The 202,374-nt window shown below is 32.4% G+C and overlaps 17 protein-coding genes, 3 non-coding genes and 1 pseudogene across 26 annotated transcripts; 10 read left to right on the forward strand and 11 right to left on the reverse strand.

The window, feature by feature from the left end:
• Positions 1-4,833: 4,833 nt before the first annotated feature.
• LOC116777180 (U2 spliceosomal RNA) lies at positions 4,834-5,026 on the reverse strand. The gene has a single exon (XR_004354020.1). It is a non-coding gene; the product is annotated as a U2 spliceosomal RNA (small nuclear RNA).
• An 887-nt stretch (positions 5,027-5,913) lies between these two features.
• Positions 5,914-6,187, reverse strand: LOC133319611 (small nucleolar RNA U3; annotated as a pseudogene).
• A 503-nt stretch (positions 6,188-6,690) lies between these two features.
• Positions 6,691-6,809, forward strand: LOC116777077 (5S ribosomal RNA). Its single transcript, XR_004353993.1, has one exon. It is a non-coding gene; the product is annotated as a 5S ribosomal RNA (ribosomal RNA).
• Positions 6,810-7,544: 735 nt separating this feature from the next.
• LOC116775111 (phosphoenolpyruvate carboxykinase [GTP]-like) lies at positions 7,545-21,544 on the forward strand. Of its 3 annotated transcripts, none has more exons than XM_061524762.1 (15): positions 7,545-7,696; positions 8,614-8,712; positions 12,581-12,649; positions 16,239-16,338; positions 16,762-16,907; positions 17,471-17,655; positions 17,969-18,091; positions 18,164-18,325; positions 18,679-18,782; positions 18,940-19,153; positions 19,611-19,803; positions 20,151-20,349; positions 20,437-20,586; positions 20,828-21,025; positions 21,203-21,544. In XM_061524762.1, the coding sequence occupies exons 3-15, from the start codon at positions 12,618-12,620 to the stop codon at positions 21,305-21,307; spliced, it is 1,911 nt and encodes a 636-aa protein (XP_061380746.1). In that variant the 5' UTR covers positions 7,545-7,696; positions 8,614-8,712; positions 12,581-12,617; the 3' UTR covers positions 21,308-21,544. The 3 variants fall into 3 exon arrangements, with proteins under 3 accessions (XP_061380746.1, XP_061380745.1, XP_032523819.2); XM_061524761.1 differs by having other exon boundaries at positions 7,559-7,696; positions 8,609-8,712; XM_032667928.2 differs by lacking the exons at positions 7,545-7,696; positions 8,614-8,712; positions 12,581-12,649 and adding an exon at positions 14,470-14,672.
• LOC116775083 (sister chromatid cohesion protein DCC1) lies at positions 21,531-28,695 on the reverse strand. The gene is made up of 5 exons (XM_032667893.2): positions 28,554-28,695; positions 23,055-23,245; positions 22,176-22,984; positions 21,939-22,102; positions 21,531-21,692 (listed from the first exon to the last, which is right to left on the reverse strand). The coding sequence occupies exons 1-5, from the start codon at positions 28,562-28,564 to the stop codon at positions 21,587-21,589; spliced, it is 1,281 nt and encodes a 426-aa protein (XP_032523784.1). The 5' UTR covers positions 28,565-28,695; the 3' UTR covers positions 21,531-21,586.
• LOC116775084 (mitochondrial import inner membrane translocase subunit Tim23) lies at positions 23,360-25,329 on the forward strand. Its single transcript, XM_032667894.2, has 3 exons — positions 23,360-23,696; positions 23,962-24,069; positions 24,858-25,329. The coding sequence occupies exons 1-3, from the start codon at positions 23,480-23,482 to the stop codon at positions 25,115-25,117; spliced, it is 585 nt and encodes a 194-aa protein (XP_032523785.1). The 5' UTR covers positions 23,360-23,479; the 3' UTR covers positions 25,118-25,329.
• On the reverse strand, positions 25,318-28,500 carry LOC116775082 (protein DENND6A). The gene has a single exon (XM_032667892.2). The coding sequence runs from the start codon at positions 28,305-28,307 to the stop codon at positions 26,619-26,621; it is 1,689 nt and encodes a 562-aa protein (XP_032523783.2). The 5' UTR covers positions 28,308-28,500; the 3' UTR covers positions 25,318-26,618.
• Positions 28,696-29,363: 668 nt separating the features above from the next.
• On the reverse strand, positions 29,364-35,764 carry LOC116775144 (stromal membrane-associated protein 1). Its single transcript, XM_032667966.2, has 5 exons — positions 35,543-35,764; positions 32,123-32,253; positions 31,835-32,013; positions 31,556-31,661; positions 29,364-31,439 (listed from the first exon to the last, which is right to left on the reverse strand). Exons 1-5 carry the CDS (start codon positions 35,658-35,660, stop codon positions 30,588-30,590), a joined length of 1,386 nt encoding a protein of 461 aa, XP_032523857.2. The 5' UTR covers positions 35,661-35,764; the 3' UTR covers positions 29,364-30,587.
• Positions 35,765-36,017: 253 nt separating this feature from the next.
• Positions 36,018-49,083, forward strand: LOC116775087 (phosphoinositide 3-kinase regulatory subunit 4). Of its 2 annotated transcripts, none has more exons than XM_061524771.1 (28): positions 36,018-36,334; positions 36,539-36,719; positions 36,917-37,087; positions 37,294-37,482; positions 37,653-37,741; positions 38,178-38,387; positions 38,786-39,242; positions 39,469-39,661; positions 40,009-40,118; positions 40,334-40,442; positions 40,677-40,825; positions 41,176-41,319; positions 41,705-41,821; positions 42,284-42,418; positions 42,885-42,963; positions 43,324-43,400; positions 43,623-43,720; positions 44,251-44,345; positions 44,550-44,654; positions 44,930-45,005; positions 45,214-45,309; positions 45,634-45,756; positions 46,029-46,139; positions 46,445-46,608; positions 46,820-46,978; positions 47,461-47,615; positions 47,848-48,014; positions 48,481-49,083. In XM_061524771.1, the coding sequence occupies exons 1-28, from the start codon at positions 36,243-36,245 to the stop codon at positions 48,686-48,688; spliced, it is 4,059 nt and encodes a 1,352-aa protein (XP_061380755.1). In that variant the 5' UTR covers positions 36,018-36,242; the 3' UTR covers positions 48,689-49,083. The 2 variants fall into 2 exon arrangements, with proteins under 2 accessions (XP_061380755.1, XP_032523789.1); XM_032667898.2 differs by having other exon boundaries at positions 36,019-36,334; positions 43,623-43,732.
• Positions 49,084-49,159: 76 nt separating this feature from the next.
• LOC116775260 (CCAAT/enhancer-binding protein gamma-like) lies at positions 49,160-51,517 on the reverse strand. The gene is made up of 2 exons (XM_032668118.2): positions 51,039-51,517; positions 49,160-50,405 (listed from the first exon to the last, which is right to left on the reverse strand). The coding sequence occupies exons 1-2, from the start codon at positions 51,150-51,152 to the stop codon at positions 50,157-50,159; spliced, it is 363 nt and encodes a 120-aa protein (XP_032524009.1). The 5' UTR covers positions 51,153-51,517; the 3' UTR covers positions 49,160-50,156.
• Positions 51,518-53,177: 1,660 nt separating this feature from the next.
• On the reverse strand, positions 53,178-93,005 carry LOC116775414 (uncharacterized). The gene is made up of 18 exons (XM_061524764.1): positions 92,465-93,005; positions 64,795-64,927; positions 64,239-64,520; positions 63,947-64,130; positions 63,675-63,765; positions 62,966-63,088; positions 62,265-62,513; positions 62,088-62,184; positions 61,594-61,701; positions 61,263-61,364; positions 60,955-61,038; positions 60,496-60,591; positions 59,841-60,048; positions 57,937-58,076; positions 57,336-57,444; positions 56,537-56,655; positions 55,833-56,058; positions 53,178-55,413 (listed from the first exon to the last, which is right to left on the reverse strand). Exons 2-18 carry the CDS (start codon positions 64,848-64,850, stop codon positions 55,285-55,287), a joined length of 2,403 nt encoding a protein of 800 aa, XP_061380748.1. The 5' UTR covers positions 64,851-64,927; positions 92,465-93,005; the 3' UTR covers positions 53,178-55,284.
• Positions 93,006-93,216: 211 nt separating this feature from the next.
• LOC116775029 (uncharacterized) lies at positions 93,217-97,054 on the forward strand. Its single transcript, XM_032667814.2, has 7 exons — positions 93,217-93,558; positions 93,625-93,709; positions 93,773-93,887; positions 94,015-94,117; positions 94,349-94,443; positions 94,847-95,039; positions 95,395-97,054. The coding sequence occupies exons 1-7, from the start codon at positions 93,451-93,453 to the stop codon at positions 96,667-96,669; spliced, it is 1,974 nt and encodes a 657-aa protein (XP_032523705.2). The 5' UTR covers positions 93,217-93,450; the 3' UTR covers positions 96,670-97,054.
• LOC116775030 (dysbindin) lies at positions 96,933-98,333 on the reverse strand. The gene is made up of 3 exons (XM_032667815.2): positions 97,709-98,333; positions 97,461-97,625; positions 96,933-97,344 (listed from the first exon to the last, which is right to left on the reverse strand). Exons 1-3 carry the CDS (start codon positions 98,220-98,222, stop codon positions 97,259-97,261), a joined length of 765 nt encoding a protein of 254 aa, XP_032523706.2. The 5' UTR covers positions 98,223-98,333; the 3' UTR covers positions 96,933-97,258.
• A 335-nt stretch (positions 98,334-98,668) lies between these two features.
• LOC116775413 (uncharacterized) lies at positions 98,669-105,729 on the forward strand. Its single transcript, XM_061524765.1, has 13 exons — positions 98,669-98,877; positions 98,958-99,096; positions 99,206-99,350; positions 100,224-100,387; positions 100,921-101,029; positions 101,440-101,572; positions 101,940-102,069; positions 102,459-102,650; positions 103,398-103,536; positions 104,394-104,528; positions 104,866-104,950; positions 105,023-105,231; positions 105,471-105,729. The coding sequence occupies exons 1-13, from the start codon at positions 98,771-98,773 to the stop codon at positions 105,707-105,709; spliced, it is 1,926 nt and encodes a 641-aa protein (XP_061380749.1). The 5' UTR covers positions 98,669-98,770; the 3' UTR covers positions 105,710-105,729.
• On the reverse strand, positions 100,879-115,456 carry LOC116775412 (uncharacterized). Of its 4 annotated transcripts, XM_061524768.1 has the most exons (6): positions 114,992-115,299; positions 113,462-113,644; positions 108,557-108,870; positions 107,559-108,041; positions 106,030-106,368; positions 100,879-101,020 (listed from the first exon to the last, which is right to left on the reverse strand). In XM_061524768.1, the coding sequence occupies exons 1-6, from the start codon at positions 115,035-115,037 to the stop codon at positions 100,973-100,975; spliced, it is 1,413 nt and encodes a 470-aa protein (XP_061380752.1). In that variant the 5' UTR covers positions 115,038-115,299; the 3' UTR covers positions 100,879-100,972. The 4 variants fall into 4 exon arrangements, with proteins under 4 accessions (XP_061380752.1, XP_061380753.1, XP_061380751.1 ...); XM_061524769.1 differs by lacking the exons at positions 100,879-101,020; positions 114,992-115,299 and adding an exon at positions 115,326-115,456 and having other exon boundaries at positions 105,397-106,368; XM_061524767.1 differs by lacking the exons at positions 100,879-101,020; positions 114,992-115,299 and adding an exon at positions 115,346-115,433 and having other exon boundaries at positions 105,397-106,368.
• Positions 101,114-101,232, forward strand: LOC116775464 (5S ribosomal RNA). Its single transcript, XR_004353830.1, has one exon. It is a non-coding gene; the product is annotated as a 5S ribosomal RNA (ribosomal RNA).
• A 6,097-nt stretch (positions 115,457-121,553) lies between the features above and the next one.
• On the forward strand, positions 121,554-128,817 carry LOC116775041 (uncharacterized). The gene is made up of 3 exons (XM_032667833.2): positions 121,554-122,120; positions 122,457-122,518; positions 123,599-128,817. Exons 2-3 carry the CDS (start codon positions 122,464-122,466, stop codon positions 127,237-127,239), a joined length of 3,696 nt encoding a protein of 1,231 aa, XP_032523724.2. The 5' UTR covers positions 121,554-122,120; positions 122,457-122,463; the 3' UTR covers positions 127,240-128,817.
• A 914-nt stretch (positions 128,818-129,731) lies between these two features.
• LOC116775269 (peptidyl-prolyl cis-trans isomerase FKBP1A-like) lies at positions 129,732-130,864 on the reverse strand. Its single transcript, XM_032668138.2, has 3 exons — positions 130,681-130,864; positions 130,373-130,533; positions 129,732-130,219 (listed from the first exon to the last, which is right to left on the reverse strand). The coding sequence occupies exons 1-3, from the start codon at positions 130,715-130,717 to the stop codon at positions 130,091-130,093; spliced, it is 327 nt and encodes a 108-aa protein (XP_032524029.1). The 5' UTR covers positions 130,718-130,864; the 3' UTR covers positions 129,732-130,090.
• A 2,653-nt stretch (positions 130,865-133,517) lies between these two features.
• On the reverse strand, positions 133,518-198,163 carry LOC116775079 (calbindin-32). Its single transcript, XM_032667888.2, has 12 exons — positions 198,039-198,163; positions 173,287-173,580; positions 163,279-163,364; positions 141,681-141,770; positions 139,269-139,355; positions 138,117-138,173; positions 137,953-138,036; positions 137,796-137,851; positions 137,262-137,307; positions 136,093-136,149; positions 135,328-135,399; positions 133,518-135,117 (listed from the first exon to the last, which is right to left on the reverse strand). Exons 2-12 carry the CDS (start codon positions 173,435-173,437, stop codon positions 134,968-134,970), a joined length of 936 nt encoding a protein of 311 aa, XP_032523779.2. The 5' UTR covers positions 173,438-173,580; positions 198,039-198,163; the 3' UTR covers positions 133,518-134,967.
• LOC116775081 (uncharacterized) lies at positions 145,456-146,733 on the forward strand. Its single transcript, XM_032667890.2, has 3 exons — positions 145,456-145,565; positions 145,712-145,833; positions 146,379-146,733. Exons 2-3 carry the CDS (start codon positions 145,712-145,714, stop codon positions 146,608-146,610), a joined length of 354 nt encoding a protein of 117 aa, XP_032523781.2. The 5' UTR covers positions 145,456-145,565; the 3' UTR covers positions 146,611-146,733.
• LOC116775080 (uncharacterized) lies at positions 150,611-151,388 on the forward strand. Its single transcript, XM_032667889.2, has 2 exons — positions 150,611-150,821; positions 151,031-151,388. The coding sequence occupies exons 1-2, from the start codon at positions 150,697-150,699 to the stop codon at positions 151,260-151,262; spliced, it is 357 nt and encodes a 118-aa protein (XP_032523780.2). The 5' UTR covers positions 150,611-150,696; the 3' UTR covers positions 151,263-151,388.
• Positions 198,164-202,374: the final 4,211 nt, after the last annotated feature.

Here is a 202,374-nt window from a genome sequence, read left to right on the forward strand (position 1 = left end):
TTCTGAATGATACTTTACATGGGTAGTTAGCTATTTTTTTTTATATTGCAAGTAAACAAAACAAAAATTTTGATTCTGATTTTATTACGTTATTACGTTAACTACAGTCGGAAGGTCGAAGAAGAAACCAAAGGCAGGTTTAAAACTAATTTTAATTAACTAGTAATTAAATTACATATACAATACTGCACGACCGACTCGATGTAAGTGTGTACAGGAAGTGAATAACGTTATAAAATAAAATATAATTCTAAACTATATGACGTCACTTCCGGTAAACGCAGCTTATGGTTCACTTCAAGGGAATTTTACATCAGCATATCATCATGGGGTATGTGCGTAACTCCCATGTCAAACATTATGAACATGAAAAATCGCATTGTTTATATGTTTCTTATAGAATAGTTATGTGTTTAAATATACTTATTAGAGAGCGTTTCTCCTTTCGTTTTTGTTTAAAACTTATTACTTTAAACACTTCATGTTACTGTGACTGACTGACTGCACAGGCGTGAATTCCATAATTCAGTTCACTCCCAAAAGCAATTTCCTTGAGCTTGTTGTTTTGTTAGCCAAATGTGATGGAAATATGGCGTCACATTCACAGTCGACATTGACTAGTTCGTTCACGCGGTTATCAAATAGAACTCAAAATGATTTAATTTCTAGAGACGCGTCTGTACTCTGTAATGTACGTCGAGATTGAAAAAGATATAAGCGAAACCGATTTTGTGGCTGTTATGGTCGAAGAAACTCCCGATGTTAGTGCTCATGAACAGCTCGTAATCGGTTTGAGGTACTGTCGTCGCTCAGAGGTAGTTGATAGATTCATAAAATATATAGATGTTAGTTCTGATCGGACTGCTGTGACTTTATGCGCGAATATTATCAGTGTTTTAGAGGAATTTAATTGTTTAAATAAATTAGTTGCTCAAACTTATGAAGGGGCAACGGTTTTATCTTCCGTGATTAATGGAGTTCAGAGCTTATTTAAAAAAAAATGCCCACCCGCGCGTTATGTTTGGTGTTCAGCACATGTATCAAATCTTTTTCTTTCAAAATCTCTTGAACGAGTTTCTGAGACCAAACGTTTTTTTAGCATAGTTCGGGCAGTAGCAGATTTTTTTCATAATAGTACGGAAAGAACCGCGCAATATAACGCGTAAACTACCCCGTGCTTCCGAAACACGTTGGGCTTGTCACTCTCGAACGGTTAATGTCATAGCAACGCAACTCAATAACTTGATAGGTTTGTTTGAGCTTATGCAGGAAAATGATAATAAGTGGGATGGTGAGACATGAACACAAGTTTATCTTCTTTTAAACCATTTTAAAGGTTTTGAATTAAATTTTTTACTGCATACATTTTCGGAAATATTTTCCTAAACAGACATCCTTTATGAAATATTCCAGAAAAAATGTTGTGATGTGGTTTACTGTGCCAGAGAAATTATTGAATTTGAGAGTTTCATGGAACAGTATAGAGATAAATCTAACATAAAATATAACTTTATATTAAAATCAAATTGTGACCACCGAAAAGAACGACGATTGAAGATCTTCAACAGTATTACAGACGAGTGTTTTACGAAATTATAGAAAATGTTTTAAACGAGTGTCCTAGTCGTTATAAAAATTTTAAAGACCTGAAGTTTTTCAAATTACTTGCTAAAGAAAATAATGCATCGTATTGTCGTAAATTTCCAGACGAATCGGTCGCCGATCTCCTCAATACTCATGAACATACGCTCAACGCGGATCGGCTCAGGGACGAGCTCCGATGTTTATAAATCGGATCAATTACAAACATTAGGAATATTTGATGTTATTCAAAAGTTACATACAAATAATTTAACGGCCATATTTCCTGAAGTTTACAAATTAGCAAAATAAATTTTAACGATTCCAGTGAGTGATCATTTTCACGTCTAAAAAGAATTCATACATATCTACGAAACACAGGGCCAAAGTAGACTCGCAGACCTGTCTCTAATCGCAATTGAAAAAGAACTTATCACTGTTTTGAAACGATCTTGTCATAACGAAGACGTTGTACAAAATTATTTACTAAGAGATAGGCGCGTTGATTTAGTTTATAAACAGTAAGGGATTATTTGTTCACGTACGCAAAACAAGCAATCTTAACACCCCACGGCCTTCACAGAGGCCGCTTTGTATATCATTTAAATGACTTGTTTCACCGTCAATCGTTTGTTTTGATGTTCATGCTGGCCCCAAACAAACATCCAAGGATCATCATCCTGGCCGTGCAGTTGAACTCATTTATCAATAAAAGGTACTGAAATTATGCTGAAAATTGGTATGTTTTTTTCCAATCATATATTCTGCTTACCCTACCCCCAGTCTCTGTGCACGCCACATCTCTGTCGTTAGGTACTTGTTCCGAAAACGCTATACTTTTTCTGTTATATAAATTAAACAACTAGTTATAGATCGAGAATGAGCATACTAAAATGAATTCTAATACCACCAGTGTTAAACAGTATAAAAAATCTATTCAATGACTTGAGAATTATTGAGGAAATATTAAAAAACTTTTAAATATTTCAGCCACAGTCTCGTGTACCGGACCGAGCAGTAACGGTCTTGACATCACGAGGTTCTGGATACACCGATATATAAATAAAACACGCGACACTTAACAATATTAATGTTGTGTTTATATTTCCAAGTCCTCCGACTTATGCCGCTGAGGCACATATCACATCATAAAATCAACAATTAACCATCCAGTCAGTAATGATAATTACGTGTAGGTATCTATTTTAAAACTGATTTAATCGATAAAGATATATTAGGGCACGGTTTTAAAACGTTAAAAGGAACTAAGTAAATAAATGGGAAAAATAAAATAATCTTTTTTTATTTTCTCACATACACACAGAAGATAATTGGTCCTTTCTTCTTCCTTTTTTAACACACTCTTAAGTTTAGAACACTTTTAAATATTTCCGTTTAGACGTTTGCGGCTTGTCTTCATATTGTTTTGTATTTCCTTCTGGGACAGGAACTTTTTGCTTGTTAGCGCGTTGTTCACGTTTCTGTTTTACCCGCTGATCTCTTTGAATTTTTCTATCTGCTTCATTTAATTCCGAGATATTTTTTCGCCTCCTTTTAGTCGTTCTTCTTACGATACTCTTCATATTTTGAGGATAATTTTTTATACGTTCCCTGTACCGTTTCATTTTTTCTGCAGCGGTAAGTGCCTAGCCTCTACAAGCCTCTTTAAACTTCAAACAAGGTTAGTCTTGGTGTATAGTGCAAACCAAACTTGGTTAACTTGGCTAACCTAACACTTTCAAAAACACTAGTAGTAACAATTCTCTCAGTGTATTCTCGTATTAAGGCTGTCCTGACCGTTACCTTTTAGTCCGGATCATACGTTACCGGTAATTAGGTAATGGTCTGGACGTAACGGTGTGGCCACAGCCACGAGCGACGTGGATTGTAGCACGGTTTGCGACGCGGTAAGCGGTGAGCGGCAAAAACAAATGGTAGACAACATATGAAGTACGCCCCAGCTACCGGCGACGCGGACCGCGGCGCGACCTGCGGCACGGGAGACACGAACCGCACGCGGCGGCGACGGGCTGCGCGGTGTGCGAGTGATACAAATGTTCTAGCGAGTATCGAGGCGGCCACAGCTCAGAGCGGCGCGCGGCGGCATCGGTGGATATGTTCAGGCATCGCGCGACCAAAACAAATAATTTTGTTTCTGCCGCGCGTTGTAGCTGGGACATACCACCGCAAATCACCGCGCGCGCCGCGACTCTAGTCTCACCGCGCCCCGCGCCGCTCTTGGCTGTGGCCACACGGTAACAGTTTCACACCTTGTCTTAGTTTTTTTACCATAACCTAATAATGATCTTCGATAACTAAATTAGCTCTTATTTACAGCAAATTACAACAAATGTAGACATGTGAAATTATTGTTACTTTAAAAAAACCTAGGGACTGAATATAAACTTGTATGTTTCAATATTTTTCTATTGTAATATGTATACGCATAATAATGCTTGAAAACTAAAATATGTTGCAGAAGTATTAAGAAACAAATTGCATAGAGCTTAACAAAGAGCACATTACGAAAAGGGGACAGTACTGCGAGACATAAGATGCCACTTTTGTTAATTAAATGTTATTTACTACTTGCTGTTACCCGCGACTTCGTCTGCGTAAAAAAGTAATAAGAAACTGCCTCCCACTCGAGCGATATAATTTCGGGATAGGGATTCGTAATCTTGATAAAAAGTGCCCTAAGTTACTCCTTAATATTAAATTACTAAAATGGCTTTAAAAAATTAGGGGTTGGTGAAAAAAATTTTGGTTTGTATGTATTTTTAAAGTGACATTATAAATGAATAAAAACAAAAAATTTCGTCCAAAAATTAAGGGTGAACAACCCTTATCACTTAGGGGTATTGAAAATAGATGTTGGCCGATTCTCAGACCTACTCAATATGCTCACAAAATTTCATGAGAATCGGTCAAGCCGTTTCGGAGCACGGGAACGAACATTGTGACACGAGAATTCTATATATAAGATTATATTTTTTTTTTATTTTATTAACAAGTTAAGTGAAAATAGAAAGCGTCAAGCATTTGGCATTACTTCATAATAACTTAAAATTTGTATGTCATAAAAAAGGTAGTTATTTGCAACTTGTGTGCAGGGAACATCCCAAACGTGCGATGGTAGACATTTTGGCGAATATGCCCAGATGACTTTAAATCAAACCTCATATATCAATTCTCAACATATGGGACTGTATACATCACAGGATTCATTATAAAGTAATCGCGATAGTCTAGTTATTGTGGGCCGATCCCGGCGGCACTGCAATGCCGGGCCGACCCGTGACGGGAGTGGAGCGAGCCCCGAACATCCCGTCGGTTTACAAAAATCAGTTTAATATACTGGTCCCGACATGCGGGAACTTTCAGATATTAAGCTGAAAAGAACAGATACTACACTTTGATCTTAGCCAAAAGGCCGAGAAGCGATACCGCAGGACACTCGAACAGAGAGGGTCATTGCGAACGAGGAAATCTCACTAGCGCGATGTAGACTCCGGCTAGGAGGACGGCGCGGCGACATCTGTTGACGGAGCGCGGCACTGACGGACCCGGGCACGTTTGATATGACGTCACAGTGTCTCTCCACATTCCATTCACTTCATTCCGTGTTATATCTGACAATTAATTCTGAGTGAAGTATATCGGCGCAAGCAGCTTCAATGACGGATGCAATATGGAAATAACTGGCATCAATTACTATAACAACTTATTGGTCGTCGTTACTATTGTTAAAAGTAAAACGAAATCAAAGAGAATAGAACTATGTTTGAATTCTGGTTTAAATATGACGTCTGGACGCACGACCGGGGACTGCAGAGTTCAGCGAGGGCGGAGCATAAAGAACCTTCGAGAAATACAAGAACATTTAGAAGAATTGAAGTTTCATTTTAAAATATCTGGAACTTACTGAAACAAGTGACATTAGTGACGTCAGCGAGGCTGGCGTCCTGTCTTTAAAACAATGAATTTATAATAAAATCCGATAAATATAAAGTCTTGAAACTGTCAACAATCAGATGCAAGTACATCTGAAACAGACACAAGATATTTATTGTCATCTTGTGTCTGAAACCCTATATTAAGAAATTTATGTTCTCTCCTCTTGCATAGCATTATATTTTGTTAGGTATCTTGGGTACATATTAGAAAAATGAGTAATATTTGTACTTTGTAGACCTAGGTTTTACTGAAGGACTTTTACTTAGAAGGACAGTTTGTTTTTTGATATAAAAGCGATTAACACGGTTTATTACGCGTGGCTTGTATACATAAGTAAATATTTATAATATAAAAATGTGTATAATAGTTGTAAAGACCGCTCAGACAGCGACAGCGTCCCACGCCTCTCCCACTGGTGGGAGAGGTGAACGATCATCGAGGACTGGCGGCCGGAAGCCGTCGTCCGCCTCACGCTCAGGACGCCGCGCCACGTCTCATCAACAATCGAGGACTGGCGGCCGGAAGCCGTCGTCCGCCTCACGCTCAGGACGCCGCGCCACGTCTCATCAACACGGCTGGTACGATCTCACGTAGTGTGTAGATCTCGTGAAGAGCTTACTATAGAAATGATCCTATGAAGTAAGGTCTTAGTTCGACGATCGTCTCCGTTTCGTCGTCATGGTATTGACGGAAATCTCGTTACCGCGATGTAGGAGACTAAGCGACGGTTGTAGAGCGCCATCTATTGACGCGTCGGTGAAACATGCTATATAAATGTGTGACACATTATTTTGGTCATACTATTATTTTGGTCAAGATTTTAGGATCTGACGGGAAGAGTAGTACTCTTCGATCCGTCCATCAGTGTAGGTGTGATGTTTTTTCTACTAGATTATAGTAAATCGTATACCACCTGTCTTAGCAGATTTGGTTTATTAGCTACGTATCAACCGTTGCCTTACAAAGACTGTAGTCACAGTTTTTTTCTTTTTTTTTTTTTTTCTTTAAATTTTAATTTGATTTAATAAAAAGTCCGTCCGTCTCGCACCGCTACGTGCAATCGTATCACATGAAATAGAAAAATTGAAATACCAAAATATAAGATTAAGAATATTAGGACACATTGAGTTGACAGTTTACTGACGTTCTGTCGCCAACGTCCATACCACGTTGAATACACCGGTTCTCGTCCGATCACCGAAGTTAAGCAACGTCGGGCGCGGTCAGTACTTGGATGGGTGACCGCCTGGGAACACCGCGTGATGTTGGCTTTTTTGCTCCCTAACATTTTTGCATAATTTCGTTTAACTTATTGAAAAGATACGAAATACGTTAATTATTGAATTGTCATTAATCTGAATGCTGAATAAATGCGATTGAGACATTTTTTTTCAATAAAAGCTAAATCTACAATACGGATAAAAATATATATATATAAGTATGTATAAACATAATAGCTTTAATCTTAGATAATATAAAATATATTGCACTGTTAAAAATATTACTGAAAATTATAATAAAACATTTTCACGTCATTATTTCGTCATTCAGGGATAGGAATGCATGTGTGTCATGTATGTATTACTATTTTGTCTTAACAACTAATATTACAAAAGAGACAATTATATGTTTACGAGAAGGTACGAATGAGTATTTGTTGAGCTGAACAGTAAGCGGACATCTGTAGTGCCTTACGAAACTTGCCACAGGTGTATTGACTAATGTTTTGTAAAATTAATTTCGTTTTTCACATATATATTTCCTTTATATATAGATTTTAGAAAATGTCGTATATTAAATAACAAATCCTCATCAATATTTTACGACATTACTCCGACTTCAAAGAAAAGAATCATTTTATCCAAAAATCCTATGAATAATACCCAGTTATACAAATCCTACCAAAAATACGTATTTCGAAATGGTAGAATTTTAAAATTATTATAGATGTGTAATAATGTCACTGGCTGTGATATCTCACTCATTAGATGTAAGTGCGGGAAGTGGGTCACAATATTAGAGTTGTTATAAATTAATTTAAACATTAACATATTACTCATTCGTCAATACTGTATCGTTGTTGACTGTTGTCCAACAAAAAAAAACATTGACAGTGTGAAACGATTATATCCGAATCCATACAGCCAAACAGGAAAAGGTATTAAAAACTCTTTTATGTTTTCACTTTATTTTTTTTCATTAAAAATAATTTCTATTTCTCTAATATATTTTTAATTATGTAGTTATGATCGTTGAACATTCAGCCATAGTTATAAATGAATATTTTATTATTAATATTTAACATACATTATATTAAATAAATAATTTTTCCATTGTCTATATTTAATAAACTTTTGATATTGATATTATGTTTTCTTACAATAATACTACTATCATATAAACAAGTCTGTTTATCTTGTGATCCTCCGAGTGATGACGTTATATCTAATCGTACGAAACACAGCGTCAACAGTTAAGTGCAAAATAATATTGTGAAAAAATTTTTGACGTCTGTAACACTTTTAATATATTGCTGTAGCTCAGACTCCGGCTTTGTCTTTGGATATTAAATATAAATGCTAGTTTAACATTTAGTAAATAATTCCCAGCCCACGTGACTTGAAAAATATGAAACATGAATTATAAAACAAATTATATTAATAAATTCCGTTTATCCTTTTGATAGCAAACAATATGGACGTATAATTTTTTTTATATTATTAAAGTTTTTTAGTGTTTTTTCTGAAAAATGTATTGTTTAAGAATCATCAACTTCTTTTTATATTCCATCACGTAGGTATATGTTTACATAGTTAATAATTTTATATAAAATACACATTAATAAATCATTTAATTAATATTCCCTTGTTACTTAATATTTAATATTTTGAATGAGTGTAAAAAAAAAAAATTATATATAATTAAAATTTCCAAGAACATACATTTATATTCATTAAATTAAAAGCTAATTAAGTTAATGACGTAGAAACGTTTTAATAATAAAAATTAACACTTCTGATAGGAACTGATATAATAATCAAAAGCTTTATATCTGATGTTTTCTTTGTAGCCCAGCCAGTGACACGGCGGCGTCATACAAAACAGCACGTGTCTTAATTTAATAAACAGAGCGAGACCAGTTTCACCGACTAGTGCAACCGCATTTCCTGACAGGTGAGTTGATTTTATCTGTAATTGTCTAGATTATAAAGTCCATTTTCGTCTGATGTGATACAAAAATTATATATATCGTGATGCCATTTCTCATCGCGACCCATTTTGTGTATTGCAAACTGATTCTAAGTACGCTCTACGTCCGGTTTTGTTTAGATAAATCCAATTATTATTTACAATCAGAAAATAAACGTCACTTCGGCGTTTCATTCAAGTTCAAAACGTCAAGTGACATCCGTGTTGCTGCGTTCTGTTTATAAAAACTAATCGGGAACGAATGAATGGTTTGACATTTCGCAATGTTCCATTCGCGGAATTGCGTGAATGATTACAATAGCGAATGAATGGTTCTGTCGAAATATATTGGGTGAAGGGTAATAAGTAATAACTAATAGGCGCGGTTATCTGGAAAGTTGTAAAACCGGTTACGAAATACCTTAACGTTAATTACATTATAATTTTAATGGGAAGTAAATAGTTAAAAAAAAATTATTTAATATTTATTACTTCTTACACTTCACGTTAAAAAAACTTCATTTTGGATCGACCATTCGTATTTGAAGTTATGTAGTATTTTTTTTTTCCATACTACAAATAAATAAAATAAATAAAAGAGATTTGATTTGATTTCGGACATACACCGAGTAGGTATCTGTTCAACAAGAATTCTAAGTTACACACACATATATATATATTTACAAATTTCAAACTACCCGAATACTTTGTTTTATATTGAAACTTTTAATTATTGAGTAATATATACTACTTAATATTTAACTCAAAGTATTCCATGAAACAAGCGAGTTGTCTGTATTCTATAGTAATACGACGCCAGTCCTTTCTAGTCCTGGGTTAAGTTAACCCGTTACATAACTGGTTTAACTACATTTCATAGTTACAAGTAGTTAGTAGTTACAGGACATTACTATGGCAGAAACATACTAGATACAACTCCGGTAAAATTTACTCCATAATAGTTTAAATTTAACAAAATAAGGATATCTACAAATTCTTAATACAATTATTAGTATAGAATATTTTTATTTCTGATAATAAATTGTTATAAAACAAAAAAAAATCTGTACAAAACTGAGTTGAAATTTACATAATATGTCGGAATATAAAAAATTAAAGAGGTCGTGAAATAGATGAGAGATAAGCGTTACAATAACCTATATTTTATTTAAACAAATTAGTTTAAAGTATAAGAAATTGTTCATTAGGATTTTATTTATTTTTATCAAACACATTTCTTATTTAATTAATATCCTTGTAAGTAATATCAATGAAGTACACACGGTAAGTAACTTATACGATATCATTGTTCGTGTGTCGGCATACGAAGTAAAATTACCACAAGTTCCCACCGTCGAACCTGGAAATTGTCTACATTTATGAAAACACTGTAAAACTCATTGTAAAATTACTGTACGTTTACCACAAGTCTGAATAGTTAAACTATATAAAGAGATTTTCTATGTCATTCATACTTACTTAGGTAATTAAATGTGAAACCGAAACGTTTCGTATGTACTATATAATGTGACTGGAAACTTATAGTACGGTTATTAAGAGGGAAGGTAATGTAGTAATTGCTTGTGTTATACTTGGTTTTTGTCACGAATTTGAAACTGAAGGGTAGAGAAATGAATAACTATTTAAAATTCCATTCCCATGTTTTGTATTTAAAAAAATCTTAAAAATCAAAATTATTAAATAACAAACATAATCAAACTAAATTAAAAAATGATCGCAACAGACGATACAACGTTACAAGTCGAGGTAAAGCATCTCATTGAAGATATTTTTTATATAAAAATTACTATTACGTGTTTTTCAGTGTTCAACAATTTAGAGTTCAAAAAAAAAATCTACACTCTTGCTCGTTTACACTAGTATGTGTCTTTTAATTTTACCCTTAATACGGGTTCGATTCTTCAGATAAGACACTGAAAGTCACCAGTTTTACATTCAGAAATACCTATTACCGTTTCATAGTTTAAATTTTATTTAGCAATATAACGATTCATATCCGTGGTATGGTTACTCTTTGCTTATTAACGGTAGTGTCTAAAACAGTAAAGGCAGTAAATAGGAATGTCATAAAAAATAGCTGTTCACCAAGTAATAACTCTTTTCCTCACTCACTCGTTCACTGGCCATATTACGTTCCTGACATCTTTTATTTAAAAAAAAAAAAAAAAAACATTAAGTAAAATGATTTTGTTTTCGCCTTAAATTTTTAATGATAATGTGCTATTTATATCTGACCTAACTTTCGATGGTGGCGATATCGTTGAATGATAAATTCCCTGCGACATAGATAATATTTATCGCAAATATAAAACAAATTCTTAAAACACATTAAATCCTTTTTGGTTATTCCCGCCTAAAATCTCGGATATTAAAAAAATGTATATTTAATTTTTTGTTATTTACACTATGTAGCTGTTGCTGTAGTAGTATATTATAATTGCCCCTCAATGTATATTAAAGAGTATTTAAAGTTTAACAATTTTTAAGTGGAATCAAATCACGAGCTATCAGACGTGAAGGTCATATAATCTGTCTGTGAAATAGATTTGTATTCCCAATTTAGTGATAACATTCGGACGGAAAATCACAATGAGGACTTTAGATCAAACGTCAATAGGGTTCATTTTCGTGTGCATGTTGTTATTTAATATATTTATACGCCATTGAATTCGTCTGTGGCCTTTTTATTATAGACTGACTCTATTCCTTAGCTCTGTTCGCATATCCCGTATGAACAGGAATTTTACTTTATTTTTAACGTTAACGCTCTTTATATAGCGACGTTAGACTATGTAAACTGGATACGGTCATTTTGAACGTCCTTCACTCATATCTTGACCGTTAAGCCCTGTTTGTTTCTATTATTAAGGTTGTTTGTTTACAGACGAATCTTAAGTTATAGTATGTTATGACGTATTACAAACAGTTAACACTCTCTCTGTTTGTACGCAATCAGATTTTATTATTCGTATTGATTTGTTTTTGTTGTGATGGCAGCGCGTCACCCGAGCAAATATGTCTTAATCGACGATTAAAATCATGTGACTCTGATTTATTGACCGACAAAAAAAATATGCTGTATTCAATTGCAATGTCAATTTTGCTCGTTACATTTTACATTTGTATTTTTGTATTCGATACGTGTAGATTTGATGTCGAGAAATAATTCAGGGTTTATAAAAAATAAATTAAACGATTTTTGTTTTGTAATTTTTATTCTTTGACAAACATGACATTAATACGAATTGTATAATTCTGATAGCCTATGTTTTTTAAAACTGATTGTTTTAGCGAACTTTTGATTTCGGATTTTTGTAATGACAATTATCTATGGTCTTAATTCCTAAACGATTCTGTAAATAAAATTTATTAATAATTTAACATAATAATATGAAACAGTCCAAGATTTTATTTGTACTATAGTGATTTAAAACTACCGCACCGTCAGTACTCTACCTGATGGATAGAGGGCGCTGTTAAGAAAACAATACTTCGTTGAAATATTTAATTGATTACCCAATATTTATTCCTTTACCTTAGCCTAAGTCATTTATTGATATATCGAAAACAGGAATCTGGGTAGCAATATATAATTCAGGATGTCATTATGTATATTAGGTATTATAAAGTCAACCAAAGACGTTTATTTAAAACACCAAATGTATGGAAAAATATCAACACGTCTTGAAGGTCTTTTGTCCAACTAGTTTCGTACCAGATAATACTGAATATTAAGGCATATCACAGACGAAGTGTTTATATATATGTCAATGTAAATATAGAATAAGGGTACGTAGTATTTAATAATATCTTCTTAAATTTTTATTCACAGATTTTTTTAACGTCTCACTTGAAAAAGAAACGTTAAAATGGTGCTGTTGTTGCGGAGGTTGTCGAAAAAGTGAGTATATTTTTCCATTTCTTACGTAATATGTTATCTAAAAATTTATATATATATATAAATATAATCTATAAACAGATCGATATCTATGACACTTATAATGCGTGGTTGGTAACTGTAGATATGCTGTGGAAAAATTAAAAAAACAATGATGAAATTATCAATCTGTGACTGACTTAATCGTTATCAAAGTTCAAGGTTCACTGCAAACTGGAGGCGCGGCTTCACGCCCCTTGTTTCATCATATTATAACTATATATAAACATGAATGAATTGCTATTTCGAGGAAATTGTTATTTTTCTAAATCCTACCTCTTATTTCACGGTACATAAAAAAATTGTCCACTTCAATTTTATAGTAGTTTGAAAATTTATGTTCATATTGGACATTAGAATATTATTATTTGTAAAATAATTAATAAAACGAAACAAAACAAAATAATATTCTTATAATATTATTTAACTACCTACTACTACTTAATTTTTTTTAATTAAAATGTTATAGTAATTAATGAGTTTCTAATAGGATCCGCAGTTCAATTAATCTTCGATAGATGGCGCGATATAAAATACCTATAATAATATTTTTCTGGACAATTTTGTTTATAGGTCATGTGATATACTTAACCTTCCAGTGTCAGCACGTCTTGTCGATATTAAGGTTAAATTGTAAAATAACAAAAAACATTGTTAAATAAATCTGAAATCCGTTTTAAGCCACATATAAACTTTTTTTAGCAGATTCAAAACAGATAATAAAAGTCATTAATAAATCCACAGATAATTGAAACGGAAAAAGGAGGATTTATTGTACTCACTTAAACGACGATCTTTGATCAGTAATATCTGTAATTCTTGCAATTTCGTTTATCGCTGACCTCTGTCTAGTACCACTTATATCTTCGGAAAATTTCCCCAGAACATACAATTTGATAAGTATTAATTATGTTTACTTTTAATACTTAGAAAACAATGGGACAATTGGGCTGTTAGCGGATACAACTCGTAATACAATGTAATTTAGTTTATTAATAGGAAGAATACATTTCAAATGATATTCGTTAGTTGTTATCAATATTTTTGTTTTTATATATTTTCCGTATAATTGTTTTTCTAGCAAAATAAATCACATATATTCCGTTCCGTTTGATCCCACAATTACTTAGCAACAAGCAACACGATTTATTCAAAATAATAATTTGCCTTATTATCATACAAATACGGATGCTTTTCGTTTGAGAAATTGCTAACGTCCAAATAAGAGCCTCTTGTATCTAATCTAACACGACACGAAGGCCACTATACTCCTATGTACAGCGAGCCCTTCGCTCTAAACACAAAGTCCATTCGCAAACAAAGACATTATATCCTACTTGATATAATTGTGATTAATAAAATACACAAAGATATTGTCTAGTACATGAAAGCTTGTGCTTCCTGGTCTATAAACAAAGACAACACCAGTCGGCCTTCGAAGCAGGTGTTGCTGGAATGGTTTTTAAAGCCTGTCGTTATTTATGTCTCCTTTATTAAAAAATATTATCTATACCTATATAAACCTACTATCTATTTTAACCTTTAGGTTCGAGATGATGCAATCATACCTTGGTCATATGAATCTGACGAAATAACGCTCAATATTTCAAACTCAGCAACACACACGTTAATAACAAGTCTGTATCTACGTAGAACATTGCGAGACTTGTTTGTAAACGTCACGACGCGCCCGCCATTTTGGCCAATCGGAAGCCGCCATTTTCACACTCCCCCGATATATAAACAGTTCGGACGGTTTAGGCGCCATTCGCTGTTTAGAATTTGTTACGTCATTAAATGGGAGACAAAATCAAATTCTACAAGTGGCTGATATTTTTGTTCAGTTTCAGTAATTTGGATAAAATTAAGAATATTCTATAGAATATAATCGAGTATTAATTTTATTTTATATTAATTACATATATTTTTCAATTTTAAAAATGTTGCATTTCAATGTGCCCGAAGAATACGTGAATAAAACTGCAAAGTGAGTATCGACATTAGTTTTTTTTATATATATAATATTTAATATGTACGTATTTCTAAATATTTGTATGATTATTTAATAATGAAAAATTCTTGAAACAGGAAAATAAAAATTATACGACAATTTTATTTTTTAAATTCCGAATTAAATTTTTCTTTTAAGTATGATTTCAATCTCCCTAATAGTTAAACATTAAACAACATATTTATTAATCATCCAAGGACATTAAAAAGTGAAAGTGTACAAGTGTGTTTAATAGAAGTATTTTGCGAATAAAAAAGATCATATCTTAAAGACACGATAATATTTAAATTATTAGCATATATGTATAACATGTACTACTAGCATTTTTTTAGTATTAAACCATTTACCTACTTCACAAATATTGATAAAATATTTTTATCAGTATGTGTTTAAAGGGAAAAAAAAAATTTCTACTGTAACTATAGAAGTAACCTTGAAGATATTTTATTTTGACAAAAAAAAGTAAAATTTAAGAAATGTACGAAAGAATTCGAGCCGGGTAAAAAGATATTGAGTTTTTTGTAATGTTTTAAAAAACTTTGAAAATTTTTCTTTGTGAATGTCGTTCAGTAAACCGTATAATAATATTCTTTCAAAATAATATTCTGACACAACGCTTTTTTTTATTCTAATTTTGATACAAAGATTAGTATTATTAGATTAATATCGCTTTTTAGATATATAATTTTATAAATTATAATATTAAACATTACGACGGTATATACACTAATGTATACAAATGAGACACTTAATGAGTATAGAATTATTAAAATGCTATAAAAATATTATATATCCTTTATTATTTTACTAAAATTTAGTAAATTCTTTCGTTTAAAGTGATTCGCTAATGTTGGTTGGTTGTTTTAAATGTGGCCCTCATCCGTGCAAAGACTTGCACAGTATATCCTGCCAGTGTCGTGTAGAATGGAGGGGATTAATTTTTGAATGAATTAAAATTTAACAGCCTTAACTGAAGTCACAATAAGTAGCTTTGTTAGTAGATATAAAACAACACAAATTCAATTAGATGCAAACATAGGAGGTATAAAATGTATAAAAAATGTAAAATGTGTTAAAATGCTTATTTTACATGTGTTAAAGCAAAAATTAACACACTGTCAAAAACATAGAGATGTCAGTAATGAAAGTATCTATTAAGAGTTGTCAAAGTTGATAAAAAAATTAATAATATATCAATTAGGTACCGGTAAAAATATAACTAGAGTGTTCTTTATAAAACAGTGATATTTAAATATACGCCTTCATTCCTTTCATCAAACTGCATTGTGTTTCGTCCAAACAGTACTTGAGATTCGTCCATCAAATAGAAACGTTGTCATTTGCATAATATTCCGGGATTCCAGTGCGAATGAAGCCATTGCATTATAAAATATATATATCACGAGTGAAACCAGGTTGTATTATAGTCGTATCTACATATCGAGTTACGAGTAACATTAAGTGTGTAACCTCCAAGCTTCTAGCGAATTCGCATTCGTTTGTATTTTGAGGTATATTTATTGAGAACTATTTGTTATACAGATGTGCTCAGGTCGCGTTATCCTGCAGCAGAGCGTCTCACCAGGCCGCCTTACGAGGCGCCCTCAAGCTAAATCCGCAATTAGCGAATTTGACCCCCAAGGTAAGGATCTAAAAACAACGACCTAGCTTCGTGTGTACGCGTTCGTTACTTGAGTATTTCTTATTGATGTTATTAAAATATCTTTTATTGGAGGCTAATTACATATTATATTATGTTTTAAGAACATCTTATTTAACCCTGATACACTTCAAATTATACTCATAAGCATAGTTTGAGATGACTTATTTTTGATGACGTCCAATGTAGTCTCATATTAAAATTGTTCTCGATAGTTACATTGAGCTTATTAAAATTTCAATCGTCGTCATGAAAACCTATCCGGGTGTTTTATAGCTGTAGTTAAAGTCAATTTAGAGACAGACAAACATAGTGATCGAGCACACAACCTCCTGTTTTTATGTCGGTTATGTATTTGCTGAACGGAAATGCCAAAAAAATTTCAAATATCGAAAATTCGTCTAGGTCCGTGCGTTTGTGGAACGAAGTGCGGCGTTGTGTGAACCGGATCACGTCCACGTGTGTGACGGTTCCGACGCCGAGGGTAAGGCGCTCCTTCAGATGATGCAGCAGCAGGGGACTGTGAAACCCCTGCCTAAATACGACAACTGGTAGGTTTGATATCCACATCAGTTTTTGCTAAACATTTTTTATAAGGATATAACATTGTTACCGTCACTCGAGACGTAGGTGTACTCTTGGAGTTAGGGAGTTTGATATCAACGTTGCCGTGCCTCGTTTTATGAGACTTGTTGTTTTTGATGCCTTAGATTGATTGCCAATAATTTTGAACTGAACGTACTGTGATCACAATCGATTGGAATCTATATTAGTACGTTTTTATTGCGCTATTTTCTTGGGCTGTTTTGAATGGATATATTTTATAAGGTTCTGTTTGTATTTTCGTAACTATGAGGTTGCAAGTGGCGCCATCCGTGCCGTACTAACTATAATACACTATAATCCTCAGAATTATTTTTATGACTGATTATAATTAATTATAATACTGAACCATTTTAATTTTGTAATGGCAACATTTGAGCATCATCTGTATTTGAATTTTGAATAGTATAAAAACTGGCTTCAGCCATATTGTAAGAGTACTTAACTTACTTAAGTAACGCTGGACATTGAAAATCAAGTCGGAAACTGTATCTCGAACACATTGTACCAGCTGGTTGTCACGAACGGATCCCGCGGACGTGGCGCGCGTCGAGTCTCGCACTTTCATTTGCTCTGAACGAGAAAGAGACGTGGTCCCTGTAGCGAGGGCGGGGCAGAAGTCCGCGCTGGGGAACTACATCAGCCCCGAGGGTTACGACAAGGCTGTGACTGAACGGTTCCCGGGCTGTATGCGAGGTGGGTAGTTTGCTGTTTTTAAATTTCCTGATTAATTCGAGACATTTTTATATGAGTACATTTGAATTGATTGAGAGTTTTTCGAGAGAATATTCAAATGGAGCTGCTAACGGATATACTAGGCGAGTTATTATTATTACATTTTACATGAACCCGTCTGGCCCTGATCACGGAACGTCGGGAAAATAAAGAATAATATAACAAATCATAAATACATTGAATATCAGTTTTATGAAAGACTTGGAAAGTTTTGCCAAAATATTAAATTAGCCAAATAATCTTGATACATTGCTATAAAATATGTTTCTTGTAGGCAGGACCATGTATGTGATACCGTTCTCTATGGGGCCCGTCGGATCTCCTTTGTCCAAGATCGGTGTGGAAGTCACCGATTCCCCTTATGTCGTGTACTCTATGAGGGTCATGACCAGAATGGGTGAGCATTTAAAACTCGGTTAAACAAAATACGATTCAGGACGAGGTTTTAAAACTAGACCTTATTCCCCAGGTAATAAAGTCTTAGAGGCTCTGCGTAAGGACGAGCAGTTCGTCCGTTGTTTGCACGCGGTAGGTCGTCGTGATGATGGACAGGAGACGCCGGGCTGGCCCTGCGACCCTCAGAGGACGATCATACTGCATCGACCGGCGGATAATGAGATCATCAGTTACGGTGAGTTGATTTGGACCAACGAAGTACGATATGAGGGTAGTTTAAAAACTTTAACGACTTGTTTGAAAATTTGGTAGAAAAAAAATTATGTATTGGAAAGCTAATGTTTTATTGAACACATACACAGTCGACCTCGTTACTAGATATTTACTTGACATAAAAAATATCAAAGTAAACAACCATAGCTGGTGTCAGCTTCATTTGTACGAAACATTTTTAAAACCTCTTTGTTTAACTTGTTTCATCCAGCTCTCATGACATCGTATAGACTATAGAATATCTTTCTTTAAATATTTTTATTATACAGATGTATATATTTTATGTAAGAATTTTTTTTTTTTTTTAATAAACAGGCAGCGGCTACGGCGGGAACAGTCTTCTGGGAAAGAAATGTTTCGCCTTAAGACTCGGCTCGGTGCTGGCGCGGCGTGAGGGGTGGCTGGCGGAACACATGCTGGTAGGTGTCTCAGACAGCACATGGTTTTAGTATATATGCGAAAAAATCAACGAATAACAATGCTCCCCTCATACACGGCACATTCTATACCATCATTGTCCACAAAAATAATATTAGGCATTACTTACAAATGACAGTAATCGTCACTTCTCAACAGATCGTGGGTATAACGGACCCCAAGGGCCGTAAGCGCTACATCGCCGCGGCCTTCCCGTCGGCGTGCGGCAAGACTAACCTGGCTATGATGACCCCGACCCTGCCAGGGTACAAGGTGGAGTGTGTGGGAGACGACATCGCCTGGATGAAGTTTGACAGCAGCGGCGTGCTGAGAGCCATCAACCCTGAGAACGGGTTCTTTGGCGTCGCTCCAGGTGAGGCAGCAGACGAATTTACTTAGGAAACTTGAATCCCAAATGAATTGAATTCTGCCGGCATCCAGAGCGGTACGCCAGAAAATTAAGAAATCGATGGCGGTAGATGATAAATAACAAGGACCAACTGACAGACATTCACACCTCGTCTGCCCGTGATCACGGTTGCTGCAAAGTAACCGAAACGTCGGGATTATGTAGTTTTTTAAATAATAAAAATCCGCGTAGTTTATCCGAAAAATATTAGTTTCATTAGAATTGAAGTATTTGTACCGCTTTCCATTTTACAGCAGAATTCTTTATTGTATGACACAGGCTATGACATAAAACACGAGGATAAACAGCTGTGGGGAACAAAACAAGTGGGTCCGTTAGGAAGGTCCAACCATTCATCAATAGCTACACCTCTCATACATGCCGTAGTATCTGCTTTGTATAACGAATCCTCGTTTCTCAGGAACCTCTTCATCGACCAACCCCATAGCCATGGAGTCTATCTTCCGCGACACGGTGTTCACGAACGTGGCTGAGACAGCCGATGGTGGGGTTTGGTGGGAGGGCATGGGAGAGGCCCCGGAAGCTCTGATCGACTGGAAAGGCCAGCCGTGGGATCCCAGCAAGGACACGCCAGCAGCACATCCCAACTCCAGGTATGATACCGTTACAGCAAGGTCCAGTGACACGACTAAAATCTTTAAATATTAAGGACTCAGTGAATTTGATAATATATTGGACTGTTGTAAAAAATAATCATTTCATACTTCCTCGTCTGAAACTTACATTTGTTTTCGATTGCTTCAATGAGGTTCTAAACTGTAGAACACTATCGACAACTCTGTGACATCTCTTGACAGCAACAAAAATCAACTTCATAAATACAGCGGGGTTTGAATCTGGGACTCCAATAATAAGTTCCCAGCATCTTATTTATGAACATGCTAGGACCCCCACTTCGCTCCTCTCCTATGTTCCTTGTTATCTAACGAGTCGTGTCCAGGTTCTGCACGCCGGCGTCTCAGTGTCCCATCATGGACGGATGTTGGGAGAGTGCGGCGGGGGTGCCGATATCCGCGATCCTCCTCGGGGGTCGGCGGCCGGCCGGCGTCCCGCTGGTGGTGGAGGCCAGGGACTGGCGACACGGAGTATTCATGGGAGCCAGCATGCGCTCCCAAGCGACCGCTGCAGCCGAGCACGCGGTTAGTAATCTTAAATTTCTCTTTATCTGACTCTTTTCGATGTCTATTGGCTGTTTTTTGTGTAAACCTTCTATTTTATCGTCTCAGGGCAAAGTCGTGATGCACGATCCGTTCGCGATGCGGCCCTTCTTCGGCTACAACTTCGGAGACTACCTCCGTCACTGGTTGTCCATGCCACAGCCAGGACGCCGCATGCCCAAGATATTCCACGTCAACTGGTTCAGGAAAGATGATCAGGTAGAGGGTCGAGTACTTCTACATTTATTTCCTGGGGACTCATTGAACGTGTCTAAGTTATGAACATATCCCTAAGGTACTGTAAAGTATCGAATTATAGACATTTTTGTTGGTTGCCATAACAAAAAAAAATAATTTGAAGGAAACCTCGGCTCGTGTGACAACATAATGATTACAACCAATATTCACTCCTAATATTCTGGTTCCATTGGACAAAATAACTATTTTTAATCTACACCAGGGTAAATTCCTTTGGCCTGGCTTCGGTGAGAACTCGCGCGTGTTGGACTGGGTGCTGCGCCGTTGTGATGACGAGCCCTGCGCCATAGAGACTCCACTCGGTTACATCCCCACCGAGGACGGGTTGCAAACCAATGGACTCGCATCCGTGGACATGAAACAACTGTTCAGCATTCCTAAGGATTTCTGGATGCAGGAGGTGAGGAGCTCTGATATTATTCGCACTCGATAGTAGTCAATTTTTAACCGCACCAAAAAAAAATATTCGAGTCTTCTTATTAAAATAATTTACAAGGATTGGTGTGCAACAATTATACGCTTTTACTAGAGGAGAAGTGTTAAACAATTTTTCTATAATTTAAGTTTTTTTTTGCAGGCTGATGCCATCGAGAAGTATTTCAAGGAGGAAGTCGGAGAAGATCTTCCCAACGAAATGTGGGAGGAATTAAATAAACTGAGGATCAATGTACAGAAATCCTAAAACACCAAAGATGTATTCAAACACTATTCGATTAAGCATAAATGAGATAACACTGTAACGATCGGTCCTGAGATATGTTACTATATGAAAAAAATTCTTCATTAGATTTATTTTACGAGATCTTGTTCTGGCAACACTGTGGTGTATTGAAATTAAAAGGCTGTGCTCTTTAGATTATATATAGAAATAAGTTATGTATGTGCTGTCCTGTAAATAATAAATGTATAATTTATAAAACTTTTTTTTTATTTAAATATCCTTACGAAATACTAATAATATTTATTTCATATGTTTAGCAGAAAAAACTCTGACGCCATCTTGAGCTGAGGCGCGTGCGTACTTGGTTAATAGGGCGTTTACATTTAATTTCTCCGTGGCATATAACCTGAAACAAAATGAAATAAGGCTTTGATGATGACGTCATACACCTGTGTAGCACATACTTCAATGTAATTCCTATTTCCCTACCACTGATATCATTTAGAGATTAACAAAAATATGAATGACTATTTATATTTTTTTTCTACGCTACACATTAAATGCTTTCTACCTACATTATCACGCTTCTTTAATTTAATTTACAAAATCGTCAAAAATTTTCGCTTCCAAAGTGAACAAAAACAAACATTACTCGATATACGGCGATATTTCGGAAAGGGTCCATTTGGGTTTCGCTTGGAACAGAATCTTAAAGCGCTGATTCAAGTCCTCGGGTAAATCACTCGCAGAGAAACCCCATATAACTGGTGGTTGTGAGGATTCGTCCGTTATCGCTATCCCGGCCAGCATGGATTTCTGTGAAAAATATCAATCATATGTATAGAAAATATGGCACAGACGCACAGACTACAGAGACAATTCAACTTACATGTGTTATCATTCCTTCGGGTACGGAATCCCGCCACGCTTGCATGAATTCAACTAAATTAAATTTCCCCGCGCTTTTCAAAAGGACTCGTGCCAGAAATCGGCAAACTTTGTCTTCTTTGTACTGATAGTATTGCGTCCCTCCTTCTTCTACTGATTCCATCGTATAAAATCCAAACATGGCTTCCAAAATACAAGCAGGAACTAAGTCTTTCAAGCTATCTAAAGTGACCTCTCTCGATATTTTATTTAATGGCCATGAATTCTCTTCTATCAGGTCCAGCATGTATGATAAAATTCTAAACTCGTAATCGAAATCTAGTAATCGATAGTGCTCTCCTATTTTCAAAGCTTGCAGCCTCACCAACTCCTCATCTAACTCGGCTCGAGAAGCTTGGATGACATCAAATATACCTTCATAGGTCAGTAACTTGGTTTTGTCCACCTCATACTCTAGTTCCAAGCCGCGATATGAAGTTTCCTCTAGTAGTTTCTGTAGCTTAAGCAGCCGCGGCTTGCACGGCTTTACTTCGTAATACGTAAAAAATGTATTCAGTATATCCTTGTGCACGATACTCCTTGGAGGCCTCCCGTCGTCTGAATCTGTTGATTTATTCAAACTTGCATTCGACGTGTCGAAGGACGAGTCTGAATCTCCCTCCATGGAGTTGTTAGCTGTAGTGTCGTCCAAACCGGTTGAAGCCGCAAACAGCAGGTCAGGAACGAGATGGAGGGAGTTAGATGTTTCAGCTTCCTTAATATCGTAAGTTCGGCTTTGTGTACACAAAACAGCATTTTCATCAACATCACCTTCAAAGAATGTCTGGAGTTATAATTTCTATCGTCAAGTAGTAAACACTAAACAAACTTATTACTTTACCTTTAAATATTAACTGGTTTCCAGCTTCTATTTCTTGGAGTAAATTATCATCTAGAAGCATCAGTTTTAAATTTAAATTATGAACATTTTGTTCCGCAAATCTCAATACTTGAGTGATGTCAGTTAATTCAGACTCGTGAAGTTTTGCCGTTTTTATAACTTTCCTTACTTCATCAGGAGTTCTCTCTGCTCTGTAACAAATAATATATAAAGATTAGTTATTAATACATCTAGACTTTTGATATAATACAGTTTTAAAATAAGAAAAACTTTAATAATCTGTGACACCAAGGAAAAATCGAATGACAGCAGACAGATCGATTCACGAATGACGTTTCGAATTCAACCCTTGTAAATTCCATGCGTGATTACTAAATCACAAATAGTTTTATAATTACTTAATATAGTGTACAAAAAAATCGAAAATGTCGTTACTTAGTGATATATTACCGATAAACAAGAATGAAGACAAAAACAAACAAGCTAGCGCAAGTCTCTCCCCATATTTAAACTTTGACCCTAACTATATACCAAAAATGCAACCAGAATTCCTTTATCCTGATGAGAGTCATATGGCTTCGACTGCGAGACGTTCAAATGTAGCTCTTCCTATTATCGGCATGTCCTTCATGACAGGATCAGGTAATAACCTCATCTATTTTACGTAACTTATCAATCAATATTTATATAGTATATAGTCACACGTTACATACTAATTGAGAGGTAATAAGTTTAAATTAATCAATTAGGTAAAGGTAAATATTTGTTGTCATTGTATGTAAGTAATATTTAAAATTATTAGGAAATGATGTAATAATAAACACAACAATGTTTATCATAAGAGAATAATCAATGCTAATTTGTTTCCAATGAGCTACAAACTGTGATTATTATATATTTCTTTTAGGTATGGGAGGAATGGCAGGTCTCTACAAAGGATTACGAGCGACTACACTCGCTGGACAGACTGGCAAAGTCCGCCGAACACAATTAATTAATTATATAATGAAACAGGGTGAGTGAGACGTACCAAACGCATTTAAATTTAGATAATACTTAGATTTGAAAGAAGTGGATCCATAATGAGCACAATTTTTTGTCCTTGTTTCCTAACTGTTATTGACACTTAATAAGTCATTCTCCTATTAATCTTGATAATGTGAAGAGGTAAGAAATAGTAAATTAATAATTTTTATATATTAACTTTGAAAAAATTCTGTATGTTTTGACTTTTTTCTTGTTCTCCACATTTTTGGCCTTAAAATACAGAGTATAAGTTTTTAACTCGAGAAACTAAATTCTTACCAAAAATATCATTGAACCTATTTAAATATCATCACCCCTTAATTATTAGAATAAACTTAATTAGAAATTAATTAGAATAAATATCAAATGAAAGTAAAAAAAAATACTTAAATTCAAGTAATAGTTGAAGTTGTGGTGGCGTGGAAGTTAAATGCCCGCCTCTCACACGTGAGGACGCGGGTTCGAAACCTGGCAAGTACCAATGTGATCCTTTCCGAGTCATATCTACTTTCTAAGAGTATTTAGACACCACTAACAGACGGTGAAGGAAAACATCGTGAGGAAACCTGGTCTTAGAATTTCAAATTATAAGATTGAAATCGCCAACCCGTCTTGAGCAAGCGTGGTGATTAATGCTCTAACCTTCTCCATGTGAGAAGAGGCCTTTGCTCAGCAGCAGGCTTCAATAGGCTGATGATGATGATGAATAGTCGAAACAATTCCATAACATCAAATATTTATTCTATGTAATAATACAAAAATCTGTTTCTATTGCAGGTACTACGACTGGGTGTACCCTTGGTATTCTCGCGTCCTTCTACTCAACCCTGGCCCTAGGAGTAACCTGGTTACGAGACCAGGAGGACACAGCCAACACATTTATAGCGGCAACCGCTACCGGCATGTTGTACAAGAGTACCTCTGGACTCCGTTCTATGGGCCTGGGCGCTGTTGCTGGCCTCACCTTAGCAGGGATATACACATTGGTCACCGATAATGATAATATTTGGAGTAAGGCGAGATATATAAGAATGTGAAGTCAGATTTTACCTAATTGTAAATATTAGTTATTTTAATTCGTTACGAAATTTCCACCGATGGATCTACCGAGCGCTTGGGGCTTATTTCCCATGTCCCAACACTAGTTAAAGGTGTGTATCGCATTGGTTCCTGGCGCAAACCCATGCCCCTCGTTGAAGTCAGGCGTAGCACAAACATCTAACAATAAATAAAACTATTTGTTCTCAAATGTTATTTTATTTCATACTACAGTAGTTTAATCTAATAATATTTACATTTATAAGTACTACAATATTATTCAGTGTTACCAAAAAAAATCTCTAATACAATTTGTTGCCAGGCAATAGGCATTTGTGGTCACAGTTCATGATGGTTTTAGTTACATTAAAGCATTTATAGATTGAGCAATGAGAAAAAGAAACTATGATGTATAAATACTTTTGGCTACGTAATGTATTATGTGGTCCAACATATAAAATGCATGTTAAATTAAGTTTTTAACCTGTCCTGAAGTTATGTCGGTAATTTATTACAGCCCTATCTATATATGATAAGTTGGAGGGACTCAATAAATGACATATTTTAATAGGAGATTCGTTACATTAATGGTACGTACAGATTATATCAACTTTTACATTTATTTATTTATTTATTACTTATAATATTTCTAGACAAAATTTTTATAACTATTATTCTGAACGCACCCAAAAAAATAATCAAATATAATATATCAGCTGTATTTTAAATTCTAGACAATATTTTTCTTACAATTTCAGTAAGTTTTATATAGGAGAAAATTTTATTCTTTTATATTTTATTTTTATTTTATTTACTAGGTAAGAAACAACAATGTATATGTTTATAACAACAGACGAAAGTATTTCTTACTAACAGAAATACACATTTCTATAGCTAATGTATGGGAAGAGTCAATTATAAGACTATAACATAAAATATATTATAAAACAAAGTTCAAAAAATATATTACAATTACTATTTAATTGTTAAAATTGAAGAAAACATTATTAATGAAGTAATCAAATAAGAGATATTTCAGTTTGAAATCATTGAAAACATATGATTGTTACTAACTCACCCTTAGGGCTAGTTCACACACATACAGTTTCCAGTATTTTACAAATCTTCACATGACAGTACATATAAATGTAAAACTGACAACTCTTAGTATTTAGTTTAACAATGCAAACTTATGGTAAATGAACAAGTGCTGTATCAGAATTAATTTGGTTAAATCTCTTATAAAACAAAATTTTAAAGCGAAGACAGTCGGGGAAAATGCTTAGCATGATACATCTTTAGAACCCACATTCAAATATATACATAAAAATATTTATGTGTATTTACATTTAACAGCATTGCAATTATGCATAATTTGTCACATAACTTGCATTTCAAAATGAATATTCATATACAATCGATAGCTGTGTTGTAGTTTTTCAATTGAAACCTGCAGTCTACGCTGCAACCTCTCGACCCCGAGGTGCAGCATACCGTTTGTCACGAGGCTGCATTTAGTAATGACTTCATATCCTCAGCGAGTACACCATTCAGGTCCTCCAGTTGTCTTGACAACAGTGTACGTGTATTACCAGCCACAGGAACATCATTTTTCAAAACTTCCTTCAGTTTTAACACCATATCTACGATTTCAACCTCCTTCTTACCCACCGACCATACCTTCAAGTCACTTCCAGCCAATGCCTCCAACTGTAATGCCTGTAGTTTATTTGTCAGATCCTTATGCCTTTCATGAAACCATGCGCTAAAGTTTGGTGTTCTAAAAAAGTTTCTATATAAGCCTATCCAATCTCCTTTAATCCCAGTAGTCAAATGGGGTCCGGCTTGCTGTAGGGTAGAGAAAAAGTCTTCAGGATTGAAGGGATTTGGAATTGGCGCTGCTCGGAATGGTGATATATTTTTCTGAAGTGGCATTAATGATGCCATGTATCTTTCCAATGGTATCATAAAGCTCTGAGTAAGTTCTAGAAGGTGTCTCTTTACCATTGCTGTTTGAACCTCAGACGGGCGATCAGATCGTATGCCATTATGAAGTTTCTTAATTATGGCTTTGTCTTTTTCTAAAAATGGTTTGTACTGGGTATAAACACCAGGTGCAGTATCTAACTGCTTCATATTACCAACTTTTCTTAATTTCGTTTTAACTGAACTTGAGTCACTCAGTTTAATAGTGTGCGGCCAATGTTGCAAGGTCTTCGTAAAGAATGGATTTGTTACACCTAGTATTACACACGGTGGATTGAATTGTTTTCTAGTGAACTCCTTGAATTCGCTATCATGGATAGTAAAGTACGGCCTGTATTCCGCTGAATATGACAGAGGCTGAATTAAGTATGTAAGTGCTTGGACTAGGGATGAACATTCCGTAGGAGAGCTTGCCATTACAACGATGGGCTCTGCTGTCAAAACTAGCTCCCACAATAAATGTAAATGAGAAATAACACTGGACAAAGCATCAAATACATTAACGTCTTGAATAGAAGCCACTATATGAGGAATATTTGGTGAATGGACTTGTTTTATTATATCTGACCTCGTAACTTTACCAGTTTGTTGATTAGGGATGTAAGATTGGAAAACAGTTCCTAGGACAGGTAAAAGAAAATTATGACCCGCATCAAGGGGCGGCCACCGATTAATATCGTGACAAGCAGCTTCTAAACTTCTTTCACCATCTTCGAAATGTCTTGGTGCTATTAACTGTATTACTTTGTAAAACAAATTGATGTAAGGCAATCGTGTCAATAGAATAATGCTTTTCTGAAAATATCCCCGCGGTATCGAGGTATCTTTGACTTGACGAAAATAAACGAAGCCCCAGTAATGCGTGGAGTCCGCACGAAGGGTAGAAACGCTGTCTTCGTTATAATTTAACTGCTGTGGCGTTAGTCGAGCACGAGTCCGCAGTCTCACGTGAAACTGTGTGTCACCCATGCAACCTGAATTTGAATCCGGGAACGCTAAGTAACAAATATTACATTTTTCTTGATCCGTTAATTTTACTCCTGGCGGATAAACGCATTCCATTGCCTGACCCAATTCCAGGTCGAAGGTTACCACACATATACAATGCAGCCATTCAGAGAATCTGCTCCATTTCACATTAAACTCTCTTTCTTCCAAAGATAAAATGTCACAATCGTCGTAATTCTCAGAGCCACAAGCCATGGTTGTTAAATATCTATTCCTAATACATTATCACGAGCTAGCTTATTTTAAATGTATATCGATTCCATCTTATGAAACATTGTTTACACTATTTAAACATTTTCCACTTCACACTAAAAAAACTAAGAATATTATGTTTGTACGCTTCAACAGCTGTTCCGTCAACATGGCCTCGCGCGCCAAAACTAAGTGAGATTTTATTTATATGTCAATTTTAATGAAATTAATCAAATAATTTTGTCTTACCTGTTTGCCATTTTAATTTCAATGTCACGTTCAACAAAACAAGGTTACATTAACATTAAAATTTAGTGTAGTTAGTTTAATAGTTTTATTAAAATACGAAAAGAAGCAACAAATCCAAAGAAACCAACAATTACGTTCCGTTATAACAAAGTCAAGTCACAACTCTTAACTATGGAATTTGAACAGAATTTATCGTAGTTCGCTTATTTCTTTTGAAATTTATAGGTATTTAATTTGATATGAAGTGATAGTCAAATAATTTAATATATCAGAAACTAATTTTGTGTTATTGAGCAGGACACTTAAGCATGTGAGTAAAGTAAATATATAGAAATTTGCTAGATATTAAGAAAAATAATAATTACCTTTTATGTTTAAAAATAAACAATTTATATTAATAATTTAAAATTTTTAGTTGATTAATGGGGGTTGGAAAACGCCTTAAAATTATACAAAACTTATACATCAATCAAAACTATAGAAATTTTAAACACTGCATTCTCGAGTTAAAACCGACATTGACTAAAAGGTTTTTTTATACAGAAATAAAATTCCTTTCAACCACCACTCGCGAATTCTGTTAAGTTTAATACAGTTTTTATCACAATTGCTATAGTTTAAGACTAAATAACTTTTAAAATATAAAGAATGGGCAGAGCTTCACCGACATTTGCCAAGTACGTACAGAAACGGAGGAGAGAGTGCAAGTTTCATAAATTGATGGTTGTATTTAGATAAAAACATTTTATTTGAAAATTACTGATTTATTTATTTTATCCTTTGTGGGTATGAAATAATATACATTAACACTTCAATAGAAAGGTGATTTATTTAAAAAATAAACATATTTAATACTCAAAATAATTACAATAACTTATAACAAAATGGCGACGGACATAAATGAATAAAGATCTAACGCAATTTACATACGATATTATTTAAAAAAAAATTAAGTAAATGTTACTCCAATGCACCACACGCACTCCAGCAATAAACATACACGTATAGTATATAAGAAATATTTTGAGTTTTAAAAGTAATTAAATATTGTATTGCGATGTTTATATCAAGATAAATATTTAAACCGAACTAACACATTTATTATTCAACAGGTCAGACTGCTGTCAGAGAAATGTTCTTCATCTAGGAAAAATCCGATAATTCATATTGTAACAGGATGTTTTAGGAAATATCTAAATTCTAATTTCATTCATTAAACACGAATATTTTGTTATATACATCATTTATATTTTCTTCTATTGCTTTGGTCCTCAGAAATAATGGGACATAACCTAAAATTATTTTCAGTTAGAAACGGGAATCAATATAATACTATCATTATATACATACACACAACACTAAGAACTTATTTAAAACGTGCATGATATTAAGTAAAATAATGTGTAAAGTAGTTATTAAAAAATATAATTTCTATAATAATAGGTGTATACGGAAAAATAATTTAATTGCACAAGAAAATACGAATATAATTTGATTTTTTTTTCAATCGCCACACCGAGACTGCGAGTGAAATTGGCAGGTGATATTTAATAAACGACAATCAATTTGAATATAGATGACAACATTATTATTTTTTGGAATACGTAAAAATAAATAAATCTAATATTAATTTAAGTATCGATAAAATGTATACGCAACACTGTCCACGCATAAATTAGACATTAAAACATTACATAAAATTGCAACATCCTAAATTATGATTTTTAAGAAAGTATAGGTCTTTATATTAAAAAAAAAAACTTTAAATTGTCTCGGTGATGAAACGCCTGAACGACCGCAGAATCGCATACAATTTCTAAATAGACGTCTGTAAATAACTAGAACAAAAAAGATGTCTCCATTATTGAGAGCGACAATTATTGTCTATAGTAACCATGAACTTGTCACTTGACGTCTAAACGTCAATATTATAAAAAAAATATAAGGCTATTGGGGACTCGATTGGGCGCTACCTAATACAGGTATGCCCTAATATTTTGCGATATCTACAATGCTCGTAGAAATTATATGTCATTATTGCCATGTATTGCTTGCAACGTTAGGATTCTGTGGGAATGCATTGAAACCTTGGCCTAAATTGAGTCCGCTGAACTGTTGAGATAACGGTGCTTGTTGTGCATTGAAGAATTGCTGGTTTTGTGGAAAGGCCTGTTGAGGTAAGGGCTGGGATATTTGATTCTGGAACGGCTGGAATTGATTTGCCATTGGTGGAAATTGGTTGAAAGTCTGCATGCCATTAGGCATACTCATGTTATTGAATGCTGCTGGCGGTGGTGGTTGGTAGACTTGACCGAACCCAAACGCCCCACTCTGGGATTGGACTGGGTTGAATTGATTTCCTAGATTACCGGTTTGTGGCTGAACAGGATTGAATTGGTTGGTCAGAGTATTAGATTGTTGTGGTGGGACAGTGAACTGATTGGCCATTGCCAGGCCGGGCTGAGACGGGACAGGGTTAAATTGGTTGGCTAGAGTATTACCAGGCTGGGGTTGGACTTGGTTGAACTGATTTGCTAATGTATTTGCTGGTGTTTGGCTATACAAAGCAAGTATGCTGTCTTTTGTAAGTTTTGATTTTTCTTTTTCCGTAGGAGCCGGTTGTTTGAAGAAATTTTCCTCCTCAGTCTTAAGATCTGGTTTGACTTCCGCCGGTTTTTCAGCTGGTTTTTCCTGAGGTGCTGAGAAGAAACTAGAGAATATGTCATCATTATTTGGAGGTTTTGTTTCTTGTTTTGTATCTAAGCCCAGAAGATCAGCAGATATATCAGATGTCTTGGTCTCTACTTGATTGGTAGGCGTATTTCTACCCAATTTGGGACTGACTGACGATTTTGGTTTTGGTAAACTCGGAATCACATCAGATTTCTGAAATCCAACAGCAAATACGTGTTATCAAAATTGAACATGTAAAAAATAAAAAAATATATTATTATTCTTTACTTTCGAGCGACGTAGAATAATATTTATAAAAAAATATTTACATTATACTTCTTATCAGCTGACGGAGCCGGTAATGGCCCCAGACCGGATGTTGTGGCTCTTTTCTTGCGTTTCTGTTTTTCTAATTCCTCATCTATTTCTTTATCCCTGTAATTAAAATTTAGCGATCGCTTGTAGACCAAAATGTAATGGTCAGTTAAACTTAATTCACCCAATATAAAACGTTACAGGGACTCAGGAATCGTGTTAATTAACATTCATAGAATAGACAAAACAAAAGAGAAAAACGTGTGAACAAATAATAAAAACAAAATATTAACCAGTTCACTTTCGGCATAGGGGGAGGAACCCATTCCTTCGCTATGTATTTCTTCTGCTCGTATTTGGCGCGAATGAAGGCTTCTAACGAAGTGTCATTTTGAGGTCTCCGGAAGGAGTCCGGCAGATTGGCCTCATAGACAGCACGAGCTCTAGAGTTGCCCATCTGTTGAAGGTATACCTGGAAAATGCAAATTTTGATAATGCGCATGAATTTAATTGCGACATTTTTTTGTAACAAATAATAAAACTTTGTTTAAAATGTCCAAAATTTTGCAAAAAAATCTCACCACTTGTTCAGTTGTCCACGAGTCCAAATTCACACTCTTCACCTTGGAGATGTGGACCCCGAGGTTTCTGTGTATACCGGCGCAACGAATGCAGAGGAATATGCCCAGGTTCCATGACGCCCAGCGGGGACCTGATGATCGAATTGATTTGAGAAGACCTATTATTATATATTTCACTGGGTCTACCTAAAGACACTACGAGACTGCATTAAATCTATTTCTAGGGTTTCATTAGTAATTAGTGATGTGATTATCATTGAAATATCGATAATATACTCTGAAACGGTATGATTAACTTGAATATTGAAATATACAAAAATATATTCATGCCACTGAAATTTCTCTCATGGCTTATTTCTGGATACCTACATCAAAATAACTATTAACATAGAACTAAGTTATATCTTTAATACACATAATTGGTGTATTTTTTTACCAGCAAACAAATAAAAGAAATATTATTTCATTAAATAAAACTCGTGTGACTAAAGGCAATTTAAACGCCAAGTACTGATTTCTATTGAAAACCTTAAAGTTTATGTAAATAACATTGAATTTTGATGTAATTCTAGGTGATGGCACAGTTATATTAAAAAAATTAGCAAAAGCAGTACGTAAGTATAAAATAATAAAATGCGTAGTTCATGTTTAGAAAAATTCAGTCTATTTAATTATTTCACAGAAAATATTTTTAGAGATCTTTTGACATGATTCAAAGACGTTTTAAGTCTTCCATAAAATGGAAAAGACTATTACGTATTTTTGTAGTCACACAGGCAAATAATTGTGTTCATATTAAAGAGTCTCGACTTTGACTTCCTGCCGAAAAAACTCAAGTATGAAAAAGAGAGAACGTAAACATCTCGACAGCGTCATGTGTAGAACCTCTTCAACTTTTGACGACATTCATAGGCGCGGTCATAAACGCGCCAGACAGAAATATATATCAAGCAACGCTTTGGAAATTGCTCAAGTGTATACAATAAAAAATAACAACTAAGAAGACTTAATAAACGTACTTACGAAAATATTGCATTCATTTTGGAATAGGTTTTAAAAAGTTTTGAACATTAATTTCTTGAAATCGACTTACCAAGAGAAGGTTTGTAAATGTATATCTTTGAGGAAATAATAGAAACTAATATGGTGTGGTAATGCTGATTCAATCGAAATAGAAAGATAGCCATTTTGATAAATTTATGCTCAATACATAATAAATCTAGTGTCAGACACATATCTATTCGGTTTTGTGATCTCAGAGACTAGACATCAGTATTTAGTGGGGCCATATTAAAGCGTGAATAGTATACAAACAGTTGAGTATGGGAATTTAGTCAGTTAGAGGTTTAATAGAAATCATGTAAGTCACATGGCATAAAAACCGTCATGAGGCGGCTCTGACAGAATATGACAGAATGGTTGGGATATCAGATAGTCATTAACTATCTGCTTACTGTATATTGCTAATGTTATGACACTGGTCATGTCACCTCATAGAATAATGACAATGTGGAATCCAGATTTTTTAATCCATTTGAAAAAAACTTCTTATTTTAAGGAATTGTTTTGACAGTTTGTATAATGTATATTGATTTTTCAAAATTTTTTAATGACAAAAGTAAGGAAGTCATATAAAAGTCATGATCTGGGCTCATCGGGAGGTAAAATTGTCTAGATCTTTCAAAGATCTGCATCTTTACTGGAGAAGCAGAGCAGATTAAATTCCTATCAGCTATTGTTTTTTTTTTGTGTCTTATATCCTTGCAGCTAACGGCTCACCAAGTAGTTTAGTGATAAAGAGTATATATTTAAGTTATTTTTTTTTTTTGTAATAAAAGGCAAGGAGTTACTAGTAAATATCCTAGACATTTCACCTATTTTCTTAATATAAACTATTATTGTAATGGCAAATATCTAAATTTACAATAAATTTTGTATGTTTCACAAACTATGATTAGCTGTTAGAAAATTTTATAACATGTTCTTATAAGTACCATCAGGCCATTGATTGATTGATTGATTGAGCAAAATAAAGTATAGGGCTCATCTTAAGGTCTGAGAAAAACATTAAGAACCAGAGAACAAAAAAATCCCTTTACATTCCCTATCACTTATGTGTTAAAATCATCATTATTTCTCTTGATCTAAAAATAAGTGCACTTACGAGTCTACTTAATACATAAGTAAGACTGTGTGAAATAAAACGTTTTTAAAAGCTATAAATGACTATCACCTTGGCATATTATTAATATTTAATGCTTCGACCAATTATCTGTTATAACAGTTGTTTATTTGGCTACTATATGAAATTTACACAGCTATACTTACACTATATGGCTATATGTTCATGACTCACATGACAGTTATTCAACATTTTTAAATACTTTCTAACTATTCAGAGAATTCGAATACCTATTACACTGTAATGTCTTAACCTGGTTTTTAAATAATGAGCTGCTCATTTTGATTGTATTTATATATCTTATTACGTAATAAATATAATTCTTTAGAAAGTTTTATTTGAAGATTAGTTTAAAAATATATTTTTATTATAACTAAACATGTTTTTCTTTTAATGAGTCTAGATTAGTGTCAAATTTAATATATATATGGTATGTGTGTAAAGTTTGATAAGTATTTTATTATGTGATTTTCATTAATAGATGTAATAAAAACAGTCAGCATTAACTATAGTGAGTCACTAACACTTATATAATCTGTATACATTATAAAAATTATGATAACATGTCATAATTTTAATATATTTGTATATAAAAAGTTTTTGTTTAAAATTTTTAACATATGAATAGTCAATTACATAAAAAAGGTAATTAAAAATAAATAAAACTTCAAGTGGAACAAATTCATTATTCTTTTTCTAAAGGCAGAGTAACAGAACCCACTTTTAGCCTATAGGTATATTGATTTCTTATATTTGCTGTCATCTCAGAACACAGAAAGTTAGTTAAGTAACTCAGTAAGTTATTAGTTAAAACCTTAATTAAATATTTTAAAACAACTCTTAAGATTTCTTTTATTAAAGTTACAAATGTATTAAATTTATTATAACAGTAGGTTAATCATATCTTAAACCATCACAATTTGTTGGGTTTCCTCCCCAATAAATTTATCATAATGATTTAAATAAACGCTGTTAGACGCGATAATTATTGAAGAATCGAAACCTGACCATAAATTAGATTAATAGATAACGGAAACGTATTGTTTTACGAGATAGTGAGTCAATCAAACCCGAATGAAGAATCAAAACGGAAGGTTCAAAAACCTCAGTAGATGGAATTAAAAATATAAGACAAATTTTTTTCAACCTTGAACATTATAAAAAGGTACGATATAAATGATAATGCCAAAATGAATTTAAAATAAAAAAAAAATAAAATAAAACAAGAAATAGCTTACCCTTAGCGTCACAATCAACACAGTATTTATTGTCCTCGTCTTTAAGTAATTGAATCAAAATATTCTGACATCGATCTTGAATTTGTTTAGCACGTTCTTTTTCACTTTTAGAAGCCATTTCTGTGATTAAGCAGCTGATAATAGAAAAATAAGGGTGGATGTGAAATACTGCTTATTTGTAGAAGACAGATCATAAAGCAAAAGTGACAATCGAACAAAGTGAAGTTGTTATTTGATGACTGTGAGATATGAGTTGTTAGCTGTTTGACAACTCTATGGTTTACAAACTATGAAAAAATTATATAAAAATCAAATTAGTGATTAAATTCACACAATTAATAAAATTGCATTATTAATTTTCAGTTATTAGATAACTGTGTCTTAAAACATAAAATTTATATTTGTTTTATTTTTAACACGTTACCTTAAAATGTCAGAGTCATCTGTTTCATATTTTTAAAATTGTCAATATCAAAGTATAGCAAATGTCAAAACAAGCTGAAACTCAATGATTTCATTGTTTTGTATAATTTTAAAATATTTGAATAAATTTTTGCTAACAGGGTAGAAAATATTTTAAAACAACAATAATAAAGTAAACTTCGTGAATTCATCTTTAAAATGTGATTGTCACTAATTTAATTAAACAAAGATATATAACACGTCAGTTTCTTCATAACTTATTTAAGTATATACAAATATGGGAAACCAGCTCGTGGGTGTCGCTCCTTCTCAAATATTCCCCGTGGAACACTACCTGAGCGACCATGTAGACTTGACTTTTGATCAGAGGTATGTATGTTACTCAAGACAATAATGTTCTTACCTTTCTAGAATGCAAATTCATTTGATTTGTGTATTTTCTGTTATACATTTGACAATACAATATCTTCTCTAAATAATTTATCGTTTTAATTAAAAAAAATAATTGTATATTGAGCTACAGAAATCTAAAATTGACAGTATAGAAGTTATTTATATTATAATTTTTTTTAGCCTTGGCTCAACGAGGTTCTTCAAAGTAGCCCGAGCTCGTACCCGTGAAGGTCTGGTTGTGGTGAAGGTATTTGCTGTGCATGATCCGTCCCTACCTCTTGCAGAACACAAAGAACGAATTCTGAAAATCAAAGAGCAACTGGCTTCGGCATTCAATTGTCTGCCATTTCAGAGAGTTATAGTATGTTACTTATTAATATACATATTTAATTTTCTTTTTATATAGTGAAATAAATAATATTATTTTCTATTTATGCTTTATGTATGATAAAAATTATTAAGAAATAAATATTTTCATACAATCGATACTTTCAAATTCACATAAATTTCTTCATGATAATTATGTTATCTAGGCTTTAATTACGAGATGTATTTCAGCTTACCGATAAGGCTGGACTACTTATTAGGGAGTACCTTAAGTGTAGCGTCTACGACCGGATGTCAACGCGTCCTTTTCTCACGGTGTTGGAAAAGAAGTGGATAACATTCCAAGTACTATATGCTTTGCACAGGATGCACAAGCTCGGAATATGTCATGGTGACATTAAGGTACATTAAATTATAAATTATATACTGTATTATAATATACAATTTATAATCTGTGGTGTTATTATGTTGAACTCGAAAATTTTATCTGTATAAAAATAGCTTAGCTCAGTGTTTTTAAGGATGAAATTACTTATGTTAAAATTATTTTAAGTGGATTACTTTTATGTGGAGTAAAATATATAATTGTGGGACTTCAATCTTTGCAGCTAGAGAATATAATGGTTACATCATGGCTTTGGGTCCTTCTGACGGATATAGCTTCCTTCAAACCAACCTTTCTACCAGATGACAACCCAGCTGATTTTAGCTACTTCTTTGACACTTCCAGAAGAAGATTATGTTATGTCGCCCCGGAGAGATTTGTTGGGGCCCCAGACCCTAACGCCAGGCCCCCAGTGAGTTTTTTGTATTTCGAAATAGGCCTGTGTGAAAAAAATTTGTATTTTGCATAATGTTACATCTCACACAAATTGCGATTTGTTTCAAAGGATGTAATTATAGTCAATGAGTTTGTTTTAAAGTTATTAAATTAATTGTTTACATAACCGCATATTAATATTTTCAGAGCGATGATAGGAATGCTGGTCTGTTGCTAAGCGAGTCTCCTTGTAAAATTGGCGAACTAGTTCCCAGTATGGACATATTCTCGGCGGGGTAATGCTAATTATAAACAACATATATTATATGCAGATACAAAAAATATATATTAGTATACTAGTATCTGTCCTCGACTTTCCCCTCCATCGGAATAGATCCCAGTTAGAGAGGAACGTTTTATGGTAGTCAACAAGCTAGCGTATTTTCCTATGTCGTGTGATTTTTACCATATTTCAATATAATAAAAATGTGCCTCGTTACGAGGAGCTGCACTCGTAATCACACGGAATTAGACAAAACACAGCAGCTACTATAGAATACAGTACATTAATACAGCTACTTGAAGTGGTGTGATTTTTAAAATTTTTTTTTTTTTATTTCAATTATTTCATCCTGGCAACACCAACCGTTTAGTTATTATTGTAATCAACGTATAAGTAAAGGCCACTAGTGACAAGGACAGAGGATCTTGTAACAGTATACAAAATTATAGATGCGCTCTACTAGAACTATGGAACGATGGCACCCCAGCGTTGGACCTGCCGGGGTTGTTGTCCTACCGTAACGGCGAGCCGAGACCCCCTACTATGACGCTGCCGGACACGTGCGAGCCCCAACTACGAGATCTGCTGCACTCCATGACTGAAAGAAACCCCAAAGATAGACGCAGCGCCGAGATTTATCTGGACGAGGCGAGGGGCACGTGAGTACTGGTTGTGAGCTATGTACGTTAGAGTATTCTGTTTTCGACCATCCAAAGTAGAACTTCAGAACTTTGTAGGTTTAATAGTGTAAGTCTAAAACTGGGTGTCATGTGGGTGCCAAGGAAAGTCTGTCGAACAAATCTATATTCATCTTAAATATATATTGATATCATTACTTAAATCAAAAACAATCATAAGTTTTTAATACAAACCCGATCGATACGAAAACATATTACAATTGAGCCAGATATAATGTAGTTTCTTATTTATTATCTATATTATTTTAATTGTTATATTATGTCATAGTGACTACAGCTAGAAATACTTTTCCTCACAAACGCAACACATATTTTCTTTCCCGTGTTTACTTCTCATACATATTTATATACGTTTACAGTTTGTTCCCCGAATACTTCTACTCGTTCCTACAATCCTACATGCTGATATTCTCCGCCCAGCCGATACTGCCCGCCGACGAGAAGATAACCCGCATCCATCAGGACATAAAGAACATCATCAGGATCTTCACACAGACTTCCAACACCAAGAACTACCAGGACCTGGTCGATGAGACCACCGACAACCAGAAGGTCGAGATTGACGCTCTGATTAAGGAAGGGTTCAGGGTTATGAAGGTCAATGTGACGGACTGCGAGGAGGAAGGGGAGAAGACTCAGGAGGACCGGCAGCTGGGGCCCGACAGCGAAGGGCTGATATTGATTACGTCATTGGTGACGTCATGCATTCGGGGCCTGCATCATTGCACGTCGAAGCTCTACTGCCTGGAGATCCTGCAACTGCTCTGCGAGAACTCCACCTCGGAAGTCATATTGGACAGGATATTGCCTTTCATTGTAAGATTATTATATATTAGATTTACTATCACAGTTGAAACGATGTTATCTATATGGAAAAAACTATGTTCTATCATAATCATATGAAAAGCGGTATAATATATTAAATTTAGCCAACGTTAAGTTTTTTTTGAGGGAATGTGTATTGTGGGCGACACAGCTATGCTCGCGACGACAGTTTTTAATGTTTCTGATAATCTTCCCAATAACACGTCCGTATCCCCAGATATACTTGTCCCACGCGCCCGAGGCCCGCGTCCGGGCGGCGTCCATCTGGTGCGTGTCTCGCTGCGTGTCGTGTGTCCGCGTGCTGCCGTCTTCTGACTGCAACGTGTTCCCGGAGTACATCCTGCCGGAGCTGGCCCCCCGAGCTTCAGACCCCGCGCTGCCGGTCCGCATCGCCTACGCCAATAATATTGGTGGGTTACTACATTCTCGAATGTTCCACGGCAATTTCTTTCTATTATAGAACTTTCTAGAAGCTTATACCTAGTAATGTCGTCACCTAGAACCCTATGAGTCATTTAATCTTCTGAATCGCTGTATTTTTCTATAGTAGCATAAAAGTTAATAATTATATATAATCAGTTAAACGCCTGAATTAAATATAAAAGTATTATTAGAATGTTATAAGTTTTTCGGCAATACTTACAAAAAAAAAATCACGACATAAAAAGTAGATCTTACTATTTACTTGGTGTATAAACTTAGTACAAAAACAAGAGCTAAATGTATAATGTTTATACTAATTTAAATTCGGTTGCAGCTAAACTAGCTGAGACCGCTGTGAGGTTTCTGGACCAAACTCAGAACATGGCGGACAAGGAGGCCGCCAACATCAACTATGAGACGGAACTGTCGGCTCTGCACGAGATGGTGCGCGTTGTAGCAAATTTTAATTCCTACCTTTCCTTCATAGACAGAAACTGACATTTAAATGACACTGACATTCAATCGACACTGACGTTAGTTGGCACTTTTTTTTTTTTTTTCAAAGTCCACCACAAAGTCCACCACAACACAACCTTCGCCAATGTTCTTCGATTCTTCGTTGAAGAACATTAATATTTTGTTAATTATTCCTGCAACAGGTGCGGTCGACTGTGTCGTACTTACTGACTGACTCCCAAGCGGTGGTCAAACGGGCGCTCGTCGAGAACGGCATCACGAAATTATGCGTTTTCTTTGGAAAACAAAAAGGTACTTAAAATATTAAAAGGTTTTCGATACAAAGAGTCTTTGGGACAGATTAGAAAATACATGGTCTGCGATTAGTTTTGTTTCGAAAATTATTATTTTTTATGCTCTATTTGGTCGGTACAAGTAAATTTAAAGTTGTGCTATCATGACGTCACACAAATTAAAAAACAGGCGTATTAAAATATTTGCAAGAAAGTAGATCATTTAATATGTCCAGTAACTGTTTATCTCCAGCTAATGACGTCATCCTGTCTCACATGGTGACATTCCTTAACGATAAGGAGGAGGTGTCACTGCGGGGCTGTTTCTTTGAGCGCGTGGTCGGCGTGGCCGCGTACGTCGGGCACCATGCTGCCAATATACTACTGCCGCTGCTGCAACAGGTAATAGACGGTATTTTCGTCTACTAGACCATATTTTCACAGTCTAGTATTAAGAAGAGCTACGACACCGTTCTTGTATTAATATTTTTAATCTGTGATCTCCTTTTTTAACCTGTCAACGATTTTCTTAAATCTAAAACGAGTTTAAATATAAATGGAACGAATATTTTTCGGATTATACTACTCGTATTTTATTATTTTCAAAAACCCACATACTCCCGCTGTCTCGGTTACTTTGCAGCGACCGTGATTCATTTCGTCTACTCATGTAGAAATACTAGTTTCATATAACACACGGGAAAGTCTTAGATCTCATTAAGAAGAAATGTATATTTTATTGAATGTTCCAGGGTCTCACGGATCAGTCTGAATGGATAATAGCGAAGGCGCTCCGCGCGACCACGAGTCTGGCGGAACTGTGGCTCCTGCCGAAGCAGTCTCTGTGTGATTTAGTAGCAGAAAGCTCCGTCTACCTCGCGCACCCTAACCTGTGGGTCAGTCTATGAAATCTGACTATTGTAATAATTTCTCTGGACCTTATATTTTAAATTATATATTTTGTCCGCGTGGTCCTCAGAATTAGTTGAAATTACCATAAATGGGAAAAATTGGATGTAAGTTACAGCAAGACTGTGACATGTGGAAAGTCTAGTTTGTGATCACGTTTTCGTTACTATGTACTAACAATTTAGAAGTCTGCGAGAAATAAGTCTATGGACATTTGATGTGACTAATAATGCGCTGATCTTACTACCCTACAGCGCCATCTATCGTCTGTGTCACGTGACTTCATACATATGATCTGCTATGTTCACAGTCATAGTATTGGTGTTAAAAGTTACAAGTTACAATAATATTGATATTGGCATTATGTTTCAGATCCGTCACGAGGTATGCGGCTTGGTGTCGTGTGTTGCCAGTCTCCTGAACCCGATAGATGTCAATTGTAAGATATTGCCGTTGGTGTGGCCACATCTCAAACATAAGTTGATGCAGGTAGTGCTCATATATATATAACTATATAATCTGTATGTTTTTAATATTAAATATATAATTTATATTACTTATATAAAAAAAGTCTCGATAAGGTGAAAAATGAAAATTTTTAAGCTTTTGCAAAGAGATGTATATTTTACAAATTCAAGAATATGTATATATAATTTAATTTTTTTAGGATACATTTATTTGATGTTTTATGATCTTGCATTTTTTTTTTTGTTTTTGTATATAAAGAAATAAATTAAAACGTCATGGATAAAATATATATTCTTCTGATGCTTATTAAGACGATACCAAAAAAAATAATCCTAGTCTTTGCGAAATTTGATTACAAATTAAACATTGGCTTTACGGGTTATAACAAAATATCTTAAATTATGTACATTCAATGAAATAGTCGTAAAAAATCTCTTAATATGATCAAGGTCTAGTGAAATGCAAATGCTGGAGAATTCGCAGGTGGATAAAGCCGAGCTGCTGCTAGAGAGTGTGGCTGAGCCCATACCGCGGAAGGTACTGGACGCGGTGCTGAGGCACGGAGACGTGGACCGGCTGGTGGTCACCCTGAGGGAGAGGCGGGCCACCAGGATGAAGGTAGGCGGAATATACTGGGATATATAGGAATATATAGGAATATACAGGAATATATAGGAATATACAGGAATATATAGGAATATACAGGAATATATAGGAATATACAGGCAGAGCCGTGGTAGAATTGTATGTGTATGGAAATTTCAATATGACGAAGGTTGATCAAGTCGAATGACATCAAAGGAAAAAAATAATGGGAAATACATTCATTGCATATGTTATTAATTAATCTCTTATGCAAAATCTGTATCCGATTCGTGTTAATTTGCCTGTTTATATAGTTTATCTTGTTTCGTTGGCCTAGCCATGTCACGATAGGCTAACTAAATTTATTGCGAGACAGATGTAAATATTAATAATAAAGGCCATTTCTATATTTTTATCTTAAAAATTGTATTTATCATTCATCATTTCATACTATTCTTTTATACAAGGCAATGTCTGTTATAATCGTTTGAATGCACAGGTGAAGCAGGGCGTGATGCCGCAGTACTCGGAGATGGGACAGCAGCTGAAGAACTTGTTTAGACGACTGGCGTCGGACGGTAATGTGTTTTATGTATTATATGTATATAGTTATCTACATAAAACGTTCATATAAATGAAGCAAAAAAAAAGTCACTAGTAGCAACTTACAATTTTTTACCTGAATCAATAAAGATTAAGTTAAAAAAATGAAAACAAATAATAACATGAAAAATTTAATGTTTATAATATATCTAAGAAAGATTTATTCACTGAAAACAAAATAAATAACCTCAGCATATCTCTCTACCCCGCCGGGGACTGAACCTAGGACTTGTCGTGTACACACAGCCATTGTAACCACCGCGCCATATAGTCTCCGTACTAATACATGTATAAGTAACTATTAATTATATAAATTCCTCTAACTAACATTCCAGGAATGACGGAACACGTTGAGAACCAGCTGCTGGCGATGAGCACGCACCTCATCAAGATACAGTGTTCCTCCACACAGGTGAGGAACGGTCCGTGGAATACACACAAGGAAACGACCAGTGAATTATACTTGTAGCAACATGATAGCTCTGTATTAATTTACTTTGTATCCTTAGTAGAAGTCTCCTCAAACTAAATACAGTCGGTTATGAGTTTTTCGTTAATGAAACTCACTCAATGTGTTCATACATTATATATTGTTGTAATATTGAGTTATTATCATTTTGTTAACATATTTCAGCACATAACCGACGCGCCGGGGAAGCTGGTGTTGGCTGGGAAGGATATATCGAAATCAGTGCAGTTGGAGGTGGGAGGACAGGACGTGGTCGAGAAAATGTATGTACAGAGGTAAGTAATATATATATAGATTGTTGGAGGTACAGTTTCAGACTTGAGTTTCAATGTTCAGCGTTACTTAAGTAAGTTAAGTACTCTTACAATATGGCTGAAGCCAGTTTTTATACTATTCAAAATTCAAATACAGATGATGCTCAAATGTTGCCATAACAAAATTAAAATGGTTCAGTATTATAATTAATTATAATCAGTCAAAATAATTCTGAGGATTATAGTGTACTATAGTTAGTACGGCACAGATGGCGCCACTTGTAACAAAATATATACAGTAGGCGATGGGTCTCAATACCAGATACAAATTATTTAGTATAACTCGTTTCAAGATAATTAAATATTATATACAATGTTTTATTTCAATATAAATAAACGTATCTCATTTTAATTTTTTTTTAATTTTTTACCCTAAAAATTTATTGTATAGGTGACTGTAGTTAGAACAACATTAATATTGTCAATGAGTTGTTCATATCACAGTCTTAATATATAAAGCGAGGTATTTGTATACACAGACGGACACACAAGACGTCTCTCAACCACGAGACACACATGAATACGGAGTGGCAACACATGTTCGGACAGACGACGGAACAGAGCACTGTGAAAGGTATACATACATAATATAGTATAGTAGTAAAAAAAATATAATTATATTAAAATAATAAATTTATATGATACTTGTGATTAAATATTAATAGAAAAATACCAGATACGTGTTCCTTATTACAGGTTATAAATACACTTATTCTTATATTTTATTTAACAAAACGTGTTTTTTTATAGTATAGTGATAATAGAGATGTTTTTTTAGTGTCCGAGAGCCAGGCGGTGTCGAGCGTGTCGGGGGCGGTGTCGACGAGTGTCCCGCCCTCACACACACACTCGCAGCTCGCACACAGCGCCACGTATGTGCAATGTAAGTACACACACACACACGCATACACTCACACACTCTTACATGTGCATGTTTAATAAAGTAAAATGTATTTATCTCATCAACTCACTTATACAATTAAATGTAGAATATTCTGAAAGATGATGGCATATGTTATATATATATATATATATATATATATATATAGAGAGAGAGAGAGAGAGAGAGAGAGAGAAGATAAAAAATTGTTGTTTTTTTTAAAATACGTGTGATATTATTATATTTAATTTATGATATGTGTGCGTGTGTGTGTTCAGATAGCATGGCCCCCTGCCGGATAGAGCTGAGAAACCTTATAACCAGGATGCAGCAGAAGTACAACAAGTCTCTGAGGTACGGAAATATACCTTATAACTCATGGAATATAACATCTATCGGAATATTCAAAAAAAAAAACGACAAAATTTACAAAAAAATTTTTAATATAAAATATATGTTATGAGTCCGCTACACCGAAAAGGATGCTGTTTCAACTGTATTATAAATGGTGATCATGATTAACTACATATTACATCTCACGTGTTTGAAATGTATGTATCAGAAGCCACGAGGATCCAGTAGAGTCGGGCGAAGACCTGGCGCCTCCCTCCACCTGGAGACCTGGCAACACACTGCTGGCGTACCTTCATGAACACAGGTGTACATCACTTTAAATATCCTTACTCGTACTACGAGTCCGCTTAATAGAACGCAGTACAGACAGTTTGACGTTTTTAAAATCTTTACACACGATAGTATCAACATAGGTAATAGGTATATGAATCATACACAGGATACTGTCCGTGTGTGTGTCCCCGAGAACTTGTCCCGAGACCGTGGTCTTTGTTTCATTTAAATAATCATCGTTTACTCAATACGACAAGAACTTAGAGGAAACTTAGAGGTGCTTAACAATAATAATAACTATTGTATGAGAAACAAGAAAAACGCTGAGTTAAAGCCACGCATCGCTTGTATGTAGATCCCGTGTGAACCAGCTGGTGCGTCTGCCGGCTCACCGGTCGATGTTCGCCTCGTGCTCAGACGACGGCACCGTGAGGCTGTGGGACGCCACCCGCCTGCAGGGACACGCATACGTTAACAAGTATGTACACACACACACACACACACACAGACAGTTAGATGAGACACACATACACACATTCAGAGGGAGGCGAGACACACATACACACATTCAGAGGGAGGCGAGACACACACACACACACAGACAAGACACGCACACTCACATTAGACATTAAGCAAAATAGCTATTATAGCTATTAGTACTGAGTCCTCCTTGTTAATGACGTGTGTGAGACTGACGGTTTATATGTTTGTGTAACACATACCAACCTGCCGTCTGTGTGTTCTGTCCAGGTCCAAGTGCGTGTACAACCGCGGTGCTGGAGCCGTGGTGTCCCTGACGGCCTGCGAGGCCGGACACTCCCTGGCCGCCGCCACCACGGACGGATCGGTGTTCGTGTTGCGGTGTGTACACACACACACACACACACACACACACACACACACACACACGCACACACACACGCACACATATATATAATACTCGCTTTAATTCTTTCCGTTTCAGTATATTTATATACAAGAGTGATAATACTCTTTGTTTTCAACTGTCCGAGCTGGTATCTGTATGTACCGTCCTGTACTATGCTAGTCATATACAATGAAAATTAACGAAAATTCTTTTAAAGTCATCACTAGCGTACTTTATTAAAGAATAATGTTCTGTTCTTAGTTCTCAATACTTTGTTACGCTATCCTTGTGTGTCCAGCCTGGACGCGGGCTCCCGTCTCTGCCTGTCTCAGTGCCGTCAGCTGGAGGGCGGGTCGGAGGGCGCGTGCGTGGCGGTGTCGGCCGCGGGCGGGGTCCTAGCGGGGGTCATCTCGTACGCCACTCTGGGGGCTTGTGTCGTCGGCTGGGACCTCAGAGCCCCCGGTCGGTTACATTACAATCGTATTTATTCTCTATAAAAATAAATCCAGAAAATGAATGTGACTTAGATCCCGAGACTTGAGTAAACCTTCCATGACTCGGTCTGTATATGTGTACATACATAAGTAAGAGCGTACTTCGAGGTCGAAGAAGTTTTGCATCAAATACTAAATGTCATGTTTCAAGGACTGTAACAGCTGGTAATCCCGAGCAGGTAACGCGTGGAAGCTGCAGGGAGATCTCAAGCAGGGCGTGTACACATGCCTGTACGCTAACAGCTCCGGTTACATCGCCGTGGGCACCTCCAGCGGGGCGGTGTGTGTCTGGGACCTGAGGTTCAGTCTACCGATCACGTCCGTCAAGCATCCGAACTGTGAGTGTTGTAGTTATAACGAATCGGAAACTGGTCTGGGCAAACATTGACAACCGAGATTTAATATACATATATATATTACACACACACACACACTATTTATATATATATATATATATATATATATATATATATGTAATACTATAGAATGTATGGATTTTCATCAATTTTCACTTCTCAAATATTATCTTTTTTTTACTAGTTAACCTTAACATCAAACTTAATATTTTACACTTCACGGTATCCACAAGCCTCTGTAGATGTATGAACGGGAAACGAAAGACTGACTGTATCGAGTTTTCTTTCAAACTGTAGTATAGCTAACATATAAAACAGTCCTAAGGGTCGTTATAATTTACTATCTATTTGACATTCAAGTTTTTACTGAATATTATGAATGTAGTAAATCATAATAAGTTTGTAAGGTATTATTCATTATCAATAATCCATTTTTATCTCGTTTCGTGTCTGTTTGTCTGTAGCTGAGCGTATCCGTCGTATCGTGGGCAGCGGTGGTCGCCGCGTGTGGGCGGTGGGCGGGCGGGACGCGGCCTCGTGGTGCCTGGAGTCCACTCAGAGGACCCACGCGCTGTGGCCCTTCACCGCCTCCCAGCAACCGTTGAACTACGAACATGCGGTGTGTACGACACGGAACGCGCCATACATTAACCTGTCCTACTCGTTGCTACCTCCTCCCTGGTCAAATTTAACTCCCCCATTAACTGAGGTTTAGGCTCCAACTGATGAAGTATATTCCATGGCTTTTATATTTTGAGCTCTGACTGCCTCAGGTTTGGTATCTGATCTGATCTCAAGTCGCCCGTCCCATGTGCTGTAGCGGTCGAGGTATACTAGTTATCTGTTCGCAGTCGTCCCACTACATATCGAGCGCGTACTGCGGCACCCGCGACGGGAGCCGGTTCGTGGTGACCGGCGGCTCCGACCAGAGGCTGAGGCTGTGGGACCTGCAGCACGCCGAGGACTCGCACGTGCTGCTGCACGCTCACAACGAGCACATGGACGCCGTCAAGTACAGGTCGGCTGGTACACATGAGCACTGCTTATAGACGATCTGGACGGTTAGGGACGTTGGGGATTTGAATTTGGAATGGAATCAATACTAATTTGAATTAATCAATACAGAATTTTTACATTTTTTTATATTACGAATTAATTGACTTGGTAGTTTTTTTTTATGTTCTTTCATATATATTATGATGTCAAAGCTGTGAAGGTAATTCTACAGTAACGTGGCTCAGAAAACAGAATAAAATATAGACTATAGTTTATCCCGTATTTAAGTGTAGTCCCCGCGCGATCAACCCGCGCCAGTTGAGTTGTTTAAGAAATCACCTGACAAAGACCATAGATGTCGCCGCCGGTGTGATCCGGTGTGATGATATTACAGAATAATAATAGACACTTAATATTGTTTGATGTCCTTAATATTTCTATTATTTTAATTTTCTGTGATGACAATAAAAATAAAACTACCTTCCCAGGAGTCGTATCATAGACGGGACGACCGTCATACAAGAAATTTGGAAACCGAATCCGACCTCGACGACCCACGAAGACAATGTGTACCGAACAGTCGAGTCACGGAGCTTCTATCACACCGCACCGATAACGGACATCACGCTCGTGGAGGGGAGCAGATGCTACCTCGTCAGTTCGTCCGCCGACGGTGTCATCAACGTCTGGAAGTGATTGATATGATTGGCTCATTGCATTCGTTCCATATTCAAACATGTTTTTTTATTTCTGGTCCCGCTGTCTTGCCAGCGCTCCTTCAGCACCATGGAGTACTCATTCTGTGACTCAGTGTAGTTCATTACATATATTTGTATATATTTTATATTGAACCGTGGACTCGGCTAGTTGTAGTATTTATTAGATAATAATTAATGTATTACAAAATACTCTATTTACTTATTGTTAGGTATTGAATTTTTATTTTATCTGCCACGATTTTATTTCCTGTTTCTCGTTGTCATGTCAACGAATTTTTTTTTATTATAATGAAGAAATTGCTCATTGTAAATGTTTGATGTTTATCAGAACAACTGTAAATATGTTGTTTAATAAAAAAAAATTTTTCTTTCCATTGCTTTTTTTTACTTAAAAAAAAATTGTCTGTATGGGTATAGTTTCGAGGACTTAAAAATAATGAAATCCGAGTGTTTAAAATCATTTTATTGTAAAAATATCTTAATCACAACTATGCAATGCAAAAATATAAACAATATAATTTCTTTATTTACCCTATACAGTAAAATTTCTATAGATTATGTTGTATTAACGTTGATAAAAAAAAAAAAACATCTAAAAAAATTAATTCATACCAGAATATTTTGATCACAGATAATAAATGTCTGACAATTACAACCTATACCTATACCTAACCTCTTTACACCACCAAAAGAATTTATTAACTAATTTGTTTGGTAGAACAGAAAATTGTATTGAATTTACATAGAAGATTTTCTTTGAAATGTTCTTGTCCTTAGTAATCATCATCTTGATGTTAATTTATTTCTCACTCAAAAACCATCTAACGATGAAGACTCAACTTCCAGGAGTTATGTATATGTTGAAAGTTGTCCCAAAATAAGGTTTCATTATATGTAGTTATAAAAAATATTATTTTTTTGCTTTAAGAGAACACAATGATTTTGAAATGAGCACTGATAATGATTCTGACCGAAGGTTTCAAAATGTATGGCAATTGGCAACACACCCAAGGATAATGGTAGTGTCAAGATCATTAAAATCAGTTACTTGTGTTTACATTTTGTGGTAGTCACGATATAAAACCAAGCACATTCACACATTTGTACCTTGAGCCAAATTGGGGACTTAGTCCACAAAATAGTCTTACTTATTGTACCTTATTAAAACATGCTCGGACAAAAAATTTAAAAGTTATTGTGACTTATGAAGAAAAATATTCCAAAACAATCCATTCTAATCCTGTTATATTGGATAGTAAATGCATATCGTTTTGGTTCAAGTATAGTTGCTGTAATTACTCTACAAATCGATTATCAACAATTGATTTAATTTCTACAATAATAATAGAAGTAGTGAAAAACTATTTCTACTAAAATTTTTCATGAGATTTAACATTTAATTATTTCTATTATAAATTATATTATATGATGATGATGATGTAGAATTATTTGCTATCTTTATCTTTCTTTTCCTCTTGAACATCTTCCAGCAGCTTGTCAAGGTCGATGCCCTCAAATTTTGGGTTCTGTGAATTAGAAGCGTATTCCATGAATAGATCCTTAAGGAACTTGAGATCTTTAGTCAGCGTTTTCACTTTCTCTTCTAACATTTGATTTTCAGCCTTTAATTTATTCACTCTCACAACGGTCTCTTGAGTTCTCTGTTTTGATTTGTATCTGCTTTTTTTCACTGCCTGCAATTAATGTCATTAATAATATGCAATCGTTAATATAAAAAAATACAAAAGATTTAAAATCAAAATTTTAAGTAATTCGTCGGGAACGAGACAGACTAGTCTAGACTGGAAGACTGGGAAAGTATAAGTTCAAATGAAATAGCCTATACAGACTTACGAAAGAAAATATATGTTAAATGTTTAGTAAATCATAAATTTTGTGTGATAGCTAATTAAATATTATTAATAAAGTAATGTGCCTACTCTGATTTTCTGTCTTTATGTGAAACATTGACAGTACATACAGTTTATGGGCATGTCGCCTAAGTATTGCACAATTTATAGACATAATTTTGTAATATAACTTATTGTCAGATTACACAATAATTTTTTTTATATTACTTACGAAAATGTTTATATTTCATAGTAAGTACTGCTTTTGAAAATAATTCTCATGTAATATATAATAAACATTTAAGTAAATTACCTTTACTCGTTTCATTTATAATCATGCTGTGTATACTCTAAATATATTTACATATTACTTTTATTTAGCTATTCATAGCCTATTCAAATTTAGGCGTAATTTTTATTGTGTTTGCAAATAAGATACCTTATATGGGATGTTAATTATAATATTCGAAAACAAACCTCATTATTTCGATCTCGCTTCTTTCTGTAATCATCGTCCTCATCATCAGCGTCGCTGACTCCCCGTCTCCCGCGTTTAACAGGAGGCATATCCCAAAAATCGTCTAATATCATCAAAATTATTTACAACACTATTTTTAAATTTATCAGACACACAGTTACAGAAATTCACACTTCTAGTAGAGTTAGGTTTCAAAGTCAATAAATAATAAACACTATTTTTATATGACGCAACTTATTGTTTGATTGAGTACGTAACTTCGCACTAATACTTAAGAAAAGTTACAATTTTAACAATATCTCGATAACCCAAGTGTCTTCTTGAAATTATATAAGAAATTAAAAGTACAACTAATTATTTACACATATTTACTTTTGAATTAGTTAACACTGATGGATATTTACAAGCGACCACTAATTTTACAATGAATGTGTACCTACAATGTAGTAGTAAGTAGTAAGTACGTACATAATACGAATCACACTACGCAACTACGGTGGGTGACAGCTAACGTCAGAACTTTGATAGTTGCCATATAAAATTTGTATAGGTAAAATCCTGTTTACTGAAAATCAATATTACATTTAATATTTACAACTTACAAAATATACTGTAAAAATTAAAATATTATTTGTAAATAGTATTATATTTTAAAATACAATCATTCATGTAAACTACAAAAAGTTAATAATAATTAAACGTATTCTAGGAGATCACTTATATTATACTGTAGGAATATGAGAGGGTAGGAGAGAATCAATGTAGGAATATGAGAGGGTAGGAGAGACTCAAACGACATATAAGCAGTTGTCAGAGGACATCAGGGCTCTTTTTCGTTCGTAACGCGCGTTGGTGTGATAGTTTAGTCGTTAGTAGATTTTAGAAGTGTGTTTAAATCTTTCGATTGTGTTATATTCGGATTTCATTTAACGATTAGTTTAATTCAAGATAGTTGAAAGTTATTCATTTAGAATTGTTTTTATTTTTGTGTAAATTTAATAAATTAGCGGTGGAATTGTATCGAATGTTATTTTTTAAAAAGTCAATTCTTACCTTGTTTCCAAGAATACATATTTACATAATTTATATATATATATATATATATATATATATATATATATCAATAAAAATATTAGAGCAGTTAACTGTAATTCATCATCTTTGAAATCTTTCCTTCAGAACAAAATTATTTTCTTGATTAGTGCAGTTCTCTTCTTATCCTTTTCATTCAAATTTGTATGTAAAGATACAATTTGTGTTCTATAGATTTTTGTCTTGATTATTAATAGAAAAGATTGGCAATTTATCATCTTACTTCTGATGCGATACAATCTTTTGATTCAAATGACAAAAGGGATCTTAACAGTTAAGTCTTCGTTCAGATAAAGAGCTTTAAAAATATTAATCGTTATTGTAAAACCGGGAAAAATTGAGGAATAAAATTTTAAAGTTGACCAAATCTATACTACGGTATAGCTAACACCGCAAACAAATTGCAAATCTTTTTGATGTAATAACTCTATTATGACAAGAAAGTATAAGAAATATATTATTATAAAAAATATGCAGTCGCATTTAAATCAGTTGTTATAACTAGACCATCTTAAAAATTAGAAAAAAACGGTTATTTGACTTATTCCATCTGGCGAGCATAGTCTGAGCTATTTTCAAACGTTTATTCTTTTTTCGTTCCATACCATTATTGCATATAATTAAGCTCTTATATTGAAAAGTTCTCTTGATTTTGGCAATTCAATTGGTTAAGTCATACAGTCAGTTGGATCTCTAGAATATCTAATTAGAAATATTTCTGTTCTTTTTTTTGTAATTATTATTTATTTAATAATTATAATTTAATTTAATTTAATAATTTAATTTAAAAACACAAAAAAAGAGTGCAATTTTGTTAACTATTAAAAATAAACAAAAAAACAACGAAATCGGTATATTTTTACTCCCTTTATCCGGAGGCCATATTTCAAATTAAGTAGGTTTACATGGAAGGATCTATATTTAATGGCTTAGGACACGGAAATTCTTTGTAAGAACGATATCACTAGTTCTTAGAACTATGTTATTATCCACTAATTAATTTCCTATCGTGTTACCTAATACAGGATTTTAAAAATAAAACCACATTATAATAGTCATCAGACCGCAATATAATTCTTTCATTACATTAAAATTCTAACAAAGTAAATTTTATTTACAAAAACATAATAATTTTGGGAGCATGCAACACTAAATATAATACTTCAACACTAATCAATAATCATTGTACGGTATAAGGAAAGTGAACTACGAGTCTACAAATTTAAATCATTCATACTTGGAAATATCTTAGTCTAGAATTACAAGAAGTTTAAAATGCAAACAAAAACGTCGCGGTCATTTATCATAGCGACATTTTACACTAACTCACCTTAACCACATCCGTAATACAACAGAGAATGTGTACCAACATGCGTTATATCACAGAAAATTGAAAATTAAAATGGCAGTCTTTTAGAAAATTTAAATGCCTTCAACATAAAGGAACATCTTATACGTAATTACGACCAATTCATCGGTGAGGCCATTTATATTTCAAACATTACAATCAACGGAACGATTTGCATCAAATTTAACAGTTTATTCTAAGGTTATTGTAGTTATACCAATGTATTTACATGTTATATAAAATTAATTAACACTATTGGTTACATTATGCTTTATATTATTCGTTATTTTTTTTATATTGTCATTTACTCCAGAGCGTATTCGCTCCGAGGTTGTGTTATGAAAACTTATTACTAAAAAATGACTAAATATTGAAATAACTACAGTTTTTTTTTTTTGTAATTAAATTAAAGACTTAAATATTATCAGAACAGTATGCAGGTTTTATCAAATCATTACTTATTTATATATGTGAGATTTTTAATTATCTGTGAGAATTATACACAGATAATGCCAGTATAATTCTGAAGTAGATTCATAGTTATATGTTGTTGTTGTAAAGTAATCAGTTTTGTGCTTAACAACTGTAGCTTACACTTAAAATTCTATTCTAACAAATATAAATACAAATCTAAAGGAAATTTCTATAAATTATGACAAATCCTTAACAGGAACGTGTTTATATAATACAAATTTTTTAATATTTTTTTTTTCATTATCTTTTAAATGAAAATTTATTATCAGATTTTTAGAAATTTAGCAACTTTGAAAATTCTATTTCCCTAATTATCATATAGCAACCAAAACAATTATTACCTAAAATGTTCAAATGTCAAGTAAATATATATATATATTTTTTTCATCAATTTAATTTTTGATTTATACATAACATGGTAAAACGGAAAACAATCATAGTGTATAAAATAAGAAAAACTGTTGTCAAACTGAATTTTATACCCTATGGGCTTTAAATTTTCTTATAATTTACATTTTTTAAATAACATTTCCACTACATCTAAGCTCGTGACTTGTACACAGTTAATTTTAATTTTATTTTTCAAGTAACATTTTAAATCATATTAAACAATGTTATAACAGTTATAGTTTTGCAGTCGCCACGTTTTTTTCTCCTGGCGGATGTTTTGAATTTTATATACGGCCAATGAAAACTAAGTTTTTTAATTGACTAGAAAATGTTTATCGTTTAAACGTTTTGGCACTTATATTTTATTAAAATGTTATTAGAATTATTTAAACGAGGAAAATAGGATTAGGTTTTATGCTGCAATTTTTTTTAACAACTCATAAAAGTTTTGAGTCAATTTAATTGTTATATAACAATAGCCGATCAATAGCACGTGATCTAAGATTTAATTTAATTACGTTTTATTAATTTTTTTTCGTAAATAAATAGTTCTCTTTATTTAAAATACATTTATATTTATTTCTTAGAGTTGGTCGCATGTTATGTTATCATTTTTAATTCGTATACAGATAAAAATATATATTTATGCATATAATTCATTATATAAGAACACATTTTACGGTTTAAACGGAAATCACGATATATACGAAAACAATCATGTTACTACGGAGCGTTTAAAATATTGCACATCCAAGTTTGTCCGAGTGTTTTATACGGGTCTGTTGTGGCATTCAAAATAAAATTTCATTAATCGCAACGCGCGCCGGACTGGTTTGTGTAAGTGTGAATGTTTATCATTATATGATTCTCATTTGGCAGCTTGGTCTGTGGGGTCCGTTCTTTTAGATGTCACTGTCACCTGTCACCTGTCACCTGTCAATCTATTGCGGCGGCGGTATCTGCGCCTTCCGACACTGACACAGCCACTTAATGATCCTAGCGTTCCTCTCCACCACGCTGGGCGGCTCCGTGTTGCGGTATATTTGCTTCTGCACCCCCGGACCTTGTACCTAAAAATAAAGATATGCATACACTGTAAATTTTTTTGACGTTTAATTTTTTTTATAAGTCTAAGTTAAAAATTTGTTTGCGAATCTGTGAAGGTCTTCTTCAAAACGATTCCTTTTTTTTAAGTGACGCGAGAGCAATACACTGTGCACTCTACTGTATATGTGAGGCTCTCAATTAAAGAACTTATTGAATTAATTTTTCAATCCAATGGACTTATATAGAGACTCCATGGATTTATTAGATGATATGCAAATAAATTCTAATTGATAATTTTTCAAATTCTTGGAAGGTATCTCAAGTACTTTAGGAAATCAAATCTTACAGAAATAACACAACATGATAAGACTCATGAAGAACCAAAATTAACAAAGACATCAAATACTACATTTAAATATATATTTTTAAGTAATGCGCTCACAGTATAGTCAGCGGCCGCGGCGACCTGGTTGGAGTCGACGGTGGAGGCGGACGAGAAAAACACGGGGCTGTCTTCATCGGCGTCGTTGAACAGCGCCTCGTACTGGCGCGACTCCAGGCCGAGGTAGTCGAAGAAGCGGTGCAGGCGACCGGAGCCCTCGGACGGACTGCTGGGGGACACCTCGCACGGCGCCGACGACGGACTGCGGCCGTCCGAACGCCTGTATCTGATGACGCCAATCAATCATATATACAGGGTGTGACACACAGATGCCGTTAAAATGAGATGAAACTAAAATTAATTTTGAATTACTCCGCGTTCATTTATTATATTTTTATTTTTAAAACTACATACTCCAAACGTTCCGATACTTTGTAGCAGCCGTGACCACGGGCAGACGAGATGTGAAATTCACATCCTCAGTGCTCATTATGTTACTTTTGAGATTATTTTATAGCTTCTCAATCATATAGCATAATAATCATCTCAATAATACACTCATATGAGAGTGCCATATCATTTCTGAACAAACAAGATTTTTCTTGCAAAATCCCCGGTGGGAAAGGTCCTGTTGTAATTACAAAGGAACATTCCGCTCAAAGTCTTTATTAGTCTTTATTGGGTTAACAATTAAGGGAATGTGATTAATCTCACTGTAATATAAGTGTTATTGTCTATCACTTAAGGCATGTTATCGTCCGTACCTGTCTGATATATCTGACTTGGACCTCAGTATGGGTCTAGGTCGTCTTTGTTTGTATCTGAGACACCGCTGTCGTTTGAAAGTCCCGAGGGGCGAAGTCGCCTCTTCCGGGGTACACATCTGAAATAGCATTACATTAGATTGGAGGCTTTCCTGCAGATAACCTCCTTGGCCACACTTAGTACATATGAAAACAAGCGTTTATATAGCCATAGTTTATAAGTAAGGTATTACAAGATATTGTGTTAATTAAAAACTATCATCATCATCATCATCATCATCAGCCTATACTGGTCCACTGCTGGACATAGGCGTCTCCAATTGCACGCCACTGAGATCTATTTTCGGATACTCGCATCCAGCTCCTGCCAGCCATCTAACTATAGTATTTTTCAATTGTACTATTATAATAAAATCTATAGTCATATATATATGACTATATATATATATATATATATATATATATATATATATATATATATATATATATATATATATATATATATATATTGTCTAAGAACCGCAATACCGCAAAACCGCAATTTAATTGATATAACGATGTACGTATATTATATTCACTTATTAAGTGAAATAGACAGGTGTTTGAAGATGGTTATCTCACCCAGCGAAGATGTGGGGAGTCAGATATAAAAAGTCTCATACATATGACTAAACATTCAAAGTCTTTTTTGAGTAACTTGACTTGGTCAAATCCCTATATCTTTATAAATAATCTACAATGTTTACATAATTTATCTTGTCTGGTTGTCCCTGCATGTATGTATTATATTATATATAACCTTTCTCGCGTCAATGTTGACGTACTGCTGCTGTTCGTCCAGACGTCTCAGCCTCGACTCCTGGTACTGAGGCTGCTTGCTGATCAGCTCCGTGCTCGGCTCGTGATATCTGATGTATCAATATATATTGGTAGATAATATCTAGGAACATTATAAATTATTACGAACAAAAACAGAATAGCTTCGATCTAGAAAGAGTTACTTTATCAATTTTTGTAACTAATATGAAGCGGGTTCTTTTTATATCTTCGTTTTTCCAACGCAGTCAAGCGATAGTTAATTTAATGAGAATAATTAAACATATCGTCGTTCATGGCGGATCCAAAGATTTATATAACACTAATGATTATAGGCATTAATTATTTATTGTAAAACTATTCAAGCCTCTTGACAAAGAAATTGATTTGCAGACTGAATTTTTTTGATTGTCTCTGGTCGTTATATTAGAAAAAAACCCATCAGTTCACAAGTAAATATGAAAAAAAAAATAAACACAGACTTGCACATTTTGATAACGTCATGTGCAGGGATTAATGAATCAAAACTTTCATACTGTCCGTATGTAGTTTGGCGCTGTGAACGAGCGGAAATGTCACTATACCTGGAGTATTCCCTCGTATAGTCCTTCCTCGGCGGAGTCCCCGTGAGACATTTCAGCGGCGTCTTGTAGGTGCAGTCGTAGTCGTAGCCGTTGTAGTCGTACAGCGGCTCGTCCTGGAACTGGGGAGGGGGGGCGCTGGCCTGGAAATTGTATATTCATTATTTTACTAATATTATTCAACAATACTTGTATATAGTCTTAATCAAATGAAATTGGTGTATAGTTGTTATAAGAGAAAGTCCCTTTAAAGTTATTAATTATTAATAATATTTAGGTAACACTTGAAATGTTTAGAAAATGAAAAACGGCTTAACGTAGAAAGTTAAAATACTTCTATTGTTTTTCGAGGCGTTCTCCGTTATTCTCTATAGATCGTTCCATTCGATGGAACCACTGAGAAAAGCAGTGGGCTCATTCTCCCTTAAGGATCTCTTATATAGCGTTTTCATAAGCTTTCACAACATCTTCAGGGCTCGTAAAGCGAATACCTCGAAGTTTATCTTTAGTTCTTGGCGATAAATAAAAGTCGTTGGGCGCCAGGTCAGGACTGTATGGCGGGTCACTCATTATCTCGACACCTGCCATAGTCAAATATTCAATAGTCCATTTTGATGCGTGCACTGAAGCATTGTCGTGGTGAAGGAGGATCCTGCTTCGAGGGCGCTGCTGTCGAGTTTCTTCCAAGACAACAGACAATCAGCGTTAGTCATACCAGTTTACACTTTACAGTAACTGTCCTTCCATCTTCCAGCACACGTCGCGAACTGACCTCTTTTACCATAGAATGAGGCAATCATCTTTTTGCCTTGACTTCTTCCTTCCTTTAACCTAGTTGACCGTTCTAGCATCTTCTAGCACACGTGTCGCGAACCGACCTCTTTTACCATAGAATGAGGCAATCATCTTTTTGCCTTGACTTCTTCCTTCCTTTAACCTAGTTGACCGCTCCTCGTAAGGAAACACCCACTGAGCTGATAGTCTTTTGGTTTCGGGTTCATCACCTGTGTCGATGTCAAATACAGCATTTGAGTCACCGCCGTTCAACTTATCTACAATTTGGCAACACCAGTCCATGCGAAGGTGTTTTTGGTCGTCCGTTAAAGTATCGGGAATCCATCTGGTACAGAGCTTGCTGACGTCTAAATGTTCGTGTAATATTTTTTGACCTCGACTCATACCAATGCCCACGAGGCTTGCTCATATGTGCTGATAGGTTACTCTTATCTTTCTCTATCATGCGTCACAGCACTGATGTTATCTTCTGTAGTCGCTGTTAATGGACGTCCCTCATGCGGATCATCACTGAGATTGCTGCCCCCACGCTCAAACTCATTAAACCAATTGTAAATAGTATCACGAGATGGGGCTTCATGAAGAAATGCAAGTCGCAGCCTATCAGAAGCTTTGTTGTTGATTAAGCCCACAACGAAAGTCATAATTGATCATTGACTGAAAATTCCCTCGCGTTAGGTACATTTTCACGTGTAATAAGAGTGTTAGATTTGCCGCCAATTCACAAAAACAAATGATAAACGAATGCAATATACTACATTAGGTTTCCACTGAGTTCTAAAATTAAAATTAAAAAAAAAAAACACATATTTCCTTAACAAAGTTTCTAACTGGCCTGTTCTAAACATTTTCAGTGCGACCCTGTATATACCTATTAACTACCTAATCCAACTTAAAACGATTATACAATATGTACACACTATAAATTCAGATCCGTACAAAACTAGTGAGTTTGTGTAAAGGAAAATAACAAAACTAGTTAGAGGACATGGCTGCCGTATTTTAAACACAACACAAGCTTAATAAAAAAAAAAACAGTAAATATAGAAGGCAGTTAAGTGACAAATGTCATATTACGAGAATTATAAAGAAGCACTAAGCCGATGTCTCACCTGGAAATGTATCCCGACCCGGGGGTGAGCCCCGTGTGTGCCCGCGGCGGGCGCTGCGGGCGTGTAGTGCGGGGCGGAGGGGGGCGGGGGAGGTGGAGGGGGTGACGGACTCGCGCCCGGCGACGGAGCGCCGTCCTGGAACTGAGGGGGGGCGGACACGTAGCACTGCTCCAGCGTACTGCCGCTGTTAGTGTGGTAGCCGTAACCCCTGGAACATATAGGTTTTATAAGAACCTTTTTTGAATGACGTCCTACAATTTGAAAATATTCGAAAGCGAGGCGTGCTTCTTCACACATCTGTTGACGTAAGGACAGATGTCATTATGATCTTAATTTAAGTTTGAGATCTGACTCAATATATAATTTGTTTGACAACAACAGCTCTACTCTATTTACTTTATTAACCGTCTGTAACCATCACGAAGACTGTATAATTTGATTGTAAGAAATTTATATTGATCAATGTTGCTAAGTGTTTGTTTATGTGATGTTGTTTATGTGATGTTGCTAAGTGTTTGTTTATGTGATGTTGTTTATGTGATGTTGCTAAGTGTTTGTTTATGTGATGTTTGTGTATGTGACTGTATGTGTATACAACAGGTATGTGCGTAAATCAGTTTTGCACGCTTGTGTGCACATGCGTGTGTACACATGCCTGTTTCTGTCGTGGTGTGCGTGAGGCGGGGCGCTCCTCTGCGTGTAGTGTCCGCTAGAGCCGCCCGAGTCTCGCGCGAACGAAGATCCGCAGCGGCTGGAGTGTATCAACAAACAAACATATTATATTACACGATATACACGAGCTGGAGTCGAACCCGGGACTAAGAGGATGTATTGGCTTATTTGAGGCTAAAATTGCATTATAATTAATATCTGTAGAGTGATATCGTCAATATTATTCTTCATAACATACATTTGAATGGTATTGTCGCTAAAAATACCCAGTTTTGCTGAACGTCATACAAATTCTCAATAATATACATATATACTGTAGACAACTGGACTTTGTTCAACATACAAGACTACTTGTGGGTAGTCGTATTTTTTTTTTTATATATTATTTGGCACAAATCCCTGCTATGGTAATTAATGGGAGGGACGCGTTATTTAATTCCACCTGTTATATGACTGATAGTTCTCCTCTGGTGACGGATGTTCGGAGAAGGCGTCGCAGGATGACATCAGTGAAGAATGATTCGATCTGCGACAGGACAAACGTACACTGACATGTAACCTCCGACAACATTAATATAATAATATCGAAACATTTAAAAGCTTTGTACATATATTTTTTATACCTTCGTTTATAAAAATAACCTATGTATATATCTATTATTTAATAACGTTGCAATATCTTTAGATTCTGTCTCCTGATATATATATGTATATCTGTGTATGTGTGTGTGTGTGTGTGTTCGTCAATACCTGGTTCCTTTAGAGGAGCATGATGCTGTACGGTGATGTGCCGAGTGTCGTCTTCGCCGGGGAGAGCGGCTCGCGGACTCCGCGCTCACCACCACGTTCACTCTGGTCATAAAATATATATATATATATATAATAAAACTGGCTTTTTACACTAAAAATAAAAGTGAGTAAGCGTTTGTAACAGTTCCAAGGACCAAAAATTATTTGTATTATTTCTGATATATATATTTTTATGTAATTGTAACCACTGTAAATTCTTTAAATAGCTTATCTTATCATATTTATTGACATGTGATGTTAATTATCAAATAAGATGTATCAAGATATTAACTGTTCCGGATAGATGTGCGCCTGCGCATGCAGGTCCGGGAGCGATTTGTGACTGTTTATATTGGTGGCCTCGTCCTCGCGGCCGCTCGGCTGAGAGTGAGAGTTGGATCTGGAATATATAACAATTATACATTTATATATATATAATATACAACTAATATCTTTGTAATATTATCTAGTTGCGAATTTGTTGATCATTGGTCTCTGTTCGCCAGGACTTATACATATTGATCTAAAAAATCTTTTTTTATATTAAACGGAGGGCAGATCTTACGCTTAATAGTATATATATATATATTACTATACCGTCAATACGTAACATTACTAGATATTTAGATGCATAATTAGATAATAATAGCCACAATTTGGCAGACTTTGATATTATGAAAGAAAATTAAAATTTAATGTCTTCATTCTAGTACCATGAATAGTTGCTATAAATATACATCCAGGTCAAACGGAAGTTCCAGGAGTCCGAGGTGTTCCAGGTCTCACCTGATATATCTCGGCGTGGAGTGTGCATATTCGGCCGGTGGAGAGATGGCTGCTAGGTCAGCTCGCTCGTTGGTGTGAGGACTCGATTGAGGGCTTGCTGGGGTAATGTATTACACAATCATTATAACATATACAAATAAAAATTATTTATTACATATAAAAATCGGATATACTCACGTATAGAATATGTGTTCTTAATGACAACCTCCGCGGGTCTCTGGCGCGGGATGACGAAGGAGTCGGGGAAGAAGACCCTCGCGTCCCCGAAGCTCAAGGGTCTGGTCTTGTCGTCGGACCTCTGCTTGGAGCCGGAAGTTCCCGACGAGGAGGTCCCAGAGAAAGTACCGGATGTGTGCTGCGAACGAGACGTCTCACGCTCTGGATACGGATCCTTTATCCTTCTGGTGTCCGCGAACATTTTTTGAGCTGGAATGACGATAAATAAATACATAGTATGAATATCGTTGATAACGTTAAAAACACATGTTAATGAAGTTATTGAGATAGTTTAATTTACAGTTGTAATAATAAAATATAAATGAAAATTTAGTTTCAAATAATCCATGGATATTATAAAATTTTAAGTCTCTGAGGTCTCCCCGTGTGCGTGTCTGTCTGTGTTTATTATGTTTCTGTTTTGGTATTTAAGTCTACCCACAATCTGTTGAACTAAAGTCTTGTGACTCACCTTCGTTATTATTGAACACACTGTTCAATTTTATTATAAAGATCATTGCCATGTTTGTGTGTGTGAAGTATGTTCACAAAACTCCTCAGATATATCATATTAGTATGTGTGTGTGTGTGTGTATATCAGTGATTCACAAAATTGTTATACTGGTTTCCTGTTTAAGTGTGGGTGTGTATTATACACTCACACATGTATGCGGGTGTGTACACGTTCTCTCTGCTGTCTGTTTGTTCCAGTAATCTCCGCAATGTGTTCTGCAGCCCCCCTCCCCCGGACACCGGGCGGCGATCGCCCACACGAGTTGTGGCATCTGAACAATATAGACGATATATATATATATATATACGGTGTCCCAAATTTAACGCAAGATTTTTCAATTTAACGCAATTCAAATCTTGCGTTAATTTTGGGATACCCTATATATATATATATATGATACGAATTTTGAATGCTATTGCATATAGTCTGTTGTTATTGTCTAAAGTCTTTTGATGCACCAGTAATTGTATTTTGGCAACTAAGATAGAACATTTTATTATTTGGTTTTTGGTTGTCGTTATTCAGAGTGGGTGTTTTGCTAAATAGTGTATCTTTGTAGGGAAGCTAACCTTAACCAACCAAAACTTAGGGAGATTTTATACTTCAAGTGGCCTTACATGGAATATGTTACAAGTACCCTCATTATTACACTATATATATTGAGGGTAGTCGACAGACAGTAGTAGACCTACAAAACTGTAGTAAACTTGATCAAACTCATTACTGTTACAATATTTTAATATGATATGAGCAGGAGATACAATTCTATACCTTATCATAAGCGTAATTAAAAACATTTTTTCAAAAGAGACGAATCAATTTGCTAACTGTAATTTAAAAAAGCGTTTATATCTCACAAGGGTTGCAGCAGGCCTCATTGCCGAGGGTCCCCGAGCTGACTAGATGACAACCCCCAGCCGCTATCGCCTGGCTCAGGCCGCTGCTTACCTGGATATGAAATATGAAAACCATTATTATTTACGTAAATGATAGATTTGTAAAAAAAACAAACATTGCAATTTGCTAATAAATATTTCTCTATCATATATTATATCAAGTTAATATCTCCATCAGGTAAATCTGCTTGTACCTCCCACTTCTCCTACCCTCCACTATTTCCTCTACTCACCCTCAGAGGCAGTTCTTGTTTCCTGTCCAGAACAGTCTCAGACTTGACGTAGAAGGCCTTAGTCTCCGCCAGTAGCTCGACAGCCGACTTCCTCTTCTGCTGCGGAACTATCGACCTGGGAGCAGCCATCTCCTTCTTCCTTGGAAGCTTGAAGCTTGCGAACAGAGAGTCGGCCAGACGACGTCTGCGATTTGACAAATAATATGACTTTTGACATAGTCCATACATTTTGGGTCATGTTGATGATGAGTATAAACTTATATTGGTTTGTATGAGTTTATAGTGTAGGTACCTCGGCGGTGACTCAAATGACCGGGAGTAGGAAGTGGTCGCGGCACCCTCAAACTTCTTGCGGACCTCCTCGACCTTCGACCAGCCAGACTCCACGTTCAGCCTCCTCGCGAGCTGCGCGTTCTGCGCCGCATGCTTCGCTAACTCCTCCCTCGTCTTCTTGACGGACACCTCAGGTATGAGATCCCTGTTCCGCCCCGTCCTCGTGTCGTGACATCTTTCTATCAACTGCCGCCGACGTATCGTTAGCGATGATAGCTCGTATTCGTCTTCGTCGAGACACCTGATGTAAAGAAGAATTATAATATAAGAATTTGGTTTTAGAAAAAATGGATACAACACAAAGGAATTGCATTTCATCATTATCATAAGCATCGAAAAGAGAACTAACATCTTAAATTCAATAAACAAATTCGCGAGTTAAAACCATATGCTAAACAAAGCAACGCCATCTATGATCAGTTATCGTCATCAAAATTTTAATGTCATAATATAGCAATAGTCCAGTAAAGCGCCATCTATTGTCAGTGAACTTAAACCAATGTAAATGTAAGTACCTAGCAGGCTGAGCTAGATGCGACCGACACGGTTGGTAGCATGACAGGGCGGCCATATTGCCGAGCGCGGCGTGCTGTTTGATCCGCGATCATCCTTCGCCCTCCGACACTCCCCTCACGCCCTCTCAATTATCTGAAATAAATATCAAACTTTGAATTATATATCAAAAGAATTTTTTTTATTAAGGCTTTATAAGAAAAATCTTTATTTGTTTTCGAATCGGTAAGAAATCTGAAACGTCAAAATATAACGTTATAATAACAAGAATTCTAATTTTTTTTATTTGTGACAATCTATATTCAGTCAACGTGCATACCATATTCAGCCACAGATGCTTTTATACACTATGATATTCTAATTAAGCGATCTTACTCATCTTTCGATTTCTATTCTTGCTCGTTAGAAAGAAAAAAACGTTACAGTCCGTTTCTGAAAGAGCACACAGCATGCAACTAGTACGGATGATGCATCGCCTGTACAAGAAACTGAGCTTTATGATTCGTAAATCATTGTATATTTCAGTTTAAGTTTAACAATTCACTTTAACTTATCCACAGACCGCACATAATTTTCAGCTCTTACGAAAAAAACGATGATCTTAATCTAGCTAAAATACTATAGTTATTATATATATATAATTCCATGTAAACAAATTCGGCAGTTTCTGTGCTATTAAGTGACAATCAAACAGACACGTACACTAGAAGAATATTTCTCCTATAGTCCAGGCAATATAAATGAATACTTTGTTAATATAAATTTTTAGTTTGACAGTTGACATTGAAATGGTGCTAGACGCATTTTAAAACTATTTTCTTTCACGAAGACGTTCAAAATTGAATAGTAATTATAACGAGAAGTAATAATTAATCATACATAGTTTATACATTATCTGTTTAGTCAATTTATGAATTTATTTTTAAATTTATTATATGAAAAACTGTAAGCTACATATAATGTCATACTCGTAGCTAGCTTACATGTGTACCTACTAAATGTAAAGAATCGCTAATAATATACACAATAAAGATGAGAACACACCATCAAACGAATTAGACGGAACTTAGTCATTGACGAATGCTGAAGCACTGTTGTCATCATATACATACCTTAAAAATTTAATACAATTACAGATCGAACTATAATATAGCGATAAAGAAAACTTAATATTTAATCAATCATTGTTAATTGATATTCTAATGTGATCTAATAATAATAACGGGTGATACATAAGTTCGAAATTACGCGTCAGAATGCAGAATAAAAATATAAAAATTGATCATCTGTTTTTATGTTTTGATAATCGATAACAAATTATGATTGGATAATCGATAACAAAAAAAAAATGGAAGACACGGAATGCTCGACTGCCAATTAGCCAGACGTCCAATGAATCGCAGTTCCGTACAGAAAAAACCACTTATGACATTTAATATAGAACGCTGATATTGATTATTTATGTAAGCGAGGTAATTTATGAAATCTGTCAAGATTTTAAACAAATATTACTTATATCGTTCGTCAGACTTTAAATCTTTAATATCTATGAGATGAAAATTTCTACGTGCTCGATTACACTAAACCCCTTTTGGTTGAAAACCATGGTAATTAATTTCATTGAGGGTAATAACCTTTGAGCCTTTATTTGTCACCATAGATGTCATTAGCGTAGAGACCTATAATTTATGACCAAAAATTATAAATGCAAATTAAAAACTTAGAATAAAATCTCCTGATGATTTTTGGGACTGTATGAGATGGGCTTTTAAATAAAGCATTGATATAGGTTATAAATTAACATATTCTTTCTATTTACTGTTTACTACAGTAGAAAAATTTAACTGCTCGAGCAATAGCCAATAAAAAAAGTTTAGACGTAAAAATTTTGTTGAAATAAATCAATAGATTTTAACCCGAAAGCTAACCAGGTTCGCATAGCTAATATTTGTCGGATATACATATATATATATATATATATATATATATAATCTGGCAGGTATGAAATAATTTTAAGTTTTTCTTTCAATTTAAAATACTAATATTACATAGATACCTACCATACAAACACGAACACATGCTATAGTGTCAACGCACACATTCAAAACACACGCACACATAAACATCAGTGTGTAATTAATAGATTGAAATCGGGTCGTAAATTTATATCCTGCGGATCATTAAACGCACGCCATCACAATATCATTTCATACAACACAAGTATGAAGATAGTCTCACACACTTCATGCATTGAAAGGAAAAAGTCCGCAAGACGAGAATCACTTTCATTTTCTTATAGAACTTTCTAGGGTAACGCACTCCCCGGCAATCGGTTATTACGAGTCTTAGACAGCCTTTATAAGGGTTTCCCTCGTTATATTATCAATAAATTCAATTTTATTATAATGAAAATTTATCGAAATTTAAAGACGGATGTATTTATTACTCTTAAATTAATGTTTATTAAATTTTAAAGTTACAACACAGATTATCCAAACGTCTGATTACGTTCACCTTTCCCTATGCCTTGGAAACGAATATATGTTCATAGTAATATAATAATACCAAGAAAATAGTAATAAGAGAATGATAATTTATTTCTAGTCAAATTTTAAGTAGCCGAAAAGACATTGGAAAAGACGTCAGCAAAGCCTTAGCATGAAATATTATTTATTTGTTCATAAAGATGTCGAGAAAAGCTGACACATTCGAGCAAAGTCGCAATATAAAAATGGCTAGAAAATAACTTTTTTGTGGTTATTGTAAACCAAATTCAGTATACTTTTTAATACCGGAATGAATTAGGATAAAATCATCCTAACTAGTTTATTTTAATCAACTTTTTTAAAGTTTTTTTTTTTTGATCCAATGAAAGGTACTACAAAAAAACCGCTTGTTCTGACACTATAGTAATTCTGTATCTTATATGGGATTATTAAACACTTAAATGCAGCTTTATCTATATGTATCTGTGAAGATGATATTTTATAAGTTATGATACAATAGCTAAATTGACAGTATTCCTGTCACAAGCTGTCAAAATCGATTACTTTAATGTCAAAGCTGTCAAAATTGAATACTAGACTGTAATTTTAAAGTACCAAATTTTTTTATATACGATTTTGACAATATAGTATTGATTTTAATAAGTGTACGATTATTCTAAGTTAGCATCGCAAACTACAGGAGGAGCGTTTCCAGTTTCTTCTTCATAAACATACCTCAATTAAACTATCACGTGCGAAGTTTGGTACGTGTGGTAAGATGAATTCGTACGGTCCAGATTCTAATATTAGACCTTCGTGTTATCACAGCCGTTATCAATTTAGGTTATCAAAGTGTTATCGTTGCATTAATTAAATCATAGATTGACATAAATTAGTTGGCTTTATGTTAAAAAAAAAAAGAATCTCAACGAGGGGGAACCGTACGAAAATCTTATATTTTACAAGTCTCTAACTAGACTAATTATGTTGTTATTTTTCTTGTCTTACACCGATGACAGCTTACAAAACAAAAATATTAAAAAAAAAACATATATTATTAATCAAGAGTTATTATAGTAAATTAAATTATATTCAGTGTTGTGATCATTACATGGTGTACAGATATAGCGTATATGTGTGAGAAGCTAGCTTTTGCATGTAATTTAATTTTAACTCTATACTATGTACATACATCGTACAATATCATTCTGTTGTACTTAGATATGAGACTGCAGCCATAACAATTTTATATTCATATAAACAATAAATAGTTTATTTGATTTCCATTAAGGAAAAATGAAGTCAACGACCGTCAAGTTCCCCGTTCAGATCGATTCCAGTTTTCCGCCCACGCATTTCTATAACCAACTTACGCCATCGGTACCTTTTTCAGAATACCACAGCCTCTGGATGAAATAGGGCTGAATTATTAAATCTCTAAACGGACTTTCGTACATTTTTTTTTATATTTTAGGTGCGTACCTACAAATTAAATTTTTCATTAATGATTTCTTGACAAAACTTTTTGTTTTTTCTATTAAATTGATGAAACGGTACGAATTTCAGTGATACGAAGTCTATATTTTGATAAAATTACATCTTTATATTTTTATGAGTTTACTCAGACGAAAGAATATTTAGGTTCTAAAAGTATTTCTATTCTGGGTGTTCAGAAGACCTTCTGAAGGAGAGAGAGAGGGGGGAGAGGAGGAATAGAAATGATAGGCAACGAATAGTCCACCAAATACGACATCGGTATGATTCGTGAACATATAATCAAAAAACTGAACCCTTATAGTAGATTTAAGTAAAAACACTGCTACATAATTTATTAAAAAATTAAATATTAATAAAAAGGTATGAAGTACGTCAAAACAAAGACACAGACATGAGTTTTTTAGCAACACTAAATGCATACGCTATTAACATGCTAGAGGAAATATAAAATATAATATAGATTTAGGTCATATCAGAGAGCGTTATGAGTTTTATTACAAAATAAACAGGCCGTAACTAACTGGCCTTCAAACGTATTTATATTAGACGAGAAAATTATGAATTTCAAGCATATATTATAATTAATGATAAAGTTATGTAGATAATGAAAGACTTTAATAAACAAATGAGACAGTTTCTTACTGATATTCTCGGTTAGACTTCCACATCAGTCAGATTAAACACAAACAAAAGCCTTGTTAAATATTTAACAAAAAAATATATCGAATAGTTCCTATACTTCGGAGATGTTTACGGCGTACTGCCTTATTACCGAAGATGTAACTAATATGTGTTACTTAGAAATGTTAACGAAATTTTTGAAAAATTAGTTCATTACCAATCATTGCCAGACATAATAATAAGTTAAAGCTGCAAGTAAAACAAAAACAAACAGTATCTACAAATGTTTTGAGATAAAATACAGATCAATTAACTATTTCCTAATTATACGTTACGAATGTCAATATTGTATTCGTTTGAGACTAGTTGTTTAGCATAAGTCATTGTGAGACGTCCATGTCGCAAGATGGCGCCCGCACAGCGTCGGCGAATATTGACGATTGTAATTTTCTGTTTTGAACGTTTTACTATCGGATTTTCGTAATCACTGACCTCACGTTGAGTAAATTAATGCACATTAATTATTTAAGACGCTGTTTTCATACAGTCTACGGTATATAAGATAATCCAATATCGCAATTTATTGTTGTATAGAAGTGTTTTTTTTTTTAATATAAACATAATGTACAGAATCCAATTCCATTCTGATTCGAGAGGATGTAGTGAATTTAATATTTCGCAATAATGGTACTTAGTTAGGTTGGCGAGTAAGTGAATCTCAAATAATCATCAGACACGAAGAAAATTGATTTGGCAACCAAAAAAAAAAAAAAACAAGTAGGAAACGTAGCCACGTTACAGATTTGGTTTATTTGAAGTCGGTAAACTATGTGACGTGATTTTTTTTTTTAATTTGATATACACTGATCTTCATGTACAGGAATCATCAAAACAAAATGTAATTCGTTGTTATAAATCGCGTATTTTTCTTTGCATGAAGCGTGAAATTTGAAACGCACGCGTTCTTCATTATAATGGATTAAAATCACGACTTCGTGTTATTATTTTTTTTATTACAAACTGTTTTGATCGTTAGTTATAAAATGTAATGAAAGCCGAGTTCTTGTTCTAAGTGCATTTTACTCGCCGAATGAACATTGAGATCGGTCCTTACGAAATATTTTTTTATAATTTTTATGTCATTAAAATAATATTATTGTATGTGATACTGTAAAAACAGCATTCTCGTTATAGAAGTCGGACATAGTTTTTGAAACTACGAATTCATAAAGCAACTAAGTATCGATTATACAATTAATAATTATAATGGCGAAAAATCGATTTTAGGTCCGTATGTTTTTCAAAGCTCCCCATTGAGCGAATTTTTTTATCCATTAAATATAGAACCAATGTATAATTCCAAAATGCTATAAAGTTATAAAATCACCGGAGCGTAAACTGTATAATATTATTAGGTTGTAACACTTTCATAGTGCTATATGAAATGGCAAAAAATCACGGAGCGAATCGAATACACCGTTAACTATACAGGATGTTTCCTTGAAGAGCATTATTCTTACCTCGGGTTTGCGTCCTCAAACTAAATACAGATGGTATTCAGTTTTTCATTCATAAACTGTCGCATGTGATAACGCCATTGATGTGCGTAAAAAACTGGAAATTGTGCTTGTAGACAACAGGAACAGGTATTAATTTATGGGTCATATCAACAACTGGAAGACCTGTTTACCAAGATACAAGCATATGTTAGACTTCGCAGTAATTTTGCAATTCGTACAGCTGGATGCAGAATTAAAAAGCTCAGGTAGAAGAAGTATATTTTAGTTGAATAATATCTTTATATTATATCTCATTCTTACCATTGATAGATGCATGATAAAATAGTTGAAAAAAAAATTAAGTACTGATGTACAATAACTAGTTAGCCAAAGTCGAAAAAGCGTATGATTTTTTGGCGATTTCGTCAGTTATGATATTTTCATTTTGTATAGCATAGATTACAAACAATTTCGATACATTTATCCCGCGATGCTTTATAAAAATTATGCGACAGGGAAGATCAATCGAAGCTAGTAACACCGTCTCCGTGATAGGATTTAATTCAACATAATTTATTTTAAACGTATTGTACATAAAGGGCGGTTTTACAAATGCCGCATTTTTTCTTTTTGGCCACGAGTAGGGCGAGAGATCTTCCGAAAAATCCATACAGCGAAAAACATAACTACAAAATTACAGAAAGTACCAATGCAATAAAAGCGAAAGGTCAATTCTTTATGAACCAAAACAATTGAACGGGCATTCGTGAAAGGGAAATGTCAATTATATAAGTAATCAGAAATGAGTAGGTACTGTTTGATTTGTGATAAGTTGGTCATTAAATAACAAAGGTTGAATCGTTACTACGATAAGACTGAAGCGAGGATTCAGTCTTCATACGATTATCCGAGTGCAATCTCTAGACGTGTGCCACACGTCCAACAGTTCAATGTATTATTTTTAAATATATCATCGTTTAACCGAGCGCTGTGAAGTAAAAAAATTGAAAGGTTGTGTGATTAACTTATTTTATTTTTCTAACAAATTAATGGAATCACCACTGATTTCGATAATCGGTTCAGGAACGACTGAGACTTGACTGGCATTTAATTCAAAATTATCGGAATATTATTGGATACCTACTTTTAATATTAAAATTAGTTTTTGGCCACATCATCATCGTAGTCTTCGGAATTAGACTTAGAGATATATGTATAGTGTTTTGAAACAATAGATACGGAAGCAAACACGTCTGGACATCTATAGTTTGCTACAGGTGACTTAATATACAGTAGAACAGACATGGCTTGAACCTGCGGTAAATACACCATATTACTTAATAAAATATAACCTATGTCGTATTCTGATCTGTAGACAACATTACTGTAAAGTTTTAAAAAGATCCGGTGAGTAGTTATTGTGTGAGAGATAAACAAACATCCATCAATATATACATACATACATTCCCACACATTTTAGCATTTAAAATATTATTAGTATTATGAAATGTTAATGATTATAAAATCACTAAGAAAAAAAGAAATAAATTGGTTACAATTTATGATTTAAAGAAATAAATATAAATAAGTACGAACTCGCACAAATGTATGAAAACGTAAAACCTACACGGTCAAATCTTCCGAGTGATTGGCATCATAATATCAGCCATAGTCGATATATTTTTTTCGCTGTAAACTGTAATGCGACATGAGATAGATGTATGAAAAAAAATTAATCGTAATAAAAGTTTCACTTTGAGCAGTAAAGGTCATACTATTCACGGGATGGCGCCACGCGGTAATTAATATCACCATTATAAATAAATTAATCAAACATGGAGTCAACATAAAATGCATTACAATCAAATAGACATATAATAGCATATAATTCATATCAAACGTAGTAATTCAAAGAAAACAAATAGGAGATAATAAATCACAAACTAAAACAATGTTATCACACGAGAAAGCAACATTTATTGCGTATACAATATTTTATTATTATTAGCGTTTTTGATACAATATCAAAGTGGGTCGCAACTTACTATGTTGGTATACTTAGCACGAGTTTGTTTCACACTAGATACGTATCCTTTCCCGTCATATTCATTAACCCCTGTAATGATACGACGTGACAAGATTTGTGAATGAAACTTTTAACGCTGCGTATTTGGTTTGGTGTTGGCCATCCAAACTTTGAGTAAGCATACAGGTCCAGAATTTATTTTTAGTTTTTGGTCATTTTGATTTTATCTTATTTTTATTTACCACAAGAAATATTCAAGTTAAAAAATAAAGAAAAAGAAAGTAAATAAGATTTTTCTGTTTTTTAAACTAATTAGAAGTAACTTTATTGGAACCAATAAGTCGTATAAGATAGTTTAGTTGTTACAAATCATTTCTGGCTAACAAAAATCGAACTATTTCAAGTATGAAAAAAGTCGATTCCTGAAAATAGATATGTTTATTAATATGCATTAAAATCGGACCAAGCGGTTATTATGTTTAGATCTGTTAATAAAACAACTAAATGTTATCACAACAAACTTCTGTTGGAGCAAAAAAAGGAAGCGATATAATTTTTAAGATAAATATACTAATAATATCCTTGAACGCACTGACAATGCAGAACAAACGGTTTCAATGCAATAATTAGGTTTATTTTTTATTTCCCCCACTTAACAATCTTCGACATTCAGCCAATATCATTAATTGCGGCGAAATAGTTGTTCATAAATATAAAAATATCTGTGCTTACAAAAAGTTTTCGTTTTAAGCCTAGAAAAAAAATTAAAAAAAAATTGACTCATCGAGGATAAACAAACACATGTTCACATTAGTCTATATTAATGATTATTTCTCCATAACATGTATATCACGGATACAATAGTCATAAGTACATATAAAGAAACATGTTTTAACATCCGCCATTTTGTTTACAAGCCGCGTAGGTATGATGACTTCGCTAAATTGTTATTAACTGCACAGCTATGCCTAGCACGTGGTATTTAAATCGCGATAAATCCTTATTGCGTGGGAATAATGAATCAAAAATTGTTTTGCAGGTGTTCGAACCAAGTTGCTGATAATTGCAGGTATACATACATATACAACACCTGTAAATGATGACTCTGGAGTTGTTAGCATACACGAGTGTCTTGGATTTTTCCTTTTCATCATCTAGTCTAGACTTTAAATAAAAAAAAAATATTTCGAAGACGAGTGGCATTTGTTTACGTAAATTTGTACTTACTGAGCAATAGTCTTAAATAAATATTATAAGCAATAATGCATCAGGTGAATTGTTATTATACTGAAAAGTAAATATATAAGTAAATTATTTAATCAGCAATCACGTTATAAATTCCCAGAACGAGAATTGTTGATGACAACAAGTAACGTTTGGTATAGTTTGATTATAACAAGGAATTTGAAGGAGAATTGTTTGTTGATGATAAAAAAATTTTTCATAAATATAATATTTTATACAAAATTTTTTATTTTTACGAAACAAGTAATTCATTAGTCTAATGAAAGGTCACAGCATCAATAAAGTTCAATAGGTAATCATGAGTAATTAATAGTCATGCAGCAATAACTTATATGTTACTTGTAACTTATATTTTATGAGATATTTCAATTATTTCAAACTTCATCCAGTACGGTGACTTATCACCAATGTATATGAAAAAAATTGAAATGAATTTATATGTATTATTTATATATATATTTATATATACATGTATTCTAAGTTGATTACTTATGAACGAGAAAATGTTTTTACTGTGGGCATGTCTATTATGACTGAACCCATTTTTTTTTGTCAATACAATAGGCATTTTTTTCCCAAGAAAAGGAAATATATAAGATCTATATAGAAATAAACTGATGGAACATAGTTAGACTTGAAATTCCATACAAATATGCATAAAAAAGAATTTATATATATATATATACTTTTCCATTCATGGTCTAGTATGCTAGTTGAAATAAAATTGTTATAAAAATATACGCTAAAGTCGCCGACTTCAACTTGCATGTACTATGTACTACACGTATCTTTATATAATTTATTTCTACTTAAAAATAAATGTGAGAAATTAGTGTGCATTCGATATGATTAAAAAAAAAATCAATAAATCTACCAGGTATTTTTATCATTATATATTATTTTTTTTTGCTTATATTATTTAAAAAGGACCTTAAGTTTGAAAAAATTTCAACACTTGATTTTTTTTTCGGAAACTATATTATTTTGGAAAATGAGATACAAAATTTAATAATTTGGTTAAAAAAAAAAAATACTTATTTTTAGTCCTAATTTTCCTCAGTAAAGTTAATTTAGGAAAATTTAAATTATTTTTTAAAATTAGGTTATTATAGATTAAGACTCTAGAATATTAAAAACCCAATATTTTCTGTACAAATTGTTTATTTTGTTTGTACTTAATAAAAACAAAAACGTTTTTGGGAGATAAATCGGTAAATTTATCGGTTTTCGGTGTTTTTATCTGCCAAAATAGCTTTGAAACTTTGGTTTTCAAATTTAGTTCTCGTATTATGTAACAATAAATGAAAAAAAAAAAAGAATTAAATAATATTATTGTTTAATTTTATAGGGGAAAAAAAAAAAAAATTATTGTTTAATTTTATAGGGATAAAACCAAGACTGACCTAAATGCCGAGCATCAATCTAAGAATTATTTAACAAAGGCAGTATATTAATTATACCATAATATCCGTTAAACGATACATTTATCACTGACATTTCATCATTTCTTAGAAGCGAGCGAAAATAGGAAATGCGCTTAGTTGCTGAGAACCTATAAACAAGAAATGGCATAATTGCATTCATTATGACTCCTTTGTGGTATAAAAGGGTTTTATATATGAAAAATAGAAAGTTTGATTATTGTTTGACATTTTCCAAATAAAATAGATCCTAGTTATTTCCATCTTTACTTCATGGAGTACATTCTGTTTCTCATATTTTGTTAAGTAGTAATTAAAAAAAAAAAATTTCAAGGAAAGTTCAATACGATGAGATCTAAGAATGTCGCGAGTATTCATGTATATAAAACTAATATTTTTCGGATTATATTACGCGTATTTTATTGTTTTAAAAAACCTACATACTCCCGACGCTTCGGTTACTTTGCAGCGACCGTGATCACGGACAGACGAGATGTGAATCACATCTTAAAATAATAAAATATGCGTGGTATCCGAAAAATATTAGTTTTATTCAAGTTAAATACGAGTTAATCCAATAATTAAATTATAATCAACAAAATCCATACTTCTAAAGCGTTTTGTCTTTAATATTTTTTTTATAATACGAACCGATAAATAAAGTGCACTTTAAACTATACAATACCGAGGACTTCTACGTACACGATCTAGGTATGTGTATATTTTCACTTTACGGTCAGATTTGTGTTGTATTAAATATTTTAATTTATCCCATAGGACAGTTGACGTGTTCTTTTTTTAAACGGGTAAAGGAGAAGCGTTTCTTTTTTATAATTTCCCAAGCGCAATTACAATTCCCGTCATGTGCACGGTCACTATTTACACGGTGTTGTGATGTCTTACACGCCGCCATTGTAACAGATAAGAAACGGTAAAGATGGCGCGCGGCGTTTTGTATTTTTAATGCATTTTTCAAGATGGCTGAATGTTTTTCTATTATGCCGCGTCTGTGTTTCAACATGGTGTTTTTTTAAATGTATAATTTGAATTTTCAAACAATTGTTATTCTAAGTAATGTGCATGTATGATTCACTGCATTCTTTCGACTTTAAGCTTAGTTTACATTACGTATATGTTTTCTATATTATCAAGCTTGAATTCCAAGGTTTTAGCTCTAAGTATCTATGTATAATAAAATCGTCTGCGGTTTAATATCCTTTCATTTAAAGCCATCGTTAGCGGACGTCCTCTCATCCGTGTATAGCCTGCGAATAATAATAGCGATGTATAGTTGGTTGTCTGTCACTGATACATATTGCTTTTTCAAAACGAGCTGGGGGCTATACCTAATCTGTCCATACAATTAAAAATAAACAAAATATTACTATTGATTTTTAATATGTTTTTTTTTATTAAATCACTGATTGATTGCAGTACATAAATTATGAAGAGTAAAGACATTATAGCCAAGCCATTTTTTTTTAATACGCTTGTTTTTAGTCAAATGTCTGTGTTCAGTGAAACCTCCTCTGTTAGATCTGTCAAAGATCTGCCGGTACACATATTTGGCGTACGAAAAAGATGATCAAAGCTCTATAGAAGAGTATTCGAAGAAAACAAGCGATTTATCTAAGGTGATGAAGATTGCACTAGAACCATGAATTAAGACTTGCGACCTATCGACGTACTGTTAATACCGCAAAGACGTATTAAAGATGATAATTAAAAAAAAAAACAAAAGAACTACTTCAGGGGTAAGCAACGAGAGCAACGGGAGGTCACAGATCACTGATGTTTATAGATAATAACATTTAAAAAATTCAGAATTATTTTTGTAACATCGGCACAAGTTTTTCAAGATGCCATCAATGAAAAGGTAGTTAAGTTCCTGAACTGCACCAAGAATATTTCTTTGAGCCATACTCGGCGCCGACCCGCAGCACTCGATTCATGCAATCTTGCTTCGAAATGAACGTTTTGAAGCTCTCATTAACTTCATCAGAGCTGAAAATTTACAGTCATTTAATCCTAATCTCAATCCAATGGTTTTTGTTTTATGGTCAGTTTTAGACACCAACGCTCGCTGTAAACGTTACGATAACTTGGCAGTCACTAAAGCAATCTATAGATTTTCAATCAAGAATATTTCCATAGAAAAAGTATGTGCTGCTATCGCTGCCACCAGGTACAACACGACGTTGACATTGACGTTGTTGACAGTAAAGAATTAAAAAACATACGCCACCCCCCACCGGTGGTGAATTTAGCAGATCTTTTTTTAAATCTACCCAGGAAAAAATCTAATACGAAATGATGAACCAAGGATACGTTACTCCAAGACTTGATATACGATACAGTATCAGTAAAATATATGATAAACTCCTGGAATGACCCCCACATGAACATAAGTCGAAAAGTACCTCCTTTTGTGTCACAATAAAATAGTCACACCAAATATGGATTCTCATTCCGACGGAAGCTACTTATTGGCCACAATCGGCACTGTTATACGAATACCAAATAACATTTTAATGTCACGTATATATTATAACTCAAATATATAATAACTTAAATGAAGACAGTAAACAAGACGATAAGAAGAAACAAGGTATAAGGGTTTTTGGTAGAGAATTTAGAAAAGATAATTACAATGATTTTGAGTTTGACGTTGTTCTTTATTCATATATATAACACAACTTGTTCTTGCACACAACACTGCCGTATACTCCGGAATTAGGCCTAGAGAGTTTATTAAGTGTGCTGGAACAATTAATATGGTAAGCAAGCAGTGACGTGTATGGGCTGTGTCGACTGTCACGTGATATAATAACAACACACTATTATACCTTTATCCTGATGTAACTACACAAAATTTCTGGATTCTGGAATATGGCGTATATCTCACGTTAAAGCTACATAACTGTAGAGTTTCATCGTAATCTGTTAAGTAGTTTCAGTAAAAAATAATACGTTAGATGATATTAATTTGAATAATGCTGTAAGAGAAAGGTGGCTTCATCACATTTAATCTTTCTCAGATCTTAAAAAGTATAATTCTTTTGACATCGTTAACATCGAGGTCGTAAAATATGTTTTTTTAGAAAAAAAACAACGATACCAGATAAGGAAAGGCTACCGGATCCAATATAAATTATATTAAAATACAGAGTAATTTCTCGATATTCCAAAATATAATATAATAATTTTGTTTCAGTTATTCACAATCAATTCTATTTAATTTGATTTTAATAAGAGCATAAAAGATGTCTTATGTATGTATGTCATAAGTCAAGAATAACCTCCTTTCATAAAGATCGGCGTAATATAATCTGTGTAATGTCGCAATAAACAAAAATATGATTCAGAATGTGAGGTGATGATGTGGGAACAGAATGACCGCAGGACACCTGCCCGGTCTAGACTTACGATGGAAACCGGTCATTACAACGGGTACTTCACGAAATGTATACTATATACATATAAAGTAATATTTCGACAGAAATAGCACAATTTATTATATATTCAAAGTTATCATGAAATTTTATGAGAACAAGTAATGTATTTAAGTAAATCCTATAGACTTCCTTTATATATACATGTAAAAAAAAATATTTTTCGATGTGTGTGTGTATATATATATATATATATATCACTTCATCTCATTGAAGCTGGCCACCGACAAAAGAATGCTAAAAAAAAATAAAAATTATTATTCCTTTTGAGAGCATCCGTTGAGTTTAAACACTTCCAATCTAACTGACAGTGTGATGTACCTAGAAAAAACTACAATTATCACCAGTTACTAAGCGTATCAAGTCGCAAGCAGGAGCTAGTTATATATAAAATATATGCATAACATTAAATGAATTCAAAACATTTGAAACGAATAGTCCATACTATCAAAACAATCTTATTCTACAAATGTACTTAAAACAGTGACACAGACGGTCAATGTTTCAAGTAAAGACAGACGTTTGATCTAGACTTATTTATATATATGTTGAAACAGATACGAAGCGTGGGAGCTGGAGACATTTATGTAGCAATAAACACACCTACGTGACAATTATGCGTTGTTGTTCAATAGATCAAAATATATTAAATTAAATCCGCCGTTTTCTTAAACGTTTATTAAGAATTAACCTAACGTTACATAGATCATGGAAACTTAAATTTTGGGACTAAGATTAATATCTATAAATAAGTAATTATTATCGTTAAAAACATGTGTTCGGGCAGGAATTATAATGTTTTATTCCCCTTCTACCTAAGGCCTCTCTACGTTGATAATAAATCCAAACAAAGCAAGCTACGGTCACTGACCTAGCACACTAATATGCTTGAATGACTTTGGTCACTTTTATCGTAACCCTGAACATTGGACAGTCCTGTCATATGTCAATCAAAATTGGAAGCATAAAATAAAATCTCAAAACTCCATGCTAAAATTGTCCTTAGATGTCATCACGTGGGGCGACTCACTATATTTTAAACGAATAGTTTCATCATAGGACCAAACACGATACATTGCACGGAAAAAGTGGAAAGTAAATAAGAATTAATTAAGGAATCGAAACAAAAATATATATTTTTTAACATCCAATAAAATTTCACATATAAAATATAAATTCATTCGACGCGCTCTTGGCGCAAATTGTGACAAAAAATAGGGTCCATTCATTTCATCGTCCTAAATCGATTTTTAAGTAACAAATAACGGGAATGAATTATTAATATATGTTTTGCTCATATTAAACGACATAAATTTTTCGCCAGCTGATATTATTGCTTTCATAAAACATTCTCCTATCGACTTTCAGGCTGAATAAATAAAAAAGAATTAAGAAAAAAAACAATGGCGTCTCAAATTAACTTCAAAGTCATCCGTCAAACCATTGACATAATGTCTTAGCAAGTGGGGCATGGCCGATAGTTCTGTAAACGAAGTACGATTGTTTAACAATCAGCCATTACAGATCATTGTTGGAACTTGTTAACAGTACAATTGAACATATATTACCGTTCAATTAACTATTTAATGCCAAAGATATATTATATAACGAGAGTTTAACCATAATAAACTTTTTTTTTTTTAATTTAATGTCAACCGTCTCGTGACTAAGAGAAAAAGTTTTCACTATTTCAGTATCAACAAAAAAAGCTAAGATCAACGAACTCGGTACACGATTTGATACGATCTTTCCAATGTGAGTCATCGTCAATAGTTGAGAAGAATTTTAAAAAGATCGTTCAAAACACTTATTTACATTAAACGTTCGGATTTATCATAGATATTTAAAAAAAAAGTTATCTCTAAATAAAATAATATATAAAAACTTTTTACTACCCCATTAAAATACTTACCAGAAATTACAAACTAGATACTGCGAGCAGTCTGAATGAGTTCAACCTTTTTGTTGGAAATCTCGAAACGTCCAGACTCCAGTTCCGTTGAAAAAAAAAACAATAAACAGCGTACTTCAAAGTCTTCAACAAAATTCAATGCTATAGGTATTTGAGAGATAGACAAAATCTCTTTCAACAAAATTTTAATGACATTAACTTTAAGCGTTTCAGCGCTTTAATTTTGATTGCCTTATTTTGTAACCGAAATAGAATTTAAACAGAATGGACATAAAATTTCCTAGCCACAAATTTATCGTCAAAATTATTCCTAAATCGAGATCCTGGCATTCCTAAAACGATGGGAGCTTCGGTCCGTTTTGGCTTCAGTCCAAGAAACGTTAAGTTTATTATAATGTGAATTCGTACTCGTACTGATGAGAAAGATGATCAGTGTTAAGTAATAATTCAGAAGGTCATTGACCTCGTCGTACATTAAAGTGTTTTTGTATATGCGTGCTTATACGGCGCTTGTAGAGTGATATTAAATCTTTTAAAAAAATATAGTTATTTTAGAACATAATTTATAGCGTTTTAGATAAATTTGTTGTTATTTATGTGATTTTTAGCCTATACCTAAAAGGCTTCTCTTCATCCACACTTCTATTAAAAATGATTCTTCGAAAATAAACAGATTTTATTTGTAAATCATACTTGTTAAAAATCTATACGAGACAAGCCCATTTTAAGAGATCGCATCACAAGTAGGAAGTTGAATCAAAGCTTGCACACAACTAACACTCGTAAATCATTTGAACCGATCAAAGTGGGTATATATCAACAATTCGGTAAAAACATTCACCATTAAAAAAACGTACAAACAAACAAACAGATATAAAAAAATTATGTTATTGATATTGTTAGATATTGAAACTTGGAAATTATATTTCTAAATATATATATCTACATAATTATTTAGACAAGTGTGAAATTATATATTATATTAATACAATTTTTTTTTAAATATTTGCGCGTTGAAACTTTACATACTTTTATATGCGAACTAGATACTTCCCTTGCTTTTAACATTAGAGAAACAATTTATCACTGCTCCAACCCAAGGGGAGAATCGGAGTATTATGTGGGAGTACACGTGATACCCCTGGAACTACCCTCTTAGCCCTCAAACGTTGCCCTTATAACCTTATCGGACGAAGTCGAGTCGCTTGCGCATTCAACCGACACTCTTCGGGCTTTACTCCACTAAATTAAATGCCATAACCAGTTCACTCTCATTAAAATCTATCCAGCCGTAACGACAATAACACCTAATAATGTCACAGATTATAAACAAAGTCGTCACCATATTAGTTTTCTATAACGCGTTGATATCGTTTACAGAAAAATAAGCCAAGTGCAGTTATTCTGAAATAAAGAGCGGATGGTTTTATTTTATTGATGGGCCAAAGATCCAGATGTTAAGAAGTGGAATTTAGTTCCAAGGTTGCATTTTGCTTCTGATTAATTTACTTTCATTAATTGCCTTTTCATGGTGTCTTAGATTTCCGCGTGTATTCATTTAAATGAAAATAAGATTTTAACACTGCACACTACCAACGTTTCCGTTACTTTGCAGCAGCCGCGATCACGTGCAGACGAGATGAAAAACATTTTATGTATATCGTTACTCTGAGACCTTAAACATAGGGTTTCTCCTGTAAATAAGCGGACAGTCATGAACAACTACAAATTTGGTTCCTGATGTTACAACTGTAAGACTATTCGATTTTTTAAAGGAATATCTTAATTGGGAAGGACGCAAAGCAAGTAGGAGAAAAATAAAATAAAATTAATGTTTCTGTGACTTTCCAAGACACCCTAAAAACCTACCTTAATGAATATATAATATAAATATAATAACAAGATTTTCAATTAACAATGACCCCGCTCCAACGAGATTATAATTTAAAAAGCAAAAACATACCTATACATCATAGGTTTTATGATAGTTGTTATTACAAAGGGTTTTTTATAAATAGCATGCGAGTCGTTACTTCATGGCAATTGAACATATGGCAACCCTAAACACATGGCAACACAGTTAATGGCGCCATTCATATTGTTAAACGTTGGCATATTTATTATCTGTTACCATCTCCGCTTTATAAGTCTTTATAGTTAAAGTAATTTAAATGGCTATATATTTTTAGAGCAACTTTAAAATTGTTGTCAAATGATCTTAATTGTTTGAAGAGTAATTTAAAACTTATATTTTTATTAAATGCATAAATTTTATGAAAGTCATTATTTTTGGAATTTGATGTAATAGAAACCAATATCATAATATTGCTATATTAATATAAAAATTAAAATAATTATCATTTTAGGAGGAGCTATAAATGATATAAGGCTTAACATAAAGCGTTCAATATTTGAATATCACCCACCATATTAATAATCAGACGGGGAAGAAAATGTTTTTTGATCTACAAACACACAATTATCTATAGAAATATTATGTTTAATATAAAGTACATTAAATAAACAATATTTTTATTTAAACATATATATATATATATAATATTAAGGAGTACAAGGAATTGCACATTCAGCTTTACCTTGTTAATGTTACCAACACATGTTATCTAAGGATTGCTAACAGAAGATTTATATATGTACATATATTTATATATATATATATATATATATATATATATAATAATAATTGAATTGAATAGAAGTTACTTTTTTGTATGTTACTAATTTATTTTATGAATTTTCTTTTCAGTACATAAAATCTTTTATTTATCATAAAAAAATAAAAAGATTTATCAAAAATGTTGTACACTCCATTCAGCTGTTATATGTTATGTCTAAGGGATCGCATCCTTCATAGTAATATTAAGAAATAATTATAAAAATAATAGTCATATCACGAAGAGTGATACAGCTTAGGTGATAAATTTTTTAAACAAAACCAATAATGCCTTGCATTGTTATGCTATGTACTATCTATAATATACTGTGTGCAGTGTGAAGCACTCTAATGTACTATCTATAATATATTGTGTGCAGTGTGAAGCACTCTAATATTTCTAAAACTAACGGTTACCTTAAATATATCTGTCAAGACATTTAAATATAATATAGTTATAACTATGAGAATACAAATCTGTAGACAATACAAATCATCTTGTTACAATTTTTTTTATATAAAATAAACTAATTTATTAAGCATTTTTGGTATCGCGAATTTTATATCAATAAGTATATTTTATTTTCGACAGATATATTATATATTATATTGATTTATTTAATTTATCACGCACACCTACTGTCTAAACTACGTTCGTTAAATATCGCAGAATATTAATCGTCATTAGTAAGAATACCAACACTTAATATTTTCAATATATTAATATATCTCATAATAATCTCATTTAGTGTTGTTCATTCCTATTTTAGTTATCAAGTCTTATATATGAATCCTGAGCATTCCCGCGTTCAATGTTGATTCAAACCGCGTGCGAGCAAGTTGTACACAGACTGCAGTGTCATTTAAATCCCACAACGAATATGCTCTGTATGAAATTCTACTTATATGTTTGCATGTACGTTACTCATAGCATGAAAACTGTTAAACGAATTGGTAAGAAATAATGTTACGTGACTTATAATAACATTGAATGAAATTCAATAATATTGGATTTTTAATCATTTTTAACCACTGGGTGCAGTGTTTGACTATCATCCCGACTAGCAGTAAGTGGAAATGAAAAGGCTAAGATGTCACTCGCACTCAGTAAAAACCTTTTCACTCCTGCCATGAAGACAAATAGTAAGTGCAAAAAGACGGGCGCAGGTAAGTTTTTTCAATCCTTTGCTGTTTTAAAAAACAAATGCAAATGCAAAAGTATGAATACTTAAACGCTTTTAATATGTATAAAGTAGGTTTTTTATAAGTTGATAACCATATAACGAACTTCCAAACACTTCAGAATCATAAACAGACGTCTGGTGAGATCGATGATTGAAGTCAAATGCAAAAGTTATTATAACAACAAAAAAAAAACAGTCGAATAGGAACCTCAATTTTTTAAGTCGGTTAAAAACAAACAATTGTTGAACGAAGCGCAAAATAAGCTACAGTTTATTGGTTCTCCAATTGTTTTTCCAGTCGATCGTAAAAAAAACAAAATAATTAATGTAAATCAGCTAATTCAATCATACCATCTAACCTTCATGTTTTGATTAGCTCTTAGTTTACGCTATTTTTGTACAGCATTCGGAATGATTCATGATAGTTTTCATTTTTTTTTTTTTGACCAATAAAAAGACTGGCTGACACACTTTAATCCCGCCCGTCCGTGATCAGTTGCTGTAAGCTCAAACGTTAAGATTATGTAAAAAAAAATGCTTAGTATCCGTAAAAGTTAGTATAATTTTGTTTTTCATACGTTTAATTATAATAGATACAAATATCAAACGACTGTTGCTTATAGAGATGAATTTATATTATACAAAAAAAAAGAAAACACAAAAAACATAAATAATATTGACTTTAAAGATCCCTTAGTAAATATTATTATTTGTTACATAAAATACTCACGTGAATATTTTCGTTCCTTTACTGCGACACATATTTCCTGTTATATTTTTTTTTTGTATTAAATACATTGCCTGTTACGTACAACAACACTCCAATACGTGATCAAGCCGGCAATGAACATTACACAGAGAACTCACTACGGTTTCCGTTTGAAGATGAAAGTTAGTTAAGACTTAAATTATATTTAAATAAAATATTTAAAAGAAAATTCAATTACATATATGTATGATAAATTTCATAGTTTTTGCTAAATAATAGTGAATAAAAGTGTTTCTTACCTATGATTTTTTTCGTAGTACCTAATATAACTTAACATGTAGGTTTTTTCGAATATGACCAAGTCCGTATGTCTGACACAAATAGATCATGCAACTGTGACGTTTAGCATGAATAATATCTTGAACTCTGAAATTTTATTTACAATCTCATTTTTGACGTCTATAAAAAAAAATATTTCAAACTACCGACCATAGAAAATGACATAGAATTTGAATTGTCTATGAAATCTTATCAGACAGTGTGAATTAAAATTTATATTTAGATCTTTATTAATTAATATCAATAATTAATAATAAAATTAATTACCATTAATATACTTATAAATATTCATTTAATATAACACTTATTACGTATATCTAATCTTATATAATTGGTTGAATATTTTATATAGATTTACTATAAACATTAACAACTTAACCGGTGGAATAGAAATACGTTATAGGAAATGAGAAACTGACACCACACAACCATGGTACGAGCACATGCGACTTTGTAGGTTATGGGAAAAAAATATATTCACACAGAGTCACAGACAAACTCGCATACTTTCATATTAGATTAAACATTCCATGAAAATCACACCAGTCTTGTAAACAACGATCTCTATTGTGAAAACTATATAAATATCGCAATAAATTATAATGTCCTTATTGTAGAGAAATTAATTAATTTATTATAGTATATGTTTGGAGGTTAAATGTATTAACATAAACGTACACGTATCGTCTGTAGCTTTGGTTGAGACTATGTTAAATAATGTCACATTGAACGCGTATAAGCGGAGAATTGCTAGTTTACACGAAACATTGGAACATATACACAAACATATTTGACATTTACTCGTTACGAGTGTTTGTAATGAAAAAAAAAATCCAGCGAGTACAGTCGCTGGCAGACATTATATTTCTTATAACAGTACTTATGTCAAGCTATGCCAGCCTCTTTCATTCAGCTACGTGGTGCGTTCACAAAGAAACGAGGGAGACTCGCCTTTTTATTTAAGTCTACCTACCTACTTCATACTAGAACAAATGGCTTATAAAATATAGCCGCATAAAAACGTCTTGCATTTTATTTATATATGTATATAATATTAATATAGATGTTATAATGACATATATGAAATGGTCTTAAAAGCAAGAATCCATTGCAATCCACACCGGCGTATGTAGAATAAAATAAAAGAAATAAAATAATATCACATCGAATTTTTAAAATTCCTTTTTACTTATTTATATCAATAGATTTATATTTTTAACTTTATACATTCTATTAGTCAGCAAAATCCGAAGACGTAAGAACTGCAAATGACCTTTAGGCTTTGACCTAACATAATCTGATTTGAAATTCACCGCTTAAATGTCACGAGAACATTGAACTTTTACTGGTACCGACTAATTAAACTCAATATAAGCTCCTATTCATTATATTGGAAACGCACACATACTCACATATATACACATAGAACTATATATGTACATAAAAAGTCTGCCAAAGACACACTTTTATTTTAATCCTTAAACAACAAAAGCCGTTCAAAACCGCACGTGTGGAACAGCTGTTGAATTTTAAAAACGAATGACATTTTACAAATTCAAAACTGTCCACTTTTTTTTTTTTTTTACCCTAATGTCAAACCGACTAAATCCCGCCAAAAGTGACGTTAAGTTTTACTTGTCTCTATTAACCGCAATTTTTAAATTCATCAGATAATAAATTACACTAAAAGTTATATTTACATATTTTATAAGTTTTTGAAATCGTATTTAGCCAGCGAGTCGTCGAAGTTTTGATAAGATAAGTTTATAAAGGGGAATTTTGCTGTATAAATCTTTTACAAAGTTCAATACCGACTTTAAATTCTAAAAAGGTCTTGCTAGAGCCCAAGTTACCTGTAATATTTAGTGTGGAAAAATATGCCTAAATTATATAATTACGGATCGTTGCAATCATTGGGTTTGAATTAAGAATTTCGTACTATATCACATAAAAATTTAAAAAAAACATTGTTAAACACAATTTATAATCTATAGTTTTTGACAACTAAATCATTCTTCGTTTATTTATAATCTATATTTTGGTGTTTTTTATTTGGAAACAAGTTAATCTATTCTAACATTAGCCAATTGAATAAACACATCGGCTGTGAATAAGGTGATTTAAATCAGCTTACATGCGAGGGGATTAGTTTATTGTGTAAGTGAATATAAACCTTATCACATATAAAGCAATTGTTATCCGTCAGGTCTTGATAAAAATTTAAGTTTCAATGTTTCTAAAAACTTTCATTATTAATTATTCAAAACTACACTCAAATTTCGACGTCTTGGGCGCACTTGACCATTTTAAGATTCATTTAATCGATTTTATCTCGATGATATTCTTCCATACTACAGTCGGAGTCAGGTCAATGTCCCATTTCGGGGGAGATCTATCGCTCTTTGTGTCTTCAAGAGTCTATGTGATGGGTTCTGTTGAGCGCCCTTAAAGTCTCGCCTAAGAAGCTTCTTTCCTGATATCTCTTTGTATTACAGCGGATACGTCTATAGCTTATTTTAAGATATATTCGTATTCCTTTATAACCTTCAGCATTTTCAAGCCTAACACAAAATTATGTTTTAATAAAATATTAAGCCACAAACATTATGAAAGAGCAAAATTATATTACGAGATATTTTTAAATAAACCATAACTTTTTTAATAAAATTAAAAAAAAAAATGAAGCAAGGAAAAACTATTTCAAATATTTAAATACCACATGCTTACGACCTATTAATAGCGTGAAACTAGGTTGGTTATTCTATATATATGAGGCAATATATAAAAAAAGTATGAATAATCTGTTAAATAGTTAATTAAAGAACAACAAACAAAGAAACATGTCTGAATATTATATCTAAGACAACTAATCTTCAAAAACGTCGCATTACTTTATTCGTAAATTTAATATATTAACACTACGTACGATTTCAATGTTAAAGGCAACACCGCCCTATTTAAATTAACGACGGAAGTTAATTACATGTTGCCAGTGAAATAAATAATGTTTACAGCCCATATAACATGAAAACGAGCAAGTTGAGAACTGAAGGCAGCTCAAAGAACTGGGTCAAAGATATGTCTTTTTTATGTGTAGCTTTTATTATACGCTGCTCAGCTATATGCATTCGTAATTTATTATGTAAAATTTATCTTTGAATAGGACCTCTTTGGTCAAAACTGAAATGAGAAAACGGGAAACGTTTCTTTAAAACGCATTTTTGAATGGAAGGTTCTCGACAAACATTAAAATAACGGATAGTTAGTTACACATGAGTATTCTTAGGGATAGAATTGCGAGTACGGATAATATATAAAACCATCCAAGAATTTAAATAATATATTAATGTTGATATAATTGAAGTGTGTCTGTGATTTCAAAACAAATGTGTTTGTATTGGTTCAATGTGTTTATTTGTTACAATCAAACGTCGTAACTGAGTCTCGTAACGTTGCTGCGGGCGAGGACTCGGTTACGTTGTTTATATATTATAATGTTTTGTTTATTTGTCTTTCCGTTTGTTTGGGATGACTAAATTACAATGTACTTGTTTATAATTAATGTTTGTTTCAAGGCTAACGAATAGTTGACATTAAATTTGATAAATATTTCCGATTCTATCAAATATAAAATTCATATCATAACTAATGAGTCCGCGAATTATAAAAGTCTAGTCTTTAAAAAATAATAAAATTCTACACACCTAACAAATCCCGCCAGCACTAAAAGGAGACATGAATAAAGAATAAAGTATATTGTCCGAGTCTAAATTCTATACAAAGACATAATATATATACATACATGATGGCCGCAACCGTCTTTCAACAGCTACTAAGGCACCAGTGAGTCACGGGCATCGAGATTTTAAAACAAACAAAAACTTGCCCTATCGATGTTCAATGTAAAGAGTAATACGATAAAATTAGAGACTAAAAAAACACTTCCTCTGCTATATTGGTAAAAGTACATATTAAAATTACAAACGCATACAATATCCAATTACATACATTTCCGCCATTTAATAACTGTCATTTCATTTGTTTGACGCCGCGGCCATTTTGTTATTTCACTAAGTGTTTCATTTCAGTAATTTTATCATATCCTTATTATAATTAAATTTTCTAAACAAATCCATTGTATCATGTTACCAACTTTACAAAAAATATTATATCAATTATAATGTGGTAATACATTACAATTTTATAACTTTAAAAAAATTTTAAATAACGAGTGAAAGTCTGCCAAAGAAGTCTTTATGTAATCATAATGAAAGTTATTATTCAATAATTGAATTAATTTTGCTTAAAAAAAAGCAACGAAGTTCATACTAGGTAGGTTTTAAATTTGTAAACAATTTAGCAACGCCTTCTTCTATACGAGATTTTACTTCTAGACTCGTCTTTAAGTACTAACATCGACTTTAATAATTATATATACAAACTTAAATAAATTTGTATTAATACATATAAAAATGAATATGCTTTTTCTATTTTGTGCTTATGCAATCATAAACAAGTAACTATTTTAATTAATCCATATTAGCATCTCTAATTATTATTTTTTTGTAAGACAAAAGCAAGACGGATATAGATCTTAAGTCCGAATCCATTAAAATAATATTGCTATAAATAACTATACACCAGGTTTAAAATCAAAACCAACTATAATATATAATTATACATTTGCTCTCTTATTGCATATTCATTGTTAGACGGTTACTTTCACAAAGAAATTGCTTTTCAATTCCTGAACGTGATGAACACGATGACTATGATTTTAATATTGGTACTTTCGAATAAACAAAATGGCGACCAGCGACAGTGATTTCGGAGGCAGAAGGCGGGAAATGCTGGAAGGTTTCCAGGTCAAGGTCTCTGGCGAAATAGCACGCATCCTAAAGTAGGTCACTGTAAGAGGACTTTGGATGTTCTAGAAAATATTTTTCATCTTCGCAAAAATTTATTAAGACCTTTGCATTAAAACCGATTATAGGTAACATAAAAGTTGTAGTCAAAATGATACAAAAAAAAATATCCATAAATCCATTACATAAAAACAAGAGACGGTATGCTTTTTTTTTAAACAATAGCTTTTCACGTTAGAGACAAAGAAATATAATAAGACATTAAATTTATTTCTCCCAATAAATTTACGTCAATATCGGTATAACATTAGGAATGATAGTGGCAGGCCCAGTCTGCCGGTAGATTTTTGTTATCTATACTGCTGTTAGCATTGCGGCTTTGACAGCGTCACTAGGAGACTTCTGCTGGTAGAATACATCCTAGTTCAATACATACCTAATAAGTAAATTTAACTATACGCTGCTGGTTTATTTTATCATAATTCTTATTTTGGCTCAATGTCATATTAAATCACATTTTGACTTGTTAAAAATAAAAACAGTAATACATTTCATAAATGGAATGAGAGAAAAAAATTCATACGCGACATTAATTCTGACATAATCAATAACACACACAAAGCAGAAAGAAAAAGCAGTATTATTAAGTAAAACATAATTATATCACAAGACAGTTGATACATATAGTACGACATTATTCCAATAAAATTTCCTCTGTGATCTTTAATATAATTATTATTAAATCTATGAACGACTCGAAATATACAACCTCTTTGTTTCCAAGAAACGACTGAAGAGGTTATCTTTACAGTGGCGTCGGTTAAATTAGGCCAAGGTTATATTACATTGAGTTCTCGGACCGGGAAATATCATAGACGTAAAAGAAAACAAAATCTCTCTTTTTATGTAGGTACTTAAGCGTCATCTGATGACAATAATGCGGTACAACATTTTAAATAATCGAATTATTCGGTCTGTACTTGTGAGGATAAATATACGTTGTTGTGTCAATAGCAGCTTCTCTAATATTTTTAATCTGTTAATATTTTTAAGAAGTATCCAGCTTTATATTTAATACAGCAAAATTTCATAATAATGATGTATAATTTTGTATTAACAAATATTTATTTGTTTTGTGAAGAGTTGGTATTAATTTCGAAACAAGAAACATTTAGCTAGCTTACTAATATAAAGAATAAAGACTAATAATTTCAAATAAAAATAAAGGACATAATATAGATATAGAATATATAACTACTGATTAATTTATAAGTAATAGAATAACGACAGTCAAAAACAATAAATGGCTGTCTTCTTTGACCAGCACACTTTATATGGTCTTACTCGTAGTTGAAACAGAATGAGTAATTAAAAAATAAAAACAAATAATTATAAAAAAAAAATACAAATAATTTTCGGCATTAACAATACGTTCATAAATTATTCTATTCATCCTTTTGTATGTTAATATGTTATGAATTATCGGTTATTAAGTTATTACCTAATAACCCAGATATAATTAATAACGCATTAGTTAATGGACTAATCAGATTATGAGAGAATATGGTATATTTATTTGTTTATAAATATTAATGTTACATAATAACAATATTACTTGTTTGTGAACTGATTAACAATTTTACTGTACGAGTTACCGTCGTCGACCGTTATGTTACTTGCATAATACCTACTAAGACCAGTGTACATACTACATAGCTTAGAAATAGCTGTAAGACACTTACCATTCAAAGATGAAGTAACGTAGGTGCAACAGATCACAGTATCCACTGGTTCTAAACGAGATTCAAACTGTAGCGAAGTATGGTTTCACATAAACAATGAAATGTACAAAAAACACTACCGTTCCAAAAACCTGTTCTCACGACACTAACAGTTACGATGGTGTCACTTGTCGACAAATTTTAATGAAATAATATAAATCATATACATAAAAGCAACTAGAGAAGCACTAATCGATTTCTTTTATTCATCAAAACACTGTAACTTCTTATACACGTTCAGTATTTAAGATGCAACGGACACTTCTCTAAATAAATACAGTTTGATTATTTTTTATTATTATTTTTACGATAAAAATAAAATTAAATGATCTGTCAGTGTTCATTTATCCGGTTAATTGATCGAGCGCATGCGTCAATACGTCCAATCACGCCACCTGCGCAAATCTGACTGACGAGTGATGTGACGAAACCCGAGGGCTGAGATAGCCGAGTTTGAGAATGCAAGCAACAAAAATTATAATAACAATGTTGCCACATTGCTTATAAATATTCCCGCCCATATTTAAACTTAAAAAATAATATTTCGATTATAGCTTTTAGAGTTAAACTGAAATGAAGTGATGGCTCAAGAAAATTACTTAGTTCTATCTTCTTTCAAGGATCCGAGTCAAATTATATAAAAGAAAACATTTATCTTACGACTATGACACTAAAGACAACCACCAAGCCAACCAGATGACAAAGACATTATTTTACGAGGTAATTCGAAAAGCAATTTAAATTAAAAAGAAAAAAATGTATATCATATATCCATCAAAAAAGAGGAAAATTTTGTTATTGTAGATTTAACCACCAATGTCTTTCAAATTGTCGTCATTTTTATTATCAGTTTTACATTTAGTTATTCTATTAAAATTTAGTGACAATAATATAGTTCGTTTATTATTCTAAAGATAATTAATTGTATGTGTGAAATGTCACATTGAATGAGCTTCGAAGTGGATCGCTATTCGTCTGCGTGGGCACATATAGCCCTTTGTGCGGATATTACTTGGGCAACAGAACCACCTGATGATTTTATCGTAGCTAATCAGGTATTATTTATAACTTTTTTTGGGCTTTAACGTTATGTAGGTTTTTAGTAATATTTTGTATTACAGCGCCTTTGGGCACAACATTGCCGAGTGTCTCAAGTTCTCCAAGAAACGGCTGATACGCAGTGCGTATCAAATAGTTGTGAATCAGGTTAGTTTAGCATATAAGAGGATTTCGTAATGAAACATGTATGTAACTCACCTTATGTGGTAGATAAAATCGCAAATCAAGAAAATGGAAGCTGCTGCGGTCGGCGGAGCGTGAAGGACGTCATACCAGAATCTAGATTGGCGCAATTTTATGGAAACTTTTATTACGACGATACCAGGTCTATTTTAACATTATTGTTCCAAATACAATACAGTTATATAATTATTTTTTTAACCGGGGTTGCTAGAAAGAGGATTTGTATTACTTGAAGTTGAAATAAGCTTTCAAAACTACCAACATTTCAGGGAAAATTTGTACACGTGTGCAAATGAGAAAGCCAATGCACGCGGTTATAACGGACAAGGAAGAGAAAATTCAGATCTTACAGAATGTTGGATGTTACCTGAGGTATAACTAGGAATATTTAAAAAACGGCTAAGAGTTTCTGAACGGAATTTCTCTAACCTAGTAATAATTATACACTACAAGCCGTAATTTTTTTGGAGACAACCAAATTCCATCAAAATTATCTATTATCCTTTTGTGACGGTGATCACGGGCATAGACTAATAATAAAATCCATGAAAACCTTCATCGTATGTCCGGGTTTATTTTATAAAATCATTTTTTCCACTGAAGGTTGATTACTGGTTCCGTAAACTAGTCGAGGATCCGGATAGGAGCGCGGTCCCGCGCCGCCGTCGACAGTACAAGATGCTCCCGGACGAAGATTTGTGCGTTTAATTTTAATATTAATAATACATCACTCCGCCACATCCATAGACGAGTATATATTTGAAACTCCAGTCTACCCTCATGCGTAGAATGGAGTCATGAAGCTTACCCAACGTGAATTCTATGCATTACAATATATGTACCTATATATGTTTGAATCATAATCGCACAAGTCATATTATTTTTTGACCTTCCGAAACTAGCGGTCATCAAATTATCAATATTCTTTGAAGATGTTATTATATTCGATTTTCATCATGCTCTAACAGTTTACTAAAAGCCAATTGTATTTCACCCGTATAAATAGTTATGTTATCATATTATTTACTAGTCGTATTATGAATGCGGGACCAGCTGTACCGGTTATCAAAGACAAACTAACGGTCACCGATCGGCAGCTAGCGAGCGCTGGGGCCCGCCAGACGTGGCGACGCTGGCAGCGCGCGTGGCGGCAGCTCGGTCTGTGTGGGCGCCCAGTCCTCCGCCCGCTCGACGCAAGATGCGCGCGAGACGCCGCCCTCCACGCCGCGTGCCAGCTCCCCCGCCGCCTTACTGCCTCGACAAACCCGCACTATTCTGCGATCCCTCTTTTAAGGTGTCCTGCAATTGTCCTCCCTGATCATGATAAAAAAATCTGAGAATTTAAGCTCTTATTACAAAGCACATCGGGATGGTTTTGGTTATATAGCTTGTTGTAGATTGCAGTGGTCAAAGACAAGACGAACCAGCTGTGTATAGTATACAAAATATTTACGTTGCATGTATTTTTGCTACTCGGCCGAAATCCGTTCCGTATGTTATATGTAGTGGCAGCTTTGGTAAATGCAGTATTCAAACTAACGCACAGATTATACTTCGTTTAGGCTATCACACGAAGCCTAGTAGTAAAACCTGAAAACTAGACTTCATTGTAATATCTCCGTTGTTGTTTTAACATTGTATATCTTCAGTTCCAGTTCGAATCCCCTCGACCGCCTCAGCTGACAGAATGTCAGCGAGCGATGGGTCGCTTGTCTGCGAGTGTTCAAGCCGTGATGCGGGCTAACGCCTCTCGATGTCCACCTTACCGAGGCACAAACGTCAGCAGATACGCGCCGACTGGTCAGAGGCCATTACGATACACGGACAGACGATATGGAATCTGGTGGCCGCGTGATAACCCTTCCCCAAAACTCAATCGTAAACTCAACCTAATAAACGTCCAGAACAACACTCCCAAACTGACAGTGGCAAACACTGAAAGTGAGACCAAAAAAGAAGATTCGGAAGAAAGCAACAGAAATCAGACTCCATTGGAAGAACAGCAGGAAACGGAAACCCAAAATCAAAAGGAAAAAGTCGTCGACGATGAACTTCCGTCTACCAGTGCTGCGGCCATAGACTCGGGGATAAGGAAAAAACGACTTTATAGTACCGTGCTCAGTATGAGTGCTCCACCGCCGATAAACTTAAACGTAGGATGTATAAGACTGACGCAGAAATTAGGCACTCCAGGTCTGATAAAACTGAACCCTAAAATTGTTTTGCCAACGAGAATCCGAGCGCCGGTCGTTGATAGCAAATTCGAAGAACTCGAAAAGGAAGCCTTAGAACAATACAAAGCTTCAGATGAAAGCATAGATACCAAGTTTCGGGAACTCGAGAAGGAGGCGGTTGAACAATACAGCACCAGCAACAGTAATACTAGCTGCAGCAGTAGTAACTCTAACGAGAAGAAATCCAGCGCTGCCCAAGAGACTGACACAAAAAATAAAAAGGATACAGCAAAATTTCATAAAGATAACTCCGTCGACAGCGTTGTAATATACTCGCAGAACTTCCCGGACCTTAACGCCAAAGGACAAACAAACAGTGATATAAATTTAAAAAACTTATACATCCCCCCGAGGGGGGAAAAAAAGGAGCTCACACATAGATCGAGCAAGTTGAGGAACGTTAAAAACATTGAGTGCCAGAGACCAGCATCCGACACGGACTATGATTCGAGGGAGAACAACGTCAAGGGAAACCATAAGTCGATGAGATGGACTTTACATGTTATGCCACCAAAGAAAAGGCACTTGTCGCTGTGTGTATCAGACTTCTCATCTGATGAAGACATCGAGGATACTTCGGGATCTCTCAAAGATGCTGGACCGTGCATAAAAAGTCACGTCACTGGCAAACTGAAAATGTCCGCCCACGGTGGAGGTGACTTGCGTCCCATCATGAGAAAAACTAACTAAACCACCATCAACAATTTGGATGCTTTACATGTCGTACCACTAAGTTATCAGATTCCCGTCTTTTGGGCAAGTTAAAACTTTTGGTATGATTTATTTTATATAACAATTTTGATTGAGATTCTCGCAAACGCGTAGCGAACTATGCAGTGGCCGTGTCCATAGCTATTCTGTGCTGTTTTACTAGTCATAAAAACTTTGTATATATATTTTTGTATTTTTGAATTTATTATTAAGAAAAATAATTTCAGTTAAAAAAAATAGCATTACAGAGTTTAAAATTCTTTAGGTGTTTTGTCAAATGACAATAAAATTATTATTTTAATTATAAATAAGCTATTATTTAAGTGATTCACTTATTCACAATAACAAAGAACAAAAAAAAATATATAAACATGTATATATAAACATAGCAACTTCAAAATCAGTCCATCAATAACAAAATAAGTTAATATTAAGGTAGTGTGATCAAACAGGACTTAAAATAGTGAAGGAAAAGATTGTAACAGACTATATAAAATCTTATAGATTAAAAAAGCTCAAGTATCACATCCAAACAACATTAAGTGTCCGTACGTCAATTGAAAATAAATCAGCTTTCTAGAAATTTCTCAAGATCCGTTTGATCATCGTCTAACTGGATTTCTTCAAGTGTAATATTTGGTTTCGGTTTGGGTGCTGGAAATAAAAAATTATAATTTAGCTTGTAAATGGAGACAAGAAAATTTAAATTAACACTGATAATAAAAATCACACATGTAGATAATCTGAACGGACAAATATTGACTTATTACCATTTGGTATATTTCCAGTTATTAAGTACTTTGCCATGTCCACTTGGAAAGCGACCGCACTGTGTTCATGCTTAGCTTGCAATTGTGCCAACTGTTGCTTCTCCTTTTCACTACTCTGTTCTAAGTTCTCTCTGGCCAGTTGATTTCTTATTTCTTCTAAACCAGCTTAAATTTAAAACAATAACTTTCATGTAATTAATTAAAATAAAAATAAGCTTCCAAAAGACAAGATTCGAAGATAAACATACCCATTTTCTTTTCTTTATACAAAGTCAAATGGTAATGATGGTCGAGTTTCCATTTTTCCATGTTACTCCTTTCCACAATATCCTCAAACTCGACAAGTTGGTTTTCAACGTCTCTCAAAAGTGTTTGTATATTTTTTAAGCTTTCTACACATTGTGCTACCGATACCGTCAAACTTGGTAGTAAAGCTAAATTTTGTGCCAGTTCAGTGGCATTTTGCAATTTACTATTTGTCGTTTCATGTATTTCTATGATAACTTTATCAACATCGTCAGCTGCTTTAGCGTTTTTATCAGCATTTTCATGTAGCTCGGCCCATTCCGTTTGATATTTCTCTAATAAGACACTACCAGCTCCGTAATTTACTTTGCTATCACTAGTTCCACTAGACACTTTTTGTCTATCCTTAAATATATTTTTAACCTTTTGAACTTCTTGCAACGTTTGCCGTAAGTTATTGTTTGAAGCTAATCCATCTTGGACAACAGAAATAAACTCTTTTATATTACCTAACATTCTTGGTATGTCCTTTATGTCAGAGATGTCTTATTTACTTATGTAGCAAAAAAAACATTAATTATTATTATTTTACAACAAAACATCGCTGTCATTTGACTATCTCTACAGGTTTATACTCTGTAAAAATTAAAGTATATATGCAGTTCTGTCAATTAAAAAATTGAAAATATTTTTGTTCCAAATAAAACGTATTTTGTGTTACATTGATTTTAATTCCTTTTTTATCACTTATCATGTTTTTTTATTCTCAAAACTACGATATTACTTAGAATAATTCATAATTGTACTCTTTATGTTATACTAAATTAGGTCATTTATAGTTCAAATTTTTTTCCGTAATGGTAACGTTTTATTTTTTTAATATACATTTTTCGAATTGATTTGGTACATCTGAACTATAAAGGTTACTTCATTTTGAGTAATTCCATTACTCCACTAATGTCAAGTTGCACGGCCGTTAGACTTTCAAAGTTTGAATATGTCAAAGTTGATCCAAAGTTTATGTTTTCAATATTAATAATTCAAAGTTTGACTCCTTATACAAAATGAATGATAAACTTAGCTGTGATAAAGTGCCACAAAAATTTTCAGAATGGCTTCTTGGTATGGGTTGTCCCGCGGAAAAAGTACCTTCTATCGAAAAGATGTCTCAGTAAGGAATATTAATAATATAAGTAAATAGTAATAAAAATTTAACAGGGCTATAATAAATTGAAATATGTTTAAATTTAGAATGTGCAGAGGCCAGTACTACATGGTATGGCGAAGTCTTATGGAACACCTGGAGGCTAAAGATTCAATACGAGAAAAAAGGTTGCAGGTCTTTTGTGACGATATCAAAATGTGTCGGGAGAAGTATTTATTTAAAGAGGTTTGTGGCACCATTACCACAACATTAAGAGGACGACAATAATTTATAATGACTTATATTTAACTATATTTTTGTTATTTTATGCATTTTGTTCTGTTCTGTTCTTCAGCATGGATCGAATATAATCGTGCCAGAGGAGCTAAAAGTATGGCGGCAGCAAAAGGATATTAAACAACAAGTTGACGAAGCAGAATACAGAATAGCACAAAAAATAAAAATACAAAAGGAACTTCAGAACAAAATTATGTGCAAAAGTAAGAGAGCACATGAAAACTATTCTAAATTTAAAAAAAATCAAGTGACTATTTCAAATTTGGATATCATTTAACATAGTCAATTTATAACTTGTATTAAATCGAAATATTATTAAGTTTGAATTAATTTAATTTTTAATTTCAATTTGTTTTATGCCAAGTTTAATCATTATATTTATAAAACAGTCAGAAAGAATGTCTCATGAGGTCAGATTTAAACTGAAAATAGAATGATACTTTCTTCGAAACAAGTAAGACTTACCGACAGCCTCTGGAACCTGCATTATTCAGAGTTGCGGGTTTAAATCCTGTTGTGTCAATGAGTTTGTCATTTAATATTGTCTATTACAATAAAATAAATAAAAAGTTGTGGTGGCCTGGAGGTTGAAGGTCCGCCTCTCATATGTGAGGGTGCGGGTTCAAAACCCGGCAAGTACCAATGTGATTTTTTCCGAGTCATATGTACTTTCTATGAGTATTTAGACACCACTGACGGATATTGAAGGAAAACATCGTGAGGAAACCTGGTCTTATAATTTCAAATTATAAGATTGAAATCGCCAACCCTTCTTGAGCAAGCGTAATGATTAATGCTCTAAACTTCTCCATGTGAGAAAAGGCATTTGCTCAGCAGTGGGCTTCTGATAGGCTGATGATGATTGTCTATTACAATTTTTACTTGAGTATGAGGTCAACATTACTTTATTATCCAGAATATAAATATATGAACCCTCATTATAGAGATGTAACTATTAGCATACATTATACTCATAACAGCTTACATCTATAATGTTAAAACTTCATGGAAGCAAATTCTTAAAAATTTCCTATGTAAATAAAATAATAGATTAAGTAATTATAAATAAATTCCAGTTAATCAACAGAATCACATACAGCAGCAGATCAAGGATCTTCAGAGACGTAATTGGTTACTGCAACAGGTTGCAAACGATCTGACCAATAAGAAGATAAATCTGGATGAAACCAAGAGCATATCTGATTCATTGTGCAGTTATGTCGATGCTGGTGATGTGAAGGTATTAACTATTATACTTAATTCAGTATTGCTCTGATAAACTTTGTATATTTTGACCGTTAGTCGGGATTTATTGTCAATTTAACGAGCATGTGCGTGTTGAATTGTCTGCATGTGTAATCCGTTGAGAAATGTGTCATTATCTTCATGAGGTTTTATTTGATTTCTCGAGGATCCCTCGATCTGGTCCTCGGTTTATTATAAGGAAACTAGCTCAAGACTATGAGCTTATCATAGAAATAAATAATTTTGAACATCTATCCTTAATCAATGGAGTAATAGTGTGACAAACGTAATGTAGAATTGAGAAAATCAGTCAAAATTACTCCTAGTGACATTAACTACCTGTAAGTGAATTGTCATCAAAATCGGTGCAGCTTTTCTACAGATTAAAATCGCATTTTGATGTAAGTATAGTATATTCTTTTAGTAAGCTGCTAGTGTAAAATTACCAACAGAAATATAAGTTTTATTGATTAGTGTACTTATAAGTAGTTGATATTCTTATATGATACATATTTATATATTTTTTAGGATAAATTGGACAAATGTCTATCTTCAGCAGTAACCCAGCAATTTCCACTCTCTAATGCGGTGGCCAGTTCATCATTAGTTTCCCAGGAACATGAAAATGCTGAAAGAGGTTTGTACAGTTTACGCTATTGTTAAGTAATATAGGAGCAAACGATATTTCTATATAATGGTTCCTATTTTAAATCCTATTGTCGCCAACGTCCATACCACGTTGAATACACCGGTTCTCGTCCGATCACCGAAGTTAAGCAACGTCGGGCGCGGTCAGTACTTGGATGGGTGACCGCCTGGGAACACCGCGTGATGTTGGCTTTTTTGTTTGAATAATTAACTGAATTTTTTTTCCTAAAGACTAACTAATATCTCAATTTAAAATGCAATATCCGTCTTTATTTCTAATCAAAATGATATTATTGTTTTTTGCAGTTCTTAACTTATATAAATGAAATTGTCTAGTCCACCTATACTGTATTATTTCCCCTATAAACGATGTGTGATCCTCCAAAATTTAAATTCCAGATGAAAACATAAAGATACTAGTAAAATGCCGCGGCGATGTCCTGTGGCCGCATCTGTACGAAAAGCGTGCTTCGTTAGTGGAAAAACTAGCCTCCGAAAACACAAAACAACACCATGATATTATTGCCAACAAGTAAGGAAAATATATATGTACTTATAACTTTAAAAATGTCTAAGACAAAGGTAATTTTATTCCTTTAGTTTGCTGTATTTTTAAAATATATTGGGGAAAATCCATAAGCCTTAGTTTGATAAATATTGAGTTTTTACAAAAATGGTTTACAAAATATGCTATTACGCTTGCATTGACTCCTTCCAAGGGCCATTTAATGTCTACAAGACTATAGTTACATCTTGGACTATAGTTTTCATCTTTCATTTTTAGAAACAAAATAAAAATCTTACCTAAAATCAGTTTTTAAGCTGAAATACAACCCAAAAAATGTGAATACAGAAAATGCAGATATTATTTAAATTGCTTATGTGTTTTTGTGTTCCAGGATAACTCCCCAAACAATATTGGCCCATACCGCGGCTCTGCACGCGTCTTTGTCTCTGCAAGCGATGAAAAACAAGCTACAGCTGCAGCACACCAGGGAGAGGTTCGCAGCGGCTATAGACGATCTTAACGTGAGTGATATGTGATCCAACTAGCTAACATGATTCTAACTAGATCTAGCCGGCTATAAAGTGGTTCGCAATATCTATCTATATATAGATAGCAATATATATCTATGTATAGATGGATAGTTAGCTAGGAGCTGCTCGATATTTATATAGCTAGGCAGAGCAAGAATTACGTTTGGAATCTGCATTCAATCTAATTAACTATATCTGTATATTCGTCACAGGAAGAACATTAGGATAGATTTTGCTACAGATGTATTCACACTGTATACTTTATAATTAAGATACTTGAAAATAGTGAACACCAACAAATATATATATATATATATATATATTTATATATATATATATATTAAAAATGTATAAGTAATTATTACTTATTAATATTCCAGAACTATATATCAGGTGAATCGTGCGAGCTTCTTGTATTGAGATGTGAGAAGGCGAGGTCGGAGGCTAGAGTGAAATCACTCAAATCACTCTTGACTGAGTTAAGTGAGGGCAGCGGAGTGTTCAGTGTTCAGGGACACGGTGACAACATGGAGGCAACACCGAAAGAAATCGCTAGTATTGATAAGTGTATTGTGAGTATAGACGTTTATGTAAATATTAGTGTTGTTTATAATAGGTAGGAATAGAATTTAATAAAGAGTGAGAGAGCCGGTTGCCCTTTCCCTGTTTCCCCCCTTTCCTCGTTCCCACCCCTCCCTCTCCCTAAAAAACCAAGGTTGGCAACGCACGCAACCAAGATGTTGCGGATGTCCACGGGCGACGGTGAGTACTGCCCATCACGTACGCCGTCTGCTTCTCTGCCATCTTTCTCATAAAAAATGTTTAACTCTTGTTTAGAATATGTGTAAATTTTTTCCCGCCAAAAAAACGAACAATATCACGTGACTGATGTGACGTCACTAACCTCAAAACATCGGTCCCGATCCATGACCGAGTCCAGTTAATACGTATTCTATATATCTTAAGTTGATGACGAACGATTAAAACTAATAGAAACTCGTACAAAACCTGTGCAAACACAAAATATATTAGAAAATACGGAGAAGTTAACATTCTTAGCTTGTGTCGAGGTTAGTGACGTGGCAATTTGTTATACGTGATTGCAGTCACGTGACCACTGATTATTAATATTGCAGATTGATATAACCTTATTACTTTTATAAAGCTCACACAAACGTTATAACGTTTGTTAAAATATTATTTTCTATAAAATCAAAATATAACTAACTATATTTCGCATTGAAGCGATTTGATATTAGAATTAAATTATAAAAATCGTTAAATTTAATTAATATTATAACTGAATATTATTATTACAGGTCTATAGCAGAGACAAACTGAAATTGTTGATATCAACGTTGGTTACCACCGAGAGGAAGATTAATAACATCAAGGAGTGTCTGGTCGGCGTTTTCAAGTCATTTCATAGTGATGGCGCTGTAGATGAAGTGTTCAGAGGTCAGTACAATTAAGTCAACTTACAATAAAAGTATGTCTGGCTGCTTAGAATGTATATAAATTTATAGGAAGCTTGGTTAAAAAAATAGTACTGCGTGGAGTCCCTCCGCGGGGAAGGTTGTCGTAATGGGAACAGGATCGTTGTTTCTTTAACATAGACTTTTTTAACATTACAAGTCACAATGGATTGCCCTCATGCGTTCGGGCGCCACGCATTCCCTCTCACTATTTCTTTTTTATCTCTCCCCCCCCCCCCGCCTGCCGCCGAGCGTTAAACGTTGAACGCAACCTTGTTGGAAGTCGTATAAGAAGTTCTACTTCAAAAACTGTGAAAAAATCATATCTTCTCAAGTTTGAGGTCGAAAAGTGTTATCTAGTACGTAGATCTGAATCAGAAAACCAAAATTTTGGCTGAAATTACCTACTTATTAACTTAGCGGTTTTATTTTTGCCATATTTTTACAATTCTGTGAAAACACCACTTTTTTATAATTCAATATGTATTCGGTAACAGATTTCGAATACTTACTTACTTACTTACTGTTACATTTAACCAAACTAATGAACAGTCTGTGATTTTTTTTGTTAATGTCTATTGCCTATATGTATTTGTGGCACATGAATGTGTCTTTGATATGTATAAAAAAAATAAATTTCTAATAATGTTGTCTGTCCGCTTGTTCTGGCTCATCTTTATAACGACTGTACCAATTTTATTGGCTGAGAGCTGATATAATAGGGAGTAGTAGGACTAGTTTTATTTAAGGATCATAAATATTTCAACTACGGACAGTGTCGTCGGACAGAGCTAGTATGTAACCAAAATGTGTTAAAGTGACATAGTCTTTTTATTTCAGGGGTCCTGCTAGATTTCCCTAAAGAACCGATGCCAATCTTAAAACAGTTCTTCACGGACAGATGTGGGCCGCTCAAAGATGACACCCTCAGCATGGAGTTAGAGGTCTCGGACTGTTCATACGGTGAAGCTATCGGTGAGGTGTTTAGTCAGAAACATAGATTTACATTACATACAGTATTCTATCATATTATCATATAATCATTTTATTGGTAGTCTAATTGACCTCATAGTAAAAATTGCAAGTGTTCATTATTAACAGCACATATTTTGAGTTTGTTCCTCATTTAATTATACGCATATTTTTATGTGGCAATAATATTTTATACAAGGAAGAATTAAGCCAAGCACACACAATCGGCCCTGTATGTGTGTCTGTGTGTGAAAATCATGCAGCTCACTAAAACTCAGAGAATAGACGCCGATAAATATCATATATGTGAAGTTAATAATAACAAGAAAAAAACTTTCAGATTCGAGTCCAAGATTTGTGGACGAATTAAAAATTTACTTGAAAAAGTTCAATTTGGAGAACAACAGGAAACTTGTATTGGACGAGTAAGATGAATATATATTTTTTTAATTATACGAAATGATTCAATTAAAAGCTAATCAATTAATATATTACAGCGGTGAAAAGATCTGGTCGTTTGAAACTAACAGAGTTCTATACTCAAAACTGATCAATGTTTTGTCGGTTAGTGACCTAACTATTCTCTACCCACCGTTACTCCCCGGACGAGCTTTCAAACAGTTGATCGATGATGTACACGAAATTAATGTATTGGAGAGTCTCATTAAAGACTTCAATGCCAAAGAAGTATCAGCTTTTAATATAGGTGAGATATATTTTTAAACCTTAAGTAAATTAAATAATTTACAGAACTTATATTTGTTTTATACTATTTATATTCAGTCTCACCCATATAGAGTATTTATAATGTAGCATTGACTTCTGTCAGCTTATTTCTGTACTGACAAGTAATAAATATTAATACGTACGAACAAATTTATATAAGAGAGATATTTAATAAATCTCCAATACATTTTCTATATTAATAACATATTATACTTGCAGATATAAAATCAATAATAACGAAAGAAGAAAATGCATCGGACAAAATAAAGAAGAGCCTATCGGAAAATTCAAATTTGTTGGCCAAAATAAACAAAACTCTGGATTCTAGTCGCGAGGATCTGTTGTTCTGGTCTGAATCGAACTTGAAGAGGTTCATCTCGGACAATAGATCGGTCGCCGGGAAAACTTACAAAGAATACGAAACATTGTACTTGGAAAGTATTGCATTAAATTCGTGAACGCATACGCGGGAACAAAATACTGTTTTACTTTAAAATATAAATCAGTCTAGCAGGTGTTATGTATTTCTTAGATAAAAACGAAATAAAATGTGATTTACGAATAAGTTGCAGACAAAATGTACCATGAATATTCAGAGGACTCATCTTGCATATAATTCTATAATCTTATTTTTGTACATAAAAATTAACTATAACTATTAATCCAATCTTAGAAACTATCAGCTCTGGTCGTTTTGTAACGAGTCCGCTTCATCCACGGACCGCGGCGAACCGATTTTCAACAGAATAGAATCGTCCAAACGATTGTTTATACGAACCGATTCCCGGCTCAGCGCGCCCAACTGCCCCTCCATCAGTATTTCAGCGATGGCCTTCTTCGCGTAGATCTGTTGAGTCCTGTCCATGTTTCTGAGATCGGCCGCACAAGCCATCACCCAGTAATAATGCTCATCTCTCGCTTGATGGTCTTCGCTCGAAGGCGCCAGGTGCCGTGCAGCACTCCTTGGCGGCGGTGACACCGGTTCGTGTTGGTACTGTCTAAACACTCTCACTCTCACATTCTGTGCCTGCTGATCTTCGTTATATCCATTCTTTTTGTTATTCTCGGGTAATTCTCGCGACCTATGCTTGTCCGACGTAGAGGTTTTATTGCTACCCTAAAAATGGGGTAAAATATTGTAAATTTTCGCACATTAATTACAGCGAAAGTGATTGAGAACAATAAATAATAAATTTCTATTTAGAATAGTCAACAGTGTAATAAAATTCATCCAGCTAGGAGCCTGGCCCTCGACTAATATTACGACTAATGAAAAGTTATCGAAACTTACAAAACATTTGTCGTCTCTATCAATATATCGTATTAAGAGGCTTGTATTCTCGGTAGAATTTAAGTCTCGCGAACCGTCAATATTATCCAAAAAACACAATTCTCCAAAATACCACAACGACGGCACGTATTTATTGTTCTGTAAGTATTTCCTGAGCTCCTTACGATAGTTAGTTCTAAGCGCGTTCAATTTCTTTTTTAAATCTCCTATGGACGCTTCTGAATAAAACTCCCGATACTTTCGCAGCAACGTTTCATAGCCCGCTTTCTTTTTGTACCTATCGTGGTAGTCCTTACTTTGTACGTTCCACAGTTCGGGCAATTGACGATACAAACGAATAAAGCCCACAGTGAAGTTCTGTTCCTTACTTTTTGCATTCATCAGAGCCATTATTTATGTTTTTAACAACCTTATTTCAAAGGTATAGGTATTAAATTTACTTGATAGAAAATTGATCAATTATATTGATGATTGATAAAGCGTTGTTTGTTTTAAATATGGCCTTCATCCGTCCAAACACGTGCCGAGTATATCCTGCCAGAGTCGTGTAGAACGGAGGAGACACGATCCGGGATTGACTTTTGAATGAAATAAAATTTAACAGCCTCGACTGATAAAGTGCTTCAATATATTTCAAACGGATGACAGTAGCTGAATTGTCATTTTTAATTGTTGTCAAACGTCACAGAATCAAACAAGCCATTAAGTATAGTTAACTATAGTCTGTGGTTTCTAAAGAGCGGACATGGAGCATTTTTTATTTTATTATTTGGCGTCCCATACGTCTATTATTACACTGCACATTACTTGAGGCGGTACAATAATATTTAACAATACAGTTAGTTGTTTGTACAATATTGTTAGCAATGTACAGATAATATTGAAAACTTGCGCAATGATTTAACAGAAGTTCACTTTGATTTTGAATCTACATATTTACTACACTTAAATATACTGATGTATAGTTAATATATATATATATATATATATATATTTAATAAAATACGAGTACTTACAGATCTTTGTTGTTGATTATCCTCTTCCTCGTCAGCTGGAGTACTTCTATAAATGTCCACAGAGGACTCCGAGTCCAATGGTAATTCTTGATCTCGCAAGAAATTCATTTCTTTAAAGTACCATAACGTCGGTTCGTATACAGAATCTGCACCGGCTCCAGATTTCATAGAATTTACATGTTTTTTAAGTTCTTTGCGGTAGTTCGTTCTCAGACTGTTGATTTTTTTTTTTAAATCTTCCTTTGTCGCCCGTGGAAACATCTCGTTATACTTGGCTAGCAGTATATCGTAAGCCGTATTTTTCTTGTCCCGGTCATGATAAAGTTTACTTTTAGTTTGCCACAAAGCCGGTAAATCTCTGTATAGTTCTATACATCCAATTAAAAACTCCCTTTCCTTGTCTTTCGCCGAACCATTTGCCATTCTGATACGCGGCTCCGTATTACGCGTGACTGAACGATCGCAACCGCTCAAAACATTGAACTGAAAAAATATTGCGCAATACTAACAATACACGGTACAAGCAATACATATTGCGCAATCAAATTTAAGCCCGCTCAAACTTCTGTTCAATGATTGCACCATTTTTCAATATTATCCCTACACTGTTATTAGCTGTTATAGCACTATTAGCAAAGTTATATACGGTTTTATAGAAGACAACATCTAGTGTCTACTAAAAAGTCCGCGACACCGTATGTCTAACTATTAAAGTTAAGTCACAGTAAAAAAAAAATATTAACGCCGCGCCGCCAAGCACAAACTACGCCACTTATTCGCAAATTGGTATTAATATATATCTGTTTTAATACCTATAATAGTACCCGAAGTACGAGGCGGAGCGTGCGCAACGTTTACTTTACGTTTAAAGTTAATCGTCTGCGTTTACTTTTATTGCAAAATATTTAAAATATAATTGTCAACCCGTGCGAAGCAGGGGCGGGCCGCTAGTTACATAATGCGTTATTTATTTGTGCGATGAGTACGTTATTCCTTACCTGTGCACTTTTCCCAGCTGTTTTTAAAAAGCTTTTTATATCTCCACCTACATTTGGTTTTTCAGGAAGGAATATCAGTGATTCTTTCTTATGACAAGATATCAGATGCTTCCTTAAGCCCGAAGTGTTTCTATTTTTCATTTTTATTTCAACCTTCTTATGTTGACACAATTTACACAAAGCTATTTGGGACGCATGAATTATTTCGAAACACTCATCAAATTTGCTCTTAGGTTTTTTAGATGTATTACTCCAACCCTCACTGCTCCGACTACTACTATTGGAATCTTCGTCGCTCATGCTATAGTGTAAACCTGAAAAGTTTGTAGGCAACAATAAGGATTACTGAAACCAATCGTCACATCAGACTCGAGGCAGAGCTAAATTGGGAATGATTGGAATTAAAAATTCAAATAAATACTATTTTTTACAGTCCATTTGCTTACATAGTGCCGCCTTGTATCGCGCCGCTTTGGCAAATCAAACGATGCCGCGTGCGGGCGTACAGACGCAGGACATTAGTATCCTTATTCGTAAGGTAAATAACCTGATCATTATTAAAAGCTAGATTTTAAATTACTTTGTAACTTTAACTATTGAAACTGTTACTTTGGAAATATTAACAAAATAAACACTTTCTCGCTAACATACTACATATAATATGATTACGCATATTTTATATACAGTTGTTTCCAATAGAATTTAACAATCCTGTGAACAAACGTGATCAGCTGATATTGACAGACTTGTCTATGCCTCTAGTGATCTGAGTACTCTTAAGATACTTTAATCTTAATAGTTATATTAAAGTATTTATATAAAAATACTTTAATTAATTCTAAAATTTATTTTTTTAATGAGTTTAAAAATGCAGAACACACAGGAGATTTTTGCTTCCCAATAGCAATAGCATTGATTGGTCGCCAGCACTGCTCAAATTTTATCTCAATGCGTCCCAACTGACTCTCCGAGATCAGAGTAATTTAGTAGGAAGGGGTAAGATACTGAAAAAATTTGCTCTTTCTTCGGGGAGGCAGTTGGAACTGCTAAGTATTTGCTGGTGGGATGTAGGGTACTCTTGGATAGCGGTCAATACTCACGTCGACACGATAGTGTTTTAGAAATCATACGTAAAGCGCGTAATCTTCCGGTAGCCACAGTGCAAAAAAAAATGACCACAAACAAACGATCAATAGATTTTGTGTAAGAAGGCACTAGGGCTATAAAGTCAAACGTCAAGCCTTACTCTATCCTAAAAGCGGCTCAGGATTGGACTATAATGACGGTGACGTCGAGACCAGACATATTTCTGTATTCGAAAATTTTAAAGCGTTAATAGAGCTGACGGTTCCTTGGGAAACCAACAACCCCAAACACCATGCCATCAAGGTCAATAAATATTAGAAGCTCATTAACGATATAAAAACATATTTAAATTGTGCTTTTTAGCGGTATCTATATTAAATTCCGCCGGCTAAATACCAGAAAAAAATACAATTCTACTTCTCAATTTTGTTGATTTTCATCACAGTCTGTTGAATAAACTATAGTGTGGGTATAATCAGATCTTTTTAATATTTTTGAGTAGGTTATAGTTCAAATAAAAATTATTAAAAATATCTTTATATATAAAAGCAAGTCACCCAGTACACTATTTATAACTCAATATCGGCAATACGGGTTATGCTGAAAATTGGTGGAGAGATAGTTTAGAACCAGGTAAAGACACAGGACACTTTTCATACGATCGAAAAAAATATATAAAATATCCAAAATTTTCTTACTCGTTGCCTTAGATGGAACGGAGTTCGACCGGTCAGCTATAGATATCTAATTTTGAAAGTAACGCAGACGAAGTCGCGGACAAAAACTAGTTCATTATATATTTATCATGTACAACACTCACTTTTCAAAGATAAATAGACTTTGATGAGTAAAAAATTATCGTGTCAATTTGACAAAAGGCAATAAATTTTTGTGTTCAAAATAATTTTATGAAATAAACATAAGCGTCTAATTAAATTTCTGTTGTTTTATATCTACTAACAAAGCTCCTAATTGTGACTTCAGTCGAGGCTGTTAAATTTTATTTCATTCAAAAGTTAATCCCGGATCGTGTCTCCTCCATTCTACACGACTCTGGCAGGATATACTCTGCACGTCTTTGCGCTGATGAAGGCCATATTTTAAACAAACAACAACAAAAAATTATCATGCCAGTTTGACAAATGCAATAAATTTCATTTGTTTGCATTTTATGTGAAAGGTGGGACACGAGTAGACGGTCTACTTGATGGCCAATAGAAACCTTCGCCCATGGACAACCGCAACGTAGATGTTGCGTATGCGTTGCCAACCTTGGTTTTTGAAGAAAGAGAGGGGTGAGATTAAGGAGATAGCAGGAAAGGATGGGAACAGGGAAAGGGCAACCGTCCCCCTCACTCATCAGACGAAACACAGCCATTAAATGCTACTTCACGCCGATCTTCCCCGGTCGAGCCAGCCCATGTTCGAGCTATAGTAACTTGACCACAGCTAGGCTCTACCTCCTAAAAATTGTACGTAAGAACGGAGTAATCGTGGTAAATTGCTTTGTTTAGGAGATTGCCAAATTCTATCGAAATTAACTATAGTTTATTTTTCGTTTATATGATTTCGATACTCCAATTAAGAGGCATACGTACTATATTTAATGTATTATTTTTTTTAAATTAAACTAATATTTTTCGGATAAACTACGCGGATTTTTATTATTTAAAAATACTACATAAACCCAAAAATGTGGAACGCTTCACGATTTTGCGTGTCATCCTTGCGCATGGCCTTATGTAGTTTTTTAAATAATAAAAATCCGCGTATTATATCCAAAAAATATTAGTTTCATTTAAATGAATAAAACTCACGAAAATCTTAGATCTCATTATTGTATTATTTTTTATTCACTTATTCAGACGTCAACACCTTCTTCGACGAAAACGCCCTGATAGTCATTTATATTATATCAGTACTTTACGTCTTCCTACATGTATTCTGCCTATTTTCTTCTTCAAATTTCTATGTACTAGTACTTTCTTTAAGTTTCGTTGGTTTCCTTTGTCAATTTCTTGTATGATATTGGATAAGTAAATAATTTAAATTAAGCCAGTCCGATCCACTGACTGAGGAATTTACTTCCTCGACTTCAAATTGTGCAAATACCTTCTATATATTGTTTACATGTAAATGAATATATGCAAAAATATATTGTGATGCAACAGTCAATATATAAAATTATTTATTAAAACAGTTCTCTCATATACACTGGGTCCCCGGTAGTCCGACAAACATTTGCAGGGCAGTGTCGATCTATCGAATTTGTCGCATTATAGAGTACTGCCTAAGACCCACTATATTCCGAATTTTTTACATAAGGCTAACTTGTCATTCGATAAATTACAGATCAGTAAAACAATGAACACACGCTAGGCCGCACCGCTATCCTCTTGATGTATGTATGGGGTCAAACTAGGTAATCAGAATCAGTATTCAGTGTTACCCGAACATTTTTTCTCGAATCGCCTAGCCGGAGCGCGCGTGTAGCCCCGAGATAGCCCCATCATGGCGCACAGGTAGTTAAGGCGGGAAAATTAAATCCGTGAGCTTTCACATTAATTAAATTTGTACTATTCATTAACAATAATTTATTTTGAACAGAAATAAGATTCAATTATTGAAGTAGAAATGTCAAGTTTTTTTTTTATTTTTATTGTTTTGCACTTTTTCTTAAAAATTATCAAATATCTAAGTATTATGAAATATTGTCTTAATCAATACATATTATAAAACAAAGCCCCTCGCCGCGTCTGTTTGTCTGTCTGTTCGCGATAAACGGAAAAACTACTGCACCGGTTATCAAACAGTCATCACCACACGATAGCGTGTTTCTCGAGGAAGGTTTTAGTTTATAATTTGTTAAGTTTTTGTATTTACTTGTGTGTACATTAACGATATCTGTTGAAGATGTCGGGAAAACATGAGCCGTCTGAGAGCTTTTAACAAAAACGCTGCGTAAAGTCTTTGAGATATAACAAAATAATATTTGGTGGAATTGTGTGTCTTATATAGGTCTACAGAAAAGTCCGCGGTGCCATATGTCTATCTCTTAAGGATAATATACTATATCCATTTTACAACTTTTAAAAATTGGCATTCCTAAAGCGTTTATTGGAAAGCTGTTTACATTCATACGGTATTAAGTCTTATCAAAATAAATTACTTCGTTTTCAAGTCTGCATCAGTATCTGTAAATTACTCTTCAAATCATTTAAACCGGGCGTACCATTTGAAAGTTATCATAATATAAGTTTAATAATTCTCAAAATTTAATAGGCTACTTTATATTGTTTGTTAAGAACCCGTGCCAAACAGGGCCTGGTTCCTAGTAGGTATTATATAATAATAGTATTTCAGTATCTTTTAAATATTAAATATTTTTTATATTAATCTTTGATAGTAATTTTTTTAAACATACTAAACAAGACATAATACCTAAACTAGTTTTATCACAAATCTGTTCAGCATCTATTTCACCCGCCTGTATAAAGTTGTGTGACTCAATCACTTGTTTTAGTCGTTTGGACTGAGCTCTCCGAGCTTTCATAAATTTTCTAATAAAAAGCTAAACCATGTATTCTGTAGGTGTATAATTTTTGCAGCAATATCCATATAGGCTTATGTGAGTTCTTATTTATATTATAGACATACTAAATATTCACTCAACATCAGCATTGCTAATTGGTAAGGGTCAACAACAAGGGTCTCTAATTACAAATGAAGATAACTCTCTGAAGCTCAGGTTTCGATGCAACTTGAAGGTTCGTAATTTTTTTTTAATTTTTATTCAAGGCACATTTAAATATAATTTACCTGTGTCAATTAACTTTTCTTGTTTTCCATTGGTTAAACTTGTTGCCTTGTTCTGATGAATTCTTCTGCTACAATGAACTTTTAAATCATGCTTCTGGGCATGTAAGGTCACTTGACACCATTTACAATATGCCTCTCCTTGACCTGATAGTATCAAATCCTCTGGTGCTTTACAAAGCCGTCCTGTTAAGGAACATAATAAAACTTTTATTCGTAAATATTTATATTTAATAATTAATTACTAATAGACAGTGAATTTTTAAAGATAGTATTAGTTGTGACTCGATAGAATTTTTAACATAAGCATTATATAGAAATATTTATAATTTAATACATTCCTTTGAACATGTCTTCTTTTTCCCACTCAATTCGGTAGTGTTTATCAATACCCATTTTTTTATTTTGAAAAAATACAATGAGCAAATTGCAAGCAAATTAAAAATAACTATCAGCACAAACAAAGGAAAGCCGGACTTCTTCCAATACACAGTAACATACCATCGAACCCACACATCACATTCAAATTGATGCCAATTGCCACTACTTTTACTACTCCGATTTGACATAAAATGATGTACCTTTATATGTTTTGAAGACAGTTAACGTTTTAAAATCCATACTATACTATAACGTATGAATAAAAACTATTGAAAGTGATTGTCGCTGTAAAAGTTCTTTTTTTTCTGCATAAAAATGATTTTTTAATTAAATATTAAGAAAAAGAAATATAGCCAAATCGGCTACCTGTAGCCAGCGGATAAAATCTGGCAACACTAAAACATAATCAAAACAATACCCTACGCATCGAGCACTATAGTCATGGCGCGTACAAGTTGAAATTTGATCAATCTTGAATTTAAACGTGTATGTTATAGACGATGTTGGATTACCGGGACTCCACTGTTTTATTATATTTAAGCTCCTAAAAAGTTCCAAAATCTTATTGCACGCTATTATATTATATTATTCGATTCCTATTATAGAAAATTTCACGTTTGAAGTGTATTAAAAGTGTACAATATTTATTGATACAATGGCTGACGACAGATTAAAGACCTTTTGTTTTAAAACCACAGAACAGATCAGCATTATGTATTCCTGTCCATTCTAAGCACCCGAAAACTTATTTTATTGTTTGGAACACTTATAGTCTGTGGCGGCAATCAAACACTGTTAAATATGTGCGTGAGGCGCGGCGGCGACGATTGTTTGTATGCGCAATAGAAGCCGTCGCTGCCGGCCGGCCGGCGCATGTATCTTAACCTTGTACTACTGAATAGCTGCAAAATTTCTATAACCCGATCTTTGATGATGCCGACAAGGCACCGCTCACTATCACACACAATGCCGATGTTCAAAACTAGGGATGAACTCTTTTGTCTTTTAATGGATATTTTCATTCGCTATATATGTTTGTTTATTACACCTAGTGTTCTTATTTCGCATAAGTTCACATTCTAAAAAAAATATATATATTTTCGCATCTCATAGAATAGTCCCTAAGCGTATTCCCCCAACTCTTATACTTACTCCCTGAAATGACACTCAGTCCTAGCTGCAAGACACAAGAGCACATGCTTGGTCTGGTTCTTGCTTTTAAATCTTGCACAGCCAGGCCCGTTTTTGATCTTACTATGCAAGAACAAGACCAAGACTGCAAGACCAAGTCCGATTTTGGGCAACACTAATTATCTTAATACTGAGAGATTAATACAAAACCTCTCTCTCGACAAAAACGTATTGAAACTTGAGGAATAAATACACTTCATATCCAAGAGCCGAACAGCATTCAAAAACTTCGACTTCAGAAACGGAACTAAAAATACTCTAAAATAAAGCTTTTCTATTATAATCTTTAGCTTACATTCATTATCAATAACTCACTTTCACTCATATGAAAGTTAAATTATAAACTAAATCTTTAAACAGTTATAACAAGATTTTATTTCCATATTTTGAGTTTTAAACGTTATTCAATCAATGTGACTAGAAATGGAATAACAAATAAGTGACTTTTATATTTCTGTGTCAAAATAAATAAAGCATAGCTTGACATTAGTTAGTTAGTTACAGAGAACTGCATGTCGGTAAATTTTTCGTCGTTTAAAAAGAGCGCCATCTATTCAATTAATATAAGATTAAGTGTTTTGCATGTCATTTGATATGGCTGCTTTATGATTATGTTGTTGATTGCTTTATGATCACATGGTACGTAGTAACATGTCCACAAAACTAATTGAAATTTTCACAACGGATGTTTGATTATAATGTCTACCTATTAACATTAGTATAGTACCTATCTATATTCAATATAGTGGATCTAATTTATATCAACATTGAAAAAACTATAAAATCACTTGCGTTTTAGATTTCGTAAAGAACACAACGCCGTGATCAATAATTGCGGAAAAGGTTAAGAATGTAGAAGACAAGGCCACGCTTCGTGTGTTAACTATGTATAAATAAGAGATAGTGTCGCCCAATTCTGAATATGTTCAAATTGTACACAAAAGTTTTATGTACAATAATGATTATAATTTATAGATGGGATTCTGAATTAGAAACGTACCGGCTCGTTTATTCCTGCAGCCGAGCGTGTCCTTATATCGCTGATTATCGCTGAAAATTACACATTCGAGTTTTAAACTACACCTTTTAAGTGTCATTATAGGAATTATATTTTTAAAACTTTTATCATTTTAATGTCTTCGCTCGGAAGAATCTTTTCAGATGATATAAAATTCCAGGATACAAAAAATATGTGTAAGTTTAAATTTCACGGCAGTGGTTGATAAGTGCCCTATTGAACCCAAAGCGTCAGATAAAATAATCAGAATGGACTCGTCTAAATTAAAATTAATATGAAAAAAAAACGGCTAAAATGACTTGGGCACTTCATAAACAAAAAATAAACGAGGTAGTTTTAATTATAAGCCTTTTATTTCATACAAAAAACTAATATACATATGTAGTTTAGAGAAAAAAGAGAATGATATATGAGTTGGTTTGCATAACCCTTCCTCAAGAGGAGGTGAAGGCCACCTCTAAAGAATACCATACGTCTACCATCTTGAGTTATTAGCGATTAGCATCTACCAGCTATTTTTATCAGCTCGGTTGTCCACTTTGTGTGGTGTTTGTCTTTGGGACGTTTGCTTATTGGAGCCTTCATCATTGTTACCCTGTTTGTCCATCTGTCGTCCTTTAGCTTGGCTACTTGTCCAGCCCACCTTTTTTATCGTAGGTCATCATAGCACCTGTCATTCTGGTAGTCTAATTTTTATGTGGCGAATTTTTGCATGTTTTTAATGTTTATCGTACTTTGTTCTATTCTACGTTAGCAGGTGATGATTTTGTAGACAAAGTAGGAGCATGTTAACTTCAGTTCTCATATTTGTTGACCTGTTACTTTTGAACATCTTTTTAAAGGACCAGTACTTGTTCAAATGTTTTTGCAGTCTTTTTTCTTCTTCTAGTTGGTTCTATTTTCTATTGCAGCTAACTTGTTTTCAATAGTATTTGTATTTTTAACCATTATTTCGGGAAGATTCATTTCTAGTCTTACATTCTTAGGGGCTGTGTTTATTGAAGCGATCGTGTTTTGTAATTGTTTTGCTAGATTCTGCCAGCAGAACTAAATCATCTGCGAAGCGTAGGTGGGATAAATACTTATCATTGATGTTTAATTGTGTCTTTTTTCAGTTGATCTTTTTTAATATTCACTCTATCTGGTCACTTTGTTTCATGCCTTATTCGATGAAGAACGTAGGACCAATGACCAGACCAGACCTTGAGCTGAAGAGATGTTGAATAATGGAAGGATGTTGATGGTCCAATAACCATCCTATCAAAGAGCATTGTCCTTGGTCTGAACTGAGATTCGAGTTTTGTGTATCGCTGAGACGTACTACGGAAGCGCATCCGATCCGACCCACAGTTGCAGGGTCTAGCTGAACTCCATGCCAATGAAACAAATGCCAATGAAACGCTTAACGCGTCAAAACAGACTTAGGTCGATGCATTGCACACATCAACAGCCCGGGAGAGAAAAGGCTGGGAAATAGGAAAGGGCGACCGGCACTCTCATTTTCGGATGACACACAGCCTTTAAAGACTACTTCAGGCCGATCTTCTGTGAGAGGGTGGTACTTCGCCAGTCGAGTCAGACCATATTTTTGCTGTAGTTACATCACTATAGCTATGTTCTACCCCTTCTATATTTCCGCTTTTGTTTGTATCATTTGCGTTGCTGTGGCTGGCATACTGGTTTATTTGATATAATGTTTTATAAAAATTTTTTTGGTTTTATCCTTACAATTTCAGCTATCTACCCAATATTTCTTTGTTCTTAGTTTTTAAGGCCTTTTTTAACTTCCTGCTTTTGTAGATCATTGTGAGATATTTTTCTATAGCCTTCGTTCTGTGGCATTTATATAGGGCCGATAGTTTATTGTTAGTGACTTAAATTTTTATCTAACTTATCTTATCTTGATAAGTTCCAGATCACTCTTTTGGAATTAATTGTTACCTTTTCATATTTAGTTCGGAGTTCAAGTATCCTATAAGCTCTGGGTTATACCCTTGGTTAAGGCGTTATAGAAACCAGTACTGATGTTTTTTTCTTAATTTATATAAAGCTTGTCATGGGTCAGCTTGTAAAGCTTGTCATAAAATGGTTTTTTTTGCGTAGTTTATTTCTAATAGACATGTTTGCTCTAATTGTTCTATTGTCTAATGGATAGTTCAGATTTAAAACTTCTTTGTTTCCGAAGATTAGCGGTGAAAAAGAAATTGGTTGAATTGACAGTACTTGATCTATTTAATTTTTGTATTTTTCAGCAGGCGATCGCCAGGACAATCTTTGGTTTTGTATTTTATGAAAGAAAGTATTTAAGACGGTAATCTTATTTTCGAGGGCGATATCAATTAGCCTCTAACCCCTCCGGTTTCTTTCACCATATTCGTTTGTTTTCATAGGATGTTCGTATTTTCTTGATGAACCTATTTTCGCATTAAAATCACCCCTTATTTTTTAGTTTTTAGGCCAGGTCTAGGCTCTATTAAATTTGCGTAGAAAGTGTTAATCTCTTCGTCACATGCTGTCAGTCGGAGCGTATATTCGGATAATTGACATGGGAAATCCTCGAATTAAACTTTCAATCCAGTTCTTGCGGGTTTTATTTATTATGAAACCGACTCCCTTGTTGCCAGGTGTGATCCCCAAGTGGCATAGTATGAAGTTGCTATATTCTTCTCTCCGTAACCCGTCCTCCTTATTGGACACAATCCAATTATATCGTATGAGGTTGTATGGGGGCTTCGTTAATTTCGATTAAGCGTTTGTAAGTATAGAGATAAAGTTCTGAGGTTGTAAGTTACTATTTGTGTAGAGCCTGTACTCCTTCTTTTAAGTTTAGTCAGGTATTTCTTGGGTTTGTGTTTCATTTCTTTGTATCGGAGAAAATTAAGATTCTTTTGAGGGTTTTGCTTTTTGTCTTCCAGGGTTACCGGCCGGTTTGGAAGATGGTTTTCGTGGCTCAGTTAAAGTTTGTTAAATGTTGCATAGTTGAAGGAAGGGTGAGATGGTTGATATGAATTTGAGTTATTGGTTGTATTGACTTTGGCTTGGTTATGTGGTGTGTAGACGTTAATTTTAACTAATTGTAAGTAGTTTAAAATACTTAGTTTTAGAACACCTTCTGAGATACTATTTTATTTGGGCACAGATGAGCTATTATTATATTTTGTTTATCTTGATAGATCTTGTTGTGCAAATACCAATTAGTGCTTAAGAATTGGAATTTGCCTCTGGTGAAATCATCAGCGTTCTTTAGTTTTCGGTTTCAATACAACAAATTTATCGTATTTTATTTTCTTTTTCCATTTACTTTTTGCTTCTTCCTTTCTTCTTATGTGTATATTGTAATTTTTTCCCTCTTTTCCAATGTGTATGTATTTGGTGCCTTTAATTACCATTTTTGTTTAAGAATACTGATCTTTAAACTAAGGATAGAAAAGGTTACAATTATTTGTCGTTCTTTATGATACGCGCATTCTCTTCATTTATTAAATATTTCTACAATCAAATTTTAAGAACAGTTTATTTACTTTTGAATTGCAATAATTATATTGTTCTAAAATTTGTGATAGGATATCTTACTCTCTTCAATACCGAAGATAACTATGTTTCTTTTCTTGTTGGTTTTTTAAAAATTTGTTTTTTTTTTATTGTTGTCAAACATTTTCTTTCAAATCCTGACATTTTTCTTCTAATATATTTAATTTTTCTTCTAATTTATTAATTATATTAAGCGAAACTTTCTCTGTCACCTTGTCGCCACTCTTATGAATTTGAAATTTTTTTTGGACTTAGTAGTTTTTTCAACTTTTTATTACTCTTATTATACAATTTTCTATATTTTATCTTAATATCTTATGGTATTACCTATCCTAAACCTTAAATTTACAACACCAAATCCGGTTGCCACATAAAATATTTAAATTTAAATACATAAATCGTAAAAACTGTAGTTAAATAAATCTGTGCGTACATTTGAGAATTTGTCGAGATTATTTTTTTGGTCAGAAGACGTAAATGTAGACTTTAGTGCCAAAATTTTTCGCTGTTGAAGATCTCTCGCTTTTGATAAACCAATTCTGATATACAGTTTTATGTAGAATAGTCTCTTTCTTTTATTTAAATTTTAGAACAATATTCATTATCACTCTAATCTCTTTAGGTTTAAACAAAATTTCTTTCTGCTCATAAACTTCAGAATTTAACGGTCTCTTACTTTTCTCCGTGCTAGATTAATCTACACCTTACAATCAATATGTATCATACAATACGTTTCTACATTAAAGAGCGTAGAGTAATCACTAACACATACCAGCGTTTATAAATACGAAGTTAATTTATACATGTTAGTGAAGAATAAAGGAAGGTTACTTCACGGTTTCACTTCACGGTTGCTCGTCCCATATATTTTTTTAGTTTTAATAAATCTTAATACTTTTTTATTGTTTTTTAATTGCACAGCTAATGATTAAATTTGCTTTTTATTAATTTGAATATAAACGAGAACTTGTGTGTTATCATGTATGAACAAGGTTCAATTAAACTGATAAGATTATCGAACACAGTTCTAATTTAAAAAAAATGCCATGCTTAAAATAAAAATATGAAAATAAAAAAACCGATATATCATTTTGTTATTTATTTATTTTTTTAATATTACATTTTAGAGTATAAAGATATATAAACGTATTTAGAGGAAAAATAAAAACGCATAATTTAACATGATGGACATGTTTCATAATATCATTAATTCTGAACTTTGTAATTCTTAGAATCGGTCGGTGCGTCATATACAGACAAGGTTACTAAACCTCGACTAAAAGCGGTCGAAACCGGTTTGAAATTACTCAGTCTCACTGCGCAAGGCACAAACCCTATTTTATCAGCAAACGGTGATGCTATACGTGGACTTATCTATCCATATTATTTTATCATGTTAAATACGATTAAGCTGGGAAAGTTTATGTGTTATTATTATTGCACAAGTTTATATTCTTAACAATTAACAAAAATGGGTATATATTAAGATTTTTTTTAAATAAATTAGATTTTTTGCCTTTGATATTTTCGATATGACATCGATCAGCAAAACAGTTTAAATTTTAGGTCTTTAGTCTTTTTAGAAATTAGGTAAAGTAAAAAAAAAAAATATTATTTTATTTCAGACCGATTAAACGGTTAACGTTTAAGTAAATCATTTATTTAATCAGATATTTCAAACTTCTTTGATTAACAGACACTCAGTGAAATATATTTGCATTCATGCTACAGATTTATTATTCTTCCTATAAAAACGTCGTCTGTCCTAAACCGAGCAAGCAAGGTTATCACGAACATAAAAAAGACTCGTTCCAATTATAAATGTACAGCCAGCTTTGGAGACTTCGTCGTAAATGGCGTCACAAATCACAAATAGAAAGTATAGAAAGAGACGGATTAATTACAATTAATCAAGTGCGACAGAGACAGCGGACGGTCTATCTATCTAGAATTCTGCCAGGCGGCCAACATTGGCAATGCGCCAGTCTGGCAATGGCATCTGTGTTCGTACTTCGTTCTGTGCTTGCTCGCTTGTGAGTGAACGGAACAGAATTTTATTTGTATATACTCCGCTCACTTGCTCAGGGCTCAGCCTAGATTGAAGTGCGGTCGATCGAAGTTACAGCCGTGGCTGACACTAAAGAGTATAATTATTCAAATAATGCTCGACTGTTTTCATTGTAAACAAAATGAGTTCAGTCTGTAATAATTTTTGTTGATAAAATGATAAAAATAACCGCGTGTGATTAAATCGACTCAGCGGTGTCGTCTCGGCGTTTATTTAGCCGGCCATCTTGTATTTTCGTTAGACGTTCTGTGACTGAAGTTCAATAAAAACCGGATTCTTTCATTTATTAACATAAGTTTTCGGAAGTTGAGTGAAGCGATAAAGTGTTTTGGTTTCAACTTATTGTTATTTATATGATATCTGTGGTCATATTGTGTATTGACTTTTGACTATAGAAGCCAAATGATTCCAATCGCAGTGGTCATTATTATGGTCAATTAATAGATGATTTTGTATCATATAATACGATGATCGTAAGTATATTGTATTATTTTATTCGTTAAAGCATGTTCCATTTTAATTGTTGTCCACGAATGTTCTATTAGAATGTTTTGGTTGTATTTAGTTGTACACTGTTGCATCTTTTCATAAATACATTTAATATCCCGCTACAGAATAACAGAACCAGATATAACTCACTTTAAAACACATAAATGAATGACGAAAAGATCAAAGTATTGAAGAATATGTTACCTTTTATTATTATTTCAGTTTTATTTGTTTAATTTGAGTTTCACAAGTAGTAGTAATGTGAACCGTGTAAATGCGTTATTTTTATTTGGTATAGCAATAAGTTGCATTGTTTACAGGTTAATCATGACAACAAAGATTGAAAATGAATATCCTTCATCACCTCCGAATGATGAATCAGGTTTGTTTTATCATTTTAATTTGTTGTTTTTTTTTTTTTTTGTCATAGAACATTTCGTACAATTTTTGTAAATTATTGACATTTATAAGAACGTATCCGAAAATAATTACGTTACCATTACAGTTAACGAAATGTAAAAAATAATTTGAACAAACACAATAGAATCTTATTGTCAAGTTTTATTTAAAATTTATTAATTTTGATTTAAATAAGATAATCAATGATTTGTATATTAATATTTTTCGTTTTGTATGAATTATATTGTTTTACATAATATTTAATTTATTTTATGAACATAAAAGTATTAGTTTTGTTATTATTTAACATATTAAAGCTATTCACTTATTGTTTATTCATAAAATTAAATTGAACTTTTCATCTTATTAAAATTTTTCAAGTACATAAAAATGTTAATCAAAAATTTTTTCCTATTGCATGTTTATTTATGTAAATATTAAAATTATATTATTTTTATACTTATGCTAGTATTATGTCTAATTAGTATAACGCTTTACTAAAACTTATAATTTCCAATTTACTTTTGAAACAAATTTTAAATCAACATCATATTAATTCAATTACTTTATAAAACTACACAATTCTTATTTTTCAGTTTCGATTACTGCTTTTCATTTTGCACGCTTTAATTTAACTATAATGTTATGTTATGCGAAATTTTTTCATAGATTTTTATATACATGTTCATAAAATTTGCCATGCTATTAATTTTGTTTGTTTGTAAGATGGCTATAAAAGTTATAGAAACTTGTTATAAGTAAAACTCATATATATTCATTTATCATGAAATGTTTCTGTGTTTAAATTACCTGTTAATTAGTTTTGTTAATTTCTATCTAAATAATTATGAATTTTTTTTCTTTAATAACATACTCATGCCCTTTGTTAAGAATTTATTTTAATATAAACATAACTTTATATGTCAGTTCTAAGAAAATATATTGAAATTCGAGTCCAGTCACATTATACCCATTGTTTTATAGTTGTTATCGGATTTATAGTATAAAATATAATTATTCCTTAGTAATTTTATACTAATAATATATCTATCTCTTTTTTCAGATGGGGAGGAACAGTCATTTTATTTAAATTATCCAGAAGAAGAAGCGGAAGAAGAGAAGGAGAAAGAAAACGATACAAAAAGATATTCTACAGATGTTGCTGGGTTACTTGCGAAACTACAGTCATCGGGGGCACTCATAAAGAAATCCAAACAAGAATATCGCTGCTTAACTTGTAATTTATACTTTTCTGATTGGGAAGAACAGGAAAATCATTTAATAAAACACATATCACTCCCTTCAGTGATATTAGACAAGCTGCCTTCAGACGACGAAGACCTGCCGCCCTCTGGAGATGAGAACTGGTCAGATGAGGATGAAGTTCCTGTGCCAAATAAGCAAATTACGGCCAAAACGCCCCAAAAGATAGATATATCACAAATATTGAAAAAAACCGGCATCTCACTGAAAAAACCCGTCGAATCTGACAAACACAGTTCAGATTCGGCCTTAAACAAATTAAGTGGCTTGGGATTTACAATTAAAAAAAATTCAACTTCCATTAAGAAAGAAAAACTAGATAATGAGACTGACAAAACTAATGATGTTGTGCAAAAACTAGGGAAGCTTGGGGGCATTAAACTTAAACTCAAATCTGACGGTAATAATACTAATTCTTTTAAAGTAGTCAATGGTTTAAAAGATTTCAAAGCTTCCGACGACGAAGACGAAGCCAGTGGGAACGAAGAGGACAAGGACGAAGCAGACTTTGATGACGAATTTGATAAAAGCAACGAAAACAACGGCTCCGACGTCGATCATGACTCCGATGAACCACCGACAAGCAACACGAGAAAGAGTTCAGACAGCAGTGACACGGAGAAAGATAGACGATCGCTCCCACAATTACCCAGAGGCATACAAACTAAATTGATCACTCCAAAAAAAGAGCCTAACGCACCTTCTAAACAGATTCCAAAGAACCCACCTGAAGAAGCCGTCAAACCTAAACAACCAACAAAAGTTGCAGTCAAACAAACACCAAAAAGACCTGCTGCTAAGGAATATATCGGACCTGCTTATCGGAGACAATCTCAAACAGAAAGACAAGCTCAAGTTGAAAAGCAAACGATTACTTCAGACAGACAAGCCAAAACTATTTCAGAACGACAAGCAAGAAACACTTCAGACAGACAGTCCAAAGTCTCTCCAGAGAGAGATGATGCACAAGACAGCGATGGAAGTGAAACTACAGAACAAGGGAGCGTTATTGTTAAACAAGAAATACAAGACGCTTCCAATAATGAATCCAAAGCATCCGAACAGGAATTACCTATTTTCTCCTCGAGCATTAAATCTGAACGATCATCGCCTCCACTATCTGAAAGATCTACGCCAGTATTAGCTAGAGTAAAATCTGAACCTGAGGGTTCAGCAAACTCTGATCAACAGAATTATGTTGATAATTCTGCTGCCTTGCTACCAGTTAAGAAATCTGAAGACGCATCTGTTACTGTCATAGAAATCAATGGAGATTCGAATGACGAAGACGATGATTGTTGTGTCGTGTCTACAACACCAGCACCAGATGTCAAACCAGTGGTGCCCAAAGTGGAAAACACAGCCCCAACACCGTATTCCACTACGTCCACATATTCAACATCACAATCTAGTTACAATTCTTCCAATATGTCTTCACGTTTGTCAACAGCACCTTCAACAGAAAAGCAACACAATTTCAATTGGAACGCACCAGATAGCAAACCTCCTTTGGACATGTTGGAGAAAAGTGCTGACGACATTTTCGAAAGCTTGTTATCAACTAAGAAAGAAAATATGTCAATATCAGATGCAAGCGAATACATTTCGTTAGATACATTAGGTCCTCAACATACTTGTGACATATGCAATACTAGATTTACTGATATAACATTGTTAGAAGAGCATAAAAGAGCGACGGGACATTCAAAAAGCCTCGTGGCTCCGAGCCCATCAACACTTATGCCATACAATCATTCATCTAATATTTTGTCCAGTTTGCTGCCAGTCAAACAGTTAGCCGAACAGGTCGGGAAACTATCAAATATGAGCAGCGGAGGTCCAGGTTTCACCCACCAACAAAACGTTATGATCAACATACAAGCATATCCAGGTGCTGGTGGCGTTATGGTACCTCCACAGCCGTATAACACATACAACAGCCCTACATCTGGTGCTAGCCCAGGACAAAACATGCACGGCTCTTATTCACATCCATCCGGTAACCTGTACGGTTCCCCAAATCAACCGATGTCAATGCCAGGACAGTATCAAGGATCGAATTACATGGGACAAGGTTACGGCCAGTACCAAAGCCCAATGTCTAAATCTGGATATCCATCAACGATGCCGCCGACTTCATATTCAATGGCTTCATCGCCGTATTCCACAGCCTCTCCGCTGCAGAGTATGCAGCAATCTGTATATGGACAATCTTCTATGATGAGTCAGCAGGCTGGGGCGATGGGTCCGCCGGGGACATCACCCAGTCATTCGTATGGAGCTGCGTGTAGTCCCGGGGGAATGAAACCTCCAGGTAGCGGGATAAAAATACAAAACATTCAGACTTTTCCCCCCGGACAAATGATCGGTGCTTCGAGCCAGCCGATACCCGGACAACCGATTACATCTGGATCTGAATTACCTTCGGGTCAGATGTCAGCAGGCCAAGCTATTGGCGGACAAATACCAGGTCCCACACCAATTAGACTGGCCGCGGGTGCAAATATTGCTGCAAGTCGTCCGCGGATGCCAACTGTAAGAGGGCAGAGGCCAACAATAAGGCCTGGTATTCAAGTTCACGGTCAAGTTCGTGGTGGTAAAGTGGGGCCACGGATGCCCATGAAGCGACCCGGTGCCGCTATGGGTGGACCAGGTCAAAAGCGGCGATCAGATATGCTCCTACCCGGCAAACATGATAATGAGGATTGTCACGTTATGTCAATGCAGAAGCAACGTGACGGCTTGCCTTTGATCCATAGCGTCCAAGGTGCAAAGGACAAATTAAACCTGGGCAGTCAAATTTCTATAACAAAGAAGACGGTCAACAAGGAAGCGAACGCGATGGCCAATGTTCTAGCATCTAGAGGTATAAGTGTTAAACAGAAGCAGAAGAGTAGATCTCCGACACCGGAACGACCCTTACCGCACATACCTAATCTCGGGGCAGGAGTCAGCATTAAACACACGTCCAGATCTAGTAAATTTTCCATACCAGAGGCTAAGGTCGGCGGCGGCATGCTAGCGTGCAAGATATGCAAGAAAATGTTCATGAACCACAATTCCCTACAAGTGCACATGTCTAACGCTCATCACGCGCAGAGTAAAATACCAGTTTTCAAATGCGACGAATGCCCCGCGTCGTATCCCAAGTCGTTGCAGTTGCAGCATCACAAAAGGGTATTCCACAACGTCGTGGGGCCAAATAGAGAGTTAGGTTTACCAGTAGTGGACCTCTCGCAGGAGGATAATTTGAAACGTCTTAGTAATTTAGGGATATATAGTTTTATACCGTTGGCTAACAGAGAACAAGCGAACGGTTGTTTTGGTATACCTGTGATATCGGTTCACAGTATGCAGAACGGTCTCGCTACCAGCTTGCAGGCGCTAGGTGCGGATGGACTCTTAAGTCTCGGCCCCTTAAAGCCATTACCTAATTCATAACTTCCTGCATACTAGTTGAACGCATCAAAAAATGTTGTATGTATAGACTAATTGATTACGTAGTAAAAAAAAAAATTCGTGGCAATTTTTTTTTACGATTATTACAAGGAATATTATTAGCTGACATGAATTGAGTACAGTTATATGCGCTATAAGACATTTCGTGATGCTCAAAACTGTAAATATATTTTGTAAGGTCACAAAATTCTTTTAATTACAAAAACTGTAATTCTATTTACTTTGAAAATAAATAACAAATACAAGTAATATATTATTATGGTGACTTTTTTTCTTACTCATCGATTTGTAAACAGGGTTTGATTAATTTACAATTTAATTTGTGACGTCATCGGTCGTTGGTTAACTATACAAAAAATAATGACATTTTACATAAAACATAAATATCACAATGTAATTGTTGATGCGATGTGACTATTAACAGTAAAACACTAATAGTAAGTACTTAAGTTAATTTTGGATAAAAAAAAATCACTTAACTAAATTGTTTTTGTATTGGTATGGATGAATGCTCTTAAACCAAGGGCTTTGTCAGCGTCACCGGAAGTGGAAATAACATGTTTGTTACTTAAACCCTGTTTGTAAATATGACAATAATTAAGATATTTATTATATTCAGTTGTATTGCGTGATGTGTTCTTGATGTTATATGTGTACTTATGAAAGAATTTTTGTTATATATTTTTCAGTTTATATCTATAAGAGCAGAATAGTTTTATTATATTTTTGTAATTGATAGTATGTCAATAAAATGTTATGCCTAAATAATATAGCTATTAGCAAACGGAGTACTACTTTTTATGTTAATTAAAGAAATTTTGATTTTACAGAACATTTTTTGAACAGATAATAAATATTTTTGTATTTTGAAGTATTATACATATATACTACGTATAATATATTATAAAGACGATTCTTTGTTGTTTAGATTTCAAAACGTAAATTCTAGAATAATTTGCTAATTGGTCAAAGATGGCGGCTATTGTTATCATCCGTGTCATTGAAATAACAGAATGTTTCCATGTTTTTTTTTATGGATAAATTAGTAATGTATTTTGTATTAGCTTTTGTAAATTGTAAATAGCGTTTTCGTATTCCGATTGCTCTATATGAACTGGATATGTTTATGTGAAACAAAAAAACGTCCCAACGCCTACATAGAAAGAAGGTCAACAAATAAAAGTGAAGAAATCTCGAATTGTTCAATAAGTAGATTATTAACTATTGTAAGTTGTAAAGCGTCTGTTCAATAAGAGTTTCAAATTTATAAGACATGCTTGTATTGGGGTTTAGTTAATATTTTCCATTCTGTAATATTCGTTGAAAGATCTGTTTTTCTATACGAGGTTAATATGTATTTTTCAATACATAGCCAATATTCTGTTCTTATAAGTCACCGCTTTGTATAAAGTCGCACTAGTTGTATGTTAGACGTTAAAGAAATAAAAAGATATTTTTGTGTTATTCGAAAATTAGAGTTTTGTTTATGATTTGTTTAAAAGAGCATTTATAAAGAATACAAGATCGAATAAAGATATCAAGATTTATTTATCAAAAGTATTGGAGAGTTTTATTTTATTTCTGAGACCTTGTTATAATATTGCAACCCATAAAAAAAAATACAAAAATATATACGATTTTTTCTCTTCTTGAGAACTCTTTCTTATTACGATAAATAAGCTAATGCAAATTTAAGCCTCTATTTAAATTCGTACAAACTTTTTCGCATATTAATTTTTTATTTGGTTGAGATAATTTTTGGAGTCTGTTGGCTTATTAAATGAAGAGAAGATCGTGGTGAAGATTCAAGACAATCGAAAATGGTAGCCAAGTTATAAAATTGGAATATAAATAATCCTTAAACGAAGTAAGTTTTGCTTAGATCTTTAATTCATAGATATGTTTCGTAAGTCGTAAAAGCAACTACAAATGGCTTAGCTCAGCTACAATGTACAGATAATTTATGGACTTTTGAGTAGTAACTAACAACTATAAGGTCGGATTAAATTAAGCCGTTTTTTTTATTCTAGAGTAATCATGTCTTGCTTAATATCAGACAAATCTGGTGTACTGCTTAAGTTGTGTATAATGAAGATTTTGATATTCTTTTAATTTAGGAATAACGTGAAGTGTTCTTGGTTTTAAACTACGATATAAGCTTTATCAGGTTAAAACCCTGCCCCTCCAATGGGTACACTAGAGTGAATTTCTAAAATAGAACTGAGAGCAAACCTCATACTTATTTCTCGAAAATCATAATTATTTCAGAAAACTGGTCGTTGTATTGTCTTTAAGACGAAAGCAAGACATTGATTCCGTAACTATTGCAATGAGATTATATTGTATGAAAAATTAATATCATGTAGATGATAAAAAATATATAAGAGCTTTTTTTTTTAAATTTATGATAAGATAATTAATACTTTTTTGTTAACTTCAATTTCAAAGTCACATGATACAAATAAAACAAACTCTGAGTTAGATGACGTTTATTCTAAACTAAATCATAAAGCTTCGAGTTATCTACCGGAAGGTAAAATACAGTAATAAAAAAAAATTAACATTAAAATCCAATGCATTTCATTGTCTCTCCTTGTGCTTTATATAATTTAATAACTGTTGGTTCAGAAATTGATAGAAAAATAGTTTTAATTGACACCAAAATGCGACGGGAATGTTACTTGAAATTGTGTAAATACAAAATGCAATCAATCTGTGAAATAATGAATGCGTAATCGCCATAAACCCTTACATTAAAAATTAATAATTAAATGACTGAACACTATAAGGCTACTGCCTTAAAGTAGTTGAGAGCTATACTAATGTAGGAAAGTTATTCGAGACGGAGAAGTTCAACATCAAAGATGAGAGTGGCGTTTGGTGGGATGACTCCGGGGTGACCTTTCTGACCGTAAGCATAGTCAGGACTGCAAGTTAGCTTGGCTCGCTCGCCGACAGACATCTGTAATTGATAATAAACGACATATTACAATTAAAGTCTATTCATGAGACAGTAGTAGGTATCAGGGTACTTGGTTGGTAATTTCAGCATTTGGTTGTAAGTGGTGTGGTGGTAATCCCAGGTGTTTATGAGATAATTCGTGTTGAAACTAACCTTGGCAACACCTTCATCCCAGCCCCTGATAACCTCGGACCTGCCGATCTTGAACTTGAAGGGCTTGCCGCGGTCGCGGGAGGAATCAAACTTCTGACCGTTTGTTAAAGTTCCAGTGTAGTGCACGACCACCGTTTGACCATTCTTGGGGTACGTCGATTCTACAACAGTTAAAAGAATTGCATAAATTGTAGACTTAACTCAACATCAAAATGCTGTGTTCATAGCGTTCATTTCTATTTTTCAAATTTGGAATGGCATTGCAGGTTATATTTTGCAAAAGCATTAGATACAGAAAAATTACTCACCATCTCCAGGAGTGATGGTTTCAACCGTGACTCCCATGGTTGGTTCTTATTGAGATTTACTTGTATTAATGTAACCGTAAAGATAGTTTATACGGCTAGCTGTACGGTGAAACTGCACCGCTGCCGTAAAGCAATGGGCAAGAGAAAAATGGCGTTTCCTAATCTATGGTGTACTAAGGGCGTTCTGCGTTATCATTGGTTAAAAAATTAAAGAGACGCTGATGATCGTACAGACTACAGATTATAAAAAAAACATTTTAATGAGAAGACGAGTATTTTTAATGAATTTATAATTTCTAAATAAATATATCAAAGACAAATTTGATATTTGGTAAGAATCTGAATGTATAATAAAGTTGGTAATAATTCAATATTTCTTTCAATAAAATATAATAACTATGAATAGGCATTCACGTAAAAAACTTCATTAACCTGTAATATTTACGTTGTTTGTAATATTTATGTTTGTTGTAATATTTACGTTGTTGATGTTGTTTTTCATATCGATATTATTTTCGACCTGTGTGGGTTTGAAAATCCTTAAAGCCATCAAAAACAAAATTTGTGCGTCTCGGGACGCTTGACAGAAGTGATATTAAATAAAACTATTAAATAAAGAAATTGTGTAATATAAAAAGTTTAGGTTATTACTTAATTTTTATAAACACATATTAAATTGATGAATAAATTAAATATTACTCGAGACACTTTTGTCGCATGCGTGTAATACTGACGCCGTATACGTGAGAAAGGGACACCAACCTCAGTGGCGCCGTTACGCGTTACGTTACAAAACGGTTTACCGTGTCAAAAGAAGTTATCACTTCAAAAACCAAGTCTCGCAACATAGTTCTTCTACCGTAAAAAGTTGTGAGATCTATGTAATAACCTTAAGTCGGATGACTTATTCGATACCTGCTTTAGGGACCTTCTGTCTTAAGATATAACGTAATTAGCTAATTTAACAACCTCTTATAGTGACATATTAACATTTTAATATATTTTTTTGTTTAAATAAAATGACTTGGCCATCGCATGAAAACACAATGTAACTCACAAGCATTATACAGGATTGTTTAGTTTTTCTTTACTTATTTTGTTTTTGATGCCATATCATTTTTTTGTAGAAATACCTCCTTTCTTTCTTTCCCAGTACCCTCCACTTTAGAAATACCATCAACGAATTTGCTGAAAGCCCACTATCTGTTTTATGATACGAGCTGCATAACATATATTCTTTGCGTATCTAGCAACCTGGAAGGCAATTGCAAAACTGATATATATCGTGTTCAAGCAATGCTTGCTTGGTTACTAGAAATATTGCCTTCTAGTGTCATTCACAACGAAGTTATTTGGGATCAAAAATGGCCCAAACAACTTCGTAAAAGTATGGTAAACTATGTCACTATTTTTTGCTAAACTTGGTGGGGTTACTGCAGTTGCTCAAGATTTTTATACCTAATATAGCAAACAATTAAATTATATTTATATTTTTGGTGTCTAATTTATTGCTTCGAATCTTATATTTAAATTGTGGAATGGTTACGAAACCATGATGCAAAAGAGACTGATTTGTTTATGGCATTCAAATCGATTTTTTTAACTTAATAATTATTTAAAATAGGATCGATGATGAGAAAGCAATATTAGACTGAAGTAAATTTAGATAAGTTAGGGAATGGGCACGAATATTAAACATTTGTCAGTGCGTTCACGTAATTACTTAAAAATCATTTTTACATTCTTTAAGACAATATAGGCTTTATTCAAACTATCTATTGACTTAATTCGTTTAAATGTTGAATAGTGGTTATTTTTTTGTTTATAAAACTATTAAATAAATAAGAAAATATAGAAGAGCAACAAAATAAATAAAAAATTACTGACAGCTAATTAAAAAATTAGTTGGAAACCTCAGAAACTGCGGTTTGACTTTGAAGTTTGTTTAACGTATTTAAAATAATACGTTACTACTTTTATTAATAAAACATATATTAAGAGGAGTCGAAGCAGAAAATAGTTATTTCCACCAAAATTAATATACATTTTATAACATTATGAATCAATAATTATTATTCAAAAGTACTAGTTCTGTTTTTGTGACTTATATTATAAATGAAAACAATATGTCTAATTTGTTGGAATAATAAAAAATACATTAAAATGTTATATAATATCTTTGATAACATAACCAAGCAGAAGTGAGATTGTTTACAAAATTTATTTTGTTAAGTTGGAGTTGATATCACGAGTTTTTTTTTTATTACATACTTTATTTAGTCCATGACGTTTATCAAATGTCAAAATGACGTACAGGGAGCGGAAATAAAACACGTGTTTATAAATATAAACATTTTTTTTTGCAAATTTTATTAACACGGAGCCGGGGATGGGATATCACGACACTTACAGCAGGCTTTAGATAATAATAAACTGCATCATGGCTTATTTTAACACAAATTCTGCTATAACATTTAATTTATCTAGTTATATTTTTTTTCTGTGACATAAAATGTAGGGTTCTCACCTCAGAGTCTGTTTGTACTCATTTAATATTCAGATGACTGTGAATGTGAAATACGTTTTAAAGAAATATCTAAGTTAAATTAAGTTCAATGGAAAAATAAATTAAAAAAAAGCCTATTATTAATGTTGTTTTGTATATAAATAAACCGTGAAAGACGATTTTCAACAGCTATGTTAAACAAGCTCTGAGGTGTCAACCCAACTTTATCCTAGTTGCCATTTTCAATAAATATAAACACGTACTAACACACGCTAACAAAAACAACTTATTAGTAACGTATATATTATATATATATATATATATATATATATATAACACATTTTACTTATATCTATGTATACATAATAAATATAAATAACTTGGCGTTTTGTGCTTTTTTTGACATTAATTTTATAGCCATCACAACACATATATCCGGTTTTTTTATATTATTATATATATTAGTTCAGAATATTTTGCCATTAACGCCACAATGAATTATATGGAAGTAAAGGTGCCAAATAAAAATCTTATTTTAGTGTATAGTAAGTGATGTACATTAACAATGTTGACATTTTTGTTATTTTTTAATTAAGATTCATTTAATTAATAATACTTTGTCTGGTTATATTAAAAAAAACATGACATTTTTAAGGATTTTTAATGCCATAAATGTCATATTTTTTTTTATTGACGACACAAAACTCACGTTATTTATGTTTAAAGTGTATAATGTACAAAAAATACAAAAATCATGCTGTTATTTACATAAAACTATTATATTTTCGTGTATTTTGGTGTGATCGTTATATTTTATTATATTAAAATTTTTATCTATATTAAAATTTTGCTTTCGCATATACAAGCCACATATTGTTTCGAAATGAAATACTCGGAAGTGGTGCTAGAAGATATGTAACCTTTTTATAATGTGAAAACAAAAAAAATCTCAATAAAATATAATACGAAAATACTTACTTGCTTTGTAAACTATTCTAACATATTTGGCAATCGCTTTGGCTTTATGATGACGTCATTTCAACTATGGATTCCATTTTAGAAGAATGTGATAAAATACTTATTTAAATATTAAAATTCTGAACGTTATAAAATGGTGCTCGATTTATTATAATATTATTTAATTAAGATATGGCAAAAATTGATAATTAAATTGATTTGAAGTAGTTTATTAAAGTACCAAAAAATATTTTTATAACTTTGTTTCAATAGATTTAAAAAAAAATTACAATTAGTTAGGTCATAGTTGAACAATTCAAAATGGCCGTCCTGTCATATTCAAACATGAAATCTAATGAATATAGTTTAAGATCAAATTGCTAAGAATTTTAAAATATTTTAATTATTGTAAATATTTTCTTTCGATCGTTTGATATTAGTAAATATTAATTTTAGTTTCTAGTATTTGTCCTGTTAACAACTGATTACCGATTAAGTTTAGATAGAAGTATTTTTTCGTAATTGGCTGTATAACATTAAACCTTTTTAAGCTTCTCGTAGAAAAACTATGAAGCACAAGATGTCATTAAATTTCAATAATGTACCGCATTTTTCATCGTATTCACGGTCAAAATAATCGTTTTAATATAACTACACGGTTAGTAGATAATAGACACAGATTAGCAACATTCTACTAGAAGCCATAGACAACAATTATATTCATATACCATCGACAACAAAATACCACAATACAAATAAGAAAATGCTCGTAATGATTTTTATTCTGTTTACTGGGACGGAGTGTGTTGTGACTTCTGTTTCTTTCAGGGGATGACGTCATCTTCTTGGTTGTGCTTAGCGAGTGCTAGAAGAATCATAGTTAGCTGTTTCCGGCTTATTTTTCCTTCGCTGCTGTATTCGACACCTTGAAGAATTGTCTCTTCAAATTCAAGGAGGTCCTGAGCGTCGTAGTCCTGGAAATTTATACGAACATATAAAAATTATAATAAAGTATTCCTAGTGATTGCTTTCGAGTTATAAAACCACATTATTACTGAATGTTGAATTGTATTATATTTCCGGACGATTGATAGTAAGGTTTGAACTTAGAAACAACTTCGTATTTGATTAGTTTTTTTTTATAGGAATTTTTTTTGATTTATTTTTTTTATTAATAGACTTACTTTCTTTACAAGCTCCAATAGATCCTTAAGGAAGCCTCGTAGTTCTTCGTTTTCTATGGACCCGTTGTTATCCTGAACATATTCGGATAGTGTTGCCATATTAATATTAAATCGTTATTGATCTGTCATTTATGAGTAAAAAAAAAAATGATATTTATATAAAAATATAATTAATTTAATATTATCATTTACATGTGTGTGATGGAGATAATAAATATATGGGTGTTAATTTATTTTTAAAAGTAAATAATTGTACCGTTATATTTAAATAAGGAAATATAATGAAATCATTCATCGACACGAGCAGGATTTGAATCTGCGACCTTCAGAACTAAATTCAATTAATTGGAACGCGAATAGTGCGTTTCCACAATCAACGTAAGCACTATTATTTTAAAAACTTTTTAGTAACTTTCTAAGTCACGGTTTTTCAGTTGTAGAGACAGACTCAATAAGTTTCGTATCTTCTTAGGTCAGTGTATTTTAAGAGCCCTTCATTCCAAATTGTAACTAGTACGTGTTTCAATGAGATATATGTATATATAAATGTCTGGCTCTCTTAAATTTCCCTCCAATACAAAGTGATATTGATTAAAAAGTTACGTCGATACGCCGTGACAGCTCCTTAACTTTTCTCAGCCGCGAAGTAGCAAAATGTCAAAAGGAACTTTATCAACATTTGAGATTTATTAACAAAACATTTTGAATATTTTTAATAAGTAAGAAAATTGGTGAAAACATTTAATATATTATGATTAAAATTACCCTGTCATAAAGCGAAAATACTCGTTCAATGTCGTCCTTCGTTAGTTTCGTGGCGCCCTGAGAAAAAAAACCAAATGTCAGTTAAAATCAGGCGTACATTGCACTTTATTAAGCAATAAGGTTGTATATTTTTATTATATTTACAACAAAGCACACCCTTAATAATAGATTAGTAATAATTTTGAGAAACACTATTAATGTGTTAAATTTCAAACGCTACATCTACAATTTTATAAAGATGTGCGAAATAGCGTAGTGAGAGAGGTAATCCATCACAAGATTGCAAACTTCATTTTAGAAATGTCAAAATTTCTACTGTCAGTGTCATCCATAACAACTTTAAATGAAATGGCATTGTTCGTAGTCATTTATTAACAAGTAAAAAGTATATTGTAAGGAGTTCCTAATTAAATTTTCGTTCAATTTCCTGAAGACGCTGGTAGACCGACTCACCTCTATGCCCTCCTAAGAGTGCGGTGCGGAAAGCAGTGTAGGATAGATAGAGGCAAATAAAATATTTAGAAAACATGCTTTACACATTTAATTCTTTATTTTATTTTACATATTATAGATCTCACATGCTGTTTTATTTGTATTTGATGTTAATAATTCGATTTTTATATGTATTACACTATTTTTTTTCCTTCAACTAAACTATTGAATCTATGATCCAAACTATAGTGCCTGTTGTATTTGTATTTATTATATCAAAAATATTTTTTCATATATAATTTATATCATCTAATTTTTAATGCAACAGTATTTTAATGTAGTGAAGAAATGTAATAATGGCGTATTGAGGTGACTGTGAGGAGTATGACAAGTTGAATACCAATAAAGTGTAACAAAAGAAACAAGCGTCAGCAAGCTTTAAGGATATTCAATACGAACATACAATGCGTTTTAATCTACAACGTACAAAATATATAAAAAAATAACGTAACTTTCCAATCGAAATAAAATATATCTTTATGTCAACCAATGTGATATTTCTTATTAAGACAAGCTAATAAAACATATATGATGCTACAAAAAAGACATAGCTTATCGTATATTAATAAAACGACATGTAATCATGTAACGATGCATAAAATTTAAAATAAGTGTAATAAAAAATTAAATGATTTTCGAAATGGCGGGCATGAGGGTCAATGGGGCGCGTCACTCACCTTGAACACTTGACGGCAGAGGAAATTCTCTTTAACGGGGAGTAATCTGTGAATTTTGTTATGAATTATATTATTTTTATTGTAACAAATACAAATGTCATCGATCGCTGACTGATCAAATAAAGTAGCTTGTCGTTTATAGATTTTGACATTGGACATAGATAACAATTAATATACAGTAATATCAATTCGTAATCCATAAAATGTATTAAAAATTATTTTTATTATTTTTAATAAAAATGTATATTTTGTTTATGTTTTTACGTAATGTATATTTTTGAGTGACAGTATTGCAATATTTTTTTTGTAATAATTATTTATTCCGGAAAAAATTAAAACGGACAAAGCAACAAAATTTTTATTTAATTAACTCATTAAAAATTCCAAATTTAAAGCGTACATATTATGAGATCTAAGATTTTCGCGAGTATTCATTGAAATAAAATTTTATTTCAGCATACATATTATTACTAATTGTAAAAGTTAAAAAATCAATGGAAACGTTGTGTCAGTTTTTCTTTTTCTTATACTTACTTCGCCATTTCAGACAGTTGTAGACGCCCATCTTTATTCGAATCGAATACTTGGAGCTGAAATATCGAAAAGTTCGATAATAATTAATAATTATATAACTTATAACCATTTAATATATAATTTGAAGTTTTTTTTAAATATAAATGTAAATAATTACCATAGTGTCCGTATATTCTATAAGTTTATCTTCTGAAACGTCATTAATTTTCTTAGCTTCTTTGAGAAGGTCTCTAAGGAAATTCTAGAAGAAAAGAAATTTAATATTATGAATTACCATTAGGATATAATTAATAATATAATAAATTTATTAGTAATTTCTACCTTCAGTTCGTCTGCTTCAATATATCCGCTGCCGTCTGTGTCGTATTCCCGCCAAATCTGTAAGCATTATCGATTTTGACGAACACAACACTTGTTGAGTGTCCGATGTCTATATACGGAAGGTTTATCGAATTCTTATTTATATATACATACTACCTCTACGTCTAAAATTACATTAGAGTTTTGTTCTCGGCTGTATGGTTTGGACGAAATATTTCTTTTCCTTGTAAAAAAGATTTTAAATCAGCCAATTAATGAAAAAAGATAAGAATTTAATTAAATGACAGCTTTTACTGACTTACGAATAAATTTTTAATCGCGTTCATTCGTGAAAATCGACAGCGTTTTTTCCAATAAGAATGATACAGTTAATTTATCTTTAATAAAATATTTATTTAATTGGAATTAAATAATAAAGAACGAAAAAAACTAGACATGAATTTTAAGCATTCTGCCAATCGTTTTCGAATCTGCATTAAAAAATCTCTTCGTAGGCAGCGAGACTAAGTTACATTAATCTAGAAGAAAACCAATCCCGAGGGGAATAAAAATTCATGTCTGAATTTGGGGGCTGTACCTAGTGTATGTACATATACCTTTGTATGGAATGGTGTGGTATAAACGTTCAATAATATTTCACAGACGCCATATGCGAGTGAAGCTTTACAAGTGATAACATGTTACATGATGTATTGTACAAAGATTTACTAATTAATATACATATACGACCTCTACATAACAATGGGGAAGTCAAAGCAAAAAAAATGACAGTGACGTATAAATAGAACGTCAAATATGACATAATATCCAGGAAATGCTTCTGCTAAATAAAACCTATGTTTTTTTATTTTTTTTCTGATAAACTTTTTTGAATATAGCTCTTTAAAAAATAAGAAGACTCTACTGACGTTATTTCATATGATTATAGAATTTTAACTTTCCCTAACCCAAGTTTGCATCGACTCACTACATACGATGCTTTTCAAGTTTTTCGTTAAGAAATATTCTCACATGGCAGTATAAACGCAGGTTAATGTAAAAATACAAACTTGGTATAAGTACGAAAAGCATAGAAAATGTTAAAAACCATGAAGGAAAAGAAATAGACCAAAAAAAAGATTTATTAATTTTATCGAAACATATAATACCTACTTTCATAAACTCCACGCTGGACTCCAAGGGATTGTCGAATCGGAAAAGCAAAAGGAAGTTCTCCTCCATCGGTAACAGTTGGGCGAGCTGTCGGAAAACATTGACAGATGACAGATCAAAAAGATCGCGACTGATTAATCCGTAATTAATATCAAAATGAATTTTAACTTATTTAAATACAATATATGTATAAAATAAAATTAATATACCGCTTGTTATATTGAAACAAAAATATCTTTAGTCGTTGTATATAAGAATTGAGACATAGGTGTTGAGACAAAAAAACAATATTTCAGATTTATGTTCGTACATTTACATTAGATTTCATTGTCAAACTTTAATACAGCAGTTTGAAATTTTCTATTAATAATCTGTAATATGTAGTATAAGCGTGCGTTGCAACTAGTGTTAAGTGTAATGGTTTTTTGAAGTTAAACTTTAAAGTGATTTACAACAAGGTTGCGTTAAACGTTCAACGTTCCTGGGGCGCTAAATGAGTGGTTCAATTGTGAATTGTAAGCTATGTCTACAAAGTTTGTCTTAAAGTGACAACATGAGTTCACTGAAAAAGTATTTCTACCCCTTCCTATTTTTATTTCCACATTACGAAGTTTCACTTCTTCCGCTCGTACGTTCTCCACGCACTACTTCTTTTTTGTTATAATATCTAAGGAGTAACGCTGACACCAGTTTGCATTGTCAAACTATGGGGTTTTCCAATAGGGACGCTTGAACTTTGACAGCTGATTGCGGCCATGTTGTTTGAGTGACAGCTGTCAAATGCAGCGTGTTATATTCATTCCGTCCTCCCAAACCACCATGGCAGGTTACAGTGTCGAGCAGCACGTGCAAATCATAAAATTGTTTTATGAAAATGGGTCTTCAGTTCGAGCAACGTTCCGCGCACTTCGCCCGTTTTACGGTCGCGATGATCGTCCTGCCGAGTCGACTATCCGTCGATTGGTGGACAAATTCGAGTCAACCGGGTCAGTTAACAATCAGCCGGTTCCCGTGCGTCAACGTAACGCGAGATCTGCCGAGAATATCGCCGCTGTGCGCGACAGTGTCCTCGAAAACCCGCGGCAGTCAATTCCGCGTCGCGCACAGGAACTCGGCCTTTCGCAGACGACAACTTGGCGCATTTTGCGTTGTGACTTGAGCCTGCACCCGTACAAGATCCAGCTGACCCAAGAGCTCAAGGTTAATGACCATAGACAGCGCCGTGTGTTCGCTGACTGGGCATTAGAGCAGTTGGAAGTTGACGCCGATTTTGGCAAAAAAATCATCTTCAGCGACGAGGCGCATTTTTGGATGAATGGCTATGTCAACAAGCAAAATTGCCGTATTTGGGACGAGACCAATCCACACGAGGTTCACCAAGTGGCAATGCACCCGCAGAAAGTGACTGTTTGGTGCGGATTTTGGGCCGGAGGCGTGATTGGTCCGTATTTTTTCGAAAACGATAATGGTGTGGCCGTCACCGTCAATGGTGAGCGATACCGGTCGATGATAACCAACTTCTTTTGGCCTGAAATCGAGAATATGGATCTGGACAACATGTGGTTTCAACAGGACGGCGCTACGTGCCACACAGCACACGCTACGATGGAAGTTCTGCACGAGCAATTTCTGGACATGGTCATCTCGCGCGGAGGCGACGTGAACTGGCCACCGAGATCGTGCGATTTGATCCCGCTGGACTTTTTCTTGTGGGGTTTTCTTAAGTCGCAGGTCTATGCCAACAAGCCGCAAACCACCGATGCCCTCAAAGTCAACATACGCCACGCCATCGATCAAATACAGCCCGATTTGTGCGCCAGAGTCATCGAAAATTGGACCTTTCGTGTGCGCGCCACCAACCGAAGCCGTGGCGGTCATTTGAATGATGTCATATTCCATACATAATGGGGTCGATAGACCTTCCAAATAAAAAAAAAAATTCGCAAATATCTTTCCTACATGTATTTTTTTTTGCATTTCAAAGATCAAGCGCCCTTAATGGAAAACCCTATACATACGAATAGTATCTAGTTTTTCGTTAATAAATATTCGCACAGCCCTGTGGAAACGGTCTCATAAATTCTCATTACTGATAGATTCTTATAGAAATCTGTATCAGATTTTTTTTTCAATCTTATAAATATTTTTTTAACTGATAAATTCTGATACCCAGTTAGCTGTTTTGTATCAGAATTTATAAGACTTTTTCCACAGGGAGGACTCTATCAATGTGGATGATAGAACACCTGGAAGTCTCTTTTTTAAATTTAACGATGTAAACATAAGGTCGGGAAACTGGTGTACGAATTTCGATAGATTTAAATTAAAGTATAAAATTCATATGGAGTGAGGAAAATTTAAAAATATTTTCTATATAAAATACGTGCTATGTTGTTAAGATATAAGAAATACCTCTCTTATGTCGATTTTTCCATCCTGATTGTCATCGTAGGCCTCCATAAAGCATGCCTTCAATTCTACCAACATCGAGTCAGACACAGCCTGTGGAAAATATCATAATATTATAATTAAAACAAAAATACGTCTAAAAATAAATAATAAAAAAACTTTTTCTTTTATCAAGTCGGTGTCATTTGTTACGTAAGTAAATTTAATTAAAACCTGATTAATTTTTTAACTCAGTTTTAAAACTCTGATGACAGTTGCTAGTTTAAAATTACTCTCAATTCAGACGATGGCACAACAATGGCGGACTTTGAAATTCCAGCTGGGATTGTTGGAAGTAGAAAATTAAATAGACTTTTGGTTGGCTTCAACACAGTTACATTCAGATCGCGAAATGGTTTTGAAAATTTGTTATCAATTCTTAGTGATTAATGTTAAAAAAAATATAATATTTTCTCTCTTTTGTAATCCGATTATATTTTCGGCATACAATTATGAATACCAGTGTGAGGACAACTTTTTATAAATTTTTAGTGAGTTATACCTATTATTATAACAAACGTATTAAAATATAAGTGTTTGAAATAATAAAGTAATGATTTTTCACATTTTTAATTCTAGAATATACACTATGATTAATACTATTGTTTACAACAAAAAATGTATAAAAAATACAACTATACTATCAGTGTACATTTTAGAGATTTTTTTTTTATTTTTATTTATTAGGATATAATATTATCTGTATTATATGTATATATTGATAACAAGTGACGTAACTGTTTTCTATTTATAGATATGACTGAAATATTTACATTAAAAGTACAGCTTGTAGCGAATGTATGATAAGTGAATGATATACTTGTGTCATGTGTGTCAAAATTAACATGACTTGTCCCTCGGATTCGTTTCTACTTCGACGAAGTTTAAACGATTCATTTTTTTTAAAGTTACTATCATACTGATATGAAAAACACATCACTATATCTCTAATAAGATATTTCATACTTTACATTAAAAACGTTTTATTTTTAATATTCATGTTTTCCAACGCAAATGTTCGTTTATAATAAGTATTAATATTTATAATTTTAAACATGTCCTACAAGCTTTTTTACGTCAAAAATTCTTTTCCCAAAAAAAATTTTGATTAACATTTTTATCATTTTTGAGATTACTTTATAAAAATCATTTTTTGTTTCTCTAGGTTATAGTTCACAAAAATCCAGAAAAGACATAACTGTGTCATTATAAAAAGGATTCTATATAGTTCCTATAATCAGAATCCAATATGTCAACTATTTGATAATCTGTTTTATAAGCCACGACTAAAATTATAACACTCAATCCAATAATTAGTTCTGATCGTAAATACAGATGATCGTAGACAGTTGTTTACGTAATTCGAGCAGAGATAATATCATAAATTTAGTAATATGTCATGCCATCCGGATCTAGTGTTGGAATACAGCCAACTATAGACTTTTGGAGGTAAGGTTTAATTCGATGTAATATATGACACATAGTTTCCAAAAGATTTATTTGTTTTGTCTGTATTTTTGTCTCGTCTATTGATTTATGGACGGAGACTTTTGTAATTAATATACTTTTGTTTACATTCAGACGTTAAATTTATTAGGATTAAAAAACGTGTGGAGTTTCGCAACAGACTGATTTTTTTTATTATTATTTTTTACTATTACAATGAAACCACAGATAAAAACAAAACACATTATGTTGACACAAACATTCCCATAGATGGCGCCAATATGTATTTTGTTACTTATATTCTATTACTTTTTAACAACATTAAAGAATGACTATTGTTCACGATGAATTAGTTTTACCTTCTTATTTTTGAGCTCATTGATGGTTTTAGCGTCATTCGGTACGACTAACCAAATACATATGTACGTGCTTAGAATCTATAATCATGGTAGGTTGAAGCCAGTTTTTATTGTATTTCATAGCTAACATTTGAATAATGTAAAAAGAAGGTTTTATATGAGGTTTATCTTTACAATATGTAGATGACAAAACCTTTATAGTTATCTATCATTTACCATTGAAGAATGTTCAGATTTGTTTTATTTATTAAAGCCAGGTTACGTCCAAACCGAAATAATCTGTCTTGCTTATTCATATTATGAAACATTTGGTATCCAAAAGATTTGGCGATTTGCCAGAACACGAGTCACAGCAACATTTGATAATAAACCTCTCTTATATAAAAAACCCCTTATTTTTCACAATGGTACTAAGTTCTGCCAGTTGAAATGGTTATCTTTAAAAATAATGTCGGAAATTTGGGACAGATTCATATATCCAGCCGAATGGTTGAAACTTGAAAACGATGTGGAAGTTGCTGTATTTATTGCCCAAAAGGTAATTTAGAGGCCATGCCAAGTCGGGCCATTGTAATAAAACTTTCTTTAATAAAAGGAAATAAATTCCTTTTATTAAAGGAAAGCTCAAGTTTCAACCATCGTTTCCATAAAATGAGATACATTTTTCGTCCGTTTTAAAATTATAATGTTTTTATTTTACAACATGTCCAAAGAGGTTTTAAATAAAGGTCTTATATTAATTTCGGTTTATCTTAAATTTCTATGCTATAATGTTTTGTGATTCTCTAAATTGTCTCCATTCTAACAAGTTTAATAAGAAATTAAATTATTTTTTTTAAAGATCGAGTAAGAAAGATACAATAACATTTTTGTTTCTCTGTTGTTCGCACCTAAAAAGTATTATCCAATGAATTACCTCAAAGTAGCTTGTAGCTTATGAAAGGTAAATTAAGATCTTTGAACCTGAATAAGTGCACTAACTTACAGCAACAGAATACTAGAATTTGGTCGAAACGTGTAGATTTCCGGATAAAACAAATGGTTTGACATTTTCCCAATACACGATCGTTGGCTACCAGCCAGGGCTTGACACTCACGTTTATGGCTTTCGGGAATTATACAACGGGATATTACCATATAAAGCACCTATATTAGATTCTGTATTTATATATATTATTGCAATAAATGATAACTTTATTATATACATTCCTATTGTGGCTGTAAATTACAACACTCTCAATGAATATTACTCACGATTAGTACAATTATATTTATTTATAATGGACTTGAGACGTTCTTGTCAATACAATCGATTGGTTCAGGTACTGATGTAAGTAAAAGTAATTATCCTTGTGGTCTTTCAGATTATTAAACTAAGTAATTAACTATTGAAATTCATAGTGTGAGGTTAATTGTGACTATTTAAAATATGAGACACGAACCGTTTACTAATCTTTATATATACAAGCGATTAAAATGTTTTATCGCTACGTTGCTCACCCTGTATATAAGGGTAGGGTGTTTACGTATTACGAAATATTTTCAGAGTCAGCTGTCATTACTGAACCTGATTTTAAAACATTGTTTTATATCACTGCAAAACTACATATTATCAAGTTATGAAGTACGTAAGTATGTTATTAAATATACAGACGAAATAAATAATAAGATTTCGGCATTAAAAAAGTTTTTTTTTTAAATCAATTTATGGACTTTGGTATCTGTGAAAGTGACTTTCTTTTCATCGTTTGGTATCTGTGAAAGTGACTTTCTTTTCATCGTACACAAGATTTTTTTTTTTATTTAATTGTATTTATAGCGATTGAATTATTATAATATGAATAGTACATTAAGTAAATGTTATTTTATCCAACAGCTTCTGTTACTTTGCATGGTTTATGTTATCTTAAATTTCATAGAAATGAGTCATTGATAAGAGATAATTCAGGATATCAAGAACAGACGCATATAAGTGTCGTACCACACAATACACATTGTTTACATCAAGCCATCAAAGAAGCGGCGAAGACAAAGGAAATAGAAGGTAATTTTTTTATATTAATCATACATAAATTATTGTTATATGAATAAATTAATTAAAATGTTAGATTAAAATAATTTTTGACCGTACTCACTCTCCTGATTGCCTCAGATAGGTTTCAGAAAACTAGTTAATGTTATGTTTTTCAGATGAAATCGGTTCTGGCGATGTTTATTGTGGTTTTAGCAGTTCAATCTGCTGAAATCAGAAGCGGTGCCAGGTCTGATCTCAACATTGGCTCTGTGAGGCCATACGATCGATTGTTGCAGAGGTGATTAGCTTAATGATTTCAGACTGTGCGCTTTTTAGCACGGACCTGTCTAACCTTAGCGCACCGCTTGTAAAGAGATATATTTGTTGATGGACAGTTATTTGCTTTCAATATTATTGGTTTTATTTATTATAAAACCAATTTTACCACAACTAGTTTATTTTCTAGGATTTTTTGAATGAATTATTGACTTTTATTTACAAATTAATGAAAAATTTTGTACAGAATTTATTGCTTGTTAACGAGACATAGGTCGGCGACTTCTTATAATGATGATATATGTGTATGTTTGTCTGAGTAATGTTTTGTTACAAAATATTGTTGTTACTATGTATTGTTTGGGTACTATACGGTCCGAGCTGCCAATATTTGCCTGTCCCACTTGGTTTGTTGAAATACTGCTAGCGTCCGTAACTTAAGTTAAATAAGTGAACATTTTATCTAGATATAAAAAAAATATTTGCTTAAAAGATAGCAATATAGTCTCTGTGGTTTTCACAAGGTTTATTAAAATATTAACAAGCAACATAAATATATATTTTTAGGAGTCAAATTTATCAGCCAGCTCGTCCGAATGCGATTCAATATCAGGACTACGTGTTCCGAGGCGGTTACTCCACCAGGATCTCAGGGGTTTACGTCAACGAGGTTGGTTATACTCAGTACGCCAACGCCTGGATACTGAGGGGAGGGATCGGATACAATAACGTGACTGTTAGAATACAATCCGCTAGAGGAAGCGGATATTACTATCAGATAGACGTGTGGGGACGGTAGATTGAGAAGTAAGGTTTAATATTTATGGTGTTGTCTGTGATTTAAATTAAGATTTTTTTTTTGGTTCTGGCAATTTGAAATAATATTTTTTTTTGTGAATTTTCTGATTATATTATGTTCAAGATCGTGTATGTTTTATTTTCTTTTGTCGATCATATTGTTGAAAATATATGATTATACATAGCTGTTAGTGTCAATATTTTAAAAGATGCGTTTCTTTTAGAAAAAAAAAAAAAATAAACCGAAAGAAAAAAAATCTGTTGTTTTTATCGACAGCTCCAGTGATATTGGAAATACATTAAATTGAACAAATATATTAAATATATATATATATCTGAATGTTAAAAAACTACCTTTAAGGTTAATTTTATTTTGACCGGCTACAAAAATGTGAGGTCAAAGTTTTTAGGTAGTATTGTAATGACCCATTTGCATTTTTAACCGACTTCAAAATGAGGAGGTACTCAATTCGTCTGTATTTCTTTTTATGTTTTTGTTACCTCATAACTTTCGACTTTCCCAAGTGATATTAATAATTTTTTTAAGATTCTTTATCTTATTAAGGAAAATTTGTGGAAATTTTCACACCAATGATAGGCAAAAATACGGAATTTATTGGACATATGTCGTATTGTTTATTCAATAATGTACGTTAATGAGATAAGAACATTTTTAATGTCTAGAATTCGTTAAAATTTACGAAATTAGTCCTTAAAATTTACGAAATTATCTTACGAATGCAGTAAACTTTTTTTTGTTAATAAATGGATACAAATATAGGTATAAACAAATCCAGCTATGTACAAACTTGTTAGAGTCAATTAGCAGATTTGATGTTACAAAAAACATGTGTCGGGTTTTACCAGCAACATGTCCACAGATATATTTTGTTTGCATTATTTCAAAGTATTCGTTGTGTTTTTATCCTTGATTTATGCGTAGAATAGAATATATATACAGTGGAGCCCCGGTAATCCAGCACTCCCTATAATCCGATATCGTCTATAACATATGTACATGTATTCGCTAATTCAAGATTTAACAAGTTACAACTTGTACGCACTTTGTTTCTTCCGTACAGAAATAGGCATGCGCCCATTTCGGGACCCATATAGGCCATGAAAGCTAAATATTTTTATAGGGAAATAATAAAAAAAAGATGATTTTTTTGGTTAGCAGGGGATGGCTAGGTCGTTTCAAAAGTCGTCATGGCATTCGTTTAATGACTATTACAGGTTAGAAACTTTCTGATGATACTAACCGCAGAGAGCCATTTACATTGAGATTTTTCCAAAGGTGAAAGATTTAGATCTTAACATCACAAGTGTAGAATGCGGACGAATCAGGGCTTTTTTGGCGTGTGCTACCTAACAAAACGTGTCACCATACTACCATGTACTAACGCTACAGACACACACACGCTAAAGATGGTGATCGTTGCAAAATCTAATAAACCACTTGCATTTAAAAACATTTATTAAATATACATAGTATAAGAAAGTGCGTGAATAACAAAAGATCCTTTCAAACAGCGGTTTGATTGATGAATGCTTCGTACCAGAAGTTAGAAAATGTTTGAAAGATCATAATTTACCTCAAAAAGCGTGATTTCTTCTTGATAACGCTCCCGCTCCCGCTCTGAAGAAGAATTGACAACTGAGGATAAATGCATCATTGTGATGTTTCTTCCGCCACACTGCGGTGCACTGATTCTAACCATGGATCAGTATATCATTCGGTTTGTAAAACAATATTATAAGAAAAACCTACTTCTAAAAGCCGTATCAAAAGACCAGCCAATAGAAAAAACTTTAAAGGAATTGAATATGAAAGACTTGAAGAACCAAAAGAACCATCTTGCTCTTTGTCAATCGTGGAAAGCATTACCTTCATCACCTATTGCCTCATTTTGGAAAAAGTTATGGCCAGATATAGTCGCCACTTCCACCAGCGATACTATAATAGAACAAATTGCTGCTAACCACAAATAAGTCCTGAAGATTTGGAAACCTGGTGCAATTGGAATGGATAATAAGAAAAATATTTTTCATGAAATGTCTGGCGAAGAGATTAAAAAAGAGATTTCTAGTTATACAACAATAAATCAGGAAGGTGACGACGAAGTAATTGCAACTACTCCGCAAGTGAAAACAGAAGATGCAATTACCGGCTCCGAGTTGGGTTTGGAATGGGCTGAAGAAAATCATGCATACTACAACGAACTGCTATTTTTAAGAAGACTGAGGGACAGAGCTTTAATTAACAATGTGAAACAAAAAAAAAAAACATTACGAATATTTTCATGCTTCGTAAATTGATTAAATCATAAAGTTTGTTTATTTTAGTACATGTACATTTGTTTGTACACAATTATTTCCTAATGTTACGTTTTTGCATATTTTTTTGCAAATTGTATAGCATTAATGACTGGACTTATATAATAAAACGTAATCTTTCTATTGTGTTGTTTAATTTACCAAATTTTGACATCCATAACGAAGTATAATTTGTAATCTTATCATTGGGCCTGTAATTCGGATTACAAGGTCTCTTTTGTAAAAAATATTGGACTATGGGGGTCTTACGCAGTGCTCTAAAATCCGACAAATTCGATAGTTCACCTCTGTCTTTCAATATATTTGTCGGACTACCGGGGATCCACTGTATATATACAAAATGTAATGACTTAAAAGTTAGTTAGTTCCTTAATCCCTCGGGTTGTTAGCTGGGTAATAATTTATAGATTCAGAGAGTTATGTTGATTATAAGTTTCCGCTTGGTTTGTGTGAGAACATCGGTTTCTTAACAGCTGTATAAATACTCTATCAGCCAAATAAATCGATAAAGTAAATTTATTTTACTATTATTTTGTTTTTTATAATTGAAATGTCTTTAACCAGAAGTCACACAACCTTCACCTACTATACTGTGTTTATTTACATTGCAATTTTGTGACAAAGAATATATATGTATGAACAAAATTTCTTCATGAAACAAAGTACATTGTCTGATATAAGTTTCAATAAACAATAGAATTGAATTAAAACTTGCGTAATTAATTGTAGATAGACTTGTTGATAGACGAAACTTCTCAGCAGTCCATGGATTCACCGTGCGCGTTACACGCTCATCTCCATTTTGACCGTCCAAGCTCCTCTCTCTACCTAACCAAATTTGAAACGAACCTACTAGGGCTGCCTTCGACGCACGTTCCAAGAACGAACTGATGTTAGTTGTTGACAGGCCCAAGTCTTTTAGTAGGTTGTAGAGAGACTAACCTGTTATACCTCTCGCTCCCGCTTCTATCGCGTACAAATTTACGACGAACGTATTCCTAGTGAGTTCGTTAGTGAGCTCGTAAAACTTATTGGCCTTAATAGCATGGTCTTTGGAGATGTTGGTTTCTCAAGAAACAATATGCTTTATTAGCACAAAGTGCTTTAAAATTCATGTATATAAATATATTTTTGGTCCGGACGTCGACGTACAAATATCTTTTGAGATTTTTTATTACTTTTCTTAGATTTTGAATTAAATTATGCATAAAATCTATGGTTGGTAGGTTGAAAATAGTGTCGATATGTGCTACTGTTTTCATTTCAGACACGTTACTTTAAAACATGCGAAATTTAATTAGTTTGTTTAGAGTTCGTTTAGGGCTCTCTTTTAAAACATATTCAAAATTATCTCGCATTGAAAACGCGAATATCACCTGTTTATCTGTCATTGTAGATTTTTCTTTGTTCTCTTTATAAATAGAATAAACCGGATATTATAAGTAGGAATACAGCAGCCCAAAACAAAATATCATTATGAGAAAATACAATAAATATTTGTGAATGATATTACCTTTCCGTGAAATATTTTTTTTCTAATAAATATATATGAATGCTATGTTTATTTTTAACATCATTTATCTATCACAGTGAATCACTGATAAGAGATGTCTTATCAAAAACAAGGTAACCGAACACCTTGAGATATTGGTTCTTAAAACTATCTAGAATTTTAAAATCAGTACATCAGAAGCCACAATAGAAATTACATAGTTTATTTACTACAATATAAATAAAAAAATTATTTGAGATGAAGATTTTTTTGTTTATTTTATTTGCGTTCGCTGTTAATGGTGCCGTTATAAAGACTACAAACACGACTCGGACAAATCTAAACATCGGTTTTGTCTCTCCTAACGATCTTTTACTACAAAGGTAATGTACTATACAAGTATCACTCTACATCTCTCTGACACAATATTTTATATGAATGCACAAAATCCAAGCGTCCTTTTTCGCTCAGTCGATATCGTATCTAATGAAGCATTACTTGATTGGCACTGAAAGTCTCTTGAGTCTTGACTTGAATGGTTGTAGTACTGTGTGTCAGTGTCCTAATATTTTCTGTACAATTATCATTCTAGAACCTATATTTATCAGCCAGCTCGTCCTAATGCCATTCAATATCAGGACTACGTGTACCGAGGCAGTTACTCCACCAGGATCTCGGGGGTTTACGTCAACGAGGTTGGTTATACTCAGTACGCCAACGCCTGGATACTGAGGGGAGGGATCGGATACAATAACGTCACTGTTAGAATACAATCCGCTAGAGGAGGCGGATATTACTATCAGATTGACGTGTGGGGACGGTAGATTGAGAAGTAAGAATTACCTAATGTATGCTAAAAATATATATAATCATGTCATATTGAAGCCAAGTGAAGGAAATTAATACTTTATGTAAACTAGTAATTTCTAAGTAAATAAATATAATTAATGTTGTTGCAAATTTTTGGTCTTCTTATTAGACATTTACATCCGTTTGTATTTAACATTTTTTCTATAGAAAGGATAATTTTACATTAATTAAATTAAAATTACTGATACATTAATTAAATATATAAATACAGAACGTGCAGCTACAACGAAAAAATGTTCCGCAAATAGTATAAAAGGCGTTTTCTTGTTGATCTGTCAAAAGTGACAAGTATATCTTTAATTATTATTATTGATTATTTAATTGTTTTTTTTTTTTTTTTTTTTTTTTTAAGGAGGGCAACATTTGAATACATTTCACTGCTGCAACTAATAATGTGAATTTCGAATAAACCTAATGTGTAGTTTCTATATAATAAAAAAAATCATGAGGTTTAGTTTAAATAGTAAATACTATATTATATACTTACTTTAGTTGTCCAGAGCTTTAAACCATAAAAAAAATATAAAATTCAAATATGGAATACAACTTTATTTAAGTTGGTTATGGAAGAACATAACTTACTTGCTGTCATAGCAATATGGTGGAAACGCAAGCATTGCAAAACACCAAACTTAATAAATATACTTACCCTTAGTACTAGCTCGCATCGTATTTATTCGAATGAAAAACATATTAATTGTTGGTTATGAAGCTGAATGTACGCATCAACACGTACTAGGGCTAGGCTTTTTATTAATTCTATTAAACAGTCTTTATCGATATGATCCAAAGTGATACAAGGTTTGTGCATTTTTGCATGTATATTTACTGTCTGTCACACAAAAACTACTCACCGGGTTTTGTAAAAAAAAAAAAACTCATAGAATATATAATAATAAGCGAACAAACATACAATATATACTGTAACTAGTTTCAATTAATAATTTTTTTTTTTTATATATGTATTTCAATATAGAATATCTATACTTAAATCATAAATGTGAGATATTGCTTGTGTTTGACACATTACCTACATATGAAAATCAATTAAGATTGTTCTGTTGTTTGAAGACGTTACTAATATCAATAGAGTGATCGTACAAATATTATGAATAAAAAAGATTGTTTGTATGTATGTTTGTTGCTCGTTAACACAAAAAATACTGAATGGATTGTGATGAAACTTTTCAATATTATAGCTTATATAACAGAATAACACATAGCGTTTAAATTAACCAGGAATCCCGCGTAGTTCCCACGGTATCACATATATACATATATATATTTTGTTCAGGGAACCTAGAATAGCTTATTTGTTTCTTATTTGATGCCACGAAGTTCAATTTCTATAAAAATTACGACGAAATCCAATTCTCCTCTACATTGAATATGTAGAAACTTTTTTAAGTCTTTGCTTTATTATATAATAGTATTATTAAAAAAAAGTTTTTAAAGCTAAAACAAGTAATTCAATTATTTAATAGCGATGAAACGGAGAGCATTTCCTTAATTGTATATAAAATTTTAAAATGATTAAGTAATGATCTAATAAGTGTAAAGTTAATTGTTCTTAATGGAGTCCTGTTATTTAATTATGTTGTTATCATGTCAAATAGATCATGCTCAGAATACAGACAATCGACAATGAGGAGGGACATTTTAGTTATAATTCTGTTCCTAATAAAATTTACGTTAGTACATCTGGAAGAAGATAATGATATATATATTAGATATAAATATTCGGAATTCTTTAAACTTTACACGAGATTCTGGCAAGAAATCCGCTTGAGGCGCAGGCATTCACACGGAAGGACAAACAAAGGTAGAAGTGTTATCGTAACAATTGAGAGTCGTGGTAAAGATTTAGGTAAGAAGAATCGTGGAAGCACTAAGCCTGTGCCTCTGGCATCGTTCGCGGCCTTCGCCGGTGACAGATGCGCGACTGGGTTCGTCAAAATTAATGGAGTATGTGCGGAAGCGGACTGATTTACACCATAATGCTATATTCTGTTGATTATATATGCTCCTTGGAAGTTTTTGATGAAGATCTTTCCTAAAATCTCCCCAAATTTGTGTGTAAAAGGCGTTTTTAACTCGACTGTTGTGTGTGCATATTGTAAAACGCGAAACTAACTTCAGTGAGTGTTATGCAAACAAATGTACATGGCTATGCAAACTTCTCTTTCAACTTTATACCATTCAATTGAAATAATTTTGTGGTATTTTTTTTTCTATTAAACACACATTGATTAGACAACTATTTATCTCGGGACGTTAATGACATAATAAACAAGGGATGTTTATAACAACAAATTTGGCGCAGAAAGGAATCACGTTTTATAGAACAATGAAGTGGCATGTGGTCTTCGCTGTGACGATTTCGATACAGATTCTGATCCCAAAATCGGTTGATGCGAGGGATATAAGTGCTGGAAGGCTACACCAAGGTCATCGTGGTCTCGAAGATGGTGATACAGACAGTGATGGTGCTAGAAATGTGAGTGGTCACAAAAAAAGTGATAAAAACTCAACAGTCAAATACGGTGCCAAAGATTACAGCAGGGAGGGCCAGAGCATAGTTGAAGCTGCGTTTATGATTGGAAACAAATGCGCCACTGGATTTGCTAAAATACATGGCATCTGTGCATTCATTGATTAATTAATGTTATCTTATATATAATGCATGTTAAGTTTTACACTGACATAAACATCCAAACGTGCACGTTCCTCGTAATTGATTATATCAAAATTATCACATCTCCGACACAGACGTCATTTAGTTCAAAGTGTTTCTACTATTACAAAAATGTTTTTAATCATTACGAAATGTTTTTTTTTCCTATAAAATATAGTCCACATAAGGATAAATCCTTGCAAGTAATTCATACCACACCGTGGTTTGTTTGAACAGATATTTGCGTAATAAAAATTAGTTAACACTTCGCTGGTTGCACGAAATATAATATCACATTTCGTCATCGACCATGGAGGCGTACATAGCTGTCGTGTTGATTGCTGCGACTCTCGCTACGCCGAACGAGAAACAAAACGTTCCTGCTAACGAAACCGGGATTGTCTTCAGAGGGGATGATGTTAGAAACGACACTGGAATACACATTGATGTGAATGCCACAGGGAAATTGAACGATATACCAGATCACGGTTTCGGAACCGCCTTCTCTGGTGACGGCTGTCCTACGGGAAAGGTTAAAGTCCACGGCGTTTGTGCTACAGTTGACTAGACATTGTGAGTGATGTTGAAAAATTTTTCATTAATATTTTAATTTATTTGGTGTTTGAAAACAACGATAAAGGTCTGATAGCTGTTGAAGTGAAATAAAATTGTTTATTTTTTTTTATCGTCTATGATTTCTTTAAAATAATCTTTTATTTACAAAAAAATATGTATTTATTTTCAGTGATTGGTTTGTCAACAATATATACGGTTTACCTAAAAAATATTCAATACGTTTTAGATCTGTAAGAATATTAACATAATTTTCCATCACCAAATCATTCAACGAAATAATTAGGTAGGATATTGTATATTCATATACATATGCATGATAATATTTACACAAAGGATATTGCTTAATTACAGTTTCCGTTTATTGTAAAAAAATAAATATATGATGGGATACATATATCAAAATGTGTTAAAATTAAATAACATATAGTATATATATTTTCAAAACTTATTAATTTACCTTAAAGCTTGTGATTAAATCATTTTGAAAAACATTAAAAAAATATGAGTTTGTAAAAAGGTCGCTTGTAAAAGATAAAATAAATTTGCTTTGGCTGTTTGAATTTGATTATGTCCGCGCAAACAAATGTCTTCGCTCAACAATGTTGGTATTAGGTAAATAAAAAATATGCAAAATTTTAAGAGGAAAATTATTTAATCTATTCATATCAAACTACAGTTATGATAGTTCAAATTTAAGAATAAAATCCAATAGTCGATTCGTGTATAATAATAAATTAAAATTTAAATAATTAAATATAGAATGAGAGAGACACGATAGCATAGTTGGCACAGCATTTGGGACGCTATTTTCCGGATAATACAGGTTCAATCCTGCTGGAATCGATGAAATTTTCATTATAGTTTCTTTTATTTAAAATAATTGTAATATCATTAGATTAATACAATTTCATCGTTTGTTTGACCTCTGGAACCTATTCCTAATAGCCTCTATAGACCTCTATAATCAACTCCAATAACAAGTTTATTTCAAAAGCATTTATCTGTTAAACATCTTAGCATTTTATTCACTAGAGTGCAGACTTGAATTCACTCACATTACACAGATAAGTATAAATATTGTAATAAGAATTTAGATAATAATTGCTTTTTACTAATTGCACTTGTATTGTTGAGCGATATCGTTTTCAACTCTGTTGATATAATCAGACAGCAACAGGCATTTACATATTATACTTCATATATCTAAACATAAAATATTTAATTACCATTGACATAGTGTTTGCACAAAACATTATTTTATTATAAATCATATATATATATATATATATATATATTGTTACAGTAATTTGAAAATGATTGCAATAGTGATGTGGCTCTTGCCGATTCTTTAAAAATGTGTATTCTGATTTTGGATCTTAAAAAGAGATTGATCACAGTTTGACGGTCTTAATTTTTAATAAAGTTTTTATAGATTAAAAATATTTATTAACTATTGATTAGATATTAAATGTTATGCGAAAAATAATATTACATGTTTAATATTGTATTTAATTGTTAAAAAATACTATTAGATTAATTTCTTAAAAGTGGAAATTTAATAATTTAATCGATATAGTTATATGACCAGCTCTACCCGCGACTCTGTTCGCGTAGACAAAGTACCTTACTACAAAATTTCTTCATAAACAATGTTAGAAGTCGTATTAGCAGTTTCAGCGAGTATAAAAAGGCTTCTTGCATTGCTCACTCGAGATAAAGCTACATGTAACTGTCAACGAGAAAAACAGGGCGTAAGCAGATCTACACCGACACAAGACAAGGTTTGCCCCTCGGTAATTAGTACATTAATTAAATACCACATTATTAAACCCATTAAGTGTTCAATGCAAGTAAATTTTAAATTAAAATTTTATTGAAATCTATCCAGTAGTTTTTAAGTTATAAGTGTATAACAGACAGACAGACAAAAATTTCAAAAATCTTATTCTTCTCATCTGTTTCTTCTAGGGATACTCCTATCGGGATTTATTCTCATTTATTTCCAATGTACAGAATTGACCCCGTGAACGATTTTATTACATGTAATAGATAAGTCTTATCCCAATAAGATTTCGATCAGTGATGGTATCGATAATATTAAAACGATTAAATTTAATGAGACCTAAGACTTTCGCGAGTATTCATATAAAAAAAAATTTGCGTGGCCGTGATCACGGGCGCTGTGAAGTGACCGAGACGTCGGGAGTATGTTGTTAACAATAATAAGAAACGGACAGTATATCCGAAAATATTAGTTTTATTTAAATGTTGTTTAAAAATACGATATACGTGTAAATGAAACTAGTATTATTCGGATTTACTACGCGGATTTTATTATTTAAAAACTACGATATACGTGTCTTTATTAATTAAAAATGTAAATATTACGCATTCACATAGTTCGTAGAAGCTTTAGTTATTGAGATAAAGCGTAAAAAACGTACACACGATAAAATATATTGAACATTGATTACGGAAAAGCAATATACGAGTATAACTATCATAAATATTATAAATGTATCAAATTTAAATTAGCGCAAATATATATATATATTAGCTTACTTTGAGTCGGCATGTCCACACTACATACGAAAAATTTCACGTTTCTTATTTATTTATACACGTTATTAATATAACTTTGAAAATAATAATGACAAACTGGAAATGTTTTTTATGCGAGTACAGCGCGTTGCGTATGAACTTGCTGTGAGTATACTCAAGAATGCAATTAAGTTTGCCATAAAAAAAAACAAACAGTTTTCCGCATACGTAAACTCGAGACGTGGTCGGCTGACGAGATACGAAATAGTTAATGTCACTGCAAATCTAGCGTTTTTGATTTTAGCTTCATATCACATCTTGTTGAGTAATGAAATCCTTACTCCAGTTACAAGGGAAATTCCAAAAAGCTTCGATTTTCACGTCAATATCAAAATCTGCAAATTTTATAAAGCATGAATAATCTCCTCTTTAGTATTGATTGATTTGGAAGTGTGATTTTCAATCAAAATATATATTATCTATAGATTTTGATTAAAAATGTAACATTTACGCTATTTTAAGACTGAGTTTTTTCACCATTGAATAGATGGGTAAATTGGTATAATATATCTCCGAGTATACCGTTTTTTAAATGATTTACGGAACTCTAAAAACGAGAATATCTCTTGTAGAAATACACCAGACAACAAATATGTATTTAGGATTCCATCATACATTATGTATTATATCAATACAAATGTATAAGTTATTGAATGTTCAACTTAACTATTTACCGCCAATATTTTTTCGTTTGGCGATATGCATTTTTTCCAAGTAGCTTAAACTAGCTGTTGCCCTTTTTTGGTGGAGGGGGGAAAACATCAAATGACCCCTCTAGCCCTGGTTGGGGTAGGGAGTGTCAGACTCCTACTGACTGAAAACCCCCCATACTTTCTCTTGCTCCGAGCCAGGCCGCGGAACAACATTGCGCTTGCACCCGTAGTGGCTTGGCGATTTTTGACCTTGCTTTCGAAATGGGGTTCAGAAAGAAAAACTTGTACACCTGAAAGTCCCTCCAGCATAACACGGAAGATGAGTTATAGACAATTCGTTAGTCTTGTGTATGACTTATGGTAAAATTTAATTGAGATCCTTGCAGTAATTTTTGCGTAAGGCTTAAAATTGTCTGATACATATAATGAATACGATTTTCGTAACAACGTATTTATTTAAATAAGAGAACTGTTTTAAATCAAAGGAAACTATTTTAAGGAATATTCTTCGTATTTTCATTACTACCCCCTTTGAGATACTTTAAATTATAATAATATATCTCTATATAAGTAGTGTTGAATTACTTTGATTTTAAAATATATATTTTTAAGGTAACATAATTTTAATTTACAATTAATAAATAATAGATTTTAGCTTAATACAAGAAACAAATAATTTAATTTACTTTTTAATAAAAAAAAATATAGAGATTTGTAGATAACAATCGTTGCATACAATATATTTCGTAGAAATTTTTATATTTTTTATTATGATAATTAAATAAGATAACTTTACTTATTAAATACATTATGTGTATTTTTCCTCAAAGATAAAGGAGAGCTTAATATATATATATGCAAACGTTTTTAATAACATCGGTATAAATGTTAGCTGTCTCTATAATTCGTTTTTGACTGTTTCAACAAAGAGGTTAATTAAATTTATGAAACTCTTTGTTATATTGTATTACAAATTTATAACTTCGTATCCACTACAATCTATTCAGCCTCGTGTAAGATATTTATACTCTGTGTCATTTAATGAGATCTCTGTAACATTCCAGTATCACGTAATAAGGATATATTTTTATCCACATTTTACTGTTTTAAATCAGAGATGCTTTTGAAACAATTTTTGTTTACGTAGAATTAAAAAGACATTATATAATATGTGTTAATGTACCTAATAATTACGTTCTTATCAATCGTCGATATCTTTCCTTGGTTTTTTTTTTAAATTGTAAACAATAAATTCTTAAAACTCTATTTATAAACAACAGCTCGGAATATCCGAACTAATAATAATTGCACACATCATATAAATATCAGTTCATTGTCGTACCTCAATTAATCTTATCCGGTTTTTAAGAAAGCAAATATGCACATGCTTTAAATATTTAAACGTGTAATGGATTTGTCCATTGCAAAAACTAAACGCCAGCTAACATTTTAAAATCTACAAATAGACAAACGTTTTAATCATTCAGCCTTACACGATGGAGGTATACATACTTTTTTTATTGGTCGCAACCAGTGCAGCATTACCGCCGGGGAAACAAAACATTTCGGACGGAAGAACTTACAATGAAGCTGATTTAGTGCTGGAAGTGAACACGGTAACGCCAGAACATTCAAGCCCCAATTACGAAGATGATTCTTTCTCTTCATTCGCCGGCAATGGATGTCCGACAGGAAAAGTTAAAGTGCTAGGGGTGTGTGCGTATGCGGACTAAGAAATTATTAAATTGACAACTAGTTAAGTTTTAAAATTTATATTGAATATTAAGACATATAAGCTTAGTATTATTTCAATTTATTTTTATAATATTTTTCCATTGTTAATTTATTATTGTACAAGTGTGTACATGAGTCATTTTATTGTGACTGCTGTTTACTGTAATGGAGATAATCATGTTTTTAAAATTGCATATTTTTTGTTATTACGAGGTCGTTAACAGCAATCTTCTCGTTGGATCTTTATCTTAACTTTGTTACTTCCTCAATTATAACTTATTCTGTTACACCACTAACCACAAGTTTATTTAACTTGTAAAAATAAGTATCCAGGTACAGTTTTAGAGTTCTTGTTATTTTTAATATTGTATAAATCATCGAGAAACAAATGAGACGTAAACATTGTATTAACTAAGTAATTAAAATTTAATTGCACCAACGTTCAGATAACAAATTGTTTAACATGAATCTGTGTGCTTATAACGAGTTCGTATTACACAACATACGAGATGTTTCCCGTTTTTCAATGAACAACCCACGTTAATACTATATATAGTTTGATTTATATATGAGTTACTGTTAATGCGTCTGTAGTGTTACTAACTCGGAGTAAGAATATCGATGGAAATCTTGACAGGTTATGACATAGAGTCTTGCAATGCGGGCACACATACTTGTATTTATGATGATTGTAACTTACGCTGTGGCGAACGAACAACGAAATGATCTGGACGCTATACAGAACCGGGATGGTGTGAATTTGGATGGATTGAAGATTAATGAAACTAAAGTAATGGAGCCGAATTCAACGTTCGAAGTGGTACCTCTCGCGACGTTCACTGGCGACGGTTGTCCCACTGGCAAGGTCAAAATCAATGGCATTTGCGTTGATAAAGACTAAACGAGTTATATATTATGTGTTTGTGTTATTAATAAAAATTCAGTGTCACTGTGAGTACGATCTGTTTGAAGAAGTTCAGTGAAAATTTTATTAGTAAGTAAGTAATGTTGTAATAAGTAACACTGATGCATTTGGTTACAAACGCCCTTTAATCTATAGTGTTATGATACGGGCTGGGTCACTTGACCTTTTATTTCGCGATACAGCTCTCTCTCTATATATATATTAGAATATGTAATTTTAATCAATGATTGTTTTCTTTTATAATTAATATCATTGTGATTTTAATGTATGTATTTTATAATATAACATTTTATTTTATATCACTGGCAACATTATGTTATGAGCAATTAACAAACAATATATGTCTGATATATTATTATATTGATAAATAGTGAAATATATTAAAATTATCATAATAGAACATGTTTTTAATTTTATTTTACCAGTACAGTTCTATGACATTCTAAGTGTCAAATAAAGCAATCACTGTGACATAATGACGAATAGGATTTCAAAACCACACACACACGCACACACACACACATAATATATATATAGTGTGAGTGTGTGTGTGTGTATCCTTTTGTCTGGTTTCTGTTTAAATTCATTAATAATTTAAAACATCACTTAACTTTAACAATCGACTATATTCTAAGTTGCTTAGATTATTATTCATGTATTTTATATCATTCTAGGAGCAGGAAAAATATAACTGGAGTATTTAAAAAAATTGCTATTGATCCATTAGACAAACTCCTTCGCGTTTTCTACACACTGTATTCCTAATTAGGTTTTGATAAAAACGTGGACATTATATATATCACAATTCCAGTGTGAATGAAGCCCTAGAAAAGGTATATATGTGTATTTATCTGTCTCTTAAACTATTTCAAACATGCGAACGCATCCGGGGGAAATGTGACATAAATGTATGGACATGTTAATATAGTTCTCAGCACTAATTTATCCCACAGATAAATAATATGAAACGTCCTCAATTGTATAAATAAGTATAATCTACAATCTATATATTATGTTAGGGATGACTGAAACGTTGAACAATGAACTTGGCACTGATGGTTTTGGTCATAGTTACACTATCGTGTGTAGACACGAAGGATCCGAGGGCTGGATCTCAAGCTGGGTTTACTTGGATACAATCCAATACAACTGAAGATAATATGTGTTAATACGACGCCATTTCGTATATCTGCTGTTTTTGTAGGTAATGACTGCCCGACTGGAAAAGCTAGAATGAATGGCCTATGTGTTGAAATTTATTAAAAACTTCTATATTTATATATATAATATTCTTGTTGGAATTCACTTATTAATACTGTATTATGTATTATTGCAGTATACACAAAGATTTCAACGTAATTAATTTAATTAATTTAGAATTTTTAACAATAAAAAATTAAGTATTAGAATGGAAACATTCCCGCGAATTGGTCTTGGGACAAGTTTAATCGTCTCAAATATCAATTTCCAATCTACCTTCAAAGGTATTTAAAATCGTATAATTTTTTTTTAACTCGGTTAATATTTTGGAGGTCAATCAACGTAATTTAGAGGAACCTCACGTCTGAGTAATCGTAGATTCATATATCTAAAAGGAAGTTAGTTTCCGATTATTAACAATAGTATAGAGAGTAAATTATTTTAGATTTGATTAATACGAGATAATGAAGTACAAGAAAATATTGGCTGATTAGTTATATACCACAGCCGGAGGAATATTATTTTGACATTAAGTTATGTTTGTCACTTATAACTTCATTATTGAACGTCGTCATTTTTTTTAAGGTTCTTCTGTAAGTTTTTTTTTTCATGTTATGGCCTGTTGTCAGCCTTTATAGTGTTATAAATAAAAAATAGTTTTTATATATATTTTTTAGAGTATGTTCTTTAAGTTTAAAGCGTGATTAAAAGTATATATATTTTTATAATGCTAGATTGTGGCTCCTTAAATCGACTCTTTGGAAAACGAAAATTTGATATTTCTTTAAACAGATAAATCTAAGGACATTTTTATAAATGACCAGTTTTATGAACGAATGTTAAAATTACACATGCAAACAGTTTGAAAAGTTAAAAGTTTTGTTCAACTTTTCCTTCGAGGCGTGAAATTACTGTGAAGTATTTATGAAGGGTCTTAAAAAAAAATATATTCTATATGCATATAATCCTATATTTAAGATATTAACCAGAAATTCAAAAAACACGTCCATAAATATAGTAATATTTTTTTTACTTTAAATTTTTATAAATTAGAACCGTAGTTGATGTATGCTTTAAGCCTGATAAAGCAGCTTAGCCGATTAAAAGGTTAAGCTGTAAAGATCGTTAGCTGTTTCGAATTTAATCCCTTGGCTGAAATATTTTAGAAATGAAAAAAAAAAATTGTACCGCTATTTTTGTCTCTATTAATCATTATATTAACATTTGGTAATACTTTAAAGGGATAGTTTTTATTAATACAAATCTTTTGTGAATTTATTCACTATACCAATATCTTTTTATTTTTATTTAATAACGTATATCTAAATCCACGTCCTGGAGTCGTGTCGTATATTTTTTATATATAAAAAAACACACTATATATAAATAACCTTCACTAATAATTATCAATATAATTTAAAGAAAAGAACGATAAATTTGAAGAAAAATATTTATGAAAATGTTTTTCGAATAATTTTGGTGAAATCATCACCATTGACAGTGACATTTGACATAGACTAACGTTTAGAAATACATTACGCGGAAATATTTAAATGTTCGAAAGTTAATGAATATTATGTTGTTATTATTTTATTGTGAATACTTACATCTGGACTGATGTCAGTAAAATTGGCGCTGGAGACGAATTCCTTTAGAAAACCATCCAGCTCCGTGCCTTCTATGTAGCCGTTACCTGAAACAAGAAACAATTAAAATAAAATAAAACAAATAAATAGAATTCAAAATAACTGCTAATCCAGCAACAGATATGTTTTTAAGATATATATATATATATATATATATGTATATATATATGAAGTTTCATATTTCTCCCTAAGCTTGACATGAGAATTATCATACAAGAGAATCAATTTAAATTTCTTGCAAGTGTAGTTAGTTAGTGAACATATTTTTTCACCATGGTCGTATATTTTTTTAGTTAATTTAGAAATTTCATTGTTAAATAACAATAATTAAAATTATTTATTTCTGAACGATTTCACTTTTTTTACTATATAGTACGCATATTATCGTCTATTTCCGTGGAACCGTTACAAGAGAACAGACAGATAAGTTAGGCGAAATGAAAGTGTCTGTCAGTTAGTCTTGTTATTTGTGATCTACCGCCAACAATTCCTTAATTTACTTGCTACTGGATGCAGGCAGAATGCGTTAATCTGTTTCAAGTTATTTTAATATGTGGCATTTTAAGAGAAATATGAAGTTATATATTATGCTAAATGTAATTTTTGGAAAACAAAATATAACGAATTATGATTGTTTCTTATGTATATGTGAAAATAGCCTAATTATAATCTCGTCTTTAATGACGTCGATTGATAGTTCTTTGTTTTTAGGTCACCACTTTAAGTGCTTGTAGACATGTAATTATTTTAGCCGTTTAGTTAATAGCCTAGACGCCTGCACGAAAATATTAATCAGCTGATTTTTTCTACTTAGAACTATTGTTCTAATATAACAAAAAAGGAATATGACTGTTGATCAAAAATTTATTGAAATCGCAACGAAAATTATAATTGGTTTAAAATTTAAGATAGGATTGTTTTAACAACCACATCTTAAAACAAAATATTTTCCAACGTCACTTGACAGTTGATGTCAGTACTCAGTAAACTCTTGTTTGACGTTTTAAACAAACAAAAAAATATATATATACAGCCAATGTTAGATTTTAATTCATCATTTTTATTGAAAATTGTTTTGTATTCAATTAAAATAATTGTTTATTATTACGGTCTAAAAGGATAATTTTACCAGTTATTCATTGATGTTATGGATGCTATTGCTTATTACGAACATGAGGTAGTATTTAAAAGAATATCAAATGCTAAATAAATGTGACGAAAATATGAAACAACATATAAAATATAGTGTTGACTCTTTGAAATATAAATAATGTAGGAATATTTTTATCTCAACGTGGAGCTGTCGTAGATATAAGTTATTGTGGTAATGTATACTGTGAATAATGTGAGTGCGAAAATTTGGGGAAGTGTTTGCATTTTTGTTTATCTTTCACATAAAAAATATTTAACATATTTCGAAGAACACTTCGAATAACGTAGTTTGGATAACAGAATAACATAAGTTGTAATTTATCCCTTTATTTTCGGTAGTTTGCAAGGAAATACATCATACTAGTGATATAACGCAGGCGATAGATGGCGCTCACGGCCAGTTAACTTAAATATTAAGTACTCGTTATTATTCAGTCTAAACCTAATTACGGAGACAATGCGAACGATTTCTAGGTTAAAATAAGTATTATATCCGCTTAAATCAATTGTCATAGTTTTCTTGGAACAGAACTTTTATGTATCGGAATCTAGAAGTATACATATGTATTATGTATATAGTATAAATGAATTATATATATGTATTAATTTAAAATTATGATCACGTGCAACGACATTCGGCTTTTCGATATATGGCATTATGCAAAACATTTTACAAGTTCATTTCGTTCTTTATTTTCTTCCAAAAAATAATAATAACATTTCCATAAGAATATCTCAAGTTTCAAACGAACGGTTGACCCAAAGTTCATACTTAGCATCATCTCTGTAGATAAAACTATTTATGAAAAAATATTGCGTCATTCTTTGAGAATGGGATTCCTAGCATTGTATTACTATTGCCCCGAATTTAGCTGTCAAAACAATAGCCCACAATAAATTCTCTTGATAAATCGTTGTCTTATGTCTGCGATAATTAAAACTCAATTAGTTGTGTGTCCAACGAGCCAATATTGGTAAATTTATCCTTAGCTAGTATTCCTTTGTTGTTGACCGTTGTGATTTTGTTATTAAGGAGTTCGATAACGAATCTGTTTAACATATACGTATAGTTTACTCTTTTTAATTTTATGTTTTAGTTATACTAGCTTGGGTTTTTCTTTTAATGCCAGGGCTGTGTTTATTTCAGTGAAATCAAGTATTTACTTACATGTATATAACTTGAGCTATGTATATATAATTTTTCTGAAAAATTTTATTCAGTCGAAGAGATGAAGAGGAAAATAATTAATACTATTCGTTTTTTACATACTTTGTATCGATATGTTATAATTTTCAATTATTTTTATGTATAAATAATATGAACTGTATCTTCTCAATATATTTATTATCTATTCCATTGTTGGCTCTGTACTAAAATGTCAAAATCATACATGTGAACTTCAAAATAATGAATTTGTTCCAAGTTTTATACTTACTGAATACGTTGCAATAATTTTATAATAATTAACAAAATAACTAATTTGTTTGTATCGAAAAATGAAATTATTTAAAACTATATTTTTGGTATAGGGTACCGATTTTTTTTTAATTTCAATAATTTAATTTTTTTCCAAAATTTTGTAATATTTATTGGAATTAGATTAAGTAACAATAATATGTAATTTGAAGCAATAGTATATATGTGTCAAAACAGCATAATCCAAAAAAAAAAAATAAAAATAAAATGAGGAAGTTTTGAAAAGCCAAAATATATAATTTTTGAGCGCATGATTGTTAAAATTTTATCAATACTAAATAAATTCATAAAATTATTATTTTCCATTGTGGTTCTTTCCGTCTTCATGTCACACGAAAAAGGTGAATTATAAACCTCTTTTCTATAATTGCTTATATCATCGGACGATTATAATATTGTGATATCGATAGTGTACCATTAATATCGATACTAATTACGAGGTCGGCTCTGACATAGCTATGACAGATAGTTGACATAATCTGTGTATTTTATCATATACTTTTTAATCTTTAATATTCATGTTTTCTTTTATTATTTAATTTATATTATTAAAATAGTGTCACGTTTTAATACATAATTAATTAAAGTGCTTATTTCACGTAACACATTCATTTAATTGGTCGAAAAAAACTAATGTGAACTTTCTTATAAATCAATAGATTTAAAAATTTCAACGTAATCGATATGCTACGAATAATATATTCATAAGCGAAAGGTATTCAGATACTAAGACAAAAATAAATTGACTATTAATTAAGTTATACATCATATAAAGAATTATTTGGAAAGTTTTGTAATAAAATTAATAAAAAGCCCAACAAAAGCTTAGTTTAAGAGAATTCTCTACATTTATATTCGTAGTATTGTGTAATTGAAACTACAGTCAAGTGTAAAACTAACTCGCGTGTTCACCTTTACCGATGATTATATAAGCCAAGCAGAGCTTTTAGAAAAGTGGACGCAAAAATTTTTTACTTTATAAGGAAAAAGAAATAAATGTGGCATTGAAATCGACTATAAAGCCGATATTCAGATACATTAAGTTTTTATTAAATCACCTCACAATTGTGCGCTAATTGTTTACAAATTATGTCAAGTTGTGACATTGCGTTAAATTTTACGATTGTTTTATTTAAAAATTAAAGCAAATATACACAATATGTCCCATTATAAGGATATTTATAATTAATAAAAAATGTCAAACATAGACCCTTTAATGTAGCTTTGGATAAATTTATTCTAAATATTGTAAAATAAACCACGTAAGGCCCTGAATAAAATACTAAAAGAAGTATGTTATAAACAAAGCTTTTTGTACATACCATAAATTTTCTATCGAATGTAAAAATAGTCTCGATGAAAAAATTAATATAACACGTCCATGGAGACAAGATAATTTTTGTAAACAAACCTTATTCTTTAAATTAATAACAAATTAATATTTGGCTTGTCAACTTGATATAACCTCGGTTGTTGTTTAAACAATCTATATACAATTATTTAAGTTAAATAACATTTACCGTAATAAAAATATTTAGCTTTAAACTTGGCCTTGTATGAAAACCGTTGCCTTGGTTGATACTGTTTTTATAACAAAAGAAATCATGATATACATTTAACCTTTTCATTTCACGCAATCGGTATGTTATAATAAATAATAAGTTATATAATAAATATGGCTTTTACTTTGTTTATACTTTGCGTTTATATTTATCTGTGTGTGTGTAAACGGACGTGTATGTTCGTGTGTTTGAATGTGTTAGGGTGTGCGTATGCTTATATAATCTGTGTATTGTATAAACGAACATCTTGTAAGTTACAAATAAATCTTTACAATGCCACAAGAGAAGCATTTATTTATCATTAAATTTAATCCACATAGCATACATTACACTTTATTTGCTTAAGTTCATATTATTATTTTTTTTAGTATATTTGAACTGTAAATAAAATAGGAAGATTAATAATAAGATAATAATTAGATAATTATAATAAAAAAACTTTTCAATAAATCAATGATTTTTCACAGTTTACAGCACTAACTTCAAAAATGTCATTCGGACATATTATATTATGTATGACAACATTATTTTAAATGTCAAATAATGTAACGTCAACCTTGAAACCTCTTAGAGTTTTCAAACATGTAGAATTTTCTAGATTTGAAATTCTCTCCGTGAAATTATAAATCTATGTAAACAGGACAAACTAAACCGCGCAAAATTATTGCAATGCCCAAATTATGCTCAAAATTTAGATTAAATATAAGTGTTGTTTGTTTATTTATAAGAAGACTGATGTGATGCTAACAATGTTGGTATAGCTACATGAACCAAAAACTGTAACTTATTTAGTTCTATCATATAAACTATCTAATAAATCATTTAGATATAATTTTGTTTAATGTTAAAAGTGGTAAACGAGCAGACAGTCTGCTTAGTGGGCAGTAGCTGCCGTCGCCCATGACATCCGCAACATCTCTGTTGCGGATGCGTTGCCTGTCTTGTCTTTTTAGGAATAGGGAAGGTTGGGAATAAGGGAATGTCAGGAAAAGGTGGGAATAGGGAAAGGGCAACCTGCTCTCTCACTCATCAGACGAAACGCAGCCATTAAAGGCTACTTCGCGGCGATCTTCTGTAAGAGGGTGGTACTTCCCCTGTCGAGCCAGCCCATATTCGAGCTATAGTTACTTGACCACATAGGCTCTACCACCTTCAAAATTGTTGACAATAGATATAAATTATAATCGACTAGTTTTCTCCCGCGACTTAATTCTCGTGAACTTCTGATTTTGGCTCAGAGAGATTCGTATATAGTATTTAAAACAATAGGTGGTTACCAATCGGTAACGACATTTTAGTCTGGGTCACGTGCTTTCATACATGTTACCTTTTAGTTCGTTACATGTAAGTTTGAACCTTGATCCGAGGTATTTCAACGGAAGTTCGGGTTAAATTATAGCCTGTCTTATTCTGATGTCTCAGACACATTACTATAAAGTTTCGTCGAAATCCGTTTAGTTGTTTTGCGTGAAAGCAACAAATATCAATACCTCCATAAAAACAACTACATGAGACGAAACCTCTCAGCACTCAATGGATTCACCGTGCGGGTGCCGGGTCCATCGCGTTGCAGGGAGGAGCTTCAACAGTGCCTGGGACTTGCGACCCAGGTGTAGGTGTAAGGGGCCCATATATACATGCTCCGAAATTTACGTATTTATTGTATTAGTGGGATTAATTCTTATAATATCGCCATTAACTTTCATAAAAAATATTATTTTAATATTAACATGAAAACATTTAAATGAAATGTAAAGAATAATAATAAATAAAGAATAAAAAAACCGTTTTAGACGACTGAAGCGTTATGAAATATCAATAAGTTTTTTTTTTATTAAATTATATAGTTTAAAAGTTTACTAGTAAAAGGTTTATAAGACTTCTTTGACAACTGGTTCTTAATAACACGCACTCACAAGGCAATATAATTCCTTAACCGACAACAATGGGTCGGTTATTTTATATTTATGTATAGTTTGTCAGAAACACCCCAACTTTCCGATCTACATATTCGAATTATTTACAGCATAGTTTACTACGACTGAAACCAGTATTTTCAAAACAAACAAACTTTAAAATTATTGCTATCCCGGACGGAAACGATTTTTAATTTCATTTTCATAAAACACAAACAAAAAATAAACACAATTTTAAAATTGAACACCTATACAGGAAATATCGTATACAGGGTGTTCAATTTTGATATTAAATAGTATTTAAACCTTTTTGCTTAAAATACGATCAAGATGACGTCAGCTCTTAGAAGTTGTATGGCAAATTGCAAATGGCCCCAGCGCTTTAAATAGGACGCCCGTTTCACTTGACTAATAGCAGCTTAGAGACTTAACTGAGAGCTTGTTTATTCTCAATTATAAAGTAAGGTTCTTAAACTACACTTGTATACAAATTGTTGGTTTCCGAACAGTATTAATACTAAATACTAAGTATTTTAACTTAAATATTTCTCTTTCACTTCACTTGATGATAAAGAAATGGTTTCTAGAAGTTTCTGTCTCGATTCCTTTTATTACTTTGTTTACTTTGTTATTAGAAATAGTAACGTTCCAGAAAGATGACATGAAAATATTTCTGTATACATACATTTAAAGTTGGTAATATTCTTTTAATTTCTTTACTTCATGTTGTCACAATTATTATAAAAGGCTTAAAGTTGTTTAATATTTTACGTGATTACGGTTGCGTGTTGAGAGCTGATTGAAAACAATAATATTTATAAAGGTGTTTACACAAAATAAAGTTTGGAAATATATATATGTCGAATCAAAAATCCTTAAAATTTCAGTTTTAATTAATCAATACTTAATACCAATTATCTTGCTCTCTACAAGTTATACAATGAAACGTAAAATAAATAATTTTCGCTAAGCGCCCATTTAAATCTTATTTACACACATTCTCATGTTAAGTCTTCAGGGACCTTACTCTAAGTTTGTATTGCCAATTAAAACGGACGTTTTACAGTAATTCATTCATAAATCTTAGTTATGTTGGCAGCAGCTAAAATTAAGTGGTTTTGTAAATTGTTGGTATCTTTTTTGACTACGAAATAAAACGATTATTACATAGAAGAATATGTTGAATAGAAAATTGTTATTTATTATTAATTAACTAATTAAATTGCGTCTATTTTATGAAAGCATTCACAGGTTTATCAAATTCATTAAAGATATCTTCAATAGTATATTTAGAATATGTTGGTATTCGTGTGTTAATACCTTTATCCTATGTAAACTATTAAGCGATTAACTGTCAAAGTGACAGCTGTACAGACGAGTTTCAAGATGGCGGATGACAATAAAATATAGATAAATCAAACATATTGATATTGGCTGAATAAATTTTGCAGGTCTTTTCAAAGATAGCCGAAGCATATAATTTAAATAGATGTAATAATATTTATGTGATTCCAATGTTATTGAGATTTATTGAAATGTTAGATTTACAGCCGTAATAAAAGAATATATACCGAGACGTTTTCCTTAATAGATACAAATCGTCGTACGCTTACACGTCATCCTGATAGAGATTTAAGACTACGCAATACATAAGTGAGACTTGGCACAAAATAAAAATATTCGAAATTACGATTTAAAAAAAACAAATACGAAAATTTTAAAATAAATATAAACCAATAGCCAGAATAAAGCTTTATTTATAGCTAATTAAATGTAATATAAAGGACATTTTTTTATTCTTCTAAGATGAGTAAGTACATGTGTAATGTTATTTGAGATGTTTGTGTGAGACGATTAGTATGTTCTTAAGCAACATTCACTTCATCCAGGCCCTAAAATTATTTATCATAAAACTTGGGAACTACCTGAACGGTACTATGAACAGAATTAACTTGTATATTCAGGATTTATAAAAAAAAATACACACACCCATGATTTTTAAGTTATTCAAATATATGTAATGATCCACAGATAATATTTTTTTTCCACTCTAACTGATAATATAGGAAAGAGCTTCTTGTTATATATTAAAAGTTAGATACAACGTGTCACATAACAGAATATAGTGGAATAACTGAAATAATATCACAAAATACATATAAATACACAATAATAGATTAAGAACATTAATTAATTAAAATTAAATACATATAAAATATCCAATGACAATAATCCGTTTCCAGTCATCATCACATCACTAACCACAATACAGTTTTCATTCCTAACACTTCACACATATCATGGGAATGTCAATAGAGAACGGGCATCTGATAGTTTTTAATTTAAAAACGCACTCGTGGTAAGATTACTTAGGCTATGCTGAACAAATATCGATCAGTGATGTATGTTACTTCACGCTGCTCGTATTTGAAACCACGGCCAAGGTTTTGACTTATTAATGAAGGCTTCATTCACTATCGACTTTATCTATGAGTAATGAGAATAAAGGGTCACACGTATACTCGTACATGCATACTTATGCATGACATGCATGGTATTGAAGATATGGGGAATCTCCGTCAAAAAAGATAAATAGAATTTTATGTAGAGTCTGAATTACGGACAATATTTTGTAATTGATATTAATTTAGTAATGGAAGTAAAAGAAGTTGTTCATAGAAAGATAAACTTGGAGATAAAGTCATTTATACCGTTTAGAAACTGTGGTTCCCATTTTATATAAATACTTTGCGGTTTATTATATTTTTTCTGTATCAAAAAGCATTTTTTTCTCCTACAATAATACTCGGAATTGATATTGTTAAATATTTTTATTACTTTCCGTTTACTTAGAATTTAACTTTTATATAATCACAGTCTAAATAGCAGATGTTTGTAGTTCATATTTAGTTTAGTTTATCAACTCTGACAGACAAACCATTGGCGGAAAAAAGAGGTTGAATATGATAAAAATATATATTTTGAGGCTGGATTTATTTAGGAAAAGTAGGCTAGAAGGAATAATTTCTGTGACAGGCGGGTATGATAGTAGTATCAGCTGATTTTGACGTCTGCGACGTCAGAGCAATAACTTTTTTTAAATATATACATGACCCACGTTCTTGGAAATGTCCACAATATTCCACCAATATCAATAATGAATTATGAAATAATAAATAAATTATATTAATTACACTCCAGAAAAACAATGTTTTAAACAAGCTTTTGATCATTGATTTTACTACCAAATTATTGACTGACTTTCTTTCTAATAACGAATAATTACCGTGTCTTTGTTTTAGGTTAAATTTAAAGTAACACATTCTGGCAACATTCTATAAAAAAAATCTTATTAAATTTTATTGAAGTAAACATATTCCGTTTTGAAAGATGTGACATCTTTATTCAAGTGATTCATTTTCAAAATCATGTCCGAGTGTTTTGGGTCAAGCACTATCGTGTTTGCTCCAAATGTAAATGTTGAATTTTTGCAAAAACATATTATATTTGACATAAATTTTTAGTTGCTTTTTAAGCTATTGATTCAAAATGTAGGGTGATCTTTAATTAAAAAAAGGGATCTTAATTAGTATCTTCCTTATTTTTTAATATTAAAGCAAGCCAAAACAGATTACTATACAGCCAAAATGTTAGAGACATTATTATAAATAATTATTTTGGCTTTATTTGATACGAAGCAATACGTGATTTTTCGGAAATTATTATATATTATTTGTAAACATTACTAATAGATAAACGTTAAATACCTATTGAGAAATAAAACAGAATACTACATTATATTATAAAAAATTAAATTCAAATTTAAAAATGGAATAGAATGTAAGAATTAATATGCACTCACCGTCCCTGTCATAATGGCTCCAGACCTCCATAAACTGGTTGGCGGACAGCTTCTTCAGTTCTCTCGAATCAGGATCGCGGAATTGCCTCATGAAATTTGAGGCGCGTTCTAAATTCAAAATTTTCACCGATGTAGGGGAGTCGCTTGACATTTTTGCGTTCAGAAATATCGATTTATATCTTCCAATTATATACAATATAGCTACATTTAATAATTAATTTGGCTTTATTTATTGTCTGCTCGTATATTTTATTTAATTTCAATGAGATTGTGATCGCGTCTTCATAGTTTGATCTGTAACAAGATATTTTACTATTATATATGTACATACCTATATGAAAAAAGCTTTAATTTGTTTTCAGAATTATATGTTACTTGTTAGTAAGTAGACTTAAGAAGTTGTGAAAGTTAAGCAGGGCCATTGTCGAACGACAAATTCGTAACAAACTACAATCAAAGCAAACTTTCCTATTCTCGAGAAAATTCGCAATTTATCTAGAACATTTTGCTGAACTTCGGCAGTTCTTCATAACAACGAAGATAACAAAAACTTAGATATTATAAAATTTCTGTAGAAGTGCTAGAAGATATTTTTAGCATTTAACATATTAAAAATGTATATATTTTTTATAACTTTCAACTTTAGTAAATGTCACATGATTTTGACAATGATGTGTGTATGAAAGATATTACGTCAAACATGTCCGTTGAAGCAAACGCCTTCGAATTGTATTTTTTTTTAATTTGTCATGATTGTGTAATATATTTATTATGTCGTAGTGATAATTTTGTAATGAAAACAATAAACTAAGAAGTTGATTATTAATAAAAAAAAACTACCCACACCTACTTCAATACGAATTAATTTTTGTAAGTCACCAAACTGTATTCAAATCATTAGTTAGTAATAATATTATTTTAGTTATTTCTCATTTCAATAAAATCGGGACATTATATATGTTATTGATATTACCATGTTTCATTCTTAAAGGCCGTTGTATTATAAACACAAAAGTATCATTACACTATCTCGTTATATGTATATGCATAAGTATTGTGTTGAGAATTTATTAAACAAAGTTTTATTGAATTTCCTAGCAGTGACCTTATATTTAAAATCATCGCCTGCTTTTATTAAAGTAGTTAACAGAAAAAAAAAACTTGCGACTATTCACGCTAATCAGTGAAGACTTGATGAAATAACCTTTCACACTTTTTATAGAACAGAATATTAAAAGAATCATTATAAATTATAAAAATGTTATGTATTTTTTTATTAGACTTAAATTTAAATGAATATTTCTATTTCTTCTTGACGTTTAATCAGTTGACAGTTTCCAGAAAGCTCCTAACACTTGTCCACAGTCCAACCTTTAAAGGTATGACGTATTCATTGGCCTCGAAATAACACGTCTGAATGGATTGAGGTCTTTGGTTTTAAATAAACATTGAACCTTTCAAATATATTTTGATACAAGATTTAATATTAATGTCAAATAAAATTATTTACAACTGAAATATTAATTATAATATCTTTTAATATTTCTTATAGATTCTAAAAGTTGTTGCGCTAAAAATGCTATTTAGCATAGTCACAGATAATAAAAAAAGTAGATTAAAAAATATTATGCATAAAGCCAAAGTAATCTAGTTGTTAAGAACGCTTATAGTGATTTCATTTTATTTTAATAAATTTTTTTAATATGTTTAAAATATTTTCAAATAGTTCTTTATCATTTATATCTCTTAAAAATAAGATCGTTTTACTTAAACTTGTCTAAATTATGTAATGATCTTTATGGCTCTGATTCTTGTTCCTTCTTTATAAATTTTCTTTGATAAACATAATACGTAAGTAGGTCAAAAGGTGCGCGGAATAGGAGGTATGGTGGGGGAAAAGGGTCACTTTTTTACCTGTACCACTTGTCACACTCATTGATAAATAATAAAAAAAATAAGTAATAACCAAGTTTCATAAAAATCTGCTCATTATTCAGTAAGATACAGTTCAATACACAAGTTAATCCGGAAGAAAATTTGAAACATGGAGAAAATTGATTTTCGAGCAGTTAATAAATTCCTTACCAAGCATGTAAAACCTCCTCAGATTATTTTGGAAAAGATATCTTCTGTTTATGAGGACTCTTGCCCTGGCAAAACTATTGTTTACAAGTGGCACCAGCTCTTCGAGCAAGGCACATATTCGGTTGGAGATGATCCGAGGCCGGAGCGGCCTGTCGAGGTGACCATGGCATAGAACGTCTAAAAACTTGAAAAACTCATATCGAAAGATTTCCGTTTAAAGAAGAAGCAGCTTGCAGAAATGAGAGGAGTGTCAGCTACAACCAATATGAAACCAATTTGAACAGCCTACACGGTCAACTTAACATGTCAAAGGTGTGCGCAAGGTGGGTGCCGAGAATGCTTATGTCACACTAGAAACAGCGGCGTATTGAATATTATGACGAGTTTTTGTCTCTCCGTGGTGAAAACAGGACGAAGTTTTATGCCGGATTGTGTCTGGAGATGAAACTTGGGGTCATCATTATGAGCCTGAGTCCAAACAGGACTCCATCCAGTGGCATAAAAGGGCATACCACCCCCAATGTAATTCAAAGTGTCTCTGTCGGCTAATAGTCATGGCCACTGTTTTCTGGGATACAGAGGGAATTCTTCTTATTGTCTTCAAAGAAAAGGGTACCTCTATAACTGGAGAGTACTACGCTACACTTTATAATGTCTGCGAGAGGCAGAAAACGCGGGGAAAATTGACCAAAGGGGTGCTCCTTTTGCACGGCAATGCATCCGTGCACACAGCGCAAGTTGCGATAGAGCTGTACAAAGAATGGGTTTCAAAATCTTGGAACATCCTCCCTATAGTCCAGATTTAGCCCCAAGTGATTATTATTTATTTCCAAAAATAAAAAAAGAGCTTCGTGGCAACAAATTTTCCAGCGATGAAGAGGTGAAGAGCGGAATTTCGGCCTATTACGACGGCAAAGACAAAACATTTTTTTTCGACGGTATAAATGAGTTAGTTGATCAATATAATAAATTTAGAGTTTAAAGAGAATACATAGAGAAGGAAAACTAATGTTGAGTTTTATTTCTTACTTTTTACCCCCCATTCCGCGAACTTTTTGACCCACCCTCGTACATAGTCTATAAATTATTCGTCGTAATTAAATTATCTCGAAAGTTTGCCAATAAATGTGAACTTTAGAACAGCCTGGACAAATTCACACGAAATCTATTCCATTATATATGAGACATTGTATACACTGAATTTTAAATGATTTATAAAATAGATTTGAAGGATAAATCAGTACCTATATACCATTAAGTTTTTTATTGATATTATTTTTGTAAAGTAATTTTCTTATTAAATTTGACTTAACAGCTTCTTGTTGGAAATGAATTTAAAATCTTCAGTTGCGAATATTGAAAAGCAAATTATACAATAATAAGTTAGGGTTCAAATACGAAGAGTGCGTTATATTTTTTTATGATACGCCGTTTATAGGCAATTATCGTCCTTGAAACACGACCCGAGACTGTTTATTTTCTGGGACGATCGAGGGAATCCTATTGGGACCAACCTGGGATACGTCTTAATAAATAGTCCTATTTTCATTAGATTAATTAGGACTGTTAATATAAGTGGCATTTGATAAGAAATCATTGGGAATAAGAAACAAAGAGGACTCTACTCAATATCGATTGCAAGGTAGAAGGACAAATTTTTTTATGGTCACAATTATTCCAGTTCCGTCATTTTAACTGATTCTCGGAACGGAAACGGACACCTTGATATTAGAGAGTAAAGTGTTATAGCATTATTTACTTGTATGCATTCAATGCATGCATATTTTATTAAAGTTTTAATAATATTCTTGTAATATTTTATCATTAATTTTATTTTTTATTTTAATAAGGATATTAGATGGATTAAATTAACAAATGTATTATTTAAATTCAAATTGTTATTCAATTTAAAAACGGTATAAGTGTTCTAAGGTACTGGCCCATATAGTTAAGTATGAGGAGAATTAATAAAGTTTATTATATATAAATATAATATAGTTGTAACATAGTTATAAAGTGATATTATTTTTATTTATATTAGTACTATCAGTCCTATTTGATACGAAACTGTAAGCGTTGGACTTGTGACATTTTTATGTCGATTTTATTAACTAACCCGTTTCGGACAGCGATGAATATTTTTATTAATACGGTCTAAAATCGTTAATAAAATCGGTTTCGTATAAGATAATGCTTTAATTATCGATTATGTTGTAACTCAAACGTTTTGATAAGGAGAGTTATAGTGATGTGTTTGATTTCATTGTCTCTATGGAGTTACTTATAAAATGATAAGATTCATTCACGTAAAATTTTAAAACAGCTTTCGGACGATTATTTCAATTTAATGTCTTATCAGTGAAATTTCTATATACATAATGATAACTGAATTATAGCACTTATACGATTGATATCAAATTATAGTTTGTAAATGTTGCATTACCCAAAATATATAACGATAAAAAAGATTTAAAGAGTTGTCATAACCGCATTTTTTTTTGATACAATTGAATCGATGATATCCTTAAAATCGATGTCTATAAAAAGTAATAAAAATCCATCACAGAATATAATATTATAAGTCGCTAAAGAGTAACTGGATGCAAAAAGTAAACAATGCCGAGAGGGAAATCGATGAGAACCGCTCGGTTATTTGACCAAGTACTTTAGTTGTGTTGCTTGTAATATTTTAGTTAGTTTCTATGAGGAAAAATAATTGGTTAAAAGAAAAATAAAACAAGATAAACATAAAAATATGTACAATAGGTGAAGGAAAACATCGTTGGGAAACCTGGATTTATATTTTCAAATTATAAGTTTTATATCGTCTATCCGCCTTGAGCCAGCGCAGTGATTAATGCTCTAACCTTCTCGATGTGAGAAGAGACCTTTACTCAGCAGTGGGCACCAATTGGCTGATGATGATGACATAGAATAAAAAGCAGTTAATTTATGTTTAACTTATATAAAAACTGTCACGAAATTTTATTGACTAGCGTTCAGAAACTGTGTCACATTGAATGAATATACATTGAACTTTAATTTAACTTAACTGTGATAGAAAAAATTAATTCATGAAATGCGATAGTTATCTATGTTAGACATTAAGTTGCATTGGATCTAAGTATTTTAATTTTTACGATATATTAATGCTTATAATGAGTTTGATTCGTACATACGAAGCGTTTGCCGTTTCTCATACAAACCTCCGTGAATATTATGATGTGTGAAGATTTATGATTTGAATACTGGAAACGCTGCGTTTGTAGTGACCATGCAACTTGGGGTAAATATAAATAAATTTTATGTTAAAAATTATAACTTTATTACATATGCAATATGTGTATATATTTTTTTTCATATCATGAAAATAAAAACGCTCGCTTTGGCTACAAACATGTGATTGAAATTTCTCTCGCACCCTAATATGTTTAGGTAAGATTATTCTTGAATTTTTTTTGGCTTATCGCATCGTATTATCACCTCTAAAAGAGATAGACAAAAGGTTTATACAAAAGCGAATTTAGAGAAGAAATTAGGGAGCATAAAACCATTTCGGGTAGCCTATCAGGATTTTAGTATTTCGACGATGGCGATGTGCCAAATTTTATTATACAGGCTTTACTTTTAGTCAGAGTTTTTTCTGTTTCTAGAACTCTTTGGTTTTTAAAATGAAAATCTTTACTTGAATAGACGAGGCAATTATAAAAAGGTTACGTCAACATCGTTTGGATGACATAATGATGCCTGTCAAGTGTCAAATCTATAATGACATTAAGTATTTTTTTTAATCTGTCAACCTTCAATCGCATCTGTACTTAAACAGTCACGTTAATGTGGAAATATTTAACGACAATGAAATAATATATATAAATATATATATATATATATATATATATATATATATATATTACTATTTTATCTATGATCATCTTTTTACTTTTTTATTATTAATTATTGGCTGGTTACGACTAACGCTCATTATATTATATAAGTCTGTTGTTATGTTGCCATAAATAAAAATAAAATTAATTGAATATTTTGTGTTTTTAAATTACCATTATGATAATTCACTTCCTCGTCACAATTTGCTCTCTTTCTGAATACATAACGCTTAGGGCCATAGATACGGCGTGACAAAAATGTGCTCAAATTTCATTATTTTGCAGTAATTATAAGACTATTAGATTTTAAATTTAAATTCACAACCGCAGATGAAAGACATGGATTAAGAGTTAATAATTATTATTTTTTAATTACTATTGCTAAGATATCGACACACAGTCTACGTATATAAATGGAAATAAATAAATAAATAATTTATGTCTCTTAGAACATTTAAATAACGAGTATTAAAATACCTGTATATGTATAACTTTAAACTTAACTATCTACTATAGTTTATCAAGAAAATTTTAAAGTCTTTTTTTCTCTTATATACGATATTAACTAAGGTCGATAAAGTGCCCTTAAAATAGTGTATCAAGAAAAAATTAAAAATCTTTTTTCTCTTATATACTATATTAAATACCGTCGATAAAGTACCCTTAATATATAAATGGATAAAGTGTTTGTTTTTATCAAGTAACCTACTCATGGAATGTTATAAAAATAAGTCGTTTTGTTCAGAAACAGTGGCTTGATCATAATTGTTTTGCTCTCAATATTACGCCCCACATTGTGTTTATTGATAAAGGAATATATAATACTATTACGACAGTCTGATCCCTTCGTATACAACATTTCCTTTTGCTAAATAAATCTATGATTCACACCACTTATTACTTTTTTTTGATCAAATGTATTCAGCTATATATAAAACTTTAAAATGAGGAAACAGCAAACTTGAGAGCCGATTACGACGAGTTCAAGCTGGGATAATCCCTTTGTAGTGATCAAAATCCTAAAGTTAAACGCGGTTACAACGAATGTGGCGGTAAAAATTTTAAAATTAATCTTTGTAAAATTCTACGATAGTTACAATATAATTCATAACCTCAAATTGAGCTTGATTTAACATCACATTTTTTTTGGTCAAACACTTATTTAAATACTTAACATGCAACAGCAATCATGGTTCTAAATGAAACTAATATTTCTCGGATATACTACGCGTGCTTTATTTTTGTTAACAAAACTACGTACTCCCGACGTTTCGGTTACTCTTCAGCAACCGTGATCACGGACAGACGAGATGTGAATCATTTAAATGAGTAAAACTCGCGAAAGTCTTAGATCTCATTATCTTAACCAGTACGGACTGGAAATCAGCAATCACGGTTTTATTTACTTATAAGTAAATGCTGGGGACATCTTTTTTTTGCTATTGTATTATATATAGCGAGAGTACAGATCAATGTTACAAGAACAATTACTATTTTGTATGAAGTAATTATAATACAAATATATATATATTAAATATTATGATTCCGACTAGTTTAAGAATATTGTCGTAGTTAAACCTTAGACATTTGATCTTTTTCAATGTAATATTAAATACCAAGACATTAAAATTGAGAAAACTGTGTAAGTGTACCTGTTGCATTGTTTTAAAACCCCTTAATGTTTTAGAAGAAACATTTCAAAGATCGTAAAACGCGGTCGTTATTTTTAGACATACCTTCATATTTACAAATGCTTGCAATATTTCACTTCAAACGAATCGTTTAACGTTTCTCGATAACCTACTTTAATACTGTAATGTGATGATTTATTAATGAAAAACTGGAAACTGCGTGTATTGTCGTGTGATCGCAAACTTGTGGTAAGGATAGTGTATCATATAATGCCGTCATCTCTGTCGAGAGCACGTTCAATTTCGAAATTCAAAGTGGAGTGTATATTGAGTATAACAACGCCAATATTACGTTTACTATTATTATTTCACACAGCATAAAATGTTATTTTTGGCAATATTCCTGCCACATTCCACAGACTATGACAAATTATTTAAGATCTGTGTATCACATATTTGTAAAATATATTTTTCATGTGGTTAACAGTCTACAGTACGTGATTTCTCGTCGGAACTCGGATCTCTATAGGGATCTAGAACTTTCTACTGTTGTAAAACACTTCAAGACGATCTCAAAGGGGTTTTTGAGATCGCAATTTTGCATCCAAACGCTCTAGTCATCAAGCTGGCGATCACACCCCTTCTCCTAATTTAAAAATAGGTAAAGGACGTCATCTTACACAATGTAGTAACGACTGAGACAAAATTAATACCTATTTTACACACGCGTCAAGTCAAGGTCCCGCTTCATACACCTGACTCCGCTATTCTGGCGTCGAAGGACATTATGCAGCCATATCCTCTAATACTACTGTCTGAAGAGACAACGACGTCCGGCCTCCAACTCTTTTTTGGGACGTGTGTATACCCCTGGGCCCTTCAGACCCGTATATCAAAACCAATAGAGCGAAAAGCAACAATATTAACGAAAAATCAACCTGTCTCTTCTATGCGCCTTGTTTTTTTTTAATTGAAAAATCAATTTAGTGCTAACGTCAGCGTAACACGAATTCATTATAAATATTGGTTCTGAAAGTGACAAAATTTACGACCATCTTTTATTGAAATTTTTATATTATTCAAGGAATGAAATCTCGAAAATTGAAACGCTTTTAGCACTGAATATATATGTCGAACTGTAAACATTATCAAGAACTTAGTTTAATGTATTATATATGTAGTTGTTATTATTCTGTATGTTTGTCTAACCGCTACCAGTTGTACCTTACTACAATGTTAGAAGATATTACTTGGCAAATACGTCTATTTGTATGCGACAATATTTATATCCATTCAATCGCTCTTTAAATGGCATGCTTACATATTTTATCATAAATTATGAAACGTTCAACAAATTTTGATGCCGCAAATTAAATAAAGGTCGTTGAACTGTTAGGTTTTTTACTTTCGTGTTTATTTTTACACACAGCTCGAACCCTGATATTAATAATCGGTTTATCGAAGCTTAGCTCTATATTATCCGGTAACTCTGTAATTGGAGCCTTTCAAGATCAGTTTACTTTTAAATTCACACTTCCTTTTCATTCAAAATACTAGTTTTTGTGCTACTTCGTCTGTATGGATTCCGTCGTGACGTATACAACTGTTATGACGTCACTCGTCGTCCATTAAACTCAAAGAGATGTATTATAGCCTATCTCTTGTTCTGACGTCTCAGCTATATTACTGTAAAGTTTTAACAAAACTTGTTCAGTAGTTTTTGTGTCGGAGACTAACAAACATCCGTATCTTCTTACATCCATCATTGGCAAAGTTATTAATTTTATACATGTGCTTTGAGTTCATTTTTGTTATTTCATTTACAACGAAGTCGTCTGGTGGCTCTTTATTTTGTGATTTATTTATCATTCGATTTTGGACTTTAATGACTTGATATGCAATTATTGGGAGAAACGTTACAATTTCGTTTTGCGTTCCGTTTAATGAGTGGAAGCCGAAAACTTAATGCGCACTTCTGTTAATAATTTTTTGTTTATTTTACTTTAAATAAAATTGAATTACTTTTTACCGCGACTTTGTTCGATTTTATTTTTAAAGTGTTTCTAAAGAGAAACGAATGGTTTGTCTTTATCTATTCGTATGAATAAAATTTGAGTGTCCATTTGTTATATTGTGATAATCATTTACTGAATATACAAACACCATACCCCAAAATAATATTTTTTCAGTTTTTTCTGTCTGTTTGTCTGCTTGTTTCCTTACGTCTCTGAAATAGCTGGACCAATTTTGATAGTACTTCTATTGGCAACTGATGTAATAAGGAGTAACTTAGGTTACTTTTTATGCCGATCCCGAAATTAAACGCGTGTGGGAGGCGAAGTCCATGCGGCGCTAGAAAGATATTTCATGCCTCTTTTTTAAACAGACGGAATTACGGGTGACAGGTAGTACAGAATATAACTGTTCCAAAATAAATTATAGCCTGTATACATACAGACAGACATAGAGACTTCACGCATATATATTTATATAGCATAACAAAAAAACACATAAAATCTAACAACGATATAACGGTATTTATAAATTAATAATTTAATTATCAAACATTATTAAATTTTCTAACCCTAAAGTCAGGCAGGAATTTTAACTAGAATTCGCAACTAATTTAGATCGCTGAAATCAAAGTACAGAGTTAAAAATATGTACGATTACAAAAGACTATAAGTTATGAATAATTTGATATTTATTTAATGTGTGATAAAGAAATTATACTGTCTTAAAAAGTTTATTACCGAAAAAACTGAAATTCATTAGAAAAACCTATTATTTTTTAATAAAATTATAAAGTATATAAATTATTATATATATTAAGAAAGTGCCCAGCAGCTTCACTCTCGTAAATCTTAACAAGCACTTACATTAAATCGACCCTGAATATAAAACGCCCTTCAAAATATTATAGCAATGTCATAGATACATAATTGATGTTGAGATAAAAATCAATATCTCAGACACTATTATGTTTTGACCTTTCTAAATAAACTGAGAGGAACGTGGTCGAGGCCGATTATTTAAGATGCTGTGTTCATTGAGATGGACATCAATTCATTTCTGTAGTACACATACATAGGAATACGAAGTTTATCAGCAAATAAAATCATTTTTAAATATACCTAATAGATGTTCATTGTAATGATATTCTAACGATGGATTAATCTTTGTAATTAAATTTTAATCATAGTTTATAACGTGATTGGCAAAATAAATAAAGTTTATACACATATTGAACTTTAAGAAGCAGCTTCATTAAAGAATCAAATGAATTTTACTGGGAGTTTAAATACATAAAAATATAATTATTCCATACAATAAATATATAAAAAAAGTTTTATTTAATAGAAATATTGATTATTCTGATTGGGCAATATTTGATAATCTTTGAGTATAACGGACTGAATTTGAAAAAAGGTGCCTGATTTTAACAATCTAAACAAGCCTTATAATTTGACAGTTTCCCACAGATGTATCGCAAGTTTTGTTCAATATTATATTACTCATTTGTGTATATGTTCACATAATAATTTCAAGTCTAGTCTATAGTCTAGACTTCAATTAATTAGTTATCCGACCTCACTGTTATGTTCATTGAAAATTCCGCCATGATTGTTCAAAAAAATTATCGCCAAGAAATTATAGTAAAATAACTTTCGATTCGTTTAAAATTCAATCCATAAGAATATTTACATTAACATTATTAATAATTAATGGAAATGTTTTGGAATAGAGCAAACAATTTTCTTAATTACGCGACAGTGTATGTAAACCTATGTTACGAAAATATCAGTCTAAAATAGTTTTTAAAACCAGAAAATTAAAATAAAATTCAAAAGGATATTTTTCTAATAATGAGATGGCAGTTCCGATTTAGGTAAATTTCGTTGAGATTTTTAATTAAAAAAAAGGGTTGCTATTAAAAAAAATGCACAGAACATTTAGAATACATTTCGATTTAATTCATTTTACTCAAACATATTTGACATAAGTTATGTCACGTTATTGTCAATCGCTTGACAATTGACGCGATTTCCAAAATGAGCGCTGGGGATTTCTTTTTGTGCATATAAGGGTCTGTTTTAATAATAATATGATTCTTAGACCAAAACAGAGTCTGTCTTATATTTTAAATTCTTCCAAATTAAGAATTTTTTTAATAATGGACTTTCAATTAAGACCTTAAATAAATACATACGTGAAATCAAAGATATATCTAAACATTATTTTAGTAGATTACATTATGTAGATTTAATAAAAATGAAATTTATTTCCTAAGTAATGTTAGAATTGTAACTTATCAGTTTATCCCTCAGAGATAGCAAAAGCAATTAATGTACTTTGTCTGTTATTGGCATGTTGTCTATGTTCATTGACAGTTAAGTAATAAACATATTATTATTTTTATAATCTGTGCGATAAAAAATATATTTTGAATTATAAATAAAATAAAATATTGTGGAGTATATCATATTCAGTAAATTCTCGAACGTACTAATTGGAATTCTATATAAATTATTGTCTAATTTCGTCGGTTATTGTATATAGATGAATAATAATCAATGAAGTTTTAATCTAAGTAGACCGAACATTTCACGAAAGAATAAACCGTTTTTTTTAAAGCAGATCTAACTTTTACTGGGGAAGAAATTATTGTGACCTAAAAACTTATGAATTTATTAAATCATTTGACTGAAAAATAAAAAAAAAGACTTTTCACTCCATTGAAACCCTGTTCATTGACTTAATTTAATGATTAAAAAATAAGAATTAAGCTGTAGGCAACATGTTTGGATTTATTTTTTAAACAAAACGTAATAAATATCAATCAAATAATAAAATACTGGAATCGTTTTAATTACAGAGCACTATAAAAGAGCAATAGATATAGATGCTTCACAGCAATTGCACGAATAATTACAGCTATAAATGCTACAGGATCATTTGATGCGAGCCATTCTCGTCGCTTCTTCTCTGTAGCTATCCAGCCAAACGTTTTTCGCGTTAGCCCTACTCTACTGCCGCCTGTAATGCGACATGTGATAGATGAATGTGTAAGTTTTAGGTGACTCAAAAAAGGTTTTGGATACCATAAATACTCACATTATTAATATTAATTTTGTCCATTTTTATTATTTTCATACATAACAGTGAGTGCATTAATAAAATGAATCGAAAAATATTAATAGAGAATCAATAGGTCTACGTACGTGATAAACATATATTTTTAATAACACAAAGTCGTGCAGTGACCTATTCCTGATATCAGACATCATTACAATTTTCCTATTCCTATTTTTCACATACATCATTACAATTTTCCTGGTTTTAAGATAAGTGGGACAAATTAGTCCCTTGTAAATGATTTATCTGACACCTTGTCAAACTTGAAGGAATTAATTTTATCAAAGAAATATGAGACGAAAACTCTTAGCATTCAATGGACTTGCGACCCAGGTGTAGGTTTAAGGGGTCCCTACCTAACGTGCGTTAAACGCTCACCTCCACTGTCCAAGCTCCTCTCCCTACCCAACCCAGTTTTGTAAAGACCCTACTAGGGCTGAATTAAAAGTACATTCCAAGATAAATTGATGTGAGTTCTGGACAGGCCCAAGTCTTTTAGAAGGTTGTACAGAGATTTTACCTCTCGCTCCAACTTCTACCGCGTATAAAACCACGATGAACCTATTTCGAGTGAGTTCGTTAGTGAGCTTGTAATATTTGTTGACCTTGATGGTATGGTATTTGGGGATGTTGGTATCCCAAGGAACCGTAAGCTCTATCATCACAACGCGCTTTAAAATTCGCGAATACATAAATATGTCTGGTCTGGAGGCCGACGTACAAATATCCTCTGGGATTTTGTATTGTTTTTTATACGTATCCATCATTATAGATCAATCCGAAGCCGCTTTAAGGAGTGGTGTAAGGCTTGACGTTTGATTTTAAAGCCTAGTGCCCTCTCTCACAAAACCTACTGATCGTTCCTTTGAGGTTATTTTCCTTTGCGCTCTGGTTACCGAAAGATTAACCACTTCACGTATGATTTCTCGAAACCTATTGTGACGACGCGAGTATTGACCGCTATCCAGGAGTACCTTGCGTCCCACTTACAAATGCCTACAGATCCAACTGCCTTCCCACAGATGTAATAAGTCTTTTCGGTATTTTACCCCATCTTATTAAATTATTCTGATCTGGGAGAGTCATTTGAAACGCGTTAAGATAGAATTTTAGCAATGCTGACGACCAATCATAAATTAAGGTGCGCCATTTTAGTGCGAATGGGATGCAAAAATCTCTTATGTCTAACCACTCGTTCTGCTTTTCTAAACTCATTGCATGGATCTTATATTTATCATTCTCGTCTTGCCGAATAAAAGACTTCAATATATCGGTATCTTGAACTTTTTCACTTGATCCTAACCCTACTCTGTTACTTTGTGCTCCTATCATAAACTGCTTGTGGAATTGTAACCTTGACTCTCGCTCTGGGGCATCTTTGTCTTTTGGGAGCGAAGTAACGACGTCATCATGAGATTTCCCCAGGATATATCTCTTTGAAATTCTCAGGTGATTATCGTGCTCCGATGACCTTTTTAGACTCATCCCAAAACTGTTGCGATCCCTGAATAAAGCCGATGAATCAGCCGTCAGCGCGAGCCACTACACAAACAAACTAATATTTTTCGGATAAACTACGCGGATTTTTATTATTTTTAAAAAACTAAATAATCCCGACGTTTCGGTTACTTTTCAGCAACCGTGATCACGGGCAGACGAGATGTGTCTGTAGTTTATCCGAAAAATATTAGTTTCATTTAAACTACTTCAATATCTTTATGACGCCTGCATCTAACTTTGTCAAACTTTGACTTTAATACAATTCATATATGTATATATTACTTATAACTAACCATTAAAGATATACGAGAACAATTAAAATTTTTAATTAGAACGAATTTAGTTATATGAATTGATATAATTCAAAGGAATATGTTGTACCCTATTATTATTTACTATAACTATATAAAAAAAATATACAGTTAATTTACTAGACATAACTAATGATAGGAATGTGTTATGAAAAGACATTGCATTTTAAAGATAAGAAAACAAAGATCTCGTCACAGATTAATATAAAAGCAATGGACATGAATAGCTAAGCCATTTTTACTATTAAAATGTATTTTATTGAAAAAGTGTACATAAACTATGGAATATAATCAAATTTAATATTTTTTAATAAAGTATTATTTAAAACTATGTTAGAGATCGTATGCAATGACTTCACGATCACAGCTTTCAAGATTTAAACTAACGTTTATATCATTTATTTCTATGGAAAAAGGTACAAGTGATTTTATTTCTGGATAGAGAAAAGAATTTGTTTTATATTATCTGTCTTGAGGACATCTTAATTTTTGATGTGGACCCAAATACAGTATTACTACATAAGAGATTTCCATCGAGATATTGACTTATCACGATATGTCTGGAACCAAGAGACGTAGAGATTGAAATCTGGTAGGAATATTCCTTTTGACGAGTAAAGTTCAGCTAAGATTTTACGAAATTCCACCCACAAGGGGCGTGGAGGCGGCGTCGACAATGAAAAATTCCCGTTCTTAAATTATAGCTCCCACTTACTCCAAATTTAGTAGGAATCTCTTATATGTGACGTAGAAATTATCTATTAGTGAATTTTATAACAACCGATCTCCAATAATGATTGCGGGGACGAGGGTTAACAATGAAAATTGTAAATTTTTACAGAGTCAAAATTTTGTATCAATGTTGTGTGCGTGGTATGTACTTAAAAGTTGTTCCATCGATTTTGTGTCGAGACGAAGTCTCCTTCATGGAATGCGATGATTTTGCTTTGTTTTTCGTTCAAATTCACAAAATTTATACGTATTTAATAATTGCATCATTAATTATTTATCGATTTAGTGTATGTATCAAAATTTTATTATTATAATACTAGAAAAAATTTGATTTAGATCAGGATCTTTCAATAGATAAAGCATTTGCTTTGTATCCAACATTTTAGCAATAGACCGGAGACCAATCAATGAAAGGAAAAGCAAACGAAATATCTCACGATATTATTTGATATCGGTAACGTTGGTCCGGTTAAGCCATGTCCCAGAAAAATGTATAACTCTTAGCGTCAAAAGTTAATAAAGTTATCAGTGTCTCTAGAAAGCCCTATACGTGTCTCAGGTTCCCAAGTAACTAACAATTCTTTCATAATTAAGAAGATAAATAAAAGTTACTCAAACAACAAGGAATAATTTGTTTCGACTCTTAACTTACTCATACTATTGACAATCTAACTAAGTTATCAAAACGGGATACTGAAATATTAACTTAAATAAAATACAACGAATGCAATTTTGCAAAAAAAACCTGTATCGTAAAATCAAATGTTACTTTTCAAAATGGCTTTTTGCTGTCATGAAACCACACGCGTAAGGTCGCAATAATTTAATTGGTGAAGAGAATTTCCCGTGATTGAATCTGCTTACGACGATGATAAAAAAAAATGACATTTTGATTCATTAATTTAATTCAACAATTTGTATTCTTATTAAAAATAAAGCAAGAATTCTGAATAATTAATTACTATAACTCGGTACAAGAAATTACTTGATATTAATCTATATTACATTTCTTAGATAATTGCTTTAAAATTATATACAAAGGTAGGTCATTAATTTTGTTTTAATTATGAAGTTTAATTATTCCGCTGAACTTTATTATACTCATAAGGAAAGCAATTGGGAACCGTAAAAGTATATACGTAGATAATATCTAGTGGAGCGAATACCTTTTATTAACGGAAATAATTATTGATGGTTAAAAATATTAGGTGTCACCCGCATAGCCACCGGGCAAGAGCAGTCACAACAATGAGTGATGGTTGGTATAAATAGAGACGAGGGTACGGATTAAAAACATTCTCGCTCGAACCGTTGCAGCTGTCGGACCTCTTCTAAGTAAAGGATTCGTCAAACCGTCTACGAGGTTACCTTTATGTACTGAGAACCTGACGATTACTTAGGATAAAGGCATTGGTGACGTCAGTTATGCTGACGTCATACCTAAAAAAAACTAGGAAGTAGGTAGTTTTAACACCAACATATCGTATAAAATTAAAATAAAATTATCTTAGTACTAAATATCATGATAAATTGTATCGATTCTATCATATCATATCATATCATATCAGGATATATATATCATATCAGGATATATATATCATATCAGAATATATATATCATATCAGGAAAAAACAATGTTTTTTTAATGTGGTTTATACTTTCATCAATAAAAAAAAATTGCATAAAATATACGCGTTTCCTTTATTGGTGTTTCAGATGTTCGAATGTTAGTATTGTACTGTAAATATCAATTTACAACGAAAGAATCTCGTCATAAAAATCCCTAATTACAATCGAAGGTTCAAATTTTACATCCCATTTACAACAAACCATCTATTCTTGGAACAATAGCAAACAAAGCATTCACTTGATACATCCAGATAATTTAATTGATTTGATCGATTTGACAAAATAATTCGGAGATATTAAAACCTTTACTAATCTCAAAAAAAAAAAAATTGTTTGTGCTCCTAATTTTATTTTTATTTCAATTTATATACAACTTCTTTGGTCTATGACAAATAAATCGAGACTTGTACAATCTCTATGTATAAAGGCAAGTCTATTTCAGCATTATAACATTCGTTTCCGCGGAAATCTATTTTGATTCCAACAAAACGTCGTGTTGTTTAACGCTTATGTACATATTTCATAATATTTGTCTTGAAATTTAATTGCAAAATACATTAAATTCTGCGACGCCAATTCTTAGACGCGTTTCTGTAGCGCGTTTACATAAATTTTTAAACTTTCATAGATTTAGCTGTGGATCTTAAGTTTCTTGATGATTTGGAAAGTTGAGCCGAATGACACTGTGTATGTAAAATTATTATATCGTATTTGTATTTATAATATAATCTAACTTATTTACAAAACATCCACTAAGCGGATGTTTGATCGCGTCTGGTACGGATGCTTCAAAGCTAAGTTTATCCGATAATTATATCCCAATGAATGTTAATATTTGGAAGTAATTTTATTACCTGTAACGGTAATTATTTTGTAAATTTAATTGCAATCTAAATAGGAAACATGATTTTAGTGATTAAAAATTGATACGAATTGCTTATGTGTTTTTCATAATTTAAAAGCCTATTTTTTTTATCTCTATTAGTAAATTACTTTGTTTTAGAATTTAATGTCATATTATGATATAATTACATTTCCCCGTACAAGGAAGGAAGTTGCTGGGATCGTTTATTTCCTGATTTATCATCCACATCATCATCATCAGCCTATCAGAGCCTATCTAATCCAGACTCCATTATAAATATTGTAAGAGCATATGTGATATGTATTATTTTTATACTTTGACATTAGCAATAAATGAATTAAAGAGAAATCGTCCTTACGGTACGGTCTTGAAAAATATCGATATTAAATACAGCCGACTTCCCGACCAAATGCTTACTTAACTATGATTATGAATATTGTATACTGCTCGGTAAACAAACTGCATTTTTTTAAACAATTAATATACGATAGATAAATATAAATAAAACAAATGTTTATCTGAAATAAACACCATTTAATTGACAAAAGTTAATAAAAATATATAAAAAATTTACTATTACACTATCAATCAATAATATATCTGTTAGGAAATTCCTCCAACAAATAAAAACGTTGTCATTTGCAAAATTATTCCACTATTCCTTACAAAAGAAACTTAGGAAGAATCTAAGAAAAATATTTAAGAGAACAACGTTATTAAAATTTCAAAACGAAGAACTCTTTGCTCGAATTAATTTATGAATCAGAACTGGGCTTAACGATCTCTTAATATTTAATGTGTGAAGTGTTTAATCGAAGGCCCAAAGTCTTTAGCTGTCCTGATTACATTATAATTTAATTTCAAAATATTATAACGCATCTTTATATCGTTTTTTACATGTAATGTATTAGATTATTAAAGATCATAAAACACTGTTAATGTTGATATTGAATGAGAGATAATAATATATATATATTTACAAAGAAAAGTCGTGTTAGCTACACGATTTATAATCTAAGAACGGATGTGGTTTGGATGAAAATTGGCGGGAAGATGGCTAAGAACCAGGAGAAGGACCTAGAATACTTTTCATTCCTTGGGATCGATGAAAAAATTACTAAATGAAGTCTAAAATCTGATTATTTACTGCCTCCAAATTAGAAAAGAGTTCGCCCAGTCAGCTATGCATTTCTAATTCTGAAGTTGATTCGAAACTAGTTCTGGCTTCTTTAGAATCTTTTCTTTAGAATCACGCCTATATTTTCTATATTTTTATCAATGACTAGAAATAATTTTCTTTATTCAAAATTTTAAAGACATTGGAACAACCAATTTTATATTTTTTTTTTAAATTTACCGATTTTTTTTTACCGATTCACTCTCGTCACCAATGTCTTTTAATGCTCCTGTCAAAATAATGTCTCAATTATTAGCGATCTTTTAAATGAGTTACAAACATGGTAAACACTACACATTTGCTTTAGGAATGAAGATGATGTCAAGATTCAGTAGCTCACGAAGAAGGAAGTAAAGCGAACACAATGCAAATAATAAATGAAACTAAGGTTTTAGAATATTACTATATATATTTTAATTTTTTTATATCAACATAATCTCGAGATTTCGGTTCCTTTAAAGCAACAGGCAGACGAGATGAAAAAGTATTTTCTAATAATAAAAAAACGCTTTTGAATAAATACACGCGAAAATCTTAGATATTTTAATATCAATGAAATATTATTTAATCTTGTCTATAACACACATTTAACTTAAGTAACGATAAATGACGCTGTCGTTACAACCCTATTGTTCCTGTGCTACAAGTGACGACAGTTTTATTGTGAACCAGAACGAGAGTATAATATATTTTGGAACGACTATTTCATTGTTATTAAGTATCAATTATTGTATCGATTGAAATTTGTAACGATAAATAAATAATCGATATTGTATTACGAGGTGGAAAAAAGCTGATGATTATTTTAAGTTATCATCTTCATTACATACGGAGCGTAATAGTTTTTCATTAATAAATTATAGTACAAATAGCCTAGTATTGTATGGGAAACGGGAAACGCGTCGTATGTAGTGTGACGTCGCAAACTTGTGCTAAGCATGGTGGTGATTAAGACGAAACGCAAGGAATTTCATTTCATATTTGGGACACAGGATTTAAATTACAGCAACACTGCCCCTTAATATCCTATTTTAATTTTCCTTCTTAGTTCGCCCTAATCAAAGCTACCTTAATTTGGATTTAGGAAACATTTTAAAAAGATAAATATAAAACATTCATACAAAAATCTTCATCGAGTTTAAAAATAAATATATAAAAACAAAAAATCGGTTACACAATAGCACGGAATAAACTTTTTGTTAACGCATTGGTCCCGAGCATTACTTTTTATTATAATACGCATGATAAATCAAATTCTCTGTACAAAACACTATACAATAGGAACTATATTTAATTTACCAAAAATCTTTATAAAATTCTGCTTATTTCGGTCATTTTATCTAGTATTATAATTTATATTGTCATACATTTAAATTCCTTTCATTTTTGCGTATCTTTTTTCTTCTATCTAATGAAAAAGCTCGGCCTTTCGTACGACATTTGTAGAAGATACATTTATGTCTAATGTGAAATAAAATTTAATTAAAATCAAAACTAAAATAGGTTTTCTATACTACATGGAACCACTTAAGTGTACTTTATAGCTTTCACGTAATTAAAATAGAGAAAGGCTAACTCATAAACCATAAAAATCTTTGTCTTTTTTCATTTGTCCGCTCCGTTATAAATATACGTGTAAATAATATTATTCATATGTAAAAAAAAATATTTTTCATCTTATAGTTAGTATCTTCTTCAAGCTCGTGTAATGACACAGGAAGGTATTTCAAAACGTCTCTCGGCTAAAATATTTTTTACGTGAACATAAAGTAAGTTGGAAATTCTCGTGAAATATAAAATCCGAGGTAGGAAACAATTTAAAAATTGCTCATTTTATTGTGCAATTTTACTGCGCGGTCTGATTTATAATAGTGAGTTGTGGAAAACGAAAAACAATTGAAGCGTCTTTTATAACCTATACATGGTCTAAGTCTGAGTCGTCTCTACACACGAAGCGTTTCCTGTATCACATTTAATACTGTTTAAAATTCAACTGAAACCATAAACTTATGTGTGCCTAGATATATAGTCTTGTCTATGAAAAACGAAAAAATCTCTCTCCGTTCAAATGCTCTGATTTTAACCCACAAGCTAATTAAAGGTTCGTTTTATTTCCAAATTATATTTTATTTATTTCCTCTGAGAATTCAAAATGTTGCTACAGATACTAAATAATAATATTGACGCTCCGTATTAAGTATGACGCTGTAAGGTTGTTGTAACCAGACTGAGGTGAAAGCGTTAAGACAGGATTTTTTAAATTAAGGGTATCTTTATGTTTAGCACTGAGCAAGTCTTTCGTCTTGTACGCCCGTGATCATGGTTGCTATTAAGTAATGCAAGTCGAGAAAATGTTAGATAAAATTGAATAATATACTCGAATAATATAATTTAATTGTAATATAGTGTAAGCTGGGACAAAATTAACGATTTTATATACTTTTTCGATAAAAATGAATCCACAGCTATAAGAAAAGTTCCATATTATACACGTCAAAACTTCAAGCCAGTAATTACGCTGGGCTGGGGAGCTTTAAGAAAAACTTTATTCGAGAAAAGAAATACTTTCAGTTCGTTTAGAGCTTTACAATAGAGCTTTCAAAAAAATATATCGGATAAATAGGCATCGTATAGCTTTTCAGGAATCCGGCATAAATATTGACTGTATGGGTTTTTTAAATGACAAGCGTAAATTTTTTCTTAATAATACCTACCGTTTTTTAGATTTCCGACGAAATAAAACAAAAGACGTACAAAAAACAAAGAGAATCCGGACAAAGAGCGCCACGTTGCTAAAGAACTTGCCAGACAAACTAAATACGAAGGAAATATTAATTAATAAAATGGCCACAGATAAGGAAATTTAATATATGTATGAAAAAATCTAATAATAAAAACAACTGAAACGAATAAACTTTAAAACTACTATGTCATTTTAGGGCTCGTTAAATAAACGTCACTGTTCAGTGACACCAGGAATAAAATGTATTGTATTATAAAAAAGTGTACCTAAACTAACATAAATTAAACAAAAAAAAATACATATATATATATATATATATATATATATATTATATCTAAAGAAGAAACGACCTCTTCACACCGGCGACTGCTTTAGAAGTATAGAAAAAATCTCGTTAGAAAAAACCTTTAAGTGACCGAACATTCGAAGTGTAAATAACGGTAAGATGCAAAACACATACAATATTCATGCAATCAGATACGACTTGGAGGGTAGTCATGAATAATATTAAAATATATTGTTCTATAAACTGAATATTAACGGAGGAAAAACTGCATAGCTCTATTATATTTCGTAGTCTAACAAACATAAAATGAGAGCAAAGCCAATAATGCTCTGCCAAATTATTAATTAATAAAAAAAAAAAAAAGTATGGACTACACGGATGTATCTGACACATTTTTTTAATGTTACAATTTTTTTTTTTTACAAACATCGCGTTATTGGAATAATCATTTGAACTTAGTAGGTACCGATAGTTTAATTTATTTGTTCGAATGCCTGGAATCTGTGAACGTTTGGTTTAAAGATATTCTTGTTAGGTTAAAATTCTATTAAGAAACACATTAGCAGCAAAAAATAATTTCACCAACAGCAATCATCAAGTGATTATATATTTAAAGAGGTTTGCTTATGGGACAATTTTTTTTTTTGTAAGATCTGTAGGATCATGAAGTTGGTATGGAAAAAATGTAGAAAAATTAATCAGAGGCCTGACTTTGTATACTACGTCTTCACAGTTTGTCTGCCAGCTTGGTAGACAGCCTGAGGTCATATTCCGACCATTCGATTAAACTTACTATTAAAATACTCGAATTTCCTATTGAGCTATGAGGAAAACTCAGTACAGAGCTGTTAGATATATTGTTGGTTTTCCGAATACCTCTGGATTTATTGATCTACAAACTGACTCGAAAAAATTTTGGAGAATTTTTTATGTGACTGTACTGTAAGTTGTAACATGATTTAGATTACCAGGAATACGGATTATACGGAGATGCTTAAAATTTAGTTTTAAATGAGGGGATAATAATACAAAGGATAAGACAAGTGATTTTAATGTATAACGGAAGCTTCTAAAACATATAACACATTATTTTATATATATGTATAATTTTTTTTATTTAAACTTTAAGAAATTTTTTTTTTCATACAATGTCGAAATTTTATGTTAATTCTTAATAATTTCATTCAAAGATATAAAATGTTAAATAAATTTTAAAAAGCCTATTAGTTTTCCCGGCAAATCGGGTAATCACGGGTAATCGTGGGTAATAACCGGTGATCAAATCATTAGCTAAATTTCCTGTTCTAAAATTTTGTATAAAAAGTTTGAGCTGTTGGAAAAAGTTTTAGAAGTTAATCATGAGATTTTTTTTACGATTTACGATTCAACACAGTTGTGATGGCTCACATATTGAGAATTTACGAAGACGATATATTATAATGATGGCAATTCAAACTTAAAAAAGTGACAAAAATAAAATGTCCGAATAAAATCATATTTACTAGTTTAGTTTGAAAATATATATTTAAAATATATTTTTATTTCACTTTGAGTGAGCATGATTTATATAATATGTGTCATTATAGTTGTTCATTGATTATTCTTACCACGAGTTTGTTTGATCACAATAAAAACAGATAGTTTACAGTATTTTATATGTATACATTGATCGTTTGCGAGGAATTATGAATGAAAAACTACATACTGTTAGTGTTTAGTTATACTGCAAGTAAGGTTTCGAAATCTCCACCCAATGTTGACTGACAAAAACATTTCAAAAATTTATTTTATTATAATTACGAACAGTTATTTGTATTAAAATATTAATGGAGGTCACATTTTAAATTAAAAAAATTACTAGTATCGAGAGTATACGAAAGTATCGATAAGTATGTTATAAGTAATTATTAACCATACCTTTATTAATCATCTCAAAAACAATATTTATATATATATTATATATATAAATATTTCGATTTCGCTTTTTATCACCTGAATATTTGACATCGCTTATCGATAATACTCGGGAGGCTTTCACTAAACGATCAGGCTACATCTATTTTAAGCCGGTACACACTGAGAGTTGTATTACTCGTATAGGATTATATAAAACTAATATTTTAATGGTAATTATTGTGATAATAACATAATTTATGTGTTAATTTAAATATAGTACCTACACTCTGTCAGCGACTTTGCTTGTATTCTATAGCTATCAATATCAATATATAAAATGGCTTGGGTGTTTGAATCTTCGATTACCAAATCGTTCATGATATTAAGGAATTTTCTGTATTGAATTATTTATAAACATAACAATATAGAAATAGTTTTTTAATGAGACCTTTTTAAACATAAACATTTAATTTCAAACAGTTGTAACTCGTTTCACGGTCTCAAAAATCGTTTGCAACGATTCAACTGTTATATATGTTTGCAATTTTGACAGTTTTTTTTTTTATTGAGTCAACAAATGAAAGTTGACAACATGCCTCACAATTAATTACACCTTTTCTGCCAATCCAGATCAGATGAAGACAAAAATTTTGTGATATATTTTTTGTAATTAAATCGTGACGATGAGATGAAAAACATGAATTGAATGCAGCCTCTGTTCTAAGGTAATGTGCGGCAAATAACAATGTGGCAAGTTTTCAGATATGTAAATTTTGAATAGGCCACGTATAGCTTGAAATGTTCTCAGGTCACTTACGGCGGCCTGTAGTTCGAAATTTAAATGAAAATGAAGATGTATACAAAATTTGAAACGTACCAGAGCTTTCCAACGTTGCTCGAACGAGTAACTGTTGATAATTGTTTACGTTATGACACTTTGCAACACGTCTACCCTGGACGGGCTGTGAGCCTCGAATGAATGAAGCCAGGGGTTGTATGGAGGGCGGGGCTGAAATAAACCGGCCGATTTCTGATGTCATTACAGAAGAGACACGCTTCACAGGGAACGATCTCTCTCAATTTGGTCGGTTTATTCTGAACGCTAGCCGTTACTGCGTATAACCTTGCCAATTAATGATGATGGTTCAGAGTCAAGCTTTTCATATGAGAATAATGATATTTCACATGGCGGTGTTATAATTTTATTATACCAAAGAATTTCAGCGTCGCCTCGAGTCTTAATCTTTCATATTAGTGTCGGGAATTCGCAGGCCCGAAAGTGACATAACGAAACGTCATATTATTACACGCTAGTTGGACCACGAGCTATTTTCATTATTACCTACTCTAAAACAACTTAAATATTTTTATAATTAGATATTTGATTTTCATTTGTATCTATTTCAAACTTTACGTATTATATGTATGTAATTAAGTCCACTAACAATGCTTTTAAGATTTCGTCGAAATGACAAAAAAATTAGGTTGAATATAATAAAAAAATTAAACTATTCATACCGAAAATTATGTTATATATAAAAAATATAATTCAATCAGGATCGACAAATGGCTTTTAAAAAAAAACTACAACAATAAAATAAAAATTTATGTACTGACAATATAAAAATATCCACAAATGCAACATTGATTTAATCGTGACATTAATAAGCACAATGTTGCTATCAACAGCTAGTTTACGAAAAACACAAACCAAATTTTATCTCTTAAAGTTTTTTATAACAAAGAAAATCATTATCACGTGTTATCTATTTCCAGGTAGACACTTTAGTAAATGAAACCTCAAAAACCGTTTGGATGAATATAAAACAGAAATAAGGCTTTCAAATAAAATAAAGTGTTCGTTTTCATATCCGAAAAGTGACCAGTAAAAAAATATATTTGTTTTTTTTTTTTTTTATATTGATTGAAATTTAAGCCGTTGATAATAGTGTAAAAGATACCATTATAAAAAATACTAGAGTAATGATGATTTTGTGACATCATTTTATATCATATCATACTTTCTTATCATATCATATAATATTATATATACATGGAAATGTGTTTAGGCAGTTGTATTTGGCTGCGTTAAAAAGGGCGGGAAAAGGGTAATAGGTACATGTACTTATACAAAATAAACTTTCTCTTCTTGGGGAGTATAGATTTTGAAATAACGTACTGCATCTTAAGACTTGTCTTCTAAAGATATAATAAAAAAGATACAGGGAAGGTTTGACCTGAAGGCTAAAGTGTAAAACAAATGTATGCTTATATGTTTGGTTGTTTTAAATATATATTTATACATATTATTATTTTTTTTAATAAAATTTTTGGGATTTATTAATTATTACACGTTTAGTCGAGCGCAATATAATTAGGGTGATGATAACTTATGCGATTCGTTAGTTTTTACCTGTCAAAACTCATTTCACGTAATCTAACCGAACGAGTATAAACCTGACACGTGGAAAATTAAAATAAAAAAACAGTATGAAATAAGCCATATTGTTATTCCTCTGACTTTGAGATCCTCATTATTCTGCTTTGACTGGTTTATTCTATCTGTCAAAACAGATTTATTAAAGTATATAACCTTCTTACAGCCGACCTTCATACTGACTTCTTGCATTGTAAATGCAAATTTTAACAATGTAATATTTAATATAAATATTAATATAAAATTCAGGTGTAAAATGACCCATATTTTATTAAGTAGTCTTATTTTGTTTTAAATAATAAAGTTTGCAAGATAAACATAGAAACAGACATATTATATGAGTTATTGGTGTATATAATATTAATATACGAAAAAAAAAACTTTTTATAGATTTTAAAAGAGTCACACAGTAAATTTTATATTAAAAAGAGCTGATAAAGCAATTTTTAATATAAAATCTATTGGAAATGCGTAAATTTTTTTAAAATTAACATCACACACACTACCACGACTCTGACACACACTTACACACATACAATACATAAATACGTGAATATATCTCAGTGTGTGTGTTGTCACTAAATGTCAAAAATAATGACATTTATATTCTACTATTGAACATGAAATAATCAATTATCTGGTATCGAAAGTTCTGCGAAACGTACTATTCATTAAAACATACACATAAATTCAATACAATATTTATCTAAGTAAATAAATCTACTTTTATTTCCCGGATTTACTTATTTAAAGCCAAATGAACAACATTGGATGGAATCAATGCAATGCAATCACTTCATAGCGAACCAGCCACTATCTGTTCTTAGCTCGTTTAATTATCTGTTGGCTGGTTTTTACCTTCAGAATTAACTTGTATACGAGTTTTACATATATATAAATAGCCTTAATAAATAAATTTAGATGTATATATATCTAAACAAAACAACATGTAAAAAATTGTTTTCGTACATATAATCCGACAAACAAAAGGCCAATCGAATGCGAATAGGATTATTTTGCCCTTTTTAAGCGTTTTTTAAAATCCTTTGTTAATGTTTGGTTAATAGTGTTACAGTCCTGATGTCAAAAAAATGGTTCTGTCGTTACAAAATAATTTTGATGTCATCTTTACGTTACCTGAACCTGTCCAGGAGGACAATAGGCATAAAAATTTTGTTTATTTACCCCTTCAATTGCTCTACTGATGATATAAATTCATGTTACCATGGTAACGAGGTGCCATATTGTTTGAAGCGGAATTATTTAAATGATTGCATGGAATCGTATTATTTTTTTACTATACATTTTTTATTCTGTATTGAAATACAAATAAAAAAGATAGTAAGGCTTCTTGCGAGTTAATATTTTTTGATATACGGATTTTTGATGTTATTAAAACAATCTCAAGTTCGGTCACTTTCGATCCGTGGGAAAGAAATGATATATATGTATAATCAAAACCAATCCCTAAAAACTTAATTCACTGAAATAAATATCGAATGAACAAAAACTGAAATTAAGGATAAAGGGTTTAATATTGTTATATTTTAATGAGGGTCCACTGGAAATGCGATACAATATAAAAACCTTTTTGAATTTCCATGAAAATTATTATAAACCTTTTTGGTCAAGAACGAATCTGACAGGCGAGTAATATAAACTGAAAAAAAAAGTAATTTTAATTTCATGTATCGTTTCATAAAATTGATTCCTTTAGAAACACATTTTGTAGATTATTTAAATATATATATATATATATAGATCCGTTTCAATACGTGTAGGGATCAAATTTTTTCAGTAATATATGCCTATGGGAGACATATATATATATATATATATTATCAGAATGCTATTCGGAAATGCATCTTCGACTCCTAATTTAAGTTCGCTTAAAAAGTATACGCTCGATATATCGTTTCGTATTCAATAAAATATAATAATATAATTTATATCATACATCATAATGAATAATAAAATTATATTACGTTTTTGTTAAAAATTTTAAATGGAAAATTAAATTATCATAACATTTTGGTTTAAATTTTTTATTATCTTATACTTATTTAGAAAAATATTGAAAAGATTTGACTTAAAGATTAAGTAATGGCTACGGTTAGGTGACTCAATTTATTAGATTGTCAACTCGTCCTTTAGGTTGTGGGTCAAACTTTATGTCTCAAATTAGATTTTAACCCTAATAAATAGCGAGTTGCTTGCCCATAAAGTATTTGCTGCACACATTATATATTACACAAATATAAAATATTATCATATATGTTGGAACGGTTTTAAGAGGTAACGTAAATTCCACTCGTTGTCTTGCGCAGCATCTGTGTTGGGAGAATATTTTTCCAAATTTAATATTCATTCTTGTTACAGAGCTAAAGCAATGGGAAATTTTTGGTTTTGGTTTCGTTTCGTTTTCTACAAAATTTAATTAATTCGGTGACTTTTTTTATTTTATTTATAAGTATACTCGTTTTCAACACGCGGTGGTATTTTTGAGTCAGATAAATTATGAGAAACCTCCTCGTTTATTTTTCTTGCTTGGAAAAACTATAATAAATATTGCTTTTATTAAAAAATGTCTTAATGGCCCAATAAAAAGTCTTTAATAAATGTTTCAGTACAAATGAGATAGAAAATTGATAAAAATATAAGTTTTCTATCGATTTCCTTTTCTATAGTGCTTTTTTTATTTATCAAAGTTGAAAATAAAATCAATCGACTCGATACTCTCGAGATTTTTAGAGGTCACTTCCCACACGAGACCTTT

The sequence above is a fragment of the Danaus plexippus genome, chromosome 25 (genome assembly GCF_018135715.1).
Source record: "Danaus plexippus chromosome 25, MEX_DaPlex, whole genome shotgun sequence".
Taxonomy (NCBI): domain Eukaryota; kingdom Metazoa; phylum Arthropoda; class Insecta; order Lepidoptera; family Nymphalidae; genus Danaus; species Danaus plexippus.

Bases quoted from the DNA above. Each gene is read 5' to 3' on its own strand.
- LOC116775111 (XM_032667928.2), top strand. From the start codon at position 14,626: ATGTTGCATTTCAATGTGCCCGAAGAATACGTGAATAAAACTGCAAA. The intron at 16,339-16,761 runs GTAAGGATCTAA...AAATTCGTCTAG, and splicing joins TAGCGAATTTGACCCCCAAG to GTCCGTGCGTTTGTGGAACG. The intron at 19,804-20,150 runs GTATGATACCGT...AGTCGTGTCCAG, and splicing joins GCAGCACATCCCAACTCCAG to GTTCTGCACGCCGGCGTCTC.
- LOC116775084 (XM_032667894.2), top strand. From the start codon at position 23,480: ATGTCGTTACTTAGTGATATATTACCGATAAACAAGAATGAAGACAAA. The intron at 23,697-23,961 runs GTAATAACCTCA...TATTTCTTTTAG, and splicing joins GTCCTTCATGACAGGATCAG to GTATGGGAGGAATGGCAGGT. The intron at 24,070-24,857 runs GTGAGTGAGACG...TTTCTATTGCAG, and splicing joins TAATTATATAATGAAACAGG to GTACTACGACTGGGTGTACC.
- LOC116775082 (XM_032667892.2), bottom strand. From the start codon at position 28,307: ATGGCTTGTGGCTCTGAGAATTACGACGATTGTGACATTTTATCTTTG.
- LOC116775083 (XM_032667893.2), bottom strand. The intron at 22,103-22,175 runs GTAAGTTGAATT...TATTTTTCACAG, and splicing joins CCGAAGGAATGATAACACAT to AAATCCATGCTGGCCGGGAT. The intron at 21,693-21,938 runs GTAATGTTTGTT...ATTTTGTTTCAG, and splicing joins GAAATATCGCCGTATATCGA to GTTATATGCCACGGAGAAAT.
- LOC116775144 (XM_032667966.2), bottom strand. From the start codon at position 35,660: ATGGCTTCTAAAAGTGAAAAAGAACGTGCTAAACAAATTCAAGATCGA. The intron at 32,254-35,542 runs GTAAGCTATTTC...TTCGATCATCAG, and splicing joins TGTTGATTGTGACGCTAAGG to GTCCCCGCTGGGCGTCATGG. The intron at 31,440-31,555 runs GTAAATATTTTT...GTTGGATTTCAG, and splicing joins CAGCTGATAAGAAGTATAAT to AAATCTGATGTGATTCCGAG.
- LOC116775087 (XM_032667898.2), top strand. From the start codon at position 36,243: ATGGGAAACCAGCTCGTGGGTGTCGCTCCTTCTCAAATATTCCCCGTG. The intron at 36,335-36,538 runs GTATGTATGTTA...AATTTTTTTTAG, and splicing joins GACTTGACTTTTGATCAGAG to CCTTGGCTCAACGAGGTTCT. The intron at 46,140-46,444 runs GTGTGTACACAC...TTGTGTGTCCAG, and splicing joins GGATCGGTGTTCGTGTTGCG to CCTGGACGCGGGCTCCCGTC.
- LOC116775260 (XM_032668118.2), bottom strand. From the start codon at position 51,152: ATGATATTAGACGATTTTTGGGATATGCCTCCTGTTAAACGCGGGAGA. The intron at 50,406-51,038 runs GTTTGTTTTCGA...CATTAATTGCAG, and splicing joins AGCGAGATCGAAATAATGAG to GCAGTGAAAAAAAGCAGATA.
- LOC116775414 (XM_061524764.1), bottom strand. From the start codon at position 64,850: ATGGCCGCCCTGTCATGCTACCAACCGTGTCGGTCGCATCTAGCTCAG. The intron at 63,766-63,946 runs GTGAGTAGAGGA...TTTCATATCCAG, and splicing joins AACAAGAACTGCCTCTGAGG to GTAAGCAGCGGCCTGAGCCA. The intron at 55,414-55,832 runs GTGAGCGCATTA...CTTTATTTTTAG, and splicing joins CCGCGGCCGCTGACTATACT to GTACAAGGTCCGGGGGTGCA.
- LOC116775029 (XM_032667814.2), top strand. From the start codon at position 93,451: ATGAGCTTCGAAGTGGATCGCTATTCGTCTGCGTGGGCACATATAGCC. The intron at 93,559-93,624 runs GTATTATTTATA...TTTGTATTACAG, and splicing joins ATTTTATCGTAGCTAATCAG to CGCCTTTGGGCACAACATTG. The intron at 93,710-93,772 runs GTTAGTTTAGCA...CTTATGTGGTAG, and splicing joins ATCAAATAGTTGTGAATCAG to ATAAAATCGCAAATCAAGAA.
- LOC116775030 (XM_032667815.2), bottom strand. From the start codon at position 98,222: ATGTTAGGTAATATAAAAGAGTTTATTTCTGTTGTCCAAGATGGATTA. The intron at 97,626-97,708 runs GTATGTTTATCT...TTTAAATTTAAG, and splicing joins GTATAAAGAAAAGAAAATGG to CTGGTTTAGAAGAAATAAGA. The intron at 97,345-97,460 runs GTAATAAGTCAA...TTTTATTTCCAG, and splicing joins AACTGGAAATATACCAAATG to CACCCAAACCGAAACCAAAT.
- LOC116775413 (XM_061524765.1), top strand. From the start codon at position 98,771: ATGAATGATAAACTTAGCTGTGATAAAGTGCCACAAAAATTTTCAGAA. The intron at 100,388-100,920 runs GTATTAACTATT...TATATTTTTTAG, and splicing joins TCGATGCTGGTGATGTGAAG to GATAAATTGGACAAATGTCT. The intron at 102,070-102,458 runs GTGAGTGATATG...TTAATATTCCAG, and splicing joins CGGCTATAGACGATCTTAAC to AACTATATATCAGGTGAATC.
- LOC116775412 (XM_061524766.1), bottom strand. From the start codon at position 115,037: ATGTGCTCTTGTGTCTTGCAGCTAGGACTGAGTGTCATTTCAGGGA. The intron at 113,645-114,991 runs GTAAGTATAAGA...GTTCCTTAACAG, and splicing joins ACTGAGTGTCATTTCAGGGA to GACGGCTTTGTAAAGCACCA. The intron at 106,369-107,558 runs GTAAGTACTCGT...CCCCATTTTTAG, and splicing joins ATAATCAACAACAAAGATCT to GGTAGCAATAAAACCTCTAC.
- LOC116775041 (XM_032667833.2), top strand. From the start codon at position 122,464: ATGACAACAAAGATTGAAAATGAATATCCTTCATCACCTCCGAATGAT. The intron at 122,519-123,598 runs GTTTGTTTTATC...CTCTTTTTTCAG, and splicing joins ACCTCCGAATGATGAATCAG to ATGGGGAGGAACAGTCATTT.
- LOC116775269 (XM_032668138.2), bottom strand. From the start codon at position 130,717: ATGGGAGTCACGGTTGAAACCATCACTCCTGGAGATG. The intron at 130,534-130,680 runs GTGAGTAATTTT...TAACTGTTGTAG, and splicing joins AACCATCACTCCTGGAGATG to AATCGACGTACCCCAAGAAT. The intron at 130,220-130,372 runs GTTAGTTTCAAC...TATCAATTACAG, and splicing joins GGGATGAAGGTGTTGCCAAG to ATGTCTGTCGGCGAGCGAGC.
- LOC116775081 (XM_032667890.2), top strand. From the start codon at position 145,712: ATGAAATCGGTTCTGGCGATGTTTATTGTGGTTTTAGCAGTTCAATCT. The intron at 145,834-146,378 runs GTGATTAGCTTA...ATATATTTTTAG, and splicing joins TACGATCGATTGTTGCAGAG to GAGTCAAATTTATCAGCCAG.
- LOC116775080 (XM_032667889.2), top strand. From the start codon at position 150,697: ATGAAGATTTTTTTGTTTATTTTATTTGCGTTCGCTGTTAATGGTGCC. The intron at 150,822-151,030 runs GTAATGTACTAT...TTATCATTCTAG, and splicing joins AACGATCTTTTACTACAAAG to AACCTATATTTATCAGCCAG.
- LOC116775079 (XM_032667888.2), bottom strand. From the start codon at position 173,437: ATGTCAAGCGACTCCCCTACATCGGTGAAAATTTTGAATTTAGAACGC. The intron at 136,150-137,261 runs GTGAGTGACGCG...TTTTTTTCTCAG, and splicing joins TCTGCCGTCAAGTGTTCAAG to GGCGCCACGAAACTAACGAA. The intron at 135,400-136,092 runs GTAATTTTAATC...GAATATGTTCAG, and splicing joins TATTTTCGCTTTATGACAGG to GATAACAACGGGTCCATAGA.